This window comes from Pteronotus mesoamericanus, unplaced genomic scaffold, assembly GCF_021234165.1.
Source record: "Pteronotus mesoamericanus isolate MK-2021 breed Mesoamerican mustached bat unplaced genomic scaffold, CSHL_Meso_final scaffold_408, whole genome shotgun sequence".
Taxonomy (NCBI): Eukaryota; Metazoa; Chordata; class Mammalia; order Chiroptera; family Mormoopidae; genus Pteronotus; species Pteronotus mesoamericanus.
Window position 1 is genome coordinate 128,083 of NW_026555315.1, and position 220,295 is coordinate 348,377.

A 220,295-nucleotide genomic window follows, 5' to 3' on the forward strand; every position below is an offset into this window, starting at 1 on the left:
GCTCCGGGCCAGCTCGCTGCTGCCACCAGCTCTCCTCAGGCCAACCCTCCGCTCGGGTCCAGGCCCGGCTCCTCCATCCCGGCTCGGCTGTGAGGGAGGGCGCGGGGCCCCACCCCAGCGGCCCAGGACCCTCTCTGGGGGGCGGAGGGAAGGGGGCTGTGCTGCCGCGGGGCTGTCAGTGTCCGCAGAGAATGGCCTGTAAGCGCCGCGATGACCGAGCGGCTGCCCTGCGGCCCGAGCGCCCCGCGGCAGCACAGCCGAAACCTTCTCGGAAAACCTCCTTTACTCAAAACAATCCCGGAACCACCCCGCCCCCATCCCGGGGCGTCTGCAGCGGGGTCTTCCCCCGCGGACAAGGCCAAGGGCTTGCCTGGGGACCCTGCTCCGGGGGCGCAGGGCCCGGGGCGGCCCAGTCCGCGGCGCGTCCCGCGGAGATGCAGCGCCCCGAGCAAACTCCTGAATCGGCAACTTCCGCGGCGCAGGGCTGGCTTCGCCGACCGCGAGCTGCCAGGGCGGCCGAGGGCGCCTCGGGGACGGCGGTTTCTGCTCCTGAGTAGCTGCTCCCTCAGGCACCCCGCCCGCGCACACTTGTGGCTTGCACTCCGCTCTGCCTGTCACACTTCAGTCTTTAAAAAAGTCCTCGGCTGCCACCGCGGAGGGGCGCGAAGGGGGGTCGCCCAGCCCAGCGCACGCGCTGCCAAGGGCGACCTGACCTTCACCGGGCGAGGGCAGGGGGCTCGGCCAGGTCCGCGCCAGGCCCCGCACGCAGATCTACGGCCGCGCCAACGCGGTCGGCGCGGCCGTCCGCGCCACGGCCCCGTTCCGTCCACCCAGGGCGCTGCCCCCTCCGGCAGACCGGCCGCCCCTTCGCGCTCGGCGCGGAGCGCAGGCCCGGCTCCCCCAGGCCCGGGGGCGCGCACCTCCTCGCGGCGGGAAGGCGGCGGGCAGGGGCCGGGAAGGGCCCGGGGCCATCTCTCAGCCCCCGGGGTCGGCGGCCAACTCTCGGGGACCTAAGCGGGGACCGGCGCTGCCGAGCGCGGGGCCGGGGGCCGGCGGCAGAGACGGGCTCGCAGCGCGGCAGGCGCGCCTCCCCCAGGCGCCCTCCGGGCCGGGGAACCGGGGCGCCGCGGGCTCTTTTGTTCTAGTACCGGGGACGGAGGCGGCGGGGGCGGCGCTCCGCCCGGACAGGGTGCCCCGGAGACCCCGCACACTCCGCGCGCGGGGAGGGGATAGAGGGGAGGACCGCGGACCCAGGGCCGGGATCGCGCCGCGCAGACTCACCTCCCCTTCCAGCTGCACAGGTCGCTCGAGTACTGCGCGCCCGCGCCGCCCAGCAGCACGGCCAGCAGCACGGCCAACGCCAGCGGCGGCGGCGGCGGCGGGCCGGGGCCCGGGGAGGGGGGCCGTGGCCACAGCCACCCCGCGCGCCCCCCGGCCGCCCGCGCCGCACCCCGCATGCTCTGGCTCCCGCTCGGCGCCGGCCCCGCGCGCGCGCCCACTGAGCAGACTCTCGACCCGAACGGCCGGGCTCCGAGTCCAGGCGAATCACGTCGCGCGCCTCCCGCGCAGCCGGCGCGGCCGCCCGCCCATCGCGGCAGCTGGAGCCACCGGAGCCTCTGGAGCCGCGCGGAGGTCCGTGCCCGCCGCCGCCGCCCGAGCTCTGAAGTCGGCGAGTCAGCAGCCCGTGTCCCGGCTCAGCTGGGGGGCGGTGCCCGTCCGGCCGCTCCGCCCCGCCGGCCGCCCCGCGCCGGAACCCCGCCCCGCGAGCCGCCGGCAGCGCCCAGCCCCGCGCTCGGCTCCGTGCGCCCCGGCGGGACGCGGCGGACACCAGAGCTTGATGCGCCTCGTGAACATCCAGCACGGGGGGCGCGTGGTCCCGGGAGTGGGACCGGCTGGGGCGCCACGCGGAGGAGTGGTCGCGGAAAGGAAGAAGGGTCCGGGAGAGAAGAGCCACAGTGAAAAGCCGGGTCCGAGCGACAGGAGGACCCGGCGGCCGCGCGTCGGTGGCCTGTGCGACGCGGGGGCGGGGGAGAAACCCGAGACCCCAAGGCCGCGCAGACCCCCGCCCAGTGCCCGGCCGCGGCCCCCTCCCGCCGAAGGAGCCGGAATGGCCGCGGGCCGTGGCAGTTTGACGGGACTAGTCCGAGCCCATCAGGGCTGTGCCCGGCACAAAACCCGCCGCAGAATTCGAGTGTAGTTTGTAGTGGCGGTTCAGACTGCATCCCGTTCTGGGGCCCGAGGTAGGGGAGGCCCCGCTTGGCTGCAGATGCGGCAGCCTCACCGGAGCGCGGCCTCTGGAGCAGCCGCTCCGCACGAAGCCTCCGGCTTTGCCGGCCCCGAGGCCGCTGCTCCTGCGGTCACTCCCTGCTGGGCCCCGCCGCCCGCACGCGCTGGTCTAGCGCCTGGGGCCCCGCATCCCCGCGGGATCCTCGGGCCGGGGTGTGTCCCGTGCTGCTGGGACTCTGCAGCGGACTGAGCAGCGATTTTCCACCCTTGCACCTCATGGCCCACGAACACTGGTAACTAAAATTCTGTGACACACCAAAAAATATACATATTTTTGCAGATCTGACAAAAAGCAGGTATCCTGTTGATTCATTCACACTGGACAGCTATTGTGTTGGCGGCTGCCTTTTTTCTTCTTGTTTGGCAACCGAAGGAAAGAGAGGCCAGTGCCCCGGAGTCACGGGCGGGCGGGCGTTGTGAGTGGCGCCCCAGGCTGCCCTCCAGCCTTGACGGCTCAGGCCGCCTGCGGATGTTGCCAAGTATCTGTTCTAGGAGGACCCGGCACAGTGCGTGCTGAGAGCCACTCCCTCCGCCCGGCGCTCACTGGGGCCACCCTGCGCCAGACGTCTAGCAGGGGACACAGCGGGACAAGCACCCTGGTCCCTCCTGGAAGGGCTGAGGCCAGGAAGCTGGGCCGGCCTGGGGGGACCTTGGCGGTGATGGTGAGGGTCCTCGGGCAGAGGGAAGGGGCCTGGCCCGCAGGCAGCCCCACGGTGACCACAGAGCAGACCTTTCTGCTTCCTCCCCCTGCAGGACCTGACCTCCTGTTAGCATTTCCATTCCAGCCAAGAAACATTTCAGGAGGAATTTCAAGTGACCTGGGAGGGTAGAGGTGACTTCCTGCCCCTGCTGCTTTGTACAGTGCACCTTTGTCCCGTGGTTAGAGGTCTGGAGTCCGGCTGTGGGGGTCGGGGATCGTGCTCGGAAGTGGCCTGAGTCTGCAGGGCCCCACACAGGGAGGCAGCCCCTCCGGAGCCCTGCGGCCAGGGCGGGGCCCTGGAAGGTGAAGGATCTGTTTGGAGCAGCCCTGGAACTGAGCAGGTTGACCCGTCCAGCCAAAGCTTGACGGTGGCCCTGTCCGGCCACACCCAGCGAGCTACCCGGAGACGCGCGGCCGCCCTAGGGGCTGGGCTTGGGGCTCTGCTGCACCCTCCCCACCCCCAAGTGCTGCAGGGCCAGGGGCAGAAGGGCTTCGAGAAATGGGCAAAACGAGACCATCCCCCTGAGACTCTGGAACCTGCAACCACCTCTGTGCCCCAAAGGGTGTCAGCTCTGACCCTGCTGCTGGGCATCCCCCCTGCAGGCAGCCCCCAGCCCCACTGTCCCTGAGGGCCTGTGGCTTCCCCAAAGGAAGGGACCGAGTGCTGCCAGCGACCCAGGTAGCTCTGGGGGGTGTTCTGTACAAAGTAAATACAAGAAAGGTCTGAGTTCACTCATGTGGGATATAAAAAAGAAAACAGGCAACAAACAAAACGCTCTAGACACAGACAACAGAATAGTTATGAGAGAGGAAGTGGGTAAATTGCATAAAGGGTCAAATACGGAGAGGACCCCAAAAGTGGAATTTATTTATAAAAATTGTGTGTTTATTCTTACATGTTTAAACGTCAGTCGCCTTCGAAGTCCTCTCCATTTGATGCCCGACACCTATCGGAGACCTTTTTGCCCACGGCTCAAAACAGTGTTTGACCTCGTTGATGCCTTTAGTGCTTCTGCTGTTCTTTGTCTCACCTCTTCCAGAGCGGCAGAAAGCTCCCCTCGGAGCCTGTTCTCATCCGGAGAAACAAACCACAGTCACCTGGAGTGAGATCCGGTGCATAGGGAGGGAGGAGCGCAGGAGTCCTGCCGGCTCTGGTGCAAAACTGCTGACCGCTCAGCGCGGTGTGGGCAGATGTGCTGGCAAATCACCCGCCACGAAGTGAGCCAATGCAGTGCGAGTCTCCACAGAGCAGCTCCCTGACACCGAGTGCAGCCTCTCTCAACAGCGCCGGCCGCTGCGCCGACGCGGACGGGCTCCCAGACACGCCGCCGGCCGGGGAGCCGGCGCTGCGGGGCCCGCCCTCCGGGGGAGAATTCCATTTTCTTTGGTCGCCCCTCATAGGTGGCAAAATAGATCCACAGGTATCGAACTGTAATGTTGCACACCTGCAATGCATACAGTGTTATTAACCAATGTTATCTCAATAAATTTAATTTTAAAAAACACCCAGAGACCACGGAACGAAAGGGCGGCGGCCCTCCCCGGGGTGACCTTGACCTGGTCCCCGTCCCAAAGCCCCCAGCGCCCAGGCCCCGGAGCTCGGACAGCACGGCAGTGCCTCCTCATGGAACACGCCTCACAAGGGTGAACCTGCAGCCTCTAGTTAATGAGTATCGATACTGGCTCGTTGACTGTGACAAAGGCCTTAATAATGGGGATTCTGGGACCCCAAAAGAGTCTACAAATTAGACAATAACAGCTAAGGTGGCCTGCTTGCCTGGCAGTGTCCTTGGAAGAGCCCAGCGGGGCCTCGGGAAAGGGCCTGGCCCTGCTCAGCCTGCCCTCCCGGAGGGTCCCCGAACAGGAATTTCCAGATTTCCCTCCTCCTGACCTGCTGCCACGCAGGGTGTGGCCACAGCAGCAGAACTGGTTCCCCCAGCGTCACTCAGCTCCTGAGGGGACTTATGCTCCAGAGACGCTGTGGGCACCTCTGCACCTGCAGCTGGGGGGGTGGGGGCGGGGGGGCGGGCGCGGGGGGGCTGCCGACCCCCTCCTGGCCCTGCAGAGCCACCTGCAGGCTGAGGTGGGTCCTGGCTGTCAGGCTGCCCAGCCACCACCTGCCCCCGCCAGGGCCTGGCCAGGAACGAGGGGACCCGAAGGTCCCTGCCAGTCAGAGCTGCAGGTCCTCCCAGGTGGTAAGAGAAGCTGGGGTGTGTTTGCCCACAGATGCCTGGGGCACTTCCCAGTGAGGGGACAGCGGCCGCCCTCGCCCTGCCCAGCAGCCAGGGACCCCGCGCTGGGGTGGCTTTGAGCCTGGCGTGTGCAGGCGGTGGTGCTGGCCGGCGGCCGCTCGGGGTGCGGCCAGGCCCCGCGGTCGGCGGCATGACCAGCTCTCACGGTCCCCGTGGTCGCGGGTGGCAGCCGCCCAGCCTCCGCGGCCCCTCGCTCTGCCTGGCCATGGACAGACCACGGGCCCCAGGGTGGTGAGCCGTGACCTCTGTGCCCCCCACTCCCTGGACACAGCACCCGAGGGGCAGCAGCCCCCACCTGGGAAGCAGAGCCTGGCCCTGTCAGGCCTGGGTGTGTGACCCTGCCCTCCCCCCGCCCCCGTCCCTGCCGCTGCCTCCGGGCGACAAGCTCAGACCCGGGGCTGCAGTTGGAGCCGGGCCAGGAGAAGGGGCGGAGGGAGCAGCAAGCCCAGGGCGCCAGGGTCGCCCCGCGCGCCCTGCATGGACCTGGGTGATGGCGCCGGTCCTACGGCTGCGGCCCGGCCCTGGGGGAGGGTGGCATCCAGGCCCCCCAGGCCCGCCGGCCCACCCCAGGCCCCCGTCTTCGGAGCCACGGGCGGGTCTTCCCAGGCCTGAGCGAAGGGCTGGCCCCATCTCCTGCCCCAGGACGCTGACGGCCCCGGCCCCCGGGGAGCACAGTCCCAGGGAGGAAGGCAGACAGGGCGGGGCTCAGCCCAGGGACCACACAGAAAACAGCGTCACAGGCTCCGGCGTGCGGGCCGCCTGCAGGTGAGTGCCCGCCCCCTCGCCAGCCTCCAACCCCGCCTCCCTCCCTGGGCCCCCAGCAGGTGCACGGTTCTGCGTCCGGCAGCTGCGCGCAGCCTGTGGCCGAGGCTCCCCAGGCCGGGCCGGGATCACGCCCAGGCTGGGAGTTTTCAGGGTGGCGACAACGGGAAGATGAAGTCACGGCTGCCGGGGGCCAGGCCCAGGGACCCCGCCTCTGGGAAGGGCGCAGCCCCTCGCCCCGCAGCCCCTCGCCCCGCAGCCCCTCGCTCCGCCAGGCTCATGGCTGCCAGGCCTGTGCGGGGACGCGGCCCAGCGTGGCGCCTCCCGGGGACCAGGTCCCTCACTTCAGTGACGCGCATGTCGCACTTTCTCCGTTGTCCCCAGTCGCCCGGTATAAGCAGCACAGCCCCCCCCATCCCGGGACCGGGCCTGCTCTGCGGGGGCCCCAGCACCGGAGCCCACCGACCCCAGGCAGGCGGCCCTGGGGGTGCTGAGCTGGCCGCCCCATTCACGCCGGAATTCCCTGCCGGGCCTGCTGGCGGCTGGAGGTGGGGGTGGGGGGCCTGTCGAGCCCACCGCCCGCGAACACAGCGGCCTGTCCACCTCCGCCAGTCCAGGCACCTGGGTGTCTACGGCAGAAACAGGACAAGGGGAGGTCTGACGAGGTGAACGAGGTGAACGCCGTGTGAGATCCCCGCCCCCCACCTCAACCGAAGGAGGCGGCAGGCCCACTGAACCTCGGGGGGCCGAGTGGCCGGGGCGGAAGGGCCCCGGGCCCCCCGAGCTCCCCGCCCCCGGGCCCCAGGGAAAGTTGCGCACGCCGCGGACATGGCGGGCAAGGGGTGGCCAGTGCAGCCCCTGCCTGGGTCCGGCCCCGCCGGCCCAGCCGGGAGCCCCGGACAGACCCTCGTAGGTCAGCCGAGGCCGCACCTCGGTGACTCAGCCCAGGGGAGAGGGCAGGGCGGCCGTGAGACGCCCTGGCCCGGAGCCTGTCAGCGCGGCCTCGTCCCCTCCCACGCAATTAGCCTCCAGTCCTGCTGGCCCAACCCCAGGGAGAGGCCACACACAGGGGCGGGGGCAAGGCTGCCCCCTGCTGGAGGGGCTGAGACCAGGCCCGCAGGCCCTGGAGTGTGTGGGAGCGGGGAACCGGGACTCCCAGAGACAGGGAAGAAGGCCAGAGGCCATCGCGGTGGCCACAGGTCATCGTCCACTTGCCCTGAGGCTTCCATTGGATGGAGAGGTGGGGCTTGGGGCAAGACTGAGGGGGTCACCTCCCGCCGGGGTGTTGGGAACCCCGTCAGCTGCGTGGGCCTCCCCTTCCCCAGACCCAGGGTTCCAGGGACGGCGCTCACGGTGGGACAAGTCCGCACCCCAGGGCCCCCGCAGGGAGGGTGTGGAGTGGGGGCCTGAGGGCCAGGAGTGTCCGGGAGGCAGTCACATGTGCGTGGCAGACCACGGAAACGGTGTCCGGGGGACTCGGGCAGGGATGGGGGCGGGGTGGGTGGTGGGAGGGGGCGGGCCCCGGCGGCCGTGCGCGCTCAGGGCACCCATCCGTGGGTCCCCGGCCTCCCGGGGCCGAGATCCACCACACGGGGACCCAGTGGCCCTGCCAACCCCTCCCCGCTCCAGGACGCAGCGTGGAGGCTGCTCTCCTGAACCAAGCCGGGCAGTCGCTGGTTCCAGAAGCAACTCGGATGGGCAGGGGGAGCGGGGCCCAGGAGACGCGTCCGCTCCGGGGGACGAGGAGCTGAGTGGGAAGACCCCCCCCAGCCTGAGGGGCCACTGGGCATCGGCCGAGCGACAGCGCCCCTGAGGCTGCTGCCGGCGGGGCCCCCGCTTCCAGGCCTGCGAGTCCAGGCAGTTTGCTGGGGGCCGTGGGGTCCGGGGAGGCTCCTTGGCCATCCTGCCCCGGGCGACGCCTGCTCCCAGCCCCGGGTCACGGGGTCGCCTGCAGGGACCCTGGCCGCTGTCCCTTCCGCGGGACGTCCCGCGGGCCCCTCGCCACACCGGTGCGTCACGCGGAAGGGAACTGCTGAGCCGCAACGCCACTCTTCCAAGCTCCCCGGTGGCGTTTGCAGGTCAGAGGAAAACTGCAACTAAAATTCAGGGGCTTCCACCCGCTGTGACACTCCCGGGGGCCCAGGGTGGGGACACGTGAAGGAAGACCCATTGCCCCGGCCCCGCCCACAGCCAGAGGAGCGGTGAAGACAGGGGGCGCCCCCAGCGTGGGGGTGGCTTGCTCCTCTGGGGGGGTGCTTCTCCAGCCCATGCACTCAGGGGCCTCTGGAGGCGCCGGTGCTGAGTGGGGCCTGGAACAGGGGAGGCAGGGCGGCCGTCCCGGTGCTCTGCCTCGTGGCTGTAGGTTCCCGCAGGGGGAGGTTCACGGCGGCTCGAAGGTCACTGGCAGAGGACGCGGTGCCCGCCTGACCCACTGTCACGTCCTGTGTCTCCTGGGGACGCCCACCTCTGCTTCGATCCAGCCATTCCCCACCGGCAAACGGACTCGACGGAAGCACGGCGATGAAGCGCCGCAGGGGCCGTGGGGGCCGGGGGGCTCGCACACAGGCGCCCCACTTCCCCTCCCTCGCTCTGTCCTCCCCCGTGTCCATGCCTGGCCCTCGTTCCGGAACAGCAGTGGTGGCGCTAGAAGCCGCTGGCGCCTGCTTCACGCTGGAGCGCAGAGGGGTCGTCGGGCTCCGGGGGCGCTGAGCCTGCCGCTCGTCCTTGTTGGGGTGGCTGCCTGCCTGCCAGCCTCGGCCGCGTGGCAGGGAAGGTTATGAGGGGGAGGTTACAATTGAGCCGGGGCGCTAATTACAATGTTTTAACCATATTTCTTAACTATCAAAGTAAATATGCCATTGGAAACAAGTCCGTTGCTCCGGAGGCCCTGCGCGAAGGAGGAGGGTCGCTGCTCGTCCCTCCTGGCCGGCCCCACGGTGGCGGCTGCACTTCCCCACGTGCCCCGCGGCGTCGCAGCTGCCCTTGTGTGAACAAGTGTGTGCACCCATGTACGCATGCAAGCGTGCGTGTGGGCATTTGTGCACGCGCGTGCGTGTGAAGAGCCTGCATGGGATTTGGTAAACTGAGCCTGGAGCATCCACGGCGGCTGTTCCATCTTCAATCCCAGGAAGTGTGCGGGGCGTTTGCAGGGGCCAGGAGGCTGGCGCTGGCGCCTGCGGGCACGGTCTGCGTTTCAGACCCAATTTTTAAAAAGCACATCGTGGAGTTGGGAGCCAGCGTCATAACTCTCTTCTTCGTGCCCGGCCTGTCACCCTAGGGGACGCAGCGCCGGCCCAGGCGCCAGCACGGGGTGCGGAGGAGAAAGGAGTTGAAGTCTGGTGGTGTCAACAGGAAGCCCTTTTGTTGGCGTCTTTGAATTCTGTCTGTTCTCACTTCTTTCAAGTCCAGCCGAGGGCGGGCAGAGCGGCTGCCATCTCCCTGGGTGACCAGCCTCTGAATGTCCAGTCCCCTTTCCTGGCGACCGCCCAGCCTGCCCACACCACAGTCCCTCCTGACCTTTTCTAGGGTGTCCGGGACCCTGACCCGGAGCCACAGGCAGGGTGCCGGCAGGGCCCTGCAGCAGGGACGTGAGGTGGCCCTGGGGCGCGGGACACTGAGCCGGCGCCCGGTCCCCGCACTCAGGGCGGTGCCGACGGCTGGGCTGGGCTCCTGGGCCGGGGGGGGTCTGGTTCCCCCTCGGGCCCCTGGACGCCCACTCGACAACTGCACACAGTAGGTGCTCCACTGTGTGGATCCAGGATCCCGGATCCAGGACTTCGGATCCTGGAGGGGCCCTAGCTCCAGCCGACGCTCACCTGAGGGCCCTCCGGTGATCGGAATGTCCCTGGGGAGAGCGTGTGCACAGCACGCCCTTGGCCATGCCGTCTGCTCACAGCCCACGCTCAGGCCACGTGAGGCCACGATCTGCAGAGACCCCCCCCGCCCCCCCGCTCGTCCGTCTGCCGTCTGTCTCCCTGCAGCGTGAACCCAGCCCCCAGACCCATCCCGTGGCCCGACTTCCCGGCTTGGAGCAGAGGCGAGGGCGGGACAGGAGGCCGGAGGGAGGCGGGGCTGTTGCGGGAGGAGAGGCCGCGCAGCCCACCTGGGTCCAGAGCCTGCCCGGCTTCTCAAGCAGCGGGCGGCGGGCAGCCCCTCGGGGCGACCTCAGGGGACGCGGCTGGCGGTGTGCGGAGCTGCTCTCTCGTTTCGTTTTCCACTTTCCTGCTCACAGGTGGGATTTCCATGGATCCTAAGCACCTCAGACCATTTCTAGGAAAATCCTCATTTTAGGGAACTGCAAGCATCTCTGAGAAAGGTGGTGCCGGGGAGGACCGTCCAGCTGGCCGGCAACATGGCAACACCCGCCCTGGTCTGTTGCCCAGGCAGAAAGTGCCCCCACAGGGGCGGAAGTGGGGCTCACGGGGCACTTTCCCTGAGTTAAACCCACGCATTTCCTGTACTTCCAAAAACGTCCGATCAGGAAGTACTAAACCTCAAAGGGCAAAAATAACCGCGTCTCTCCCCAGACGGCCCTGTCTGTCAGCCACAGAGCGCGTCGGTCACACCCACGCCCCTGGGCCCTGGGCTACCGCTAGGCTGCCCTAACCTGACCCCACCTTGTTCCCAAAAGGACGAAAGTTGTGCTTTTCTTGGCCGAGAGGCCTTTATCTGCGGCCTGCCTCACTCAGAAGGGCTGTGAAGGGTCAGTCCCCCGCCAACCGCCGGGAGTGGCCGGCGGCCAGACACTGAATGCCTCGGGGCTCACGGGGTCCGTGGCGTGGGGAGGAGCAGGAGGAGGAGGCTGGCCGAGCCCAGGCCGGGGCCCCGCAGGCCGGCCCTCTGCGAGGGTGACTGACGCCGTCCGCCACCGCATTCTGACCTTTTCGTCACGTTTTTTCATCTCAGTGGCTGACAAGTGAAGGCCACACCCTAGGAGGGATAACAGGTGACTGTGGTGGAACTCGGTGGCCCCTGCCTGGCAGCCGGGAAGCAGACTCTGCGCGTCCCGGTCGCTCCTGGCGGGCAAGCGACCCGCCCACCGGTGCGGGGCCCACGTGCAAGCGCTTCGGCCGGATGGTGTTCCGCAGATGGAGCCCCGCTCGGCTCCATAAAGATCGCCTGCCGCTTCCTCTGCTCTGCAGATCACGAGACTCAGCAGCCAACCCCTGGGCCCCGCGGCCAGGAACCCGGAACTCCCAGAGCCCCGGCGTGGGGCCTCTCGTCTCAATGAGCGGCCCGGGGTTCACAGATGTGCACACCTTCGCGGCTCTTCTCAGCGCATCTGCTGGGGCAGGCGCGGAGCAGGCAAATCCCAAGGCGGCTAGTTCAACCTTGCACTCAGTGAGCGGCTGCTGGGGGCACAAATACAGCCACAACGAGCTGGCCTGAGCCGCGGGGCGGGGGCAGGCCCTCCTTTGTTCTGAAGCCCGGGAGTGCCTGGCGTTGCGGGTGCTTGGTTCTGCCCTCGCTGCCCGTGGCTCGCACAACACAGAGTCCCGCCCGCAGGCACAACAGGCAGCTGTGTCCTCAAAACACACGTTCTAATGTACTTTTGCCTTAGAGTGTTTATTTTTTAAAATTTAAACTGATCCCTGGTTGCCTAGGGTCCTGTTCATTTTCACAGAAAATTAACGCTTTGGCACAAGAGCACACGCGATGCCTGCCTCTCACGGGGGCAGCCGCAGGGCTCTCCACGCGGGGAAGGCCGCCCGCAGCGCTCACGGGTGCGAAGGTGGTGGGTGGTGAGAGGTTAGCGGGTTCCTCTGACGGGCAAGGGGCCCGTAGCAACCTGGACGAGGGTCCCCAGGAGGCGACAGCGTGAGCCCAGAGTCACCATACGGCCCAAGAGAAGCCAGAACCCATAAAGTCTGTGAAATTACCTGGCGTTACAGACAGTCTGCGGCCCCAGCAGACAGGTGAGAGGCTGCACGTGGCGGGAGCCCAGGCTCGCAGCCGCCCCCACGGGCCATGGAACTGGACGATGTAAATTCTGGGGGACTCTGAATTTTTGTCTGACTTCGCTGATCTGATTATCAAAATTGGCACACGATCCACACCGGCCATTGACTTCAGACGGTATACACCTGGCGTTTGGCAGTTTCCATACTTACCGTGTGAAACTGAGTTAAAAGGCATTTGGAACATTTTGAGGTATTTTGATATTCCCGGGTCTCTAACGAGATCTATGTATAGACAGTCTCATCTTCCAGATTTGGTCACAGGACAGATGACCCTGGGTCTCCTTCTTCCTTTCTCCCTTCTTTCATTTGCCCCGAGCCCTGCCCAGGGCTGCCGCGGCTCTGCGCGTGCCGGCTGCGGGCCAAGCGAGCCGCCGGCATCGCCAGCTGCCTGTCCTGAGGGGAGCGAATAGCCCCTGGGTGAGCTTGAATAGCGCGCCTGTGGGCTTCCCCGCGCCAGTGTCTGCGTCCACCTGGCAGGTCGGCAGAGCCGCCCCCCGCCCTCCGGTGGCCCCGTCTGGGGAGCCGCCTCCCTCATTTCCTGGCTGCTGGGCCCGGCCCGCCTGCGTCAGCAGCCGGCTGCCCCGGTCGCTGGACTCTGCTGGCAGCAGGGAGTTGGCCGCGGACAAAGACCCCTGTCCCGGCCCCCAGGTGGGGCGAGACAGCGCCGGGAGCACTTAGCAGGAGGACCGAGTGCCCATGGGGCCTCCAGGGTGTCGGGGGCCGGAGGACAGGGAGGCCCTGACACGTGAGAAGAGAAAAGCATGTCTGTGCGTGTCCATACGTGGGGACTTTGGTGCATCGATCATCCTCACTGCTTTTCCTCCTCGCTGGGTGGGTCCGAGACCCGGGCCCTGGCTGGGAGGAGGTGGCGGGGCAGCCGGCAGGCGTGAGAGTGGCGGTGGGTCACCCAGAGCCTGGAGAGCAGTTGGCTTCGTCACTTCCGCATGTCCCCACGTGCCGTGTGGTGTGCCACTGGAGGGGACCAGTCGGTTCTAGCTCATGTCCTGCCTTTCCGGCCTCTCACTCAGCCTGACCCACCCTCTGGGTCCTGGCGCTGAGGCCCGCGGGACCGATACACACAGTTCTGGGCAGGCCTCCCTGGCCTACAGCTGGCTCCATGCCTAGGGGACACCTGTGGGTCCTGCAGTTGCCACCTAGTGCAAGGAAGCAATGCCCCAAAGGGCCACCCCAGATGACCGGCCCGAGGGGTACATGCTTTTCTCCTTCGCACCCAGGCAGGCGATTCTCCAGGGCTCTGAGGAGGTCAGGACCCCAGCTCCAGGTGACCACCACGGGGACCCCCTCAACAGAGCGCCCCGGTCCTGGCCCCCTCTCTTCCCCTGCTCCCAGCTTTCTGGGCACAAGAGTCCTCACTGCACAGACCCAGACTCAGGCTCTGCTTTCTGGACTCAGGGCGTGGCTCCAGCCAATCCACATCAAACCTCATCTCAGCTGTTCATGATAATGCTTCCTGTGAAGGGAACCTCATTACTTCCTCCGTCTGGTAGGCAGTCCAGCTCTGGCTCTTAGATCAAACCTGTGAGTCTCAACCAGCCTTTAAAAAAACCAGAGACCTCGGCGCATGTCACACACTCAGCTGGCTGCTCCCTTTTGAACGGGTCACCATCAGGGCGCTCTGGCCGCCACGGGCAGCCGGTCTCCTACAGTCCGAGGGTGCTGTCCTCTGCCACGCCGGGTAGCTCTGGACCTCCCAGCAGCACCCACCGCCCGGGGAGGTCCCAACGGAGCTCTCAGGGGTTCGGCCAGCCTGGAAACTGGAAGCAGGCGCTCGCCCAGAGGGCTCGCATGGCAGTTGGTAAAGCGCGAACGCCCCCTCCGCAGCCGCGCTCAAGGCAAACCCGTTCCGACTCTGGGCCCAGTGTCCCCGAGCCACACCTGCGCCCCCTGCGCCAGCATCGTGAGAGGACTGTGGAGCAGCTTTAAAATCTGCAGGCCCTGGCTGGTGGCACCAGGTCTTCTGAGCACAGCCAGGATTCACTAACCACTGTGCCTAAGAAACATTTTACATATAGAAACTGTCACGCGATGAACCAAAGGCGAGCGGTGGGAGTCTTGCATCGCTTTCCCTTCGGGTGCCCTTGACTGTGTCCACCTCCACATCCAGCCCCGTCCCCGGGTGCCTCCGGGGGGAGTGGCGGGCCCTGCGGTCAAGTCTCTGCCGAGAATCTTCCTGCCGTGAAGGGAGTCACCTCAGGCCTGAACCCAGACCCAGCACTGCATTTCTGAAGTGCCCCGGGCACCCCGAACATTTGCAAAACGCACATTCTACCCAAATTTTTATTAAGTAGAACACAGTGAAAAGCAAATTCCTGGCAGCAGGAGAAGCACAGGAAGCCAAACACAAGCAGCCAAGCCCCACTCGGACACCTGATGTGGGGCGGCCAGACACCCCTCCCCGGCCCCTTCCTCCCACTGACGACTGGGCCCCGCGCTCTGAAGCCGCCCGGTGGCCTGGTAGCTCCCATGCGACTCCGCCCAGTCGTTTAAAATGAAGCGACTCCGGCTACACCTCCCCCAGAGAACATCAGGTCCTTGGAAACAAACTCTCAGTCGCTTGTGTCCCACTGTAGATAAGGCTGCGATTTTCCTCGTCTGACCTAAGAGTGTCAACTGGAAACAACAGGCTTCGCAAACGGAGAAGCAGTTTAAGAGAAGATTACACTTGAAGGGACGCCTAAAACAGAGTGTGGCTCCATCGTACTTTGCCCCTTGTAGAGTGATTTGCACTTAACCTTAGTTGGGAGCAGGGAAGGATTTGTCCTGGCAGCGATGGGCTATGAACTCGCTCATTAGTTCAGATGAGTTGGGACAAACCCCGAGTGCGTGCTGGCACCACCGTGCTTGTCACAGCAGGTCCCATTGTCTCACTCCCCCGGGTCCTGGCACCAGACCACCTGGCTCACGCCCCAGAGCCCTGTCCGCCGAGGCGCGGCCAGGGCGGGGGGAGGGCTGCAACCTCCGCGGCCCGAGGCCTCCGGGAAGGGTGGCGGCCCCGGGGCGCAGGGCAGCGCGTGGCTCACAGGTGTCAGGTGCTTGCCGGGCCGGGAAGGAAGGGGTCCACATCCCCAACGCCCTTCCTGGGACGGACATCAGGTCCCCAGCTGAGGTGAAACAGTGCAGGTGACACGTCACCTGCCTCCTGTACACACAAAACCGTTTTCAAAAGGCTAAACGCTCCCCACCCCCGCACGCATCCGCAGGGCGTGGCGCCTGGCCCACCGCCCTCGTCCTCTCGCGACACTTGACTCTACTGAGGGCTTCGGGGTCGATGAACACCCTCAGGGGAGGGCGGGAGGACTTCCGGGAGGAGAGCGCAAGAGCAGACACCCGGACACAGTGGCCCCCAGGGCTGAAAGCCCACGCCGCCGACAGCCCCCGCGCTGCGCGGTTCCCGGTCCTCCGGCCGCTCTAGGCCGCGCCTCTCCACGTTCCGCTCGGCCTTGGCCCGCCCCGCCGGATCGACGTCTCTCTGCGCCAATCAGAGGCGGCCCGGCCTCGGCCCCGCCCACGCGCACGCGCTGTGGGGCGGGGCGCCCGGAGGAGCGCGGCCATGGAGACCCTAGTGGTAGGTGGCCGGGCGGCGCGCCTCCGCCCTCGGCCCCGTCCCCGCCCGCCCCGCCCGTGCCCTCTCGGTCCTTCCTCCGCTCTCCGGGGCTGCGTTCCCCCCGCTTCTGGGCTGGCCTGGGAGGGTCTCCGCCCCAAGCCGCCAGCACCGGCCGGCGAGCCTCCAGGGCCGCGTCCGGCCCACGTGTGACAGAAACTCCGTCACGCTTTGTATCGTAGACCTTGAGTAGACGTGTTATTTTTCTTGAGAAAAATAATTCCAAAGTGAAGTAAATTTGCCAGCGGACGGAACGGCCTGTGGCCGCCCCGCGGTGGCTCAGCCTCGGAGGAGAACGTGACAGGCCCGGGCCCTCACAGCCGTGCCCCTGACCGGCGCGCAGCCGCTTCCGCCCGCAGTGCCCGCCGCGCGCGGGGTCCGCAGGTGCCGAGGGGGCGCGCGCGCGCGCGGGGAGCCGGCCGCTCCGTGGGCCGCGCGTGGCATATGCTTCGGAGATTCTTGTTTTAGGCGGGCGCGCCCCGACAAGGACGCGCCGCGGCGCGGAGCCGAGGAAGCGGGGCGGCCCTCGAAGGCCGTCTCCGCGGCGGTTCCCCCGGCGTCGCGGTTCCCCGCGAGGGCGCGCCCCGCCCAGGAGCGGACCCGCGCGTGGCTTCCGCACGGGCTGGAAGATGCCCAGAGGTCGTTTCAACCGAAACGATGGCTTTCGGGCCCGTGATTGGAAAGCACGAGGCCGCCCTCGAATGGGGAGCATCGTCGATGCCTTTCAGATGTCGGTTCCCTTTCCAAAAGCGCCCCGCGGAGCCGCGGGGGGAGCGCGCGCCGCCGCCCGCCGCCCGCCGCGCGCCCGGCCCGGCCCGGCCCGGCGCGGCCGGCGCGGCGCTGACCCGGCCCCTTGCCCTGCAGTCGGTGATCCTGCCGGTGCGCGACGCCGGGCCCTGGCTGGACGCGTGCCTGCGCTCGGTGCAGCAGCAGGACTTCGGAGGCCGCCTGGAGCTCTCGGTGTTCGACGACGCCAGCCAGGTAGGCGCCCGTGCGCCGGCGCGCGCGCGGCCGGGCCGGCGGCGCTGACCGAGCCCCTCTCGCTCCCAGGACGCGTCGATGGCGATCGTGGCGAAATGGAGAGCGACGCTGGAAGGATCCGGGGTCCGCGTGGTCGTCGGAGGGCACGACTCGGCTGCGCCGCGAGGAGGTCGGTCCCCGCCGGCCGCGCGCCCGCGGCCCCGCGGCGCGCGGCGGGTCGCCTCTGCGCCTCCAGCGGTTTTCTCGTGGCGGGAGGGACGTTTCTGTCCGACTTTCGGAGACGCCCGAAGAGCGGCGTCCGTCCCGCTGAGCTCCGCGTGGTCCGCCCCGTCCCGCGGCGTCTCCTGCCTCCGCCCTCGCGCTCCGCGGGGACCGGCGGCCCGTGGGTCCGGACTCGCTTTCACTTGCGCTCCGCGTGCGCACACCCTCGCATTTCCCTTTCGGTGACTTTGGTTTGGGGGCCGTTCGCGAGCGCGCGAGGCGCTGTCCGGGGAGCCTCCCGTTTCTGATTCTAACTCCGTTCCTGGCTGGCGGGCGGCGCGGGTCTCTTCCGTGGCACAAGGTCGCGCGCGGGGCCTCCTGCCCGCCGCCCGCGACGGCCGCCTGGAACCCGCGCCTGCAGACGGGCCCGGGCCCCTGCGAGCGGCCGGGCTTGTTCCGAGGTGCGGACGCCTCGTCGTTCCGCGGTGATGACCCCTTGTTCTGCGCTGGTGGTTTGGCTCTGAAATGTCTGTCCCGAACCTCGCCGCTGCCTGGGCTTTATTTTGGTGGCGGTCGCGCAGTGCGCCTTCCGCGTCCGTTCTGGTTCGAACCCGGCTGCGTCTCGCGCCGCAGGGCGCCCGCCCTCGCAGGTGTCGGAGGCGGCGGCTGGGCCTCGGCCTTTTCACCGGCTGTTCCCGCCGGTTACGTTGCACGTGACTGTTGGTAGCGTTAGGTTTGCATCCGTTTTCTTGCTATTAGTTTTATATTAGCTGTTGTGTTCTCCATTCCACTGGTTGGAGAGAGACACGGAGGAGGAGAGATTTGCTGTCCCCTTCTCCACGCAGCGGCGGCCGCCTCTGGCGCGTGGGGGGCCCGCGAGGACCCCGCAGCCCGGCCTGGCAGGAGCGGCTCTGGCCTGGCCAGCTGCTCTGGCTCTGTTTTCCTCTTGATCTGTCTTTTTTTTTTTTTTTTAATTAATCAAACATTCTTACAACAGCGTCGTTGAGATGTAATTCACATACCACCCATCATAGCATAAACTCGAGTGGTTTTTTAGTGTATTCACAGACGTGCGGACCCACAACCGCACTGACTTTGGAACAGTGTCCTCACCTCACAGACGCACCCTGTACCTTCCGTTACCGCCCCCCACGCCCTCTGACCCCCGCCCCGCGCAACTGTGTATCGATATTTGCTACAACGTGAACCTTAAAAACATTTTGCCAAATGAAAGGAGCCGTCACAAAAGAGCACCTGTCCTGTGATTCCATTTATGTAAAGTGTCCACAACAGGCAGATCTATGGACGGAAGTGGCTTCTCGCCGTGGCTCGGACCTGCACGTCCCTGCTGACCGACGGCGCCGGGCCTCCCTTCCCGCGCCTGGTGGTCATGTGTGGGTCCTCTTTGGAGAAATGTCTATTCACGTTTTGTCCATTTTTTAACTGGGTTATTTGTCTTTTTGTTGTTGAGTTGTAGGAGCTCTTTATACATTCTGGATACTAGACTCTTACCCGATACGTGATTTGCAAATAAGTTCTCCCTTTCTGTGTATTGTCTTTTCACTCTCATTAAAGTATCCTTTAATGCAAAAAAATCATAATTTTGATGAAATCTAACTTATTTCTTTTGTTGCATGTGCTTTTGGTGTCCTATCTAAGAAACCTTTGCCAAATCAAGGTCATGAAGATTCACCCCTGTGTTTCCTTCATAGAACCTTGTAGTTCAAGCTCTTAGCTTTAGGTCTGTGATCCATTTTGAGTTAATTTTTCAGCATTTTCAGCATTTCTCAAATAGAAAATACTGTATAACAGAGATACAAAGGGTCAATTTTCAGGAATGCTGGGTTATTTTAATTGGATTAAAATTCATTTATTATTTCCTATCATAATAGAGCAAAACATTTCTCAATAATGTGGTCACTTGCTAAAATCAAAATAGAACACAGTCCCGCCTTCCTTTCTCCGGGAGTAAGGAATGCTGCCGCTGCTGAGTTCTTCCTGCTGCGACCATGGCAACCGGCTCCCCTCACAAAGGGCCCGGCCTCCCCAAACATCAGGCCCTGGCACAAACATTTGACTTTCTTCAAGGCAATAATATTAAAGCAAATTCCTGGTCATTGCCAAACAGAAGATTCGCTGTGGGAAACTTCCAGCTGCCTCAGGGAGCAGCGTTTTCCTCCATGGCCCAAATTTTCGGGTTCGGTTTTCCCTTCTAAAACCCAGCTCTAGCCAGCACCTTCTGCTCACTGACAGGAGACGTGCGAAGCCTCTTGCTCATTTTCGTTTTCCACGTGCTGCTCTTTGGTGTGGTTTCCTTGAGGCCACTCTCTGGGCGTGCCGTGTTCTCCAGTGATGACTCAGATGCAGCCACAGCTGCTGACCCGTCCCCGGGGTCGGGAGCCAGGCGCTCTGCCTGCTTCTGGCACCTCCTTCTCTCCCCCGTTATCCCAGCCGCCTGCGGGAACCTGGGACCCTCTGTTGGCTGGTGGGGCCGGCCGAGCGCTAGGATTCATGCTGGAAGTTCAGCTGCACCTCTTGTGTGAACGCAGCGGGGCTCTGGGTCTGCCTTCGACGCCCCGCGTGAGGGCGGGTGGCCCCCTGCTGCAGGTGTGCCTGGGGTGCCCTGGGAGGGGCCAGCCCTCTCCCCGCCTCAGGCAGCGCCCTCCGGGCCGCGGTGAAGCAGGGAGCACCGTGGGTGTGGCCCGAAGCGAACACTGGGCCGGTGTCCCCGGGGACCCTACGCCCTTCTCCAGGTTGTCTCCACTTGGAGCACCTGGGGGAGTTGCTGTGTTAACTTCGCACACACCTGGTTTTGCTTTGTGTGACTTTTCTTGGAGGTGCCGCATCTGGGACTGTCTGGTTAACCTGATCCGGGTGTCAGCCACCTCTTCTCCAGGGACCGCGGTCACTGTGCTTCCAGAAGTCCCTTCGGCCCCTTCCTTGGGGGCCCGCCCTGCCCGCAGCGCCCAGCCTCGCTCGCTCAGGGCCAGCGCCTGCACCCTCCGCGGGCCCTGCCTCCTCAGCGCCCCGCGCCTTCCCTCCCCTGCCCGCTGCACCCCCAGGGCGCGTGCTCCGCCTCCAGTCCCGCCCTCTCCCCCAAGTGTGTCTTCTCTCAGTCCGTTGTTTCTCCTCGTGGTTTCCCTTTGGCATTTAGCCACAGGTTACTGTTTAACTCTTTTCTCCAGCTCGCTGGTAATCTCTTTGAAAGCAAGTATTTTTCAAGACAGTAAAACATAATCGTAGCTCTGTCAGGTGTGGCTCAGTCCAGCATGTGAAGGGGTGGGGGGTCCCCGTCCGGCCAGGGCACATACCTGGGTTGTGGGCTCGATCCCTGCTTAGGGTGCACGCAGGAGGCAACCAGTCAATGTTTCCTCTCTGTCTTCCTCCCTTTCTCTCTCAAATCAATAAACACCTTTTAAAAATATATATAAATAAAATATCCATACAAAAAAGTGCTCTTGTCAAAATCGTACGGCATGGTTAATTCTCACAAACTGAACTCATCACGGAACCAGCACCTGGCGAAGAGCTGACATTGCCAGCCCCCAGGGGCCCGCTGAGCCCCTGTGGTCAGGGCACCTGCTCTCCCGGTTCCTGGCAGCACAGGTGAATTTGCTGCCTTTGCTCTGCGCAAATGTCACCACGGCCGTGCTGGCCCCCGCACCACCCTCGCTGCGCGCCGCCCGGGGCCTGTTCCCACGGCGGCGGGCTGGCAGCGTCTCCGGTTCTCCCGCGCTGAACGCGTCCTGCTGGGTCTGCGCCTGGCAGCGCCCCTGCTGGGTCGCCGGGCCGGCGCGTGTTCAGACGGGGACGCTGCTCTGAGCCGCGGGAAAGCAGCTCCGACGACGTTCGGTGAGTGCGTGCCACCCCCGCGCGAGAGTCACCTCGCGACCTCTGTCGGAGCAGGCGTTGGAGAAAGGCTTCCTGCCGGTACTCGCGCCAGCGCTCCATTCAGGGACGTTTTCGTTTTGTTTCTCCCCCCGGTCACGTGGGCGTTCCCCGCTTTGACACGCTCGTGCTGGCGACCGCCCGTGGGTCAGCTCCGGGCTGTTCTGTCGGCACCAAGTGGGCAGCGTGGTGTCCTCCCCTTTCGGTCCCCCGGAGGCTGGCCTGCTTTTGCACTTGGTTGTGCACAACGCTCCCAGCTTTCCTGTGGTACGTGCTACAGTAAGTTTTATGAAAGAGCATACCGTTGAAAATTTAATTATAAAATAGCGCTTTTTTTCTTTTCTTTTTAAACAGCTGGATATTCTAAAAATCGAGCAATAGCACAGAGCTCAGGGTCTTACCTTTGCTTTTTGGATGCGGTAAGTAACTCATTGTTTTATTTTTAAAAAAGTGTATGTTGGCTGAATAAATTATCTTACATTTTAGTATGGGTCTTTAAAATCATTATTCTACTATATTACGATCAGACTTAAAAGGTTGATAGGTGTTTGCTGTTTAATTACCACAGCAGTTAATGAGCTTATTAGGTTTTGATAAGTAGGTTTACATGAAAAAGCAACATTATATAGCACAGTGTAAACAGAAATGAGGATAAAATAGGAAGATGTTGACAAATACAGTTCTTAAACGATTAAAGGTTCTGTTAATTAAAAGATTAATAGCCCTGCTCCGCCCCCCCCGCCCCTCCCCTGCCCGCCGTGGGGCTCAGTGGTTGGAGCGCCATCCCGTAACCGAAAGGCCGTGGGTTTGGTTCCCGGGCGGGTGCGTCTCTAGGCTGCGGGTCCCTCCCCAGGCCCGGCGCGGATCCCTGGTTTGGGTGCGTACAAAGGCAACCAGTCTCTTACATTAATGTTTCTCTCTCTCCCTTCTTCTCTCTCTCTAAAATAGCACATGAAAATGTCCTCAGGTGAGGATTAAAAAGTACTGATAGCCTTAAGAATAAATAATTCATGTAAGTTCACAGGCAAACAGAAAGAAAAATGGGCGGTGACACGCAGGAAAGGGCAGGAGTAGGGACTTCCCGAAAGTGGATGCACAAATGACAGCCCTTACAACAACTAAATCATTTTCAGTGAAACAAATGAATTACATTAGTGACATACTACTTTTAAAAACCAAATTAACAAAGTTTTTAAAATTGCAGGTAGCACTTGGAAAGTGAGTTGGTACTGTTGATGCATCATTGTGCCTTTTGTGCAGGAACTTTAAGATTGCTTAGGCCCGGGATCCCCAAACCGCACCGGTAGGCGTTGCAGGAATTCTGAAACAGGTCTGCGTGGGAGAAGCTCCAGGGCTCGCTGCTGGGACGGAAAACGGGAAGTGAGATCACGTGGGGTAGTGGGGTGACAGCGAAGCACTTTGGGGCAGATCTGTGTGAGGGAGTTACTGTACCTTTTATTAACGGTTTTTAATAACATGGTGAACGATCATGAGCAGGGAACAAAGAAGCCACGATTGCGTGCACCGTGCGCTCAGTGACGGTTTTCTCTCTGCAGACCTTGAAGCGCAGTGAAGAACCCGCGCCTGCACTCGGTCTTGCCTTGGGCTCCTCCCTGGGCCGGGCGTGCGTGGCTCCCAGGCTTCTGTGCAGTACGTGGGGGCCGCTGTTTTCCTTCTCGAGGTCGGGCTGGCCCAGAGGCTCTGCTTGTGCTGCCTTAATTCACACAAGGGCAGCCTCTCCGTCTCCCGTTGGCTCGGCCTTGCCCCCGATCACCGGGCAGCTGTACGCAGGGTCTCAGCGCGTGTGGAGGGTGGGGGAGATGAGGCGCGCGCGCGGGCCGGCGACGGGACGTCGCCCGTGAGGCAGCCCCACTCTGGGAGGCGAAACCCCAGCGGAGGCTGTTGTTTCCTGCCCTGCGGCTTTGGTCCCTCTCATCTCCTCTGTCCCCCCTCGGCCGCGGCTCCTCAGATTTCTCTGTCCCCGGCAGAGGACACGCAGCCCTCCCTCTCCCCTGGCTGGCTCCTTCCAGACCCTGCTCTGGGGCCTGTTCCGCGCCCGCGGTCCATCCTGCACTTTCACAAATGCAGACGGTTTCTGCTATGAACAGGCCTGTGCAAGTTTCTGTGTCGATGAACGTTTTCGGTTCTCTTAGGTATGTGACGAGGAGGGGACTTGCTGGGTCATAGTGTGACCTTGTTTAACATTTTGAGGAACTGCCAGAATGTTTTCCAAAGTGGCTGCACCATATTGTATTCTCAGCAACAATATATGAAAGTTATTTGATACTTTTTTGATATGTGACACTTTAAAAACTTCGTAGATGTAAAGAAATTAACTTATTCGTCCACCTTTATCCAAAAACCTTCCTAAATTCACTTTTTATTCTTACTACTTTTATCCTCATTCGAGGACATTTTCATTTGCTCTTTTAGAGGGAGAGAGGAAGGGGGAGAGAGAAACACTGATACAAAAGAAGCATCGATCGGTTGCCATGCACACCCAGCCCGGGGATCCAGACGGGGACCCGGGATCATAGGCGTCTGGGCAGGGCTGAGCCCCCAACCTGGCTAGGTGTGCACCCTGACCGGGAATCGAAACTGCAGCCTTCTGGTTGTGGGATGACGCTCCAGCCACCGAGCCACGTTGGCCCGGGCACGAAAATCGCTTTTCATTCTAATACGTCTCTGTGGCTTCTCTTGGATTATTCATGTACACAGTCTTCTTCCCTCTTCATAATCCTATTTCTTTTTTTTTTTCACTTAAATGTCAGTAATTTGTTAAATAGAAGTCACGAGCATGGCCGTACTTGTCTCCTTCCCAATCTCAAAACAGAGAGCTGAACCCTCCCACTGCTAAGCATGTTGTTTGCTGCGGTCTGTTCGGGGTGCAGGCCTCCTGTGATCAGGGAGGCCCCTGCCAGCGGCGGGAGGTCACAGGCCCTGAGACGGAGACGGCAGGTGGCCGTGCTTCGGTCCCTCGGCTTCGACCGCCCCGCCCACCGCCCTGCCCGCGGCGCCCGTCTGTGGCGACGGCCCTCCCGGTCAGCGCCCGCCCGGCTGGCCTCTGGCTGCTTGCGCAGCGTGCGGGGGTTGCAGGCGGAGCCCGGGGTCCGGCCTGCTGGGGAGCGCCTGAGCTGCCTGTCGGGTCTGTTTCCCGTTTTGCTGTTCTTTCCGCGTCTGTCGCGTCCCGTGAGTTGACGTGGTCTCCTCCCCGCAGGACGACGTGATGATGCCGCAGAGAGTGAGGCTGCAGCTCGACGCTGCCGTTCAGCACCCAGCAAGCGTGAGTGCTGCCGCCCGGTTCTGGGCGCTCGCTGCGTCCGATAAAGTGACCGTTACAGCCTTGTGTTTATTTTTCCTTCTTGGTATGAAGAGACCTGTTTGTTACTGATAACACTTCATTTGGCTAAAACCACGAGAGATCTACACACAGATACTTGGAGAGCAAGTTCTCACAGGCAGTATTTACAGCCGTGTTTTCTGAGGGAAAAAATGGGAAGACAGTGACAGGAACTGTTCAAACAAGGGCAGTTCTGAACTGCTGCTCAGAGTCAGAAAAACCACTGATTCTTTTTCTTTTTTAAAGACTTTATCTTTTTAGAGAGCGGGGAAGGGAGGGAGAGAAACATCCATGCGTGGCTGCCTCTCGCATGCCCCCTGCTGGGGACCTGGCCCGCCGCCCAGGCCTGCGCCCCGCCTGGGAATGGAACCGGCGACTCTTGGCTTCTCTGTCTGGCTGAGCCACACTAGCCTGGGAGAAAAACCATTGCGTCTTAACTGCATGTATTTTACCTGGCGTATGCAGTGATGTGTACAAAGTGGTTATTTTGGCCTGTAATCAGAAGGCCTCACCACCTGCAGATGCAGACGCTTGCTTGAGTGGCTCTTGGGAGATACGCACTGAATTGTACCTTGAACAAAAATATACCAAATAGTATCCAATCCATTGCGGCTCACTTGGATCATCACAGCGTTTTAAGTCCAGATTCTGCCTTGGTGGGAAGAGCTGAGCCAGGGCGACACAGCCCGACCGGTGGGCCGTCTGTGCTGAGTGTGTCTGCAGACACTCCGGAGGGTTTTCCTGCGAAGCAGGATGTGCCTCCTCTTCTGGGCGGCGCGTGCGGCCAGGTGGGCGCAAAGGTTTCTTGGTTTCCTTGTTTCGTTTAATCGGTGTCTCAGAAGCAGTGCACCCTGGGCACGAGAACACAGGCTGAGAGCGGCAGTGTGTCCACTTCAGGCTCTAGGAAACCACGTTCACCGCCCAGGTCGCCTCAGCCGTGTTCCCGTCTTTAGAACAGCTTCCCAGGCGGCCCCGAGCCAGCCTCCCCGGGACCCGTCGTCCTGGGTGCTGGCTGAGGGCGCCCTCCTCAGTGACCGTGTGGGCCCACACTCCGTGGGAGCCCTGTGTGGGGCGGCGGCCGCAGGCCCCTGCTCAACAAAGCACCCCGCCCCGCCCCCCGTGCTCCTCGCTGGGTCCGCTCCTTCTCCTGGTACGGGGTGCATTCGGCTCCCGGGACCGACATGCCCTCCCTGGACCACGAAGGAACAGGCCCCTCAGCTCCAGGGTCGCAGGTCACCGAAGGCCGTCAGGGACCGGCCCAGCGCCCACTGTCTCGGCCTCACATCCTGCTCTGCCCTCGGCCTCTGTGGACACGCGTGTTTCCTCGCAGCCTGGGGTCATCGCTGTCACAGCTCCCATCCCGCAGGCCCGGCCGGCGGGCTTCTGCCCGGGGGCCTGGACCCCACCTGCAGGACACCAGTCCCACGCCGGCACTCCATCTCGCCCGCGGTCCCCATCCCCGCAGAGTCCAGTGCCCCTGCTCCGCGCCCGGCCAGCCCTGGGCGCCTGCGCTGCGCAGGGTCCGCCTGTTGAACCGGGAGTTCCTGGGAACAGGGGTCTCATTGCCATCGTTCTGTGTCTCAGGTGGAAGACTTGTGTCTAGTCGGAGCCCGGCTGTTAGTTGTGTGCTCGGGAAACTGTGAGTGGAGGTGGCGTTAATGGGGTGCCAAGGGAGGGTGCAGGAGGAGGAAGGAACCAGCCAGCACACGGGCCCAGCGCCCCGAGAGCCCAGGCTGGGGCTCTGTGCTCCCCGCAGCAGCCTGTCCGGTGCCAGGCGTGGGGTCATTGCGGCAGGAGTCTGGGTGGTGGGAAGGCAGCCGTGGAGTCTCCGTGTGGCCACAGCTGCCCCGTGGGACATCGTGGACGGAGCCAGCTGGCATGTCGCCCGGGATGGGCTCCCTCGCCCAGAGTCAGTGGTCATGAACTCCAGCCACGTCCGCAAACCCTTCTCCGCACACAGCCAAGTGTTTGAGTGGCTGCCGACAGCAGCCTCCCCCGGGGACAGGAGCCTGACAGGGACGGGCGGGGGCTGCTCGGGGCCGCGAGCCCAGGTCCGAGCTGGAGCCCGGAGCGCGGGGAGGGGCGCCGCCCGCAGGCCTGTCTCCGTGGGCGCGGAAGCCGAGGGGGCGTGAGAGGACCCTGCGCAGGAGTGGCAGGCGCCCCGACGGGGCTCTTTGGCTCCCACCAGACTCTGAAAACGCCGCGAGCCAGCAAAGTCCGAGCACCACGGCGTGTGCAGCGAGGAACACCCAGGCCCCACAGTCAGGCACCCCTGCGTTCACAGCATGGCGGTGTGGTCCCTTCCCTTCTTGTTGGGAAAGGTGTCAGAAAACATGCTCGGACACAGCGCTGGGACAGTTGGCTGCTTGTCCTGGGAGCCACGTGGGAACGTCCAGCTCTGGGCAGTGGACCTGACCTTGAACCTGCAAGAGCCCTGGTCTTCAGACACCACTGGACCCTCCATGGGCGGTTAAACCAGCCTCCAGGGATGCTGACGGGATCCCTCAGTGACGAGAAAGAAGAGAGGGGCCCTGGCTGGTGTCGCTCAGTGGATTGAGCGCCGGCCTGCGGAGCAAGGGGTCGCCGGTCCGAGTCCCAGTCGGGCCACAGCCTGGGTTGCGGGCCAGGTCCCCAGGGGGACATGGATTCTCTTCCTCCCTTCCCCTCTCTAAAATAAGTAAAACCTTTTTTAAAAAAAAGAAAGGGGAGAGTAGACACGAGAACCAGACTGCATGGTCTGGCTCCTCTACTGGGAAGAGAAAAAGGCGCAGGAGGGTGTCCTGGCTGGACCCCTGCTCACAGGCCCACCTGCAGACCTGCTGCCGTCTCGCTCCCTGGCCTGACGGGCGGGACAGTGTCGCCGGCGGCCAGACCCCAGAGGAGCACCCCGGTTTCTCCGGAGTGTAGGTTGCATTTGATGGACCAGTTAAGTGCTGAACCAGCTGTCTTTGCTTTTACCGGTCCCCGCTGACCGTGTAATCCTGTGAAGTAAAGCTGCGCGCAGTCTGCCCCACCAGCAGGACAGCGTGTGCTGGAGCAGCTGGGTGAGCCGCCCTCCGTGAGGCGCCACATCTTCACTCACAGGGACTCGCACGTGGCGGTTCCAAGCATTGGAATGTTTTCCGCAGTGAAACCGCTGAAGCTTTCTTTTAGCAGTGTTCACACTTTGGAGAGAGACTTTCAGATAGGTTGCTTTCCACCTTTTTCATTTTCATACTGAAAAAAGTTAAACATGATTGGCTCATTAATGAAGTTATTTTGGGCAGTTCTGCACACACAGGCTCAAATGCATCACAGTATCTAGGGATAACGTGAAGAATTGAGAAGAAAGGAAGATGTCAGTTTGTCATTAACTTAACTAGAACTACCTTTTCTGCACTTCTATGAAGTTCTAGCTTACAGCTTTTCTTGCTGACCTTCTAGCCACGTTCACATCCGAGAGAAGCCGCCGCCTCCGGCGTGTCCTCCGGGCCCGGCGGCCGACGCTGTGCCCGAGGGCCCGTGCTGTGCGGGCTCCCAGCAGGGACCAGCAATGTCCTCCCAGCTGCATTGGAACAAAGCCGCTATAGAGAGCTCATTACTGTGGGGCTGGGCTTTTTTTAAAATCATGACCTACAAAAATCTTAATTTGCAGTTGCTGGTTGGTGGTTTGTCAATTATATTGTATATATAGTTTGGAAAGAATGAAATGAATGGTAAGTGTAGGCTTGCCCTTGGTCGCTGTTTTTAAGGCCAGTTACAAGGAAACCATTTAACTCTGAAGGAAAGGCCCCTGGTAGCAGCTTCCATAGACGGCGCAGCAGCACATTCTCTGCAGAACTTCGGGGCGTCCTGGGGCGTCTGTCCACCGCGTACTAAAACCTCCTGAGCAGAGACCGGCTGTAGGACAGGAGGGGGCCCCTTTCCAAGGGGTGCAGCATCCTGGGGTGTTTCCAGCACAGACTGACGGCTCCTCTGCCGTGGCCTGGGGACAGAGGGGCCCTTGAGGGGGGACGTTCCTGACCCCAGCGAGTCCCCAGGGAGCACCCCGCCAGTCGGCTCTGAGTTGAGGGGATGCTGGGCGGTGGCGGCAGGAGCCGCCTCCTCTGCGGAGGCCCCGGGGCTGCGGGCGAGGCCGGCCCCGTGCTGCCCTCGGCCTGCTCCTGGGCACTGACCGCACGCAAGGCCTGGCAGCCACGGCGGCCTCGGCCCTGATGCCTGAGGTCCTGTGTGGGGCGAAAGGGCTGGTGTGTGTCCCCCGTGCCATCCCCAGAGAGCAGGCTGCCCGCCCCGTGGGCTCTGGCCGTGGCGGAGCGGCAGAGCGCCCTGTGGGGGCACGGGAGACAGGCTCGGTGCGCGCCGCAGGTGCCTCTTCAGGGAGAAGGGTCCGTGCACCTTGCCTGTCTGACCTGGGCTCCAGCACAGTGTTCCTTTGAGAAACGGTCAAAGCCAGTGAAACCTCCTCCACTTCCTCATTTGTGGACCATGCTCGCGGTGACTCAGTCTCAGAGTCGTGGCTTCAGAAGCGCCAGGTTCCCATGGCCCCCACCTTATCCTCCTCCTCGACGTGAGACCCACCCGGCGTGGCTCCAGCCTTCATCAGCGGCGGTGGCGGAGGCTGCTCCCGTCCAGAAGGAGCCCGTCCGTGACCCGCACAGGAGACCGAAGCAGTGGACAGTGGGAACATGTCTTGGTCAGATGGGCTGTGGGGAGACTTACACAGGGCAGGGCAGTAACCCTCGAGCTGGTCTAGTTCACAGCCTTTTTAGCATGTGTGTTTAGGAGAGCCATACGAAAGTCTCACAAACAGAACTCGGCAATATGCACAAAGAACGCACACCTGTGGGCAGGTGTGTCTTACCGCAGTTAGAAAACGGACAAGAGACGTGAAAAGACGTTTCACCAAAGAGATGGACGGACGGCGAATAACCCTGTGGGAGGAGGTTTGACGTCACAAGCTACAGGGGAGCTGCGAGTTAAACCACAGAGAGCCTTCCCTGCACACCCACGGGAAAGGCAAAACTCACCAAACGCGAGGACGCTCAATGCTGGCGAGTGCCGGGGGCGCGGGGCGGAGGGCGGTCGGGCCGTTTCCTGAGAGAGTCAGACCTGCGCCTCCCGCCTGAGTGGCCCAGCCGTCGCAGTCCTGGAAGACTTGTGCTCCCACAAAAACCTGTCCGTGAATGTTTGTAGCCAACTAAAAGCACTTACTAACAAGGGGACTCAGAAGTAACAGTACTTAATAATATTCAGCCCCCAACTGTAGCAGGTGCAACAAACTGGTTAATCTGTAGCCTGGACTATTTTTCAGCTGAAAGAATAAACTATGGTTACAACAGCCTGGAATCTCCAGAGAATTGTGGAGCAGGAGGAAAACTCGGTCCCCAAAGGCAACGCACAGCACGATTCGTTCCACGCCCTTGGAAAGCTCCGTTGCTGGTGAAGGAGGGGTGGGCGTGGCTGTGAAGGTGCTGGGACCCTGTGTCCCCAAGCTCCTGGGTGGCCGTCCACTGTGGTTTTCACGATGAGAGAAACCATGTGAGGGGCACACAGATCTCTGTATTTTTTCTCACTACACGTGAATCTACCAGTTTATCAAAAGTACAATTAAAAACCAACAACAGAAACATCAAGCAAAACTCTCAAACTTGGGAGACAACTGCATTATGTAAATGAGTCACTAGGAGTTACAGGGGAGACTTTTGGTGCATTCTTATGCAGTGATGGAGGCCTTACTGACCGCTGATTGTCCTTGCTGGTTCCTCACTGGTCCGCGAGGCGGAGACGGTGCAGTCGTGGGGACCAACGTCAGCGTCGTGCCTGAGGTGGGCTCTGTGAGATCCTCATGGGGCTTCTGAGGGCCCCAGCGCCTCACCAGGGGGCAGACACCCCCCAGAAGCCTTCCCCCAGCTGCAAAGCAGAGAAAGGCCCAGTTCTCTGCCGTCATGGCCGGGGGCCGCTGGTGTCTGAGGACGGGGACCCCCGACCGCTGTAGCAGGGACCGCCCTTGACAGACCCGCCGCTGAGCCATCGCGATGCGCGGCGCGCAGACCCTTCAGCAGTGCGGGCGCCCCACCTAGATCAGGGGCTGCAGGGGGCGGGTCCGGGGTGCGAGGCGGGGCGGCCGCCCAGAGGCAGGGCCAGGCTTCGAGCACGGAGGGAGGGCGCCACGCAGCCGACGAACTCACCTGGGGCGCAGCGTGCGTCGGGCAGCCTGGCAGCCTCGACGAGGGAGGCGGCCCTGGGGAACGTGAGCTCCGAGCGCTGGAGAGGCCCCTGCTTTCAGGAGGCGAGGGAGGGACTGGTCGGTGTGGCTGGCTGCCCCAGAGGCGCAGCGGGGGCCTGCTCCTTGTGTCTGCTCTGAGTTGAGGCTCAGGAAGAGCGTTTCTGGAAGCAGTTGGGTGTTTGAAGTCGTGTGTCGCTCACCTGAACGTGAGTGTGTTACGGGGAAGCGCGATCTGTGACGAACACGACAACGGTGCCCGCGGAGCCCTGCCTGGCCCGCCCCCTCACGCGGAAGCTCTGCCCAACCCAGCCCCCAGTGCCGGCTCATGCCAGGCGAGCGGCAGACGCGCACAGGTGTGCTCGCGGGAGCTCACGGGGCCTTTCTTGTGTGTCACAGATCATAGGTTGCCAAGTGACGAGAGAGCCCCCCAACTCCACGGAACGATACACGCGCTGGATCAACCAGCTGACGTCGGACCAGCTTCTCACCCAGGTACCTGTTGCCCAGACTGGGAGTTGGCCGGGCCTCCCTGGAGGGCGTGCGTCTCATGCTGAGAGCCTGGGCGTGGCTCATCGTTTCGGCACCTGGTTTGCCCACCTCTGCCGTGCCAGGTGCTCACTGGAGGGGGACAGCGGTTCAGAGGAGGTGCCCGGGCAGGAGGCGGGGCCAGGGGGCTGCTCTGGGAGGGAGCGGCGCCGTCTGGGTGGGGGTGGGGCTGTCCACAGGCGGTCAGCTGCTGGCCTTGAGCTGCGAGGAGGCCTGGGCTGGAACCAAACTGGAAGCCACCCGCGAGCGGTGTGGGGCGGCCGGGACAGCCAGCAGGACGGGGCAGGTCCTCACACAGCGGTTCCTGTCATCCCACTGCAGAAAGAAGTACTTTTTCCTGAACTGATTTTAAAAACAGAAAGCTTGGTATAACGGAACGGCTGGTGTGGTAATTAGCATCTGAAATCAGAGCTGCTCATGACCGGACACGCCACGAGGCAGAGAAGGCCCTGAGTGTGCCACGCCGGGCTCGCACGTTCCTGCCCTCGCGGTCCCGTGTCTCGCGCTGGGGGCGATCTGTGTTTGTCCGGTGCCTGGTCACTGGGTTTTGCCTCCCAAACCTGCATCACTAGCTTTCATGTTCTGTCCGCAACACGCAGGTTCACACACACAGCATGCTGGCACCCGGGTGCACTTTTTCACACTTTGAGGTGAACATCTCTTAACGGCCTTTTCTAGGTAAGAGCGGGGAAGGCGCGGGGAGGCGGGCGCGCCTCCCCGCTGCTCCTACAGCCTTCGGGGCGGCGGCTCCCACTCACCGTGCGTCGCCTGGCGGGGGGTCCTCTGGCGGCAGCTGGCAGGCCCTGGGAGTGCGAGGCCGGGCTCGGGGGCAGCCGCCCCCCTCTGTGAGCGCCGGGGTCTGGGGGGGCCCAGCCTGGCGCACAGGGTGCTGCCACACCGTCTCCTCTGAGTCCCCGCATTGCCTGCAGGGCGCAGCGTGCAGCTCTGAACCACCACACCTGCGTGTCCACACTGGGACATGCGGCTGAGGGTTCCGGCCGCACGCTCCCCTGGGGGGAGGCCTCGCCAAGACGCTAGTCGCCCCGGGGACCGGCCCCGTGCTTCCTGGCCCCTCCTCCACTCGGAGGGGTTGGCCCCCCACGCACAGACTCCTTCTTGGGATGTGCGCTCACGGTTTCTTCGTATGTTTTCCTGAACGAAGAATCACAGCTGACTCGGTGGGGTCCCTGCCCAGGGTCCCCTGCTTTCGGGCCTGTGGGGGCTGCTGGGTGGGAGGGGCAGGCGCTCTGCACGGGGTGCCCTGGAAGGGCACTTCGGGGCCCAGGCTGAGACCCAAGAAAGGGGCAGGTCGCCCAGGGAGAGAGGCTGCTGAGCCGGACTCCTGCCCGGTGCCTGGCTCTCTGGTAGCGTGAGACTCACACGGGACGTGTGTGACTACAGTTTAAAGGCAGCAGGCACATTTGTAGCCAGAAACACGAGTTCTGAGCTGAGGGCTAGGCCAGCAGGAGACCTGAGCGGGTGAGCATCACAGAAACAATGAAGGCAGGACACTCCTGAATGGTTTTCTTCAGCAAGTTAGGGGACCTTAAAGTCTGAGGTTTCTCAAAATAAACTGAAAGATCATCTCTCGCTGACGTTGCTCCTTGACCATGACAGTTGCGGGGAACCTCCACCGCTATGTTAATGAGGCGAATCGCCACCAGGGGGGGCCTGTGTCCACAGTCTCCACACCCACCGCCTTTGTAGGGTCTGGAGCTTGAAGTGCAGGAAGTCACGTGGGGGCCGCCACGGCAGGCGAGCAGGGAGGTGGTCAGCTGGCCGCTCCGAACGGCCGGGGCTTGTGCCGCCCTGGAAACGTGCCCACTGCAGGCCTTCAGCGCGGAGCTGTGCCCGAGGGAGCCGCGTCTCCTGGGCCGCGGGAGGGAGCAGAGGGGAGGCCAGGCCAGGCCCCTCCCTGCCTCTGAGGCTGCGCTGGGGCGTCCAGCCCTGCTGCCTGGCTCCGCACTGAGACAGGGTGGGAAGCGCCCCGCGCCCCTTGCGGGGGGTCCGTGCTTCCCGGTGTCCCCACCTGCTTGTGCCGTCATAACCAAAACCACAGGCACGCACTCCTCCCAGTTCTGGAGGCTGGAAGTCCCAGGTCACGGTGTCTGCGGGGCTGGTTTCTCCTGAGGCCCCCTCCTGCCCGTGTCCTCGTTCCTGGGGTCTCTTCGTCTTCCTGGGAGGACACCAGCCCTCGGGCCCCACTGACAACCCCCTCCCTCCATGCAGCCCCAGTGGACGTTAGGGCTGCCACGTGGACTCGGCCCACAGCACTCGGCCACACTCCTCAGACCCCGTGGCTTGTCTCTGCAGACGCCAGGCGGCTCCGCCGGCGAAGGCTTCCAGCCCACGTGGGCCAGGGCCTCGGACTCTGCCGGTGGCACCTGTCCTTCTAGAGCTCCGGGCACGACTTTCCATCCTGTCAGCGCCGGTCACCTGATCGCAGGCTGGCTGACAAAAGCGCTGGCCATGGTTTTCGGCTTGGGGCACCGTGTGCTTCCTCCGTGCCGGGGAGGACCCAGGAGAGAGAAGCGGGGGAGCTGGAGAGGGTGCCCGTGGGTGGAGGTGAGAGGCCGGCCGACCTCATGGGGTCAGAGCAGTGGCAGCGGGGTGGGGGCAGAGGCAGGCTGGCCCCGGACGGTCTCCCCTGTGTCCTGGCCCCGAGGTCCAGGGCTACGGCCACGCTGCTGAGAACGCACTACTGCCTTGGTCCCGACTGGGCCCGCCCAGTCCGTCCAGCGCGGCTGCCCTGGGCCGGTCGCTGCCCCAGAGGCCGGGACGCCCGCCAGCCGAGGCACCTCTGCGGCCCAGTGTCACTTCCGCAGAATGTGAAGGTTCCGGCACAGCCCCCAGAGCCTTCAGGGCCCAGTGCTCTGGGGCAGGCCCACCTGAAGATACGCAGCAAAACCAAGGTAACTCCGGGCCAGTTTAGAAGGTGGGGTGCCGATGCGCAGGGGACTCCCCTCGCCTTTGCCCCATCGGGCCCTGAGACGCAGGCGGAGCTTCTCCGTCCTCAGCGGCGGCCACAGCAAGACAGTCTGAGCCGCCTGGTTTGTGTAAACCCGTGAGATCTCACGGCCTCATTTATCTCAGTGCGTCTTTTCCTAAAACGTTTGTTCCTCAAGCTCAGTGGGTGTCACCTAATTCTAATCAGTCAGCATTCGTGAAACGTAACATCTGACACACCCTGACGTGGACCCAGCTGCAGCGTCTCCCCTCCTTTCTCGTGTTAAGGGAGTGCCGGGGGTCCGCTTACACGGGCAGCAGTCGGCCTGTCGGACGGCGGGCGCTCACCGCTCCCTGTGCCGTTCCTGGGGAGGGAGCCTCTCACTCGCGCTGCGGCTGTTAAACCCAGACGCCACATCCACGTTTATTCTCGCTGCTGTGGGGATGTTTAAATGTCAGGATACTGGAAACTTGTCATCTGTCTAAAGATAGTCTTCCAGCAAGTTAGAATTTAGAAATAAGGAAGAGAAGCCACAGAGCTCTGGGGATGACTCGCCTAAACTTCGCTCTTGTTCTGGACGCGTCGCGTCGCTTTCTGCTGAGATGCAGCTGGTGGGGTCTGGGAGTTTCTCTAAATGCTTCGCGCGCTCAGGCCAGGGCTTCTCCTTTTTAAATATAAGCTGAACTCATTTTAAATCTCTAGTCCTCACTTTCTCTTCCTTTTAAGTGCTGAAAGCATTGACAAGTGCCCGTCGGCACCCACACGTCGCTCCTGGGCCTTTTCTGAAGGCGGCTGACGGGTTGGCTGGTGCCGCATCGGAAGCGCCTTGGGACAGGCTTTTTGCGTGTGGGTGCGACATACACTTTGTGTTCGTAACCGGCACTTTCTGTTGGCGCAAAACACGGGGAGGGCCCCAGGCTCCCCAGAACAGGGGCCTGGACCTGCGAGGCCTCACGTGGGGACCGTTCTTAGGGACAAAATTCTAAGAAACGGGGTTATCTGATTTCTCAGCTGGTGACACAAGTGGGGAGTGACGGCTGGAGAACGAAGAGGAGACAGAAATCGATGAAATGGGTTAGAAAATCCAGCACCAGCCTCTCGGTAGGGAAGGGCGTGGCCTTGGTGATGGGGGGGGCCGCGGTGAAGCCTGGCTCCGCGTCCCCTGGGGGAAGCAGCTGCTGGCAGAGCCTCGGGGCTCCGACAGGAACCGGGACCGCCGTGGCCCAGAGCGCCCTCTGCTGGGCTGCATGGAGTGGCATCCGTCTGGTGTCATCTGCGCAGCAGGTTCATTACCTGTCATTTACCAGCACGTGTAAGAACGTGCAGAGTCAAAGTGAAAATATTCACGCTTTTGGGCCTATTTCATTTGGGTTCCAAGAGCCCTGAGTCTGTTGGGGGCCGTCTCTGTGATTTCTGCGTCGTGTTCGCTGGCAGACCCCAGCGGTGGGGGAGACGGGCTCAGCGGTGAGTCCACGGAGCAGTTTTCATGAAAGTCGAAGCCGAAGGTCCACTCCTCGCCAGTTGGCCACGGCTGGGCAGGTTGCCGTGCGGCCTGCTTTGTAAACAAAGTTTGACTGGTGCACAGCCAGGCCACTGGCGTCCGTAGTGCTCGGGGCTGCTCTTCAGGGAGCCAGCAGAGCTGCGTGCCTGGGCTGCGCGTGCAGCCGAGGCGCCCGTACCTGGCTGGGAGGCCGGCGGGGGTCTGCAGTCCCCAACTGTCCTCGTGTCTCCCGGGGGAAGTCGGGGCCTGGCAGGGAGGGCGGAGCCGGGCGTGGAGGCAGCTGCTCTTCCCATGTGCTTATTTTTACGCCAACCTTCACACTGTATCTTTTCAGAATGTTTTAGACACGTGTCATGCGTGCACGGCACTCCCTGTCCCTCACGAGGAAGCAGGCTGGGCGGGTGGGGTGGGTGGTGTGATTCCACGGTCTGCACCCTCCCCCCCCACGTGGCACCCAGTCGCCGCGAGCAGAGCCTCTCACACAGGTGGCAGGGGCCGTGGTGTCCTGGCACATTCCGGGGGCCGGACCTCGAGAACCAGGGGGTGGGGGGGCCGGCATCGCGGCCCCCCAGGTGGCCTCTCCTGGTCCTTGCTAGTTGGGTGCTGGCCTCTGCCACCACTGAGCGCCTCGTGCAGCCACCTGGGGTGTCCTTGTGTGGGGGACAGCGCGGCAGAGGAAGGTGAAAATGTTTCCTAGGAAGACTCTTGTCTTTGAAATTCTGTGAGTGCACAGCCTCCTTCCATCTCTCACCTGCCACACGCCCACCTTCAAAGAGAAACAAGTCACTCAGCAGAGGTGTTTCTCCTCCTTCCCCCCCTCGTTTAACTGGCTCTGACGATGTGCTGCCTGATCGGCCGCTGCTGGTGCCGCCCTGGCCTCTGGCCCGGCCGAAGCCGAGGCTCACCCGGTGCCCCGAGTAACACAGGGTTGTACGGCCGCGGCCCCAGCTGAAAGGAAAGCTGCCGTGGTGTGTGTCGTGCGAGCCGCTTAAATGGGAGCCAGCCAGCCTCCTTCCTGCCGGGGAACGCACAGGTGCCGGAGGAGACGAAGCCCCAGGGTGAACGCGGGCCGGCGGGCTGTGCCGTCCAGCGGGCTCGGGTTATTCATTCTTACCTGGCCTTCCGTCGAGAAGGACGCTTTCTCGGGCACCCGCTGTGTGTGGTGGAGTGGCCGCTCCCTCTGCGAGTTAGGAGCGCTGAGAAGTGAACATGAACTGCTTCCCTGAGCACCAGGGGTCACCCAGTCGGGAGGAGGCAGCCCGCAGGGCTCTTGAAACAGATGGGAGGGCGTCCTCACGGGCCGGCTGGTCCGCTGCGCACCAGCACCGCCTCCCGGAGGGAGGAGCCTTGGCGGCCGCGAGCGGCTGTTGAACGGCGAGAGCACGGAGAAGCTTGAGAGGCCGTCAGGACAAGCCCGTCCGTCCTTGTGCTGATGGGGCTAAAAGAAATGGCCCCCGAGTTGTGCTTTCTTCACTCTGTTTGTTTCATTTCTGTCCTTTTGTTCCCTTTGCCCCTAAGATAATACAGGAGCGCGTGTCCGGCCGTGCCGGTGCGTGTGCTGGAGCCGGGACACAGGTGCCGGGGGCGCCCGGGCCTCTGCTGCTTTCCTGTCGCCCAGCGCGGGGGGTCCCTCACGAGCAGCGGCTGGGCTGGCCCGGCCCCTGTGTCCTGCCCGCGGCCTCTGCGCCGTGTGTGCCGGACACTGTCCATCCGGCGGTCAAGTCCCTTGAAACCTTGTACCACAGGCAAGGGACACGCAAAGCGGCCTGTCACTTTCTGACTACGCGTCGTGGGAAGTGAATTAGTGTGCCTGTGACAGGCTGTTCTCTCACACCTGCCGGTGTCCATCGCTTCCAGGTTTTTACCTCCAACGGCCCGACTGTGATCATGCCCACCTGGTTCTGCTCGCGAGCGTGGTTTTTGCACGTGGGCCCGTTCGACGAGGGCGGGCGGGTAAGTGCGGCTGCCCCTCTGGGGCCCTCCCCCTGCCCGCGCGTAGGATCCAGGGGCGAGGAAACGGCTGTCTGCGACGGCCCTGCTCTGCTGAGCACCCGGAGCGCAGCTGGGCCGGGGCACCGCGTTTGTTTTGCCAAAAGCAGGGGATTTCTGTGTGAAGGCGGCGGCGCCCTGGCCCAGGCCCCGGTTACCTCATCCTGGGTGGGACGCTGTTGGTGAGAAAGCTTCGGATGTGGGGGAGGGGAAGGTTAGCGGGGGCAGGGCCGCCGGCTCCCGCCCCCTGGGAGGCGGCCACCGTGCAGTCCTGCGCAAACCGGGCAGAAGCTCGGCCCCCACGGGCCTGGACGTGGCGGCCTGGCTGCTGACCTGCCCACCGGTCCCTCTGCAGCCGAGACTGGACACTTGACGTCTGATTGACGAGGAAACCGCAGGCCCCGGCCGCTGCGGCCCCGCCGGTGGAGGGCCGTCCTGGGGACGGAGAGGCTGAGGGCGCAGCGCCCGTGGGAGGTGCAGGGCGGCGACCCCTGGTGTTTCTCTCTCCTGTCGATGTTTCTGCCTCTCAGAAGGCAAGCCTTAGGGTTAATTAGTGTATTTTCCCTTAACCTGCCCCCCCCCCCGACAAATGGGTTTTGAGAACTTGGGGCCTGGTCTCCATGGCCAGAGGGGTGGCCAGGCCGCCACGGCCCTTCGCCAGCCCCTTCCAGCTTGGAGAGCTGTGCGCTGTCGCTGGGCCCCAGCGACGTCCGTCCGTAGGCCGGGGCCCCTGGCCGCGCGGCCCGCGCACACGCACACGCCCAGGCAGAGGGCAGGCGACGCAGGCAGCGCCTCGGACACGGCCCGTTCTCCCCCCCCCCCCGCAGGGCGTGCCCGAGGACCTGCTGTTCTTCTACGCGCACCTCCGGAAGGGCGGCGGGGTCGTCCGGGTGGACCGCAGCCTCCTCCTCTACCGCTACCACCCCAGTGCGGCCACTCACACCATCCTCGAGTACGCGGGGCCGGGGCGCTCTGGGCTTCGAGGGGCCAGTGAGCTAGCTTGGGAGGGAGCCCACAGGTAGGAAGAGACTTCGGGGGCTTCCTCCGCGGCCGAGCCACACCCTGCTCGGGGGCCAGGAGGTGGCCGGCCCGCGCCCGCCTTCCCTCCCCTCCTCACTGCGGGTGGGCGGGCAGGGGACGTGCCGAGGCAGCAGGCTGAGGGGAAGGTAGGTGTCTCGACTGCTTCGCGTTGAACGGCCCGCGCACGTTTCCTCACAGTGACGGTGTGTCCCTCGGCCCCTCACCAACCCACTGTGTTCGCTTTGGGGACAGGAAGGAAGGGGCCCTTCCAACAGGCCTGCTGTCAGGGGACCTCTGAGCCTGAGGTCCTGGAGGCCAGCTGGCGCCGTCCCTGGAGGCTGAGGGACTTGTCGGGGGTTGTGGCTTCTCAACTGGGACCCTCTGTCCTGGGGGGTGGCAGCGCGGCCCCACGGCGGGGAGGGGAGCAGCGCAGGGCGGCGACGCGGGGGCCCCAGACGCTCCGCTGTGTGTCCCCCGGGGACCCTGGGGCGGGAGAGCGCGGGGCTGACCCCCCGCCGGCCGGCCCAGGGTGGGGCAGGGGCCGCGTGTGGCGGACCGCCCCATCCCGTCTGCGTGTGGGGCTTGTCTTTGACGTCAGGGCCTTTTCCCCTGACTCTGCAGCGTGAGGCCCTGCCACCCACAGCAGACGTGACCTCATGCAGTTTCGGTGTGGGATTAAGGGCTCTGAGCGGAGTGGGAGGACCTCACAGAGCGATGAGCTTAATTACAGCCTCGGGGGCGTCAGGCGCTGGCTCCCCTCCCCCCCCCCCTCCCCCCTCCCCCACCTCCCTCCTCCCTCCCCTCCCCCCCTCCCCCCAGCTGCTCCGCTTCTTGTCCTCTTTAAAAGGAGAGCGGTCAGCCCGTGCTTCATGCAACAACTTTCACTGAAACCCCTCAGGCACCCGGAGGCATAAAGGAAAGTCTTTCAAATGAAAGGGGACCCACCTGCCAACCTCCTGCTCTCCCCAGGCCCCGCCTCTGGCCGAGCCACGCGGCCCAGGGCCCTGCCGCCCGCGGCCTGGCGTCGACCGCTCCTCCACGTCCTCACCCTTGGCTTTGGGTTCTCTCTCTCAACAGCACCCTCACACCCTGGAGAAGTTACGTAAACGGTGGCACCCCGCTGCTGCCCCCGACGCTGCCTCTGTGCTTAGCTGTAGTCGCGTTCAGCCGGCTGGGGTCCCGGGGGCTGTCTTCCCCGCCGGCGTCTCGCTGGCTCGCGCTGCCGCTGCCCGGTGCAGCCGGACGCTGCCACGCCTCCCCGGAAGGCTCTGGAGGCGCCCCTCTGCGGGTCTGGGGAAGCCTGTACACCGGCCCCTGCGTGGCCCAGCCCGGGGGCGCGGACACTGCGCCCAGAGCAGGTGCAGAGGGCCCATCAGAAGCTGAAACGCGCTGGGCACGGGCCCCCGGGAGGGCGCGCCACCCCGCTGGGCCGCGCCGCGGGCATGCGGCTCGCGTCTGCGGTGTCTTCGGACAGGAGGCCCCGAAGGCCCGGGGGGCGCGGGGAGGTCGCTCGCTGCCCGCGTCCCTCGGAGCCTTGTTCTCCGCCTGCACCGAGACCCACCGTCGGTTCCGTTCCCCCGCCACAGAACCCCTTAGGGGACACCCGCCCCACTGCCACCCCACCCCCCACCCCGGGCCTGGTGGCCGGCCGCCCCGTGTGTGGGCCCCACACGGCCCCCCCGAGGCTTTGCGCTGAGCCTGGCTGGCAGCTCCGAGGTCTGGCCTGGGCCTTTCCACATCCTTGTGAATGTCCAGACACCACGGGGCGCCTTGCTGGGGGTTTCCCTCAACACACACCTCGAGTTGGAGAAAACTGGTTATAAACAGAAGCAGCTGAAGTCCCAGAAAAGGCCAGACCCTGAGCTGAGCAGAGGCCTCGTGCCTGCAGCCCCTTCTCACTGCTCGCCCTCGTTGGCAGGGACCCCGGGCGCCCCGTTGCTGCCCAGCCCGGGCCCCGGGCCCCGCAGGCCCCACACCGCACCTCCTGGCACTGGGCTGTCCCCCCCGCGCTCCCTTCCTGGAAGGGGGAGGTGTCAAAAGCGACCCAAAAGCTGTCTCTTCCTCGCTCAGGATTTCAGGAATCTGCTAGAACTCACTTGCGTTAAGCTCACTTTCCTTTTGTTCTTAGAAACTTCCCATTTTCTTGGTTGGTGGCAAAGCTGTGCACACGGAGGCCAGGCCCGCGCGTGGTGTGTGGTTGGCCTGGAGGGTGCACAGCTCATGCGTTTCTTTCTGAAACGAGGTGTTAAGTGGCCAGGATTAGGGACTCAGCCTCTCCCAGTGCCAGTGCCCCCCACACTGCAGCCGCCGACCGCAGGGTGACACGGTCCAGGTAGAGCAGGGGGCGGGCAGACAGGCGCAGGGGGCGTCCAGCAGCCGGGAGCTGCCTGGCAAAGGCGGTTCCTCACCTGACACTGCGTGTGGTTAGAACAGGCTACGCCGGGACCGCCGAGCGTGCTGGTCTCCCCGCCTCGCTCGGGGCTCTGGCAGGGGCAGACCCGTGGCCAGGCCTGGACCTGCGCGTCCCCAGGCCGCGCAGGGCCGGGCGGGGGGGCCTGGCCTGGAGGAGACACCCTGGCCCCCCGGCCGCTTCCATGGAACACCGAGCGGTGCGGTCGCTTGAAGGGCGTGTCCAAGTCCCCCTGCTTGAGTTTACGGCGGTCACGGGCGCCCAGCGGTGGGGCAGCCCTGTCTCCCGTGGGCTCCGCAGGGCCTGTGCCTGGCACCTGCCGCGGTCCCTGAGGGTGGGCACTGAGAGGGGTCCTGGCAGGTCACCCCAGGTTCACGCAGTCAGCCGACAGCAGGTGATGCCGAGTGCGGGGGGAGGGGTCAAAGCGGGCAGTGCGCCTGCCACCCTGAAGTACGAAGACCAGGGAACGTGGCCAGGGGCCCTGCCAGGCTGGCAGGGAGGCGAGGGGGGATGGGCCGGGTCACAGCCTTCCCCCACAGGGCCACCATCTGGACCCTCCGCGTCCGCTTCCTGGAAGAACGGGCCTTGCCACACTGGGCGACCTTCACCATCTGGAACGCAGGCAAGCAGGGCCGCCGACTCTACCGCAGCCTCACGGCAGAGGCGCGGCGCAAGGTGGGCACCTCCGCCCCCGCCCCCGCCCCCCACGCCCAGCAGCACCAGCCGAGGCCAGCGTCCCGTGTCTTCCCCCAGGTGGTCGCCTTCTGCGACGTGGACGAGAACAAGATCAAGAAGGGCTTTTACTGCTACGAGGACTCTCAGGTGCGTGGGGCCCCCGAGCGCCCCCGGGGGGGAGGGCCGGGCCGTGCACACTACGCCTGGCCGGCCTCTAGCGCGCTGTCCTGGGCTTTGTGAGTGCACCCCCTGGGAAAGGCCCAGGCAGCTGGCAGACCTGGCAGGCGCGGCCCCTGGACTCGTGGGGACTCGGGGGCCGCGGAGCTACCAGCCGCCCACCCCCGTCCTCCCACCTGGTCTCCCCACTGCCCGCCTCGGCTTGGCTCTGCGGTGGCTGTGAGCTGGCCGGGCGGCGGCGGCAGGGCTGGGCGCAGCCCTGCGCGTCCAGCTGAGTGGCGTGGGGTGCTCTGCGGGAGGAGCGCCAGCAGGAGCCCCACCGCCCCGTCTCTCAGGAGAGGCCCAGGCCCCGGGTGCCTGTCCTGCACTTCCGCGCGGCCCGGCCGCCCTTCGTCATCTGCGTGAAGCTGGTGAGTGCTGGGCTGTGGCCGTGGGGCATCAGGGCCGTGTGGCTGGGACCAGCCCTGGGTCGGGTGGGGGGGGCAGGCAGCTGCTCTGGGGGCCGGGCCAGACCCAGGCGCCGCCAGCCAGGCCTGGGGCCCCCCAGGCTGAGGTGGGAGGCGGCAGCCACGGCGCCCCCTGAAACAGGCTGTGTTTCGGTGAAACCAACACCGATTCCGTCTGCGGCCACAGGGCGTGGCGGCCACACAGCTGCGGCGGCCGCTCAGCTCCGGGCTTTGGGTTGGGGTCCCCCGGCAAGCGGCCAGGACCCCACTCTTCTCACTCGCCCGTGGCTGGGTTGTTGAAGCCACTTTTTCGGGGTATTGTCCCACCACCGAGTGCCCCACATGACGACACCTATCGGTGGGCCCTGGGGTCACCTCGGGGACGTTGGAGGACCATGTGAGGCCTGGACAGAGCCCGCCTGCTGGGTGCCAGCCCCGGTGCCAACCCCGCCTCTGCCGTGGGGGCGGGGACAGAGTGGGGGCCGGGCGGGGACCTGTGGGCCGTTTCTGTCCCCAGGGCTGCTGCCCACTTTTGGCCCCTGGAGGCTCCGGCGTGAGTTGGAGGAGGGAAACGGGGTCTGCCCTGGACAGGGAGCCGGGGCGGCTGCCCCCTCGGGGGGGCACTGCACCAGGCTGGCGGCAGCGTCTCTCAGGCCGCCACCTCCCACCAGCGCGCGGAGGGATGCTGTGGCCGACCGCCTCCAGTGTCCTGTCCGGGTGCCCCCCACCCCAAGCAGAGCTGCAGCAGTTCAGAGCGGACCTCCTGAGAGCTGGCTGCAAGGGGCCCCAAACCTGGAGGCAGGCTCTGGGGGCCTCGGGTGTGGGCCAGGGGAGGCCCAGGTGAGCCAGGCCTGCTGCTGCTCCCACAGGACCTGACCGGGGGTGCGTTTGAGGACAACCTGAGGTCGCTGCACCTGCAGGAGGGCCGGGACTTCCTCCACTTCAGCTGACAGGCCCACAGCAGCCACGGCACCAGGCAAGTGACGCGGGCTAGAGGGCAAGCCGGGAAGGGCAGCCCCGTGTGGAACCCATGGGTGGGCCGTGGCAGCTAGTGCGTGGCAAAGCCTGTGTGCAAGGGGCTGGCCCGTGGCCCGGCAGGCGTGCGATCCCGCCCCCACCACGTGCCTGGCACACTGAGCGCACCCCAGACCAAGGCACGGAGCAGGTCCTCTGCCACCCCGTCCCCCAGAGGACTTCCGGGTCGCACACCACGCGGTGACGGCATCAGGGATGGCTGGCCAGGATCCTGGCAGACAGGGCCACCCTGTACCCGTCTGGGTGGACGTGAGCTCATCCGTTCCAGGGACCACCCAGTGCCGCAGCCACTGCAGTGACTTCAGGAGACACGGGTCACAACGGGTCACCTGCAAGAACAGAGCAGGGCAGGAAACGGGACATCACTGACCGGGTCTCGCGCTCACCGTGACGGCCATGGTTCATCACCTGCTCTCTGCTGCTGGCTACAGCGTGAGCTGGGGGCACCCGCGGCTTCCCCTGACCCCTCCCCTAGACTCGGGTGGGCTCCAGAAACCACAGCTGCACAAGGTGTTCGCAGCCACCGGGCGCCGGGGGCGAGCGACAGCCAGTGGGGCCGTCGTGGCCGAGGGTGCGCGGAGGCAGCGGGACGTTGTCTGCTGGCCGGCAGGTCCACTCCGCGCCCCCCGGGTCACCGGGAGGCCAGCACTGCAAGAGAGATGGCTTCGCGCCGGCGTCACCGACGGGCCGATGTGGCGGGCGCGCCCGTCCCTGCGACGGGGGAGGCTGCTCTCTCTTGTGGGGGTTCACCCGACACCCCGGGTGGTTCACTCTGTTCCTTCTCAAAAGCTGCTGGCTTGGTTTTCGGCAGCCGAGGTCCAGAGGCTGCTCAGCAGGCCCTGTCCCCCGACCCCCACCCGCTGCGTCTCCTGTACCTGGTTCGTGTGGCCACCTTGCCCCCGCGTGGCCCGAGGCTGGTCATCCAGGACCCTCACCAAGTGGCCTCTGCCAGTCGAGGTGCCTCCAGCTAGTCTTTCATCTAAAATGGAAAACTCCCTACTTGAAACTTCCAAGAGGGAAGCACCAAAGGCTTGAATGAAATGAGAGTCTTCAAAGCTACCAGCCTCATACAACTGTGACAAAGGCTTTCTCTTCCAGGGGGTCCGAGACCATGTACCACCAGGTAGAGGCACATGGTGGACAGGAAATGCTTCCCGCCTGTTCTGGGGCTTAGCCCAGGCAGGAGAAAACCAACCTGCGGGGCAACTGTGCAGCCCGCGGTGCGGTCACACCAGGGCCCACGGCGGCCTCTACCCACGTCCCACAAGGGCAGGACATCCTGCCCGGGGGTGGTCACAGTCCGGGCTCTTGGCCCCGGGGACGGCACGTGGACGCCTTCCCCTCGGAGGGGGGAGTGGGCTCCTGCACCCATCACTTGCCTGTTCCCTCTTGACCTGTGACGGAGGACCGCCCAGCAGGAACCCGCGGGCCGGCCCCGGCCCCGGCCCCTCAGAGTTCTCGGGGCTCTAGCGGCAAGCCCTCCGCCCGCATCAGCCCCGCTGGCTGCCCAAGGCACCGTGTGAGCTGGTGCTGGGCACGTGAGAAAAAGGATGACGCTTCCCGAATCTCACACGTGCACTGTGGCACTTTGGCATTTCACCAGAGAACCCGAATCCTAGGACACGTGCTGCGTCCAATCTCCCCTCGTAGCAGAGGTCTGGCAGGCTGCCGCCCTGCGCCCGCCTCCCAGGACCCGTCTGTGGGTGCAGCTGGGTCTGGGCAGGACTCCAAACACAGTGACGGCTTTTCCTGGTAGTAAAAAGTGGCACAAGGGTGAGCGGCGTGCGGGACGCCGGGAGGGAGGCCTCTGCTCTGGCCTTGCCAGGCGGGGGCGGCAAAGGCCCCTCCAGGGCTCAGGGGCGTCCTTGCAGCACCGGACGTTCTGCTGGGCCAAGCGAGGCTGGGGGTGGGGGGCACGGCCTCAGCAACCGCACAGCCCACCCCGGCCTCGCCCAGGGCCACCTGGGCAGCAGGGCGCCTCCAGCGCGCACCCTGCAGGCCGCCCCTTGCTCTGTCCCTCGGCGGCTGGCCCCACCGTTTACCCTCCCTTCCAACACTCCCAGAGACAGACGGACAGACACAGACTGTTCAGCACGTGATTTTATAAGACGTGGGCTTAAGTTTAAGACAAAAGCACCAACGACCCAGGCCACTCAAGTGCAGGACGTGTGTGATGAAAAGCGGGCTCCGTGGTGACAAACTCCCAAGTCCCTCAGCAAATGTACCAGCCGACGGCCGAGGCACTGTGTCCAGGTCTCCTGTGCTCACTGCGCCGGGCGGCTCCGCCCTGTCCGACAGGTGCACGGGCTCAGCTCCCCGGATGGGCCTCAGTGGCCGCAGGCTGCAGAGGACACGAGACAGAGTCGGGCGGGCGACCCCCGTCTCCCCGCCCTGTCTGGGTCCCGCTCCCTGGAGGACCCCGCGTCTGCCGCGTCCCCAGGGCCGTGTGGCCGGCAGCAGATGGAGGCGCCTGTGCTGTCCTCCCCGACTTCACGTGACTGCGTGCAGAGCTCTCCTAATGAGAGCGCAGATGCGGTTACTTGGGAGGCTGGTGTTGCATTTAGCGTGTACACAGAACAGCAAAGTCACACGCTCACCTGCCACCTCCACTCCTCGCAGTGTCACTTGGGGGCTGACCCGATCGGCACCCACCCCTGCACCTGAAGCGGGGCTGCGGGGCCCCAAGAGAAGGGCCCGCCCAGCGGACACCCGTGCGGCAGTGGGTTAGCGGGGCCCGGGAAGAGCCCCAGGACAAGGCGGGAAGGGGCTGGGCGGGCGGCGGGGGTCCCGGAGCCAGCGCCCCGCACCCAGTGCCGCCGGCCCTCAGACCGCGGTCAGGAAGGGACGTTGTTTTTGAAATGGACGTGCAAAGAGAAGAGAGAACGGAAGAAGGAAGAGAACGGCCCGGAACCTCGGGGCAACCACACAGCGACACGCAGCAGCCCCGCTTCACAGGTTCAGCCCACGGGTGGTTCCTGAGAGACCAGACGATGTCCCAGGTCCACGGGCAGTGTCACACACGCCCGTTCTCACCAAATCTACCTGCAGGCTCCAAGCAAGTTCAGCCAAGCTCCTGCCACGTCTCACTGTGCAAACCGACAAGTCGACTCCAGACCATCTTGAAGAAAACAAAACTGGAGACCGGAGGCACCGTGACCTCCTGCGACAGACCCCTAAGGCCCGCGCCTGCACCTCTGGGACGGGAGGCCTACACGTCTGTCGGTCAGACAAGCTGGTGCTGGCTTAGGGATGGACAAAAAACCGCACAGAGAACAGAGACTGCAAGGAGAGCCACACGCATGGGCCCTAACTTAGGACAGCGGACAAGGCACTGCAGCCAGAATGGGGCCGGGTCAACCGCATGTGGAAAAGTCCGCCTACTGACCGCTCCCTCGCCACACGCAGAACCTGACACCGGACAGGCTGTGAATCCAAACGTCAACAGTGGAACAAAGCTTTCGGGGAAAAAAGGGGACTATAGACACAACCTTAGAGTAGATCAATGCATTTTAAACAGGATCCATAAAATAAGACGGGAAGGAAGGATCAGGTGGAAGACATTAAACCTAAGGACCCAACGCAGCCTGTGGGGGGGGATATTTACAGTACCCCACAAATAAAGTATCAAAAGACAAGCGACCCAGAGGAAACGCAGGGAGGTCCGAACAGGTGAAAGAAGAAAGTCTACACGGCCAGCGGCCGCAGAGGAGGTGCTCAGCCTCACCCGGGGAAACGCAAGCCCAAGTGCACACGCTCACAGAGCAGCTGTCCACTCAGGGACCCGCTGTACACGTGGAGGCAGGTTCCCCTCAGCTCCTGGGTGCCTGTTAGGCCTGGGAGCTGGGGACAGCTGTGCGGGGACCGGGCACCACCCTGGGCGTGACCCGCACCAACGCCAGCAGGGCCGTTCCTCCTCCTCTCAAAGCTCAGGCACAGCTGCTCCAGAGCTAGGGCCCCCACCCACGCCCAGGGGGACAGCTGGCAAGGACACGGACGAGGGAGGGAGGTGGCTCTGCCCCACGGTCCCCCCTCGGCTCCTGCAGGGCTGACAGTCCGACAAGCCCTGGGCCTCAGCCAAGTGCACACGGGAGGCAGAAACCTGCCTGTGGCCACACGGAACCCGCAAAGACGGCGCGAGGCCCCAAGACCCGAACTGCAGCGGCAGCGCACGTGCCACGGCTGTCGGCAGTGGGGGTCTCGGCGGACAGACCTGCAGGCCCCAGAGACCCGGGGGGGCCACAGAGCCTCTGGCGGGTCTGGGAGGTGGAACGGAGCAAACACAGGAACCAAACCGGGCTCAAGGAGGCCTCTGCCACACAAGGGAAGAGCGTTGGCCAGTGCCAGCTCCTCGGGGGCCAGAGGCTGGACGGCAACTCGCCCAGCTTAGGGCCTGTCCTGGGTGCAGGTGCTCCACAGGACACCCCAGACGTGCCCAGTGCGGGAGGGGGCACCGGGGGGCAGGGCAACTGGAGCGCACCCCCCACCCCCATGCGCCCAGCGCCTGCCGCGGGCACGCCGGCCAACACTGCTTAGAGAACGGGGCGGGGGGGGGGGACCGGGGCCGGTCCCAGCGGTCGTGCGGGCCGAGGACCCTCGAGGCCGGCTCAGCGCCGCAGCGCGACGGAGCTGCCCGGAGGACTGGTGTGCAGAGGGCCCCACGCGGCCCCGGCACAGCCCGAGGGGGGCGTGTGGTTACCTTGGGGACCAGCTGAGGTCTGGGCACGCCGAGGAGGTCACACAGGTGGTTCCGCTGGGCTCGCACGAGGTGCAGCTCCGCGTCCCTGGGGAGGAGGGCAGGGCAGCTTCAGCCCCAAGGAGGGCCACTCGCGTGGAGGCAAACCTGACATGAACCCTAAACTCTCAGGAAACCCCGTGAGGTGAGGACACCCCAAGGCATCGCTGATGAGATCGGGAAGGACGCCCACCCAGAACCTGCACCTGGCCCCCCCATTCAGGCTCTGCTCCGGAAGGCTCTTCTCGGACAAGTGTGGACTCGGCCCGCAGCCGCGGGGGACCCGACAGGGACCGGGGGACAGCGGTCCCTGGGGTGGGGGGGGCGGGGCGGGGGGGGCCCCGCATTTCATCACGGGGGAGGGGATTTAAGTGCTATGTGATTTTAAAAGTTACTCCTTTCATTACAAATAAAAATTAAACTTAGCAACCACAGAGAAATACTGGGCATTTTCTTGTGTAAGTTCTGTTAGAATCCTCTGCAATTCTTTAAATAACAAGTAAGTTAAAGAGCGAGAGCCCCGCTCTGCCCAGCACTGAGGGAGGAAGGGCGGGAGCGGCAGGAGCCAGGGGTCCCTCGGACGCCGCCGAGTTCAGGCCACTCGGCTCCGCACCGTCCTTTTTCAAGGTAAGTGTTTTTTATCCAGGTGACAGCACAGGAGAGGATGTCATCCGCACAGGACACCACCGCCCCCTCGGACGACGGGGTCAGGTCGGCCGGCTCAGCCCTGAGGGTGGGGTCGCGTGCCAGCTGCTCAGAGCAGAGGCGCCCACATCGAGGAGTCGCGGGGGCGGGGGGCCCCCACAAAGATGTTCACTAGGCTGTCTCCCTAGAAGACCGGGATGAAGCCCTAAAACCAGAAGACCCTTCTGTCCTTCGAGGCAAGTGACTCCTCATGTCCAAGCAGGGGGACTGGGGACCTCTGCGGAAGCCCGGGCCACATGCGGACATCACTGTTTGGAGGGAAATGCGTGTGAAGATACCACACGCGCCTGCAGGATGCGCCGACCCTCGTAGAACTGGGCCCGGGCGGCCTGGGGTCAGCACGAAGGCCGTGGTGACCAGTGCCCGAGCGGGCCGTCGCCGACCGCTTCAGGCTGCGTCCTGTCTCCAGGATGGGGGCGAGCGTGCACGCTCAGACACGTGCACGCCGTCAGCACGTGCGTGTGGGGATGCGCAGGCCCGTGTGCGCAGTGCCGGGAACACGCAGTGCGCGGCCCACGCGCCGGCCCGGCCGCCGGTGCTTCCAGGCCGCGCCCCTCCCACGCCAGCTCAACACAGGTCTGCGTCCGGAATCCCCCAGGAGCCGGGAAGCCAACGGAGCCGCAGGGGGACCTTCCATCTCCCGTCTCCGCGGTCCTTGCGATTTCACACGTCCGCCCGTGGCCTTCCGCACCGAGCCTGAGCGAAGCCCTGTGGCCGCCGCGCCCCGTGGACGCAGGACGCGCCCCCACACCGCGCACCCCATCGCGCCTCGGGCAGGAGCGACCAGCCCCGTCGCCCAGAGCTCACTGCGTGATCAGTTCATGAGGAAGCCCCCAAAACAGGAAGTTGGCCCACCTCTTTACGGAGAGAAACACTGCGCTCGAAAGCCATTTCGTTTTGGAAATGTTCCCCTTGGACCCCCCAGGAGGCATCCCCTGGGGCGCGAGGGAGGGAGCCTGCGCTTCAGCAACGTGGACAAGCAGCTGCGAAGAGTCCGCTGCAGCCCCCCCTGCCCCTCGTAAAACCAAGAACCAAGGCCACCGGGGGCTGGGAGCCTCGTTTTCCTGTTCCCTTCAGAGGGTTTTGGGGAAGAGATGCTGGGGACACGAAGGCAGGGGAGGCCCCATTCACTGCGATGTGCGTGACCGGTGCCCTGGAGGAAGGGAGGGGCCCGCACTCACCAGGCGGTGCCGCTAAGCACAGCCATGACCTCGTCCAGGACGTCCGCGCCCACGGCGTCGCTGTAGGTGAGCAGCATCTCGTACACCTGGCTGGCGGTGGTCTTGCGGATCTGAGCGGGCAGAGCACGTCAGGGAGAGGGGGCCGAGACGCACAAGGCAGAGATGGCAGGGTCCCGGAGTCGCACTGAAACCTTGAAGATGTGCTGACCTCTGACCCCAACTGGGAGATCTGGCCACACCCGCCTGTGTCCCCACCGCTGGGGAGGCCGCCCGGTTCCCCTGCGGTCCGGCCGGCAGGCTGTCGGGACACAGCCAGACGCCTGCTAACGGGCCGGGCCACACCACTCCGGCTGCGGTTCCTCACAGGACAGACGCCCCGGGTGGGCACACGACCCCGGACCGGGCGCATGACCTCGCCAGCAGGTCGGGCGGCCTGAGGAGCTGCATTTGTGGCGGCTGCGGCTGCGAGGTGGCGCTACTGGGACATTTAGGAGAATGGCACATTCACATGCCCTGGGGAGCGGTTTCTCAGACAGAAGGGAACTTCTAAGACGCCTGACCCTGTGTGGGGTGGTTCTGGGTGAAGGCGTCACTGAGGTGTGGGGCCGCCCCGGACCCTCTGCCGAGACCCACTGCCGAGACCCTCTGCCGAGACCCTCTGCCGAGACCCTCTGCCGAGACCCACTGCCGAGACCCACTGCCGAGACCCTCTGCCGAGACCCTCTGCCGAGACCCTCTGCCGAGACCCACTGCCGAGACCCTCTGCCGAGACCCTCTGCCGAGACCCTCTGCCGAGACCCTCTGCCGAGACCCTCTGCCGAGACCCTCTGCCGAGACCCACTGCCGAGACCCTCTGCCGAGACCCTCTGCCGAGACCCTCTGCCGAGACCCACTGCCGAGACCCTCTGCCGAGACCCTCTGGGATATTTCCTGGATCGGCAGGAACGAGCGATGGGCTTGGTGCTCACAGCTTGGGCTGCAGGGAAGATGGGTGCTAAGGGGACCCCCAGCTGGGGGCCCCGCGTGGGGCGGAGCACGGCCGGGGGGGGGCCTCGCTCTGCACCACCTGCTCGGCCCCAGGAGGGCGGGCAGAGCCACCCACAGGTGCTGCTCCGCCGAGACCTGAGCGTCCAGGCAGCGGGACGCCCCCCACGGCCCAGACCGATCGGCTCCGCGGCGGGGCCCCTGCCCCGGCGGCACCCGGCACCCGCACCCAGACCCTGCGGCACGGAGCCGCCGCGCAGGACCCCAGGGCGGGCGCCGGCCACACTCACCACGGGGAACGGGTGGCAGAGCAGGAGCAGCAGCTGCAGCAGCACCTTCCGCCTCACGTCGCCGGGGAACTGCACCATCCCGCAGAACCTGCGGGGCCGCGCCGGGTGAGCGCTGTCCACCCTGTCCGGGGTGCGGAGGGCGGGGACGCTGCACCGCCCCGAGGCCAAGGCCGTGGGCGGGCAGAGCTGGGGATGCCACGAGGGCTCCTTCACCCTTGTTCGCGGGGCGCCACACGGCCTGCGGGCCACACAGACTCTGGCCCCCGCCTCCGCTCCCTCCACCGCCCGCCCGTGTCGGCGGCGACGTGGGACTCACACGGCGATGCTGGACCGCAGTTTCTGGACGTCCTTGGACTTGTGGATTTCTGCCTTACAAAGCGCAAGCAGCTTCACACAGAACGGGTGGCTGCAAGGGAAGCACAGGGCACAAGCCGCTGGGGCCCTGCGGTCGGCGAGCGGCAGCCCGCGGGCCTCGTCCCTGGGGGCGCCGCGCCCTGGCCCCCTCACTGGCTCCCGCACAGGCACAGCTGGGGGCAGGCGCCCGCTGCTTCCGTGCCCGACACCCCCCACCCCCCGTCCCCACGGCCGCCCAACGGGAGGGCAGGCCTGTGGATAACACACGGCAACACACAAAACAAACCGAACTAAAAACGTAAACGGGCCTGACGGGTTCTGAGTCCTTGGAATTGTCCAGGGAGGGGGAACCACTGAACGTCGGACTGACCGTGCGTCCGGGAAGAACACAGAAAAGAGTGAGAAGTCCCAAAGAAACGTAAGAGAAACACAGGACGAGGACAATTATGTTGTTAATCAAATGAAAAACAGGAGGGAGGAGGCCACGGAAACATCCCATGCAGACTTAAGACGGAACGGAAAGACTAAACGGTCCCGTGAAGACACGGGCCACCCGCCGACGCCCACACGCCTGCGCGCTGCCGGCGAGACCCCCACCACCCCACAAGCGGAAATGTTTCCCGAGAAAAAACGTGCAGGAGCACTGCACAGAGTTCAAAGTCCGAAGCTGGTGCTGCCACACTAATGCAAGACCAAACTGTGTCCCTGGAAACAAAATGGGTCACTTACTGTTAAAATTTTATCTTAATTTGCAAATACCAAAAATGTAAAGCCTTAAACTACAGACAGCAAAAGGTGACAACACTACAGAAAAGTTAAAAGAACTATATTCGTAACAGGAAATGCGTCCTCTTACCGTTTTAAATTTTCAAATAAAAAAGTACGTTAAAATATGAAGACTGTTCAGGAAGGACGCCACCCCACAACCAGCTCAGAGATCCCGTGAGCGCGGGAGCAGCTCTGAAATCAGCCCCCAGCAGACGTGGAGAAACAAGCACCAGACCCCGTCCACCCCACCAGCCTGAAACGACTGAACACCAACATTCACCGGACAGCAGGCTGCAAGGGAGCGAGCCCACAGCAGCCCGGCTTCCCGCCTGCACAGAGGGACGCGGAGCAGAACCGCCTGCAAGCCGTGCCGCCCTGAGCCTGCAGTCGGCTTTCGTGCAGCCCCTGCGGGGCCCCTGGGCTCCCACGGGCCTGTCTGAGCCCCCCGAGTGCGTGCGTGCGAGGGCCACGCTGGTGGGTGACAGGGAGCCCCCGCCACACGGTGAGGGCCAGGACACAAGGCAGTGAAAAGACCTCAGGAGGGCAGGGTCGGCGCTGCTCGGGGCCCCCTGACACTTTCAAAGCCCCTTCCAAGTCACTGACACATGTCAACACGAGACCCAGGCCGGGGGCCAAACCCAGCGGCTCCAGGATCAGGCGAGGCATCAACGGAGGGGCCAGAAAGCAGGGCCTCCGCTGAGCCCCACCCAGGACAGCGGAGCTGCGGGCAGCTGCCGAGCCCTGAACACAGCAGAGGTGGGAGGGGCCTCAGACCCACTGCCTGCGCCCAGCCAGCGGCCGCCCCGCGCCGCCCACCACCACCCCCTCAGGCCCTCGCCACCCACTCCTCGAGCCGCTCGGTGCCAGCGCACGGGGGCGCCGCCGACGGAGCACATGAGGCCCGACCCCGGACGTGCTGGGAGGTCACCCCTCCCACTCCGGCCCCTGGACCCGACCGGCAGAGCGGCGCCGACAGGTGGAAACGAGCACTCACTCCTCCTCCACCGCGAAGAGGTCGAAGCACCCGTGCGCCAGCATCTGGTCCAGCATCTTGAGCAGCGGCACCGACACCCTGAGGGGAGAGGAGGTGCGGTGAGACCGCAGGCGCCAAACCGTGGGAGGGAGGGAGGGAGGGAGGGAGGAGGGACATGTGGAGGGTGGGAAACCGAGCAGAGGCCACGCCGAGCCCACGCCGAGCCCACGCCGAGCTCCGCAACGGCACCGCCCGCCCTGTCAAAGCCCCGGCAGGGCGCTCTGCCGGAAACGGTAAGCCCGCTCGGAACTTCATGTGGAAACGCAAAAGGCTGGGCAGAGCCCCACACCGCGGAAAGACAGGTGAGAAGAGCTGATGGGGCTCAGTTCACAACCTCTAGCGCAAAACAAGGTGCCATCAGGGACTGCAGAGCCGCAGCCCGCGCGCCCGCAGTTTCCGACGCAGGCACTGCAGCCACCAGGGACACCCACACGCAGGACCAACTTGGGGACTCACCCTGAGCGGACTTCAGGGCAGAGCACAGACCTTAAAACTGTAAAACTGCCACAAGAAAACACGGGGGAAAATCTTTGTGCCCTGGAGTCAGGCAAGCTTTCCCGGGCACGGCGTGAAAGCGCGATCCATGAGAGACAAGGGGTGACCAAGTTCACGGGCGCGAAGGGCCTGCTGAGACGCCAGCAGGCCACACGCCGGGCAAGGCACCGGCGCAGGGTCCGGGAGGGAGCCCAGAGCCCAGCAGCGAGGAGGGCGGGAACAGACAGAGCTGAGCAGACCCGCCGCCGGAGGACAGACACCCGACGCGGCGCCCGCAGCCAGGAGGGAGGCACGTGGGGAAGCCGCGCCGCATCTCACAGCCCTCAGCTCAGCTCCAACAGGCGGACAGGCACCGGGTGACTGGGGGCGCTGGGGCCATGCGGTGGTATCAGCAGGAATGCGGACGGCACGATCACTTTGGACAACAGTTGGCCGTTGTTTAGAAAGTTTAGTATTTGACGACCACGTGGCCCAGCCAGTCCAGCCCTGGGCCTGCACCCAGGAGAGGAGGACAGAGACGCCCGCACAAGACGTGTACGTGGACGCTCACCACCGCTTCATCCGTCACAGCCTCGCCTGCCAACAGCCCAAGCGCCATCCCAGGTGAACCGAGAAACCACGCGTCGCCGCCTAACAGCACACGGCTCAGCCGACAAGGGGGACTGAGCGAGCGGGCCCGACCCAAGGAGCCAGGCGGGAGACGGGCGCAGCGCGCAAGCGTCCACTAGACACTCAGGAAAGCGCTGACCCCATGGGCGTGGCAGCCGGCTCGGGGGCTGCCCCGGGGCGGGGACCGGAGCGGAAGGGGTGGCGGGAGGTCCCGGGTGTGGGGGTGCTGTGTCTGGACGGTGGCGGCGGCTCTGTGGTTGCCGACATGGGTCAGAGTTGCACGTTCCACGTGCGTTTCCCCTCCCAGGGCCGTTACAGACAAAGGGGACCACAGGACGGCCGCCGGGGCCCTGCCCGGGGGACACCACCGGCCCGGCGCGCGGCTGTCTTCGCTGCCGACAAGCCCCGAAACCCTCACCCCGCTGGCCCTCCGTGCAGGCTGCAAGGGGCCCCAGAGAGGTGACAGGGTGGCCTGGAGGTGCCAGGACCGGCCGTGAGCCTCACCCGCCCCGGCCCCACCCTGCCCTTAAACCCTGGGCGTCTGGGAAACAGCGCCCACTCACCTGTAATTGAGAAGGTTGTCCTCGAAGACCTGTAAGAGGGTCCCACTGAAGCTCTCCAGGGCCTGCCGGTCGCTCTGAATGCCCTTCATGTGCGCAAACAGGCTCTGCGTGGAGTGCCTGACCTGCAACACGGGGCGTCTCGCATGAGGATGCCGCCCCCCGCCCCACCGCCGGCCACAGGCGCCGACAGACGCGCATGTTCAGTGGCCGCGGAGGCTGAGCTACAGAGGGGAAGGGTCTGGCTGATGCCCAGCCGGCACCGCAGGGCAATCGCCTGAAACAGACACGCCCCCCTTGAGGTGGCAGCCCAGCCCACACTCCCCGTCCAGGGCAACCCCCAGGCGTCTGCGGCAGAGACCGCAGAGGGTCTGTCTCCACGGGAGGCAGATCAGGATATGAAAGCCACGAGGGACCAGTCACTCTGAAACCTTCACGCTGCAAACTCAACCGCAGCCCCGAGGTACCACTGGGCTCAGAGACACCCCCGCCGTCCCCGCCCAAAACAGGCACCAACTCAGGAGGCGGGCCTGGCCGGCAAGGTGGGCAGGGGGCAACCCCGTGGAGAGCAACCCACGGGGTGGCAGCGACACCGGGAGCGGCAGGCAGCCAGGGTCCCCGAGGCTGGACCCCAGCAGCTCCCAGCGGCCACGGAAGGGAAGAATGGCCGGCGTCGGGGGCCCGCCCGCGGCCGGCACCGGCAGGCAGTCTCAGCCTCCCTCGGACTTCCACCCCCGGAGCGTGAGCCCCGGCCCGCGAGTGCGCAGGGGCGGGGACGCTGCGCGTGCATTTTCAAAACAAAAAACGCTGCTCCGAAGACGAGCCTGCGCCGAGGAAGCGTAACAAGTAAGATTTCAGACCCGCGGAAACGCAAGTCTCCCGGGGAGGCGAACAGCAAACGCCAGGAAGCTGCACCGAAGGACGCGCAGGGCCCGGAGAGCAGAAGCGAACAGCAGAGTGGGCGCCCGCGGGGACCAGGGCGAGACTGTCCCCAAAGTGCCCGAACCGTGGATCCACCGATTGAGAGAGCAATGACTTCCTCGCGGTCCTTCGTGGACCCGCCGCCTGTCCCCAGCTGGGCGGGGGCAGCAGCCTCCGCCGCCAGAGGAAGCGCAGGGACGGGGACGCGGACGCGGGAAGCCGGGGCGGGGCTGCCGCGCAGACACTGGCCGGGGTTACGGAGCGGCGAGCCCGCACGGACGCAGCCCCCGAAAACGGGGACGCCTCACGCAGGACGCACAGAACCTGGAAACCAGGCACAGAGCGGCGTGCGTGTCATGCGTACTCTGTGACGTGCAAGGTTTGCGTGCGTGCGTGCGTAACGTCCGTGACGTACGCGGCGGCGGCGGAAGGAGGCCACCGAGCTCCGGGGCGGCTGAACTGGGCGCTGCGACCGTCCGCGCTGGGGCCCCGGCCCGCCCACCCCTCCCGGGTGCCCCGGGGCGCCAGCGCGGAGGAAGCGGCCGCCCGGTGACCGGCTTCCCCCAGGGGAGACCGAGCAGGAGGAGGGACAGCGCAGCCCCCGGCGCGCACCCCCGTCCCGGGACAGACGCGTCCTCACCGTGGACTCCGTGAGGCCGCCCACGGACACGGCCAGGCCCAGCAGCACGTGGTAGCGGTAGGTGGGCAGCCCCAGCAGCCGGGTGATGCGAGGGAAGGCCTGGGACGGCGCCGTCCAGTTGACGGAGGCCACCTCGGACCTGCAACAGAGGCACGAGCTGCAGGGGCCGGCCGCCCGGTCCCAGCAGCCGGGCGGGCGGACCCCGGTACCTGGGGAAGAGCTGCTCCAGCTCCCCGCGGTGCGGCACGTGGGGGACGGCGGGGCCGGCGGGGCCGGCGGCGTGCAGCAGCGTCATGAACACGCGTGCGGCGTGCGCGCGGAAGTGGTCGATTTTCTCGCTCGCCTGCTGGGCCAGGCAGCACATGACCCGCTGGCAGCTGCCAACCAAGAGCCCAGCATCAGCCGGGCTCCAGCCCGAGGCGCCCGCGGAGCCCACGCGCGGGCCCCACTGCAGCTGATGAGCTCCCAGAACCCTTCGCGCAAGGTCTTGGGTAGAAGCGGTGAGCACCCCCAGGGCTGCGGGTGGGTAGCAGGTGGTGACGGGGGGCGGGGGGCAAGGGCTGAGGAGACGGAGGGCTGGCTGAGGAGGGAACACAGGGATGAAAGGCGCTTGGGGCCAGAGAGGGGCGCGATAGCCCGCAACTGAGCGGCCCAAGGGCAGCCTCGTGTCCCGGGAGCAGACAGGAGGGGCACAGCCAGGCCCCCAGTCGGAGCAGGCCCTGGGGCGCAAGGGCTCAGCGCTGAGAGGCGGCCCCTCGCTGGGCCTCGCCTGGGAACGGCTGTCCTCCAGCAGGGCCCGAGGCCCTCGGCCGGGACGCGCGGGCCTGCGCACGGGGGCGGGGCGCCGGCCGGGACAGGCCCTCTCCAGGCACCGGGCCGTGGCAGGGAGGACACTCACGTGGGAGCCTCGATCAGCTCCGGCTGGTCCCGCCCCAGCAGAAGCGTCAGGTCCATCAGACTGGTCATGGCGGCCTCGCGGACCCTGCAGGGAGCAAGAGGGGGTAGGGAAGGTACTCCAGAAATTGCACGTGGGGGGTGGGACCCCCAGTGCCCTCAGCCTGGGGCAACGCTTCGCACTTGTTGGGAAGGGCCTGCGAGACCACAGGCAGTGGGTGGCGGCCTTTAGACGCGTTTTAAACCCAGGACAGGCAGGTCACAGCCGCGTCCCCGCGAACTGTCGCATGAAACTGCACTGACTTTCCCAAGAACCATTAAACGCGAGATACACCCACCCCACGGAGCTTTTAAGGGCTTTCTGGCTTTTCCTGGGCAGACGTAGGCAGAGCAGCGCGTGCTTTTGCTGCCCGGCGGCTTTCCAGACCAGGAGAGCTCTGTCCACTCAGACAGATGTGTCCACAGCAACCCCCGTGAAGGGACACAAGCTAAACACAGCTTGGAAAGCCGAGGCCGCGCTGCGACTGACGAGTCTAACTCCAGAGTGAAAGCAGCGTTTCAAACGTGGGACCACGCGCTCAACCTGGGGACCACAGGGCCGGCCCCCAGGGACCACACACACAAGGGCCGGCGTCTGCAGGGCCGGCAGGTCCCCCAGGCCTGGGGCACCCACCCTCCCCCCAAGCCATGAGCGCTGCACGCTGGGGAGACAGGCTGTGCTGCTCCCCTGGGGGCGGGACGGGGGCCCCAGACGCAGGCCGGGGGCAGTGGGAGGCCTGCGTGTGACGCGCTGAGCTCGGGCACCGGGTGCTCAGAGGGGCCGGGAAGACACAGGCGGGGCGCGGGGGCGGCTGCGGGGGGCGGGGGGGGGGTCAGACACCAACCAGCTGCTGCTCAGGACACACCAGGGAGCAGGCAGCGTGCGGGAGGAGGGAGGACAGAGGGCTCCCCCGTGAACCCCTATCTCTGTGGGTGCAGCACTCCCAGGGAAAGACTGGGGAGGGACGAGGGGGGCCCAAACCTGCCTCCTCCCCCAGAGCCCTGCCAGCCCCCAGCTGGTTGAGCACAGGGCGGCCAGCAGCTGGGGGACAGGTGTGCAGGGGAAGGCCCTGGGGTCTGAGGGCCTCGCGGACCTGACCACACACGTCGGCCCGACCTAAGGAACCTACCACTCGCTCGAAGAAAATTACATAACCTGGGGCCTGTACACTTTTGAACAATTTCTGGACTTAGTTGAAAATTAAATGTTTCAGAACGAAGATCAAGTGCTAAAGTAATAAAAAGATGACAACAGAAATTGACCCACAGGTGACGGATACTAGAGTACGTGGGTAGAGACTTTAAAATAACCATGAGGAACACACTGACCCAAAACAAAAACAAAAAAACCCCCAAGAAAATGGTGGGAAATATGAAAAAGGTACAAGATTTTCTACACAGATTTAGAGCCTCCAAAAAAGGCCCCAGCACCATAGGAACGAAGAGTTCACAGGAGGGCCTACAGGGGCAAGAGACCGCCCGCCACCGCATGCTCAGCCAGCCTGGCCTCCGGGGCTGCCGGGACCCTGGCGCGGGGACCCTGCGTGGCTTCTGCCTGGGCCCGTGTCTGCCCGGAGGGCGGCCGCAGTGGCCGCCGAAGCACCGGGGAGGACCCACGGCCCCCGCCTCCCGACCGTGCGCGGGGGCCCGGCCCTACCAGGCGCCCACGTCCCCGCGGCTGTCCGTGGTGTAGTCCTGCAGGCAGCCCAGCAGCGTGCAGTAGATCCGGGACACGTTCCCTCCGCACACGGCCTCGTCGGGGGCCCCTTCTGCGCTCACTCCCACGGTCTGGCAGACCCTGAAACCGGAAGTGGGGGAGTGGCTAATGGCCGCGCGTCCCGTCCGCCCTCCCCTACGCCCACAGCATTCCGCCGGACGCCTCCCTCCGCACGGGACAGCTTGGAACAGAAATGACTCGGGGAGAGGCGCAGAAACCCCGAGCTCGCTCCGCCGAGGGACCGCTCTTCGCTGTGTCGACCGCTTAAAGGCAGAGGGAGGCCAGGCCGTGTGGCAGGGCCCTCCGACCCTGCCGCCTGGGCAGAAGGGGACTATGTGCCACGGCTGCACAAGGCAGCGTGTGGGCTCCATATAGCCAGTCCTCCACCGTGCCCGCGGGTGGGAAGGACGGCGTGTCAGGTGTGTGCGTGTTTGTGACCAAGAACAAGAGACTCCATACACGTCCCTTCCTCCTTCTCAGGGGAGCCAATCTTTGAAGGAGTCCAGTTTCCTAAAGTGAAAATGTGTCAGTACAGGTTTAATGATCCCTATAATCAGGACAAAACTGTTAAGGAGCCTCTGAGTTAGAACGGTTTTAGGACAACCGTCTGAAAAGAGAAGAAACTAGAAACTAAAAACTAACATTCGCCTCTAAGTGGATGCACCACCTGAGACCGGGCTTCTCACGCCAGCCCTGGAGGCCCCCGTGCACGGGGCGCCGGCCTCCGGGAGCAGCGGTTTGGGGAGGAAAGCCAGCGGGACTCACCTGGCGATCGCCTTCAAGGCATCCCGCCTGGACTCTGCGAAGCTCACGCTCTCCGGGGAGATGTGGGTGACGGCACCTAGCCCTGCTAGAACCTGAAAAGCAGCCACCAGTCACCCATGGACCACTGGCCACGGGACAGATTAGTTTTCACACAGGTGGAGACTTGGCCCTGGGGCTGTGCCACTGTGTCTGCCACCGGGGTTGCCTCCAGCTGTCCATGGCGGGGACCCCAGGGCCCAGCCTTATCCTGGGCAAGGCCCTGCCCTGCCCTGTCCCACGGCCTAGAGCCGGCCCCTGTGACAAATGCAGCAGCTCCTGTAACTTGATCTGTTACTGCTCGAAGGGACGGCTCAGTCCCAAGTCTGTTGTTTGAAATGAATAAGCCTCAAGACGAGCGTGTTCGTCGGTCCGCACAGAGGCGCATCGGGTTTGTGGGACCGCGAGGCTCCCTGGGCAGCGGGAGGCACACGAGGGAGGGGTGTGACGGGCGGTGGCAGCGTGGTGTCTGGGGGGCGGGCCTGCGGGATGCTCCACCGGGGGGCAGGGGACCCAGGAGTTCGGTGACTGCGGCCAGTGGGTGCCTGCGGGCTCTGGCGGGTCCTGCTTGACCCGCGGCAGCAGGCACCCACTCCTGCAGGCAGCTCGGGACCCGGTCAGGGTGCCGGAAGGCGACGGCTGACGCAGAGCTCCCAGCACACGGTTCAGGGCGACCCGTCGGGCGGAGGGAGGGAGCGAGGGAGGGGCTCGCCGGCGCCCATCCCTGGGGGTGCGCAGCCTGGGGTATGGGCAACCGCAGGAGACAGAAGCCTGCCTCTCGGTGGGGCCAAAACAAGCCTCCGCCACCCCTGTCCACAGCTTTCAAACGTGAGTGGGTGGCACAGGAAACATCAGATCAGCAGCCCTTCCCGGTCACAGACAGCGGGGACAGATGGCTGCGAGGCGAAGCTCCACACCGAGGGACCGTCTCCAGGGGGCTCTGCCGCGCACACGTGGTCTCAGGCCAGGCATCTCTGCCCAGAGCAGAGCTCTGCCGCGCCTCTCTCTGTCCCAAGCCACCACCACCTTGAGGGGCAGGTGCCTCACAAAGGGAGGCATTGACAGGTCGTGTCCTTCCGAGAGGCGAGCACGGACCTCCCCACGGACCCCCCCACGTCCCCCCGAGCGCCAGGGCCCGCCTTGGGCTGGCCTGCTTCCAAGGCGGGATTCCTGGGGTGGGAGGGACAGCTGGGTCGAGGACTCGGCCCCAGAGCCGGTGCCCTTCGACCTTGGCCACGGGCAGGGCCAGCACTGGAGATGAGGCCGGAGCGGCTTCTACAGCAAAGAGTGGCTCCCCCTCCGAGGGACTGGAGTTGCGCTTTCACACACGAGCGTCAGCTTCTCTGAGCGCGGCCACTGCAACCCCGTCCGCTCTCCTCACGGCCACGGGGGCTGGCGCTCAGGGGCTCCTTCACAAGCACGAACACGGAGGTCTGCCTACCGGGCTGCCGCTGCCCGCCCGTCGCGAGCACGGCCTCAGATGCCCCCCGCGCCCGCCCCCCGCCCCCCGCCCCCGCCTCACCTGCTGGAGCCTGCCGCGCAGGAGGAAGCCGGGCAAGGCCCCCAAGGCCAGCGAGAAGCCGCAGCGCGTCATCTCCTCGGGGCCCCGCAGCTCGGCGAGGCACTGCTCTACCAGGCCCCCTGCAAAGGAGCGACACGGTGACCCGCTGCTGCCCCTGCTCCCTCGCACGCCGTGGGTCGCGAACCGTCCAGAAATGGGACCAAACAGCGCGGAGAGAAGGGAGGAACCGCTTCAGGCTTCAAAAGCAGGTGTGTTTTAGAAGCGGTATGGATTGAAATGGCTTTAAGGAAAGGGCTTTTATGAGGTGGCTTTAAGGTCTTCATGAGCAATTTTGACAACTGTTTTCACTCAGGAAAGTCGGTCCCAGGGTATTTTATGAACAGTCCGCACAGCGGTAACTCTCGTTGTCCATTCACCGAGAACAGAAATGCTTATCAGGGAGGCGCTGCCTTCCTCAGAGAGGAGAGCCAACGCCACGCCAGGCCGCTGAGCGCAAGCCGTGGGGAGCCGCTGCCTCCTGAGCCGGGACAAGCCCGTCATCAGACCTGGACAGAGGTTTGAGGGGAGAAATGGGAAGAGGCCCTGGAAGTTCAGACTAAAGAGCCTGAAGGGAGACCTGAGTAACCAGACCTGCCCCGTAAACCTGCAGCTTCCGGGATGGGACCCTTACGCGGTAGTTGTCAAACGCTTGAATTCCAACCACGAACCCCTCCGTGCCGCGCTCCCTGCATCCTCGCACGTTAGGACAGAGGGCGGGGGCACCGGGGCCGTTGGCACCTGCACCACACGGACCCCCCTCCCGTCTTCCACATCACCGGCCCTTCTCCACTCAGAGGCCGGTGACAGAGCCCCCTTTTCTTAGGCAAGAAGCTAAACGTGGCCTCATCCCAATATTTAGAAATAGACTACAGACAAAAATAACATGACTGTCTCTTTGTGTAAAACTGCCTATGTAAAGAAATACAGTAAAACATTCGTTTGCAAAGTCTCTCAGAATATATTATAGAATATTGTCGTATTTTTGGAAAAAGTCCCAGGAAGTCTGTGGCACATGTGACTTTCTACACTGACGACCACCTGCAATGCCACACGCATGGGAAGGAACCGATGCCTGTTCGCGAAGTGACGGGGAGGGACGCCGCAGGGGACCCTCAGGGGGGTCTCGCCAAGGGCGGCGCCGGAGGGTCTGGGAAACACCGGCTGCACCGGTGCGGACAGGAGAGCCCGCGGGGCACGTGCAGGTCCAACGACACGCGTCAGGGGGAACAAAAACGCAGCGACGTCGGCTCCGCACGGGCTGAGCGCCGAGCAGGGGGTTGGTGGGGGCGGCGGCGGCAGACGGTTCTGACAGCCCAGGGCCCAAATGTCAAGAGGACGTCGCCGTGTGACACACACGAAGGCACTAAGTAACAGTGGGCAGCAAAGGCAGACAACGGGGAGGAGAAGGGCCACGTGAAAGGGTGGAACAGGCCCACGGAGGAGGCGTGTGAGGCGCCCCCTCCCGCGTAACTGACACCTCCAGAGCACAAAGCAGGGAACAGTTCGCTTAAAAATGGAACTTCAGCAAATGCCGCCGAAGGAAGGGCAGCCTCCGCGCAGCAACGCGGAGTCCGGGGAAAGCCCGGGTCGAGGCAGGGCCGGGAGAAGCTGCTTGTTTGGAGCGCAGAGACCCTCCCCTGCGCTGCTGCACCAAACCGCGGATCGGAGCGCAGGGCCAGCCCCGGGGGAACCGGTCCCCGCAGCCGAGCCCCTCACCCCTCGCCGCCCGTGCCCCGACACCCCCAGAGGCTGTGAGGGCCAGCCGGCGGCCCACTCACCGTAGCCGGCGTGCTCTGCCTCCCCGGCCTCCTCCGTGTAGTATTCGCGGCAGAGAGCAGCCAGGGCCGACACAGCCGCTTCCTGAAACAACACGGGACGTGAGCGGCCTCGCAGCCCCCCGGGCGCCCCAGGGGCGGGCCGGCTGTTCTGCAGTCGGGCCGGCGGTGAAGTTTAGGAAAAAACAAACTGAATTGCATCATTCCTTCCAGCACATCTGCTTGTTGTCACCTGTCAGGTAGTTATAACTTACTATTCTTTCCAAATAATAAACTGAATAGAAAACTTCATTTCTTCCATGAGACGCAAATTCCATGTGTTACAATGTAAACAGGTAATAAAACGGCATTTTTCTTTCCCAGAGCAGGTCATGAAGGGAAAGGGACGCGTCATACACCCCGACAGGACGCAGGCAGGGACCCTGGGCGGGCCGGGTGGGAGTGTCGGGGGTCCAGCGGCCCGGGGAACAGGGCGGGGGCCCCCCAGCACCGAAGCCCGTGAGCAGGACGGAGGACGGGAGGTGACGGACTCGGAGAGGCCTGCCAGGACCGCGGACGGCGAGAGCAAAGCCGCGTCCACAGGCTGTGGCCGCTCCCCACGCTGGGAGCGGCCGGAGAGGCTCGGGGGCTGGGCGGGGGCGTGGGCACCACACGCGCCCATGCCTGCCGCCGATGGCACCGCGACCAGAGCTGGTCGGAATCGAACACGGGTGTGCGCTGCAAATGCACAGCGATGGCCCTAAGGCTCTCAAACGCAACCGAGAAAACCGCACTCAGATTCTACGGGACAAAGTCACTTTACAAAGGGCCGTTGGAGAAGCCCTGCGGACGCGGCGGACGTGCCGAGTCGCCTGTAGGAGGCGGAGCCCCCACTCTCGTCTCTCCACCCTCGACGTCAGAGCCGAGTCACGGCCCACGCCCCAGCTCCGCTGCCTCCACGGCCGCCTGTCCCCGTGTGCCCCAGGGACACAGCCCATGCTTTCCAGAAACGACCCACGTGACGTGCGCAGTGGGCCTCTGGCGGCAGCTCGGTCGTCTGCCTGTGAGCACCACTCGCAGCTTCCAACCCGGAGGCAAAGGGACACAGAATCCAGGATGTGAGGAAAGAACCCTTAGGTGAGAACAGAGCCAGAAATAGCAGTTTTAAAACTTGCATATTCTGGACACCCATCGCTGAGTGAGTTTTCCTTGCCATAAATTCACATAGAGGACACCATCCAGAAGTCCCAGCGCAGTTACGGCACTGGTCACATCAGTGTGACCCATAACGCAATCTTTAGAAACAAACACTAAAAAAAAATGTCACTTTCAATACAGTGGAGTAATGGGAAAAATCTTGCCTACCACACCTTGATTTGTTGTCTAGAATGACTTGAAATATGGTGGAGATGCCTCAAAGTGTCGTTTATCAGCCACTGCCAACCATCTGTCAAAGAAACAGAATCCTTTACCCAATTACCGGTGAAACTGTTTAGAGGACATTAAAGTCAACAACAAACAGATCTTCTGCCTCTTAAATCAAAGCAGGAGGTAAACACTGAGCTGAGTCTGGAGAAAACTTCAAGTGACCCTTCTCCAGGCTGTGAAACTCCAAGGCCTTCCGGTTCAAGGGGTAAAGCCCATTTGGCTGCTGACATGTTAAAACACCTGGGAAAGTTTTTGTTCTTTAGTTACACCTGCAAGCTTCAGGTGGTCTTTTCCTGTGCTGCTCCCGCAAAAGCCCCCCCAAAACCCCCACCAATAAAAACCCAAGCAGGGAGACCCCACACTTGGCAGCGAAGCCGAATCCACGCAGTTTCCTGAGGCTGCAGAGCAGAGAGACAGACGGTGCGGACGCAGTCCGTCCGCGCTGGCTGCGGCTCGTGTGCGCACCCCACGAACAGGACAGGCTACACGGGCCGCCACGCACGGGAGCAGGTTCTCCCACGTGCCACCGCCCTGGGCCTACGAGCGCCAGGGGGTGGGTGGCAGGCGCCTGTCATTGGCAACAGCCATTTACGAACCAGGCACCCCGATGTCAGGGAACACCGCCATCCACCCGGACAGATTCAGTTTTACTCCTCAGTGTGGAGCAGTTCTGGAAGAAAATGCTACGTCAGTGGAGAAAAGCACTTACCAATCACAGCATCGCCTCTGAAGGGCATCTTGGAAAGGGACAGCTTTTCTATTAAGACACACACTAGGAAGAAAGAGGGTAAGGGCAACGTCATTTCTCCGAAAGTGGCCGCCACAGCACCCACGCTGCTGTCCCTGCGTCCTGCGCCTCAGGGTGGGATGGAGCAGCCACCCACACCACCAGGCGGTGACCACTCGACCTGCCCTCTGCCTGCCGGCCTCAGGCAGGTCCTGGCTCCCCCCAGCACACCAAGTGCCCCCAAACTGACACGGAGCCCCTCATGTTGGTGCGCAAGACAGAAAGGGGGTGGCCTCTGCATCTGCCCTGTCACACTAAAATGAAAATAGCATCAATGGTTTTTCTCAACTGTAAATAATACATTTTTGCTGAAAAAATCCTAACACTGTGGGAAAACGTAAGATGAACAAAACTGCCAGGGCCCTGTGGTAGCACCTGCGTGTGAGCCCCCCCCCCGCCCCCCCCCCCGCCCGCCGCCCATCGGGCCCTCCCACAGGAGGGAGGGGAAACGCCGCTCCCCTGCGCACGCCCCCATTTTCGGGCTTTCTCCCACCCCGTTCTGTCACAACTGCTCCTGGGTCCGGGGAGCGACAGCGAGCCCCCGGGCCCTGCGTGGGCACAGGGCGCTGCCCCCCACACCCCTCGCTGCTGCGACCAGACGCGGCTCTGCGCGGACCCGAGGGGCCCAGGGCCGGAGGCACAGGCGGCAGGCAGGCCCGACTCGCGCGCACACGTTGCTGAGGCCGCCGCCCCGCTTTTCTCGGGCCGCGGCGTGACCCGCCGCTGGAGTTCTCACAGGCGCTTAGTAGGTGGCTGACATTCTACTCTGCTATGCGACAGTTCGGTCCCTCTCCTGATGGGCAGCAGGTAGCACAAAAAGGCAGAGGAGAGTCTTCAAAGGGATTCTGGAAAACTGGGGGATTGGGGACGTAGGGCTGGGACTACTGACACACAGCGGAGTGAACGAGTTCACTTTTTGAGCTATTGATAGTGCAGTAAACTTGCAGGAAAATAACTATGAAAGAAAAAAGAAACAAGGATGACTGTACATCACAGGGCCCACGGCCTTGGAGTGGCCTGCAGAGGGCGAATCAAGGGGCACCTGCCGTGGCCGTGACCTTGGGGCACTGCAGGCAGGCGGAGCCCGGTCAGGCCTAGACGTCAGTTTCCTCTCCTCCTCGTGCCGGGCCAGGAGCTCCCACTGACCAGACAGGCTGGAGACTGGAGGGCCCAAGAGCAACAATGCCCACCTTCCCCCGACAGGCGCACCCCTTCCAGGCGGCCTCCTGCAGCAGAGAGCGGGGGGAGGGGGACACGGGCACCTGGGGCAGCGTCACGTGGAAAGCGGCCCCCCCGCCCCCCGCAGGCCCCGGCCCAGAGCTGTCCTCCAGGGCGGACCCCTCAGAGAACCGGGGGGAGGGGGGACGGCCAAGCAGCAGGGCGGTCGCTGTTCCTTTCGTCTTTGGACCAAGCACAGTTCTTCTCACAATTACTTGGGCCCAGACAGCAGGGCAGCAGGTAACTGTGGATGTGCAGAAACAGCGGGTGTCTCCCAATACTGTCACCGGGAAGCAGCTGACGGGAGAGACGGCAACGCCTGCTCCTGTCTGTCCACCCACACGGCCGACACCGCCTTCCTAGAGCCTCACGCGCTGTCCAGCTGGCACCTCGACAGCAACCGCAGCAACGCCAGCCACTTCCCGCCCACAGAAGCTGCTTGTCCGGGGTGCCTGGCGGCTGCGACGGGTGACGGACAACGTCCCAAATGACAGCAGCCCGTGAGCATCACTGCGGTCGCCGCAGCCGGGAGGGGCGGAAGGGCCTGACCTGCGAGGCGTGGACAGCTCCGCTTTCTTCCTTAAGTAAAGTGGACCGTCCCACACCACCCCAGTTTCAGAGACACAGATCTGTGAGGAAGAGCGATGACCTGGGAAGGGCCCCCGAGACGCCGTCCGCGGCCCGGAAACGTCTGCTGGCTGGGGCCACGGTCTCCTACCCCCCTTCTCAGGGTGGCAGCGGCTTCTGGGCACACTCACCGCTCTGACACAAGGTGCAGACAGACTGCCGGGTGCTAGGGATCAAGGCAAGGTCGTGGGACCGCCCCGGCCCCTTCTCTGCCGCCAGTGCACCTCCAGCTGCCGCTGCGGGTCAGAGAGGGACCCGCTGGGAAAGCTCAGCTCCCCACCCCAGACCGAGCCGGGCCCTACACCCACGAACGCTCTGTGGACGGTGCTGTGGCAGCAACTCAGTCGTCTGAACAGCTGTGCAGCTGAAGGGCAGCGCGCTCGTCCACGTCCAAAGCAACATGCCGGCATGGCCGTGAGCAGCAGCTGCCAGGAGTGCGTGTCTGCTTCCAGCCCCGGTGTCGAGCCCACAGGAACACCAAGTGGACACTGAGGAGACGTGCCTCTCAGCAGAGGAGCCCCCACGGGCTGGGTAGGTCCAGTAGGTGGCGGGCGCTGTGGCCAAGGCCAGAGGTCAGCTCAGTCTGTGACTCAGCCACAGCCACCCAGAATGTGCCTGCTGTCCCCCATGAGGACCAAGTGGACCTCGGCAGAAGCCTGCATGCGACGCTGTCACCGGCAGCACACGGGGGCACGGCAGGCCCCATGCCGGTGTCAGGCCGGCCGGGCATCGGTGAGAAGCCACCCGCACGTCCTCAGGCCGGCCAGTCCTGCTTACTCGGAAGGTGGCTTAGGGAACCGTGCAGCTTGCATAAGGAACTGCTGGGGAGATGCGGGGTTACCCCGCCAGCCATCAGGGGTTGAGAATCTGGGGCATGACACTCAGCACGGACTCCTGCCACCTCCTGGTGGAGCTCCTTCCGTCGCCCTCCAGAGTGGCTCAGCTCTGCGTTTACAAGCTTCCCCACGGCCGGTCTCAGGTCTGGGTCTGTTTTGCAGCCCGCGCACAGTGGGTCCTCAACATGTATTGACTGAATCAACAAATGACAGGCTTCACCTCGGTCACCCCAGCTTCCCAGCCTGGTGTCTCCACCTCGTCAACTCTTCCTTCCACTGCTCCCCTGAGGTGTCTCCACAGCAAGTGGCTTCATTTTCCTCCTGCGCTGGCGGGTGGGCCGTGCTGGGATTCACCCTGATTTTCCGTGGCTATTTTTATCACCTCTCGCTGTTAATTCCACGACCCCCTACATTCCAGAGGTGCGGGTGCGTGCACGCTGCCCCAGATGCACCAGCGCAGGAGACACGAGCGTGGCAGGGCCTCTCCTGCCAGCGCCAAGCAGTGAAGGGGACGAGCAAAGGGAACCGGGCTGCCCTGCTGATCACGGTGTTTTCCAAACTGGTCTAGGAGCTGTGACTTCTTCCCACTTCCAGGCCAGGGGTGCGCTCAGGGACGCAGGGCAATCCTGGCGGACAGCACCCACACGGCCATTGGCCGGTGCGGTTTAAGACCTCGCCACGACCAGCCACAGCCCAGGAGGTGCTGCCCACACGCCCTCCATGTGCCTTCACTGCTCCTGCCCGCAGACCACGGGCCTGAGGAACTGCCATGGCCGCCCAGAGCCCAGCGTGTCGGCCTGGTGGCTGCCCGGGAGCCCCTGACACCCTCCCCCCGCCGGGACGGCCCCTCCCCAGAGAACCGCTTGTCACAACGCCTCTCCTCGGACAGGAACGACACGCCAGACCCGCCTGATGTCACTGCTGCCGGCTGGGGCTGGGGACTGATCGGGGGACTGCCCAGGGGACAGACTGGGCATGAAGATTAGAGCCGAGGGGGCGGTGCAGCTGCAGGTAAGAGCCTGGCCTGGAGCCGCCTCCCGCCCGCAGACCCGCTCGGGGAGGACTGACCCGGGTCGGGCCGGGGCGGTCGCGGAAGCCACGCGCTGAAGGGCCTGGGAGGCGACGCTGCACAGAGCCCGCAGAGGCTCCGGCTGGTCTCAACCACCCAGCTGGGCGGGCGGGCGGGGCGGGGCGGGGGCGGGGGCGAGGAGGGCCCCCCCACGGCCCCCCCACATGCTGGCCCCCCCTGGCCTGGCCAAGTGGGTGGGTTCTGCGCTCAGCCCTCCCTGTACTGGCGTCTGGGGCACGTCTGTCGCATCAGGACCCACGAGCCCCCCTCTCGCCCGCCCTCCTCCCCGGGCGCCCTCCTCCCCGGGCGCGCGGCTCGCCTGGGCCTGGGCCTGGGCCTGGCACCGGGAACAGGGCACCGAGCAAGCAGGCGAGGCCTGGGTTTCCTAGGTTTCACTGAACATGCATCAGGAAACCTAGATACTTGCATGTTGGCATCGTGAGTTCCTTGCAAACATTTAAACAGGACCTGAAAAATTAGTCTGTGCTCTCCAGTTACGTGACTGAAGTCACTGAAGAGGCTAAGACAGCAGCGTCCGACCCCTCCGGACACGGGCACCTTGCCCACCCTCCTGTCCCAGCCGCTGCCAACCCGGCGGCCGCTCACACCCGGCAAAGCCCACAGGAGCTGAAAGCCCGCGGCTCCAGAGAAGGCAGGGCGCAGGCCCAGGCCCTACGGTCAGGTGGACGGAGAAGCGCAGGCGGCCTGTGGGCGCGAAGGCACAGCTCGCCAGCTCCGCGGCGCCGAGAGGAGCCACGTGGACGCCCCTCCCCGACGGGGGCACAAGGTCAGGCCCCGCCCCCCAGCCACAGCCTTCAGCTGCTCGGACCTACCTGCCTGTCGCATGAGTTCTCCTCCCAGACCCCTGAAATTTAATAAAAACATTCAGAGTTAAAATCGCTTAGTACATAAGACAACCTAAAAGATCCTCCCCAAGTAACTTCAGACTCTAAAAATTAAGCTGTTAATTAGTAGCATGTGCTATTGAAAGTAGGAACTACTTCTGAGGGAGGGCACTCGTAAAGTTTTTAATGTATGCCAGCACCGCTCAGTGTTTATAGACTTCATTTAATCTCCTTAGGAGATTTTATTTATTTATTTTAGAGAGAGGGTAACAGAGGGAGAAAGAGGAAGAAGAACATCCTGGTGGGGTTGCCTCTCGCACGCCCCCTGCTGGGGACCCGGCCAGCAGCCCACACAGGTGCCCTCACGGGGCGTGGGCCCGGCGCTCCGTCCACGGAGCCCCACCAGCCGGGGCTGTTCCATTAATTTTTTTTTTTAAATAAAAAGCCTTATTTATTGAACAGGATTTCCTGTAAATCTCATCCTCGTATTGTTTAGCAGGACCTGTCCTGGACAGAATAAATAGAAAAAAAGAAAATTAATTTTTTTCAATTACCGTGGATGTTCAATATTATTTTCTATTAGTTTTAGTTGTAAAAAACTACCTTTTTAGAGGAAGAAATGAAAAAAACGTCCTGCAACCACCCCCAGATCTTAGTAAGCGTCACTCTGATGTTCAGTTTCCCCGGACACCGCAGCCCTTTCTGGTGTAAATGACATCGAACGGTCACACAGAATGAATTTCAAACACAGTCTGACTCTTCCTCGGAAGGACGGAAGGAACCGGAGGCCCCGGGAGGGAGCCGCCGCTCTGCCCGCTCTCACAGCTGCACCTGGTTAATATCTGACGCTGACAACAGGAAATTGGTGAAGTGAATACAAGAAACACTCAGTGAGAAGACAGGAAATTAATTTCTGAGACTTTGGCTTCCGGCCCAGATAGAGTACCAGGATCCAGATTTGCCTCACGCCTGAAACAATTAGAAAACTAGATGGAACGAAGGTTCCGCGACACTGGAAACTGAAGGCCTGCCCAGGGTGCTCCAGGAGCTGGGCGTGGCGGCCAGGGGCCGCTGTCCTGCTGAGCCGAGGAGGCTGGGTGGACACGCGGGGAGGCCGGGGCAGCGGCGAGGGAGCCGCACAGGCAGAGCTCTGGGGCTCTGCGGGGGTCTCCTCGAGCCGGGGCTGATCGTGAGCTGCACACACAAGAGAAAGAGGTAAGAAACCCCCAGAAGGCGGTGGCGGGCACCTCCCGGAACTGCACGGGCTGGGAAGAGCCCCCATCAGCCAGAGCGGCAGGGCCTGGCCACCGAGAGCGCCAGCAGTGCCCGCGGCGGGGTCGGCTGGCAGGCGGCGAGCTTGTCCTGCACCGGCCACAGGCCTCTAAAGGGTCAACTGATCCCGAGCAACACAGTGACCGCCAGGAAGCAGCAGCCAGCACTGTCCAGAGAAATAGAACAAAACCCAGTTCCAGGGATGGAAGCCCCACAAAGCTTGGCATCTAACTGAGAACCACCAGGAAACTGCAAGAAACGCCCCAATCAGGGAGCACGTGCGGCCAGCAAAGCGGCTTCAGATTCTCCACACGCCCCAGAGGACGGGACTCACAGGCACAGGCAGGAGGCACTGAAGGTCTAAAGGAGACAAAGGCAACTTCAGAAAACACACACACACCTGAAAAGAAGAACCGCACTGAACGCAACAGAAGTGGGAGAAAAACCAAAGTAACGAAAGGAAGAGGTTTAAGCAAATCTTGCTACAAAGTGATTCTCCAAGACTAACGGAATCACATAAAAATGAGAGGAGCCGGTTTGCGCAGGCTGTGTGGGGCACAGCGGGGGAGCCGGAGCGGGGAGAGCAGCGTCCAGGCAGCGGGGTGACAACGCCCAGGGAGGAAAGGAGCCGCAAGGCCCCCACGGCGCTGCTCTGCGCGGGGCAGAGCGGGAGGGGGACGCGGTTCCCTCAACACAAGCCCCAGGTAAGGAGCCTAGAAAGGAGGAGGGGCTCTGGCCTCAGAAGGCCACCGACCCAGGCAAGGAGGGCGGGGCTGCAAGGCGGGCTTGCTCGCATCTCGAAGCCAACCCACTCCCCCGTTCTCTCTCTGGCTGTGGGGGATGCGCCTGTCCCTGGCACGCTCGACCCCGTGGCGGTCGTCCCTGAACCCAGGAGTCACGCTCAGCGTCCCTGTTGGGAGCCGTGCTGGCACGCCGCCTCTGTGGGGCAACATGGGTCGGGCCGCGGCAGCCAGGTCACGGGCACACCAGGGCCGGTCGTGAGGGGGAGACCCAGAAGGCCCAGGATGAGCAACGTCATTGAAGACAACTGCCCAGAACTCCGTCCAAGAGGGCGCCATGAAAAACAAGAAGGGAGGGGACTGAACAACAGTGACCACAGCACAGGAGCTAGAGCCGCTCCCAACTCCGTGAAGGAGGCCACAGGGGGACCCGCCCGAGGGAGCCCGGGTTCCCTCCAGGGGCGGCGCCGTGCCCCGGGCGAGGGGAGCGATGGCCCGTGGCCACCCAGGGCGGGGCCCTGCTCCTCGGCACCGCACTCTCTCAGGGTCTAGAGATGAAACGCCGGCCAGCAACAGGCTTTCCACAAAGAAAAACCAGTGACAGTCCCGTAGAGAGAGACACACCCTCAAAGAGATCAAGCAAAGGGTCCTGATGTTGGTCACGGACGAGAGGGAGGCTCGGCAAGAGCTTCCGCCAGGCCCCGCAGGCAGGCGTGGCGTCACCCTGTGCTGTGGTCCCGGCAGGGTCTCCCCTGGGGGTGGTCACACACCCTTCTCCACTGACCTCACTGAAGGGCGTTATTTTGTATTTATTCTTGAGACTCATCACTAAGAAAGAAAATTTACAAAGGGCCAGCGTGCATTTAGAATTTGTGGGGGTCCGACGGGTGTCCTCAGACGCCTCTGCTTCCCAGGAGAGCCGCGCACCCCGCCCTGGGGGCATCTGCACGTCTCATTGGGCCGGAGAGTTCAAGCCCTTTCACCGGCAACAAACATGGCTTTTACCAAGGGTGGGGCACGGCTCCTTTCTTTGTGGGGTGGGGGAAAGGCTGGCAGTGTCCGCCCCCAGGCCCCTCCGCACCAGAAGGCAGAGCCCCGCCCTCCTCCTGGCCACAGAGGTCCTGCCAGGGCTCCACCCGGCTTCACCAGCTGCTTCCGGCGAGAAGCCCACTCACACACACACAGGAAGGAAACGACCACCCTGTGTCACTCAGGAGATGTGTGCACCGCAGGACACACACGCCCCACCCCCACCCCACTCAAGGGCAGCTACTGGACACCACCACAAAAGAACCTGTGGCCGTGGGCCCATCTGGCCACCAAACCAGGGAAACCAGAGAGCACAAGCGTCCCAGGCCCAACGGCGCCGGGGGTGCCAGCAGGGTGCCGACAAGCCCCGCGCACAGCCCCGCGCAGGCGGACTGCGGGGGCAGGCCTGGCCGTGCGCGGAACGAGGGCTGAGGCTGCAACCTCACCAGGCGCAGACCCGTCCGGAAAAGGGATTCAGAGACAGGCGTGGACTCTGGGAGGATCCACGTCTGGTAGCAGCGGCGACTGGGCCCGCCCCGGACCTGCCCAGCACCGTACCAGCTCCCAAGGGAGGCTCCCAGCGCGGACAGAAAAGGGTCAACATGTAAACCCGGCAAGCGCAGGGGAGGCCTCACCAACTCAGACCGAACAGGGTCACGGAGGGCGTTCAGTGCGCAGACATTCCTGACAGACAGCGGGTCCTGGCGGGTGGTCACGTCCCCGGCCTGGAGCTGCCTTGACAAAGGTCAGCCTTTGCCTCCAGTGAGCCTGGCTGTGGTCTGTGTGCATCTAAGATAACGTATCTCTGAAATCGGACTGCTGTTTTGTGCGTCGAAGGTAACACAGCTCGGCAACGTCCGCCTCCAGAGCCCTCGGGGCGCGGCCAGAACAGGGGCGCGCCCGGCCCGCCCGTCACCCCGCCGCCCCCAACCCAGCTCCGCCGCCACGCTGCCAGCGGCGTCAGCCACCTCGCACTCCGCCTAAGAGCGCGCGTCTCCCCGGCTCACTCTCTATCCAATCCCAGAGGTTTCCCCGCTCTGCTTCTGCTGCCCCCTTAATCTACCACCGAGGGACTTCCTACGACCCTCCTTCGGTCGCCTCCTTGATTCTAACGCGTGAAATAAGCTGTAAAACTGCCATTCCCCAGAGCGCTTTTCCAGGCTGTTGATTTTTTGCCTCCCCGCAACTGCCAGTCTGGCTCAAATAAACTCACAAAAACTCCACGTGGATGTTTCCAAGGTGACAGCAGCTGAGAAGCACCCTGCTCCGAGCCGCCCCCCACCAGGCCCCGGCTCCCAGGAGAGCTGGAGGCAGGGAGAGGCCGATGTTCACGGCCCTCCTGTTACGTTAAAAAGCCACTAGGAAAAATGAAAGGCCAACCACGGACAGAAAGAAAATTCTGGCAAACGCTCTGTCTACGAAGAGCTCGGCATGCAGACTCAGTGAGGACGCTGACGTCGCGGTCCAAAGGCAGATGGTGAGGTCTGGGAACAGCCAGACACCAGAACAGTCACAGCGCGGAAAAGGACAGGAGAGGTGAAGGCCGCTGGCCCCAGGGAACGCACGCCAGCAGGGCCGGCTCCCGTCCAGGCGCGAGAGGCGGGCAGCATCGCTGCGTCTCAGAGTCTTCAAAGCAGATAGGGGCCGCGTGACCCAGCAATGTCACTCCTGGGACTCGCCCCAAAATGAGAACACTTGCCCACGCCAAGGCCTGTGTCAAGGTTCACAGCAGCCCTCCCCCAAGCAGCCCGAAGCTGGCACAAGCCAAACATCCGCTCCCCAGAGACCAGATGAACACACAGGCCCCAGGGGACTCCCACGTACACGCAGCCACACGTCTCAGACGTCATGCTCCAAGGGAGACCGACCCAGACTCCTCAGAAGGAGCCCATCCGTGGGACACTGGGAAAAGACAGCGGTCCAGCGCCGAAGGGCGGACGGCGGGCAGCACGGCCAAAGGGAGCGAGTGTTGGGGCGCCGGCCTTGCGGGGGCCGCCGCCGCAGGAGCCCCTGCGGGCCCCGAACCCGTCGGACTCCATGCGTCAGCCAGCACGACCGTGCGCCACGGGAACCCCCGTACACTCGGCAGACTGACGCGGGGGGACCTCTCGCTCTACAAGCAGCGACTGTGACACATGTTCCAGTGAAACAGACACAGAACCGACTCCGCAGGCGAATGGGACTGGAGCCGCACTCGGTACTGAGGCGTGTGAGCAGGGGAGCCAGCGCGCTTTTCTCAGTGAGACACAAACACAGGGACTTCGGGTTGGTAAAGCTTACCTGTATAACTGACGATCGCAAAGCTAAAAAAAAAAAAAAAAAAAAAGGAAAGTTATCTTCTGGCATGAGTTCTTTAGGTTTTTAAAATAGGTATATAGTACTAGTGAGAAAACAAGGCCCAGGCTGGGCAGCCTCGGGGACAGAGCCCCCTTGGCTCTCTGCGAGCCCCTCACTGAATGCTCACGACAGCCTCGCTCCGGAGGGAAGCGCAGGCGCGTGGCGGAGGCGGGGGGCGGGGCCGGAGGAGGGCCAACCGGGACCCTGGCGGCGCCTCTTCTACTGCGGGGCGTCAGCAGCCTCTCGCATGCTCGCCGCCGCAGCCCAGCGGACTGGCAGCCCACGCTGCGCTTCCACTTGCCCAGAAGCTCCAGGAAGCGGGCTGGCACCACCCACACTTGACGGAGAAAGGAAGCCGCAGGGCAGCGGCCGCGTGGCCTCCGTCCCCAAGTCCTCACGCTGCCTCCTGGCGCCGCAGGCTCACACGCGGTCAGTGTCCTGACACCTGAGCAGGGCGGGCCAGGCTCCATTGCCAAGTGAGAGAAGTGAGCAGAAAGACGAGCGGCTGACCCAAAGCTGTAAAGCGCACGGCACAAACAGATGGGAGCGTGCGGCTAAGTGTGCACCATTGTATAAAGAATAAAAAGCCTATCTGGGACAACGAACAGCGACGTCATTAAGGCCTCATCCCGCCTCCGGTGTTGTCTCGTAACATTGAGGCTCATCGTCCTTTTGGACTCCTCAGAGTCCCTCTGAGGAGCTGAAAACGCAGAAAACGCACAGCCCTCCTCCCCAGAGCGGTGAGCACACGACCCCGGACGCCCACCACGATGGCCCTGCCGGGACCCCGAGGCCTCCACGCCGCCTGGAGTCCCAGCGAGAACCAGCCCCGAGGGGAGCGAGCCCAAGCCACGAGCCTCCCGAGGGAGGAAGCGCCCGGCGCCCGGGAGGGCGCGTGAGAGGCTGATGCGTCTGCGCCGGCCGGGCTGCACCGGGCCTGCTGGGCGCCGGGCGCCCTGCCCAGGGGACACCGGCCACACGGGAAGAGATGCTCTCCCATCCACACAGACCCCACGGGGCTGCTCCCCCGCCGACAGAGGCCAGGCCGCCCACTGCCCCGGGGCTGAGGAGGCCGGGGGGAGCTTGCGGCCTGGCAGACACCCCAGACATACGGACCTGCTGGTGAATCTGTTTCAGACCCTGCACCGCCGTCTCGTCCAGGTAGTCGGCAAGAGGCCTGCAGGGGTTCAAACACAGTGCATGAGGCCCCAAGCCCCACGGGAGTCTGGACCCGCGAGGCCTCCCCTTGGTTCAGGTGCGTCGCCTGCTCCTGCAAACTCCTACAGAAGGTCCTCCCCTGAAGCAGCACCTTCTCCAGGGAGTGGCTACGGGGACCACATCGGTAAAGCTCGGACCTACAGACAGTTTGCTGATAAAAGGGACAGTCCCCTCCATGAACAAGTAGCAGCAGACTCCCAACAGCTGGCGTGGCACTTGGAAGGAAGGCTCGACCGGCTAGGGCTGGGGAGAGGGCCTTGTGACAGGCAAGAGGCTCGCAAGGCGGGCCCTCGATTTGCACCCGGAACTCAAGATCCGGGAGGGTTCCCACCATCCCCTCGTGGGTAAGCGTGACTGTGCCCGAACTGCGCAGCCAGGTGGGCTCCTGCTGGAACCTGGCTGTCTTCCAAGAGGCGGGATTCTGGTGTGTGCAGGTGGAGCACACCCACAGGGCTGACCACAGCAGAAACCTGGGCGTCTCTCTCGGGCCCTCCTGGCAGATGGCGCCTCCACCTGCACAGCCGGTGCCGGGGAGCAGGCATCCCAAGCCCGGCCCTGGCCCTCGCCGACCGCCGGCCCACAGGCGCCTCGTCCCCCCCAACCCCCGCCCGTGCGCTGCCCGCGAGACTGCGGCTGGGAGTCTGAGGTGCGCAGGGGACAGCCACCAGCCTCGGGGTGAACTCGGCCCCTGCCTGCCGTCCGTCCTGCCCCCAGGGGATCACCTACTGACGCGATGCAAATTAATCAGTTTTTCTTAAACTGCATTAAGCAGCAGGTTCCTCTGTCCCATTCGTGGTGGGGCTTTTACTGCTGAGGGCAGTTGGAGAGAAAGGTAAGAAGATAAAGTGGCGCCTTCCCCGATGCCGTCGCGGGTAAACCTGCTCACAGGCCCCACAGCTGCCTCTCTGTCCACACCTGCTCCCCACCGGGAAGGCTCTTAATGAAAACTTACAAATCTACAAGTTTCAAATTGGTAAAAGTACAAATGACAGAGGACACTGGGCACGTGAGCTACTCAACGCTTCCCCGTCTCTGAAAACCCCTCCTCGCTCCTGCGACCTCACTCGCCCCCTCAGAACCAGTGCAGTGACCTGGACGCAGCCACAGGCCACCTCCCACACTGATGACACTGCGTGGCCACTGAGGCCGACCCCCCACCTGAGAAACACGGCGACGTGCCGAAGGCTCGGCGGTGGCGGCATCCTGGGCACTCGGGCGCCTTTGCCGTGAGGCCCTGCGCTGCTTGGACGACGTGCTGTTCCACGGCACAGCGCAGACGTCACTGCGCCGTGTGCGGGACTCGCCTTATTGTGGTACGTGCTACACAGCAGTCCACCCGCACAGAGCACTCACGGCCGACAGCGGCCCCGTCTGGCCATGTGCCCACTGGCGCCCCGAGGGAGAGGCGCGTGGTCCATCAAGGGCCACAACTCACCAGAGGGGAGAGGACCAGTGACAAACACCATCGATCAACTGTGAAGACTCTGGGGTCAACCTCTTTGGGTTAGCGGGAGGGTGGGGCCGCTCCTACCTATTCTCCCGCACCGCCAGGGCGCACAGGCCGTGAGTGACCTCCGCACAGGCGAGCACAGCCCCGTGACGCGTGTGCAGGTCTGGGCTCCGTGTCATCGACAGCAGGCGTGGGAGGACTGCAGAGGACAGGACAGGAGAAGGCGTCACAGGCAGGCGCACAGGGCGACCGGCGCAGCTCGATGACTCGGGACCCAAAGGGAGAAGCGCGCGCTGCGGTTCTCTGCTGAGAGCTGCTGCAACCACCCCCGGGACGGCACCTGCTGTCACTGGCGGGCCCGCCTCCGCGGCACCCAGGCGGGTGAGGAGGCACGGGACTGAGCTGCAGGACCCCTCCCCCCAGGGCGCCCCAGAGCCCCAGGGCTGCTCGGAGCCGAGCCAGCCTCTGAGTCTCCCGCACTCTGGGACGCGAGGGAGCCGCCAGACCCTCACAGCCTGGTGGGGAGGGCAGGCGAGGTGCCACGTCCGCCCGGGGACGCCACAGCCCCTCTGAGCCTCAGCCTCCCCGAACGCCCACGTGCGGCCCTGCGGGGGCCGTGCGAGCTCCCGCCCAGGCGCCCCCGCGCGGCGGCCAGTGGCGTCCGTGTTTGAGAACCAGGGAAACCCTGCATCCTAGGGCCCCGGGAGCTCCTGAGCTGGGAAGACAGGACAACACTGAGCCCTCCTTCTAGGCAACAAAGATCATGGGTTCTAGGTAAGCAGGAGCCAGATCCCTGGCACCACGAAGACGAAAGGGCCCTCAGGACCACTACGAGCCCCAGAGCGCTACGCACATAGGTGAATAAAGTCAGAAACTGTGAGGGAGGAACCGCAATCCAACCAGCAGTTGCTCTAACAAACGCCTGTGGAAATAAGTACCATTTTAGGAGATGCATGTGTGCTTCCCATGCTGAAATCAGACCCTTATTTATTCCCAATAAAAAAGACAAGATGGGACAAGAGGGGGTCTTCCCGTACCAACAATTATCTTGGACGTGGCCGCGCCACCTGGCAGGGCCCAGGAAGGCACCCTCACAACACAGCAGGCTGGCCCCAAGGCCGTGAGCCACCCAGGAAGCAGCTCGCTTTTTAGCTTATTACACGATGCGTTATCTCACTTTCTTCCCTGAAATACCCATGGCATGCACAATTCCATCAACCCCCCGAGACCGCGTGCACACAGGGCACGGCCCGGCACTCCCCGTGGACTGACTCCGCGGCACCACGGCGCCGCCTGTCGCCGGGGAGACCGCGGCAGCTGGTCTGTGTCCCGTCCCCCGATTCTCAGCAGGAGAAACACACAGTTTTCCGCTCCTCCAGGCCTTGAAACCAGCAGGGTGGCCCGTGCGTGTCTGTGGTGTGCACATGTGTGCGGGTGTGAGGCGCCCACAGGAAGGCTGGAGCCCACTCACCTTGGACAGCGCTGTACTCAGGAGCCCGTGGGACCAGGTTACAGAGCGCCTTCGCCGACAGCTCTCTGATGGCCCTGGGGGGTGAGGGGACAGAAACTCAGCGCCTCCATGTTGATGGCTCTGGCTTTATTCAGTCATGGAGAGACAATCTACACGAGCCAACTGGCCACGGAGGCAAAACCACTACTGGAAATAAACACACAAATGAGTAAGAACCTCCACCCACGACCAGTGAGGAAGAAGGTGTCACCAAACGAGCACCTAAACACAGGCGCATCTCAGGGCGCAGCTGTGGCACTGGGTGGCAAAGTGCCTCCGCCCTCACCCCGGGGGCGCTGGGAGGAGCCTGGGGGGGCCTGAAACCGCCAACTCTCCGAAGAAGATGGGGGCAGAGCCTCATGACCTCGGATTTAGCAGTGATTTCTTGGCTATGATACCGTAAGCACAAGCAACAAAAGTAAAATCAGACAAGCTGATAATAAATTGGACTATATTAAAATTTAAAACTTCCGACTGTATCAAAGGACACACTAAACAGTGAAAAGGCGGTGTGTGGAATGAGAGAAAACATCTGCAAATCACATCTGGTAAGGACTGATACCTAGAATATAGAAAACTCCTACAGCCCAACCACAAATAAATAACTGCATTTAAAAAGGGGCAAACACCTGAGGAGACAACGCCCCAAAGATGAAATAGAAACGGCCAACAAGCACATGAAAGGTGTCCAACATAATAATCATTAGGTAAACACAAACCGAAACCACAACCAAATACCACTTTGCACTCATCGAGATCACACTGAAACCCGTGTGCATTGCTGTTGGGCACGTAAAATAGTGCAGCCACGGGAAAAAAAGTATGGTTCTTGAGGTCCTTAAAAAAACTAAAAACAGAACGACCATGTGACGCAGCAGCTCTGCTTCTGGGTATGCCTGTCGCCCACAGCGCTGGGGGCGGGGCCCGCAAGACACCCGACACCCACGTTCACAGCGGCCAGGAAATAAAAGCAGCTCACGGGTCTGTCAACAAATGAACCGGACTGAAAAATGCGGGTTGTGCAGCAATGAAATGTCACTCAGTCTCAGAAAAGGAGATTCTGACCCACGGCACAAGGCGGGCAGGCCTTGAGGACACTGCACTCGGTGAGACCAGCCAGGCACAAAAGGACAGATACTTGGGTGGCTCCAGATGACGTCCCTAGAAGAGGTGGATTCACGGACACAAGCAGTGGAGCGATGGGGACCAGGGTCGGGGGGTCTTGTTTCATGGGGACAGTTTCAGTTTTGCAAGATGCAAAGTTCTGAGACTGGCCCTGGCTGGTGGGGCTCAGTGGACGGAGCGCCAGCCTGCGAACCAGAGGGTCGCCGGGTCGATTCCCAGTCAGGGCACAGGCCTGGGTTGCGGGCCAGGTCCCAAACGGGGCCGTGCAAGAGGCAACCACAAATGGGTGTTTCTCCCCCTCTCTTTCTCCCCTTGCTCTAAAAATAAGTAAAATCTTTTTTTAAAAAAAGTTCTGAGATTGTTTACATAACAAAATGAATGTACTTAAGACTACAAAACTGTACACTAAAAATGGTTTTGATAACAAACATCCTGTGTATTTTATCACAAGCAAAGCATCTTTACATTATGTTTATCTTGATGTATAAATTATCTGGAGTGAATGTGTCTAAGCAGCAGAAAAACTTTAAAAAGAAACCCAAGACAGTGAACCCAAGCCTCTTAGAAACGTTTACCTGTGCTAACAGTGGTACGCTACACTAAAGTGCTTGGAAAGGATTCTGTAAGGATCGAACCACTAGGAAACACCTGAACCTAATGTGATACTGTATGTCAGCTATACTTCAATAAAATATAATAAGAATAAATAAAACACAGTTAAAAACAGTGAAGAATCCCGTACAGTTCCCCGTGACAGAAGCGCAGACCTTACCCGTCCCAGTGGTTGACCTTCATGGAGAGCAGGTGGTCTATCATCGGCCGTGTGTACTCAGGGAAGCCGGCAATGAACACGCTGAAAAGACAGCACCCAGAGGGGTGAGGACGTGGCGGCCCGGACGCCCCCACCCTGCTTGTGAGAGTGGGAAACGGCGCCGCCACAGAAACGATTTTCTATGAAGTTAAATATGCGGAAATCCCCTTGTAAGCAATTATTCAAGGAAATGATGAGAACGACCATACACAAAAATATCCCCTTCACATCATTTACAAGAGCAGAGACTGGAGAGACACCGGCGGCCAGGAGGGATAGACCGAGGACGCGGACTGCTCGGGACGCAGGCGGAGCGCGCGGCGCACAGGTGTCCGGCCTAGCAGGACAGCACACGGAGCTGCGTCCCCGCTTCTGACAGCGGCCCATCGCCATCCGCCGGCCTTGGCTGACAAGCACTCCAACCCTGTGCACAGGGCTCCCATCCAGCAAGGAAGTAAGTCAATGCAGCAACGTGTGTGAAATGACCAAATCTCTAGACGAGACAAGAAGCCGGAGACAAGGGGGACCCCTGGCCTGGAGCCCGATGGCTGAAAGGAGAGGGACACAGACTTGGCCTCCAGGGACACTCTCCCGCACCTTCTGAGACATACACGATGCATGCCATATGCATTGCCTCTCCCCAAAAATGCACGTGCACACTTCACGCCCCTGCACCAGCCGATGGCTGACGCGCGCTGTCTGAACCCGCCGCACCCCCACAGCCCGCTGTGGCCTGGTCACCACGTTGTGCCAGGCGGCACAAAGACAAAGCAGACGGCACAGAAAGCCAAGGGGAAATACAATTTCACACGGATGCTGTGTGCACAGCATGTGTGTGTGCACAGTACGTGTGCATGCACACCGGAGGAACACGCGGCCAGGCGGGCAGGCTTGGGCTATGGGCTGTGAGATTGGGCCGAGCCTGCTCGGGACATGAGAAACAGGAAAGCAGAAGCTTAAGCTTGAGAGTCAGAAGGAAAAAACAGAAGAATCGGGATGGGGACAAGCTATCGAAAACAGGGCCGAGCCTTGACCCGCCCCCCACCCAATATCACCCCAGGGCCCCGGGCACCCCCCACCAGAGAGGCCCACCCCAGGCCAATGTCCAGGAGACAGCGGGGTTCCAGAAACTGGCAGACCGGCCTCTGGCCTCACAGGAAACACAGGCAGAGGCCTGTGGTTGAGGGCTGGTTCGAGCTCCGGCGCCAACCAGCGGCTGCTCTCGGAGAACGGCCGGCTGAGCCCCCAGCCCGGGGGCTCCCTGCGCTGACCAAGCGCCCCGCGTCTGCTTGGAGGCCAAGTGCAAACCCGGGGGCTGTGCTGCAGGGGTGGCGGGCGAGGCGCCAGAGGGGACAGCAGGCTGGCATGTGGCAGGAACGAGACGCCTCCCATCAGCCCTGCACACAGCAGTGTGTGTGTGGGGGGGGGGACTGGTGGCCGTTTCGTTGTGCGTCCAGGACCGACGAGCGGAAAAGCAGGACGAAGAACGCTGGGGGGCTGTTAGGGATGAAGAAGTGACAGAAACAGGTCGCAAGCTGGGAACGGGAAGGAGCAAGGCTGAGCCGACCGCGTGGCGCGCTGCTCACTGTGAGGGGTCTGCCCGCGGCGGTTCGGGCTGCGTCCCGGGGCGGAAGAGCTCCGCACGGGCACCTGCAGAGCGCCGGAGGGCAAGCGGCTGAAAGCGAGGCGGCCGCCGCAGGCTGAGAAGGACGCCCAGGCCAGCAGCCGTGAGAGACCCGTCAGGGACAAGCCGACAGGGTGCCGACGGCGCGAGTCCTGTCACACCCCGCGGCACAGCGGGGAGCAACGACCAACACTCAGGTCACAGTGACGGGATGACATGAGCCTACGGGGCCGGCAGCACCCCGGGCCCCCGTTCGCCGGCATTCTAGAAAAGGCAGGTCCTCTGAGAGGGCTCAGAGGCGCCAGGGCAGGGCCTGGGGCCCCCCGGGGTGACGGGGCCGTCCCCACGCTGACCGCGGCTGGGGCCACACGTCGGCCAAACCATGTTTTAAATGGGTGCGTTTTACTATAGGGAAATTGCATGTAATAAAATAGGTGTGCAAAAATAAAGCTGACTTTTTAAAAAAGGGTTTTGTCTTAGGAATACAGAGAACACGGAACAAGCCACACGCTGGGGGAGGACCTGCGGCCCATGACTCTGATCCAGCCCCGTGTTCAGAATGCACAAGGGGTCCACAGATTCTCAGCAGGAAGAAAACAACTCGTCAACAAACAAACAGGCAGCTGATGTGTCAGGCGAGCCAGGAGAAGACGCTGCCTGCCCCTGGTCCCCGGGAAGACCAGGCAAGGCCCCCGTCCTGCACAGCCGCCAAAACAGCCGAGCGGGTAAGACGGGCCCAGGGAGGGCTGGCGGGGACCCCGGAGACGGTGGGGCCCAGCGTGGCTGCTGGCCTTCGCCATCTGCAAAACCGTCCGGCCGCTTCTCAGCGTGAGGACCCAGCCATCCCGCTCCTGAGCGCTGAACCCAGGGAGGTGAGGGCTTGTCCGCAGACAGGCGCGCACTCGGCGTCCTGCAGCTGCACGGGGACAGCCACCCCGGGGACGCCCGTGACCTCCGCAGCCGAGGGGCGGGAAGCCCTAGGGCACCCAACAGGCTGGACCCAGGGAGGTCCGCTTACTGAGTGGGAGGAGCCAGAGCCAAAAGGAGCCCTGCCCACCGCCTGCTCTGTTCCTGTCACTCCAGGTCAAGGTGGCCTGCGGCCGGGGGCGCGGAAACCTTGGTAGCGATGGTGGCGACGGGGGACACGTGCAGTGTCCTGCGTCAGCGGCACTGACGGAAGCTGTCGAAGCGAAACTACAGGCAGGACGACTGCCGCCCGGCCCCTCGGCCGCCAAGGCGCAGGCGCCTCCGTTCGGGCCAACCCCACCCTGCAGAACCGTGTGCTCACGGGCGGCACCACCACCCAGCCGTGCCGCGGGCCCCTCACACGCAGGCCCTTCCTCCCCACAGGCGTCCCCAGGGCCGCCGACCCCCAGCTCTCAAGACGCCCGCCCCCCGGGGGCGCCCCCGCAGCCGCAGCAGCCCCGCCCGCACGGCCGGCGCCCTCTGGCTTCCTGCTGCCAGCACACAGCCGCAGTCCCAGGTCTGAGGGGCGGACCGGGCCGCCCAGCCGCACTCCCCGCCCGGGCTCAGAGGCCCCCGGCCCCGGTTGCTGCCGCCCCGACCAGGCTCCTCTGCCGCCCATCCTCTTCCGTGCCCCGCGGCCCCGGCGGGCTCAGGGCCCGGGCAGCTGCCCTGCCATGGCCAAGGGCACAGACCTTGGTCCCCGTGACCACGGGACCCCGTCCTCACCGACGGCCCTTGTCCACAGGAGGCGAGTCCCACACGAGCCGGAGAGCTCAGCAGCGAGAAAAGCGTGCCAGGCCAACGCCACTCTTCACCCCGACCTGAGGGGTGTTTCACATGCAGTACGAGCTCAGAGGTTAACCAAAGACAAAGACAGAGAGGACACAGGGGAGCTGCTGAGGACAGAGGCCGTGAAGGTCGAGGAGAGGCAGGAGGGCGCCGAAACGAGCCCGTCCGGGAAAGGGGCCCAACGCAGCGTTTCTAAGGAAGCAGCTGCGTCCATGCTGGTCACAGGGACACGCGGTCCGTGCAGGGCCTGCATGGCAGGGCATCAGGGTTGGCACCTAGACGCGGGGCGGCGGATGGCTTTTAAGACGCGTCAGCAGGCTTCTCCCAACTCAAGGTGAACACATCATGCCGTACAACCGACACCTTCCTCCTCGCGCGGCAGCACCTGCCCGCAGGCACAGAAGGCTGGTCCCACACCTCGGCCACCAAGTAGCAGCTTTGGCGGAACTTCAGCAAAGCACACGCAGGATGTTCAGCATCTATCCCTGGACCTGGTTCCTCAAACACCTCCTCACTGAGCTTGTAAACAGCCCGGACGCAGCTTCAACCTGGAAAACCCTGTTTACTGAGGCAGAAAAAGAGAGCAGTCACTCCTGATCCACGGCTTTCCTCGGAGAAGCCCAGCCCACGCATGTCGCCAGCAGGCAGAGCCGTGTGGCCCGCCGCCCGCCGCCGCGGAGACTGAGCCCTCCACAGAAACGGCGCCGCCACGCCAGGACGGCTCCGGGGAGAGCGTGCCCCTTCCAGTGCGCTCGCAGGGCTGCGGACAGCGCTTTCCAAGGCGAGCCCGCCCCCTGCCATCGGGCCCCGGCCGCCGTGGGCCGCCCGGCCTGCGTGTCCCTGAGGTTTTCGACAAGTGCGGTCATGAGCTGTGCACACGTCAGCCAGCGAGAGGCAAGTTCTGGTGACAGTTTACAATCCCACCCTTAACTTCCACACGTGAGTTACTCTTACTGGATCTTCCAGGATGAAGAAAGAAAACAGCAGAAACTGATTTTAAACATCTAAATCAAAGAGGATGTCATACTTTGTGATGAACGTTAAAAACTTACCTTATAACCAGGAAACAGTTAGATCTGTTACCAACAGCGAAATAGTCAGCTGTGGTCAAAATATCAATTCCATGAGGGAACGTGCCCTAAGGAAGGAGAAGAGCGGAGGCCAGTGAGGGCAGGGCCGGAGCAGAGGCCCCGTCCGCGCACCCGCGGCCTGCCCGTCCGCGCGCCCAGGGCCTGCCACCCGACGTCTGCCCCAGGCCCCGCAGGCCGCCTGCCGGACCCCCCCACCCCGCTGTCAGCTCAGACCCATCCCGTGGCGTGCTCTCCCCTCAGCCCTTCTGACCAGAGCTGGGCTCCGGGTCCCCCAAACGCCCCCTGCCCCTGCCCAGTCTCCTCGCGGCCGACCACGGGCCCCGGGGTCGTCCCCGTCACCCACAGTGTGACCGCCTCAGGGATGAAGGTTGTGCCCCCAGCCGAGGCCAACCAGTAAAGAGAAGGTCGGAGGCTCAGGGCGCAGGAGCCATGACACTGGCAGCGCCAAGAGGGGCCACGGGGTCGGTGGCTTCCAGAAGATGGCTCGTGCCACAGGCGGGATGAGCTGGGGCCGCCCTCACCGTCCCTGTGGAGCCAGGCTCCTCTGCCCCCACCGGGGCACCCACGGGCAACTGGCAACGTCGGGTGGCCCTCGGCAACACGCAGGCACTGATTCCCACGCGTGTGTAAAGCTGCTCGCACACTCGTGTTGCCCATGAAACCCCGCGAACTGCGTGGAGCCCAGTGAACCCTCCTGAGTCGCACCCTGAGCGAGTCTGGCCCGGACCGCCCCCCACCCCGTGGCCGGACACTCAGCCGGCAGCACCGCCTCCGCCCGAGCCCGCAGGGCGTCGCGGGGGCAGGGGGGGTGGCGTAAGAAGCTGCCGTACCTGTCTTCCCACACTCTCCTGGAAAGCGGCCTGGGGACAGAAGAACAAACAGCGTCAGTGAGCCTGCACTTGGCGAACATCAGGAGAAAAGCACAACAAATGCCCCATGGCTCTGGTTTTTTTTCCACAGAAGTCCTTGCTGGTGGCTGATCAGAGCCTCCAGGGTAGTTTGTTGTTCTGTCTTTGTGCCCTTAAAACCACAATTTAATGTTCCAAGTTTATATAACCAGCCTGTCCTGAAAAGAGGCCCCTAGCTGCCTGTGTCACCCCAAAGCTGATTCAAGGCCCTCGATTTAAAAATGGGAACAGAGGCAAATCAACTGGTTAAATAAAAGCCAGCAGCCAGATCAGCGTTGAGATAAAGGGCCAGAAGAGAAAGGACAGCTCAGGACCCTCCACCCTGCCCACTGCCCTCGGGTGAGGAGGGCAAGAGACCCCGGGTCCCGGGACGGGGGTCCCCGCCCTGGCAGGCGACTGAGGGAGCCGTTGCCCCGTGGGCAGGGCGGCCAATGCACAGAGTGGGAGGGGGCGCACACGCTGGAGCCGGGAGGCCAGGGTGCGGCTGCTTCGGGGAGAGAAGTCTGCCTGGAATCCAAGCCCACGTTCCAATGAGCTTCACACACGTGCATCTCTGCACCTTTTGCGGTTTTAACTTTGCATCTGCTAAGTAAACAAGGGCATATTTAAACATACAACGAAGAGACTTTCCCAGTAATTTTCAAAAATTACAATTTTAACCTGAAAAATAAATGACCTGCACTGTTTTATTCCACCTCTTCCCCAAGGTCCTTATTATGCTTCCCATAAAAATGTCTAACATTACAGGGAACAGAAGAAAACCTGAAAGTTAACATTTCTGTAGAGTTAACAGAAGGTTCCTCCTGTGCTGCAGAGGCTGGCGCAGATGAGCATCGGGCCAAACGCTAAGCCGCTCCGGGACCCACCGCGCTGTCCGCAGACACGTGCGGGTGCAGGCTCCGGGGAGAGGCTCTGCGCCTTCCTGGCTCCCTCTCCAGACACGGGAAGGAGCGAAGGCCCAAGGCCAGTATGACCTACGTCCGCCTGGGAAGGACGCAGGGAGGGATGTGGGGGCAGGGGGCATCGGAGGCTGTGAAGGACCAGGGGGCGCTGGGGCGGGAGCCCCGTCTGGAGGCCAGGGCAGCCCCCCACGCCACCCTGCCGCAGAGGGCGCGGCTGCAGAGCTCAGTGCCCACACTCCCCGCTGACGAAGCATCTGTATCTGCTGACGCCCACCTGCGGCGCCCCCCGCCCAGCAGGGGCAGCCGTGGCAGGCACGGAGGGCCGGGACCGGGCACACACGCTGCCCGACACCAGGTGGAGGACAGGCCGGGAGCCACCGGGAAAGTCCAGTGGGGGCGTGTGGCAGAAACGCAGCACCAGAAGCAGCAGACGGGCTCCTCTAAGCCCCCTGAGCTGCCCTCGGCAGCATCGATGGCGGAGAGAGAAGACTAGGAGAGCCCAACAGACTCTAGCAAGTAGATTAAATAATTTAAGATCTTTCCAAAGAAACAGAAAACAAAACATGCCCACATAGTTCACTGGTGACCTCTACCAAGTGTTTAAAGTAGAAACAACAGACTGTACTTTGCAGCGTGTAACGTGCTCCCACGTGTAACGTGCTCCCACGTGTAACGTGCACCCGTGGCTTTTGTGTGCACCACAGACAGGGCCCTTATATCCATGTGCCACACTCATCCTTATTTTTCCCTCAAAAATCGGGCAAAAGTGAGCATTATACACGGCAAAAATACAGTAATATCAATCTTCTAAATCCTCTTCCCCAAACCAGAGGAGGAAACACTCCCGACTCCTTCCAGCGGCCAGGCCGCCCTGACTCCAAAGCCAGACAAAAACGCCAACCAGTGAGCACTAGAGACCAGCATCCTGCTCTTTCTACAGACTCAAAAACGCGCAAGAAAACCTCGCCAACGCGCACCCTGCGGCGTGCCACAGGGCTATCACACCATCACAAGTGGGGCTCATCCTAGGAGCGCAAGGTTGGTTTAGTACCAGGAAAGGAGCATGACCCGCCACAGCAATAGAATAAAGGACAAAAACCGCGTGACCCTGTCAAAAGCTACCGTCTAGCAAACCCGCAGTTTCCTCAACCCGCTAAAGGGTGTTTCCAGGAAACCCCCAGAGGCCGTGGTCCCCGGTGGCGGAGACTGAGCACCTTCCCCGTCACAGCTCACGCGGCCCCCGAGGCCGGCGGCCACCGCCTCCACCCTGCGGCCCCCCAGGCCTGCCCCGGGCTCCCAGCAGCACTCCCCTCACCTCCGAGCTTGAAGGCCCTGAGCTTGGCTGCGAAGCTAACAACCCCAAACGTGTCCCCAGGTTGGCCTGGCGTCTGCTGAGGGCGTGGGAACGTCGCCGGCATGACCGCGGCCTCCCGTGTGGAAGGAGGTGGGACGCCTGTGCTCGGCCCTGAACTCCCAGTGCCCCTGCCTCCGGCCGAGCACGTAGCACCCGCCCTGGGAAGCACCCCCACCTCGCCGCTGTCACCGCGCCAGGCCCCACGCCGCAAGTGTGCTTGTCCGTTCGCCTCATTAAAACCTCACGGACGTGCCCGACCCATGAACGGACAGCTCACCACGGGACCGCAGCCGATGGGTCCCAGAGTTTCCTCCGTCCAGAGACTCCATTCTCGTCTGTCCCACACACACCCCCGCCTCAACCTAGACCTCAGGTCTGGGGAGGCACGGACGCTTCATCCACTCCCCTGCCACCGGAAGCCCAACAACATATGCCCACCCCTCCCTGGCACCTCAAACCCTGCATTCAGCCTCCAAACCTGCGGGCAGAGAGCCCTGAGAGAGGCCCTGCCCACTCGCCCGCCGGTCCCGCGGGGGCTCACCGCCCTCAAGGGGGGAACCCTGCCTCCTGTGGGTGCAGGAGCCCCCAGCGCGGCCGAGTGGCTCCGTCCTCCCCAGCTGGGACTTCAATCCAACCGCCTGGGACCCCTCCATCACCCAGTCCGACCACCTGCAGAACAAGCCACGTCACGCCACACAGAACCGCCCGCAGCCGCCCTTCAGACAACACCAGGGTCTCGGCGCAGACCCCCCAGGCCAGAGCACCTCCGGCAGCCCCTCAGTCCACCCCGTCGCCCACCCTGCCCTGGGCCAACGGCTGCACGGGGCCCTCGCCCGGACTGCGGGATGGGAACCGTGGACGCGGCCGCCACGCCAGCCTCCCAAGCGGCACAGGCCAGAGCCCCACGCCCACAGGAAGAGGAGCCAGAGGGGAACTTACCGAGGCCGCCCGCCGGCAGTTCACGTTCCGGTCAAACACTGTGGCAACGGCCAGCGCGCTGTGGGGACGGGGAAAGCGAGCGGTTAAAACGAAACGTCCAGAGAACACATCCCCCCGACGCCGGCTGGAAACCTGTCCCTCACTTGCTCGGTCACTGCTTGGTCACCGCAGCGGCCGCAACACGTGTGCCCTCCTGACCCCAAGCACAGCCCCAGGGAGGGGGCAGCGAGGGCAGCAGGGCTCCCTGCGGCCCAGCACTGGGGCTCCGGGGACGGGCTGGGAGGGGCGCCGGCTCGGAGGGCAGGGTGTCCTCAGGTCGGACAGGACGTGCGGACAAGCCCGGGCGCCCTGGGCGTCGGCAGCAAGGAACACCGAAGGGCTCCGGGCGGGTGTGCAAAGGATGGTTTCTAAGAACGGCCTGGAAATTTGTATCAGCCCACAGGGAAAATGTTTTTACACTGGTATTTCAGACACACAGGGGTCCCCTCAGAGGGGCGTCACCTGCTTGCCACCTGGGCCTCGCGCCCCAGCCCGTTTCTGGCCGCGAGTCCCGTCTGACCCTCGGGAACGCTCCCCCGGCACGTGCTCGCGTCTCCGGGCCAAGCGGCGGCCTCCTGAGTGAAGCCACCTGCCACCTGCGCGCCCGCCCCAGAGGCGCCCCGGCACCTAGGAAGAGGCTGAGGCTGCGGGGGCAGTTCAGTGTGCTGATCGGCCTGCGTCCTCAGAGGTCCCCGGGAACTGCAGGAGGCCGGACAGGGAGGAGAAGAAGGACCAGCCGAGAAGGACGCGGCCCGAGGCGGGGGCCATGCAGGTGGAGGGAGGGTCAGAGCCCAGGGTCACGGAGCCGAAACGGCAGGAGCCGAAACGGCAGGAAGTCGCTTCTGCCCGGAGCCTCCCCGCAAGGTGGTTCTGGCCCGGGGCCGCCCAGGCCTGACCTCGGACCTCTCCTGGGGTTTTCTGTTTTCGCTAAAGTGGAAGAAGCCAGAATCAAAACCTGTATGTTGTATATTTCCAATTAAAAGACAGCGAGAAGTAGCGAGACTCCAGGACCAGAGCCAGGCTGCGGAGAGCGCCGGGAAGACGGGGGCGGGGCGGTGATGGGACCGTCCGGCTGTCCCTGCGGTTTGGAACGCAGCTGCATGGATTTGTGAAAAACTCCAAGAACTGCGCGTGACAAGGGTGACTTTTTCTGACGCAAGTTGAAGAGAACATCAGAACGTGAGGGCCCGAGGCCGCTAGGCGGGCCTGAGACTGAGGCTTCATCCCCCACAGGGGGCAGGCACCACAGGGCAGGAGGGCAGGGGTGAAGGGTCACAGCAGGCAGGGCTGGGCTCAAGGGCCCGTGTGGACGGTCGCAGGGCCTTCGGGCCTTCTGGGGGAGCGGGGCCCCTCTGGGGTCTGAGACCCCGCTCCGCTGAGGGCACACAGGCTCCTGAAAGGAGCGAACTCCAGGAAAAAAATATGCCTGGAGCAACGGTCGTGCTGGGAAGTATTCAAAAAATAAAAGTACGGGTTCTGTTGAGAAGACACAGCGGCCAACCTCGGTCAGGCCCGACAGCCGCCGCAAGGAACAGCAGCACTCGCTGGAAACCCCCGGGACCCACAGTGTGCCCGCGCACCGGCACCGACCGCAGCGCAGGGGCGCGGGCGGGGACGGGCCCCCCTGCCCCATGGGAGGGCGCAGACAGGGACGGCGCCCGCAGCGGCGCCTGCCCGGGCAGCACCGCGGACGGGCCTGCGGACGGGCCTGCGGACGGGCGAAGCTCGGGGAGAGGCGGCACCGGTACTTTCGGGCGGCCTGCAACGCCTGTCACTTATAACAGAAGCAATCCGCTACAGCCCCCGCGGGGACGACGGCCCGGCCCCGGACGGGCCGAGCAGGCGCACGGCCGCACCGGCAGCCCTTCGGCCAACGGTGCTGCAGCCTGTGCTTGGTTTCGCGACAGGAGGTGCTGACATGAGGGGAGGCTGGCGAAGGGCTTATGGGAACTTTTTCCATTATTTTTACAATTGTTCTTTCAGTGTAAAGTTAGCTCGAAATTAAAAGCTGTTTTGAAAAGAAACTGAATACTTCAAGATCTTAAAAGAGCAAGTGTTGGCGCCTTGGGTCCTTCCTGTTGTCACCCCTCTTACTAGTTGAAGCCGACAGCAGGGACATTTTAAGATTGACTGACTACTTCAACGTCACAATGACTATCGACGAAATTCTAGAGATCATCAAGCTGAGCAAGACGTATTAGAGATCTTTCGATAACTAAAACTTACATAACTACTCTTCTTTTTTTAAAAAGTATTTATTTTTAGAGAGGGGAAGGGAGGGAGAAAGAGAGGGAGAGAAAGGTGTGTGGCTGCCTCTCACCCGCCCCCTGCTGGGGACCTGGCCCGCAACCCAGGCCTGGGCCCCGGCTGGGAATCAAACCGGCGACCCTGTGGTTCACAGGCCGACACTCAACCCACTGGGCCACAGGAGCCAGGGCTAAAACTTATATAATTACTATTCTTAAAAAAATACTTGGTGTTTTCATCTAATGGTATTCTCATATCAATGGAAAATTTAAGTTCTATACATTTACGTATTAAGAAGATGTTTTAAAAATGTCTATTTGCAGAGAGAGGGGAAGGGAGGGAGGAAGGAGGAGAGACACCCCTGCGCGGAGGCGGCCGGTGGGCGGGCCCGCACACGCTCCTGACGGGTCTGGCCCTGAAAGCGCCACCTCCTTTCTCTCTTCTCTTTTGAATCCGTAAGAGCTGAGTGTTCCACGAGAGGATGTTCCCGAGCACCTCTGCTTCCATCTAACGTCCGACACAGGGAAGATGCGGACTCACATTTTTAATGGCCTGGATGCACCTGACACATAAAAGTCCACATTTTACTGCCTTCAGTTTTCCTGTCCATCAATCTTAAATTACAGTTTTAAGTTACGGATACTGAGTGACAACCAGAGGAGAACCCGTCAGGGGAACATGAGCTGCCTGCCGCCCGCAAGCCCCGGGAGGGGCGTCCAGCTCGAGGCGGCCGGGCCAGGCGCAGGCCCCCGCCCCAGGCCCCCGCCCCGCCAGTGGGCGCTCGGCCGTCGCCCCGTGGGTTTCCGGGCACGGCCCCGCCCGGCGCGGCGGTGCGGTCGTCGGGTGAGCCCGTGCCGGGGGACGGAAGAGGCTCGGGGCCGCGTTTTCAGGTCGAGCTGCAGTTGAACCAAAGCCCTGACAAAAGGCCGCCCCAAGGGATCCTTCTCGCCTTGTCATGTGTGTACAGTCCTGCCTTCTAGCCCCTTCCCTAAGAGCACAACGGGCTGCCCAGAGAAAGGCCTTCGTCACCTTCCTCTCTCCCCTGTGGGCCCCTCTCAGGGACAACGGCGTGCACCCCACCCACTCCACGTCCCCAGGGCCCCAGGCTCTCGGAGGCCGCGCCGCTGCCTTGACTGGCGCCAGAGCAGGGGTGGAAGAGACTCCCCCCCGGGAGACCCGCAGGCGCCCGCGCACCCCCGGGGAGCGCGGAGCAGAAGGTACTGCCCACGGCACCGCACTCAGGCAGCGGACCCGGCCCAGGCCGGAGGGGACCCGGGTCACGGCGGGGCTCGCCCACTCCGAGGGGACGGCTTTCACATTCACAAGTAAATGGCTTAAAATGGCCACTGCTTTATTCCTATTTTAGCAAACTTCAGAGAACGCAGGACAGACAGACAATACCTCTTTAAAAATAGCTTTGAACTAAGTTTAGACTCTTAAGTTAATTCAACACATCAACCTGTGTACATACCTGTGAATGTAACAGGTTTTTAATACTGTTTTGATTTGGACTAAATTTAGAAAACTACTCTAATTTCACTGAGAACAAAACTGGCTTATCTAGAAATACTAGTAAGTTTCAAACAAGAACAGGTCTAATGGTCTTCGTGCCGTGTGAAGAGGGAAGCTCCCTCAGGTCCCACCCCACGCACCCCCTGAAAGTCTTCCTCCGCGGGAGGGGCCCCTCGTGAGTCACACACACGCTCGACGCCCCTGCAGGGACGTGCAGAGCGGCACCGCCAGCCGGCAGAGCCCGTCTGCGGGGCGGACGTGTCCCGGGCCCCTTCGCCTGTTTGCTTTCACTGCAGGAGTTCAGGCGATACCTCAGCAGGATTTCCCAACACAGACGAGTGGCCTGTGTCGAACAGAAGGGACTTTCTTTCGCGCCCGAGTCGGGGGAAGTGGCACGCCCCGCCCTGCCCAAGTCCCGGGCTCCTGGGTCTTATCAGCAGGCAGCACAGGGCGGGTCGTACCCCGAAGTCCACCTTTGTGAGTCTATGTAGAGTTTTATAGCAGTAAAAAGCAACATATACTGTTGCTTGTTATCTGGATAGTAACCCTATCATTTCAAAGTTAAAACAGTCTTAAACCCCAGGCCAGGCAGTGACCGCCGGCCCGCACGGTGCGGGAGGCGCTCGCTGCCCTGCCGGTCGGGGTGCCATGCCAGGGCGGCCTACGGCCGCGCGCTCCTTTCCTTTCAACTCGTAAGAATGAAAGCTCCAACAAGACTCTTCAAAGCATTCAAGTCACAGCAGAGCGAAAACGAAGGCCACGGGGGACTTTACCAGGGGGCGGGGGACACTCTGATCTGTAGTCAGCACTTGACTTTTCTCGAAAAACAAGAGGGTCACCTCCCCTCGGGAAGCAGCCCCGTAGAAGGTCGCAGTAAGAACAAGACGTAGCTCTGAGCAACGCATGCCATTTCCTCATTTTTCAGGACAAGCCTGCCCTCAAGGAAGAGATCTGGGAGCCAATCCGCGGCGCTGGCCCGCCGCTGGCTGCGGGCAGGCAGGGCACTGCCCCGCGGGGGCGGGGCCTGCAGGCTGATGTCACCGGCCTCAACTTACAACAGAGTTTCAGGTGAGGAAATCGCTAGAAGGTGCCAACCAACAGGCTCGCAGGGGCTCATTTTCCTTTACCTTCTTGCAAATTAACTTTCTGACTCCTGGGAAGAAGGTATTTCCCAGGTAAAGCATAACCATCCCGCACCATTTTAACTCTGTGTCTCACAGATCCTAAATCGCACCTGGCTTTTCAGAAAGCCCTATTTACTTTCCACAAAAAAAATTATTCCATCTCTTAACCTGTGTATCATCTTAGGAAATACAGGCTTTCAAAACCTGCCAACACTCATTCAAAACAAATCTGCCCGAAAACGTTCTTTTTGCGACTATAAAACAGAGTCCCTGCACATCCACAGACAGGTTCCTCCCAGCGCCTGAGGGAGGGGGCGGCAGAGCCCCGCACCCGCCCACACAGGGCGCGGAGGGGCCTGCGCAGCCGACCGGGCCGCTCCCCACGTGGGCGCCCTGCCAGGGGCCCCGCCGCCCCGTCCCGCGGCCTCGCGCTGCCGCCTGGGTCTCTCCACCAGACGCGCCTACTTCACCTACAGAATTTCATTCTGATCTCGGGTCAACTTTCACAAGACCCACTGAAGAATCTGTGAAAGTATAAAGGTATCCACCTTTTATCCGGGGGCAGGATTAATGGGCTTAAAAGCTGACAATTAAAACGTGGTCACTTATTACAAGCCGAAGGAGGCAGGTCTTGAGGACACACCCCAACCGATACTCCCGGGCCAGCAGCCTCCTCCAGGCTCTCGGGCACCGTGACTCACCTCCCCGCCACCCGCCCACCCGCCCCAGCCTGCGGCCTGGATGGACCAGGAAGGACTGCAGCCCCAGCTCCCAGAACCTGCCCAACTGGCCTGGAAAACCTGCTGGGCGCGGCTCCAAAGGGCACTTGTGAGCCGGTCCTGGGACGGGCCCAGGGAGAGGGGGCGAGAGGGGCCCCGCCGGGCAGAAACTCCGCGAGGCCCGAGCACCGGAGCGAGTTCGGAGAGACCGGGGAGGCTGCCGGGCAGGGGCCTGGGGCCTGGGGCCTGCCAGCGCCGGTGTCTGAGCGCGCGCACGACGCCTGGGGCCTGCCCAGAAAGCCGAGGAAAAGCAACTTCCCCTGAGATCAAAGGGCCCAACTGCAAACCACATGAGTCTCTGCCATCGGGGCGAGTGTCCCTGGTCCCTCGTGTCTGGTCAAGTTCTTAAAATGAGTCCCAGCTCACGAGAGAGGCGAGGGCCCTCCCGTCACCATCCAGGCCGGGGGGCGGGGGTCCCGGGGGGCTCCCACGGAGGACCGTCCGCACCCCCATGTGAGGGTCTGGGCTGCGCCCCCAGCTGCAGCCGACCCCAAAGTCCCCGTCAACGACGCGAGCAGACGGCCCAAGGCCAGGGGCCCACTCAGCCCAGGCTCCGGGCTCTTCACCGCCCCGTGCCACCCTGTGCCACGCCCAGAAAGCTCCGCGGGTGGCCGCCCAGTGGCCCCGAACCTGTGTCCCCTCTTCTGAGTGACAGAGGCCTGGCCCCGCAGCGCGGTGTGCCAGCACCCCCAACCTCCACGGGAGCTTGGGCGCCAGCGCGCTGGGCGCACGCACTGCAGGGCGCAGCTGTGTCAGACCCAAGTGGCTCCGCGGCAGCCTGGCCAGGTCGCTGTGCAGGCCTCGCCAAGGCCTGCGTCGAAGGGCCGCGGGCAGGGACCCGCCCACCCCAGACGCCGCAGGAGGAGCTGGGCCGTCAACCGCACCCATGTCGTGCTCGGGCTCAACACAGAGACTCTCCCCACGGTCGATGTTTCGCTTTTAAAATCACTATTGGCATCAATGTGGGGACAAGCTCTAACGCGGCAGAAAGCAGAAACCACTGGCTTGTGGCTGCGAGCGCCGCCCCCCCGCTCCCCCGCCCAGAAGCCAGGGCCCGGGGGAGGCCACAGCAAGCCCTCGCTCTGTCCCGCAGGCCCGGTGGGCGGGGGGGAGTCAGGCCGGCACCACTGCCCTCCCCAGCATGAGAGACACGGGTCCGCAGTGCGGGGGGTAAGAGGCTCCGGGCCCCGGTAGAGAGGGGAGTGCGGGACAGCTGCTCGCCCTGAGCCCGGCACCCGCACTGTCCCGGCGGGACACCGGCCGACGCCCGTGCAGGCGGGTGCAGGGCTCAGCCGCCCGCTTTCTCGGGCGCTGGGAGGAGCCCACCTGTGCGTGTGCGGTGACTCTTGGCTTTATACTATGAAAAAGAACGTTTTCAGGCAAATTTGATCGTTTTGGATTAGTGTTGGCAGGTTTTGAAAGCCTTCATTTCCTAAGATTTCACTGCATCCAATTTCCTCTGCCAACCCTCAGCCGTCCGCCCCGCTGCTCCAGAGGGTCCTCGGAGAAAGGGGAGGCACAGCCCCCGCCGAGTTTGCCACCCTGACAAATGTCCCACCGAAAAAGCGGTGCCAAGATTACTCCCCTCGAGCCGGGAACGGCCCCTTGAGGAGCCAGACGCCCGTGGAGACCAGGGGCGGCGCCTCACCCAGCGCCTGTCCGCTGCGCACCCACAGGCAGGCGTCCTGGGGGTTGTGGAGTGACTGGGGTGCCCGCCCACCCAATGGCGCTGGACACAGGGGGCAGGGTGTCTACCTGGACTCCGTGGCAGCTGAAGCACCAAGCACTAAGGAAGCAGCTGCCTCTGCTGCCCCTTCCAGTTAGAGAAGCCGTGCCCAGGTGGGCCACAGGAGGTGCCTTCCCGAAAGCCACGTGGAACAACGAAGCTCCTGTGCACCCAGGGCAGCGTCCCTGAGCTGCTGGCAGGGGAGCCGGGGCCCAGGGGCCAGTGAGGGGCGGAGGGGAGGGCCCTAAGCCCTCGGCCGCGTCCCTCTGCCCTCCCTCGGGGGGTCGGCTGCCCTCCCGACTCCCCGGGAGTGCCGCGCCCCTTCGGCTTTATCGGCAGCCCCAGGCTGCTCCGTATGCCTGGCTCTGAAATAAGCCAAGACGGAGAGACACAGGCCAGAGGCACTTCCTGGGCAGTGGACAGCCCCCCGCTCCTCTCCGGACCCCAGAAGTGGTGAGAAGAGTGACCTCCGGTCCCCAAGGCCTCGGGGCCACCGCAGAGGAGCCAGGGCGGCAGGCCGGGGGGCTTCCTCGGCGCAGCCCTCGGCCCCGGGGCCAGGCCTGCGCGCCCGGCCGGAGGCACGTGAGTGGGGCTTCTGGGACAGGCCGGCCCCACAGGCGGCTTAGGGTTTAGGTGACGCAGAGGCTGCCACCGCGCTGGGCAGCACCCTCTGGCTGCTCAATAAACAATGCGAAATGGAGACCTGCCCCTGCTGAAGTCCAAAAATACAGTAACCAATCAGAGTGAAAAAAGTAACTTAAAAATTCCCTATGCTGTGGAAGCATCTGTTTGACATTTTTTCCCAAAACAGCAGCAGGTCCTAAAAGTGGGGCAGGCCGGCAGGGGCACCTGGGCACCGTGGGGGCTCGGCCGGGGACACACTGAGGACCCACGGCCGCAGCTGCTCCAGCATCTCACGGAGCCCTGCTTGCCGATTTCAGTTCTTTTTCAAGAAACCAGAGAAAATACTCTTTCCTGCCTCACAAAGCTGTTCTGAAGAGTGAGTTTCGTTCCAAAGGCATCGATGATGAAGTTGCTAGTCACTGCTGAGACCAGTGATCATTCAAGGGCTAGTCTGTAAAAATCAGAAAACTGAGGCAGGGCAGGGCGAGCCGAGCACCCACCCCCCCAGCAGTAGCTGCCACTGGGGGGCCTCCTACCCTAGCGTCCCCGGGGACCCCTCCCAAGGGAAGGCTGACCACTGAGTGTCCAACACTCACCTGTCACCTGATGAGCGGTCCCCACCCCCTCAGGCCAGTGCGGGCCCCTGCACAGGCCTCCTGCGCTTCCAGGCTAAGCCGCCTCCCCCGAGAGAGGAGCCTGAGCTGCGGGCGGCTGCCAGCGCAGCGACACCCCCTGCGCAGCCCTGCAGAGACGCCCGTGCGGGGCTGTTCGCAGGCCCCCGGGCCCCGGGGGCGGCGAAGGCGGATGGGTCGCCGAGCGTCGCACCGGCTTTACCTCGAGATCTCGGCCACGAAGGGCTTCAGCTCCTGAGGCTCGTAGGCGCGTGCGAAGGCCCAGCACACGTAGCAGGCGGCATCCCGGACGTTGGCGCCCACGCTGCAGACGCCCCGCTTCTCCTCGTAGGTCAGCGCCTTCAGGATCACGGCAACCACTGGCAGAGGGGACAGAGATGGGCTGGCACCGTGGAGGCAGCACAGCCGGTCTTAAGGAACAGCAGGGGCACCTCAACACCACACAGAGGCAGCAGCGCCAACTGGCCGAGTCCCCCCGAGGGTCAGGCCGTGAGAGTCACGACCGTATCAGAAAAACTGTGGAAGGGACAGAGGAGTCAGGTAAAATCAGGGTTTCTGAAAAAGTTTTTTTAAAGACGTGCAGGTTCCTACAAAAGGGCCACCAAAGGGGTACCGCCAGGCCCGGGAGAGTCGGAGGCGCAGCCCAAGCCGCAAGGACAGGCCCCGAGCGCGCTGGCGGCGCGCGGTCACGGGCGTGAGGGCTGTGTCAGGGGACGGCTCCGGCCCGGAGCCGGCACCCGACGCGCGGCCCAGGGAGGAGCGCGGCCCCCACAGGCGTCGGGACCCTGCTCCGAGGGCGTCTGTCACCGGGGGGTTTGCAGGTCTGACCACGGAAAGCGGCGATGAAGACCGGCCCACGCTGACTCCCGTGCTTCCCCATGAACGTCAGGGACAGTCTGCGTGTGCTCCATCGCCCGAGACACCGGTCCCACTCAGGGCGGCTTGGAACACATAACAGAGCGCCCGCTTCCATTTTAAACCGTCTAGTTGAGTGATTTAATATTATATAAGTGATTTTGGATACAAAGATATGATAGAACTTTTAGACACACGGTGAGGGTATTTAAATGTTTAAAAGAGCTAAGATTTTACCATTTCATGTCAAATTTATTAGATTCGTGTATTTCAAGTACCTGGAAGGTTTTGCTTATAGATACCACATTCATGCACAGAGTTTTAAAAAGATAAGGAAATACGATTAATTGTGTAGATGAGTCAAACAATTTTCCAAGCCTTTTAAACTAATAATAAAAAAATAGAAAAAGCTTAAGGAAAAAAGTTTAACTTAAAAATTAAAGACAATGTTAGTTTTTTTTTTAAGTCACACTAAATGGAATTTTCTGAAAGTCCCAATTTACTGATCCGAACGGACAAGGGTGCTGTCCCGAAGCTCCCTGAGCAGCCGGCAGTGGGGTCAGAAAAGGGCAAGAAGGGAGAGCCCGCCGACCCGCTTCTGTCCGGCGGCATCGGACCCGGGGCGGCACCGCGGGTCAGCGGTGGGAGCGAGGGGCACCGAGGCCCTGGGCCTGGGACGCGTCCTGTCCACAGCCCCAGCCACGGCCACTCCCGAAGGGGAGCTGCAGGGCAAGAGCCAGTGCGGCGGACACCTTGCGCGCCGGGCTCGCACAGGGCCTGCGGTGAGGGCCCGGGCGCCAGCGGAGACGGCGTGGGGAGGGGGGTGGGGCGGGGGTGGGGAGGGGCTGCCCCCAGGGGGCGGTCAGCATCCCGGCCGCCCCCGCCCCCGCCCCCGCCCCCGCCCCCGCCCCCGCCCGCACTCCTGAGGCAGCCAGTGCAACTTGCAAAGGTCTGAGACCACCCACTCTGGGGGTGAATTTAAGAAAGATAAAGTATCAATCATTCACTGTCTTCCAAGAAAACATACCTAAAAATAGTCTTAGGCAAAAAAAAAAAAGAAGAAGAAGAAGAAACACAGGACTCTGACCGTCACACACAAATTTCCCCTCTGCCTTCCCACACCCGAGGTTATGGGAGCCTATGTACAGAGCCACAGAAAATGGGTTTGGTTCTGCACAATTTATTTCACATACGCACAGTAATTATTTTAGTAAGATTGTAAAGTGTTCATATAAATTTACTTTAAGTTACATAAAATAAGTGTAATGCAAAATAACACGCCCAAAACCGTCACGTTACCAGCCCCACCCGTCCCCACCAGCACGGACACCGGGGACCCGCCGCAGCCCCGCACCAGCGGGGGCCCGAGGGCCCGCGCACCGAGGCCCAGCACAGGACGGGGTGCTCAGCGCGTCCGGCCGCGGACGCTGAGGTCGCCAACCCTGCTGCTGGCCTCGCTCCGCGGAGGTGCCTACTGAGGACCCCAAACGTGGAGCCCACTCACTTTCTTGCCAAATTCTCGTTTCCTCAACCCAACAGCGGCAGGACACCCCGCTTGGGATGGGCCAAAGGCCCCTCAGATTCCACAGCATCTGAAACGGAGCCCATCTCCCCTCATGTCCCACCTCGGCCGGGGGCACAGCTCCGGGTGCGGTGGCCACTGGTCACCCACAGCAGCCGCCCCTGGGCCGGGGACTCCGTCACGCCTCCCCCGGCCTCGCCCCGTGGCTCTGGGCCTTGCTCCGCTCAACACTCACTCCGCAGCAGCGCAGGCTGCTCAGCTGGGTCCCGCTCTCCCTCCCACGGGCCCCCCCAGCGCCCCAGGCCAGCTCCCCACCAGCCTCGCCGCTCTCCCAGTCTCCCGCCTGCACAGCAGCCCAGACCCCGGGAAACTGCGCCGGACCGGGGCCACCAAAGCCGAGGAAGGTCTGCCTCCCTCAGGCAGCACACGAGAAACCGTGCTCTCCTTCCCGAAAGAATGCCTCTCACTCCTTGTGGGTGTCTGCTGCTGACCTCCTGAAAATGAAGCTTACAGGTCTGGCTGATGTGGCTCAGTGGGTCAGGTGTCGTCCCACGAATGTGAAGGTCGCTGGTTCAATTCCCTGTCAGGACACGGGCCTGGGCTGCAGACCAGGTGCCTGGTCTCACACATCCATGCTCCTCTCCCTCTCCCTCCCTCTCTTCTCCTCCCTCTAAAAATAAATAAATGAAATCTTTAAAAACAAGCGAGGCTTACAATTAGGACTCGTGACGCACATGTGAACACCAACCCAGACCGGAGGGCACTGCCTTTGGCTGTTATGGATAAAGCAGTTTTATCTAATTAGCAATTTTTAAACGCTTATCTCTATTTGAACTGCACCAAACCTGTGACGCTTACGGTTGGTCTGCAGTTATTTTACCTGGAGAAACTCTAGTTTAACTGGCATGACTCCTAGTTCTCTAGTGTTGCTCAGACTCACTCTCTGCTAACAAGGGAGCCCGCTCACGGCCTGGCGCACGTCAAAACTAATCGGCCGTGGCACCTGCAGGAGGAAGGCGCAGCGCACGGGGCCCCCAGACCTGGAGCTCAGCTACCCAGAGAGTCCTGGGTGAGGCCGCCCAGCAATTCTGTAGCCAGAGGGAGACCTGGATACTGACTGCTGAGTCCCAATTTATCGGTCCACAGGACAAAATCAATTTCAAAACAGACAGCGAGGAGTGACAGCAGCCAGCACCGCGACGTCTGCTTTATGCAGACATCCCGCCCAGCCACCGGGGGAAGCCCACCTCCGTGGGGCCAGAGCCCCCACCCCTCCTCACCCCTCCTCACCCGCTCCCGAGGTCATGGAGCTGCTGGACCCCTAGCTGGGGAGCTCAAGTGTCTGCTCCCAAGTCACAGTGAGATGGTTTCCTAAGGTGTTATTTTTGTTGGCTAGGGAGGCTGATGAGCCACGAGGAAAAAGGACAAAAGCCGCTGATCTGTATTCCACTCATGGACAACGGCCTCAGCACTTACAGAGGGACCTTGCATGGTTTCATCAGCATTTATTTTCAGGGAAATCGGCTGCCCAGTGAGTCAAACCTAAGGTCCATCAGGCCCACTCCTCAGTCTCAAATCATGGCAAGCAGTCAGCTGCGAGGGGGCTGGGGGCCGCACGCCGGCCCGGGCCGCACCCGACGGGAGACGCCGGTTGGGGTGCGGAGTGCGGGCTGCCTCCCGCCGCCCTCGCGGGGCTGGGACGGAGCGGCCTGGCCTCCTGGGCCTCCCTGCCGGCCCCACCCACAGGCCGGGCAGAGCCCCGCGGGCCTGCCTCGCAGCCCAGGCCTCAGCACAGTCCCCAGAGCTCTATCCCGGCGTCCGGCTCACAGACCCAGGACGGCCTCTCCGGAACGCCTGCCGCGCACAGGGCGGCTGACCCTCACGCGCTGGTGAGGCAGGGCCACCAGCAACCGCCAAGGCTGTGCCGCTGGACAGGGTCCGACACAGAAGCCAAACACTGAGTGACAGTAGGTGGGTCACTGGAAGGGAGTTCAATGTGCAGAAACTAAAACATCCGAGAAGGAGAGGACAGACTTGTTTAACAAGAAAATGAAAAACGAGCCTATCAGCTCCAATTCACCCCAGAAGGGCAGTAAGACCTGTGACCTGGGGCGGAAGGACAGGGCCAGGCCGGCATCTGCGGCCCCCACTGCGGGGCGAGGGCAGGCCCTGGGCTTCCGGGCCGAGGACCAGAGGGGGGAGCGTGTGGGGTGGAAACAGTCCTTGCCCTTAGCTTTTATAAAAAGTCATCATCAAAGAAAAAATGCAGAAACAACTCCTTCCAGATTCGACAGGTTTAAAATAAGGAAAGTCTTCAACTGCTTTACACAAAACGCTTTTCCGTGGTTCCAGTTACACACGGCGAATGCATGTCACATACATAACGTTCCCCAGAGGGCTTCCTTTCGGCTGCGGAGCCCAGCAAGGCAATTTAAATACCCTGCTCCCCAGACAGCAGGCCGTTTGTCTGCCAACCGCCTCAGGACACAGCAGCCTCGCGGTGAGACAGGCAACTTAACCCTCGCAGCGCCGGGCCCCGCCCAGGGCTCTCAGGGTGTGCGCCCAGGGGGCAGGAGAAACCCAGGCGTCCTCGGCAGTGGTACCTATGACCTGCCCCTAAAACGTCACCACACAGCCAGCACAGCATCACGTCTTGATAAGTCATAAATTATACTAATTTAAAAAACGAGCTCATCACTTAAGGCATTCACAGCACTGGGTGTGTCTCCCAGGATGCACTGGGCCGTCGCCCTGGGTGCATGGAGCCCATGGGGGCCGGGAGCCTGGGCCGAGGCAGCACTCGGACCCACGGACCGTCTGCCCAGACGGCGCCAGGGAAGCCCCAGTTACCTGGAAGTGGGTGTGGCCATCACCGCAGAACTTCTGTTTGGGCCAAGAGTACAAATAGCCATCATACCTTCCTCAAAAATGCAGTTCAACTTGCTCAGAAAAAGAGCCAGTGTTGAAACTGCTAGGGCACAAGAGGAAATGATGGACGTGATACCTGACTGCATAGACACCTGGTGCTCAGTTCCCACAGGACGCCCCCGAGAAACTGTCCCGAAGGCGCCCTGCCTGCGGGCGCACTGCAGACTGAGTTCACCCTGGGCTGCGGGACCCCGGACCACGGGCCCTGGGGGGCCCCGCCCTGCACCGCAGGGGTGCCCTGGCCGGCGCCTCCCCAGAGCGCCCCGTCTGTGCAGGTGAGGCCGGCCATGCGCGGCCCGGCGGGCCGGCGCGGAGAGCCGAGGCTCGCTGGCCCGGGGACCAAGCCCGGGAGCCCCTGCAGGTGGCCGGGGGTCAGGGCCACCCACCACGTGCACCCAGGCTCTGGGGGCGCGGCCACCGTCAGGACGCACATCAGCCTCGGGCCCTCCCAGGAGGAGAGCGGGCCCAGGAGAGGGGGCGTTGCTGCCAGGGCGGGAGCCGCGGCCTGCGCCCCCCCCCCCCGCCCCCGGCGGGATCTTCTGCAGTGAGTTCAGAGCGCGGGGAGGCCGCAGCGGGAAGCGCCACGCTGTGTGCGGCCACGGCCTGGGCTCTCGGGGTGCAGGGCTGGCCCGCACGCCACCGGCCCGGCGCCCGGGCCGCAGCTGCACCTGAGCCACGGGAGGGGCAGGGCCTCCCTTGGGAGCCACGAGGAGGGAAGGCGGCGCCAGAAGCTGAGAAAGCGCCTCCCCGCCCCCCAAGCCAAACCCGAGGCCGAAGCCAGAGCCAAGGCTCAGAAGGCAAAGAAGGCAGTGCCGAAAGGCCCTCCAAAAAAGAGGATCTACACGTCAGCCTCCTTCCGACAGCCAAAGACACCGCGGCCCCACAGGTGGCCCCAGCGTCCTCGGAGCGGTGCCCCCAGGAGCAATGAGCTGGCCGCTGTGCCGTCATCACGTGCCCCTCGCCGCCGGGCCAGCCACGACACAGACCGCGGACCGCAACACGCTGAGTCCCTCGCGCAGGTCAAGGCGGACGCGCCCCCGGGAGAACAGGCTGGGAGAAGCTCCGCGACCCTGCCACGGCCAAGGTCCCACCTGGGTCAGGCCTCCCGGAGGGAGGGAGGTGTGTGCTTGGCCAGCTCTGGCCACAATGCTTTGGGTGCTGCCAAGAAAACTGGGGGCATCTACACTGGGTGCCGCTGGCTAACCGTGAACATAAAGATCTCACACCGTAGCCCTGGTCGGTACAGCTGGGGGGTTGGGTGTCATCCTGCAAGTCAAACAGGGGCAGATTCAATTCCCGGGCAGGGCACCAGCCTGGGCTGCAGTCTCAGTGCCTGGCTGCGGCACATATCGGAGGCAACTAACTGACGTCTCTCTCCCTCCCCTTGTCCCCCCTTTCCTCTCTCTCTAGAATCAAAAGGCATGTCCTCAAGGGAAAAGAAAAAAGAAAAAAAGTCAGTGAAATCACACAAATCCACTGACTGTCCCTGACAGGGAGACCCGGGTTAAATCCCTGCGACATGCAATCACACGTAGGAAACCAGGGCTGCCTCCGAGCTGCCGGGACACCGCCAGGCAAAGGGGTTCCGAGCGGCCGCCCCGCACCACCCTGCTGTGGGCAGAACTACTCTTCAGGAGCGGGGGGCGGGGGGGCGGGGGCGTGTTCTCGGAATGAACCTCTCAAAACCACGTCCCTGAGAACATCGGGCTGCTCTGCGTCTTGGCCCTCTGACCACCTCTATCCGTCCCATGAAAAGCACTGCAGAAACGAGACGCCTTGGGGGCCCCGCAACTGCACCCCTCGGCCCCTGTCCCAGAGAAATGGAGATTTGTTTCCACGCACGTGCTCAGCTCAGCATGACTCACAGCAGCTCAACAGCTGAAGCTGTGCAGGCGCCCCCCTGGGGGCTAACGTTTGGACACAGCAGCACATCCCTACCACGGACACTGCCCAGCAAGGACAGGCGCGAACAAGGGACACACACGGCAGCCAGGGTGAGTCCCGGGTCTGAGGCGCTATCGTTCACTTGGGGCACCGCGTGACTGCGTCTCGGGACGCCGCTGAACCGACGAGCAGAGACACAGAACCGTCGGGCAGCCGCGGGGGGCGGGGGACACACCAGGACCGTGGTGACGCCGGGCGGGGCTCGGAGGCACCAGGACACCCGGCAAAGGCGCAGCCGCCAGGGCCTCTGCCGGCACTACAGCGGCGCACTCGTGCGCACACACGTGTGCGTGTGATGTAATACATAAGTAAAATACCTAAGTTTAAGAAGAAATATCTAGAAACTCTGAAGAAAAGGAGACGTGCTGCTCAAGACGACACAGCGCCTCACGCGCAGGTGAAAACGGGGGAGCGGGTGCGGGGCGGGGGGCGCGAGGACGGGCAGCCAGGGAGCTGGTGAAACAGCCGCAGACATCAGGCCGGGTCTCAAAAGCTCCGACAGAGAGGGCAGCAATGCCGGGCTCGGGGGCCGCGGCCGGGCCGGGCTGCTCCGCCGCCTGGTGGGGCCGCCGGAGCAGAGGCCACCGCAGCATCGCTCCTGGGTCACCACGGCCCCTCGGGGGCTGTGCCCGGGCGGCCTGCCCTGCAGACACACAAGACGCACACTCGGGACTCGCCGATGGACACGACCCATCAAAGCAACCCAAACAATTAGAGGTCCTGAAGTTTTCACAAAATGAAACTATTAAAGGGCTGGAAGAAAAAAAGCCAGTCTGTTTAGAATGGGGACACACTTCTAGGGAACAGAGGAAAACCAGAGGGCGTGGCTAACAGAGGACACCGCACGGCGGTTCCGACGCCCATCGGCTGGCACGCTGCGCAAACAAGCAAGGTCGGTGTGAAGTGACGTGCGAAGAGCTCACGCACGTGAGAAGCGATGACCACCCCCAACGGAAGGTGAGGCGGAGGCAAAGCAAGCGGCACACGCGGATGTTGGGAGGGAGGAGGCGCGCGCGGCCCCCGAGGGGCAGGCGCGGAGCCCGACGTCCCCGGCGACCCCCGGCGACCCCCAGCTCTGCGTCGACACAGAGGCGCGGCTGTGACCGGGAGGGCTGCAGGCCTCTGCTGCGTTCGGCCCGACGGGTTTTCAGAATCGTGAGAGAGAGAGGAGTGCGCCTCTCCTCGGTCGGACGCCACGGCGGGTCCGACCAGCAAGGACCGCACGGCTGGCTCACGGGCAGCACATCCCACGGCAGGGTCGCGCTGTGGCACAGACTGGGTTCCTCGAAGAACCAAGAAGTCAGACCCTTCCGGAGGCGCTGGGAGGAGCGCCCGTGGGCGGGGCGGGGGCGGGGCGCCCCCCCTCCGGGTCGAGAGCTGTGCCTCCCTTCCTCTGCGCCTAACCTGTCGCTGCCGCCGCCCCTGACTCAGCACCTCGGTCAACCTGCTGTTTCCGCCCCCCAACCTCTGGTGTCAGGAAGCTCCGCCTACTCTTCCCAAGACCCTCAGGGAACTGCTCTGGAAATAGGACCCGAACCGTCTGCGCTCAGAGGGCTGAACACACCCTGCTGCCCTGAAAAGTAAACTACTGGTTGCTCAGAAATAACCCTCAAATGGAAACTGTCACCTTCAACCCTCACGCTCCCCTTCCAGTGCTTCAATACTGAAAACCCAGCCTCCAGACATGGCCCGCGAGACCCAGGCACCCCTCCCCGGCGGGCACCCCCTGGGGGGGCGGGGGGCCCCAGCGCACTCTTCCGCTGGGTCAGGGCTGTGCCTGCACCGCTGTCACCTCGCCAGCGGCAGCGACGATGGCGCCGCGGCGCCTGGAGAGCTGTCCCCAGCAGCAGAGCCCCCTCGCAGGGGCGTGGCTCGGTAGGCCCAACGAGGCCACCCCGACAGGCCCCCCCCCCGGGGCAGCTGGCCCGTGAGAGTTCACAGGCACGGCCCCTCCGTGAGAGTGTGCCCGTCCCACCGCGTCCAGGTGCCCAGGTTTGAGGACACACCCACTGCTGCTGGGTGTCACACGGCATGTGTCAGAGCCCAGGGCAGCCCACGCAAAGGGACCACAGAACGGAGGCGGCCCTCCCACGGGCCCCGAAGAGGAAAGCCACCGTCCACAGAGGCCCCGCAGCGGCCGACGGCCCTTCCAGAGCCCCTGGCCCCTCCGGTCCAGCCACCCCTCCTGGCTCTTCCCAGCAAGGCCAGCCCTGCCTGAGCCCACAGCTGTGAGTTCTGAGCCATCGTTCTTGGCAAATTAAATGCTCCCATGACCCCTCAGGGACCCTCCTGCCTGTGAGAGGTGAAGAAGGGCCCCCCCCGCCCCCCCGCTGAACCGACGAGGAGACCACGGAGACGAGCGGCCGCCCACCCCGCCCCCGCCAAAGGTCAGAGGCGGGGAGGGGCGCAGTGGGGAGAGGGCAGCACCCCGCCCTGCTCGGCCTGGCACCAGGCCCCTGGCGCAGGGACCACCCGCAGCTGATGACAGGCCGGCCCAAGCGCAGCAACTTGAAAGAAGCGAAAACAAGCGTTCAGGGGAATTAAAGGCTTAACCAGGAAGTCAGGGACCGGTTCTGCCACTGACTCAGGGCCTTGGACTCCGGCCCCAGCGCCCGGATCGCCACTGGCCCGGACAGCGCCCGTGCACGGAGCCTCCGGACGCGCGGGCCCGGCGGCCAGTCCTGCCCGAGGCCCCGCCTCACCGAGCGGGGCGCTCGGTCCCCGCCTGCAGCAGCGCGAGGCCTGCGAGAGGACACTGACCGGGGGGCAGAGGGCCACGCAGGGGGCGCACGCGTGCGAGCGACAGGCCGCCCGCCTTCGCTGATGACCGGCCACCGGCCGGCCGCCGTGTCTGGCCCAGGCGTCACCCCTGCTGGCGCGTCTCCCCGGCCCCTGGAGACGGGCCACGGGCAGCAGGGCAGGCGAGGGCGCGCGCTGCCTCCTGGTCACAGGCGGTCTGTCACGCCGCACGGCCTGGCCGCCGAGCCTCGGCCACTGCCCAGCCTCCCCGTGCCCTCGCCCTGGGGCTCGGCCATGCGCGGCAGGGTCCCACCTGGAGGGGGCAGGGCTTGGCCTCCTCTTCCCTGGGTGCAGAAAACCGTGAGCCCCCTCCCCCACAGGCCTGCGGCCCCGGGAGGGCGTGGCCCCGCTCCACCCTCACTCCAGGCCCTGGGTCAGCCCTGCCCCCCCCGCCCCCCCTGCCCCGCACACTCGCGTTTCTACGATTCCAGTCCCATCCGCCCCTTGCACCCGCTTCAGGGCTTGCACTCGGTTCTTCAGGGCTCCCCAACCACAGAGCAGGCGCCGGTCCTGACACAGCGCCTTGCCTGCGGCACAAGAAATCAAAGCCGCGGTGTCCCCTCGCGTGGCACGGTGCGGGGTCTCGTCTCAGGAGCCCAGCTCAGGCCCGCTTCCGGGTGAGCAGGCGCCCACTGAGCGACCGCGCCTCCACGACTTTCACCGGACGGGGGCAGGGCGGCCGCCGAGCCCCAGGAGGCGGCAGAGGGAGCAGCATGCGCACACAGCACCCTCGAGCCAGGCAGTGTGAAAACAGGCATGAGGAAACCACGGCCACCGCACCGGGCATGTGACACCCCAGGCCCCACTGTGGCCACGTCCACAAGGCACAGCTGGCTAACCCGCCGGTCCTCAAGGCAGCGTCGCCGGGGGAAACGCTCCTGCACGTTCTCAAGCAAACCCGAAGTTCGAGTACAATGACGTCCCAGCGGCCTTACCTGTGTAACTCCCCCGTCAAGGCAGCCGCCCCGCCAGGAATGCCCGTCCCCCGTGGGCACGCGGCAGGCAGGACAGACAGCAACCCAGTCGGGAAAGGGCGGAAGTGAGTTTAGCAGGTAAACTGTTTCTTCCTGGGAGCAGGACTTCTCATTAAAAGATTCATAAAAAGATCTCCCATTAAAACAGCATAAATATTATCGAAGTGTCTAGAGTAACAGAATAAGTTATCTGAACAGACGTTGCTCGCTGAGCACAGTGTCACCAAGACACAACCACATCTCCAAGTTCGAAATCTGCAGGGTCCACACTGTGCATTTCACCCCTTAAAAATAACCCAGACGAAACCATCCGACACAGGTTTTATATGGCTTCCACGCATGCACGTCCAGTAGAAATGCTAAGAGAGCTCTTGGACGTGCTTTATACTTCTCCATCCAACCATGAACTCTTTCACAAATCTCAATTCTAATTAAGTATCAAGTACTTAAAAGTGAAAGAATTCGATACGCTTTGAAAACCCACCTAATTCATGTGTGTACACACACACTCCCAGTCCCTTCTGAAAAAGACACATAAAAACACAACTAAAAAGGAAGAGTTACTAGAAATGACAATACGAAGATACTATATTGAGAGAATTACAAGTAGCCCACATAATGGGAGAAAATATTTCTAAGTCATGTATCTGATAAGGCTCTAGAATCCAGAATATACAACTCAACAACCAAAGACAAACAGCCCAAGTTTAAAACGGGCACAGGACTTGAACAGACATTTCTGCGAAGACATGTCAAAACGGCCAACAAGCACAAGGAAACACGCTCCACGCTCTGAGTCGCAGGGAAGCAAAAGCCGAAGCCGCAGCGAGGCATCCCTGGGCCGGTTACAACGCGGGAACCGGGGGACCAGAACCCTGGCCGCCGGTGGCCGCTGGTGGCCGCCGTGGGGACGGGGCGGCATCCTCGCTCCTCACTCCCCAGCGCGTTACAGCGGCCCCGGGGCCCCGCCGTCCTGCTCCAGGACACGGGCCCGAGAGAGAGAAAGCAAGTGCTCCCACAAAAAGCTGCTGAAGGCTCCTCCCAGATCCGTTCAGCGGCCAAAACGCGGAACCACCCGACCGTCCCCCAAGCGGTGCACGGGGGAGAAAGTGCTCTATCCACTCAGTGGACCACTTATTACTCAGTCCTACACAGGCGTGAAGTCCTGACACATGCTCAGTGAAAGAAACCAGACACGAAAGGCCACATGTTGTATGATCTCATTCCTATGAAAGGTCCAGAAGCAAATGCTACTGAATTGTTCGCTCTAAAATGGTTAGCAGTTAATTTTATGAAGTGAATTTTACAACATGAAATTTACCTCAATTAAAACCACCACGTAAGAAATGACTTTTGAGAGCGAACACCTGTGCCCCACCCCCGCAGGGCTGGTGTCCGAGCGCACACAGGGCCGTGCAGGGGGCACCGGCCAAGGACAAGGACAACCGCGCGCGGAGGTTCCCCGAGCGCGCCAGTGCCCCTGCGGGACCGGGCGCGGGGTGCGAGGGGGTCCGAGGCCACGCACCGTGGGGGGCGTCCACACAGGGTGTGTGGCGGGCAACATCAGAAAAAATAAATATAAGTCACCGGACTTAAACCAAAAGGAGCTCAGGTATCTGGCCTTTCGGGTAATAGTCTTGCAGAACACAGAGTGTTTAATAAAAGATGAAATGAAAAAGGAGCTGCAAACAAGATCATCAGAAACGACAAGCAATTTTAGACAGCTGCTGAGATGCACACAGCCATGCGCGGCGGCATGTCTGGGTCTCGCGCGCGCAGTGCCCCTGTCGCTGACAGAGCAAAGACGCAGCGCCTGGCGGTGGCGGAGGCGGGGGCGGAGCCCAGCGAGTCGGGGACCCAGCGAGTCGGGGGCCCGCTGGAACCAGAGCCGGAACAGCTACGGATCACGCAACCCAGAGAGAAAAAGCAAAAAGTGAGAAAGACGAGAGACGGGGACGGCATGAGGCTGACAAAGATCTCATGGGTCCCAGAAGGAGAAAATAGAAACAAAAAGAACTTCAAAGAATTAATGACTGAAAATTTTCCAGAAATTAGGTGTCAGTTAAACACAGAAAACAAAGGCACACAAAGCGCCAGGGAGAAAAGCGCCCTCGTGGCAGCCAGACGAGCGGCCACGGCGACTGACAGCGAACACGGGAGCAGCCGCGCCCGCACGAGCCGGGGTCGCAGGGGACCCTGCGGCGAACACGGGGGACAGCGTGCGCCCCCACGCCTTCACTGGGGAACCGCTGCGAGACCAGAAGCACCGTCACCCCGAAGGCCCAGACAGAGGCGGGAGAAGAGCAGTGACAAGAGAAAGCCCTCGGACATGCAGCCCCGCTGCACAGGCGCAACCGAACGAGCAACGCGGTGCGTCCCGCACGGCAGCAGAGAAGGGACCCGCGGCGGGCGCGGCGGGCGCGGCGGGCGGTCTGGAAGGTGGGTGAAGAAATCAGCTTTAAACACTTGTGAGACACATCTAAAGAGTGTCGTTAAAGAGAAACAACATACAATTTCTAAGCCAGGAGAGGAGAACGAGACATGCAATGGGGAAAGTGAATGTGAGGGAAACCACAATTTTTAATAAAGCAAGAAAAACAGATACTTTTAAGTATAGGAAACACAACACAGAAGAGGGCAGACCTCAGCCTCAGTGTCAGCACCTCAGAGCGAATGCTGACCGACGAAACGCGCCAGGTCAACATCCACAAGCGACCCGTCGGGGCTGTAAGAATGTGGAAAAGTGGGGGGGGGAGAGAGAGAGAGAGAGAGAGAGAAGGAGGAGAGGGAGAGAGAGGGGGAGGGAGGGAGGGAGAGAGAGGGGGAGGGAGGGAGGGAGAGGGGGGGAGGGAGAGAGGGGGAGGGAGGGAGGGGGAGGGGGAGAGAGGGGGAGGGGGAGGGAGGGAGGGGGAGGGAGGGAGGGGAGGGGGGAGGGAGGGAGGGAGGGGGAGGGAGGGGGAGGGAGGGAGGGAGGGGGAGGGAGAGAGGGGGAGGAGGAAGGGGAGGGGGAGAGAGGGGGAGGGGGAGGGGGAGGGAGGGGAGGGAGAGGGGGGAGAGGGGGAGGGAGGGAGAGGAGGGGGAGGGGGAGGGGGAGGGAGGGAGGGGGAGGGAGGAGGGGGAGGGAGGGGAGGGAGGGGGAGGGAGGATTAGCCAGGAGAAGGCTGGGGGAGCCGCACTCCCATCAGGGGCCCCGCAGCATGAACGGCCGCAACGGCGTCGCAACGGCGTCACCACGGCCACCGGCGCCACAGCGGAGGCTGCTGCGTGCCACACGCGGCCCGGAGCCCTGCACACGTGCTGCCCCCCTCCCAGGTCTGTGCCCAAGAGAAAAGAAAACCCAGAGACTTGCACACAACCCTTCACAGGAGCAGCATCCACAAGAGCCGAAAGGCAGGAAACCACACAATCTCCATCACGTGGGTGAACGAGATGTGGTTGTCCCATGGGCTGTGGGCTGAATGCTGTCCCCCGAATTCATGGCAGGGGCCCCCCCCAGGACCTCACAGTGGGACTGCATTTAGAGGCAGGGCCTCAAAGAGACAGTTCAGGTGCCACGAGGCCACGCAGGTGGCCTCACCTGCCCCTCGGGGGCGGGGGGAGCTCAGGGCAGACGGCGACCACGGCGGACACAGGAGGAGGGGCGGGGCCGAGCGCGCGGCAACCCTGCCCGACTCCGACTGCGCCCCCAGACGTCCCGCCCCAGGCTGAGGAGGAAGATTTCTGTGGTTGAAGACCCGCGCCCCTCACTCATCTGTTCACGGCTCTGGTTTACTGGTGTGTTTTTCACTGACGTTACTTGGAGGACGAGGGGGGAAAAGAAAGTTAATATTTTTAGTTTTCCTTGTTCAACTGAACTAAGTGACTCCCATACACAGTTTACACGAGCAATCGACGTGTAAAGGGCACCTTTTAAAACAAGTTCAGTGAAGAGGGCAGAGCCCAGCGCCTGCTCTGGAAACGCGGAGCCCGCGGGCGGGGCCTGAGCAGCGATGCCTCACTGCGGGGTGGGGACAGGAGGGGAGGGCAGGGAGACTGGGAACCCTGAAAACTTGGCCCACATTCCAACCCTGAGTCACTTTCCCAACCTCAGACAAAGCTCGGTTTCAAGTTTCACTGGAGACTCAGAAGACACAGCTCAATCACACGGGGCGGGGGGGGGGGGGGGGGGGGCAGGGAGGGGGTGAGGGGCAGGGACCCTGGCAGGACCTGACTACCCTGCGGCCCCCAGACCAAGTCCCCTGAAACCCCCTTTCCCCCGCTCCTGCTGCTCCACGGCTCCCCGGGGGCAGGGGTCACAGGGAGGGGCTGGGGTTGTGCGCCAGGAACACGCGCCCGGCGCCTGCCCCGCCACAGTGCCCCCCGCCACAGCCTGGGGGAAAGAGGGGCAGCAGCTCCCTTAGCGCCCCCCAAAATAAAGCAGCTCCACTTCCAGGGAGACTGAGATTGTGGCATCCGTGGCAGAACAAGCAAATGAGAGCTCGGCCGTGCCTGCCGCCGCTCGGACCCGGGGCCGGGAGAGCCCTCCCCTCGCCTCTCTCTGCCACCTGGCCACCTGACACAGTGACAACCCAGTGGTAACCCGAGAACCGTCCTGAAGGGAGAAACCGAGCCACTGCCTGAGACGCGCTCCCTGACGTGCGCTCCGAGCAGAGGTCCGGCTGGCGGCCCGACCGCCCCGGCGCTCCGGCTCAGGGCCCGGCCCCCGGTCCACGCAGGTGCCCGAAAAGCCGCAGCAGAGCTCGTGCCGCAGAGAAGACCCTCGGGGGGCCAGGCAGGGGGAGGCAACAATGGCAACCCACAGACAGGGCCCTGACGCAGTCAGGGCCACCGAGCACACGCCACAGGGGCCCGTCCGCAGCAGGGCCCAGCCGACGGGGCGGCCCAGGGCCCTCTCAGAGCCACGTCTCCAGGAGCCCGGACACGCAGCCCGGTCAGGGAGCCCTGAGAGACAGCCTTCACCGGAGGGCGCACGGAGCCGAGGCAGCGCGCCGCAGCAGCCTCCGGAGCCCGGCCGGATCCGAAGCGGGACACGGGGCTTCCCCTCCGCTCTGCCCTCCCTGCGAGGGAGGGCTTGGGGAGCTGTGCGTGCGCGTGCGTGTGTGCGTGCGCGTGTGCAGGCACACATGGGCACATGGGCGGGCGGGCAGGCCGCCCTGCCCCCGGGAGCCTAGAGCCCGCAGAGGGACCCCCCCAGTCTCCCACCCCCGGGTGCTCCCGGGCAGCAGCGTCCAGCCTGCATCTTGCCCCACTGGCCCGAGCCCCATCCCGTCTCACGTGACCCCGAGGACACAGCCCACACGGCCTGGGCGGCGAGGTGCCCCTCGGCCCCGGGAGCCACCCCTGGAGCTGGGCCCCCAGGACGGGGCCTCACGGAGAACCTGTCGGCCTTGAGGACTGTCATCCCAGCAGCGGGGAGGCCTCACGCCCTCTGCCACCGAAGTCACAGAGTTCGAAATGACGCTCTGAGTCTCCTCCTTTCCTCTGGAGGCAGCACCCCAGAAGGAGAGGGGGCGTTAAAGTGAGAACTGCCTTGTCTCCTTGGGAGGCCAGAGTAGAAAGGACCCGCCTCCAGCAAGGGTCCCGCTGTGCTCAGGCCGCTCCTGCCACTCCAGCGGGGCCGCACGGGGGCCCGAGGGGGCCCCGCACGTGGACACCCATCCCCCACAGGCGGGGAGGCTGCGGCCGCCAGGGCACTGCCCCACCACCGCAAGTCGCGAGGCAGCAAGAAGCAGACCCCAAGCTCCTGTCGGGCAGCCTGGCCACGGAGCACAGGCTGAAGGGCAGCGCGGCGGCAGTGCGTCCCCCCTCACGCCCAAGCCGCCAGGCCCCGCCGGCGGGGCCCCACCAAGCGTAGAGCGCGTCGCCCTGGCCCTCCTCGCAGGGCGGCCCCCCCGCCCTGGGCAGCCCGGTGCGGCCCGTGCCTGCCCCCTCGCAGGGGCGACTCTCGGGGCTGCCGGCCTCTGCTCGCCAGGCTCACAGAGCAGGTGTTCCGCGGAGCTGCTGCGACCAGGCAGATAGAGGAGGCCGAGGGCTCAGCACAGCCACGCAGCCTCCCCCTGAGAGGCGGCCGTCACTGGCCTGCAGCGCAGCCACGGGAAGTAAGGCCCAGTCTTCCTGAGGCCTGGAAGCTCGGACTGGGCCGCCAGGTCCTCAGCCCAGCGAGACGGACTGTCCTCCTAGAGAAGCCTCTGAGCTGAGACCAGACAGGGCGGGCGGGCGGGCGGCCGGCCCTCCAGGACGCAAGGCGGACGAGCAGGGTCCCCGGGGCCCCCACAGCAGCGCACCCGCAGCTCTACAGCCCCGCTGGGCAGACGCCTGCCCAGATCCTGGTCCACGTCACCAGGGGGCCCCAGGAACAGCGGGACCTGCTGCTTTTTTGTGACACATCTTTCAAAACCATTTCTTACTCAATAAATTACACAGCGTCTAACACGGACAAAAGTAACAGAACATTTGAAAAGAGTTCAACACAATGGTAAAGCCAAATACAGTCTCAACCCTTAAATTTTAAAGAAACAAAGCAAAAACCCTACAAAATTCAAGATGTGGACCGAGAAGCCCGACCCCCCCCCAGCCAGGAGCACCCCGGGGGGCCTGGGGCCCGACCTGGCTCCCACGCCAACTCTCCAGTCCCCAAAGGGCACCACATTCCAGCCACACTGGCAGCCAGGGCCCAGCCGCGGGGTGAAGAGCAAGCAGTTAAGTGGGGAGGGGGATAAACAGGATGAAAATCTAGTGTCTTGGTTATTTTGGGGGGGAAGAGAAGGGCAGGGAGGGCGTGCAAAGCCGATTCCCACGGCAGCTGCGAGCGCAGCGCCGGTCCTGGGCGTGCGCCGGCAGGTCCCTGCGGCGCGGCGAGGCGAGGCCGGCTGAGGCTGCCTCCCCATCCCCCCCACCCCCCCACCCCCGCCAGCTCTCGAGGAGGACAGAGGACAAAGACTGCCAGGCACAGGGTAAAGGGCAAAAGGAACCGGTAAAGGCTCCTTCAGTTCTGGGACATGTTGGGAGACGCGGTGCAGGCTGAGCCTCGGCGCTGGCTGGCGGCTCCCAGCTCCCGGCTCCCAGCTCCCAGCACCCAGCACGCGCTGGAGCCGCTGAGCAGGGTCTCCCGCACTGTATGACATCTCAGATTTACTGGAGTCTGACCTGCACCGTGTTCACCTCTGTCCTCCCCGTGGACGCATCTGAACCCCTCCAGCCCTGGCGCCGGGCTGGCACTAACATGGCACTCGCAAGCCAGAGCAGGGCTCTTCCGGGAGGCGCACTGTGGTGCTCGCCTTGGCCCATGGGTGACGCTGCTCTGAGGCAGCTCAGTGGGTGCAAACACGTGGGAGCAAACACATGAATCGTAGCTGCGGGCAGGAGGAATATCAGGTGCATCTCTAGGCCCCGAGGGCTCGACTCCTCCACTTAAACCCCTCCCACTGGGGCGGCCGCTCAGTCTCACGGAGCAACCGGCCGAGACAGTCCTGCTCCTGGGCACTGTCCGCCACCCGCCACCTCCCGCTGCCGCACTGCCTGCTCCGGTGAGTACCTGCCGCTCCTTCTCAGGTTCGCCTTTCCTGTCAAGGCTCCTCCCGGCTGGGCTGGGGGCTCGGGCTCAGCGCTGCCCTGCGGCCTCTGAGGGGCACTCGGGACCCAGCAGGTGCATCACTGAGGAGCAGCCTCGGTCACAAAGCTCTTAACGAGGCTGCACTTTGTTCTCAGCCTGTGAACAAGCTCTCCTAGAAACTAAGTCCTCATTTCTGCTATAAAGCCCATAAAGTTTAAAACAAAAGTCAAGTTTTTATTATTGCTCATTGGTGCCTCACCTTAAAAATAAATTATGACAAGTTTCAACCTAAATGGAGGTCCTAGATATGTGATTACACAGTTGCTGGTTTTAATTTACAGTTTGTTCAATTCTAAAACCTTTTAAAGTTTTAAAGTTTAAAATGCACTGTTTTAGCATTAGGTTAAAAAAATTACCAAAGAGGATTCCTATACATACAAAAGGGGGGGGGGTTTCTTCTCCTTTATAGAGCTTTTCATGAATCTGTATGAGAACAACTGCTGACCAATCCCTGGCCCAGTCCGAGCCTCATTTAGGCAGAGCCTGGCTACACCTGCCGCCCTAATTTTTATTTTGCATGAACAAAGTCCCCCCAGCGCTCTGAGCGGGCTTGGTCGGGTTCTGTGGGGGTGACCGAACGCCGGGCCGTGGCGACAGCCCACGGATGCTGCGGCTGGGCGTGTGCTGTCCGGGCTCCGTGAGGAGGGACCGCGGCCGAAGCAGCAGGCGCCCTGCTCGCCCCCGCCCCGCCCCCCGAGCCCTCCGGGAGCCGCCTCCCCCCAGGTCACAGTCACCCGGGAGCTGCCCTGCGCGTTAAAGAACGAAAAGCCTGGGAGGGAGTGGCGGTTAATCACTGGAAAAGCTCAATTGGAGTAAAACTCACAAATCTTGTTCTTGCGACACCCCAGTGGGTAGGCGACAATGGCGTGTCCCTGAGTTACGCAACAACGCCACCTCACAATATTGTGATTATAGCATGCCCTTCACAGCGTCCCGCCCGACGAGGCCCTCGGCCAGACGGCGGGACGCCCCGGGAGGAGCCCTGCAGCCCGGCTCCCGCGCGCAGGCGGGCGGGCAGGACGGGCAGGGCCACCGGCCGGGCACCGCGAGCCCCTCGCGCGCGTGCCGTCCGAGTTCCAAAACACCCTCCTCCTCTCGTCTGTTCTTCAGGGCTCAGGCTTCTTAGGGGCTTTTTACAGCTGCCAGCCGCTCCTGCGCCACGTCCACTGTCCACACCCAGGGGCCCTCAGGACAGGGCAATTCCACACTTCCTGCCCTGCCCCCGACGGAGACCCCGAGGGGGAGGGGGCGGGGCAGCAGCCAGAGCCGGCCTGCCCCCGGCTCTGCCCACAGGCAAAAAAGCCAACCAACTTAGCGTAAGCAGATGTTTAAAATGCTTGAAAAGTCACAAAAAGGACACTTTTAAATGAGGCAGGAAAACCTGTGTGAGGGCTCACAGGCCGTGTCCTCTGCCTCAGTGTGGACACAGGGTGCCAGCGGCTGTGTCCGAACGGACCCGCGGCCAGCGTGCCGTGCGAGGCCCTCCTGGGGCAAGGAGGTGCGTGTGCGGGCGGGCGCTCAAACCGGCTCTGCTCCCAGGCGGGCGGGCAGCCCCGTCGGCGCTCGGGGGTCAGAAACACTCGCGCACAAACCTTGCCGGGACGGCGAACACCTGAACCTGCCACGTTGCCAACGCAAAGCCGAGCCACAGGGCCCCATCCCACTAACCTCCCACCGCGCAGCACTAGCGAGGCACACGCCCCCCGACCCTGCCCCGGGGAAGGGTAGAGGGACACCTCTCAAGTCCCACAGGAGAAACGTCCTCTGAATGCAGATCCACTTCCTGCAAACAGTTAAAGCTCCGGACTGCACTATTTTGGCAACAATGCCCTTCTGGGGGAGCATCTGACACCAGCAGCTTTAGTTCCGTCACCTGCAGCCTCGCTGGCAGGAGCGCTCGCAGGCGGGCAGCGCGCTGCCCCTGTGTCCGCCGTGCTCCGGGGTACGAGCGGCGAGTCTGCAGCCCCGGGAGGCCGGTGCCCTGCCACAGCCGAGCCTGTGACTCCGGGGCAGGCCCTGACTCCCCCGGCGCCCGCCCCGGGGCCTGTTTGCTGGCCTCCTGCTGCCGACCAACAAACTACAGAAACTCTAGGCACAACACCTGAGTTTAAAAAACACCTATTAAGGTAGAGGCAATCACTGCCCAAAGTATCCTTTTGGGTAATACTCTGATAAACTTTCGTGTAATGGCCTCCTATAAACCTGTGAGAAACCTCAACCCGCGAGGGTTTATTCACATTTCTGCCTAAAAGCATCAGCCACGCCAGACGAGGCTGCTTCGAAGCCCGACGTGGTTTTCTTAAGTCCGGAGGGGACTCTTCTCAGCAGACACGCGCTTCCGGGCTGGGGGGCGGGGGCTGAGCACAGTCCCAGTATCGCCGGGACTCTGCGCTCACACCTGATGCACGTGTTGCAACTGTCACCTCTGGGAAGATGCTGCTCGCAGCAAGTGACGAAACCGCCCGTCCTCAGGCCCTGCCGTGACACATCCCGCGCGGCCCTGGGAAGCTGCCTCGCAGAGGTTCTCACGCCTCCAGACCCAGCGCGCAGGCGGACATGCCAGCACAGGCCCGCTGACTTATCTGGCTGGCCCAGCGGGCCGCACGGAAATTGTGCTTTTATCACCCAGAGCGTGCCTGCCCCCCGAGGTGCAGACGGAAGGCTCGTGAAGAATCACTCGCGTCCCCCTACAGTGAGCGGGGAAGCGAGACAGGCGCAGGGCTGTGATTATGAGGGCGACCGGCGTGGCTCTGCCCCAGCCTGGCAGCGGGGGGAGAGCAGGGCGGCCTGCGGTGGCTGAGCAGCCGATGACGCCCAGGAGCCAGGCCCGGGGACCCCCTCCCCACTCTGGGGCGGCCACAAACCGGCCTGCTCATCCACAGCGTGCGCCCCAGGCCCTGCCCTGCAGAAAGCTTAGCATCAGCGAAGCCCCTTCCACCCCAAGTGCTGCAGTAGACAGACGTGCCTGCGAAAGAACTGGGGGATAAAGCAGCTCCCCAGAGGCCGCTGGCAGTGGGGGACTGGTTCTCTGTATTTTTAAGAAATAGGAATAAATGGGCAGAGAAACCAGTTTGCTGAGAATAAAATCAGACAGCTTTCTTACCACTGAAGGGTCCAAGTGAAAATTAAAGCCCCGCCCCCCCCAGCCCAGGACCCATGGCCTCACGCCTCCTGTGGGGACCCAGGGAGCCCTGGTAACTGCCCCACGTGGTGAAGGCAAGTCCCTTCGGTTCCAAAGGCTGCCTTCCTGGTGAGCGGCTCCCCACCTTGTGGACGGGGTGACGCTTGTGCACACACCCCGACCACACTTCCTCGCGCCTTAAAGCAAAACTGCAGCTAAAAGTTTTGTTCAGTCATTCTCTTTATTTTTTAAGCCCCTTGATAATATGTCAAAGCTGAAGACCTTTCCCTTTTCACACTTTCATGCAAATCAGAGGGCTGGGCCTGGACTCCTCACTCCTCTGCGTGGCCTCCCCCACCCCCGCGTTTCTCTGGGACTGGGCAACCCCCGGGCTGGTCCTCCCAGCTGTTCCCGGCTTCTGCGCCTGGAGGCCCAGGGCCCCAGGGTGTGCAGAGTGGCCTCAAAGGGAAGCCAGGGCGGAGACCTCTGTCACACCTGGGAGTGGTGGGCAGGGAAAGGGGCCTGTCAGGGCCCCGGGGGAGAGACAGCGCAGCCAGGCAGGCCCGGGATCTGCGTGGGCACGGCCGAAGGCCAGTGTGGCCCAAGGCCTCCTTGCCGAAGGGCAGAGGTTGGGATGGCTTCCCCCCAGGACCCCACCAGGCACCTCTGGCCACTTCCCCTGAGCACAAAGGCGGTGGCCCTCCTGCCACCTGGAGGTGGGCCAGCCGGGGCAGGGCATGTGCGCAACCCCCTCGCACAGCTCCCGGGAGGCTCTGCTGCGCAGAGCCGGGCGCGTGAGCCTGTGGAGCCCCCTTCTGCCGGCAGACAGCGCAGCCGCTGCCTCGTCCATGCCGACGGGGCCTCCGGGTGGGACTGCGTTTCCGGGTGCGTTTTTAACACCTGCACGCAGAACGCGATGCAACAAAAGGGGGGCAGCCCCATCGAGGAGCCGCCCCTGAACGTCAGTCACAGCGACAGCCCCTGTGTGCCCCGCGAGCGCACGCAGGCCCAGGCCCCGCCTCCCGCAGGCTGCGCAGTCAGGCCACGTGGTGCCAGGACTCAGGCCAGGGACTCTGTGGAGGCGGACGGGCCGGGTCCCCGCCATCCCTCAGCCTCCTCAGGGCCCAGGGGCAGGGTTCCCGAAACCCAGATCGTGACAGGCGCGCTCGGAAGTGACACCGAGCGCCCCGCACACTGGTCCTTGGCCCCACGGCAGCACAAGCCTGTTCCGAGGGGGGCGGCTCCCCCGCCCGCACCCGCGGCCTCTGCTCCCACCCCTCAGCAGGCGAGGTGAGTGGGGACAGGCCTTCCCCGCCGGCCCTTCCACCGGCGTCCTGTGACTAAGACTCTGCTCCTCCACCGCAGCTCCGGGCCCTCAGATGCGCGAGACTCCCGTCGCCAGGCCCACGCCCCGGCGAGCTGGCTGCAGATAAGGCGGCGCAAAGGAAGCAGGGAGAAGCGGCGACGCTCCTTCGAAACCGCCACGTGGGGGTTGAGCCGGACACGGCCGCGCGCGCCACAGGGAGCACCGGAGCCCCCACCGCGGAGAGAAGATGAGTCTCCTCAAAGAGCGGAAACCCAAGAAGCCGCACTACATCCCGCGGCCTCCGGGGAAGCCCTTCAAGTACAAGTGCTTCCAGTGTCCCTTCACCTGCAACGAGAAGTCTCATCTCTTCAACCACATGAAGTACGGCCTCTGTAAAAACTCCATCACTTTAGTGTCGGAGCAAGACCGCGTCCCCAAGTGCTCCAAATCCAACTCTCTAGACCCTAAGCACGCGCACCCGCCGGACACCGCGGCGAAGCCCACCCCCTCCAAGCCCACCGCAAACAGGGTCCCCCACCTGGACACCAAGCTTCCGCTCGGCCTTGCCAAGGACGATGCCAAGGAAAACGTGGAACTGCAGGTGCACAAGGGTGCCGGGCAGAAGCCTGCCCCCCACAAGGAAGGAGCGCGCCTGGGGCCGGCCTCAGAAGCCACCGTGGGCACCCAGCCCGCCCTGGAAGGCGTCATGCGGCCGTCGGCCTTTGTTCCCGTTGGAGAGCACAGACTCAAAGGGCCGGAGCGCACGGAGGGTCCCGAGCCGCTGGCCCTGCCCAGCCCCGCAGCCAAGGCCACCGCCTTCCACGCCAAGTCTGCGTTCCACGCCCCTGCCTACCCGTGGAAAGCTGGCTCACCTTTCCTCCCGCCAGAGTTCCCACATAAAATCCCGCCCACAAAGGGGTTCGGTGCCCTCTCCCCTTACGTGCACCCTACAATCCCCGAGTACCCACCCCACTTTTACACGGAGCACGGACTGGCCACCGTCTACTCACCCTACCGACTGGCCGGGAACTCGCCCGAGTGTGACACCCCCCTGCTGCCCGTCTACGGGGCCCCAGACCACAGGCACTTCCTGCCTCACCCCGGGCCGGTGCCCAAGCACCTTAACCCATCCCCCGCGACATACGACCATTACCGGCTCTTCCAGCAGTGCCACCCCAACCTGCCGGTTCCTTACGGATTTTACAGACCAGAGTCTGCGTTCTCCTCCTATGGTCTCAGACTCCCACTTGTCACTGGCATTTCGCCGGATCAAAGCTCTCAGCTGCTGGAGGAAGCTGCCCTGGTCTACCGGGCCTCCAGTCCATCCAAGTTAAACCCTTCCAACTCCCACAAAAAACACGCAGAGTTTGACAGAGAGAGTCCGACTCCCGAGGCTGAAGACCCCCCCAAAGACAGGCAGAGGGACACAGAAGGGACCAAGATGAGCCCACGTGCGGGCAGCGCGGCCACCGGCTCCCCAGGAAGGCCGAGTCCCACCAACTTCACGCAGACAAGCCAGCCGTGTGCTGGGCTAGGCAGCCTCTCAGACAAGCCCACCTTGAGTGCCCTGGGAAGGCTCCAGGAACCAGAACGGAGCCTCACAGCCTTCAAGCCCATCACGAAAAGCACAGAGCACCCACATTCCCAGGCTCTGGAAAACCGGGACAACTCTCCAAAAAGGTAAGAACATTTCACATTTTAAACACCTCCAAAGCCACGTCTGGGTTGTACTCAGCAAGCTGACTTGCTCAGAAAGCTTCACACAGCAGCTTTTCTAAGCAAGGTCCCTACTAAGCCTTTTCTCTGCCTCTTCCAGCCCCGAAGCCGTGAGCGCCGACGCTCCAGCTCAGACAGGAAGCGCCTGTGGGGGCACAGAAGCCACGCCATCCAGCCCAGAGGGCGGTCCCAGAATATCCCCGCTGAACCTCTCCAAGAAACCGGAGGCCAGGCCGGCAGCCGCTCACAACCCCGTGTGCAAAGACCTCACAGAGCCGCAGGACGTGCCCCTGGACCTCTCGGTGAAGGACCCCTGCAACGCCCTGGCGCCGAGGCCCGCCCTCCACAGCCCGCTGCGCGAGCCGGGACCCGCGGCTGCGGCTCGGAAGGCTGAGCCGGAGGGCTCTGGAGACGGGCCCGACCACTCCGAGACGGCCCAGCACGGCCCTGGCTCCGCTGAGGCGCCCGGGGCCGGCCCCGCTGGGAAGGCCCAGGGCGCACGCGGGGCAGACAGCAGCGACGAGCAGAAGCAGACGGCGGCCGTGGCCCTCTGCCAGCTGGCGGCCTACAGCCCAGGCCCCGCCCGCGCGGGCGACGGGGAGCCCACGGCCCAGGGGTCCCCCTGCGCACACGACAAACCCACTCCCCGTGCCCCAGCGCGCCAAGAGCCTCCGAGCGACCTCAGACCCAGAGGGCAGAAGAGGGCGAGCCCGCGGGACGCGGGGAGGTCCCAGCCGGGGGCCAAGAAGGCGAAGCCGGGCGACTCGGCCCGCGTGCTCACGCTCCGAAGGAGGACTCGGGTGCCGTAGGCCTGCCCGCCCCGCTCGGGCGCCGGGGCCGCGGGGCCACCGGGCCGGCCCGGGCAGCCGTCCTTCCGGGGCGCCTTCACCCCCTGTCTGCTCTACTCCTACAAGGCAGTTTCTCTTCTCAAGAAAACTGAACAACACAGAAACACACACAAAGAGAGCTGCGATTCGGTTCACTTTCTGTAAATATTAAGACTGAATGTTTTAAGGTGCTTCCATTTGGGTTTGTAAAAATATCTGAATGACTCAGAAAACCAATGAGTTAGACACTGGCTTTTACTTTTGTAAAATATCGAATGAAATAGGTCAAACTAGAAGATAACTTTTAGGTGTAAGCCACCTCATAGAAAATCTTTTAAAAATACTTTTCTTACAAGTATCTTCACACTAGAACACTTTGTCAACTATGTTACTAAATCGCCTGTGTTTCGAAGTAAAAAACTGGAAATGCCAGAGGAAACGTTTTCAGTACTAGCATGCAAGCGTCATATGTAAAAACACTGTGATTTCTTATGACTGAATAATACACAACTACCAAGAGGCTATTTGTACAAATAATTTATTTCCAATAGGGAAAACGTGTTACTGGTGAAGCTGTTATCAATATATTTTATTCTGTATAATGTTACAGTGAGTTTTCTGACTCACTCAGCCTCATTTTCCACTTCCTAAAATCATGTATAAATTGCTAATTTTCCAATAAAGTCATAGATGAAATTTAAGGGGACACAAAATGAAGACAAACATGAACTGTGTAATCCTTTGTATTTTGCCATAATAAACTTAAAGTGAAAACAGAGACAAGAGCTGAGGCAGCAATGAAAACAAACAGAAAAAGAGTGTGAGCATGTGAGCGTGTGTGTGCATGTGTGTGCGTGTGTGCGCGTGTGCGCGTGAGCGCGCATGCAGACCAGCGGTCAGCGAGCCCAGGCACGGGCACCACTGGGGCTCCTCGGAGACTCTCCAAGGGCCCTCAGGCCGCAGACGGGTGCCCAGAGCCTCCGCTCCTAAAACTGCCACCTGAGGAAGGCCGGCAGCAGTCCCCTGCCTCCTGACAACAGCCCATCCCCCACGTGCCACCGAGACCACCTGGGGTGTCAACGAAGGATCCCCGGAAAAGTGAGTGGTGCTGAGGGCGGGAATCAGTTCAGTGTCTGGGACAAAGTCCTCAGCCAGGCAGGTGGTGGTCACCAAAACGCAGGCCCAGTGACATCAGAGGACAAACACTGCTCCAGCAGGAGAGCCATCCCCAGCCACCTGCGCACATAACAAGGCCTCTGGACACAGAGCTAAAAAGGAACACTTTTTAAATAAAAATACAGTAAAATATTGATGCAGACTCACCTCGTCCTACACATGAGCGCTACTCACCAAAGGGGAGCCTGAACCGAAATCCACCTTGTGCAGAGCTGCAGTCCAGTAAAATGCTATTTGCTGTCGATGTGATCAACTCTGTGCTAATGACTTAATTTTTTAAAAACTCTATCTTGAAAAACTTAGCACCTTGTGGCCACGGGAACGTGACAGCCAGCTTCTACTCAGAGGGCGCCCGGTGCCACAAGGCCCGCGTGCAGAAGGCCAACACCACGTGCTGGCAGCACGCGGGGAAAGCAAGGGAGGCGCAGGACGGGGGGCAGGCGCGGGACAGCGACCCCACCGCGCGCCTCCCGGCCGGAAGGGGCGGGCGAGGCTCGTTGAGCGACAGGATCCAGAGCAGCAGGGAGCGCGCTCTGCAGCCGAACTAACATCCGACCCCTGGTGTCGGCTCAGAGGGGGGCAGAGCTTGTCAAGAGGCTCTCGGGCGCCCACGAGACCACCAATACGAAGGGCCCTCGAGCATCGAGAACATCCACACACCACCAACTCCAAACACGGCTGTAACGGTCCAGCCCCCGGGGCACACGGGGCCCTTCTGTTTCTGACACCAACACGTCTAACAAAAACCAGAAGGGACCGCCCCTGTCCTCTTGCAGCTCCACGCCCTGCAGGAAGCAGAGCCATGTCACAGGCCGAGACCCTGACTCAGGCCCAGAGCCTCGCCCTGCAGACAAGCTCTCACCTACTCAGCACACGCCTCCCTCCCCCTGGACCACCACGTCCCTCCCGGTGACAAGCGCAGCGGCAGCGCACGCGCTCACAATGGCCCACAGCACCCACGGCAGCGGACACGGGCGCTGGGGACAAGATAACCGCAGACATCACAAAGGCTCGCGGCCCCAACCGTGCAGCCTGGGGAGCCGAGGGAGCTCGCACGAGAGGGAGGGGGAGCAGGGTGCTCCTGCCCACACGGTGTCAGGCAGGGAGGGCGCAGGCCCGGCGCGGGTGCGCGTGGACCACGCCGGGGAGGCAGGGGCGCCACGGGCAGGGCAGTCCCGTCACACAAAGCCAGCGCGGCAGGTACTCACCGTCCGGGAGCCGCGGAGGGAGCAGCAGGCCTCTCCGGCCCAGTTCTGCCAGCGCCAGGCACCCGCCATGCCAGGCGTCGTCCGTCTCCTGAAAACTAGAGCACACAGGCCGCCTGAGACCACGGTGTTTCCCTCCGAGGCCGAAGCCCCAGCCTGCGCCTTGACCCAAGCCCGTCTGTGAGTTTTTCAAACATCTGTGGGCTCAGGAAATACAACACCCCCATCTAAGTGGAGAGCACTGCCCGGCTCGGCCCTCCCCTGCAGCGGCCGCAAGGCGAGCCCCGTCCTGGCGAGCCCCCCGCCACGGCAGGTGCCCCGGGGCTGCACGCCAGCCACCCTCCCCCAGGAGAGACGTCGAAGCCTGCGGCGTGTGGTCCTGGGCTTGCCCCGGGCTAGCCCTGCAGGGCCGGCGGGGGCCACACCGTGGCTTCCTGACTCGGGGGACGGATGGATGGCTGCACCAGACTCAGGAGACGGGCAGGGCGGGGGTGGCGGCCAGCGGAGGCTCCTGGCAAAGCCCCTCCGGGACTGCACAGCACATGGCCTGGCCCAGGACAGCAGGGAGTGCAGGCCATCCTGGGAGCAGGGGGGCCTGCACTTAGAGCTGATGTCCAGTTTGTGACCCATTTCAGAAAAGGCTGGCAGCTCACGTGTCCCAGAAGGACACAAAAGGAAGGACGAGAACGGAGCGGCTGCTGTGCCCCGTCCCTCCCGCCCTGGCCCCCTCACCGCCCGTCACCCAGCTGCGCCTCTGTCTCCACATCTCGAAAAGCCCTGACCTGTGGCGGACTCCTCGCTTCGCCACCAGCAGGTGTCTCAGGCCTGCGGTGGGCAGGCGCTGCCAGAAACAGGCGGCGGCGTGGACGTGTGCGGGCTGCTGCCCAGGGACTCGGGGCAGGAGGGCCTCCCCCCAGGCCCAGCCGCAGACCCGGAGCTCGGCCCGATGACAACGTGCAGGCCAGGAGCACCCTGGGCTGAACTCACGAGGACGGGAGAAACTGGGCGAGGTCTGTGGGCTGCAGAGAGGCCGTGCGCCTGACCACAGACGGGTCTTTCAGCAGAAAAGGTGGGCCCCACTGCGGGGAGGAGCCTCGGGCAGGGGTGCAGTGGGCGAAGGGGAGGGAGAGGCTATGCAGGGGAAGGCCCAGTGGGGTGGGCGGGAGGGGCAAGTAGGGGTACTTCCTGCAGAGCAGCTTTAACAAACCACAGGGAAAGAACAGAAAAGAGGAAAGAAGAAAAAGCTGGAGACGGCTCTCCCTGGAGAAGGGGCCGGAGGGAAGACTCCCAAATGCTCTCTCCGAGTTCTGCCCTCCCCCGAGAACAGGACGCTCCACCGCGGCCACACCAACGGCCACCCCTCAGTGGCCACCTCCGCGCCCTGTGGGGTCCCAGCGCCAAGCACATCTGCCACTGCCCCACCAGAAAAGCGCTCCAGGAAGATGCCCTCAACCAAGCCGGCAGAGCTGCCGGGGAGAGAGGAAAGCCCACCCTGGCAGGCCCCGCGCAGCCCGCGGAGGAGCGTGTGTGTCTGCAGGAAGTGAGACGCCTCCACGAGAAGACACTCGGGCCGCATGTGCACCATTATTCTGAAAAGGATGACCCACATCTGACACATTGTCTCCCGCACTCTTTAAATTGCCGCCGAGCAGGCCCGAGGCAAAGCACGAGGAGAAGCCTGCTCAGGGGCAGCGCGGCTCAGCGGGAGGCTCGCGGGGCTGCCCGGTGACACCGGTACCCAGGAGTGCTGACCGCGCACTTCCCGCGCGGCGGCCCCAGAAGAGCAGCCACCGCTAATGAGCACAGGGGCACGGCCAGGACCCAGCCAACAGCCCCCGCTCCCCGCCCCCTGCTTCTGAAACCGGAGACACTCGCACACACAGGGACCCCAGGAGCGACTGCTCGCGGTGCCGGCCACCGACACACGCGCTCGCCCCCCTGGACACACCGTGCTGCCCGGGGCTCGGCCCTGCCCCCGACCCGCAGGCCCCAGGCTCACGGCCCAAACCCACCATCACACGCCCTGGCCCACACCCGTCTCGGGCAGGCCACCTGCTCCCCGAGTCCCCTGAGAGGCTGGACAGTCACAGTGCCGCCACCTCCACATCTGCCTACTTAAGTTTAAGCCCAGTAAAGTTCAACAAAACTTACAATTCAGACCTCGGGGGTACTGGCCCCTTTTTAAGTCTCAATGGCCACAAGTGGCTCGTGGCTGCCCTAGGAGATCCAGAACATTCCACCTTCACAGGCCAAGCCAGGGGACAGTGCAGACCGCAGGTTCTAAGAATACCTGCGTGTGTGCACGCACGCATTGTTCAGGACTGACTTTCTTTTTCCTTAAGGCTTTTAAATGCAATGGAATCTAAGCTGATAAAATAAACATACCAGAAATATCTGGAGTTCTCCAATTCACTTCAAAAGGAAAAGAAAGAGACATTCTAAGGCTCTGACAAGCAGCTCAATTTAACAAAACGTAAAAGGACGTAAGAAAAGCCACGGCTTCCCGCCACCTACCTGAAACAGTCCAGCACCGACCCCACCACCTCGTCCGCCAGCTCCTGGGGAAGCCTTCCGGCCACTCTGCCGATTCTGGAAAAGACGGGCAGTCCCTCAGCACCGCCAGCCCATCGTGGGGGCCGCACGCCGGACCAGGAGCCACCCCGAGCACCCTCCCTCCCTCCAGAGAAAGGGGGTGCAGAGGCTGAGCAGGCACCCACTGGGCTGCCGAGAAGGCTGCGCTCCCAGGGACCCCACCCCCAGCTCTGTGTGTGCCTGAGGGCTGACGCCGAGGGGGTGGGCGTGTGGTGTCCGCTGATGGCGTTCGCACCTGACGGAGGCCCCGCTTCCACACTGGACACCGACCAAAGGCTCTCATCAGGCCGCCAGACGTGGGACTGGCGTCCTGACACAGCCCGTCAGCCCTGGTCGGGGACTAGGCGCCGCAGGAAGGCCCCTGCTTCCCAGCCCATCCCGCGCCCACCAGACTCGACGCTGGACTCAGAGGCTGCCCTGTGCCCCCGGAGCCCAGGCACGCAGGCGTCCGGACGGACCAGCACAAAAGCGCGGGGAACCTCTGGCCTTGAGGGGAGTCTCCAACCCCCAGCACCTTCACCCCGTTCTACTTCTCTCCACAACAGAGGGCACATCAACATCCCCCGGTGCCTCTGCCCCCGCGAGGGACTCTGGCCATCCTGGGGCAGGCCTGGCCCTGCGGGGCGGGTGCCTGCTCGGTAGGCCAGCCCCTCAGGCATAACAGAGGGTGAGGGCCAGCCCTGCTCTGGGCACGCACTCTTAATTCTGCCGGTTCTAGACAGAAAGGCAAGACAAAACAGGGGCCTCAAGTGAACGTCAGTGATTGTCTTTAAAATTAGGACACACAGCCCTGACCAGGGAGGCTCAGCTGGTTAGATCACCGTCTGGACAGGCCAAGGTTGTGGGTTTGACCCCCAGTCAGGGCTCATACAGGAATCACCAATAAATGCCTCAAAGAGTGAAACAACAAATTGATGTGGCTCTCTCCCCCCTTTAAAAAGACTAAATAAAAATAAAGTGAGGGCATAAGACAATAAACACACATTAGAGAAAGTCTGCGGCTCTGGGAGCCCCCAGGCCCAGCCCTGCGCTCGGGGAGACGGCGGGCACCTACCCCTTGGCCGCAGACCACCGCACGACCGTGTCCTTGTCCTTCAGCCCGGCCAGCAGCTGCTCTGGAGGGAGACAGGAAGGCGGGTCCGTGAGCTCTGGAGCCTCTGCCTCGCCCCCGCGCCCCCACCCCGCCACGGCGCCTCGCTGAGCGCGTGTGTGAGGGCGCGGCGTGGAGAAGCTTCATGCCGGTTCCAAGAAGAGTGTCCCCTCCTCTCGGCTTCGACGTCTGCCCGCTGAAGCCCACTCCTGCCGCTGCTCCTAGGCAGCAGGTCCACCCACCAGAGCAGCACAGGGGGAAAGCAGCCGACAGGCCAGAGTCCACGCGGACTTCAGCCGGGTGGGGAAGGATCCCCAAAAATCACAAGAGAAGCCCTAAGTGGACAGGGTCCTGGGGATGGGCCAGAGTTTAGGAAAAGCCACGCCAAGGCCCACAGAAAGTTGGGGCAGCGACCCGGGCCTCAGGGTCAAGGCCCCGCAAGTCCAGGGGGCCGAAGGCTCGACAGAGGAACCCAGGCCGCCGGGGAGGGCCTGGCGTGCGGACGACCCTGTGAAGAAGCCTTCTGTGCGAGGGGGAGGCGGCGAGACGCTGTCCTTCACCACAAGGAGCCGGACGGTGGCTGCCGGAGCGCAAGCCCACGGCGGGGAGCGCGAGACCCCAGCGAGGCGTCAGAGGGGGGCTGACAGAGGCTGCCCCGGGGCGGGGCCTGGTCGGAGGCGAGAGTCGGGGAGTAGGTTCTACTGAGGACGCTGCCCCCGGGCACAGCAGGAGCCGCCAGCCTCCAGGGCGAGAGGGCAGGTGGAGACCTCTGTGGGACGGCTGCGGGCAGCAGGGACTCCGGGTGAGGCCTGGGGGAAGAGCACTGGGGTCCCTGGCGGGCACAGGCCGTGAAGTGGGAATGCAGGGCCGGCAGCTACGGGCGGGAGTTCTTTCTCAGCGGGACAGGGTGGGACTGCAGGCTGGGGCACAGGGAAGGGGGCAGTGCCAACGGAAGGACCTCGGTGCCGGCTGCAGCCTCGCCCCGCCACCCAGGCTGCCCCTCAGGGCCGCGGCCACGCACCTGTCACGCGCTCCACCTCCTCGGGGACGTCGTAGCCCTCCTCGCTGTCGGGAGCCTCTGTGTGCGCCCGGGGCTCCCTCTGGCTCTGGGTGGAGGCCTGCAGGTTAGCGGCCAAGGAGCGGCAGCCACGCTGGTACCTGCGGGGCCCACACGTGACCTCAGACCCGCTGTCACAGCTCACAGTCCAGCCAACAGTCTTGACGGCTGCGGGTGGCCACTGAGTGTCACCTGGAACCTCAGCCTGTGGAGCCTCCGCGTGTCCACGGAGACACGGCAGCAGGAAGACAGTCTGCACTGTGCTCGGCCAGGGTCGCCAGCGAGAGAGAGACAGAGACGGAGACCGGACCCCGCGGCCTCAGCAGCCGCAGGACACAGGCCCCAGCCCCCGCGGCCAGACACCCTCGCCTGCGGGCGCCCCCTCGGGGTGGAAAGGCAGGGAGTGCGCAGGGAGTGGCAGGGGCCCCCAGGTTCTGCCCCACCCAGTGGGGGCCAGGGCACCACCTCCTGACCATCTCGCTGCCTGTTTCCCCACCTGTAAACCCAGGCCCTGCACAAGAGGGCTGCAGCAAGGACCGATGCGGGCGCGTGCAGGAGGCATGGGGGCCTCCTCCAGAGCCCAGGGCTGGACACCAGCCCTCCCTCTCTGACGGCTGCCCTAGGAGGGGCCCAGGAGACAGACTCGGGAAGGGCCCTGCGACGGCAGCCGGCAGGGACGCGGGCCTCCCTTCCTGAGGGCAGGCCAGTCCGCACCTTCAGGAGCTTCTCGGGAGCCTGGACCCGAGGGCCCCGCAAAGCCACACCCAGGTCCCTGGACCACTGGAAAGGCAGCATCAAAAATGCACTGTTTCGCCCCAGCTGGTGCGGCTCAGTGGACTGAGCGCCGGCCTGCAAACCGAAAGGTCGCCGGTTCGATGCCCAGTCGGTGCACAGGCCTGGGTTGCAGGCCAGGTCCCCAGCAGGGGGCACGCGAGAGGCAACCGATCAATGTATCACATCGACGTTCTTGCCTTCTCTTTCTCCCTCCCTTCCCCTCTAAAAGTAAATAAATAAAATCTTTAAAATAAAATCAATAAGCATGTCCTTGAATGAGGAAAAAATGCACTGTTTTAAGCTGCTAACTCTTGGGGGACACTGTAGCATGGCTGTGACATTGTCATTTGTGATAAATACACAGGGAGAGAAAAGGGTTACCGTTGTATGTGAAACAGTTCATTCCTTTTTTTTAATAATTACTGCATTATTTTCCATAGGAACAACTATAAACCTACTTTTGCCCCACCCTGGGTACTGGGTCTTTGCCCATTCCTAGATTAAGGTGCCTTTTGTTATGTTAATGAGGCGATTTGGGAAAGTCCCCGAGAAAGGGGCTGGTTGCCAGGGAAACCAACAGCGGGACTGGAGGGCTGGGGAGGGAGAGGCGCTGGATGCCGACCCAACCCCCGGGAAGCAGGGGTTCAACCCTGTCTGCAGTGAAGCCTCCACAAAACCGGAAAGGATGGGGCTCCGGCAGCTCCCAGGTCAGTGCTGAGGGGGCGGCGTTGGGAGGGCGGCACCTGGTGAGGGCCTGGAAGCTCCGCCCCTTCCCACACCTGCCTGTGCATCCTTTCGCCAGGCTGCTCCTGAGCTCGGTCCTTCCGTGAGGAGCGGGTGATCTAGCGAGTTCTGGGGGCCACTCTAGGGGGGTCCAGTGGGTCAGGGGCGCAGCGACAACCTGGCCCTGTGACTGGCACCCGAAGGGGGCGGGGCACTCTCATGGGACCGAGCCCTCAGCCTGCGGGATCGGACACTCTCCTCAGAGGCAGTGTGAGAACTGAGCTGAAATTGTGGGGCCGCCAGCGGAGGTCACAGAATTGCCCGGTGTGCGGGGACGCACGCAGCGGCGCTGGTGTCAGAATCGAAGCAGCCCCAGGCCGCGGTCCAGGCCCCGGGGCCGCCCGCCCAGCATCTCCCCTGCGCCCGGCAGGCACGGGGCAGCTGTCACCGCCTGGCCTCCCGTGAGCGCACACCGACCCCCTGCAGGAGGAGCAGCCGCCTTCACGCCCAGGCCCCAGAGCGCCGGGAACGAGGACGGTGGCCGCCTCGGCCGCCATGGGACTCACCTCCGACCGACCGTGAACTGCGAATCCCGGACACGACAGGAGTGACCGGTGAGCGCAGCTCAGCCCCGGCCCGGCTGCAGTCCCTCCGGGCAGGGGGCCCCCGCCCGGCCCTGCGCACCCACCCTCACCGCTGCTTCCTCCCAACAGGGGCTTCTACAACAGAGCCAAGCAGTGCTGCAGGGTGGGCGCCGAGAAGGCCCGCACTCAGCAAAGGGGAGGAAAGGGAGCCCCGGGGAGGAGCCCGGTGCGGCCCTCTGCCAGGAGCCTCTGCCGGGAGCCTCACCGGAGCCGCGGGGCCACCGACGAGGCGCCGCAGGGCCAGCCCCGTGCCCCTCGGCAGGAGAGCAGCCAGGAGCTGAGCGGCTTACAGGCTCAGAGGCCAGCGATGCTGGGGAGCCCCCCAGAGCTGGGCCCGGCAAGAGGGGAGGGGGCTGGGGCTGGGGCTGGGGCAGTGCAGGAGGAAGGGCTGTGCTCCAGGTGCAAAGGCCTCAGGAGAAACCCACCCTGAGCAGGCACCGGACGCCCAGACCGGAGGGAGCAGCACCGGCGAGGTACTGCCCTGCCCCTCGAGGAGGGTAACCAGCGAGAGCGTGGTGCTGAAAGACGCCCCCGAACGCCACAGAGGAAAACAGCGGGAAGACGGACTTCGACCCAACCGTGCTAATAATTACATTAAAGCGTATGAAAATTTAGACGGAAAATAAAAGGATGCTAAGTAATTTTTCTTCCCATGTAAATGTACAGCATTTGTGGTGGTTAATTTTAATTTGTGTGTCAACTTGACTAAGTGCCTGAGTCCCAGACGTTTGGTCCGACGTTACCCGGCGGGGTCTGTCGGGGGTGGGGGGGTTCGGAAACCAGTGGACTGAATGAAGAGGCTGCCCCTCGCCGCGGCGGCGGCCTCACCCGCTCAGCCGACGGCCTGACCCTCCCTGCGTCGGAGGGAGCCCCGCCTGCCTTCAGCCCCGAGCTGGGACCTGGGCCAGCCTGCCAGCCTTCCGGCAGGGCCGCACCATCGGCTCCCCGGCCTCGGGCTGTGAGGGGCTTGCCAGCCTCCATAATCACAGGAGCCCACTCCTGACGCGTCTCTTTGCCCACACTGCACTGGTTCTGTTTCTCTGGAGAACCCTAATTCCGTACTGAACATTAACTTTCTAGGGTACTTTGGAAACTAACCACTAACAGCCAGTCTCCCAAACAACTCCTTGTAGAAGAAGCTGTATGCAGAACAGCCGAACGGCGTTTCGGCAAAACAGTGCTAAAACGTAGGACACGTCTGCGGACCTTACTATGTATAATTAGAGCCGAAGACTGAGCTAAGCTTGTCAAATACTTCCTCCCAAACCACACAGATAATACTCGAAATAAAACTGAACACTGTTAGAAGTACGTCACCCCAAGCTAAATGGAAAAGCCTGTTTCCCAAGGAGCAACGACCTCAGGAGCACCCTGCCAGCCCCGCAGGGCCCCCGACCACTGAGACGGCGCTTCCGTCGGCGGGCGGGTGCCCGGGGAGCCTTGGGGCGCAGATGTCTCACGGACCGCAGCGCCCTCCCCCGGCACTGCCCCTGCGGACCCCAGGAAACTCAGAAACAAGCTTTCCGCAGCACTGCTGCAGTGCTAACCGGAAGATGTAGGGCCAGAAAACGCAAAAGGAAAACTGTCCCTTTCAAAATCAGAGATGCTGAAAAAAAAAATGAAAGAAGACCCTCTCCCAGTCTGTCCACTTTAGCACAGCCACCGAAAGCAGGAAGCAGGGCGGCCACCGCATCGGCCTCGCCCACAGACGCACAGGCCGCCCACGGCCCTCTCTGGCTACGCACCTCCACTTGGCCACCCGGGGCTTCAGGAAGGTCAGGCCCAGCCGCTGCACAAGCTTCACCGCGAGTTTCCGGAGCAGGGTGTGGCCGCCATCAGGGAGCCCGCAGCGGTCCAGGCGCTCGAGCACGGTGGCAGCTGCGAACGACAGTGCCCGCAACTCCGTTTAGCGGAAGGATTTTAGGTGCCCCCCCCACCCCGCAGCGTGCACCACATGTGTTCAGTGTCTACAACATTAAAACCACAGACAATCCCACTGGCCCCCAAGAGCAGCGATGCCTAAATTCACACTGAACCCCTGAGCCCTGTTCTGTGAAGACCCCCCCCATCCCACGTCATTTACACCAAGCGCAGCGTGAGCGCCCCTGCTCAGCTCCTTCCCTGAGGGGCGGCAGCCCCAGGGGGAGGGAGCAGCGACTCTCTGAAAAGAGAACAGCAGGCGCCCCGGGCACAGCCGCTCCGGGGTCTTCGCACTGCGCGCTGCTGCTGCACAGAGCACCCTTCGAGGGGATGAGGTGGGCCCTGGGGGGCGCCAAGGCCCGGACAGCGCGCGGCGAGGCTTTTCCCGGCAGGGACAAGGAGGGCGGGCTTTCAGCACAAGCGGTCATAGCATCTGAACGACGTCCTAAAAGGCCGAGTGTGCAGTGACCGACCGTAACTCAGAACATGCCCGTACTCTGTGTGCACAAGTCCACCAAGGACAACACGTGAAGATGCTGGACGACTACTACTCATTGTCTCAGCCGTGAGGATGTCAAGGACGTGTCTTTGAAAAGAGCCTCTCTCTGGAGAGACCCGCACAGCTGCAGAGCAGCACAGGTGCCAGGTGGGTGAGGAGGGGCAGGAGGAGCCTGAGTGCCATGAACTACAATTGGAAGCCGGGATAGGAACACGGGGCTTCACTGTACCATCGTTCTCGCTGCCTGTAAACCCGCTCCAAGTTCTCCATAAGGAGTACAGACTCTGCTGTGCCCTGACTGGCGTGGCTCAGTGTGTTGGGCGTCATCCTGCAAAGCGGAAGGCCGCCGGTTCAGTCAGGGCACAGGTCTGGGTGTTGGGTTCCATCCCTGGTCGGGGTGTGTACGAGAGGCAGCCAGTCAATGCCCCGCCCCGCCCCCCCCATCTCTTTCACCTCTCTTCCCCTCTCTCTCCAAGTAAATAAATAAAAAATAGAAAGCAGACTCTACTACTCAAATCTGATTCCTCTACTACGCAAATCTGATTCCTCTATCTTCTGAAACACAGAAACTCCTCTGGGTCTGGAGCCAACCTCTGGAGCAAGAACCACTGTTCTCGTTCCTACAAAGTGAGGTTCAATCTACAGAGAATGAGCTGAAAGGACAGAAGACGTGGCCGGTGGCCGTACCTACAGAGAACACAGCCGCGACTGGGACCCCAGGAAGCGAGCGGAGACCAGAGGCTGTGCCGACATCACTAAGTCCCCAGAACCCAGACCTCCCACACAAAGCCTGAAAAGTCCAAGTATCAAAACACGCGCACCCACAAAACAAAAACCACAGAACTGTGACAGTGTCAGAGCAGAGCAAGGTGCAGACTGCAGCGCCTGGGAGCACAATGTTATGGAGGCACAATCGTACACGAACAAACACGCATCACAAACACACCCTCTCACAGACGAGGCTTACCATAGGGTAAACAGTCTTCACGCTTTCCATGCTTAAATATTTGTGCCTAAAAAAAAAAAAAGTTCCATTAAAATGTTGCAGGTTCATTTACAAATTTAAAACAAATTATCAAAACAATTCTTTGCACTTTCCGGAATTTTTCTTCTGAATACTCACTGCTGAACAACAGGTGAATGGTTTCTATACACGAAATAAGAAGGAGTTACAGAGACTGGAGAAGAAACTCTCCAGAAGGGCATCACAAAAAGGGGTGCGGTCACTCCTGGGGGGGGCTTCATTGCGGACATGTGCCCACGCTGACGTTGAGGGCACTGGCCTGTCGGAAAGTTTCTGCAGTTATCTGGGCATAAAGAAAGCCACCCAGGGATAAAAGCTGCAGGTTGGAGCATCTCAGGCAGAGGCAGGACCGAGGGCTTGTTCCTGAAGTCTCACCCACTCGCAGCCGACCGAGGAGGGAGGCCCCCTACTTCCAGAGCACGTCCGCCTCCGCCGCCGCCTCCCACCACCGGGCAGCGCTGGCCACCTGGGCCCACGGACGGACGTCCACAGGGGTCCAAGCGCGCCGTCTCCAGCTCCCCTGCCCTGTAACCAGGACCACCGCCGAACTCAGATCTGCAGCCCCCTGAATTCTCAACCTGAAATTTCACCCGACGCCCCGGAGTCTGGAAGACAAATGGGACGACTCCCACAAGCACCCGAGCCCCTGGACCACGGAGCACTTCTGAGACACAGCCAATCGAGCTCTTCCCCTTCGAAGAGAGACCTTAACTACTAAGGCGGGAACGGCTTCTGTTTCACGCCACCTGAACGTGCATGGCCCTCCTGCGCAAGCTCCCCGCCCCAACGGTCCATGAGCTGCTCAGCTGAGGCGGACAGACCTCCCTGACACCCTGGTCAGCGGCCTCTCGTTCGGAGACACCCCCCCCCCCACCGACCAGCCCTGGGCCCGTGCAGCACAGACGCCCAAGCCGTAGGGCTCAGGCCCCAGGCCGGGGCTGTCACCGCACACTGAACGCTGCGGCTTCCCCCGGAAAGGGCCCCCAGCTCCGCTGCGTGGCCGCCTCGCCCCGTCGACTCCCTCCCTAGGCCTGGATCACTCTGCAGAGCGCCGGGCCGAGCCCTCGGCAGATGTTACGCTCTCTCCTGCCCTTTCCACCGCTGCACTTCCGCCATCAACTCTGCCCTGGAACTGTGAACGCCCCAGAGGCGCGCGCTGCATGCCGACACCTCTCAGGTGGGCCCATCCCTGCCATGTGCTGGGCGCTGATAAAAGGCAGGGCGGGACCCTGGATGCCCAGGGGCCGCACCTGCAACACCCGCTTCGCGACTTGGTGCACTGTCTCGGCCGCGACAAGGGGGAAGTCACCTGGGTCCCTGAGCTTCTCTTCCCGGCAGAGCTGTGAAGAGCCAGGGGGCCGGCATGGCTGGGTGGGCCTGGGCACGAGCAACGCCACCCGGGGGAAACACCCGGGGCCTCGGCGGGAGAGTCGGAGCTGCACGAGTCACAGCCGCCATGTGAGACAGAGGCGCAGGGCCCCGGTCAGGAGGAGTGTCGGGCAGAATCCGTGCACGGCTCCTCACGAAGGTTCTGCGCTGCAGAGCCGCAGGCCAAGGCCAGCAATGGGCAACGCTGTTCACTGTCGGTCCCGGAGGCTGCGAAGCCACAACTTCCGACCAACACGGGGCCAGGGCTCCCAGCACCCGGCAGTCGAAAACGCACGTGTACCTTAGGTTGACCCTCCGCACACAGACTCCCAGCCGGAGGCGGCGGCGGGCACAGGGTGCAGGAAGAGCAGAGCAGGGGTGGGACTGGGAGACCCCGTGGAGAAGGGGCGGCAGAGGAAAAGAAAGGAGGTCCAGGCAGGCGTTACGGCCGCAAAGGGAACCAATCAAGATGACGACGCTGGGAGAGGGCAGAGGACATCGTGAGCCAGCAGGCACATGGAGCAGGTGGGCAGAGCGGGGGTCTCCGCAGAGGCAGCGCAGAGCTGACAAGAAGAGGGAGGCCCTCGCCTCCACCTACCGAATCCGCGCAGCGCTGAGCGGACGCAGCCCTGGGGAAACGCTGGGACGCTTGGCTTTAGGGCCGCCTCCTGAGACGGAGCTGCCTGCTCTGAACCCGTCTCCTCGGAATGTAACACAGGGCAATGACAGTACCTAGTTCTCTGAGCCACTTTGAGAACAAAATGCAAATGAATGTCAAATGCATTCGCCAAAGACGTCAGAAACGCCTCCTACCAAGTAAGTATATATTCCTACTGTTTGTCCAAAAACCTATTTTTAAGAACTCTTCCCTAGGTTTAATTTATGTGAAATACACAATCACAGTTAGTTTCCCCCACATAAATTCGAATGTGTGCTGTTTAATATCCTTTAGACACAAGCCATCCTTTACAGACAAGTACTCAGCAGCAACACTGGGTTCCTTCCTGTCAGGGACTTACGGCTTTGGAGAGAGCCAGAAAGCTCCACCACACCACCCGTAACCCCACGGGGGGGTGGGGGGGCGTAACATGCGATGCGAAGCCCGGTTGTGCCCGGGGAGGGGGTCGAAACAGCCGTCCGTGCGGGGCAGCTCTCCGGGGCGGACGGCAGCCCGCAGGCGAGCAGGCAGTGAGGAGGCAGGGCCCGAAGGAGGCGTCAGCGTGGAGCGTCAGGTCTGGGGGAGCAGGCAGGAGGTGCCAGGCAGGCACGCCGGTCCGTGCAGAAAGGGTGTCCACGCGGGGTGACTGTGCCCCCGGCTCGGCCCAGCTGATGCTGGCGCCCCGGCTTCATGACGGACGGCGGCTCCTTCCGCTCCTACGCGTGCAGCCTGGGTGAGTCCCGGGGCGGCCGCTGCGGCCGCGCCTGACAGTCCTCCACCCCGAGCCAGGGTCAGTGGGGTTCCGCTCACCAGCCCCAGCCACAGGCTTCCGGCGGCTTCACCAACAGAGCCTGGGGACACGACACTGTGACCCTGGGGCCCAGGCCACTTGCTCCACAGAACCTGCCCCTGGGACAACCCCGGGGAACCCAGCCGCCGCGATGGACAGGCCCAGCTGAGCCCAGGCCTGCGGGTCGTCCCTGCTGCGCCTTCCTCGGCCCCGGCCCCTGACCTCGGGGGCAGAGACAAGTAACCCTGGGCCCTGGCCTGTGGACTCACAGGACACACATGGACACTGGCAGCTATTTTAAGCCACAGGCTTCAGGGTGGGTTGTTAAGTGACAGATAACGAACTCCCTACTTAGAAACCATGGAGGGACTTGAATTTCATGTTGCAGGCGGGGCAGTGACTACCTAATCCTGGGCACAGCAACACACATGCACCCTAACTGGACAGACGTGCCACTGGCGGCAGAGCGGAGGACCCAGGGAAGGGGCCGAGACCGACCACGAGGGCCGTCCAGGTAAGCAGACAAGAGGACCCAAAGGAGGGCCGGACGTGCGCAGGGGAGGGCGGGCAGCAGCCCCAACGGCCAGGGTGGCGCCGCCACGGGCTGTCGCGCCCTCTGGGCTCCCTCCCTGAGGAGGAACCCTAAGTGCTCTGACGCGTAAAGATGCTCCGGCTGAGCACTCTTCATGTGCCAGATCCCTGACAGTAACAGGCCGGGGGGCGGAAAAAGCAGAAGAGGAACAAAAATGGATTCGAATGAGGGCTGTGGTTCTGTTCGCAGGTGTTTCTCACCTAAAAACAGAGGCATCGTCACTGCCGGTCGCCCGGGAGCACAGAGAGGACAGTGACTCTGGGCACTGGGAGGGAGCCCCTGAGCGGACGGGGGCGCCGACCTCCCGACAGCGCGGAGCAGCGCCAGCTGCGCCACGGCACAGCAGCAGCAGACCCAAGCCGCCCGAGCGGCCCGCGGGGGCACGGCCGTGTCAGGGGCGGCGGCCCTCAGCCACGCGAGGGGCCGCACCACGCCGCTGAGGACGCCTGCCCGGGCGTTGTGTTCAGAAACGAGCCCAGCACAAGGTGCAAACACCACGAGTTTCTTGGGGACCATTCTGACAGCCGCCCCTTTCGACGGCTCCGCTCCCTCGCTGGCCTTTCCCAATGTGCAAACCCACTTACCCCCCCCCAGGCGTCCCCGCCCCGCCCGGGAACTGCACTGTCAGCGGCTCGGGAGCAGGTCCACCTGGCTGCCAAGCAGGAGAGGCTGGTCCAAGGCTCCCTGAAGCCCCATCACGTCAAGGCCAAGAAAAGCAGCTCCAGCCCAGGCCCGGGGAGAAAAGGCCCCCGCAGCACCTGTGAATTCCCCTGAGGTGGCGTGTGCGGGGCCTCGCCGGGCCCCTTGCTGCCCTGTCTCTGGTCCCTGGTCCCTCTGAAGACACCTAGACCAGCAGACAGGACAGAGCTGGGGAGGAGCAGGCTGCCTGGTCTGCGTTCCCGAGTCAGGTCCCCGGGGTGAGCAGCAGCGCCATGCCCTGTCTGGACACACAAACGGGAGGACACAGGCAGGAAGGACCTGAGTACCACGGCAACCCATTCCCGGCTGGACGCCTCCTCAAGCCCGCGATAAAGCCCACCCAGGGCCCCACCTTCTGCAAAGGGCAGCAGCTGAACAGGGCATGAAGTCCTTTAGGCACTTCACACAGGAACATCCAGCACCGACCACGCCCCCCGCCAGCAGACCCCTCGGGCGGCGCCAGGGGAGAGCCCTCCCACCACCAGGGCTGGGGGCTCTGTCGGCTGGAGTGTGAACGGGAGGGGCATCAAGGGCCCAGCCAGCTGCCCAGGGCTGGCGCCGGGTGGGGGCACAGCCACACAGCACGGCCTGTACCGCAGGCCGTCCAGGACCAGGTCCCAGCCAGGGGCCCCAGGGACGCTCCCGAGGGGGCGAACCCGCCAGACCCAGGCACATCCAGCCCCAGGAGTGGCAGGACCGCTGTTCTCTTCTCCCGAGGGCGAGGCCCGTTCGGTTTCTCAACCCTGTGTAAATCAGGAAGGAAAAAACACTTCCAAATGTGGAAAACTTAATCGGAAGCACATTTTCAATGGTTAGGATAAATGGCTGATTACAATCAGCAAGGACCAGAATGAAAATAATACAATTTTTGATCAAATAAATTATTTTTTTAAATATAATTTATGGCCCTGGCTGGCGTGGCTCAGTGGGTTGAGTGCCGGCCTGCGAACCAAAGGGTCGCTGGTTCAACTCCCAGCTGGGGCACATCCGCAGTGGGATGGTTCCCGGCGAGGGGCGCACAAGAGGCAACCGCGCGTCGATGTTTCTGACCCTTTCTTCCTCCCTTCCCCCCCTTTAAAAATAAAAACATCTTAAAATGTATTTTACTGATTCTGCTATTACAGTTGCCCCAATTTTTCCCCCCTTTCCTCCCTCCACCCAATACCCGCCCCCGTTCGTGTCCATGGGTCGCACCCGCACGTTCTTCGGCTGCTCCGTTTCCTAAGCTGCTCCTGACAGCCCCATGGCTATTTTGTTCTTATGCTTTTTTTAAAGATCTTACTTATTTACTCATTTATAAAGAGAGGGGAAGAGAGGGAGAAAGAAAGGGGGAGAAACACCCATGTGGGTTGCCTCTCACAAGACCCCTCTGGAGGACCTGGACTGCAGCCCAGGCCGGTGCCCGGCCCGGGAATCAAACCAGAGACCCCTTGTTCCGCAGGCCCGCGCTCAGTCCACGGAGCCGCGCCAGCCGGGGCCAGTTATGGTCCTCAATCCCTGCACCTTTCCCCCCATTCTCCCCCTTCCCCTTCCCCGCTGATGACCCTCCAAATGACCTCCATACTATGATTCTGTTCCTGTCCTAGTTGTTTGCTTAGTTTCTTAAGATTCAGTTGTTGAGAGTTGTGAACTTGTTGCCATTTTAATGTTCATAGTTTCGATCTTCTTTTTCCTAAATAAGTCCCTTTAAGATTTCATGTAATAAGGGCTCGGCGACAGTGAACTCTTTTAGCTTTACCTTCTCTGGGAAGCACTTTATCTGCCCTTCCACTTGAAATGATAGCTTTGCTGGAGAGAGTCATCTTGGATGTAGGTCTTGCTTTTCATCACTTTGAATACTTCTTTCCAGCCCCTTCTTGCCTGTAAGATTTCTTTTGGAAATCAGCTGACCGTCTAATGGGAACTCCTTTGTAGGTAACTGTCTCTTTTTTTCTTGCTGCTTTTAAGATTCTCTCCTTATCTTTAATCTCTGGCATTTTAATTATGATGTGTCTTGGTGTGGGCCTCTCTGGGTCCCACTTGTTTGGGACTCTGCTTCCTGGACTGTATGTCTATTTCATTCACCAATTTAGGGAAGTTTTCTTTCATTATTTTTTCAAACAAGTTTTCCGTTTCTTGTTCTTCTTCTTTTCTTTCTGGCGCCCCGATGATTCGGATGTTGATATGTTTGGAAATGTCCCAGAGGATCCTTATACTATCCTCGTTTGTTTTTTTTTAATTATTTCTTGCTGTTCTGTTTGAATGCTTATTTCTTGCTTATGTTCCAAATGGTTGACTTAAATCCCAGCTTCCTCCCCTCCACTGATGGGTCCCTGTAGATTTTTACTTCCTTAGCACAACCTTCACTTCTTCCTTCATGTTGGTGCCGCACTCAGTGAGTTCTTTGAGCATCCTGATCACCAGTATTTTGAACTCTGCATCTGATAGGTTAACTATCTCCATTTCATTTAGCTCTTTTTCTGGAGTTTTGGTCCGTTCTTTCATTCGGGCCGTATCTCGTTGTCTCCTGAACTTGGCAGCCTCCCTCTGCGTGTTTCTGTGTATCAGGTAGACTTGCTTTGACTCCCTCAGCACTGGGGCCTACTGTACAAAAGGCACCTGTAAATTGTGTGGGGTGGAGCCTCGGGTTGTTGCCAGGGCAGGAGAACCTGCGTCGCTGCTTGGTGGCTCCCCGTGAGGGGAGGGCTTGGAGAGGGGACAATGCCACTGCCTGGCGTCTGGAGGTGCGCCCGACACCCCATTTCCAATCACTTCACCCACTTCCCGTATGCGACTGGCATCCTTCCAGCTACTGCCCTGGTGGTGAATCCAGAGTGGGTAGGTTCACTTACATTCTAAGTCCACGTGAGCCCTTTAAGCCAAGTCTCCTGAAAATCCGGCAGTTTCTTCTGCCGTCCCAACCCCCACTGGTTCTTACAGCCAGAAGTTCTGGGGATTCATCTTCCCGGCGCTGGAACCCTGGGCTGTGCAGTCTGGCCTGGGGCTGGGATCACTCGCTCCCAAGGTGTCCCTGCCAATTTTTATCCACCGCACGTAAATGTGGGATTGTCCATTACGCCACTGACAGTTCCGGGTGTTATTTGTTTCGAGATCTAGTTGTAATTCTCTCCGTGGTTGTGCAAGGAGAAGTATGTCTACTTATGCCTCCATCTTGACAGGAAGTCAACTTGTGTCAAATAAATTATAAAGATTTTTAAGTATACAAATGTATACATGAAATTAAACTTCATAAAGAAATGTTTCAATAAACAAGATAACCACATCTAGCGCCCAGCCACCCATCAAGGGAGAGGCACCAGAACCGAAGCCCTGGCAGAGCACATGCCTTCCCAGGAGGGGCCGCGGGTGCGCCGTCCAGAGCGGAGCCCAGGTGACACTGACGCCTGTGACTTCCTGTCCTCGTTCCCAGGCACACGTTGACACCATTGACCACTCTGCTCGTAACAACAGGTTCCACTGTTTTATTCACCTGGCTCTTTGGAATTTTTTTTAATTGATGGATTTGAGAGAGAGAGAGAAACAGCTATTGGTTGTTCCATTCATTCATGCGTCATTGGTTGCTTCTTCAATGTGCCCCGAACAGGGATGAACACACAACCCTGCAGGATCGGGACAACGCTCCAACCCACTGAGCACCCAGCCGGGACGCAAATGTCCTAAACAGCCCACGTGGTAACGACAAACCCAACAGCAGGAGGCACGGAGACATTCCTGTTTCAAGTGACACTCCCTGAATCCTGGGCTAGGGAGGGGCCGGGGCTTCTCTGTGGGCAGGGAAGGGCACACTCTGGCTGAATCCGGCCGCGGGTCTTCCCTCCCCGCTCCGTGCGGAAGTGAGACGGCAGGAGACGCTGGGAGGAAGGGGACGAAGAGTGGGCATACCTGGCCCGCGACTAGACGGGCTCCACAGCCAGGAACCCCCCGCCCGTGAACGCTCAGGAAGTGCCTGGGCCTGAGCTCCTCCACTTCCTGCCCGCACCTTGCTGCTCACCCCTCTCCTGGGGGCAGTGCAGAGCCCCGAACCCGGGGCTCACAAGCACAGGGCTAGGGGACCGACAGAACCACCCTCCCTTGGCCTGACTGCCCAGGGCACAGCACCACCGGGGCTGCCTGCCCTGGCCCTGCGTCCCTTTGACACCCAGTTCCCCCGAGCGGCACCACTGAGGGAGGTGAGCACGGCTGCGGCCGCGGGACCGAGCAGCTGGGTCCAGCGCCCGTCTGCGGGGAGCGCTGCTCCAGACCAAGGACCCTGGGACAGGTGGAGATGAGCCACCCAGGGGGCAGGCAGGGGAGCACGAAACCCGCAGAGGAGGCCAGAGCACCGTCCACTCAGCCCAGCCAGCAGCGAGCGTCATCGCGCGTTACGGGGGCCCAGGGAGGGGAGAAGCGACAGGAAACACACAACCCTGCACACAGAGGATGTGAAGCAGAGAGATGCACAGGACCAAGGGGGAAACCAGGAACCTAAGGTCACAGGTCAATCTGGAGAAACGTCAGCTGCCCGCCGCCCCCAGCAGAGCCTGAGGGAATGCCCGCGTCAGAGGGAAGGGCGAGGTCGGCAGGAACCACAGCCCAAGGACGCAGCTGCAGGTGGGGTCGGGGGTGGCTGCGGGGAGACCCCAGGGCCCGCAGAGGAGGCCACAGGCCAGCAGCTCCCGCCCGGCTCCGCACCCGTCGGGGAAGCGAGGGGCGCTTACGGCCTGCAAGGCCTCTCGTCCTCCAAGCGTGGGCCCAACCAGGCTGCCAGCAAGCGCACACCTGTTCAGCAGGACGTGGGGCCTCGTCACCCAGCAGGTGCACGAACCTGGCCAGCCGGTGAGTGAAAGGCGTGCCCCACACACACAGGTTTCAACAAGACTCCTGCCACCCCCATGCCACCTCCCCCACGTAAAATGCTGAGTTACGCGAAATTAGAATAGCGTCAGAGCTGGCTGGTCACATCTTTCTCTAATCCCACGGAGAAACCGCGGGTACCACGTTTCACCCGAATTCTGCAAGAGCACAGAACGGTCACACAAATGCCACTCTGAAAACAAACACGTTCAAATGGTTCTCGCCACCTTCTCCTTCACCCAGAGCCCCGCCTCCACCACATCTTGTGACTAAGAAGCCCAGTTTGGACAATGTGTCCTCTGGCCAAGCTGAACCTTAAAGAGAACCACTGGGTGCGACTCTCCAAGGAACCCCAACAGGAAAGCGACCGGCCCTGGCAGGGCGACCCGGCGGGGCTCGTGCAGGAATCGGCCAGTGAAAACAACAAAGGCCTACGGCAGCGCGGCAACAAATCAGCGTCTTTCTCTCTCCCCTGCTCCTGTCTAAAATCCACAAGAAATAAATTTTAACAGCAAAAAAAAGAAATCAAAGCCGACATGAGAACTGTGTTGTATAATCAAGTGGCTTCTTTTCATCTTCAAAGAGCACAGCACACACTAATTAGCCATCACACCACCCTCTGAGGAAAGAGGCTGCCGCTTCCCTTCTGCAGCCGGGCGGGCGGGCGGGCGGGGAACGAGGCCCTCACCTCTGCCTGGGGTCACAGGTGTTGCTACAGCCTCCCCGGGCGCGGGCCTGGCCCACTTACATCAGCCTCCTCAGGGCAGCAGAGCGCCCAGGGCAGAGCCACCTGCAGGCGCCGGGCAGCCGCCCCCACCGGGGCAGAGGCGCTGACGCTGCCCCTCACAGGGCGCCCGAGGGCGGGGGGTGGGGGCTGAGGGTGCACGCAGCCTGCCGCTTGCCCGGCTTCATGTGTGGCTGTTTGCAACTGTTTCCCCTTCAACGAGGCGGAGCCTCGCGCCCAGGACCAGCCCCTGGCGCAGGGGCCGCAACCCTAACCGCCGGACACAGGGGGACACAGGGGCGGCGGCCGCCAGCGCAGCCGCACTCTCACCCGGGGCGGCCGCCCGCTTCAGCACTGAGCCTCCCGCCCGCCGCCCAGTGCGGGCAGGAAGCGGCCGGACTCTCCCAGCAGCAGGGCAAGAAAGAACCGGCGCCGCGAAGCGAGCAGGGCTACAGAGGGCTCAGGGACGGCCGCTCTCGACCACAGGACGCGCTTCCCTTCCTTGAATTCCCTCGACTGGCATTCACCCCACTGCTTTCGGCGGGACTAACCCAAAGGGCGCTTTCCAGAGCTAGAGCAAAGGGGCCTTCCAGTGCAGTGAGGCTGCCAAACACTTGTTTCCCTCCCACAGGAGTTAAAAATCATCGCTGCAAGAGGCATACGCTTCAAGGGAAATAAAAATCAACTCCTAGTTTCGATGGTGCTTGTTATGAGTTCACCTGTTTCGCCTAACCCACACTAATGAACAGGTGGATGAAAACGAAGCCAAGTGCATCAAAGGGAGCAGCTGGAATCCTGCGGCACAAGCACAACACGTCTGCAAGTTGCATCACGCTCGCGGGCGCCCGGCCTCCGTTGTTCAGGTCTGACGAGCTCAGGGCGAAACCGCTCCGTCGCCCGGAGAGCTCAGCGCCCGGCTCGGCTTCCTCCTGCCCAGGCAGTGGCAACAGCAATTAGACCAAATTGCTCCTTCGAGTAAAGAAAAGGAAACAGGATGCATGATTCCAGAAAGACCCTAGGCTTTCCAGAGGGGACGCGCCTGGCCCTGCAGGGCGCTGCCTCCCGACAGTTTCGGGCGCTCACTTCCCACGGACGCCGGCCGCAGGTCAGGCCACGGCTCAGGCTGCGGAGGTGCGGCCCACACACGCCCAGTGCCCTGCAGAACGAGGGCACACCTGCCTCATCCTTTGCCCACACAGGGCAGGGGCGGAGGGCCAGGCTTCTTTACGCCTCGAGGAAATCTTTTTGTTCCTCAGGAGGAAGAGGAAAAAGAACCTCCCCGGTCCTAAGCGTGGAGCTTAGAGACATCCAAATGAAGAGCACTCCCCACCACTGGCTGGTCAGTGCCGAGGGGAGACGCCAGCCCCTCCCCACAGCTGGCAGCTCCTCAATGCGTGCGCCTGCCCCCTGGGAAGGAAAAAAACAGAAAACGTGGAACACTCTTGAGACAGCAGCCAGGTGATCAAAAATGTAAGGAAAAAGAAACCTCTTGGCAAAGCAACTACAAAACTGGAGAGAGTGGCCCCAGGACCTTCTTGAGCTGAAGAATACGCTTCAAGGGAAATAAAAATCAACTCACAGCCCTGGCCCAGCAGTTCAGGGGGTTAGAGTGTCATTGGGAGGCACCAAGGTTGCAGGTTCGAGCCCCCGGATCAGGGCATGTACGAGAACCCGTCAACGAGTGCGTCAATGAGCGGGACAACAGATCAATGTCTCTTTTTCTCTAAATTCAGTAACAAAAAAATAAAAGTCAACTCCCTCATTTCCATGGTACTTGTTGCACGGTCACCTGGCTCGTCTCCCCCACAGCGATGATCAGGTGGGAAAAAATAAAGCCAGAGCCTGGGGACGAGGAAGCCACAGGGGCATCTCACGGTGGCCGAGGACACAGGCCCCGCAGCCCGGCACAGGGGACCTGCCTCCCGGCCGCGGCCGCACGGCGGGCTCCAGCTCGCGTGAAGGCACTGCCCGCCCAGGAGCGGCACTGCGCTCGGGCAGGACTCACAGCGTCCCCTACAGGCCACAGTGGACGGACTGACAGGCTTCGGCTACATTCTGCCAGACCTTCCACGGTTTCTGTGACCTAAGGCTTCTCCATGTGACTCATGGCAAAACACTAGGAGCCCACGTATACCCAACAAGCCATGGCAACCCCATCCCCCTCCCTCCCCAGAACTGCCTAACGCGAACGCGCTGCTCCGGGACCCGCCCCGCACGGCCCAGGGGGCAGGCGCTGTGAGCGGCAGGTCCCCACCCTGCACGCCGCACCCTGAGCGACTGCATCACAGCAATGAGCCGCACGTCCCAGGGCGTCCCGAGCCCCACCCTGGCCCCGCCGGGAGGGCAGCCGCCTGAGGACACAGGCCGTGCGTCTGCCCGTGCGGGGCCCCGTCGTCCCTGCGGCCGGCGGGCAGGCGGGCCGTGCCGGAAGGCCTCCGAAGTGAGGACACTTACATCAGTGAGCGTGTTCGAAACGCTGCTGTTACACACCGAGGGAAGCGACAGTCCTGCTCAGACACTGGCGCGCGGGCGCGCGTCCAGGCTGGTGTCACCCGCAGTGGCCGTGGCACCATGAAGGGGCCGCTATTCGGGCATAAACAGGAACAAAGGCCGACCGAGGCCACAACGCGGGGGCCCTTGAAGACGTCACACTAAACGAGAGCAGCCGGGCTGCGGGATTCCACGCGTGAGCCATCAGGACACGCGGGCCCACGGCCGGGGCGGGCGATGCGCAGTGACTGCCAATGGGTGCGGAGCTTCCTTCACAGGTGACGACACTATTCTGGAACTAGATAGCGGGGGTGGTCGCACAGCCCTGTGCACGTATGTGCACTCGGTTATACCGGGGTTTCTTTCAAACTAAGATGTAACGTTTACTTATACTGTAGAAAAGCATAAAAAAAGTTACTTCAACAGGAACTCTAGAAACGTTTTATTTTTTTAGGTTTCTCTTTTTAAATGTCTCAAACATTCTCATCCTTTGAAAGGCAACCCCTATCGAAGACCCCGATAACAGGAATGAAGAGACACGGACGCGGAGAACGTCTCCGGGAGAAAGCCAGGCGGTCTCCTCTCTCCAAGACCGAGCCCCGGGGACAAGCGCCTCCCGCCCAGGCCCTCGCTGGCCGTCGGCACCCGCCCCCCACGCCCCTGCCCGCTGCCCGGTTATCACAGCATCGCCCCGCTCCCCAGCGGCCTCCTACACCTCATCCGGGGCTGCCACGGCCAGCGAGGGCAGACGGGCAACACCCAGGAACAGGACACCACACCGAGTCACGGGCCCGGACACCTGCATTCGGATGCAGCCCCCAGTGCCCTGCTCCCCGGAAAGCAGGCCGCGCCCCGGCAGGGTGAGAGCAGGAGGCGCGGCAGGAGGGCCAGCCGGCCACAAGCCCCGGGGCGCGGGCCGCCGGCCCCCTTCTGCGGAACCTAGACCAGAAGAGGCGACGCCACAAGCGAGCAAAGCAGGACGGCCAGGAACGGCGGGGTGTCGGGCCTGTGTTTCACCCAGCGTTACAGACGCCCCAACCTGGGCACCCGCCTGACTCCATCAGAGCCAGCTCAGTGATTACAGTCCTTAGCACAGGTGAGCCGCAGGAAACCCGAGGAGGCCCCGCCCCCGCCTGTCGCGCCCGCTCCACAGACACCACTGCCCCCTGGCGGCCACGCCCAGGACGGCTCGGCCCCAAGAGAGCGGAGGGCCCCGCAGCCCCACGGTCCTGTCCACGCCGCGAAAAGGACACTGGGCTCCCTGTCCTGTCAGGGCCGGATACCTTCCTGCGTTCCAACTGCTTCAGAATGGAGTCTGCTCCACAGGGCCTGTCCCAGCGTTTGGGCAGCGGCACACACGGACCGCGGGCGGCCCCCTCCCCAGGGGCAGTGTTTACCAGGGCCTGCAGTGTCCCGTCCACGGCGACGACCCCCTCGATGGTCTGGAAGGAGGCGCGCGCCAGAGTGCACAGGCTCCAGTCCAGGAAACCCGCCATCGCCTTCTGTTTGACGTCGGGCCGTGTGATAAACCTGCCAGAAGAGAACACAGGCAGGTGACAGTCCAACCCAGGCCCAGCGGGGAAGAGCTCACCTGCCCGCCCCCGCGCCCTCGCCCTCGGTGGTGCGGGTCGCACGCAGCACCTGACAACAGCCCCCGCTCAGGGACGAAGGCGCTGCCCAGACCGTGGGCCTCGGAGCGACTCCCCACGTGACCTCTCCCACACCGCACGCAGGCCCCACCCCTCCTTCCTGGGACCCCCTCATCCTGAGGCCCCGTTCGCCACAGGACCACCTCCGCAGGCCCCCACGGTGGCCAGGGCCCCCCCCCCCGGCGCTCCCTCCTTCCCCAGACACGGTGCCCAGCAGCAGGCCCACGCCCCCCCATCGTGGGTCACCCACCGCCTGCCAGCCCCAGCTGGGGTCCGTGGTCCCCATGCCAGGCATGTGCTCAGTGCTGCGCCCCCAGAGCTTAAACGGGGGTACTGGCTCTCGCTCACCCACTCAGACCCCTGACCGGGGCCTGCGGCCGCCCTCCACCCCACACCCGAGTCTGGCCCTTCTCCTCCCCGGCCCGTCCGCACACCAATGCCCCGGCTCCCCGACCCCCTGTCTCGGGCTGGGCCCCTGACCCCGGGGGGAGCTTGCGCTCTGGGAGCAGACACACAGGAAACAAGCAAATGGACACAAATCGGTCACAGAAGGGGAGGGTGGCAGGCCGCACAGCACTAACCTCCCAAGGGGCTGCGTGACCAGAGAACAGCAGGAGGCGGCCCCCAAGCTCTGGGGCGGGGGGCGGGGGGCCTCACACTCCCTAGAACATGCTGAGGGAGGGCCGGCCCTAAAGCAAATCCCTCTTTCAAGACATGTTGGCCCCTTCTTCTTCCTCTCTCCTCCTCCTCCTCCTCAGGTGGCAAGGCTCCAGGCTCCACGCTCACCCCCCCAGCACACAGGGAACCGCCTGCCCGGCCCCACAGCCCCTGCCCGCACCGGAGGCAGCAGCTCGGCCTGCAGCCACAGAGCCGCAGCAGAAGTCGGGTGGGGGGGGGGGGTGCGTCCCCACCTCAGAGACCAGGCAAAGACGCTGGGACTGCCCTCCTGTCCCCTGTCAGAGTGCACGCGGGAGACCCCCGGCGACGAGGGGTTTTTACTGACCGTCAGGATGCAGGAGTCAGAGGCCAGCTCACATGCCCACCCCAAGACGCTGCAGCTCGGCAGGCCTGGAAAGGCGCCCTGGGTCCCCCGAGTCTGCACCTCCGGGAGCTTACCTGCCGGGGGGTGTGAGGAAGAACCTGCCTCGACGTCTGCGACAGCCCTGCTTAGAGTCCCCCAGCCCCAGTGGCGCAGGCCAAGGGCCGCCGGCAGCACCCTGCTCCTCCGGCCAACCTCTGCCTGGGCCCACAGGCTGGGGACAGCAGGGCAGCGTGTGCGGGCCCGGGGCCCGTGGGGCGCTGCGCCCTGGCCTGAGAAGGACCAGAGCCAACAGGCTGGTCACAGCGCCGCACACTCAGGCCGCTCACCACCCCCCCCCCGCCCCCCAGGACCCTGCGCATCCCGCTGATGCCACCGTGGCCTTCGCCGGCCGGTCACGCCTGCGCCTCTGTGCCACGGCGCCTGGCCCGGAGCCCCGCCTGCTGCACGTCAGGGGCTGGCCCCTCGAACAGCCCCACCGGCGAGTTCCCACAGGTAGGCGGAAACCCAAGGCTCCTTTGAAAGAGTTAAGTGTATTACTTTATGTTTTGTGGGTTTTTTCCTCACTAAACAAGAACACATGTTTGCAGGAGAGACCCAAGGACCCGCCCCACAGAGGACCCTCGTGCACATGCAGAGACCTCTGCATCCTCGCCTCCTCCCGAGGGGAGAGGTCGCATCTCAGGCCCCGCAGCTCGGCCACCACGCCGGAAATTCAGAGCGAAGTCCCGCAGCACGGCCAGCACAACCATCAGCAAAGCCTGGACGCAGAACGAGGCCCTCGGAGGGAAAAAGAACACCCGCACGGGACACGTGGGGGACAGTCAGCTACTCCAGATGCTCGTCAGTGCTGTGACCACACGCTGAAACTCTGTCCCCTGGTCTGAGAGGGAAACAGTCCAGGGGAGGCGACACACCCTACTCTGCTGGGAACTTGCTGTGTTTTTAGAGTATCGCAAATTAACGGAAAAGCAAATACTCACAATGGCACCAAAACAACTGCTACCTGTGAGGGAGGAGACCTACCGTGTGGCCCCACACCAAAGGCATTCCAAACAGGTTAAAAGTTGTGGATTGAACAACCAAAAGGTGGAAAAATATAAATGACTACCTGTAAAATCTCTTAATAGGGTAAGACTAAACAAAGTAAAAATCGCTAAATAAATAAAAGGAAAAAAACTGTTTTTGACATTACAATTAAAACTTCGGTCCAAAGAAGAAAGTAAAAGGCCACCAACCAGCTAAGGGACATAACCCACCTTATCGACACAGGAAGCTCAGGCCAGTGGAAAAGAAAACGCACCAAGAGACCCATGGATGTTAGAATTCAGGTCACAAAGGGCTATTAGTGCCCAAAACAAGACAAAGTCCTGAATCTCGCCAGCTGGCAGGGCCCAACAGCAGGGATGACAACGGAGCCGTCTGTTCAACAGTGGCATGAAGTCACGAAGCAGGAGAGAGCGCTGTGCACGGCCAACGTGAGTGTAGCACAGAAAAAGGCAAACAAACACAACACGTATTGTGTACTATAATTACAAATGTGTGGGGCTTTTTCTAATTTTCTATGTTCCAAAGTTTCTTTTTACATAGAACACAGCCTGCTTTTATAATTAAACAAAAATGTCTGCTTTTAATACTGACGTGATCAATAAAAGTAAAGACATGTTACGTTGAAGAGTTTCTACAAAGGAACGTGACTTTAAAATACCAGAAAACAGGCAGAGGACAAAAGCCACCCGCCCTGCTCATCCATGACCTTACGATGACAACCCACCAAAAAATAGGCCAAGAACCATGCGGATCAGCCCTGCCTGGCGTGCGCTAGGAGGCAGGAAGCGAACCAAGGGCAGCTCTGAGCCGGGTCCAAGGTCACTCTGCCCGCCCAGGACAGCAGAGCCCCGCCGGGCCCGCAGGCCGAGCCTGCTCAATGCGCTGAAAGCCGGACCACAAGGAACACCTGCTCGCGCCGGCCATCGGACAGCGAGGGCAAGTCCCGCCATGGCTCAGCCTGTCCCCACGTGGCACCCGAGTCTCTGGCTGTCACCTTTCCCAGAGGCCACCCAGGGGAAATGAAGGGTTAGGGGGTCACCTCCTCCACCCTTGGCAGGAAGCGCCACAAAGCCGGGCTCAGCAAAGACTACCACACCCTCCATGTTTCTGGTGGTGACCAGACACGTTTTTCGTTTGTAAGGTCACACACAGCACCAATACAAGTGAGGAAAAGCTTGTGACTTTCAACGTGCTTGACCTTTCCAGCAGTTTCATTTAAAACCCTAAAATGCTCGTTCCGTTCCTGAGAACCCATCCCTAAGAATCCATCGAAATGGGACAGTTTCATGTAGGATGTTTGTGGCGGGATTCATTTTACCAACCAACAGAAGGCTGGACAGAACCCGTCCACGCGGTGGCCACACGGGAAGGAGGCTGGAAGGAGCCGGGCCTGCCGCCCCGGGGGGACGCGCCCACACACTCCGCGGGGCTCCGGGCAGACGCAGCGACGCCTCGGGGATGAGAGTGCACGCGGGTTTTATCTGCACTTCACACTTCCCGTTATTTTCCAAAACACACGTGATCGCTTTCACAGTCAGGGAAACCCGCCCGCGTTTCCGTCTCCGCGGCGACCGCACGGGGCCTCGGCCTGGCCGGCGCCACGGCGGTGCCCGGCCTCCCTCCGCGGCCCTCCCGCCAGGCCCCGCCCCGCGCGCCGCACGCACCGCCCACCCCGGGCCCCCACGTGCCCGTCAGGGAAGGGCTTCACGTCCCACTCCGTCCAAGGAGGCCGCGGCCACGCAGCTCACCCCAAGGTCGCCCCGAGGGAGCGGGGGCCCGTTTCTCGACCAGGAACGCCCACACGTTTCTAGCACCGTCTCCGACTTGCACGAGTGCAGAGGGAGCCCCCACCGCCAGCTTTCCGATCGGTTTACTCTCTTCGCGTCTCCCCGCGCCACACGCGGGGCTGCTCTGGAGGACCGCTCCCTGCCGTCCCCACCCCCACGGCACGACCCCCACGGCACGACCTCGTGCGGCTCGCTCGCTCCTCCTCCGGCCCGGCCCCGCCTGGGCAAGGCGCAGCCCGCTGCTCAGTGACCACAGGCTGGGGTTTGCGCCCCGAGCACAGCGCCGCAGCCCCAGCCCCTGATGCGCACACCCCACAGCGTGGGCTGATCTCTACGAGGGGGGCCCCCAAACCCGGAATTCATAAAAAACTGTGTATTTTTTATGATGTTATCTATTTATTTTTAGAGAGCGGGGAGGGAGTGAGAAAGAGGGAGGGAAGCGCGGCCTGGGTGCCTCTCGCGCCCCCTGCTGGGGGCCTGGCGCACCACGCAGGCCTGGGCCCCGACCCGGAGCTGAGTCGCGGACCCCTGGCCGGTTCACAGGCCGAGGCTCAGCCGCTGGGCTGCGCCCGCCGCGCTGTGCTCACGCTCACAGGTTCCCACGTCGGTCACCTTCACGGCGCTCGCCATCTGCAGCAACGCACCTGTCAAGACTCCTTCTCCCCAAGGCTCAAAACAGGTCGATTTTGATGCCTCTTAGTGCTTCTGCCGTTTTTTTGTTTCATTTCTTCTACATTGGCAACACATTTCCCTTTGAAGACTTTTTTCATCGGGGAAACAAAAGAAAGTCTCCCAGGGCGAGAGCAGGTGCATAGGGAGGGAGGAGCGCAGGAGTCCTGCCGGCTCTGGTGCAAAACTGCTGACCGCTCAGCGCGGTGTGGGCAGATGTGCTTGCAAATCACCCGCCACGAAGTGAGCCAATGCAGTGCGAGTCTCCACAGAGCAGCTCCCTGACACCGAGTGCAGCCTCTCTCAACAGCGCCGGCCGCTGCGCCGACGCGGACGGGCTCCCAGACACGCCGCCGGCCGGGGAGCCGGCGCTGCGGGGCCCGCCCTCCGGGGGAGAATTCTGGCGGGAGAGTTTTGGGTCCCCCCTCATAAATGACATGGAAAGGCTCGTGTAAGAGCCAGCACCCTAAAGGTGAGCTCATGCCCCAGGTTTAACTACTACACTTATTCTAAATCTGCCCTCCACTCAGCGGGTGGGCCTGTCAGATGGCCTCTGAGCCCCTAACCCAGTGTCACGTGTCCTGTGAGCCCCTACCTGGCAAGTGGTCACCGGAGGCTGAGATCTCCTGCGCCCAAAGAGAGCTGCTCCCTCAAAGAAAGGGACAGTGCTGGGGAGCAGAAAACACTTCCCCAACCCCATGCCCTTCTCTGCGGACGGCGGCCCCACGGGCAGGGGCGCCCCCTGCAGGCACGCGCCACACGTCGGCCGGCAGCACCGCAGAAGGTCCAGTGGGCACTTACTTGGACACAAGAACAGCAGCCGCGTCTCGGGCCTTGTCGCTGACGACCAGGTAGGACTACGAGAGAGGATAAAGGACAGGGTGAGTCTAAGGGGCCCGTTCAGCAGGCCAGCCCCACACGCAGTGGCTTCCCGAGAGTCCCAGCTCAAGAGGCCACACAAACCGCTCCTACACTCGGACCAGCGGCGGCGGCAGCCACACGCTGTGCTCGCCCCCAGCAGGGCGCCGAACCCACACCCGGCGCATCACAGCCTCCAACACATTCGATAAAACAGGAGAGTGAACCCCGTGTGACCCAGCTGCACCGACCTGCGTGTGTCGGTGGAGCACACCTGGGGCCATCAGCATTTAAGACGTGAATGGTCAGGAGTCCCCACCCAAACGGAAGGGCTCCTGGTTCAACACTAACGCCTAGGTTTTCTTAGGAGGCCCACCTTAGATTTCCAAGTCTCACCTCAACTAAGTGTTTTCGAAATAACACCCTAAGAGCAGCTTTTCTCTGGGGCGAGCTTTCTGGGGAGCAGCAGCAGGCAGAGTCCCAAGTCGTTAGAAGGGTGCCACCCTCCCCCAGAGACCCCGCGTGAGACCGGCGCCCACAGGGACACGTGCCGGCCGGTGCTCCTCGCCACACCGCTGACGGACGCCCCCAGAGCAAGACGCCATCTGTGAGAGAATATTTGGAAGCTGGGGTGCCATCGAGCACCTTCTCCCTTGAACACCGGGAGGGAGACCTCTGACATAAGACGCTCAGGGCACGTTGCTGAGGGCCAGACAGCAGGACATCAAAGGCCTGTTCGCATGAGCAAGGGGCGGGGAGGGGGGCACAGTAGAGAGCACACGCTTGGGAGCCGAATTACCTGGGTCTGAGGCTGGGTCACCATCTCTGAGAAAATGAACCAGCTGTTTTTGTGCCTACTGTCTCCTCAGCAAAATGGGGAGTGAAGCAGCAAACTGACTCGCCGAGGACGGCGTGAGTGACCGCGTGAAGGGTTCGCACCGCGTCCGCCGAGGGCGGGCACGCGGCGGACGCCCGCCGCAGGCGCGGCAGGCGGGGTGGGAGACACCGGGTCCTGCCGGCGGACACAAGCGCCCTGGGTGACCCTCCCGGGTGGGCTGGACAGTTATTTGCCTCCAATCTAAGAGAGTGTGGAGGGCAGACGGGCAGGGATGTGGAATAAGCGGCCATGTTGGGGGCCCACGGGGTAAGGAACAACCAGCAGAGAATTGAGGCCCGTGGTCCGACAGCATCGAGGACCTGCCTTCCGCCGACAGCACTGAGCGTGGAAGCAGATCCTGCCAGGGGCCCCGACGGCCCCCGAGGGGGGCGATCAACGCGTGTTTGACGACTCCAGTGTGGGCCGTTTTTTAAGCAGCAACAGATAACCAAGTAATCTGTCTATATGCATATTATTTACATCAGAAGTATGAAAACTATACATAAATGTTATCTCCTGGCAATAGAATTTGAGAGATTTTGTCTTTGTTGTTTCTCTATTTTAGTTTTTCTACAGTGACTGTGTCTTATCTGTATGACATTAAAACTGAAATGAGAAATGGACCTTTATTTTCTCTTACCGTTGTCCCTGAAACTTCTCACGGCATCGTTATTATTAGGGTATTAGCAGAATCTATTACAAAGACATGAAGTTTGCTAAAGTAATTCATCCTGACCCCTATGTAAATGATCACAACTTCAAAACAAGTTATGAAACGAAAGTTTCCCTCACTGAGAAACACTGAACAGCAGTTGAGGAAACACAGAAGGGTCAAGAGTGAACCTAATTCAACTCTGCCTTCCAGACCGCATGCGCGCAGAAGAGAACACTAACTGCTGGCAGCTGTGAGCGCAACCACACTCACCTGCGCTACGTGGAGAATACGGTCCATGACGGACATGCGCGTTTGCCCAGGTGGAGAGACGAGGTTCCCATCAAGGCGCGAAAAATCGAAAGGGATCAGGCAGGTCACGGAGAGCCACAGTAGAAGCATGTAGCGGGTCTCCCATGTCTAAGATGTTAAACCAGAGTAAAATGACTCCTGTACAAAGGGCAGAGGTGAGCCACACCCCCCACTGAGGCCCTTTCCACGTCTTCGATCACCGGGCCAGGGCGGCAGGGGGCAGACAATCGTTAGCTCCCCCGTGTCTCCTCTGCGCCTGAAAACACACCCGCCTCTGCCATGAGGACGTGGCTACCGCAGGAGACCAAAGCAGCAGCCGAGTGAACCAGGAATGATCGTGACACATCAGCCTGACAGTTTGTCTTCCCTGGCACCCTTCAGCATGCAATCAGCCTCTTGAGACAGCGGGAAGCAGATAAAAAGGTACGAACAGAAGACGAAAAGAAAAAATTCTCAATTCCGATCAAAGACAAACGCCTTAGTTTCAGCAGCAGGACAAGGCCCCGCTCTGGCCCTGGAGTCCCCACGGGGGCACAAGAGGCAGAGGCGGCGAGGGGGAAGGCTCGCCGAGCCTCCCACCAAAAGCAGGCCGGCCGCCCGTGGCGCTGCAGTCACAACCAGGGGCTCTGGGAACGTGTTCCCTCCTGGCGAGGGTGACTCTGTGCCTCGACTGCTCGCAGAGACAAGGCCTGTGCTGATCGCCTGCTTTCCGTCTGGGAGCCTGAAGTGTCAGCGTGCGCTCGGCAGAGGGCAGCCACATCACCAGCCCCCGCAGACACCCGGGCTGTCTCCAGGGCCTTCCATGGGGGGCACGTCACGCGGGTGTCACAACCCCGTGCTGGGGAATCACAAGCGCTCGATGTGACACAACCAGAAGGCGCTGGGAGCTTGCTGCTCGTTTCCCCGGGCTCTGCCTGGGTGCCTATCCCTTTGCCAACGCTGTTGTAATAAATAATGGCCACAGGACTACTACTGGGATGGCCAAAAGGTTGGTTTGCTTTTTCCTGTCAGATGGCTCTAGGAGCGCTTAGTTGTCTTTAACTTCACCTGAAACAACTGCGTTAAATTGTATTGTGGCAGCTGTCATATCAGCGTGCATTAAAAAAACTTATCAAAATTGAATTTTTGTGTAGTCATTTTAATACTGAAGAAAATACGCAACATTTTCAGCATACTATGCTTATTTCAAGAAAGGTAAAAATGCAACTGAAATGCAAAAAAAGATGTGTGCAGTGTATGGAGAAGATGCTGTGACTGACTGAACGTATCAAAAGTGGTCTGTGAAGTTTCACGCTGGAAATTTCTCACTGGACGATGCTCCAGGGTTGGGTAGACCAGCTGAAGTTGATAGCAATCAATTCAAGACACTAATTGAGAACAATCAACATTATACTACACAGGAGACAGCTGACATACTCAAAATATCTGACTCCATCAAGTTATTGGTAAAAATGAAAAATGTATGTTTTATCTTACTGAAAAAACACTAAACGGACTTTTGAGCCAACCCAATACATGCTGACTCCTGTGAGTGGTTCCAGCAAATCACACTTAGGTGTGGTCTTGGTGACTCCCAATGTAATTAATTTTAATTTTTAAATTAGTTTACTTTCAATATTATTTAGAATTAGTTCCAGGTGTACAGGGTTGTGGTCAGACAACACCACTTTACAAAAGGATCCTCCCCGTACGTCCGGTATCCACTGGGCACAATGCAAAGTCACCACGGTATGGACTCTGCTCCCTACGCTCTACTTTGCAGCCCCGCGCCTGTTCCCTAACTATCTATCTGTGGTTCTCTCTCCCCGTCCCTCCACCCCTACACCCTGCGGCAACCACTGCTCCACCGCTCCGCTCCACGTCTATGACTGGTTGAATTTTGTTTGCTCATTTATCTTGTTTTGAGATTCCACATATAAGCGAAGCTGTATGGCATTTGTCTTTCCCTGCCTTACTTCACTGAGCAAAATACCCTCCAACATAGTTGTATTTCAAGTTAAAGAAAACTGGACGGTGATATAGTTATCACCGTACTATGGAGGCATATTCTCTTTTTTTTTTTTACATCTTATTTTTTAGAGAGAAAGACGGGGAGAGAAACATCGACCAGTTGCCTTTCGTGTGCCCCCAGCTGGGAACCTGCCCCAGAACCCAGGCAGGTGCCTTGACAGGGAATCAAATCAGCGACCTTGGGTTGTCAGGCTGACGCTCAACCCACTGAGCCATGCCAGGCAGGGCCATATTTTCCTTATAAAGGCATTGTTTTTTAAAGAAAGTATAAAATAACACGTAAAAAAAAAAGGCAAAGAATAAAATGAGAGTGATACAAAACAGCCTAATAAGAGAAAACTGACAGAGGGGACAATGAGGCGCGGGGGCGGGGGGGGAGCGAGGAGGCAGGGGGGGCGAGGAGGCGGGAGGGACACTCACTTCATGGTCCTTGGGGTCCTGCTTCGTAACCATATCTAGAACCGGATGCACATCAGCTACTTCATGAGGAAATAAGCGAAGAAACGTTTTATATCCTCGAACCTATCAAATTAAAAAAAAAGTCATTGAATTGTCACATAATTAGAAAATACAGAAAGGAGCAAAATTACTTTTCCTCATCAAAAGTCACCACCTGTGCCACTCGATGACCAAAGAAAATGCCACCGCATCACAGTGACACAACCCGGGTGACCGAACAGCAGGAGAACTCTTTTGCTTCAGCCATTTCACACACACGTCGAGTCCCAACTCGAGGAGCCCATCTCCTCTGCGGTTCATCGGAAACACGTCATACAGAGCGCTGTTGCTTCACCCTCGTTTGTATGACTGTGCTCTGACCACTACGAAGACTAAGTCCCAGGGGACCTCAAAGGACCCCAAGCTCACGACGACTCTTCCAAAACGCAGTGGCCCCGCACCTTCGGGAGGGACCCTGCTGCAAGGCAGCCGCGCAGAACCACCAACCGCCCCCACCCCTGAGATGACCGAGCCATCCCCTCGGTCAAAACCGCCATCGGCGCATGCAGGCCGGCCCAGGGCTCTTGAGAGCTTGTGAAAATGAGGACAGTCAGGCCTCCCCCCCCCCCCGACGTGCCTATTAAGAACCTTCATGACGACAGGGTCCCCAGGACATTCGTCTGCCCATTCAAGTGTGAGGAGCCCTTCCATTTCCACCAAGTTTATTTGCTGCTTCTTTGTAAAGAGCTTTGCTGAATTAGTCACATAGGTCTGTCTCTCTTCCTTCCCAGTTAGTGCCGAGGTGGTACTTGATCTATTCAAATGCAACACCCTAAATACCTTGGACATTGTTGCAGCCAAAGGACCCCCTGGGTCCCTAATATCAGATCCCAAAAATAAGGTAAAAAGAAAGGATAAAACCCACAACTTATGGGTCCAAACTATCTTTTCCAAGAAATAACATTTTGAAAGGTAACTTCTGGACCAACTGTACTAAGAAACTGTTCTGTCAACCATGAAGTGCTAGGTAGGTGTTACCTTGGTGATGATGTAAAGACATTTGAAAGCCAGGTGCACGAGCTCAGCCGGAGATGTCTTATCCTGCACTATATCCAACAACATATTCATCATCCATTCTAGAGAAAAAGACATATAAAACATTTGCTATAAAATTAAGCATCAATATAACATTAAAACAAACGTCCAAAAAAAAAAAAAAAGTTAATTTAGACAAGTTACAGAGCTTCAAAATCCAGCAAAAACTGAGAACTAAAAGGAGAAATACACAACTATAACTACAGCTGAAGATTTCTCTGGGCTTCTCAGGGTCTGACAAACAGTGAAAAGAAAATCAAGGAATACAAAACCACATGATCGTTAAGAGGTACAGAAAATGCATTTGACAAAATACGGTATCGTTCTGTGATCCAAACTATCAACTAAGTGGGGCCCCGGCCGGTGCGGCTCCGTGGACTGAGCGCCGGCCTGCGAACAAAGGGTCGCCGGTTCGATCCCCAGCCAGGGCACACGCCTGGGTTGCAGGCCAGGTCCCCTGTAGGGGGCGTGCAAGAGGCAACTGCACATGGATGCTTCCTTCCTATTTCTCTGTAAATAAAATCTTTAAAAAAACTACCAAGTGGGAGCGGAAGGAACATAACACAGTAAGACCACACACCACAAGGCCGCAGCCATCACCACACCCTCAAAGCCAAGGAGCTAAAAGTCTCTGCTCTGAAATCAGGCACAAGAGGCAGCAGCCGACCATCACCAGGCCTAGTCAACGTGACGCCTAAGTCCCAGCTACGGCCGTCCAAAGAGGCATCCAGATTGGAAAGGAAGAGGTAAAGCTCTCATTCTTTGCAGATGACATACTATATAGAGAGGAGCCTCAAGACGCCATGACAAATATTAAAATAAGTGACTTCAACAAAGATGCAGGACACAGAGTAAATATAAGAGCTCTCAGAAAATAAAAACAACTGGCAACATAAATTCAAAACTCCTTCCATGGGTTAAACAAAGATCAACAAGCAAAACTATGAGCCCTGACTGGTATGTCTCAGTGGACTGAGCACCAGCCTGCAAACCAAAGGGCCACGGGTTCGGTTCCCAGCTGGGGCACAGGCCTGGGTTGCAGGCCAGGTCCCCAGTAGGGGGCGCACGACAGGCAACCACACATGGATGTTTCTCTTCCTCTTTCTCCCCCCCTTTCTCTAAAAATAAATAAAATCTTAAAACACACACACACACACACACACACACACACCACAGACCTATGAGGAGAAAGCTGATGGACCCCAAGGATCCCTCCTGCAAATCCAACACCCAACTCCCGGTGCACCAGAAGGAGCAGGAGCAGAGGAGTGACCCAACATTCCCCAGGAGCAAAGCTCCTCGGGCTGAAGGACACGAGCCTTCAGCCTAAAGCTGCCCCTGTAAGAAAAGACGGCCTGGGCACGGCACGGCACGGCACGGCACACATCGTGAAACACCAGACTCCGGGGATTTTTAGAGGGAAAAAGGCTCCCGAAACAGAGACTCAGACCTGGGTCCTGGCATTACTGGGTGAGGTCCGGCCTCCACCAGCCAGGCGACCAGGCAAGGACTGCTCCGCGCCAGACAGGAGGGTTAGGAGCTCACCTCCTCCAAAACCCACTGGGCACTGAACGATGCGCACAGCACCGGCCCACTTTTAGAAGGCACACGTGTGCGCAATGAAGCTGAACGTGGTACTGACACGTTCACACCTTTGCACCTCAGCTGCCCTGTGGGGCAGGCAGCGCTGACAGCCCGGTCCACAGGCGAGGACCCAGGCGAGGACCCAGGCCCGGGGCGGCGGACGGGGTGCCAGCCGGGGGGCCAGGCTACAGCCGGGCGGCCTTGGCCCCACCCCGCCTTTCCTCCGAAGCTCCTACTGCTTCTTTCCTCCTAACCACGTTCACCAACAGAAGCGTATATTACTTTTTACAGGGAAAAAAAACTGGAAAAAAAACTATCAATATGAAATAAATAGAATGAGAAAAGATACAAAAAACACAAACCATCCTCCTGCACTCAAGGTAAAGAAACACGCCCTGAGCGGCGTGGCTGCCCCATTCCGTTCCCGGTCAGGCCCAGGCCCAGGTGCGGTGTGTCCCACACACAGGCAGCCAGTCTCTCCCTCCCCCCGCCCTCTCCTCACCGAAAACAAGCAAATGAGGGCTTCAAGTCAGGGACCCCCACACCGCTCCTGGCAGCACCCTGCTCAGGTGCTGTGAGGACTGCGTGGGGACCCACCTAAAGCACTGGCTCCTGTGCAGCAAGATGCGCCGGAGGCGGACGGAGTGCCGCGCACGTGGCGAGTAAAGGCAGATCCTTCCACAGCCTCAGAGAAAAGCAGCTCCCACGTGGCACTCACGCCCCTGCCAGAGGCCCTGCTGACCTGCCAGACCCAGGCCGTCGGGCGGCACCCTCTGCGGGCAGAGGCGCCCACCGAGCCGCCTGTACCCGGGCCACTGCACCAGAGCCCTCAGCCCGGGCTCTTTTTTTTTTTTAATTTATTTTTTCAAATACATTTGTCTCTGCCTCCCCCCCCCCCCCACTTTCCCTAGGCCCCTCCCTCAGCTCTTCCCCTTTGGTTTTGTCCCTGAGTCCTTGCTATAAGTTCCTTGACGTTCCCCTTCCCTTCCTTGTCCCCGCCCCCCTCCCCCCTTCCCTCTTGTCTCTGTTGGTTTCTTTTCCTTTCAGTGTTGCTGGTCTTATTTTCCTTGCATCTTTGTATTGTTGGTTAGGTTCCGCTTATAGGTGAGATCACATGGTATTTGTCTTTCGCCCCCTTCAGCCCGGCTTCTTACCAAGGTGCGGGTCCAGCAGGTGCGGCTGCTCCTGGTACTTGTCCATGATTGCTGGGAAGAGGAACGCGAGGGTCATCATCGCTGAGGTCGACGTGCGCGGGAGCCCGAAAACGCTCGCGTTTCCCTCACCGGCTTTCAGGGGAGCTCCCCAGAGCCCCGCGGCCCGGGCGCGCTCCCCGGGGCCCTGCACCCGCCCGGTGCTCCTGGCTTGCGGGGTACACCGCCCTCTCAGGCCCGCCACCGTCGCGCGCGCGGTCTCCCCTCCCCAATGCCCCCTCCCCCACCGCGCCCCGGCCACACGCCCTCCCATCCCGGCCTCCCGAACCCGCAGCAGCGTTGCCGCCCTCCACACGTGGCCGCCTCCCAGGCGCAGGACCCCGGGCTCCCCGGCCCTGGCCACTCGCCCGCCCGCCGGGCAGTTCTGCGCACGAGCCAGTGCACGGGCGGACCCCGCGGAAACCGAGCAGGGGCCGTGGGGCAACCGGGGGTTCGGAGGGCCGTCGCTCACGGCAGCCCACGGGAGTCAAAAGGTGCACAAGTTTCTTTAGCTAAAAGGGTCCGCAAACACTGTTTCACTAAAGAACGAAACCCTACTAACACGAGTGCCGCGCACCACCCCACACTCCCGGTGACGGTCCCGCGACAGCTGCCGTCCCCGCCCGGCGGACGCCCCGCGACTGCGAGGACACCGCCCCCCTGCCCGCAGCTTCTCCTGGACGAGGAGCTGGTCGAAGGTCCAGCGTGAAACCCCGACAGGCGCAGTGAGGCACCCCGCCGGGGGACCCGCTCGCCGCGGGCCGGTTCCTGGACGGGCGAGAGCATCCTTGTTCGGGCGCGGACCCCGACACAGCTCCAGGCGAGCACCTCCTCGGGTGCAGCTCCGTGGGCGTCCACGCCCTCCCTCTGCCGGCAGCGGCGGGAAACCTTCCTTCCCTCCTTCCCCGAGCTCAGCCCCGGGAGGCGGGGATGCGCGCCCAGGGCTCAGCCCTTCTCCCAGCCGCCACGCGGCTCGGTAACCCGCGCAGGAGGCTGTCAGCTGGCGGGGCTTTGTCAGGCACCAGGCTCCGCCACCTCTCGTCCCATGCGCCCCACTCCCTGCCCCGGGTCCCCGCGCGGTCCGAGGACCCAAGCTCGCCCGTCGCCGCGGGGCGGGGCGGCAGCTCCCGGGCCCACAGCACCGCCTCCCTCGCCCGCAAGCGGCCCTCCGCCCCGGGCGCGGCCGCCCCCGCGCCACACCGGCTCCCAGGCAGTCACACCAGAAAGGAAGCGGGTCCGGCCCAGGGCGCACCCCGGGCAGCGCCAGGGCCTCTCGCCCGCCCCCGGGTCCGCACGCACCTCGGAACCGCTGCAGGACGCCCTCCCGGGCCCCGCGGTCCCCGAGCACCGCCCGCAAGCCGCCCAGAAGCGCGCGCGCTTCCGCGCTGTCGCCGAAGGCCTCGAGAGCACCGCCGCGAGCCAGGGCCCCGTCCTCCGGCCCGTCCTCCAGCTCGTCCTCCGGGGCGCCCGCGGGCGGCTCCTCGCTCAGACCCATCCTCGGCACCGGAACGCGGGATGCAGGACGCTGACAACCGCTGTGCAGAGAAGAGAGCCGCCGACGCAGGCCCCGCCCCGCGACCTCTGACCTCACGCGCCGGGCCCGCTACGGCGCGCGCCGGCCGTCAAAATTGGGCGCCCGGAGGCGGAGCCGAGCTCGCACGGGGAGGGGCGGGGGGCGGGGCCCGGGAGAGCCGAGCCCGGAAGGCGTGACGCGGCGGCGCGGGAAGTGGTGGGGTCGCGGCGGAGCCTGGGCGTCTGGGCCTGTGGTAGGGGCGCAGTCAGGGGAACCGGGGCTCGTCGTGGGGGCGGAGCCTGGCGTTTCGGGACCCTTCATGGGGGCGGAGTCAGGCGTCTGGGCCCGTCGTGGGGGAGGAGTTAGGGGAATCGGGTCGCGTGGGTCGGGGCGGTGGGGTTTGAGCTCCTTGGGATGGGTGGTGCCCTTTCGGCCCGGGGGGCGTGGCAGGGGTGCAGTCCACGCTGGGGTTCGGGCGGGGGCCCTCCGGCTTCCTCATGCCCTTTCCCTCGGTCCTGCAGCTGCCTTGGCTGCCTCCGCTATCACGTCCAGCAGACGTGGTTCCGCCCACGAGGGCAGTTTGCGTTTGAGACGTTCACAGGTCTAGACGGAAGCGTTTGGGGAGGACTCTTTCTGGGAAAAGCCTTCCATAGGCTCCTCGTCTGCACTGGGGATGAATCCCGCTAGACAACCACACTTCACAGGAGAGAGAGATTTGGGCCTTCCTACCTCTATGGATTAGTGGGGAATTTTGCGGGGAGTGCTAATCACGTGGCCTCCTTACCTTAGAGCCACACAAGTGGAACCCGGATGCCCCAGCCATGATGCCCCGGAGCCCCTGCCAGGCACTGCCTGTCCCCAGACAGCCCCACATCCTGAACAAGGAGGACACCTTGGTATCCCAAGCACCCTGTGCACCGCAGACGTTCCCCGCTGCGGGGCACACCCCGCTGCCCAAGCCTCGCTCCCTGCTGTCCCTCTTTTCATCCAGCAGCAAACACACTAGTTAAAAAATGGAGGAGGAGAGGGGCTGGGCAGCGGCTGCAGCCCAAACGCAGGCCCCCACAACATCAGGGGCCCTTCCACGCACCTCTCCCACCTCAAGGGTGGACGTGGAGCCCCACCCATGCCCAGAGCTGCTGCTTAAGGAGTGGGGCACGGCTCGTGGTTCACGACTCTGCCTGAGCTAAGACAGGAGCCCCACATGTACAGGGGTGGGGCACCATTTTCCACATACGCAAAGCCCAAATCTGTGACTTTCTATACAAGTATCGTGAAAATATCCAAACTTCGAATATCCCCCAGACTGTGATGTGTGGACCGTTGGAGACCTTCAGGCGGTCTGGCACCCTGTGAACGCCCGCGTGCATGGAGGATGGAGGCACAGGCGAACAGCAGGCAGAACAGTCCGCGAAGCCCCCACTGGCTTTATTAGTTAGCCCCTGAAGCTGCCCCCGCGGTCGCTGCCCCCAGGTGTTTGCTGAACAGGCCAACAGGTGGGCAGGGACACAGGCCGGCTGCTACTTGAGAAGCTTCCTCATGGTGCTCAGGGATGGGCTCCTGTATTCCCACCCAAAGTGGTTCCAATGGTTCAGGTAGTTAAAGAGCTGGTACAGCAGCAGCCTCCGGTCAAACCCAGGAGCCTTGGGGACCTTCCGGTGGTAGGCGGTGAAGAAGGACCTGGGAAAGCCACCGAACATCAAGGCAATTGCCAGTTCAAACTCAGAATGGCCGTAGAAGGAAGCTGGGTCATAAACAATGGGCCCGGAGTCATCCTCAGCCACATTTCCTGACCAGAGATCCCCGTGAAGGAGGGCGGGGACAATCTCTAAGCCACAAAACAGATCCGGGATCTTCACCTAAGAAAATAATTATTGGACACGTAGTTATCATCAGACTCTCAGCCATAGTCTCCTCATCCAACACACGGTACTAAGGCAAAGATGACCTCGTGTATGTTCGGGGTCCAAGCCAGCCCGTAGATAAGGACCCTCTGACCCCAGGGGAATGTAACTTTGTCTTAGTATTGACTACAGACAGCCCTGGCTGGTGTGGCTGAGTGGATTGAGCGGCGGCCTGTGAACCAAAGGGTTGCCGGTTCGATTCCCAGTTGGGGCACCTGCCTGGGTTGTGGGGTCAGGTCCCCAATGGGGGGGCGCACGAGAGGCAGCCACACATTGAGGTTTCTCTCCCTCTCTTCCTCCCTCCCTCCCTTCCCCTCTCTAAAACTAAATAAAATCTTTAAGTACATACATATATGTGTGTGCGTGACACACACCCCCCTACACATACAGACTCTGGTGCATCCGCTCTACCACACAGTGATTCCCACACAGTACTGAACCTCAGAGGTTATGGTTCTAGTGTCCTATAGAACAGGAGCCATATAACCTCAGTGAAGTTTTTTGTGCCTAACTTAGCAAATTTCTCCACTTGTCTTTTATTTCACAGCACCTGCATCTGCATCTCTTTTGTGTCCTACCAGTTACCCCACTGAAGAGATGAACGCTTCTTCAATGCATGCTCACCCTGGATGGATATGCGAGTTGCATTTTTGACATTTTGGGTGTTGTTTTGAAACCAGTCCCTCGGGCATCCTCTGCCCCATCTGCTCTAAGAGGTGAAACATTAGTGCTTTGGCAGAAAAGGAAGAACAGGGTGAAAGTGGACAGGAAGTGATAGTAAATGCCACCGTTTACGACCCGAGTACCTGTGTTTCACATGAGCAAAGTCTGAGGTTTAAGAACTTGGTGACCTAGCAGGTGAGAGGCACACGCAGGGGACAAGGGGTCCTCGAGTCCCACCCCTCCCAGTTTCCCCATCAGGTCGGTAGGCAGGCACCACGTGCCCACGGCTGGACCAGCTCTGCTGCAGGCCTCAGAGGTCCCAACTCCAGAGGGCCCCACACGGATGGGGTGGGCTCCCGGGAGGGCAGCCGCTCGCTCAGAGGGTGACGCCGTGCCCACCTGCAGCTGGGACCAGAGTTCTCGCGCCTCCCGGTCAGCATAGTCCTTCTCGATGAGGTCCAGCTGCGCCTGGAGCCGGTGCCGGGTGAAGAAGGTCGCCCAGTCATCGTGCCACTCGTTCACCTGGGCAGCAACGGGAGAGAGGCTGACGCCGCAGCTGGAGGCCACAGGACGGCCACACACAGCACCCGCCGAAATCCCGGATCAGCCGCTAAAAGACCACGCAAGCACTACAGCCAGCCCACAGCGAGATAAGGTGGCATCATTAAAAACACGCAGCTAATCCAAAAGAGCGATGATAGAAAGGAAAAGAGGAACAAAGAACAGACAGGACAAATCGAGAAACAGCAAGATGACAGTTCCAACCCAACCACATGAATGAGCACATTCAATGGAACGCCTAGATGCCCTCGTTAGGCGACAGGCACAGGCAGGTTGGAAAAAAGGAAGCAAGACCCAACTACAAGCTGTGTACAAGAAATGCACTCCACATATCAAAACAGAAATAGGTCAAAAGGACAGAAAAGATATCCCATGCTGACACTAGACAAAAGAACACTGGAGTGGCTCTGTCGGTATCAGGCAAAGCCGGTTTCAGCAAAGAATATCACCAAGTATGGAACAGAAAGTCGTTTCACAAGGAAGGGGACAATTGACGAAGAGGACAAAATAATCCTAAACGTTTAAACCCCTCGTATGTGGCAAGTAGACGCAGGAGGAGATGCTCCCAATCACTGCTCGTCAGGGAGAATGGCTCCAGTGAGACCACCCCACACGCACTACAGCGGCTGCAGTGTTAAAAACAGAACACACCAAGTGTGGGGAGGACAGGGAGGAACCGGAACACTCACACGCTGCCGCTGGAAGCACAGGTGGGACACTGAAAATGTTGGCAGTTTCTTAAAAAGTTAAATGAACCTACCATATGACCCAGTAATTGCCCTCTCAGGTATTTCTTTACCCAAGATAAACAGAAGCATTTGTCCACACACACCGTTGTTCGCGAAGGTTCGCAGCAGCTTTATTTGTGAAGCAAAACCTGGAAACCACCCAGCCATCCATCGACAGGAGCAGATAAAAACAGACTGCGGTGTCTCCACATAGTGGAGCGGACTTCAGACACGTGCGGCAACACGGATGAATATCAGAGCGACTTTGCTGAGCGCAAGCAGCAAGATGAAGGGTTCCTGCCGTATGATTCTATTCGCATTAAATTCCCCAGAACGCAAACTCGTCCATGGTGACAGAAAGCAGATCGGTGGTTGCCAGCAGCAGGGGCGGTCGGGGGGAGAGAACACAAAAGGACACTTTTGGGGGTGATAGATGGCCTCACTATCCCGGCTGCGGTGACAGGTTCCTGGGTGTACAGACACATCAAAACTTACCAATTTGTGCACTTTAAACAGGTGCGGTTCATTGTGAGCCAACTACACCCTAATAGAGGGGTTTGGGGGGTTGTTTGTTACGATGAAAAGCTGAGTCATCACAAAGGGATGAAAAGCTGAGTCATCACGAAGGGTTCCTTCGTGAAACTCCTTAGGGGGCCTCCCTGCTCCGCGTTGGAGACACTCCGTGTGCTGGGCGCTACGGCCCTGAGCCCCTGGGTCCACCGCTTGGTGCCGAATGCACCTCGAGAGCAGGCGGGAGGCCCCGCTCCAAACAGCTTGGGGCCCAGGGTGGGGCCTCCCCAGGCCCCAGTGTCCAAGGCTCTGTCTTCCTCCTGGACGGCCAGGCCACACGGGTGCTGACTGGGTGCTGGGCGCTGGGGGCCGGCACCCGCTGGCCTGGTCCATGCACCCGGGCAGAGGGGCCATGACCCTCACCGACGGGAAGACACGACCTGCCCCTGAGCCACCAAAGGCAGGGCCACCTGGGGGTGCAGCTGCTGGAGGGACCACCCGTCGCCTTGCTGGAGGCTCAGGGTAGCGTGGCAGCTGGAAGCCAGGCTGTGGGTCCAACCCTGGAGCCTCCGCTGACTGGCTGCCCGACCTCAGGGTCACCGCCTGGCCCCCGTGGGCCTCAGCCTCCTCGTCTCCCCACTGGGCAGCGCCACCCGCCTCGCAGGGCTGCTGCGGCAGCTGGCAGAGTTGAGCAGGATAAAACTCCGGAACGGCGCCTGGGGCGCAGCACGTCTGTCCCGCAGCTGAGCCGCCGGTCCCACCAGCGTCAGCGCCCCAGGCGCCCCCAGGCGCCACGCCCGCCGCCACCGCTCAGCGTTGCCCCTCCAATGGCCACAGTGCCCCGAGGGGCAGAACTGGGACTTGGGGCCAGTCCTCGGGCCCCTTGGCACAGCACAAGGAGGTAGACCAGATGGCCCTCCCGTCCCCCGCCCCTTCCTGGTGGCTGTGGCTGGCTCGTGTTGGCCTGCCGAGTGGAATCTGCAGGGGCACTCAAGGGTTGCCTGTGCCCCTGACGAACCAGCGCTCCTCACCTGCTTCACACCTGTGTGTGCCTTCCTGCCTCGGTTCTTGGAAAGCCACTGCACGAGTGGCTTCCCCATCTGAAGCAGGGCAACGAGCCCCATTCAGCCACGCTTGCTGGGGACCGCTATGCCTCTGCTGTCACCAGCTCCAGACCGGGGGGTACCCCCCAGGGAGCTGGCTTCTGCAGAGATTTAGGGGGTCTAAGAAGGCCCATGTGTGAGGGCTGCCCCGTGGGCTGGGATCCCTAAGTCTGCCTCAGACTTGCCCCCGTGACCTCAGCCCGGAGCACCGCCCGCTGCACATACCACGGACACACACACAAGGCTGGCCATTGGGTGGCTGTGCCTCCATGAAATGCCCAGAATAAGAAATCCAGAAAAAGGAAAGGATCAGAGGTCACCAGGGTGGGCTGAGGCAGGGGAAGGGGAGTGAGCACTAATGGGTACGAGCGTTCTTTTGCGGGCGATGAACATGTCCTGGAGTTAGATGGTGATTGTTGCAAACATTATGAATCTACTAAAAACCACTGAACTGTACACTTTAACGCAGTGTTTTTGTCACGTGGGTCACATCTCAACAGCACCATTCATTTTTTAAAGGCCCCAGGAGAGGGACTGCGTGACCAGGACTTACTCCCTGACCTCGCGTGCTGCTTCTGCCCCCACCCAGCGCTCCATTTGTCATGTGCCCTCCTGAAATGTGGCCCTTGAACCCGCCAGTCCCTCTCCTTGGAACGTCCTTCCGCCCGCCCCGTGGCTTCCCACCGCCCAGCTCAGAGCCCCCATCCCAAGTGTCACAGCGCACCCTCTGCTTCCGGAAGTCAGGCAGTCCACCCTCCTGGTGCCCGGGGACTGCCACTGCCACGTCCGAGGGGCGGGGCCCAGCACGAGGGTGCGGAAGGGCCACCGCTCAGCAGGCACGCCCGGACCGCGGCACTCACCTGCGGGATGAAGCCGCAGCACGTCACCGTGTGGAAGCCGAACTTGCCCACATGCTGCGGCTCGGCACCCTCAGCCCTCCGGCCTGCAAACGGGAAGAGACGTCGTCTTCCTCTGCGATGCCAGACCCCGGCAGAACATCAGGACAGGCCTGGCTGCGCTGCCGGGACATGGGCAGTCTGCGGACGCACCACCCAGGCTAACAGCTACGCAGCCCGTGCGTCGGCCGGGACCCTCGGCCTCAGCACATGGGGCAGCAGGGCCGGGTATAAAAGGGGCCAGAGCCCATTCTATTTGCCCATTGGCTCCATCGAAATTCCCACTTAACAATCTCATTTGCACACTGAGAACAGAGGGAGATGACATGCAATCCAGCCTGTTCCTGAAATGTCACCCTGAGCACCAGGCCAGGGTGGGCGCCCCGGGCCAGGGGGGCACAGAGGTGATCTGAACGCACCCACTGTGTTCTCCTCCTCCCTCGACTTGTCCCGGAGCTTCTGGTTGTAAAGGTGCAAATCTGCCACCTGGTCTCCAAGCTCTGATGCCTGACTGAAAAAAGAAATGCAGCCCATTAAAGGAATAACTGTCAACAACCAGCTAGCAGGTTCCACTTCGAGAAGTGTTTTAAATGCCTCAAAAACTACTCTCCATGCTCTAAAAAGTGAAAAAGGAATGGCAGGCAGCGACCCTTTCCAAAAAAGTGTCAAACCAGCAAGAGGCAGAAAGCAGGTGCGTATCAACAGAGGCCTTAAGAAGTACCGAGAGCTATGGGACAAATGCTCAGAAAGTAACATTGGGTTAAAACCCATATCCCACTTTTGTAAAACAGACAATATGTAAATCACATGTAAGAAAAAGACCAGACCAGAGGGAAAGCGGGTGGGGGCGGACAGAGAGGGAGACACGGGGGTCCGACACAAGGCGACAAAAAGAGACAGACTAGGCCCGGGGTGGGGAGCGCACAGATGTCGTGCTGTAAGGCTGGGCACCGGACCCTTACGTAACGCTATTTACCAATATCGCCCTCATAAATTTAATGTAAAAAAACTTCTTAAAGACCAGGACGATAATAACGCACCAAAATGTGACTGGTGGCTGGTGCCTCTGCTGGAATCGTGGGTGGCTTTATGTATTCTTTACATGAGTTTGTACTTTCTACCTTTTTTTTTTTTTTAACAGTGAGTATATATAACTTTAACAATTTAAAAAAACATAGGGACCTCAGATGGTTACCAGGTCAGACCTCACTGTGCAGGAGCGCGCTCTCCAGCGCAGGCAAGGGCGGCTCCAACGCCCGCCTCTGAGGCCGCTTCCTTGGGCCCAAGCCACCTAGCCAGTCCTGCTCCCAACGGCAAGAGCTCCTCGTCGCCATGAAGAACGGCGGCGGCGGGGCGGAGGGACCTGGAGGCTGCCCCTCTCACCTGCTCAAGCTCCTCATCTTCAGGTACTCCAGGACAAAGGCGGCCCCGCCCCCAGGCAGGTCGAGGACCTTGATGGGCCGAGGAGCCCGCACCCGGCCGGTGCTCCGCAGGGCCTCCAGGCTTGCCACCTCCCCCTCAAACATCTGCCGGGCCTGCGTCCAGAACACCGCCATGAGCGCCCGCTCCCACGGGGGCCTCTGCAGCCAGGCTGTGGCTGGCAGCCCTGGGCAGAAGCCACCGCGAGGGGTCACAGGCACCCAGGACCCTCAGTAGCTGAAAACTGGCTGGGGAGCAAGGCGTCGGCCCCTCAGAGAGGGTGCGACGTGGCCCCTTCAGATGGGAGGGGCTACCAGGGTGAGGCTGAGCCGGGGCTCGGGGCGGGCAGGGTGCAGACGCCCCTGCGGCAGCCCTGGCTCGGGGACGGGTGTGCGGAAGCACAGGCCGCACGAGGTCCCTGCGGAGCTGGGGGATGCCACGGGGGTCAGGGGTGTGGTGGGACGTCTCAGGGTGTGGGTTAGTGGAGGATCTGGTGCTGGCCTCGGGTTCCCTTCCAGGCTGCCCCCCCACCTACGCACACTGCCTGGAGCAATCCCAGGAAAGGGAGGACGCTTCAGGGGCTGGGGTGGCATGCAGCAGTGGCTGGGGCGGCGGGGGGTGGGGCTGGGAGACCCGGGGCTCCCCAGAGACCAATTAATTCCCAGCAGGGCCGGGGGCTGGGAAGGACCCGTGCACCCACCTCTGGAAAAAGACAGGCCGCCCCCAAAGCCGAGGAACTCTCGCTGTAGGTATACTCTGCCCCAGTTAAAAATGTGCTCATTGTTGTGCTATGTGCGCGTCTCTCGCTGTGGGATCGAACCCCGTGGGTGAGACCAAAGCATTCACATCCACACAGCCAAAGAGTCCATCCTTTAGTTCGAAATGCCCAAGGGGAACACCAGGCCAGGTGCCCTCCTAGATGCCCCGCCCCCACGCCGGGAGCCCTGGAGAGCGGAGGCTGCGCTTGTGCCTGCTCTCCTGCATTCCCGGAGCCCCTGCTACCTGCTGGCATTGAGGGTTTGAAGTGTGAACGCTGGCGTCCCAGCTTGGCAGAGCTCCCAGGTTCCGGAGGCAGAGCCAGCCTGAACCCCGAACCCCAAAACGCTTTCCCGTGGGTGGGGCTTCCCCTTCCGAGGAATTCCTTCCAAAATTTGAGCCCTCAACCGTTCGGGGCCCCAGAGCAGGGATGCTGGACCAGTTCCGCCCGCAGCCCGCAGCCCCTCCCAGACGAGGGCAGCGCTGCGGGGACTGGGGTGCGCTGCCTGCATTCCCTCCAGCCCACCGCCAGCCCGCGCGCCTCGCCCGGACCCAGGGGGCCAGGCCCGCCTTCTGTGGCCGACTCTCTCCACTTATAAATCGTTGTATTTCCATACAGATTAGTGTTTAACAGAAACGGTGTCAAGAGGAGATGGAAACCAAGTGCAAGCACCAGCAGGGCCTCCGAGTAAAGGGAATTGGGAGCCTGGCCGCCGTCCAGCCTCTTCCAAACCTGCTGGGGGGCGAGGGGCGCGGGAGGTGGGGGCGGGGGCGGGAGCGGTGGCAGGAGCTGCGGAAACCGAGCCCAGAGCAGGGGCAGGAAAGCGGCGGAAGAGCCCAGAACCCACCTCCGGCACGCGTGATGGGTAGAAAATTAAATCGAAAAGACGAAAACTCGCCCATGCAGGTGAAAGGTCGAGAATTACTAATCCTGCAGCAGATGATACCCCGGGATCCCCAGGAAATGCCAGAGCCCCGCTCGCCCGCAGGGCTCGCTCCAGGAAGGGCCACCCTCGGCCTGCGCCCCCGCCCCGCGTCCCCTCCCCACTTTGTCCACCCCTCCCCCGCTCCCCACCCCTCCCCTCTTCCCACCCTCCCGCCACCCCCACCTCCTCCCGCTCTCCAGTCCCCGCACCTGCGCCCTGCGGTTGACCTTGACAAACACGGGCCCCGCATCTGTGTCGTAGGCGCGCCCCTCGCTGATGCAGCCCCCGCCAGGGCTCCCGAAGGCGCGCAGGGTCACGGTGCGCAGCTCAGCGCGCAGCAGCTGCTCCATGGGGGCGGGGGATGCGCGGAGCTCAGGGACGAAGGGGCCAAGGGACGCGCGGGGGGACCCGAGGATGGCGCCGACCGCGCAGCCAAGGACGCGAGCTCGCTGCTGCCCAGGCCGCTGGTCGCGGGGGAGGCCCGGTCCTCACGCCAGCCGCTCGGAGCGCCGGCCCGCGTACCGCCTCCCGGCCGCCTGCTGGCCCCTCCCCTGGGGGCAGGGCGGTCGGAGGGAGGAGGAGGGAGAGAGAGGAAGGCTCCGACGGTGGGGGGGCAGAGGTGGGGCGCCCCCCCTATGTCCGCATAGCCCGCGTGCCTGGTTGGTTGGGGCGGGGCTCTCCCCCTGAGGCGCTCACAGGGCCCCACCCCCCTGCACGGAGGTTCCACGGGCCCCCACAGGACTGGGACCCCGCCCTCCCAGCCGGACCCAGGGCACAGCCCGCGGGGACCGGCTGCCCCTGAGCTGCAGGTCGGTCGCCTGCCCGGCCAGGTCTCGCACTGACCGGGCCCCGCGGGGTCTCATCGCAGGCTCTGCCTGGGGACTCCCCCCCTCCCCCACTCGCTTGGCGTCGGCTCCTCAGGGCACCCGATGCCCACTGCGGTAGAGGCAGCTCTGGGGCTTCTGATACCGGCCCTACCGCACCCCTCGACCGGGACTCCTGATTACAGAGCCGCCGCCCTGGGAGCTCTCCGGATGCCCGCGCGCCCGTGTGCACAGAGGCGCACACACGCCTGCGCACGCGCGCGCTCGAGGTCACTGCAGGGGAGCCCTCCGGGTCGGGTCCTCCCAGCTGGTCTGCGTCTGCTGAAGCCCACCCTTCCTGTGCATCCTGAGCAAGGGCTCCTGACACGTGAAGCTGAGGGTGTCCCCAGGTGTCCCCTCCACACTGCCCGGCAGACCTTAGTGGCCACACAGCAGCACCGGCAGGCGGCCTGCACAGCCCCCTGCATGCGCAGGCACCTGCCGCCGGGCTGAGCGCAGCCCCACGTGGCCCCAGAGGGACCTGGGCTCTTTGTTTTCAGGGCACCTGCCCAGGCTCTGGGGTTCAGTGTCTCAGCCTGGTCGCAAACCCCGGGGGAGCCTCCAGGCCTCGCCTTTGTCCTCTCTGAGGCCGGGCTGGTTCCATGACTCCCTGAAGGATTTGGGTACAAAGGGAAATGAACAGAGAAGACAGAAGAACAAGTCTCCATGATGCGCCATAACCTGAAGAGGAGGACCCCCAGCTGAATGCACCCAGGACCCCCTCAGGGGCGAAAGCGGGGCGGGCAGCGGCGTCAGAGGTCAGAGCCGGGCGGGGACGGGTCCGAGGGGTGCGAGGGCGCCGGCATCCTCTGCGTCCGGCAGGAAGCCCACGTGCCAGGGTCGCCGCTTCGGGGCAGACGATGAGCCCGTTACCCGAAGACTCTTCTGTGGAAAGGTCGGTGCCCTGACAGGAGCAGATAATGAGGTGGGGTGGCTTTTCTCTTTTTAAGGTTGCATTTCTCTTCAGAGAGGGGAGGAAGAGCGGGGCAGAAACACGGACCGGCCGCGTCTCGCACACGCCCCTGGCTGGGGACCTGGCCTGCCGCCCAGGCCTGTGCCCTGAGTGGGAACGGCGCGCGCAGCCCCTTCCGTTGGGGGGACGCCGCCCAACCCACTGACCTCCACGGGCCGGGCCGGGCCGGGCGATGCGGCGTTTTGGTACAATAGCCCATTTTCAGTAAGAAGTCAGTCCCACCATCCCAGCGACGAGACCGGGGGTGGGGCTGGGGTGGGTGTGCGGGGCAGCGGCCATCGCCTGGCCCTTGTCCCTGACCGCGGCCAGCCCGCGGCCCGAGCCCGCCTCCTCGCCCGCCCGGACTCAGCGGGCTGCTCTGCAGGGGCGGGGGCGGGGCCCTGCCAGGGCACCATCGCACAACTGTCCCCTGCAATCAGCCCCCTCCCCGAGTCATGACCTCATCCCTTGCCGCCCCCACCCCCGTTTGTGCCAGGTGAGCCAGGCCAGGGCCCGGGGAGCAGAAGCCCATCCTCAGGAAGCACTGCCTGCAAGGGCTTGCAGGGCAAGGCGCGATTCACAGAGAGCGGCACTGGGTGTGGCCAGGGGCATTCGGGCCTGAAGCTTATCCCCTTTTGTTATGAATACAAAATTAGATACAAAAGTAAATACTTGAGAGCAACTGCAACAAACTGCAAGGTTTAAAAAGCTGACAAGCACTGCACCATCAGAACGAGCGTCAGTGAAGTGCGCGCGTGCCCCTGATGCCCGCCCTCCGCCCTCGCTGACCGGCGCAGCACCGGGAGACTGACCTGCTCTCGGAACAGCCCAGGGAAGCTCAGGCCCCAGCTGTCACCGCAACGCTGTGCTGCCCAGAAGGGAAGTCGGCGTCCAAGGAGGCTGCTGCAGGGCAGAATCGGCCATTCCCTGCGCCTGGCCCAGCACCCAGGAGTCTCTTGGGAGGGGGCCTGAGCCGTCCTTCCGGTCCAACAGCCCAGGGGCCTGTCGCTTCCGGGGGTGACCAGCCACCAGGGAGGCTGCCTCGTGTCTCAGACTCCCCTAACCCAGAGGGCCTGCCAGGGACTGAGCCTCCGGCGGGAGCCAGAAGGCGTCCCTTCCTGTCCCCTGTCTAGAGGGTCCCAAAACGCCAGTCTGGGCACTCGCCTACTCGGCGGCTCTCATCAATCACAGGAATGTGAAATGAAAACTCTTCTTTAAAGATCTATCGGAACAAAACACGCATTCCATCCGCATCTGCCCGCTGACCTTGCGGCTCCTGCTGAGGAGGAGCCCTGAGCTGCACCCCAAAGCCACCTCCGCAGCAGGGGGGCCCTCCCTGCCGAAGAGCTCAGCTCGGAGCCAGCCGCGGCCGTGCTGTGCCGGCGAGCACGTGCCTGTCGGCAGCGCCCTGCGCGCGTGCCGGCACGATGAGGCTGGCTCGGGCCACTCCCTCGGAGGCAGCTCTCGGGTTCCCTGGGGTGGGGAAAAATAAGCTAAACCTCGGCCCGCTGCCATCCAGGACCTACTAGGTGCGCAAGTCCAAGAGCCACAGGCTCCTAAAAGTCACAGCCTGGCCCAGGCTGGGTGCTCGCTGGGTATGGCTGTGGGTTCGATCCCTGGTCACGGCACAGAGAGGAATCAACCCCCGAGTGCATCAGCGACTGGAACGACAGACCTCTCCCGCTCCTCCTCCCTCCTCCCCAAAATTAAAACCAACACAAAAACAAAATCAAAAACAAAAAACCCTCAGTCCTCTTTCCCTGCTCGCAGCCAGAACTTCGCTGAAGGCATCGTTGTGCTCCTGCACGCCGCCGAGGGGCCCCGGCCTGTCATAGAGACGGAAACGCAGATGCCCACCCTCCAGCCCACCGCAGGGAGACCCACGCGCCCCAGCACTGGGTGCTCCCCGCTCAACCCCAGGCCTCGCCGCAGCCACGAATGGGCTTCCGCCCCGAAACGTGATTCGACAGCGGCTTTCGGCCTCCTTCTCGGCGCACCAAGTCTCGCAGGGTGACTAGGAACAGCCGTTAAACTGCGCCCGAGTCAAACACCAGAAAGTCCTCGGGCTCCGCCTGCCCTTACTTTGAAGCCATTCTCTTACTCAATAAAGTCAAGGGAAAAGAATCGCTCTTCTAAGAAACAATTTATTCTAATAACACCTTACAAAGGGTTCTTGGCGAACAGCTAAGTACAGCACTGAACCACAGTTCCGATGAGGGAGACAGTCCGCTCTGCCCCTGAAACCGCTGGAAGCTCCTGCAGAAGGACTCGCAGCATCAGCGCCTTCCTGGGCATTCCCGTCCCGCAGGGTTGCAGGAGGGAGGGCCCCCGCTCAGCGCTGGTTTTACCTGAAGCAAAGGGAGCAGCAGCCAAGCCAGGGCGCTAAGGGGAGATCCACTGGCTCCTAAATTTACTGAGGACGCCCTGACGCGGGCAGTTTGGTCTCTCCCAAAGTCATTTTCAGACCTGCTCAGCCTGTGGCTGGTCCAGAGGCCACAGAAAGCATATGGAATGTGCTCGGTGTTGGAACTGGTCATTACCAGGCGCTCCTGGTGAGCGGTTTTGTGCCTCGACCCAGGCCTCAGCCATCGGGTGGCACCGTCCTGAACTTCGGGCTGTTCCTGGAGAAGAGCGGGAGGGGCTGGCGGCAGCAGCGTGTGGGGCACCCGCCACTTCCCTCCTCTGCTTCTGGAGCAGCTGTGCGGTTCGACACGGCCCGCGCTCCACAGGTGCCCCGTTCCCATCTCATTGCTAGTGTGGCTTATCCAGCTATGAAGGCTGACGAAATACACAACCTCAGGGCGACCTTTCTTCCGGGAGGCCACGTACTCCCCAAGGCTTGCAAAGTCGGTCTGAGGCGGCCGCAGGTGTGTGAAGGGGACTGCGAGGAGCAGGAGGGGCCGGCCGCCGGCGCCGGGCCAGCGTCGGGGACACCGGAACTGGAGGCCCCCTCCAAGGCAAGGTCACTTGACGAGATTCCTCATGATGCTGAGGGAGGACCCTCTATACCCCGATCCAAAGTGATTCCAGTGGTTCAAATAGTGGAAGAGCTGATACAGCTTCTGGCGCTTCTCAAATCCGGGGGTCTTGGGGATCTTGTTGTGGTACGCAGAGTAGAAGGAGCTACTAAAGCCCCCAAACATACCAGCTATTGCCAGCTCATATTCCGAGTGGCCGTAGAAAGAAGCCGGGTCAAAAATGATGGGCCCAGAGGAATCCTCTGCTACGTTTCCTCCCCAGAGGTCTCCGTGGAGCAGGGCTGGGACGATGTCCAGATCACGGAACAGGTCAGGGATCTTCAACTGCAGGAAGGAAATGCGGCCTCAGCCCAGTGAGCCATGCGTGCGGGAGGGATGCAGACGCCCTCCTGAGTGGGGCCCCGCACGCCGGAGCAGGGCGTGGCATGCAGATGTGTGGCTCATGCAGGGCACAGGGCCATCCTCCTGGTCGGCCCCACCTACCCTCTCCTCACACCCACACCCACACCCACACCCACACCCACACCCACACCCACAGCAGCTGTGCCTGCCTCGGCACCACCCCCTGCTGGGGCTGCAGATACGTGGGCACGGTGCAGCGGGGCTCACACACCTGCAGAGCAGACCAGAGCTCGAGGGCCTCCCTGTCCCCAGACGCCTTCTCTACCATGTCCATCTGGGGCTGGATGCGCTGCTGGGCGTAGAACGCGACCCAGTCCTTCTGCCAGTCGTTCACCTGCACAGGCGGCAGCCAAAGAGAGAGCAGAGTTCAGAGGGACATGCCAGAGCTCAAAGAGGCACCCAAAGTGGAATGGGCTCCTCGTGAGAGGCACCACGGCAGGGACGGGTGCGGAAGGGGCAGGAGCTGACGGGACAGCGCGGGGCCCCGGGGCCTTGGAGCCTGTCCCCGGAGCAGTGGGAGGGAAGCAAGGGGAACCTCCCCAGCGCAGAGCCACAGGGTCCACGTGGAAGGGGTCTGAGACACTCTCTTCCCACCTGCGCTCACACAGGAGCAGAGGCCAGAGCTGGCCGGCTTTCTCTGGCCTGTGGCTCACTCGTCTGTCCACCTGGCCACACAGGACCCCTCTTCAGCACCTCCCAAGCTTCCAGCACTGCCCTCTCCCGAGTGATAATGTGGGAAGTCACCAATGAGGGGACATGCCAGCCACAGGTGCTGGCCATCCAGGAGGGAGGCAAGACAGGCACACACAAGAGCAGAGGGTCACAGGGGGCAGCATGTGATGCCAAATGACAACATCACGCACACACACGTGCACTCTCACCCGGACACACCCTCCCACAAGTGCACACGTGCTCACACAGCCAGCGAGGTACAGGCGGGAGAGCAAGGAGCAGAGCTAGAGAAACACCCCCAGGGCCACACGGAACAGGAGGCGAGCCGTCAGCCACTCGCCAGCCCCCGGGCAACCTCTGCAGCGCTGCAAAGTCTGCATCGTGTCTGCTGCACCCTCCTGCCCACCAGGAAATCATGGCAAGTTTTCTCCCATACCCAGGAGTCCCCCTTCGAAGACGCAACCCTCCCAACCGCGCGGCATTTGCTGCGCGTCAGGAAGAATTCTGCAGGCTGATATTCCCAGGGGAGCCAACCGTAAAATCATAAAACTGAAAGTTTTGATCCCTTTTCGTTACGCGACCTTTGAGACCTTACTATTTAAAATAAAACATTTTTAAAGTTTCTAATTTTTACCTACCTTGAAAGCCAGCATTCCTAACCTGCTGTCCTTTCTCTGAGCTTACGTAAGCTGTGAGGGGACAAACCTCCTGTATCGACCTCTTAAAAATTAGCAAAAAAGGAAAGGGAGCGGCAACTTACTAAATTTCACCAAAAGGGAGAGGGTGCACTTTCCCCAGCAGTTTCTGAACAGGTGCCCCAACTGGGAAACAGGCAAGCGCGGGCGTAGCTCACCTGGGGGAGGTATCCGCAGCACGTCACCACGTCGAACCCGAACTGGTCCACGAAGGGCCGGTCTGCCTGCCCACCTCCTCTGCCTTGAAAGCCGAGGAGACACAAGATGGACCACTCACTGCCTTGCTCCCTCGGGCCCTGCTCTCGGAGCTCCAAGCACCGAGACCTGAGGCCAGCACGCCTTTCCCCACCTCGCGCCTCCATCCAGAGGGTCCAGAGGCGCCCTGGCCTGCACAGACCCTCGGGACCCAAGACTGGAGCCTCTTCGTCACCCTTCACCACCGAGGATGCCCACTGCTTTCCAGGAGCGACACCAGAGGACACCCAGAGGATGTCGGCCCGGAATGGCTTGCAGTGGCCAGCTCAGCACCTGCCGCTTGTGAGACAAACTGCTACGCTTCGCAACGGTCCCCTCCTCTGTGGCTCCCCAAACCCAAGGCAAACCCTAGCCAGCACCTGTGGTCCGGGAGGCCCAGCACAGGTGACTCACGGGAGCCGTCGGCCTCCCGCACCGGCTTCTCACAGCAGGACAGGAGTCCGACGGGGTCTGCCTGCCTAGAGCAGCAGGTTCCCTCAGGGCCGGCGTCTGACGGGACCTGTCTGTCTAGCACGGTGGGTTCCCAGCCGCCTGCTTCTGGCGTCCGCCGCCCCGCGTAGCAAAGGCACCACACAGGCTGCGTGGGGACTACCGAGCGTCAGGGATGGAACCGCCGGGGGACGCCCCCAATGCTGACGGCGCTCGGCTCTAAAAGGCGGGATGTGACGGCTGTCAGTGTAGCCTCACGTGAGATTGGTCGTAGGAGAAAAGGCACTACGTGGACAGCCGGAGAAACTTCGAGGGTTCCTTCTGCAGGCCAAGCGGGAAAAGGCACCGTAACCCGACGGGGTTGGGTCCAGGAAGTGCTTCCCGTCTTCCAAACACACCTGCGCTGCTGTGCACGGACTGCTCTCGCTGCGGTCACCGCAGCCCAAGCTCGCGTCTTGGGGCTGACACTCCCCGCCCTTGGCATCAACACAGGCCTGACCCCGCTCAGATGGCCGGGGCAGGACCCCACCCAGGCACCCGGAGGTCCCAATGCCCCCCTCCAGGCAGAGCCCCCCGCGGCCCACAGAAGGTCATACCCACGGTGCCGGCCCCCGTCTGCAGGGTCTCTCCAAGCTTCCTGTTCTCCAGGTGCATGTCTGCTAACTGGGCTCCCAGCTTCGCAGCGTGACTGTGAAACCAAACGGCAGCAACTGAGCGTGTGCACAGACGCGGGCACCCACCCGTGTGGAAGGGCTCAGGCCACGCAGAGCGGGCCGAACGCTCTGAGGACATCAAGTCTGCTCTGGTGGCGAAGCGAGAGGGGAGACGATGGGCCCTCGCTCTCTCACGGGCTCTCGCAGCCTCGTCTGAGCTCGCAGCCACGGCCGCGGCTGGCCTCTCGCCTCAACGGTCCTTTCCTGTTTGCCTTCGGCTCGCGGGGTATGTGCTACTCGCTCTGCAGAACCCGTAACGTGTAGGGTGATGGGTTCCTCCTATCACAGCCCTCAAAATGATACCCCCAATACAAGCCTCAGGTACGAAGGAACCACCAGAAAGAAAACAAAGCCAACCAGAGGGGAAGGCGCCAGGGCACACCTGCTCAGATACTTCATGTCCAAGTGCTCCATCACCAGCATGCTGCCACCTCCCGGGGCGTCGAGAACCTTGAGCGGTTTGGGCACGGTCACTGTGTGTGTCTTCAGGATGGCAGTTAAACTTGCCATCTCACCTTCAAACATTCTCCTAGCCTGTCAGGGAAAAATAACGGAGGCAGGGAAAGAGGAGAGCGCGCGGTCACTTCTGGGGAGCTCCCGTGGAGACACGCCTTCTCGGGCCCCGCGACGCTGAAGCAGGGCCACCCGAGCACAGTCAATGGACACAGACCGCTTTTTCGACTTCGCGGGACAGGAATAAGGACTGTACTGTCCAGCGCTGGACTCTATTTTCACGCTGTCGTTGAACCCAAACTCTCTCCCGAGGGAGGAAAGTAGGCCGCCACCAACGCCGCACTGAACGCCTGGTGCAGAGCCGGACTGTGCCTGCGGGGCGTCCTCAGCGCGCACCTCGGCCCCAGTCCCGTCCCACTGAAACCGCAGCACAGGGCCGCCCTGGCCCCCTCCTGTGCCTGACGAGGCACTGAGATGTGTTTCAGAGACGACAAAACAGAACTGTACGTCACACTGAAGTGCGCTCAGAGATTTTTGACCTTCAATAATACCCAGAACCAAAGAGCTCAATCACTGGTCCCTAACCCCCCAAGTTTCACCCAAACCCACAATCAGGGAGACAGAGTTGAGTCTTGTCTCCCTGCCAGCTGACTTTGCAATAAAGCCTTTTCTTTTCTCAAAAGCCAATGCCATAACATTGGCTCCTCTGCACACCGGACAGTCCGTCCTTGCTTGCTAACGCCACCTGGCCCCTCAGGCAAAGGGGGCCCTCTGGGTGCAGGTGCCAGGAGCCTGTAGCCACTTTTCACTTGAAAGGACCACCAGCTCGGTGCCATCTCCTACCTAGCGCCGGAAACCGTGTCGTCCTGAACACCCCTTCCATCCTAACCCACAAGTCCTTGCTCCCCCGGCCTGCAGTGACCACCCTCCACCTGGCCTCCGCGCTCCCCACCCTGCAGTCCTCCTTCCGGAAGGCCGGCCCACCCTGCACCCCCACCCTGGGGACACCCCAGCTGGCGATTCTGCCTACACCCTGGACCCCGCCCCCCACACGTCTGACCCTGCCCACTTCCCACCCTCATCCAGGGCCCCAACCTCGGCCCCGCCCCTCAAGATCAGAACCTTTTAGTTCCTCCAGGCCTGAGGCCTCCACACAACCCCCCAGCTTCAGCCCAGTCAGTGCCTTCCTCAGGCTTCAGATTTCAACTACTATCAGGCTGATTTCTCAGAAATCCTCACTTCCCAGACTAAGTAATCCCTCCCCTTTACAGTCCTGGGTGAGTCCAACCGCTACAGAGGCACACGCAGGGCAGCGTGCAACGCAGAAGCCTGCGACTCTCACAGGGTCAGCACGGCCGCCCGACTGCCTCACAGACGGGGAGATCGGACGTCCCGCCCGCAGACTCGGTGGGTCTGCTTTGCCATTTCTGCACACAGAGACGGAGCTCTGGCTCCTCCGTCCCGGCGCACGGCGACTTGGGTGCGCCAGCAGTCAGAGCAGCAGAGTTCACTCCCACTGCGGCGCAGAGCTCTGCCCTAGGAAAATTCCAGCGCACGTTCAGCCAGTCTGCTGCCGATGGACAGCTTGGCGTCCTTCTGGGACTCCTACGAACAGGGACCTTCTTCTACATGTTCTCGTCGTAGTTACTAATTCTGGGACCTCGAGCAAATTACGTAAGCTCTCGTGCCTCCGTTTCTTCATCTGTAAAATGGGGTTAATGACAGTAACGCTATCATGGGCTTGCTGCCGTGGTTAACCAAGTTAGCAGCCAACACATAATCCATTCTAAACCCTTCATAAATATTACTATACTACCTTCAAGAGCTACAGTCACTGAGGAGAAAGAACTGGGTCTTAAGAATTTTCAGAGCATTCTCTTCAGAATATAAAGAGAAAACCCCTGGACCCCAGCCGTATTTCACACTAGGGGTCTCTTCTGAAAGGTAAAGTAAGGGATATAACATTTTTTTAAACACAGGGAGCGGTTTAGGAGGATCTGTGAGCCCAGGCTCCGCACAGAAACCACTACGTGGTCCTAAGCATCCAGCCGGCCCGAAGGACACTGCTGCTCTAGAGCTGAACCCAGGTGCAAGGGAGCATCAGCTGGGGCCAGTGCTGCAAGATGCCCGCAGCTTAAGGGAGGCTCAGAGAAAAGCGATTACACAAGTGTATGCAAAGGGCTGATAATAAGAATAATCAAGCCCTGGCCTCAGTTGGTTGGAACATCACCCCAACGTGCCAAGGTGAGGGCACGTGTAAGAACCAGCCAATAAATGCATAAGTGGAACAAGTGGATAGTTCTCTCTCTCCCCTTCTCTGTCCCCCTAAAATCAATAAATTTTTAATAATGTTTTTGAAAGAATACTCAGGAGGTAAAACAACTTAGACAAGGTCCGTTCGAGGAGGCGTGAGAAGGGCACCGGCAGAGCAGCCCAGAGCCCGTCTTCTTAGTCCGGAATCCGACAGCCGCAAGTCGCCGACGGCGGGCACAGCGTCCCCTGTCGCACAGCAGCCGCGGAGTCTGCGCTCCGAGCGGCACGCGTGCAGGACGCAGCCCCTGCCAAAGGAAGCTGGGAGCGGGCACGTTTGGAACCGTCTCTCAAACGACCGTAAAGAACTCACCAGCAAAGGAAGAATTAGCAAAGTACTGGAAAAATGGACTGTGATGACAAAAAGAACCCGAAGGAACAGCAGCCCTGGAACAATGTTTAAAAATCTAAGTGGTTTCATCTTCATGGACAGAAAACGTGCTTTCCCTGCAACCAATGCCAAGTTTTGCACAGATGCCAGCGGAGGTGGAAGTACAGGCGTGAGAAGGATGATGCCACCCAGGAGCAAAGACCACGGGGAAGCCCCGCGGGACAGAGCAAGTTAGAAACGCGGCTGCTGCCTGAGCCCTGCTGGGGGCACTTGGGCGGGAAAGGGTCACGTCGCGGAACAGCCGCACTAGGGGTGCGCGCATGCGGCCCCCCGCGGACGTCCGGGGCGCCGGGCGTGGAAGGCCGGCCTGGAGCGCACAGCAGCACCGCCGAGGCCGCACCCCCCCACCCCCCGCGCGGGTGCCGCGCGCTTCTCTGCGAAGCAAATGAAACACCGCGAGAAGGATGTCCAGGAAAGGACACCACCGGCGCGCTCCCCCGCTGGCCGGGTCCTGGCCCCCGGGGACCCGCCCGCCACCCGGGGCGACGACTCACTGCGGCAGCGGGGCCGCTCTCCCCTGCAGGGCCCTTGGGAATGCAGGGGGGGGGCCGCAATAAACTGAATGCTCCTACCCCACCCCCAACAAATTCCTGTGCAGAAACCCAACCGCCCCCTCGCCCATGGTGCCGGGGGTGAGGAGGCCACGCCGGGATCAGCACCCCCGTCCAGCCAGCAGCGCCGACCGGCTCCCCCGACCCCGCCTCCGCCCGCCGGCGCCCCGAGCCCGGGCGTCCAGGCCCCGGCCCCGAGAGAAGTGTGCACGTCAGGCCGAGGCAGCGGCCACGTCCTTTCCAGCAACGCGGACACCGCTCTGACGTTGGAGGTTCAGACAAACCCCAGGCCACGGGACCGCTGCTCCCGTCCCTGATCAAAGGCCGCCCAACGTGTGCACTCGCTCCCAGCCGCGGCCTTCGCGGTGCGCACGGGCGCCGGCGGGCTCGCTGAGCGCGGCCGCGGGTCCGGCCCCAGACCCGGGCCCGGCGCTCGGGCTCCCACCGCGCCCCCGCCCCGGCCCCGCCCCCGCGCTCAGCCCCCTCGGCCCGCCCGGCTCCCGGCGGGCCTGACCTCCGACTTGGCGTTCACTTTCACAAACACTCGCCCTTTGTCCGTGTCGTAACTCTGGCCCTGGCTAATGCACCCGCCCCCGGAGTGGCCCGTGGCCTTGACGAAGCTGCAGCCCAAACCCCGCTTCAGCAGCTCCTCCATGCTCCCGGCGCCGCGACCCCGGATCTGCCTCAGGAACGCGGAGACGCCAGCGACGGCGCGGAGACGCCCGGGATTGGGAGAGGCGCGGTTACGTCACGTAGGGGCGTGGCCTGGTGGACGCACGGGCGCAGGGAGAGGAGCGGTTACGTCTGTGGGGGCGGGGCGGGGCTGACGCCCGGGGATTGGGTGAGGGGCGGGAGGACGCCGGGGCGGGAAGACGCTGGGGCGGAGGCGCGCTGCTGCAGCGTAGGGGCTTCGAGGCTCCGGGTGCGCTTTCTGCAGTCTCTGCGCTCCGGGTCTGCCCCGGACCCGGTGTGGACTTTGCCCTGCCCACACCTCTGTTTTCTCTGGCCGCGGTCTTGCTCTTTTTTTGCGCCAGCTGCCATTGTCCCCTGGTTTGACCTAAGCTCCAGGTCAGATGATCACACCTCCAGGCTTTCCCTGACCTGGACAACTCCTGCGACACCCCCCCCCCACCAGCGGTGGCATCTCACCTTTCTTTTTTTTTTTTTTTTGTACATGATTATGCAATTGGCATCTGTTTTCCTAGCTAGACTCTAGTGATTTGAGGTCAGAATGATGTCTGCTCTGCTCCCTGTATTCGGGTTCTCGCGAGAAACCGAACCCACGGGATGTGTATACAAGTTGAGTGATTCATTTAAGGGATCGGCTCACACACAACTGTGGAGGCGCAAGACCAAAACCCGAAGGGTGGACCAGCGGCCGGAGAGGCAGGGGAGTTCTGCCGGCAGAATTTACTCTCCCTGGTGGGAGGTCAGTGTTTCTTCTGTTCAGGCCTTCACTGAGTGGACGAGGCCCTACCCACGCTAGAGAGGGTGACTGGCTTTACTGGAAGCCCGCCAGTTTAAATGTTAATCTCACCCAACACACACCTTCACAGAGTCACCGAATAATGTTTGACCGAATGCTGGACACTGCGCCCCACATTTACCGTTGCTTCACAAGGCTTAGCGCGTGTCCCCATAAATCTGGGGCCCCGCAGGGCTACACTATCAACAAAAAGGTGAACTGCAAGGGAGTCTGAATATGAACCACCCCAGAGCCTGCTTTTGCATGCATTTGCAGCCCAAATTCATATCACTTGATTATTCAGGACACTCAACTTACAACCTTAGTTAAAGCTAATAGGGAATGTAGCTCCCCCAGGACTCGGAGACAGACACGAAACCTCTCCTGAGGAGCACATCTTCCTCCTGGATATCCCGAAAGTCGCTTGAATTATTTCCCAAGGACAATGAGCATCATACAGTCAAAAGTAAACAAGTGTTGCCTTGGCTGGTGTAGCTCAGTGGGCTGAGTGCCGGCCCGCAAACCACGAAGTCACTTGTTCAGTTCCCAGGCAGAGCACGTGCCTGGTTTACGGGCCAGGTCCCCAGTTGGGGGTGTGTGAGAGGCAACTGTGTTATGATCCCCCCGCAAGTATGAGCTCAGAAATTAGAGTTTGATCACACACTCTTTATTATTTGGCCAAGTTTTTACCTGCGCAGGGGCCACCTTTCCCTCGAAAGGAAAAAGGCGCACCGCTGTAAGGGTACACGGGTTTTTATAAGCAGAGCAAGCAAGCAAGATACAAGGGCGAGAAGTGGCAGTTAGCGATAGGCAGCTTCTTTCTTTCTTTCTTTCTTTCTTTTTTTTTTTTGCTGATTAGGTTCAAGGCTGTTACTGGGCCCCCTACTCTTTCTCTGGTCAGGATGTTTATCTGAGGCAAGGCTCAACCCTTGCCCTATGCCTCCTCCTCATTCTTGTCGACTCTGGCCCAGCTGCATGGGGGCTGCACCCTGATATGTTTTTCTTGGTATTTGTTTCTCCCTTATCCTCAGCTCTGACCCTGCTTTTATGGGCTGTTTATCTGAGTCAAGGCTCAGCCGTTGTCCTATCTTGTTACTAAGGGGGGCTCTAATTCTTCCCTTCATCTTGGGGTATTGTTTGTTCTAGTTTCTTGTTTCGGCCCAGGCTTGACCTAGTGTTAAAGTTTGGCCCCTTCAAACTGATCGATGTTTCTCTCACACTTCAATGTTTCTTTCATTCGCTTTCTCCCTTCCTTCCCCTCTCTCCAAAAATAAATAAAGTTTTTTTTTTTTTTAAGTTACCAGGTGTTATGGACTGAATATTTGTGTCCCTCCTCCCTAATTCATGTGTTGAAGCCCTAACCACCCAATGTGGCTGTTTGGGGATGGGCCCTTGAAGGAAGTAGTTAAGGTTAAATGAGATCACGCAGGGGCCTTGATCCAATAGGATTAGTGTCATGATAAGAAACAAGAGACTGCTCTTTCTCACTCACCCACCGCCCGCCCATCCCGCTCCTCGGGCGCACATTAGGGAAACACAACAAGGCAGCCCTTTGCAAACCAGGAACAGGGTTCTCACTAAGAACCAACCATGCTGGCACCTTGATCTCTGACCGCCAACCTCCAGAACTGTGAGAAAATACATTCTGTTGTTTAAGCACTCAGTCTTGGAATTTTGTTTTGGCAACTCTAGTGGGGTACCTATGAGAGTGTTACAGGAGAAACTCGGTCCTATTGCCAACACAGTAAAGAATTACAGATCAACAGGTCGATTATTGTGCAAGCAAGGTTGATTCTTGCTAAGGAGAAGGGGCCTAGCTAAGGTGGGGGTAAGAGGCATAACTCCAGGGCAGGGCAAGGCAAGGGCAGCAGGAGCCTCGGGTCCTTGGTCCTGGTGGCTTCCACAGTTGGCGGGATGAGGGGGAAGAAGTTATGTATTGATTGATGGGTATAGGGGGTGCCAGCTTCCCCGGGGCCGGGGGCAGGGTGTTAAGTACCCAAATGTAGGTGTATGTGGGTGTCCGTTAGCCCGATTTCTTATCTCACTCCAGACGACATTTGTTCATCTTGTCATAAAACAGCTACATGATAGGAAGCAGTTAATTGAAGTTGAGGGAGTTACCCAAACTTATTCATGGGCTCTTTCTGGAAGCACTAGGGGTTCCTTGTAAAACAGAGTGACCAGATAGGCAATTAACCAAAGTTGTTTTATGGGCTTTTTCTTGGGGCACTGTGGACCCCCTCCTCTTCCCCCTTCCAGGCCTTGGGATGAATACAGTTTCAGACTTCCTTTCCCAGACAGTGGGAATGACACATAGAATCACAAGGACTCCTTCCTCCCGTGCTAGCACGGTGTTTCTTGTGGTGTTAGAACACCTGGCACTATTATCCGACCAGGCTCAGGGCTGCTGAGTTAGTGGGTGAGACACGCCTCCCTCCTTCTCCCTGCCTCAGGTTGCTGTCTATCCTACCTAACAATACCAGAATGCAAGGAAGCAAAGTCCTAGTAGATATTTAACTGGTGTTCCAGAGAAGGGGAAGAAGGGCAGAGGCTATAATTAAACAGAAAATAGCTGGGAATTTTCTAGAACTGATGTAATATACCAAAACTCAGACCTAAGGTCCCCCCCAAAAAAAATCCCAAGCTGGATAAACTAAAAGAAATTCACACCTAGACAAATAACAGTGAAATTGCAGAATACCAAAAAACAAAAACAAACACAACAAAAAACAAAAACAAACACAACAACAAAAAACAAAAAACAAAACAGGAAATCTCTAATGTAGCCAGCAAAAGTCAGATTACTTTGAAAACATTGACATCTGGTGTCCCAACACTAATACTGCTCAAGGAGAACATGTTTTCAAGGATGAAAATAAAATAAAGACATTTTTCAGATTGAGTATCATTTGCTTTTATTTCTAGTGATATTGTTTTCTAGTAGCAGACTCTAGAGGATGTTTTCTTTTTTAAAAAAAATTTAAGAAAGATTTTATTGATCTATTTTTAGAGAGAGGGGAAGGAAGGAGAAAGAAAGGGAGAGACACATCAATGTGTGGCTGCCTCTTGCAAGCCACCTACCAGGGACCTGGCCCACAACCCAGGTGTGTGCCCTGACTGGGAATCAAACCAACTACCTTTTGCTTTGCAGTCTGGCGCTCAATCCACAGAGTCACACCGCCAGGGCAAGGATGTTTTCATCCAAAAGGAAAGTGATTGCAGTTTGTAAAACTGAAGTGCAGGAAGTGGCAAAGAGCAAAGGAAGCCATGCATGTGTAAGAAAATCCAATATCATTGATTATACGCAACAGCAATAAGCCTCACGTTTGATTTTAAAAAGGAATGTTGGAATGTTTAACAATTTTTAAACTATATTTTAAAAGATTTTATTTATTTTTCAATAGAGAGGAAGGGAGAGAGGGAAACATCAATGTAGCGTTGCCTCTCGCGCGCCCTCTACTGGGCACCTGACCCGCAACCCAGGCCTGTGATCTGTCCGGGAATCAAAACGGCGACCCTTTGGTTCGTAGGCCGGCGGTCAATCCGCTGAGCCACATCAGCCAGGGCTTAACAATTATTTTTGTATTTTAATTTAAAGGGGTAAATTGTTATAAGGCCTTTGTGCTGTCTAAGAGAAAATTCTTTAAAAAATGGTACATGCATTTTGTAATTCCTAGGGTAAACACTAAAATAGGAAAGCTCATTTATAACTTTCCTCTTAGCAGAAGGAAAAATTAGTCCCAAAGAAGGCAAAAAACAGAAATAAAAAATAAGCATGGACCCGGCAGGACTAACAGAGCGCATGTCTGAGGAGGCAGGGGCTGGAGGCCAGGGAGGGAGGGGGGCAGGCCGGAGCGCTGCCCGGCCCACCTCCACAGGCCCGGCTGGTTGGGCGCGGACTCCTTACCAGCACAAGAACCAGCCCTGCTCCACTTGACTTCAACGGCTGCCGCATCGCCTCGACATGTATTCTTCTTATCCGAAGTCTCTCTCCTTGACCACGGAGCAGGGTTGGCCGTTCCCCCAACCACCGAGTGTGAGTGTAGGAGCTTGGAGGGTGCGGGCAGCGGGCAAGCTGGAGCCGGGTCTCCGCTGGGGCAGTCCCGGCAGAACCGGCTGGAACCCCTGCTCCCCTTTCCACCTTCTCCACTCGGGCCGGCCTGGCGCGAACTGTCCTGAGTGATGAGGCTCCGCGGGGGCTGAGGAGGGACAGCGCAGCAGCAGGCTGCCAGGAGGTGGCCAGGGACCCTGGCGAGCGTCGCACCCCGCACGCCTGGGCCTGAAGGCGCGGGTAGGGGGCGGGGGGCCGGGGGCGGGGTGTGGGCGGGGCGGGGCGGGGCCTTGGGTAGGCGGGCTTGGGCAGAGCAGGCGGTGCCGAGGGCGGGCACTGGGTGGAGCCCTGGTGGGCGGGGCTTGGGTAGGGTCTGACAGCGGTGGGCGGGGCGAAACCTACGTTACCGGGATTTCGTGAGGCTCTGCTCGTCTCTGGAGCATCCGTGAGGTTACAGCTTTGCTTAAAATAGTTTTTCTTTCTTCGTCGGAAGAACAACTGGCACCTTGGCTGTGAATTCTTGGTGAGTCATCAGCAAATATACACCAGCGTGAAAGTCTGACCAGCTGTTAGTTCCTATTTACTTCTTGACAGCAGGGGAGACAAACAAGAAGAGCTAATTGGTGTGTGCAAGTGCCAGGGGCTTTGGAGAAAATACAGTCGGTCCCTTTTTAGTTCTTCAGTCTATTTTTATTTGAGCATCAGAGAAAGAAACTTAAGAAATGCTTTTTCACAGTCAAATGGGGTACAGGTTTTGCATTGTGTAAAGAGGCCCCTTTTATATCACCCAGAGATGGCAGGCATGCCTTTTATCCCTACCTTTCATAGTAGGTGCTCCAACTGTGCTCTAGGCCAGGGGCTGCTGCACAGTTCCGCACAGAAACCAGCTGCGGTGCAAGCTGGGAACAAACCCGCAAACAGCTAAGCACTGTTGCCACTCAGCAGTTCCACCCCTACGTGTATGTTACCTATGCCCAGGAAATAAAAACATATATCCCATCACAAAGACACTTGTACACAGCTGTTCGTAGCAACTCTACTCATAACAGCCTAAAGGTGGAAACAACCCAAATGTCCATCCAGAGATGAATGATAAATAAAATGGGTTCCGTACACAGAGTGAGATATTCATCCTTAGAAAGGGAGGTGATTCTGACATGTTACCACACATGAATATTGAAGACATGCTGAGTGAAATAAGCCAGTCACAAAAGGGTAAACACGCATGATTTCAGAGTGCCCGGCGCGGTCAGAGTCAGAGGCAGAAAGCAGAGCGGAGGAAGCCCGTGGCCGGGGAAGAGGGGTGGGTGGGGAGTCAGCAGCGCTCACTGGGGACCGAGTTTCAGCCTGGTGGCCATGACGAAGTTCTGGAGATGGATGGCTGCACAACAACGTGAATGTGCTTAGTGCCCCCGCGTTGTGCACTTACAACGGGTAAAATGGTGAATAGCATGTTATGTATATTTTACCACCATTTAAAAATGAAAACAAAACAAGACTGAGGCTGCGATGCTGTGCTGCCCATCACCCGCGGTGGAAGCCACCGGCAGGACCCGTGGCTGCCTCGGTCTTCCGCGCCCTCCTTTGTCTGAGTAGCAGCGGGAACGGCAATCGCCACCTCAGCGTTGCTGCGAGATTGAAGTGGGGACCACGGATGCCCTGAGACTCTCTCTCTGGCCCCCGTCTCTGGGCCTGGACCACTCTGGCCCCTTGCGCCCACGTCCTGATGACGTCCCCTCCCCATCGCCCCTCCTCTCCGCTGCGCGCACGGCCAGGAGCAGGCTCTCCCCGCCACCCGCCAGGGCACCATCCAGTGTCACAGGGGAGGGCCGGCTGGGAAATGAGAGCAGCCACGATCAGCTGGGGACGGGGGCCCAGGGGATCTGCCATGGCGGAGGCCTTACGCGGAGAACACGCCCTGTTTTCCGCTCTCCCTGAGAGATTGCTACCTGGACGTCAAAGTTCTCTAATCGGGGGTCCTCAGCTGTGGGTGGGGAGAGGAGGGGGTTTGCGCCCCTGCCCCAGGGACACCTGGAAATTCTGGAGACATGTTTAATGGTTACAATGACGGGGAGGGGTGCTACTGGCAGCTGTGTGGCTGCATAGGAATCAGGGACGCTGCTCGGCAGCAGGTGATGCACAGACCAGCCCCTTCCCAGAGAATGCGCTGGCCCCAGGGGTCCGAATGCCTGTAGCAGCCTGCGTTGATGAAGACGCAAAGCTCCTGCAAAGGAGTGGCCCTGGTAGGAGCTTCTGAGGGTCGTGTATCTTTGCAAAGTTTGCACAAGTCACGTATTTACCCACAATTAGCCAAGAGCACCGCAGATGTCCTCTCAGGTCAGAGCTGGTTTTCGTGGGAAATGTACGTGTTGTTCTCAGTCACTTCCGGGTCCAGGGAGTCGCCACCGGCTCTGAGCTTCAGGAATCCCACCGCCACCACGTGAAACCTGCCAGGGAAATAGAGGGTGCCGCGCCAGGGTCGCCCCCACAGGACCTGCCAGGAGGCGTGGCTCTGGAAGGAGGACGAGAAACAAGCCCTGCAGAGCAAGGGAATAACTCTTGCCAGTCATCACGTGGCCAAGGCTCCGGAGGACTCAGCTTCCTTTGGCCCCTGGACAGCGGGAAGCTCTTGTCCCTTAGCAACACTTGCTGCCCAGCACCCAGTCACAAGCACTGAATGTCTCAAGCCATGTGCCTCAGGCCTTGTCAGAAAGCCTGGGTTTGGAGAGCACATGTCTGTTCACACATCTCACCTCACTGGGTCTCTTCTGGGGACCTGACATCCCGTGTTGCGATGGAGTCTCGTGGTTCCAGACAAAAATGGCAGGACAAAAATCTCTCCTCTCCCTCAATAAATTATCACAACACCCTGATCACAGGTTATGCAGGCAAACAGTTAAAATAGACATTGCAGGCCCAGCTGTTGCCTTATGTATGTGGGCGGCAGTATCTACTGCGGGCACCCGGGACCCGTTGCCTGGGGACGGCAGTGGGGCATTCTGGGGTGGGCAGACCTCGGTCCCTGACGGACCCCTCCCACCCTTGGGTGGGGAAACCCAATATGTCCTCCACATCGCCCCCCCGCCGGGTCCCCACCGGACGGAGCTCCAGTGTCCAAGGCAGTCTCAACAGTCCTGAAAATGTAAATAGCTGCAGATGTCCCCTACAGCAAGGTGGGTGTGAGCCCTGATAGGACGCAGCCCCCTGTGGGTGTTCTGGCCTCGCGCGCACCCCGTCCCTGCGGGCTGGAAGTCTCCCCACACCCGACACCTCCCGCGGAGCTGAAGGTTCACCACCAGCAGCAGGTACGATAAAAATAGTCCATACACGTGACGATTCTCAAAGCAAGCGATGCTTTCATTTTATTTATTGATTTATTTATTTTTGGTAATCAAATGATTCTTGTTGTATTTTGATCCAACAGGAGAAGAAAATGTGATGCTACGGAAGAGAGAGGGGGCATTCGTGCGAAGGGTCAGGCCCCCCGGAGCTGAAGGCAGGCTGCGGACTGACGCCCTGGATGTCAAGGTCAGGGCCGAAGCCCGAGGTTGGAGGGCCCACGCCTTGTCCTCGCCCCCGGCACCCGTGCCAACACGTGTACGGACGCGCACACAGACGCGCACCCAGGCACGTACACGAGCACGTGCACACGGACACAGGCGCACGAGCACACCCAAGCACAGGCACTCACGGCCTCAGTCGCTCTGGGGCAAGGACAAGGCCCTGGAGCAGCCATGGGGAAACAGCGCGAGCTCGCCCCAGGCAGTGACCCCGGCGCCAGGCGGCCGGACCCGGGCGTCCGCGGTAGAGTCTGTAACCGGCCCACCGAGCCCGGCTCTCCGGCCCACGCGGCAGAGTAAACGCCCGGCCCCGCCCCGTGCTAGTCCAGCCCCACATTGGCTGCCGGAGCAGGGTCCCCGCCCCCTATCACCCTTGGCTCCGCCCCACCCTGTCTCTAGAACCCCCAATGGCCCCGCCTCCCATACACGATAGGGTACGACCGGCGTGGGCGTCACCCTGGAGGCGGAGACGACGGTAAGATGGACAGGAAGGCTAGTCAATGAACGGGCGCAGCCGCCTTAGCAACTGCGGCCAGCCAATGACACGGCGGGGCGGGGCCGCATGCTGTCAGGCGGCGGGGGAGCTGAGCAGCAGCTTTCCGCGGACTGCGGGTTTGCGGGCGCCTGGGTGCCCGGCTGCCACCTCTACGCCGTCCCGCGGGCCGGGCATGGGCGCCGGCGCCGGCACCATGAGTGTCCTGGGCAGCCCGGTCCGCGCCTACGACTTTCTGCTCAAATTCCTGCTGGTGGGCGACAGCGACGTGGGCAAGGGCGAGATCTTGGCGAGTCTGCAGGACGGCGCTGCCGAGTCCCCGTACGGCCACCCGGCGGGTGAGCGCGGGGCCGGGGAGGAGCAGGGCTGGGGCCCGGGAGCAGGAGCGCAGCTGAGCGACGGGAGCGCGGGGCTCGGGGCCGACCGCTCTCTGCCTGGATCGGGCTCACATTCTGCGGGAGGCGCCGGTTGCACCCCTGCTCCGCACGTGAGGGACGCAGGAGGCTCGTGGGGGGCCTGGGGCCGGCACAGAGGCACCTCCTCCATCCTCTCACCGCGCTTTGCGCGTCGGCGAGAGCGAGCGGCTGGCCAGGCTGCAGGGTCCCCCCGACCTGCGGGTGACTTCGAGGAGGAGAGCGTGGAGGCAACGCACCTGGGGGTTGGGGACGCGACCCCACAGGGTGGCACACGTGCACGCAACGCATTTGGAAAGAATGCGTGGGGTGCGGAGACGCGGGAGTGGCTCGGAGCGTGGGATCGGAGCGCGGGCTCCCAGGTGGCGGCCCTGCGCGTGGGTCGGATGGAAGAACAGGGAGAGAAGATGAAAGAGGCCTAGTCTGGAGATTTCTCAGGGTTCCCGGCATTCCTCGCCCAGGTGGACAGGCCTAGGAGGGCAAGGAGCCCAAGTGGCCCCCAAGAGCGTGGCCTGGGCTTGAGGAAAAGCAGGAGAGTGGGCTTCACGTCAATGGGAGGCCAGAGCGCCCCGAGCTGGAGGGCTGGGGGGAGCCCCAAGGCTTGAGGTTTGACAGTCGCAGCCCCAAGAGGAGCAGACATACTAGGGAAAGAAGGACAGCACGCTGGGCATGAATCCCGGCCAGGAGGAGGTGGAGGGCCCACCTGGTGGTCCCATGCAGATCCTGATAGACACTAGAGCGGCGTTGTCCAAAGTGATACTACTAGCCACACAAGACTTTTAAAAATTTTGAAGATTTTTATTGATCAATTTATTGATATTAGAGGGGAAGGAAGGAAGAAAAGGGAGGGAGGGAAACATCAATGTGAGAGAGAAACGTGGATTGGTTGCCTCTCGTCTGTCTGGGCCCTGTCAGGGGACTGAACCGTGCCCTGGGGTTCCATGTGCCCAGCTGGGGAACCCAATCTGCGACCCTTAAGTTTGCAAGAGGACGCCCAACCAACTGAGCCACACCAGTCCGGCCAGCTTTTTAAATTTAAAGTAGTTGTAAAGGAATACAATGAAAAGTTTGCGTTAGCCCTTACTGCCCAGCAAGTCCACTACTAGGAATATATCTGAAGAAACCCAAAACACTAATTCAAAAGAATATATGGGCCCCCTGTCCACTGCAATGTTATTTACAATCACCAGGATCTGGAAGCAGCCCAAGGGCCCATCGCAGGCGAGCGGGTAGAAAAGCTGTGGCACCTACCACTGCGACAGCAGGGATGGGCCTGGAGAGCATTATGCCGAGCGGAATAACCCCGTCAGAGAAGGACAGAGACCCTATAACTCCGCTTATATGTGGAAGCTAATGAACCAAATAAAGTAACAAACAAAATAGAGACAGAATCATAAATACATGGAACAGACTGACAGCTGTCAGGGGGGAGGGGGGTTGGGGAGCTGGGTAAAAAAGGTAAAGGGATTAAGGGGAGAAAAGCACACAGGCACCGACAACTGCACAGTGACTGCCAGAGGGGACGCCGGTGCGGGGAGGTGGAGGGGGCAAGGCGGGGTGAGCGGCGACAGAGAGAGACTTGACTGTGGGTGGGGAGCGCGCGGTGCAGCCGGCGGAGCGCGCGGTGCAGAGTTGTGCCCCGGAAACCGGCATGGCTTCGTTAACCAATGTCACCCCAATAAATTCAATAAAAAATTTAAAAAGCAATTTTGCCTTAGCCACGTGTGCAGTGCTCAACAGCAGCATCGGGCCAGTGACAACGCAGAGGGGGCGGAGTTCCGGACAGTGCGGCCGGCCCCGGAGCTGGAGCTGGAGCTCCAGGGAGGCAGGGCCTGTTGGCTCCCCAGCCGGGTCCCCGGGGCGGCAGTGAAGGGAGGGGCCCCAGTGGAGGTGAGGGAACCAAACACTCAGCAGGTGGGACATGGCGCCCCCAGAGCTGCGGGGGTCTGAGGAGAACCGCCGCGGAATGCGTTCCGTCGCGGGGTGGGTGAGGGAGGAGGGCGCGACCTTCGTAGAGCTCACAGGCAGTTGAAATGAGGGCTTGGCCAAGGTTCTGTTGCATGGCTTTCTTTTTGTGGGGTAATAAACCCAGGATTTCTAAATACATGTCTTCTTCCAGAGTAGATGCTTTCTTCTAAAGTTTTCTCCTTCGCACGGAGGGAGCATTTAGGCTGAAAGACGCTTTCCGCAGAAGCTTTTGTTGTCAGCTCCTCTCGAGATGCTGCAGAAGAGAACTGGTGTCATAGGCGTGCCCCTCGTGGGCTTTTGATTTACTGAAAGACTCTTCTGTGGTTAAGAAATGAAGCTATGGGCCCTGGCTGGGTAGCTCAGTTGGTTAGTGCATCATCCGAATACACCAAGGCTGCAGGTTCAATCCCTGGTCCGGGCGCACGCAAGAATCAACCACTAAATGCATAAATAAGTGGGGCAACAAGTCAATGTTTCTCTCTCTTATTCTCTCTCTCTCTCATTTCAATAAATTAAAAAAGAGATTATGAAAAATTGTAAAAATTGGAATCTTTTCTTTTTAAGACACGTTTCACTTCGAAACTATGAGGCTTCTGCCATTCAGAGGCCAAGGCATTTCCAGGTTCCGTCCCTGCTCTCCTCTGCCCACCTGCCCCCCGCGTCTTGTAGCCGGGATGGTTGTTGCCCCACGGCCCGGGTTTATATCGCTCACTTGTGCTGCAGCTGCAATGACCGTACCTGTTAGTAACAGCTCGCTGTTGAAGGGCCAGCGTTCGCCAGCAGCCCCGCTCTGCCCGCCGTGGGAGTCAGGTCTTCATTGCGCTGTCCCTCTAACTAGCTAGGTTTCATTTTCCGTCATTTTTCAGGGTGGGCTTGTAAGCATTTCCTGAACGTTTTCATGTTTGAGAATGCCTAGCCCGTTGTCTTCATCTTTGAACAGTGTCTTGGCTGGGTACAACATTCTCAGGGTATATTTCCCCCCCAGCCCTTTGTAACCATTGCCCTGCTGCCCCCCAGCGTTGGATGTGCTGTGATGAAGCCTGAGGTCGGCTGATTCTTCCCCCGTGCAGGTGATTGGCTTTTTCTTCTGAATTCCAGAAGAGCTCTTCCTCTTTGCCTCACAGTCCATTAGTTTAACCAGACCATCTCTCAGAGCTGAATGGCTGGTACTGAACTGCTCGTATGCTCTGCACTATTTGAATTTGCAGAATCCTTTTTGTTTGTTTGTTTGTTTGAGAGAAATTTATTTAACTTTTTTTCATCTTCATCTAAGGACATTTTTTCATTGCTTTTTAGAGAGAGGAAGGGAGAGAGAGAAACATCAATATGAGAGGAAAACATTGATTGGCTACTTCCCATATGCGCCCAGACCAGGGACATATGCACCTGGACACCTTGTGATTACAGGACGGCACTCCAAACACCTGAGCCACAACAGCCAGGCTCAGGGAGATTTATTTTAATGTCCTTTTACCTTTGTTGGCGTTTCTACTTCAAGGACACCATTATATTAGTTTCCTGTTGCTGCTGGGTAACTTGCTACAAGCTAAGTGGCTTAAAACAACGTAATTTTATCATCTTACAATTCTGGGGCTCAGAAGCCAACACAGCCTCGCCGAGCTGAGATCGCTGCGTGGGCGGGGCCGAGTTCCTTTCGGAGGAGCTGCGGTGTCTGTGTCCTCACCTCTTCCAGCTGCTGGAACCTGCCCACGTTCCATGGCCTGTGTCCCTCCCTCCTCCAGCAGAGGCCTGTGGAGCCTTTCTCACTTCTCTTCACTCTGGCACCGGCTCTGCTTCCGTCTTGTCTTTTAAACACCCTTGTGATGCCCCCTTGTGATGCCCTGGCTGGTGTGGCTCAGTGGACTGAGTGCCGGCCTGCGAACCAAAAGGTCGCCAGTTCGATTCCCAGTCAGGGTACATGCTTGGATTACATGGGGCCCATTTTGATAATCCAGGGCAATCTCCCTATTGAAAGGTCAGCTGGTTAGCAAACTACTCTATCTGCAACCTTTATTCCCCTTGGCCCTATGACCTAACATATTCACAAAATCTGGGGACCAGGACTTGGGTGTCTTTGGGGGGGCATCATTCTGCCTGCTGCACCAATTACCCTTGTGTTGGGTCGTTCTTGTTAGCCTTCCGTATCCATTCACTTCTCTCCAATTGCTGCTTTGATCTTTTTGTCTTTCTCTTCTGCATTTCTTTTATTACCTTGAACCTTTCCTACTTCTTGGTCATTTTGATTTTAGTAAAATGTTTCTGTTTCTATCATATTATGTTAGTTCAGTAATGATGTTGCTTTGGTCTCCAATTTCTTCCTTACTTTTACAATTTTACTTTTTTTTCAATTTTAAAAAATTTCTTTAAAAATCATTTCAATACAAACTCTTCTTTAAACGCTTACTTTACTAACTTAATGTTTTTATTAAGTAGTTGTATTGCATGAAGTAGTTGGGATGAATGTCCTCCTGTTCCTCAGCTCATGTTTCCTTTTTTGCTGGGTTCTTCAACTCCTGTTCCTTTCTTTTATGATGTTCTGGTGAAGTAGGAGATACATATAGGGAGGTGTACATATTGTATCTGCACGGCTCAATGAGTTCTCGCAAACCTCACACACGTGTGTAACCGGCACCCAGATTAAGAGACGGAACACTGTCTGGAGCCCTGAGCACACTGCCCCCCCCCCCGGGCCCCTCACGCCCCTCAGCAGGACTGGGGGCTTGGCCGCGAACAGTGCAGTTTCACTGCATTTGCTCTGTATAAAAGCAGAATTGTACAGTGTGGGCTCTTTGGTGACTGCTCCTCTTGCCCCGTTATGTGTGACAGCCTCCTGTGTTGATTGGGGGTAGCCTCCATCTCACGGTGTGCGATGTGCCTGTGTGGACCTACGAAGGTTCTACCTGCCCAGCCCGCGTGGGTCGGGCCGTTCGGTGGTTTCCAGGGTCCGGCCGTCAGGACGGGCTCTGCTGTGAATGCTCCATGCTACCACGTCTTGCCTCCCAATTTATTTTCCCAGCATGAGACTCTATTTTCTCTCACGACTTTCTCTGGCTGTTTCTCCAGCTTCCTTTCCCAGCAGGAAAATCCTGTCTTTCTTTCTCAGTTTCATTTTTGCTAAGAGCTAATCATAGTACCTCCCACTTACTGGAGGTGTAGGAGAGTCACCTCATGAGACAGGTTTTGTTATTAGGCCCAGGGAGGGTGAGTAACTCCCTCGAGATCACACTGTGTGTGTGTGTGTGTGTGTGTGTGTGTGTGTGAGAGAGAGAGAGAGAGAGAGAGAGAGAGAGCCGAGTGCGGCACGGTGGCTGGCCCTGGGCCCTGCTCTTGAGCACACTCCCTGTGGCCGTTCGGCTTCGGAAAAGGCCCGGAGAGGTGGCTTTTCTCCCCACGAGGAGACGCCTTTCCTCAAAGTGCCCGCAGGGCCGGGGTTTCCCCCCTTCTCCTCCCCTTGGACAGCGTCCCGCTGGAGAGGCCGCCTCCCCGGTGCTGCAGGCAGCCGTGGTTTGCCGGTGCCACAGCTACGCCGTCGGTTTCCCTGACAACCACTTGGAGATTTAAAGCACGATTTTTCAAGTCATCATTTTCAAGTTTGACCTGAGAGTTGCATCATATCTTACGCTCTTCTCTGCGGTGTGATCCCTTCCAGTCCTACTGTCCGCGCCCCACCACAGCACCATGTGTGAGCGCCCAGTGGGCTTTTTTTTTGTCTTGGGGTTTTTTTTTCTTTCAGTCCTCACCTGAGGGTATGTTTATTGATGTTAGAGCGAGAGGAAGGAAGAGAGGGACAGAGAAACATCAACTTGTTGTTCTACTTCTTTATGCATTTGCTGGTTGATTTTTGAATGCGCCCTGACCAGGGGTCAAACCTGTGACCTTGGAACATGGGGAGGGTGCTCTGACCAGCTGAGCTACTCGGCCAGGGCCAATACATTGTTATTTTAGAATAAAGTCGTAAGTGTTTCCATGTATTAGAAAATAATAAAATTGCATTTGTGTCAGACTTTCTCTTTAACAGCCTGTCTCCCCTCTGTCCTGCGGGGACTCCTCTCGGCAGTGGGGAGGGCCCCTTTAGTCTGACCTCTGACCCCTGCCCTCCCTACCCCAGGGCCAACCTGATTTCAGGGGACAGCTGGGAGGGGCTCAGACCTGCCATGTTGGTTGTCTTTTCCGAGTGGTTTTTCCTTCTTTGTAGTCAGAGGTCCTGACGTGTGGTCCGCGCCGTGAGATCCGCCCCTTTCTGGGACGTGACCGAGGCTCAGGCTTGTGCAGCCACCACCACAGCAAGACGCAGAGCAGCCCCCGCGAGGCCGCAGCGCCCGGCCCTTCTTGGGCAGCCGCCCCTGGCCCCACAGCGGCTGCCGCCTCGGCTCTGTCGCTCTGCCGTCGGAGGACGGTGGTGTGGGTGGCGTCCCGGCCTGGCACGCTGCACCCTCTCCGCCGTCCGGCGTTCCAACGCCACAGTTATTTAAGATAAAACGAGGCTAAGGGACACGGTGGCAGGCGTCCAGGGGGCGCCCGAGGCTCAGGGCCGTTTGTCCTAAACTGGCCCCTGGAGCTCTGACAGGTGACCTGGTTTGCCCCGGGGCTTTGGGACAGCCGCAGGGACAAGTGTGATTGTGACGAGTGACGAGAGCCTCGCCGCGGCTCCAGTGAGGCCCTTCCGTTCCCCAGCATGTCCCACCGTCTGAGCCTCTGCTCCATCGAGGTGCAGGCGCCGTGAGCCAGCCCGGGGCGGGCGCCGCCCGGAGGGGCAGGCCGCTCGGTGCCTGGGTGCGCGGAGCCAGGGGAGGCAGCTAAAAAGGGCCGGTTTCGCTGACCCAGCAGGTGGATGGGCTGACCACAAAGTGGGCGCCGCGGAGACGGTGGAGGCAGAGCCCATGGCGCCCACGGGACACTGGGCAGCCCCTGGCTGGACTGGGCAGAGGTGCTGATCACACCAAGAGGCGCACACGTTCAAGTCACGCCCGGGTGCCGCCACAGCTTTGTGGCTGGGGCGGGAGGTGCTTTCCCGGCAGTGTGGCGGGACAGTGGGCCATCCCCCGCCGCCCAGCGGCGTCGGTGGGAGTGAACAGTGCAGCGGTGTCTTCCCAGTCTCGTCGGCCCCGCCCCGCCCCCCCACCGCACCCCGCCCTCGCCCCGCCCCTGGGGGCTGCCAGGCCTCCATCTGATATTTTAATTGAACATAAGACCCATTTCCCAAAAGTCAGGCTCTCAAAGATGAGTGTGTTTGTAAAGGATATTTAACTGGTGTTCACACCATAAGCGAATCCTCTTAGGTGACGGAGCGCGCTGTCTGCTGCCTCACGAAAATAGAATTAAGCAGGTGGTAGAGGACTTGAAATAGATGACTGAATTATTTATTCTTCCTGCAGAGCTAAAAGTGTAGCGACTTGCTCAGCATTTGACGTTTCCTTTTTTTTCCCCTAAAGAAGGCTAAGATTACCCCTCTCCTTGTCTTTCACTCTGACTCACCTGGCCGTGCCGACAGGCTTTGTTCTGGAAGCTCGTGCAGTTTCACTTTGTTTCCAGTGGGTTAGGGTTCTTGGTCAGTGGGGTCCGGGCCATGAATCACACTTTTTGAAACTGACACTGACGCTGCTACTGTCAAAAACGTTAGTTCCCAGTCGACCGAAATGGAACATGCCATGGAGAAGAGGAAGTAACACACAGAAGAACACACGACAGAGAATAAAAGGAAGGCTCGATAGATAAGTTTATGAAAAAGAAAGTCTTCTCACTGTGCAACTTTGAACCTGAACAGGAAGGGAATGACCTGGGAATTTTCCAGTGGCAGGACGGAGCTTTCGCTGAGCCGAGGCCACTGCCTGTGGGCGTCGCGAGGCTGGGTGGTTGAGGCAAGGGCATTCTGCCAGGCGGTAGGGGAAACTGAGGTACGGGGGCACGAGAAGTGGCTGGTTGTCAGGACTGGGATTTGATCCCAGACACAACAGAGCTTCTCCCTCTGGCACCTTCACGGTCCTGGGGAACCTGCGGGCACCCCCCGCGAATTCAGTACATCTGCGGCCCCACCTTTGCTGCCTGGTGAGAACCTGCACATCCAGTGGGGGGCAGTGTTTCTTCATGCTTTATCTCCCCCTCTCTCCCTCCCCCTGTCCTGCCAGTTGGTCCCCAATTCCCAGTTGCAAGGGAGGTGCCGTCTCAGAGAGGGCCACACAGCTGACCAGAGAGGCGTGGAAAGAGGTCTGAGTCACCGCCCTAAAGGAAACCGACGCGGTGGCCACCGCGGGGCCTCGGTCTGTCCGAACCCCACGCGGCTCTAGGAGAGCGCCCAGCGGTCCCCGGGCCGGCAGCGTCCGCTGCGGGGCAGGCGCTTCCGCGCAGCTGTTCCAGGGAACGACCACCCGAAGAAGCCACTGAGTTCCCTTTGAGTGATGATGATGAATAACTAAACCCTGATTGTCAGTTAGATTACCTTTTAAATACTTGTTCACTGCTAGGGAAATTCTGAAATGTGGAGGTCATTGTCCTTTGTTTGGGGAAGATGTTCAAGTGCCTCTTCTGCAGGACTCGTAGGTCAGACATTCCCTGTCCCACTCTGCAGCCATTGTATGTCAAGGGTTTTCTGTCAGACGTGGCATTTGCGGTGCGAACAGAGCACCAGTCCAGCGGCGCAGCAGAGGGGAGCGTGTGGCCTCGCGGGCTGGCCAGCCGGGGGCAGGGCTGCTGCCAGGCGTGCTGCGGGGCGGGCGCCCGACATCCAGGGCTCTCTCCGTGTTCTTTCTCCCCAAACCCGCTCTGTCTGTGGCTGCCAACGGGGAAAACCAGACTGTGTTCAAAGGACCGAGAGTCTGACCGAGCCCTGGCTGGCACGGCTCCACGGACTGAGCGCCGGCCTAGGAGCCGAAAGGTCGCTGGTGTGACTCCCAATCCGGGCACAGGCCTGGGTTACAGGCCAGTCCCCAGTTTGGGGTGTTGAGAGGCAACCGATTAATATTTCTCTCCATCTCCTAACTGATTAACGTTAATGTTTCTCTCCCTCTCCTTCTCCCTCCCTTCCCCTCTCTCTAAAAAATAGATAAAATCTTAAAAGAAATAAAAAGAATCAGTTTGAGATCTGACCTCTCAGCAGGAACGAGGCAGACCTGGATGGAACAAGGAAAACTGTTTCCTGCCTCAGTTGTGTGCCCATCCAAACTTAGCGAGGAGTGAGGGCCAACTGAAAACATTTCAGATGTGCAAAGTCTTAAAAACTACTTCCCAGGCACCCTTGTCAGGAAACAAGAGAAGGAATAAGTCCAGAGCGGGAGACATGGGATCCGAGTGAGACAGGAGGGGGGCCCAGGGCGCTGAGCTCCAGTGCGGAGGGAAGCAGGGTGGGGGCCCCGCAAAGATGGCCCACGGACGCTGGAAGCGCTGAGAGGAGACTTGGACAACTGGGGAGAGTACAGGAGTGATTTAGTGGTAAATGCAGAGGAAACTAAGCGAATAAACAGGGGCTTTTGAATTCCAGTAAAGACAAAAGGTTGTAGGAGAAGGAAGAATAAATACAATGTCCCACACCCACATGGTTCAGCCATAGATATTTTATTTGATCACAGTGATGTTAAATCAAATATTGATCTAGCTAAAACTGCAACATAATTATGCTCTGTGAGAGAGAGACAGAAAGACAGACACAGAGAGAGGAAGAGAGGCAGGCAGTGTGTTGACAAGGCAGGACTACATTTTCACCTTGGGGTGGGAAGCCAATTGACGCCTAAAGCTGAAAAGTCAGGAGGAAGAGTTTAGGCACATTGTTCACAGGTTTGCAGGTACATGGCAAGAGGAATGATTGGCTAAGGTTAAGATGGGGTCGCACGGTGCAGGAGCTGTTCTCTGCACTGAGTCTCAGAACGATGTGACTTTGGAAGCCATGCATATCCGCAGCTTTGGCAAAAAGAAAAACGAAATATAGTTTTAAAAACTCACAGGGTATTTTAAAAGACCATTATGAAAAGTTTTAAAGCATTGTTCAGACCTAGAAGGTAAGTACCCAAAGGCACTTTCTAAATCAAAGAGGCCTGCCCAGCGTGGGACAGAGCTCAGGCCTCGGCAGTGCTGAAGAGGGGTTCTCCTCTCCCTGTCTGCAAACAGGCTGCACTTATCCCCAGATCCAAAACCAGATGCCCAAATGTCTTTGTCGCTTCATGGAGACGGAAGAAAAGCTAAATGTTTCCCCAAATAACTTTGACGTTGCTGGGATATCTATTGATATCTATCTTCTAGCAACTTCAAAATCAATTGACTAAATATAGAGTTAAGGTTCTGAAAAAAAATCAAGATGGCAGAGGAGTGAATGGAAGTCATACTGATCTTGTCCCAGGACCAATCTGGAATTACAACGAAATCGTGGAGAAACCATCTGGAACAAACAACTGGACAACAGTGAGAGAGGAGCCTTATAACCTCACACAGACAGAAGAATTAGCTTCAGCATAACCTGACTGGTAAGGAGTACAGCAGAGACACAAGAAGGCTGGTGGGGTACCCACAGGCGGCAGCACCAGAAGGATATTGAAACAGCCCGTTGGATCCCCCTGAGAAGAGTGGGGTCTAAGCCATAAGTGGGGATCTCCAGACTACAGCTTCAGAGCCCAAGATGTACACAGATAACAGCCAGCTGCAAAAAGCAGCAGGGTTGCTCTCTGCCAGAGACAGGCGGCTAGAGATGCAAAGAGCAGTTTAAAGGGCTAACGCATACATTTTTATTTGCAGCCGCTTACCCTGGTCTCTGGCAAAGGCGAGGGCAGATGAGCTGGAGACACCTGAGGAGAAAATGGGGAAGGAGGCTTTGGGGAGACAATTGAGAGAGTAACCGGCGGGATCCCCGTGCTGAGTCATCCTCCATATGGCAGCAGCCATCTTGCTCAGGCAGACCATGCCCCTGAGTGGTAACAGCATGAGAGGACACACTAGCCCCGCCCCCAGGAGGAACTCTGCCTGGGCTGGTGGTGCTAAAGCCTGACTGCTGAGTACAGAGTGGCAGTCACAGATAGTAGATCACTGGCTAAAGTGGGCGCAGAGTGGTCTAGAGACATTTGAGGAGAGACTGGAGATGGAGGCTTTGGGGAGAGAATGGAGAGAGTAGCCGGCGGGATCCCGGTGCCGACTCCTCCCCCATACCACAGCAGCCATTTGGCTCAGGCAGAGACCACTCCCCTGAGCGGCATCTGTGTGAGAGGACCCAATAACCCCACTCCCAGTAGGGACTCTGCCCCCAACCCTGATGTCTAAGCCTGATTGCTGACTCGGGTGACTAGATTAACAGCTGAAGGAGACAGCCACAGACAGTAGATTTCTGGAAGTCTCGAACAGACTGCCTAAGGTCAGACAGGGTCAACATCTGACATCATCAGAGGCAGAGCCAGAAAATAAAAACAGCAGTCTCCTACCATAGAACTTCACACCACAAAGTCAGGAAATCAAGATAGATCAATTGAAGAAGCATAAGCAAAAAAGCGGAGTCTCACAAATAATGGGAAGACAAAGAAACACTCCCCAGTCGAAGAGAAAGGAGAAATCCCCAAAAAGAGAACTGTATGAAATAAAGGCAAATAAACTATCAGATAGTGAGTTCAAAACTACAGTTCTAAGGAAGCTCTATGAGCTCAGTGAGCTCAGAGAGAATTACAAAAATCTACAGGGAAACTATGAGGAACTCACTGCAAACCATATTAGCATGAAAAAGATCATAGAAACTATCAGTAAGAGACAAGAGGAAATGAAGAATACAATTTCTTAATTGAAGAACACAGTAGAAGGAATCAAAAGAAGGCTAGATGAAGCAGAGGAATGAATCAGTGAGCTGGAGGATGAGGTAGGAAAAAACTCTCAGAAAGAGCAAGAAAATGAAAAAAAACTCAAAAAGAATGAAGAGGCATTTAGGGAAATGCAGGTCAACCTGAAACATAGTAATATCCATATAACTAGGAATACCAGAAGGAGAAGAGGAGGAAGGGATAGAGAACCTGTTTGAAAAAAGTAATGATGGAAAACTTCCCTAATTGGAGGAGGGAAAAAGTCACACAAGTCCAGGAAGCTCAGAGGATCCCATTCAAGAGGAGCCCAGTGAGGCCCACTCCAAGACACATCCTAATTAAAATGGCAAATATCAAAGACAAACAGAGAATCCTAAAGGCAGCAAGAGAGAAAGAGGTAGCAACATATAAGGGAGCCCTGGTATGACTGGCAGCTGACTTCTCAACAGAAACACTGCAAGCCAGAAGGGAGGGGCAAGAAATATTCCTGGTCATGAGAAGCAAAGGCCTGCAACCAAGACTGCTCTACCCAGCAAGGCTCTCCATTAAAATGGAGGGTGAAATACGGAGTTTCCCTGACAAAAGAAGGCTAAAAGAGTACACCTCCACCAAACCAGGACTGGAAAACATGCTAAAGGGACTCCTTTAAGAAGATGAGGAAAAAGAGTCTGTGAATACCCTGTTCCTTTCACAGTCACCAATACTTGATATTACCAATATTTTTAATACTTATTAATCTGATTGTGACAATAACGTTAAGTGTTACTTCATTATTTGTTGAAACTAAACCTGTTTTTTGTATATTCCTTGCTTATTTTTATTATTTTAAAAAAGCTTTAAAGGACTTTTTGGTATTCTTTATCCATTTTTTGATTAAATGGTTGTAGAATTTTTTCCCTAAAAAAACCCTATTAACCCTTTTTTAGATGTGTTGCAAATACTTTCCTGTTCTATTACTTGTCCTTTAACAGTTTTATATGTATGTTTCTGTATAGTCTTAAATGTTTAATATAGTCATATTGTCAATATTTCACTTCATAGCTTCTGGGTTTGAATATTTTACTTCAGGGTATGAAAAATATTATTTTGTATTTTCTCCTGAAACTCCTTAGATTCTACATATTGATTTTTAACTCACCTGAATATTTCTTGTATAATGTGTGAAATAGGGCTCTATATTTGTTTTCTTTTTCAAGTAATAGTGGTTCATACACCTTATTGGTTGAATAGTCCTTATTTTCTCCATTGATTTCAAATAGCAACTTAATCATATATTACATTGTTAGACACATACGTTTGTTTCTAGAATGCTCATTTTATTTCATTGATCTACTTGATTATTTCTGTGTGGTGTCATGTTGTTTTAACTGCTGAGACTTTACAACGATTTAAATTTTTTAATATTTTTATAATGGACTTTGGCATTTAAAAAAATAAATAAATAAAGTCAATCTGCATTAAAAAAAAAAAGAAGAAGGAAGGAAGGACTGCCTACATTTTGCGACGACATGGATGGAACTGGAGACTATTATGCTCAGTGAAATAAGCCAGTTGGTGAAAGACAAATGCCATATGATCTCACCTATAAGTGCACTCTATTCAACAAAATAAACTAATGAACAAAATAAACCACAAGCGTGGAAACTTGGAGCAGAATGAAAGGGACCAGAGGGGAGGGGGAAAGAGGACAAGGGTGGAAAGAAGGGGAAGGGACCAGACAAAGAACGTGTATGAATGACCCCTGGACACGGACCACGGAGTGGGAATGGACTGTGGGAGCCGCGGGTGGGCGTGGGGCGGGGGCTGGGGGGACGGGGGGACAGGGGGGGAATTGAGACGACTGTAATAGAATAAACATGATTTAAAATAAAAAATAAAAATAAAAAGGGCCCTGTGTATGAGGCGTGTGCATGCGTACATTGCGTTTATGCGTGTAGCCATGTGTTCTATCTACGGTGCGCGCGCGCATCTCGCGCCACCGGGCCGCGGGCAGGGCTGACCGCTCCAGAGCGGCCCGCGGGGTCAGCCGCTGCAAGGAGCCGTTTCACCCTGCCCTCACCCTGCCGTAACAACGGGGGACGCTACGAATGCGACACCCTTTCTTTGTGGCTTTTTGTGTGTTGCGCGGGGGAGGGGGGCAGGGGGCGGTTAGTCTAACGCTCTAGACCTTCCCAGGGAGCAGGAGGCGAGCGCCTGCAAACGACGCCGCCTCCCCTGTCGCATCTGGGAGCCGCCGGGCGCCCCCGCGGGACTCCCGCCGCCCCGGCCTCCGCAGCCCTGGCTCCGGGTTTGTCATCCCTGGTTCCGCCGCCCTCGTGCTGACGGTCCAAGTCGGGCACGTCCCAGAGCGCCGTCCAGGGTCCAGGCCCGGCCGTTTAGGGTCGGAGGGCGCCAGGCCCGCGGAGCCTCTCGCGTCAGGGCGCGGTCGGGTCCTTGGGGTCCTGGCCGGTGTGGCGTCTTTTTCGGGAAGCGGTTCGCCTTTTTGGCTCCCTGCTGTCCCTCGCAGGGACGCCCTCTTCCAGTGACCCGTTCCTGCCGTCGCCGCCCGCCGAGCGTGCGTCCCATCCACGGACCACCGACCTGCTCACGAACACAGGACGGGGTTGGTTCTCAAAGAAGCAGAAAATTGGTTTCTGGTCGAATGGGGAGGAACATTTCTCCTTTGTTAAAAAAAAAAAAAAAGAGTATTGCTTTTTTCTGATCTAGAAGAAGTACTTGCTCATTGAAGAAAACTTGAAAATAGAGAAAGGTTTAAGAAAAAGTAAAAACTACCCAAATTCTGCAACCCAGAGATTTCTGGTGCCAGCCTGTGTCAGTCCTCAAGTCCCCTCCGCGCCGCAAGCGTACACGCAGCCGTGGGCGGCGCAGTGAGACAGCGTTTCACGTCGAACCTCCTGGTCCATGTGCTTTCACGTCGCGCTCTCAGTGTGCACTGTGGGGGTGCCCATCTCAGTGTCAGCCGCTTACAGGGGCGCAGCGGGAGGAGGGAGGGCAGAGCAAGGCCAGCAGTGCCAAGGGACCCGAGAAGGGGCTGCCCTCAGGCTGCAGGGCAGTCCGTGGGCTGAAGACGAGCCTGAGCCCCGCCCCCGCTGGCCCCCCTCGGGCAGCGCGGTCGGGGGCCAGGCGCTGGGCTGGAGGGGTCTGGGGATGACAGAGGGGAGGGGGGTGGGGGCCAGGGGGCCGGGGAGGGGGGCGAGCGACCCGGGGAGACCCAGGAGCAGGGTCCAGCCCCCGGCCCCGCCCCCGGCCTCATAAGCGGGTCTGTAGGGTGAGACGTCCCTTCTCCCGGCCCTGGTGGCCGAGGACACCTCGGGGACACTCGCTCTGCCGCTGGCTGCATTCGAGCCGCGGACCCTCTCTCACAGGCATCGACTACAAGACCACCACCATCCTGCTGGACGGGCGGCGGGTGAAGCTGCAGCTCTGGTGAGTCAGGGCCCCACCCCTTCCCGACCCCAGCGGGCGGGCCCTCCAGCTCGACCTTCCCGAAGGCCCTCCCGGGCCTGGCCTGGCCTGGCCTGGCCTGGAGGAGTGGGCGATCCTGTGGTCTAGGCTTTGGTCCTGGCCGAGAGGGGGCCCCACCATCTAAATACTGGGCTCTCAGCTCCCAATTCTGTGCCTCGCCTGGCTGGTCCATCTTGGTAAATGCCTGCACAGCCCCCCATGGCTCTGGCCGGACCCTGGGGCCCTCCTGGGGACCCACATGGGGCCGCGACCAGGAGGTGCCGAGGACAGGGCCTGGCACAGGAGGCGAGGCGAATCGTGCAGGAGCCCGCTCCCCTCCCACAGCAGCCCCGCCGCCCCGGGGCACAGCTGGACACCCGCCTCCAGGGCCGCGCTCCTTGCCCACAGCTTCCTAGCAGCTCCCACCTGTGGGCCAGGCCTCGGTTCCTGAGGTTCTGCTCAGGCACCTCGGCACTCGAGGCGTTTCGCCCAGCCGCTGGCCTCTCCCGAGCCCCAGGCCCTGCTCTCCTGAGCCTGGCCGGTGGACCCCAAAGCCCGGCCGTCGGGGCCCCGTACGTGGCCAGGAGCCGCGGTGTGCCTGGCCATGGTCGGGTGGGTTGACGGGCGGTGACCGGGCTGCTGCCTGCCTGAGTCTGGGGGGCCCGTCACCCACGGGGGGCAAGAAGATAGCAGGTGTGTCGTCACGCACGCTGTCATGTGGGAGGACCCCTCGGGCATGCAGGGTCCTGAGGAGTCCCCTGTTGAAATGGGTGTTAATTGCACACGCAGATGTGTGTCTTTGTTGTCCTCAGAGGAAGTGCCGGCCAACGGCGTCCGCTGGTCCTAAGAGCTCGGGGACGCCGTTGTTCCTTGTCCTGGCTTCTGTCTCTTGGAGCTCGGTGCTGTCTTTCCGGGCACTGGCTCCCCGGGTCAGCTCGCCATGTGGACAAACTCAGGGCGTCTCTGTGGGCTTTAGGTGATTCCTCCAGAGTTAATGGAAGTCGAGGGACCCCGCCAAGTCCTTCAGCCTGTCCCCGCATGTGGACTGACCTCCATTACGACATAGCTTTCTCTTCAAATTCCACACAGTTTTAGAAACTTACATCAGATTTATTTAGATGTCAGAATTATGGTGTTGAAACCCACCTCTGTGTTTTCTGTTTAACTCACACAATGACAGCAAGACGAGAATGAGCCCCGAAGGGCATCCCGACATCCAGCTCCCTCCAGGGGACCAGGTGACCGGTGGGCCCTGACGTCTGGTGGCACGGCCGCCCGCCGACGGCCGTCCCAGACCGGTCACCTCGCTGTCAGGAGGAAGTGGCAGGGTCTCACCTGTCTCCCACGCCTTTCCCTTCCAGGGACACGTCTGGGCAGGGGAGGTTCTGCACCATATTCCGCTCCTACTCGCGGGGCGCACAGGTAACACCCTGAGCAGGGCGGTCATGCCACGGTCGGTGCCCTTGAGTGGACAGGGGGTGAGCCCTCAGTGGGAAGCGATGCTGGAGTCGGAAAGTGCGCTGCGGCCTCTCGGCGGCCCACGGCCCGTGTCGGCGCCGCGGCTGCACGTCTGCACGCACGTGCGGGCATGTCTGTGTGCTGTGCTGCTACACGCATGTGCATGCATATGAAGTATGAGCGTGTACACAAGTGTGTATTTGTGTGCGTGTGTGCCTCGTTCTACGCACGTGCGTCCGTGCATGTGTGTATAGATGTGCTTGGGTGTACCGGTGTTGCACACCTGTGTTTGCATGCATGTGTGTGCGTGTGTTTATGGTCACATGCTCGCCCTGAGTCCATGATCCCGTGAGTGTCTCTGTGTGCCCCTGAGTGCCCACCCCGGGGGTGGGCTCTGCTCCCCCTGAGCTGCTGACCCTGACATCCCCCCCAGGCTCTGTGTCCCTGGAGCAGCTCATGGACGTGGGAAGTGAGTTCTACTCCCCGAGTCACTTTGAGATTTGAGGGCTTCTCAATGGGCTTATGAGATAATGGAAATAATCACACAACTGCTACATGTGGTCGATAAAGTCTTGTGTTAGAGGAAGGACAACGGTTGTGCAGCCGGTTGCGCGTCTGTTACTGGGCAGCCCTCCCGCGGCTGCGCAGCCCAGACCTGTGCCGGCCTCGGCTGCCTGCTCAGCCTGGCGCCTCTCCCCAGGGTGTGATCTTGGTCTACGACATCGCAAACCGCTGGTCCTTCGACGGCATCGACCGCTGGATTAAGGAGATCGATGAGGTGCGGCTCGCGCGCTGGGGCCCCCTCCGTGTGAGCTTGAGGGTGTCGGGCCCGGGCTCGAGGCTCCAACAGCAGGGGCGGCGTCACTTCCCAGCACAGCGCCGGGCCCTGGCCGGTGGACCCCAAAGCCCGGCCGTCGGGGCCCCGTACGTGGCCAGGAGCCGCGGTGTGCCTGGCCATGGTCGGGTGGGTTGACGGGCGGTGACCAGGCTGCTGCCTGTCTGCACGCAGACCGGCCCAACAGCCAGTGGGGACGTGGCGTGGCCGGGACCAAAGCCACTGTATAGTTTCTAGCAGCTGCTGCAACAAATTCCATAAACCAGGCGGCTTAAGAAGCACATTTATTTTCTTACCTTTTCGAGGCCACAAGTCCGAAATCAAGGTGTCAGCAGGGCCTCGTTCCCTCCTAAAGTCCTAGAGGAGAGTCCCCCCCACCTCTTTCGGCTCCTGGTGGCTGCCGACAGCCCCTGGTGCCCTCGGCATGTAGACGCATCACTGTCTCTGCCTCTGTGGCCACTTGGCCGTCTTCTCTGTGTCCCCTTCTCTTCCTGTGAGGACACAGGTGACTGGATTTATGGCTGACTCCACTGGCCTCACCTTAAGTCATTCCATCTGTAAAGGTCCTATTTCCAAATAAGGGCACATCAAGTTCTAGGTCGGCGTAAATGTGGGGGCGTGCCGTCCCCCCAGCACGCCCACGGCACCAACAGCAGAAGCTCTCGCAGGTAACCCGTCCTCCCTGCCTTTCTCTCCACCGTCAGCACGCTCCTGGCGTCCCTAAAATCCTGGTGGGAAACCGCCTGCACCTGGCCTTCAAGCGGCAAGTCCCCACGGAGCAGGCCCAGGCCTACGCGGAGCGCCTGGGCGTGACCTTCTTCGAGGTCAGCCCTCTGTGCAATTTCAACATCACCGAGTCCTTCACGGAGCTGGCCAGGATCGTGCTGCTGCGGCACGGGATGGACCGGCTCTGGAGGCCGAGCAAGGGTAGGTGCCGGGCGGACCCGCGGCCCGGGCTGCCGGCCAGCCTCCCCGGGGCCACCTCGGGCCGCTGCTTCCATTCTCAAGGACCCGATGCGTCCCCTTAGGGAAGAGCATGCTCACTGCTCCGGCGTGAGCTCAGGAGAGGCTTCAGACATCTTCACGTGGGCAGAGGGGAAGGCATTTGTAACCAGGCGGCCGCTAGTGTCCTTGAGGAGGCAGGACCCCGAGCCTGTAGAGACAGACCCTGGGGGCAGCACGTGAGGCCTCGGCAGCCACGGGAGCTCCAGGCCCCTGGCTTCAGGGAGAGCCCGTTTCCTTAGGAATGAGAGGAACACGAGAAATAGAAGTGCACCGGGTATTTTTAATGGGATGTAACCGGCAGTTGGAGCGTAATATCCAAATCCCTCCGTGCTGAAGTGTGGAAGCCTCCTGCGGCGGAGCGGCGGCTGCTGCTTCCGTCCGAGTAACTGGTCAGCGTGTTACTTTTAAAGGACAAAGGTGACAAAATCTATATTCGTTGGATGGGCAGCACAGTGTTGACTGAGCAAAATGCCTTCTTCTAAGCCAGGCCCCCCGAGCTGCCCTCACCGGACACCGCCACCGGGCAGGCCAGCCCTCCCCGCCGCGGGGCGCTGAGCACCACGCCTGGGTCCCCCCGCCCCGCAGTGAAAACCTCGGCATCTCCGGACGCGGCCACTGCCTGGGGATCCCCAGTCACCCCCAGTTGAAAACCACTTTCTGAAGGCTTTTAAGGATAAGCCAGACCCCGGGGGTCGTGTTCCTTCTCTGAGTCTTTCGGGGTTGGTGGCGTGGAGGCCACAGAGGGGCGAGGAGCAGGTTCCGCCCCCTCGGCAGGTCCCCGGGAGCCCCTGCCCCCTTCTGAGCGGGGACCGGCTGCACGCGTGCGGCGGAGAGCCCTTCTGAAGCGCCTCCTGCAGCCCGTGGCCTCTAACCCCCAGGCGCGGCCCTGTGCATTCCGAGGAGGCCTCCCACGGCGCCCCTCTCCCCCCAGGTCTGCTCATCTCTCAGACCAGCAGGGAGCGATGCGGGCTCTCAGTTTCGGGGGTAGACTGACTTCAGGGCTATGAGAGCAGAGGGTCCCCTCGGAGCCCTGCCAGAGGCCGCGCGTGGGCGTGGGGGAGCGTCTGCTCTCGTTCTCAGGGTCCACCTGCCCCAGAGCTGCGGGAACGGGGCGGGGGCAGAGGACAGGTGGGTGGCGGCAGGGACGGCAGAGACTAAGCGACGTTTTCTTTTCTCTCCCAAGTGCTGAGCCTGCAGGACCTGTGCTGCCGCGCGGTGGTGTCCTGCACGCCCGTGCACCTGGTGGACAAGCTCCCGCTCCCCATGGCCTTGAGGAGCCACCTCAAGTCCTTCTCCATGGCCAACGGCCTGAATGCCAGGATGATGCACGGCCGCTCCTACTCCCTCACCGCCAGCTCCGTCCACAAGAGGAGCAGCCTCCGCAAGGGCAAGGCCGCGCGGCCGCCCCAGAGCCCGCCCAAGCGCTGCACCAGAAACAGCTGTAAAGTCTCCTAAGGAAAGCTCGGGAAAGGCACACGCGGACCCTCCAGGAGACCCTAAGCCGCCACACGGGGCTGGCAGGCCCTTCGAGATCCCAGAGACACCGGCCGGCCCTGCATGGCGACCGTGCAATGAACACCGGTCCACGGTTTGACTTCGATGTTTCCGCGTGGATGTGCATGAAGCTGTGGTGTCAGACGTGTGTTTATAAACGGAACGCTGGTGCTCTGAGTGTCACTCACACCACGACTGCGCTGCGGCTTTTTCCTTGAAGTGACGGCTCGTGTGAGAATGGCGACGTGCGTGTGCTGAGTGTGAATCCGCGGACCCCAAGGGCAGCGCAGGCCAACGGGAGTCAGTGGTGGGGAGGGGCCTTTCCGTAAACCTGCTTTCTAACGTCCCAGCCTCATGTGTTAACGCTGCGGGCGCGCAGCTAATCTGTCCAGCTTCTGTACGAAAGGGGTTTGATAAAACTTTTGCAATGTCATTTACTACGTTTGGGGATTAATAAGTGGTTTATATGCATATTTTTCTGTAAATCTACATTTTTTGTATAAAATGTCCCACAAGTTATGAAGCTAAGAAAAGAAAATGCCAAAGACACCTCTAGTCACATTGCCGGAGCCAGGGCCAGAGCGTGCGGGCCGGGCGGAGGGCCAGGCCCTGTCACGGGCGGAAACGCCGCTCAGCAATGGAAAGTACGCCCGCCTCGCGGTGCCGCTGTTGGCGGGTCCCTTCCCGTTCTGTGTGTTTTACAGCCCTCTCCTGCGTCTGCTTCATCGCCGGTCTCAGGCGCCCCACGGTAGCACAAAACACAGCGTTGGCAACAGGCTTCGTTCCTAAACTGTGTCATCTATTGAAAAGGATTCCTTTTCATCAAAAGAAATGTAGAGGCAGAAAGTGGGGAATACAGTTAACAACATGGAGGTAGGGGTGCCAGCCTCCTGCGCAGTCGAAAATCTGCGTGCGACCGCAGTCGGCCCTCTGCACACGCGGGTCCCCAACCGTGGGGGTGACCCTTGAACAGCGCAGCCCAGCGGAAGCGGCACGCGATCCGCGCGGTCTGAGCCCGCGTCGTTCCAGGGCCACCTTGTGCTAAGGAGCGCCCGTCTGCAGACGCCGGCAGGTGCTCCACAGTCCGCCTGGTGGGCTCACAGGGGGCATGAGGCGTGCCCCCACCAGACGGGGTCCTCATCTGTGACCACAAGTGACCTAGAGAACCCCACAGGGTCTCCCGTGCCTGGTGTATCTGTTTGCTGTCTCTCCGTGGCAGCTGGAGGTTAGAAGGAAGGATTCAAAGAATAACCTGAGTTGAGAAAATGCCCAGGCGTCCTCAGTTTCTGCCAAGGATTTATAGATTTTTAGAAATTTAAGGGACCCTGGAATTGGAAGCAACACACCCTTCTTCAGAGAGCGAGGGGCCAAGGCCCAGGGAGGGGCAGGGAGCACGGCCACTGACGGCCTGAGCCGACAGCACAGAGACCAACGTCCGCAGGGGAGCGGGCGAGCGGACAGCAGAGGACAGCGCCTCTCGGGAGCCACTGGCTCATGGGGCCATCCTGCCAGGACCGTGCTAGGCTTCTCCGCTGGGCAGTGGACGGGGAGAGAGAAGGGCCACCCGCCGACCACGGACGCTGGGACGGGCAAGTGGGCGCCTCTGCCCCGTTTGTGGCCAGGAGAGACAGGGCGAGGTCCAGGTGGCGGGCACACGCCCGCAGCGCCTCTTGCCCCCTTGGAAGAGCCTGACTCTCAGAACCCACAGGCAGTGAAGGAGCGGGGCCCGTGGGCACTGGCAGCTGCTGGGGACGGTCCCTGGGCTGCGAGGCTGATCGGGGCCGAGCGGTTCTTCCCCCCTTTCCCTTTCCTTTTTGTTTTCTTCATTGAAGATGACCCCAGGATGACCCCGGCATCCTAGAAGGACTATGGGAAAGTTCCCGTGGCCTTTGTGACAGGTGCTCTCGTGGAGCACACAGAGGCCTCAGCCCTCTGCAGACAAGGCCACCAGGGGTCGCTGGGGGCTGGGGGAGGTGGCAGGGCCCCCCTCCACCCCGGGGCGACTCTGGAGGGCGCGAGGCCATGCCCACACCTGGACTTCGGACGCTGGCCTCCAGCGCCGAGCGAGGACAAATTTAGGGCGCTCATGACAAGTGCATCGATCGCACTTCACAGGAGAAAGTGCCTCAGCAAATCCAAGGGGCACTTGTGTGAAATGAAAGCAAGACACCCTGATGCAGAATGTGCTAAGTAGAAGCGTGCATGTTTTGGTGGTAAACAGGCAGAAAATATAATTAAAATGTAAACTGAACCCTAAAGCAAACGGCTCTCCTAACTTGTCATTTGTCATTTTCTCCCACGGCCCTCGCCGCAGGCAAAACGCACCCAAACTATAAACAGGCCGCCACAGTGTGTCCCAGATGTTTGTAATTCTCTTTTCAAGTGTCGAGACTCAAAATATGTACAATTATGTCTTCAATTGCCTCGTGAAAATTGCTGCAATGCAGAGTAATTTCCCAGACTGAGAGCTTACAGCAGTGAGGAATCATCTCGGCAAATATTGAATCTGGAAAAAATGTCAATTACAGGCTTGATAATATTTGTTTTCCCAAAAAGACAGAGACAGAGATGCTTCCGTTTGCAGGAGAGTAGCTTCCTCAAAGTGAATGGGAGAAGACCTGAAACCTGGGTAATTTTGTTAACCAGTGTCACCTCAATAAATTCAATAAAAAAGAAAAAGTAGAAGAAAAGCGAACGTGAGAACGAACAGAAGCTGCACGGGTTGGGGGAACTGGGAGGAGCTTTTCCAGGAAAGGACGGTGCGGTGCGCGGTGAGCAGGGGTGGACACCCGCCGCCCCCCCCCCCCCCGCCCCCGCGCTCCGCGCCTCCGTCACTGTTCACTCTCCCGACGCCGCGCCCGTTCCTGGGGCCTTTCCGACCGCAGGGCCCTGTTTCAAGGGGCCGAGCTGTGTTTCAAGGTGGCAGCACCTTGGATGAGGCCGAGTGAGGTCTCCGACGGGGACGGCTGTGCGGCAGGGGGCTCTGCCGTGCAGTGGGCAGGCGAGCACCCCGGCAGCTTCTCTGCGCAGCAGGCAGGTGGCTTACACTGTTCCCTGCCCTGGCGAGGGTCAGGCCCTCCGGGGAGCGGAGGCCGAGCTGTGTCCCGAGCTGGCCCTGCCTCTCTCCTCACTTAAGACCCTCCTTTCCAGCAGCGTAATCTCAGTCTCGGGTCAGAGCCTGGCTCCATTTGTTCCTGCTGTGATGGTCTGGGCCCTCCGTCTTCAGATCCTTGGATCCTCATACACCTATCTTCTCAAAAAAGGCTGGTTCCTGCCGATCCAAGTGTTGGCTTTTACGGTCATACTGCTGTCCTTTCCCTGCCTGACCGTGGACCTCCAGGGCAGGGGGCTGCTTCTCGCACTCTGCCTGGACTCGGAGACCGCTGAGCCTCAGTGGCGAGGAAGACGAGGCAAAAAGGAAGAGCTCCGAAGTCCGCCCTGCCCCCAGGCGGTCGCCGTTACCCTCGCCCCTCCCACGTAAGGCGGCCCAGAGG

General features: G+C 61.2%; 7 protein-coding genes across 11 annotated transcripts in view; 3 read left to right on the forward strand and 4 right to left on the reverse strand.

The window, feature by feature from the left end:
• The window catches only part of METRNL (meteorin like, glial cell differentiation regulator), a 13,313-nt gene extending 11,792 nt beyond the window's left edge, over positions 1 to 1,521 (reverse strand). Inside the window, exon 1 of the mRNA XM_054592900.1 lies at positions 1,282 to 1,521. Coding sequence (XP_054448875.1) covers positions 1,282 to 1,457 — 176 coding nt within the window. The 5' untranslated portion in view covers positions 1,458 to 1,521. The remainder of the gene's footprint in view (positions 1 to 1,281) is intronic.
• Positions 1,522 to 15,496: 13,975 nt separating this feature from the next.
• B3GNTL1 (UDP-GlcNAc:betaGal beta-1,3-N-acetylglucosaminyltransferase like 1) lies at positions 15,497 to 47,948 on the forward strand. Of its 4 annotated transcripts, XM_054593196.1 has the most exons (13): positions 15,505 to 15,546; positions 16,447 to 16,563; positions 16,633 to 16,732; positions 21,007 to 21,071; positions 23,870 to 23,935; positions 30,594 to 30,689; positions 37,049 to 37,144; positions 38,008 to 38,132; positions 41,150 to 41,285; positions 41,364 to 41,432; positions 41,798 to 41,872; positions 42,778 to 42,884; positions 47,808 to 47,948. In XM_054593196.1, exons 1-12 carry the CDS (start codon positions 15,532 to 15,534, stop codon positions 42,856 to 42,858), a joined length of 1,041 nt encoding a protein of 346 aa, XP_054449171.1. In that variant the 5' UTR covers positions 15,505 to 15,531; the 3' UTR covers positions 42,859 to 42,884; positions 47,808 to 47,948. The 4 variants fall into 4 exon arrangements, with proteins under 4 accessions (XP_054449174.1, XP_054449171.1, XP_054449172.1 ...); XM_054593197.1 differs by lacking the exon at positions 23,870 to 23,935; XM_054593198.1 differs by lacking the exon at positions 16,447 to 16,563 and having other exon boundaries at positions 15,509 to 15,546.
• TBCD (tubulin folding cofactor D) lies at positions 45,003 to 165,779 on the reverse strand. Its single transcript, XM_054593195.1, has 39 exons — positions 165,511 to 165,779; positions 164,176 to 164,226; positions 161,381 to 161,478; positions 160,325 to 160,426; positions 157,856 to 158,002; positions 155,997 to 156,052; positions 150,399 to 150,531; positions 136,791 to 136,836; positions 135,150 to 135,282; positions 131,228 to 131,364; positions 130,171 to 130,231; positions 129,039 to 129,113; positions 126,528 to 126,622; positions 98,742 to 98,898; positions 89,857 to 89,914; positions 86,584 to 86,613; positions 85,715 to 85,800; positions 81,245 to 81,325; positions 79,309 to 79,382; positions 77,919 to 78,036; positions 76,286 to 76,346; positions 75,113 to 75,135; positions 69,780 to 69,811; positions 65,119 to 65,181; positions 64,352 to 64,428; positions 63,006 to 63,087; positions 61,189 to 61,307; positions 59,631 to 59,722; positions 58,806 to 58,946; positions 57,114 to 57,197; positions 56,425 to 56,592; positions 56,216 to 56,354; positions 54,658 to 54,779; positions 52,952 to 53,029; positions 51,152 to 51,241; positions 50,836 to 50,923; positions 49,562 to 49,671; positions 47,640 to 47,724; positions 45,003 to 45,284 (listed from the first exon to the last, which is right to left on the reverse strand). Exons 1-39 carry the CDS (start codon positions 165,704 to 165,706, stop codon positions 45,252 to 45,254), a joined length of 3,621 nt encoding a protein of 1,206 aa, XP_054449170.1. The 5' UTR covers positions 165,707 to 165,779; the 3' UTR covers positions 45,003 to 45,251.
• On the forward strand, positions 121,848 to 124,125 carry ZNF750 (zinc finger protein 750). Its single transcript, XM_054593272.1, has 2 exons — positions 121,848 to 123,280; positions 123,417 to 124,125. Exons 1-2 carry the CDS (start codon positions 121,848 to 121,850, stop codon positions 124,123 to 124,125), a joined length of 2,142 nt encoding a protein of 713 aa, XP_054449247.1.
• A 1,359-nt stretch (positions 165,780 to 167,138) lies between the features above and the next one.
• On the reverse strand, positions 167,139 to 175,679 carry FN3K (fructosamine 3 kinase). Of its 2 annotated transcripts, XM_054593231.1 has the most exons (6): positions 175,400 to 175,679; positions 173,473 to 173,624; positions 172,509 to 172,600; positions 172,054 to 172,136; positions 168,691 to 168,813; positions 167,139 to 167,583 (listed from the first exon to the last, which is right to left on the reverse strand). In XM_054593231.1, exons 1-6 carry the CDS (start codon positions 175,538 to 175,540, stop codon positions 167,245 to 167,247), a joined length of 930 nt encoding a protein of 309 aa, XP_054449206.1. In that variant the 5' UTR covers positions 175,541 to 175,679; the 3' UTR covers positions 167,139 to 167,244. The 2 variants fall into 2 exon arrangements, with proteins under 2 accessions (XP_054449206.1, XP_054449207.1); XM_054593232.1 differs by lacking the exon at positions 173,473 to 173,624 and having other exon boundaries at positions 172,509 to 172,596.
• A 3,470-nt stretch (positions 175,680 to 179,149) lies between these two features.
• Positions 179,150 to 187,543, reverse strand: FN3KRP (fructosamine 3 kinase related protein). Its single transcript, XM_054593064.1, has 6 exons — positions 187,369 to 187,543; positions 183,532 to 183,683; positions 183,033 to 183,124; positions 181,911 to 181,993; positions 180,597 to 180,719; positions 179,150 to 180,307 (listed from the first exon to the last, which is right to left on the reverse strand). Exons 1-6 carry the CDS (start codon positions 187,507 to 187,509, stop codon positions 179,969 to 179,971), a joined length of 930 nt encoding a protein of 309 aa, XP_054449039.1. The 5' UTR covers positions 187,510 to 187,543; the 3' UTR covers positions 179,150 to 179,968.
• An 8,986-nt stretch (positions 187,544 to 196,529) lies between these two features.
• Positions 196,530 to 218,031, forward strand: RAB40B (RAB40B, member RAS oncogene family). The gene is made up of 6 exons (XM_054593237.1): positions 196,530 to 196,761; positions 211,931 to 211,991; positions 213,371 to 213,431; positions 214,168 to 214,245; positions 215,007 to 215,229; positions 216,491 to 218,031. The coding sequence occupies exons 1-6, from the start codon at positions 196,599 to 196,601 to the stop codon at positions 216,760 to 216,762; spliced, it is 858 nt and encodes a 285-aa protein (XP_054449212.1). The 5' UTR covers positions 196,530 to 196,598; the 3' UTR covers positions 216,763 to 218,031.
• The last annotated feature ends 2,264 nt before the right edge of the window (positions 218,032 to 220,295 follow it).

Coding starts and splice junctions, on each gene's coding strand:
- B3GNTL1 (XM_054593196.1), top strand. Junction 16,733..21,006: donor CTCGGCTGCGCCGCGAGGAG/GTCGGTCCCCGC, acceptor CTTTTTAAACAG/CTGGATATTCTAAAAATCGA. Junction 41,433..41,797: donor ACTGCTACGAGGACTCTCAG/GTGCGTGGGGCC, acceptor CCCGTCTCTCAG/GAGAGGCCCAGGCCCCGGGT.
- ZNF750 (XM_054593272.1), top strand. CDS start 121,848: ATGAGTCTCCTCAAAGAGCGGAAACCCAAGAAGCCGCACTACATCCCG. Junction 123,281..123,416: donor CGGGACAACTCTCCAAAAAG/GTAAGAACATTT, acceptor TGCCTCTTCCAG/CCCCGAAGCCGTGAGCGCCG.
- TBCD (XM_054593195.1), bottom strand. CDS start 165,706: ATGGGTCTGAGCGAGGAGCCGCCCGCGGGCGCCCCGGAGGACGAGCTG. Junction 136,837..150,398: donor ACGGGACACTGCAGGCCCTG/GTAAACACTGCC, acceptor TTTTTTTTTTAG/GCACAAATATTTAAGCATGG. Junction 135,283..136,790: donor TGAAGACTGTTTACCCTATG/GTAAGCCTCGTC, acceptor TGTCGTTCGCAG/CTGCCACCGTGCTCGAGCGC.
- FN3K (XM_054593231.1), bottom strand. CDS start 175,540: ATGGAGCAGCTGCTGCGCGCTGAGCTGCGCACCGTGACCCTGCGCGCC. Junction 172,601..173,472: donor AAGATGAGGAGCTTGAGCAG/GTGAGAGGGGCA, acceptor TTCTTTTTTCAG/TCAGGCATCAGAGCTTGGAG. Junction 172,137..172,508: donor GGAGGAGGAGAACACAGTGG/GTGCGTTCAGAT, acceptor TCCCGTTTGCAG/GCCGGAGGGCTGAGGGTGCC.
- FN3KRP (XM_054593064.1), bottom strand. CDS start 187,509: ATGGAGGAGCTGCTGAAGCGGGGTTTGGGCTGCAGCTTCGTCAAGGCC. Junction 183,684..187,368: donor AAGTGAACGCCAAGTCGGAG/GTCAGGCCCGCC, acceptor TTTCCCTGACAG/GCTAGGAGAATGTTTGAAGG. Junction 180,720..181,910: donor GCTGCGGATACCTCCCCCAG/GTGAGCTACGCC, acceptor CCGCCTGTGCAG/GTGAACGACTGGCAGAAGGA.
- RAB40B (XM_054593237.1), top strand. CDS start 196,599: ATGGGCGCCGGCGCCGGCACCATGAGTGTCCTGGGCAGCCCGGTCCGC. Junction 196,762..211,930: donor CCCGTACGGCCACCCGGCGG/GTGAGCGCGGGG, acceptor CCTCTCTCACAG/GCATCGACTACAAGACCACC. Junction 211,992..213,370: donor CGGGTGAAGCTGCAGCTCTG/GTGAGTCAGGGC, acceptor TTTCCCTTCCAG/GGACACGTCTGGGCAGGGGA.